General features: G+C 47.0%; 1 protein-coding gene, 6 long non-coding RNA genes and 1 other non-coding gene across 11 annotated transcripts; 4 read left to right on the top strand and 4 right to left on the bottom strand.

Moving 5' to 3' along the window:
* Positions 1-30,814: 30,814 nt before the first annotated feature.
* On the bottom strand, positions 30,815-42,902 carry LOC144577434 (uncharacterized). Its single transcript, XR_013521298.1, has 2 exons — positions 32,018-42,902; positions 30,815-31,428 (listed from the first exon to the last, which is right to left on the bottom strand). It is a non-coding gene; the product is annotated as an uncharacterized LOC144577434 (long non-coding RNA).
* A 2,847-nt stretch (positions 42,903-45,749) lies between these two features.
* On the bottom strand, positions 45,750-88,269 carry LOC118145160 (uncharacterized). 2 transcript variants are annotated; one of them, XR_013521297.1, is made up of 3 exons: positions 87,281-88,269; positions 54,545-78,788; positions 45,750-53,588 (listed from the first exon to the last, which is right to left on the bottom strand). It is a non-coding gene; the product is annotated as an uncharacterized LOC118145160 (long non-coding RNA). The 2 variants fall into 2 exon arrangements; XR_008474452.2 differs by lacking the exon at positions 87,281-88,269 and adding an exon at positions 84,750-84,799.
* ZFP36L1 (ZFP36 like 1 zinc finger CCCH-type) lies at positions 86,944-92,254 on the top strand. 2 transcript variants are annotated; one of them, XM_054240091.2, is made up of 2 exons: positions 86,944-87,123; positions 89,458-92,254. In XM_054240091.2, exons 1-2 carry the CDS (start codon positions 87,067-87,069, stop codon positions 90,415-90,417), a joined length of 1,017 nt encoding a protein of 338 aa, XP_054096066.1. In that variant the 5' UTR covers positions 86,944-87,066; the 3' UTR covers positions 90,418-92,254. The 2 variants fall into 2 exon arrangements, with proteins under 2 accessions (XP_054096066.1, XP_078191357.1); XM_078335231.1 differs by lacking the exon at positions 86,944-87,123 and adding an exon at positions 88,969-89,312.
* Positions 92,255-99,359: 7,105 nt separating this feature from the next.
* On the bottom strand, positions 99,360-111,280 carry LOC118144968 (uncharacterized). Of its 2 annotated transcripts, XR_013521296.1 has the most exons (4): positions 111,214-111,280; positions 109,098-109,385; positions 108,439-108,571; positions 99,360-106,597 (listed from the first exon to the last, which is right to left on the bottom strand). It is a non-coding gene; the product is annotated as an uncharacterized LOC118144968 (long non-coding RNA). The 2 variants fall into 2 exon arrangements; XR_004729971.3 differs by having other exon boundaries at positions 99,360-108,571.
* A 91-nt stretch (positions 111,281-111,371) lies between these two features.
* LOC118145123 (uncharacterized) lies at positions 111,372-122,683 on the top strand. The gene is made up of 3 exons (XR_004730292.3): positions 111,372-111,422; positions 111,893-111,962; positions 117,125-122,683. It is a non-coding gene; the product is annotated as an uncharacterized LOC118145123 (long non-coding RNA).
* A 16,526-nt stretch (positions 122,684-139,209) lies between these two features.
* On the top strand, positions 139,210-139,312 carry LOC118145256 (U6 spliceosomal RNA). Its single transcript, XR_004730384.1, has one exon. It is a non-coding gene; the product is annotated as a U6 spliceosomal RNA (small nuclear RNA).
* Positions 139,313-156,678: 17,366 nt separating this feature from the next.
* LOC144577433 (uncharacterized) lies at positions 156,679-171,868 on the bottom strand. The gene is made up of 2 exons (XR_013521295.1): positions 171,784-171,868; positions 156,679-158,910 (listed from the first exon to the last, which is right to left on the bottom strand). It is a non-coding gene; the product is annotated as an uncharacterized LOC144577433 (long non-coding RNA).
* A 16,716-nt stretch (positions 171,869-188,584) lies between these two features.
* On the top strand, positions 188,585-194,290 carry LOC103795814 (uncharacterized). The gene is made up of 2 exons (XR_001914016.4): positions 188,585-190,166; positions 193,397-194,290. It is a non-coding gene; the product is annotated as an uncharacterized LOC103795814 (long non-coding RNA).
* The last annotated feature ends 23,416 nt before the right edge of the window (positions 194,291-217,706 follow it).

The raw sequence follows: 217,706 nt of genomic DNA, 5'->3' as shown, positions 1-217,706 counted from the left end.
AATGAAGCCAAGCTTAGGGGGACAGAACATTGGTAACTGGGCAGTAGCTGTGCCTCAGCTTTACAGGACACTCAAACACTGCCTGATAGGATCCTCAGTTGAGCAGTAGCTCTAGAAGTTGCTTTGTGAGTTGTTTTGTGATTGTTGTGGCTTTCACAGCCCCAAGAAGGGTGGAGAAGCTGCTGTCTGAAGTGCAGGTGAGACCTGAGGAAGCACAGTGAAGGTGATGCAGTGGGGCCCTTTGGCAGCACCATGGGCCAACTAGCCAGCTTAAAGACACAGGGGAAATGATTGTAAGGCTTCCAGTTGCCTCAGATGCAGCAGCCAGAGAGCAGCCAGCTCCAGGTAGGCACCAGCCACAGAACTGGAAAGCCCTTGGGAGGCTGAAGTCCTGCCTTCTCTCCAGCTTCTCTTGGCCCCTGTCTGTGTGTCAGCCTCCCTCCTCTCCCTGAAGCCCATCTTTGGGTGCTAACCTCCCTGTGGTGGCAGAGGCTGATTCCACAGTGCCTAGTGTTGACATTTTCTTGACACAAGAGACTAGTCCCAATTCCAAATGTTCAGGATCCACTTGGCCCAGTCTGGCCTGGTCTGATACAGCAATGCCTGGTGGATGAGGTGGGGCCATTGCTCACAGGCTAGGTTGGGTATTACCTTCAGGATAACCCAAAAGGTAGCCTCGTAAGGACTGCCTTAATTCATCAATTTTCACATTTTAGCATCTCCGATATTGAGATAGAACATGAAATCAATCTCACTTTAGGATTAATGGTGTCTTAGAATTGCTGTTGGCCAGGTAGCAGTCATGACTTAGTGTCATTTCCTGCCTATTTGAGACAGGAGTGTGAGTCCTGTCTATTGCCTCAGAAACTTCCATTAACACGTGGTAAGATCAACTCCAGTTTCAAATCTTGGAGAATGGGTACCCAGAAAGAAAATTCTGATAATCATGGTATAGTAGTGGCTTAAGAAATGCTAGGCAGGGCGCAGTGGCCACACCTGTAATCCTAGCACTTTGGCAGGCTGAGCTGGTTGGATCGCTCAAGCCCAGAAGTTCAAGACCAGTCTGAGCAACATGGGGAAACTCTGTCTCTACTAAAAACACAAAAACTAGCCGGGTGTGGTGGCGCACGCCTATAATCCCAGCTACTTGGGTGGCTGAGGCAGGAGAATCACTTGAACCTGGGAGATGGAGGTTGCAGTGAGCTGAGATTGTGCAGAAGAAGGGAAGGGACGGAGGGAAAATGCTGCGTTTTCAGTTCTACTGATGGCACAGCAGAAAATGGTGTGTGAAAAACAGGCACTTAAAGACTCTGATGAGGGATTCAGAAGAGTTGGTGAAGTTTTAGCAAATTTGTTTTCCTCATATTTTACATGATACATGTCTAAAAAGTCTGAGCTCTTTCAATAAGTATAATAATGTACATATATGAGTACATAAAGCACATAATAAAATTATAAAGAAAGCATGTTATGGTTTGATTGGTTATACTTTTTCTTGATAGCTCATAAAATAATGGAGCATGTATAAATCTGATCCTATCTTAGACTGAGTGAAATAAGACCTATGGCCCTATTGCCTGTCAAATTCCCCAAATCTGGATTCTATTTTTGATGGAAGAGGAAAAGAAAGCTACATCCTAAACTTAATCCAAAGGCAATGTAAGGGATGTCTGGAGGGCCACAGTGGGTCAACTTAAGAATGGAAGAGTTCTGTGAGAAGTTAACCTGGTGATACTGATTCCAAGAGTCTGTCAAGTGAAGCCCCGTGAAATGGGGAGGATAGGAATCTTAGCAGTTGTTCAGTAGAAGTCTTGGAGTACATTTTCAGTGGTAAGTAAGGGAAAAAATGACCACTCTTAAAAGTTTAGAAACCAAAGTCACCCTTACTTCATCCTCAATCTGAGGAGCGGGAGATGGAATGGAAACTGGGGAGCCACCTAAATCTGTTGAAGTTCCCTCTAGGGTCCAATCCAGAAGGCATCATAGACTTCAGACTCCATGGAAGAAAGCAGTTTCACCACAGAGAGCCCAGGAGTTCACCCAGGGAAAATGCTCTGAAAAGCAGTGGAAGTTGAAGCTGTAAGAATATTAGGTCCTGCCCCCTCTCTTCCTTTCTCTGCCATTGTGGTGTGAGCTTTACTCCACTTTTTGCCATATCTTCTTACAAGACTTTCAGGATTAAGTGATTCCTGGCCAAGAAACAAAAGCAAAATCGTCCCATTCCCCAGTGGATTCGGATGAAAATTGGTAATAAAATCAAGTACAACTCCAGAAGGAGACATTGGAGAAGAACCAAGCTGGGTCTACAAGGAATTGCACATGAGATGGCACAGACCTGCTGTCTGAAGGTCACAATCATGTTACCGAATCAAGCTGGAAATGGCACCACTATCTGGAGAATTTTGAACAGTTTCCTGTCTGGGTCTGTTATGAATGCATTGGTTGGCTGGTTTCAGTAATAAATATGTGAGACTTTTCATTTCAAATAATCATCATCATCTTAGGTCCAAAAGCTGCTATAACTCATGGTAGCTCCAACAAAAATACAAAGGTTAAGTCTCTGGGACATCATAAAGGAGAATTCCTTGGTGTCAGAGAGAGTCGTAGAATCTCATAAGGAACTCTCAGAGGTAAAGAATATATTGGAGGCTGGGCACAGTGGTTCACGCCTGGAATCCCAGCACTTTGGGAGACTGAAGCAGGTGGACCACCTGAGGTCAGGAGTTCGAGACTAGTCTGGTCAATATGATGAAATTACGTCTCTACTAAAAACACAAAAATTAGCTGGGCACGGTGACTCACACCTATAATCCCAGCATGTTGGGAGGCCAAGGCAGGAGGCGTACAAGGTCACCTGGCTAACACAGTGAAACGCTGTCTCTACTAAAAATATAAAAAATTAGCCTGGCATGGTGGCACGCACCTGTAATAGCAACTACTCAGAAGTCTGAGGCAGGAGAATCACTTGAACCTGGGTGGTGGAGGTTGCAGTGGGCTGAGATCACGCCACTGCACTCCAGCCTGGGTGACAGAGCAAGATGCTATCTCCAAAAAACAACAACAACAACAAAAATGAGCTGCCCATGGTGGTGCCTGCCTGTAGTCCCAGCTACTCAGAGGCTGAGGCAGAAGAATCGCTTGAACCCGGGAGGCAGAGGTTGCAGTGAGCCAAGATTGTGCCACTGCACTCCAGCCTGAGTGACAGAGTGAGACTCCATCTCAAAAAAAAAAAAATGTTGGAAAGGCTCAAGCATTGTGAAAGAAGGTTATTAAAGGACAAAGAAGGTCTTTCAAACCAGCTCTGTGTACAGACAGAGGTAAATCGTGAGTTTAAAACGTTGCTTCTGTTGGAGATGATCTTCAGTATCACTCTGAATGTCTATGCCATGAGAAAAATCAGCCTCTTTTAGAAAATGAAGCCCTACCGAGGTTGAAACACAGCTCAGCTTTCCTAACAAAATAGAATGTATGTCAATACAGTGTGATGTATGGCCAAGTAAATTCCTTGCAAGTAGGGTAATGGCAGATGAGTTAACCAACTCAAAAGCATCAATAGCAGTTTAATTAGTTTGTTTTTTGAGGCAGAGTCTTGCTCTGTTACCCAGGCTAGAATGCTGTGGTACGATCTTGGCTCATTGCAACCTCTGCCTCCCAGGTTCAAGTGATTCTTGTGCCTCAGACTCCCAAGTAGCTGGGATTACAAGCACCCATCATCACACCTGGCTAATTTTTGTATTTTTAGTAGAGTCAGGGTTTTGCAATGTTGGCCAGGCTAGTCTTGAACTCCTGGCCTCAAGTGATCCTGCTTCAGCCTCCCAAAGTACGGGGATGACAGGTGTGAGCCACCGCACCCAGCATCAAAAACGTGAAGAATGCAGGGCCATACAAGATCGCCTAAGTAACAGGAACAGTTTCATCAGGAAAGGATAGCTACTCAAATTATTGGAGGAGCTCTTAGTCTTCTTGCAGTGGGGAAGAGGGCAACCTTACTCCCTAGTGGACAACCCCATGGCACAGGAGAGCTGGCATTAACGAATCACAAGTAAGCAAAAGCAGTAAATTCTCATCTTCTGTTTATGCTGGCATTAACAATTTAAAAAAGATTCCATCCACAGTTGAATTCTGCAGCACCACAGCTGAGAAAATGGCTGAAACGATTCTACGAATTTTAGATCCAATTACCTGTACAGTGAGCTCCCCTGATAATCCATGTTTTGAGTTTTTACCAACCACCTTACTTGCTACAAAGAAAACATTTGGATGATTTCATCCCTATGGTAGATATGAAAATGTAACTTTCCATTGCTGCAGTGGCTGCCAGGGAGACTCACGGCCCTTTAGCAGTCAGTGTATTGGAGGCATGCTACAGGTGCTACAGGTACCTGCTTATTGCCCAAGAGTCATTATGATCTGGGAGCCGGGGTTCTTACAATGCTAGAAGTAATATCACTTCCTACTTACATAATGTATATACCCAAAGATCTTTTATGTACTAGACTCCAGAATACCGCTTTTTTTTTTTTTTTTTTTTTTTTTTTTGTAATGAAGAGTCTTGCTCTGTCACCAGGCTGGAGTGCAGTGGCGTGATCTCAGCTCACTGCACCCACTGTGTCCTGGGTTCAAGCAATTCCCCTGCCTCAGCCTCCTGAGTAGCTGAGACTCTTAAGTGTGTGCTATCACACCCGGCTAATTTTTTGTATTGTAGAAGAGATGGGGTTTCACCATGGCCAGGATGATCTCGATCTCCTGACCTTGTGATCCACCCACACCTGTAGCATGCCTCCAATACACTGACTGCTAAAGGGCTGTGAGTTCTCCCTGGAAGCGACTGCAGCAATGGAAAGTTATATTTTCATATATACCATAGGGATGAAATCGTCCAAATGTTTTCTTTGTAGCAAGTAAAGTGGCGTGAGCCACCGTACCCAGCAATACCCTTCTTAATAAATATCTTAGGGTAAGAAAACAATGAAAGTGTATAGATATATTTAAAATAAAGAATACTTTCCAAGAAATACATGATGCTTTTCCTAAAGGACTCTGAAAGAAAAAAATTCTATAACTTTCTTTTAAGCACTAAAGCATTGTTTATCTTACTGGATATTTTATATGAACAGTGTTAATTTAGGTACACTAAAGCAAGGGTAGGCAAACTGCAACCATGAGTCAGATATGAGTCAAATGTGGTCAATATGGCCACACCCATTCGTTCACTATTGTCTAGGTTGTCTTGCACTATAGCTATAGAGCTGAGTAGATGCAGCAGGGCTTGTATGACTTGCAAAGCCTACAGTATTTACTGTTTGAGCCATTACAGAAAAAGTTTTCTGATCCCCACTCTAAGTAATCGTAGTAGAGGGCTGGAGGGCTATCTTTCCCTTTATGGTAATTTTTGAGCTACAAAAGAGCCTTGCAGAAATGGGTGAAGGGATTAATCTTTTTTAAATAAATGCTATATATTAGGAAAAGTAAATATTTTAGAGCCAAATTAACAAGTACTTCAGCAAAACATATTAGTTTTATGCAAGGGATTCTGTGTCCTGTATGGATACAATCCGTCTTGTATATAAAAGAAACAGATTCTTAACTGTTGATTCTTTTTAGCAAATGCAACACATAATATCCAACTCGATATTGATAAAAGGTAGACTGTTTCTAAAACATTGTATAAGCTCAAAGAAAAAAATGCAACCCATTAATATATGACATATAATATTGTATATTTATGATGAGCCATCATAAATGCCCATTCATTGGCCTTTAAGAATAATCACAAAATATTTCTATCAAATTATACAAATTTGTTGCAGAAGTGCCTATCAGGAGAGAAGTCTTCAAAAGACAAATTCAGTTAAATAATAATATATTTTAATGTCAACTTAAAAAAAAACAAAGGCAATGTAAAACCTCCCTCTTATCGCAGATTACCTTAACTTATACTTCCCAATTGCACTCTTTAGCATCCATTTCGAATCATGCTTTCCTGTCTAGAAATATCTTTGAGTCCTACTTTTCCAATCAACAATGCAAGGGAGATTTTTCAAACTCCAGTACCTTTGGAAGCTGGCTTCTGGCAACAAGCTATTTAAAAGATGGCTTGTGAACACTTGTAAAAGGATACAGGGGGGCCAGGCGCAGTGGCTCACACCTGTAATCCCAGTGCTTTGGGAGGCAGGTGTGTGCCTGATTGACAAAATCCAACAGCCCTTTATGCTAAAAACTCTCAATAAACTAGGTATTGACGGAATGTATCTCAAAATAATAAGAGCCACTTATGACAAACCCACAGCCAGTATCATACTGAATGAGCAAAAACTGGGCACATTCCCTTTGAAAACCAGCACAAGACAAGGATGCCCTCTCTCACCACTCCTATTTAACATAGTATGGGAAGTTCTGGCCAGGGCAATCAGGCAAGAAAAATAAATAAAGAGTATTCAATTAGGAAAAGAGGAAGTCAAATTGTCTCTATTTGCAGATGACATAATTATATATTTAGAAGACCCCATTGTCTCAGCCCAAAATTTCCTTAAGCTGATAAGCAACTTCAGCAAAGTCTCAGGATACAAAATCAATGTGCAAAAATCACAAGCATTCCTATGCACCAGTAACAGACAAACAGAGAGTCAAATCATGGTGAACTCTCATTCACAATTGCTGCAGAGGATAAAATACCTAGGAATACAACTAACAAGGGATTTGAAGGACCTCTTCAAGGAGAACTATAAACCACTGCTCAAGGAAATCAGAGAGGACACAAACAAATGGAAGAATGTTCCATCCTCATGGTTAGGAAGAATCAGTATCATGAAAATGGCCATACTGCCCAAATTAATTTATAGATTCAGTGCGATCCCCATCAAGTTAGCATTGACTTTCTTCACAGAATTGGAAAAAAAAAAAAACACCTTAAATTTCATATGGAACCAAAAAAGAGCCCACATAGCCAAGACAATCTTAAGGAAAAAAATAAATAAATAAGAAAAGCTAGAGGCATCATGCTACCTGACTTCAAACTATACTACAAGTCTACAGTAATCAAAACAGCATGGTACTGGCACCAAAACAGAGATATAGACCAATGGAACAGAACAGAGTCCTCAGAAATAACGCCATACATCTATAACTATCTGATATTTGACAAACCTGACAAAAGCAATGGGGAAAGGATTCCCTATTTAATAAATGGTGTTGGGAAAACTGGCTAGCCATATGCAGAAAGCTGAAACTGGACCCCTTCCTTACTTACACTTTATACAAAAATTAACCCAAGATGGGTTAAAGATTTAAATGTAAGATCTAAAACCATAAAAACCCTAGAAGAAAACCTAGGCAATACCATTCAGGACATAGGCATGGGCAAGAAATTCATGACTAAAACACCAAAAGCAATGGCAACAAAAGCCAAAATAGACAAATGGGATCTAATTAAACTAAAGAGCTTCTGCACAGCAAAAGAAACTATGCAAAAGAAACTCATTAGAGTGAACTGGCAACCTACAGAATGGGAGAAAATTCTTGCAATCTACCCATCTGACAAAGGGCTAATATCCAGAATCTACAAGGAACTTAAACAAATTTACAAGAAAAAAGCAACCCTATCAAAGAGTGGGTGAAGGATATGAACAAACACTTCTCAAAATAAGACATTTATGCAGCCAACAAACAAATGAAAAAAAGCTCACCATCACTGGTCATTAGAGAAATTACCATCAAAACCACATTGAGATACCATCTCACGTCAGGAGACAAAAGGTGCTGGAGAGGATATGGAGAAATTGGAATGCTTTTACACTGTTGCTGAGGGTGTAAACTAGTTTAATCATTGTAGAAGACAGTGTGGCGATTTCTCAAGGATCTAGAACTAGAAATACCACTTGACCCATTATCTGATTACTGGCTATATACCCAAAGGATTATAAATCATTCTGTTATAAAGACACATGTACACATATGTTTACTGTGGCACTGTTCACAATAGCAAAGACTTGGAACCAACCCAAATGCCCATCAATAATAGACTGGATAAAGAAAATGTGGCACATATACACCATAGAATACTATGCAGCCATAAAAAATGATGAGTTCATGTCTTTTGCAGGGACATGGATGAAGCTGGAAACCTTCATTCTCAGCAAACTGAGACACAAGAACAGAAAACCAAACACCGCATGTTCTCACTCATAAGTGGGAGTTGAACGATGAGAACACATGGACACAGAGAGAGGAACATCACACACTGGGGCCTATCAGGGGGTGGGAGGCTAGGGGAGGGACAGCATTAGGAGAAATACCTAATGTAGATAACGGGGTGATAGATGCAGCAAATCACCATGGCACGTGTATAACTGTAACAAACCTGCATGCTCTGCACATGTACCCCAGAACTTAAAGTATTGCAAAAAATAAAAGATATCTCTGTCCTTACTGAAATTCAGACAAGCAGCATCTCCTCTAATCTTGGGAATGATGGGGAAACGGGAGTGGATGGAGAGTCCCACTAGAGGACTAAGTGGCTGTGGAAAGGAACATGCGCAGAATGTGCTGGCTTCTGCATCTGACAACTTGCATTTCTGCATGCCGTAAGGACCAGTGGTTATTCCCAGGCAGTCATTTTCCCTAATGACTTGGACTCATCAAACCCATGGTCATGGTCATTATGAAGCCAATAAGGTAAATGGGAGATTTGGGGTTCAAAAAGACCTTAATAGGCAGTAATGATGGGAGCAATCTTGTAAGGCTACATTTCATAGTAATAAACATAAAACCCTGAAATTCAGTCTAGAAAAACAAAACCTATCTTCAAGGTGGGAAGATATGGCAGGATCACATGGAAAAGAGGCCGAGAAGACTCTAAATATGAGTCAGCAGTGTGGTTGAGCAGTTGAAAAGAGTTACTTCAATCTCGGGCAGGAGTGGTAACTTAGGAGCTCAGAAGCTGGTGGTGCCTATGTTTTCTCCCAATGTGGCTGTGAAGCCCAGAAAGCTGGTCCCTGATGAAAGAAGAATGAAGCAATGCCCACGGTGGAGAAGGCACCCTGCCACGTGTCAGCCTGAGCCTGTGGGTGAGTGACATGAATTGTATCCTGGTACCTCATGTCATATTTTCCTTTCATTTTTTTTTTTAAGCAAAACTTAATTTTTTTTGAAAGATAGGGTGTCTTTTAAAAGATAGATGGAGTGCCACTGCACTCCAGCCTGGGCAACAGAGCGAGACTCCATCTAAAAAAAAAGTGAGAAACCCATTCTTACTATATAGATAATGGAAGTGCGGAATGCAGAAGGAATGTGTTAAAGATCTCCAAGGGAATGTCTGTGGTCCTCAGTGACTGGCTAAATACGGTTGAAGAAGAATGTGCATAGAATGTTAGTGTTGGAAACACCTTTGAGGTCATGGAGTCCAACCTTCCCATTCATTGTAGTCCCCTACAATGAAAACCAAGGCCTGGGAGCATAGGTTGCCTTGCTGTAGGTCACAGGTGCTGAGGCAGAGCTAAGGTCTCTGTCTCCCGACTCGTAGCCCAGTGTTCTGTACAGGACAGCAAAGTTTGGGGCCGTGATGGGTGGGAGGAAAGAGAGAATGCAGGTGGGAATAATTTGGTTTCATGTACAGTCAGCATGAGATAATAAATGTAATAACTCATCAGTGTACCCAACCCATTGTCATTTGTGGGTGACAGTAACTATCAGATCGTGTAGTGGTTAGGACGCTTCTGGGTACAGGAAACACAAAATCCAATCTAAGCTGGTAAAGGCAGAAGGATAAGCCAGACTCTGTGGCTCACGTCTATAATCCCAGCACTTTGAGAGGCCAAGGTGGGCGGCTTGCCTGAGCTCAGGAGTTCGAGACCAGCCTGGGCAACCCCATCTCTACTAAAATACAAAAAATTAGCTGGGCGTGGTGGTGCATGTCTGTAGTCCCAGTTACCCAGGGAGGCTGAGGCATGAGAATTGCTGGAGCTGGGAGGTAGAGGTTGCAGTGAGCTGAAATCCCACCACTGCACTCCAGCCTGGGCAACAGAGTAAGACTATCTCAAAAAAAAAAAAAAAAAAAGAAAAAAGAAAAACAGGGTAAAGTACTGGCTCAAATAACTGAAGTTTCCAGGGGTAATGCCGGCTTTCCAGGTGGCTGAAGCAGAGGCTCAAATGCCGGCAGGCCCTGGCTTCTCTGTCTGGACCCCATTCTCAAAAGTGTCTCTCTCCGAGGTAGCAAAATGACTTTCAGTAGCTCCAGCTTCCCCACCTTGTGACTGTGAGTCTAGTAGAGAGACACTCTTGAAAAAAGAGTGGCCCCAGCTGGAGGTAGGCGACATGGTGGCCCCAGCCAGGACAGTGGGATTTGCTTATCGTTTGAGGCCTCGCTCGGGTTATTGCTCGCCCTAGGGTGGAGAGTGCAGCCCTACCCAGGCCACCTGGAATCAGAATGGGCATCAGGGCTCCTTATCACAGCAACAGAAACCCATTCTGCCTGCCCCCAAGACTCACATAGGGCGAGGGCTTCTCCAGAGGCGGGTGCCGGCCAACAGGCAGTTCCAACATCCGTGAACATGGGGAGGAATGGGCTCCCAGCCCGGATCTAGGAGAAGCGCTGTTGGGACACTGGGCAGCCAGCACCTGAGTCAGAGTGGAAGGCAGCCTCTCACAGCTGCTGTCACCACCCCACCAGTGCCTGTCTCACCTTTCAGTTTGCACCAGCAAACTTCCATCTGTTTGTGCCTGCAGCTGTGTGCCTGGGGCTTCCCCCGCCCAGAACTGTAGAAGGCCACTCAGCCTGGGGATGGAGTAGGCTACTAAGGAAACAGCCCCTAAGAGCAGCCCTCAGCCCTCAGCCCTCATGGTGGGTGTCTGCAGCTTCCTTGCAACTTGGATGGGATGATTCTGAGGCACGTGGTTTAGACTGTTTCTTGGCACCTCTTTCCCCCACAGGATTCAGTGCAGATGCCCACGCAGTTCTGAGCTCATAGCACAGCCTCACTGATGGCCTCCCTTCCCTGAGTCTCTTCCTCATTTCCATCCCCTGCACTTCCCACATCTAGTGAATGCTTTGGGGTGACCCAACTAGGACACAGCTACTCTCTGAAACCTGCTTGGGGACAGCAACTTCACCTGGAAGTCCCGCTCTAGGCCCTTGAGATGGGCTGGGAAGGAGCCCCACTCAGGTCCTCAAATAGCCGTGGAACACTTAGACAGGTGGAGAAACCATCCCTGCTGCTGTGGAAAAGGAGGGGCACCAAGGACTTGCAAAGGAGCCACCACCTTTCCTTCAGCTGCCACCATGTTCTTCATGGGCAGCACCCATGGACAGGGTAGGAGAATAGGAAGGTCCTGTGTGCCTGCAGGAGGAGTGGGGGTCCAGGCATGAAGGCATGTGGCACAGCAGGGGTTACCTGTGGAGGCCTGGATGCCTGTAGGAGACGTCAGGTTTAGAAACAAAATTCTCATTTTATGATTCAAGACAGTGAGAAAAGAGTAGTTTAAGGAGAACATCTCTATAGGTTATATTTCATAGTTTACGTTAATATTTTATAGAACTTAGGTCAGGCACATGGTGACTCACGCCTGTAATCCCAGCACTTTGGGAGGCTGAGGCGGGTGGATCACCTGAGGTCAGGAGTTTGAGACCAGCCTGATCAATACGGTGAAACCCTATCTCTACTGAAAATACAAAAATAAGCCGGGAGTGGTGGCAGGCACCTGAAGTCCCAGGTCCTCAGGAGGCTGAGACAGGATAACTGCTTGAACCCAGGAGGCAGAGGTTGCAGTGAGCTGAGATCGCACCACTGCACTCCAGCCTGGGTGACAGAGTGATGCTCCGTCTCAAAAATAAAAATAAAAATAAATTATAGAACCTACATTCTATGATAGGTTGTATTTGTTTACTAAGGGCTGCCTGGAATAGGATGCATAAAATGAACCTCTAGGATAAAGCAACTAACCCACTGTCCAGTAAGCCCCCCATGAAGGCTTCCTTCTCTCTTCTGCACCTCTACAGCTGGAAAATGCTTATTTAGAAGGACCTCCCTAAAAAAAAAGTGAGTGGATGCTGCCCTCCAGTGGCCAAGTGTGCCATTAAAGCATGTCAGAAGAAGACCAGGAAGCAAAGTCAAACCCTTCCCCCCACACACCCCCCATCCCCACCCCTCGCTTCCTCCCAGGGCTCCTGGGACTGCTCCTAGTGGGAATACAGCTGGGGTATTCCTGGGGGGGCTGAAGGGGCTTGGATCTGTGCCACAAAGGGACAGCTGAAGCAACCAGGTGCATTTAGCAGGAGAAAAACAGTAACTAACATTTACTGAGCACTTACTGTAGATTGGCCTAAATCTCAAGCAATTGACATCCCTTTAATCATCACACATACCATTATTATCCCAACTTGAAAAAACAAGGCCAGGCTATGTGGCTCATGCCTGTAATCCTAACACTTTGGGAGGCTGAGGTGGGCAGATTGCTTGAGTCTGGGAGTTCAAGACCAGCCTGGGCAACATAGTGAGACCCCTGTCTCTACAAAAAAAAATTAGCCAGGCATGGTGGCACATGTCTGTAGTCCCAGCTGCTACTTGGGAGGCTGAGAGGGGAGATCCCCTGAGCCCAGGAGGTTGAGGCTGCAGTGAGCTATGATCTGTATTCCTGCCTGGGTCACAGAGAGAGACCCTGTCTCAAAAAACAAAAACAGGAAGCCATGGCCTGAGATCACCAGTGAATGACAGAGCTAGGACTTGAAACTATTTCTCTCATCCCCAGAAGCAATGTTTTAACCACTTCACCAGTGGTTCTTAAACTTTACGATGCCCAAGAATTGTTTAGGGAGATTAGTAAAGAGGCAGCATGTAGGACTCTGTCCCCAGATATTCTGTTTTTTTTTTTTTTTTTTTAAAGATGGAGACTTGCTCTGTTGCCAAGCTGGAGTACAGTGGCTCAATCTTGGCTCACTGCAACCTCCACCTCCTGGGTTCAAGCGATTCTTCTGCCTCAGCCTCCTGAGCAGCTGGGATTACAGGCACACACCACCACACCCAGCAATTTTTATATTTTTAGTAGAGATGAAGTTTCACCATGTTGGACAGGATGGTCTTGATCTCCTGACCTCGTGATCTGCCCATCTTGGCCTCCCAAAGTGCTGGGATTACAAGTGTGAGCCACCACACCTGGCCCAATTCTGATTATTTCTAAGAAGAGCAAAGACAACTGGGAATTTGTCCATAGGACATTCTGAGTGGGGTCCAGTAATGGAAACGAGTTCATGAAGCACATTTGAGAAGTGCTAGATTAAAACCTCATCATTACCAAGAGGGAGATTTTGTATGCACAGAGAGAACTTTCTAATAGTCCTATCTGTATTCTGATCCAACGTATGCCGCATGCCAGCATTTGGATCAATGCTTTCATATACACAATCTCATCTCCTCTTGGTGGCTCTTTGAGTAGGTGCCTTCAGTTTGCAGATGAGGATACCAGGCTCTGATACCTTCAAGAGAGAACTAATCTCTCTCTGCTTTTTTCTAACTTACGGCCCTGCACCTGCTTCATTTGGCATTCCATTATGTGCTTACCATGGGTCTCCCCATGGAAATTGTGCACCTTGATGTCATTGAGGGCCTTTGAATGTCATCTGGTGAAGGTCACAGATCATATCTGTTGAGCTGAAATGCCCTATCTGCTGGGAACAGGCTTATGCGATGAGGAACCAGGGGACCTATGAAGCAGCTGCCCCAGCTGTCACTAAAGTGACATAAATCCTGGTGTCTGGAGCTGTTAATCCCTAGGGAAATTTCCTGTGAGGGAGAGAAAGTGCTCTAACTGGACATTTGGGAGCCAGGTCCTGGTCACCTTGGGGCTGCTTCTCAGGGGAACCTGCCAAATGCTATTAAATCAGAACATGTCCTCCACAGGCAAAAGATCCCATGAAGACAAGCCCAGGGCTGTAACAGGGTCTCAGGAACCAGGGCAGCATGAAAGCTCTGGGAAAGGTTGGGAGCAGGGTGAGGCCAGATATTTCACAGTTTGGGCCCTGTCGCTCCCAGTTCCTGCCCAGGATCAGTAGGGCAGCCTTCACTTCCACCCCTGAAGGTGTTCCTCTCCTCACGTTCTGCCCCTCACACTTTCCTCTTTATACCATGTTGTACTGGCTGATTTTTTTTGTATCAATCAAGTATCACTTTTATAATCATAAATAAAAAATTTAATTTGGAGAAAACTACAAATGGAATGATCTCTAGGTCAGCAGGCTGTAGGGGAGAAAAAGTAAGATCTTTCCTTCACCCATTGAGAGGTCCATGACAGACACCCCTATAACAAAAGACAGATCAACAAGAGGAAAGCTTAATAAATGTATTTAACCAGTTTTATGTCACATGGGAGCCTTTAGAAATAAAGACCCAGGGAAACGGCATTTTTGTACTTAGGTTTGATGAAGAATGGACGGTTGTGCAGAATTGTGGTTGGACAAAAAGCAGGTAAGACCTAACAGTAATAAACCGGGGAAAGCTTAGAGAGACCTTTTTCTTCAGACCCTCCTTGGCCTCCAGGTATGGGACAGGACACCTGTCACATAAGGGTCTTCAGAGGAAAAGGGAGGAGGTTAAAGAGTGACCTTCCTAAGTTTTATGGCTTGCTTTGCGGGGAGAGAAATTCTAGTTTCCATGACCTGCTTTGCAGGAAAAAACATCAGAGAGATCTTTGTTTCTGTGGCCCCCCCCCCAATACCCTACAGCTCAAAATCCTCAGCTGGTGGGAGTGGTGGCTCATGCCTGTAATCCCAGAAACTCAGGAGGCCAAGGTAGGAGGATCACTTGAGCCCAGGAGTTCGAGGCTGCTGTGAGCTAGGATTGCACCACTACACCCCAGCCTAAGCGACAGAGCGAGGCCCCATCTCAAAAAAAAAAAAAAAAATTCCCAGCATGCGAAGGCACCATGCTTTGGGGTATTGCAGGGGAAATAATAGCCCCCCTGGGTTTGTAGTAAGAAAAAGCCCCAGATTAACAAGAGAATAACAGAAGTTTGTTAAATGTATATTTTATGTACAGATGGGAAACACTCAGAGAATGAATAGTTCTTAAAGAGTGGGCTTTGAATTCTAGCTTATGTAGCGTCTTCAAGAAAGAACAGTCCATTTTTAGAGTGGTGACAAGACAAAGGAAAAGGGCTTTGAGTCTCTAGGAGCAGCAGCTTGTGGAGAAGGCAAAAAATGGCAGACAAAGGCTAGTCAGTAACGCTTGTTAATATAGATTCCTCTGGTACCATCTCCAGGCCGATAGGGTCTAAAGCTATCTTAAGTGGCTAACCTTGTTCTCCCTGTTGGAAAGAGGGTTGGGGCCGGGTGAGACGGCTCACGCCTGTAATCCCAGCACTTTGGGAGCCCAAAGCAGGCGGATCACCTGAGGTCGGGAGTTTGAGACCAGCGTGACCAACATGGTGAAACCCTGTCTGTACTAAAACACAAAAATAAGCTGGGCATGGTGGCAGGAGCCTATAATCTGAGCTACTTGCAACTCAGCTTGTTGAGAGTAGTAGATGCAGGGAGGGTGGCAGCTTCTATGTTAGGAGTGTGGGAGACAACAGCATAGCCAGCTTTTCCTGGAGAGGACTGGTTAGGTTTTGAAGAGCTGCCATCAATAAACCATGTGTGATCAGAGTCTGGAAGAAGGCAAAGAGAGGTGCGGAAAGGGGAGACGGCAGTGCGTGTTAGGGAGACACAGCTGTGCGGGGCGGGACTTGCATTTGTTTGGTATTAGGTGGGAGGCCAGATTAAAATAGGGGCTGTGTGCAATATCCACAGTGGGAGTTTCAACAAAGAGTGAATAGAGGTGGGTAAGACGTGGGGCAGATGACAGATGTGGAAGATGCGCAGAGGCTGGAGGCGAAGGAGAACCAGATCAAGAGGTGTCACTGGGAGCAAGATCAGATTGCACATATAAAGAACTGCCTTATGAGGCTTGGTCATGGAGTGCCAACCTGGCCCAGCAGGCCAGCTTCAAGTATACAAAAGGTGGGCCTTGCACCTACAGTAACCTAGAATTTGGAATTGCCCTTGACATACGAGTGGCTCTGGTAGGACCCAATGGAGCGGAGGATTCCACTATTCTGAAGCTGCTAACTGGAGAGCTGCTACCCACAGATGGCGTGATCCGAAAACACTCTCATGTCAAGACAGGCCGTTCCCATCAGCATTTCCAAGAGCAGCTGGACGTAGATCTCCTGCCTTTGGAGTACCTAATGAAGCACTACAGAGACCAAGGAGAAGGCATTCTTCTATTCTGCAAGACCGAGACAATTTTTGTCAACAAATGGGCAAATGGTCTGAGGTGTCACATGTCCAGGCCTTTTTTTAAATACTCCAATCCCTCCCTAATCTCTGCTTTTGATGCCACCCATCCCAAACTTTCCTTCTCTCCCTTCCATCCGCTCCTCCTACCTCTGCCAGTGATTCAGAATCCTCCTTGTCCATTGACCCTTCCAACCTTTCTTCTCCCCACCTGTCCAAACCAGACCCTAATCCAGGCCCTAACCTCCCTCCCAGAGCCTCCCTCCTCCTCTGCCCACATTCCACCTCCTTATGTGCCTCCCGTCACCTCCCCACCTCATACTCGGTCAGGCTTGCAGTGTAGTCCCACGGCTAACTCCACTGCCCCTGCCCAACAATTCCCCCTTCAAGAGGTGGCTGGAGCCAAAGGCACAGTTAGGACGCATGTTCCTTTCTCTTTATCCAGCCTTTCCCAAATTGGCCAGCGGTTAGGCTCCTTTTCATCAGATCCTCCAATACTTAACCCAGTCCTATAATCTCACCTGGAGTGACTTAAATGTCATCCTTACTTCTACACTCACCCCTGAAAAACGCTTACCACCCAATCATCCCCTAACACTAAAAAAGCTACAGAAATAAAAATCTGGCCCTCAAACCCCACCAACAGGAATTAATCAACGTCACCTTAAAGGTGTTCAATAATAGGGAAGAAGCTGCCTGGTAGCAGTGCATCTCAGAATTACAAATGCTTGCCTCTGCCATAAGCAAACCCCAGACACACTACCGGCTCACAAAGGCTTCAAAGTGCCCAGACTGCAGGGTCCAGCCTCCCCTCCCAGACCTTGCTTCAAGTGTGGGAAACCTGGCCACTGGGCCAAGGAATGCCCGCAGCCCAGGATTCCTCCTAAGCCCCGCCCCACCTGTGCGGGACCCCACTGGAAGTCAGGCTGTCCGACTCACATTGCTGACCCTCGATTTGGCGGCTAAAGACTGATGCTGCCCAAACATCTTGGAGGCCCCCAGACTATCGCAGATGCCAAGCTTCAGGTAACTCTTCCGGTGGAGCTAAGTCCATCCCCTTCTTAATCACTCCACACTAACTTGTCTCCTTGGCCTCCATAACTGTTGATGAAATTGATGGCAAGGCCTCCAGTCCTCTCAAATCTCCCCAAGTCTAGTGTCAATTAGGCCAGCATTCCTTTCCTAATCTTCCCCACTTGTCCAGTTCCCATTAGGCCAAGAAATCCTAACAAAATCATCTGCCTCCTTCGCTATTCCCAGGCTACAGCCATGTTTCAGTGCCGCCCTGCTCCCCAACCTCAATAGCTCCCCTTACCCTAGGGTAAGGAACTTACCTTAACCCTACCTTAACCCAAGGTTATGGAACACCACCTCCTCATCCATCCTGTAGTGCCAAACCCCTATACTCTCCCCAGTTTCTCTAAAGCTCACCCAGATTCCTAAGGAAACTTAAATGCCCTGCTCCTGTCCATCTTGCCGCTTCACCCTCTTCCTCTGTTCTGTGTGCCAAGAGAGTTGCTGGTTCCACCCTTAACTGTCTTCTAAAGTAAATAAATAACCTTCTTTTCCAAGGTACCCTGTGTAACTTCTCTGCCTATTCCTCCTGCTCCCTTGGCTGCCCCACATAATTGCACCTATTATTTCCAACTACCTGTACAAAACCCTTAACCCATTCTTTGCGATACCAGTTCAACCCAAGCCTTTTCCTTATGCACTGCTGAAATCCAGGTTGTGCAGCTGGAGTTCTCACATAAGATCCAGGTCCGCATCCTGTTGCCTTCCTCTCTAAACAACTTGACCTCACTGTCCTACGTTGGTCCTAATGCCTACATGTGGCAGCCACCGCTGCTCTACTCCTTCTCGAGGCTTTTGAAACCATAGGCTATGCCTCACTCACTCTACACAGCTCTCACAGTCTTCAGGCTTCAGTGTCATCTGCCCCATGTCTTACCCACCTCTATTCGCTCTTTGTTGAAACTCCCACTGTGGCCATTACAAATGGCCCCAATTTTAATCCGGCCTCCCACCTAATACCAAACAAGTGCAAGTCCCGCACCGCACGGCTGTGTCTCTCCTGTCCCCACCTCTCTTTGCCTTCTTCCAGACTCTGATCACACATGGTTTATTGATGGCAGCTCTTCAAAACCTAACCAGTCCTCTCCAGGAAAAGCTGGCTATGCTGTTGTCTCCCACACTCCTAACATAGAAGCTGCCACCCTCCCTGCATCTACTACTCTCAACAAGCTGAATTGATAGCACCACACATGCTCTCACCCTGGCAAAAGGGCTCAAAGTCAACATCTACGCCGATTCCAAATATGCTTTCCACATCCTCCATCACCATGCTGTTATCTGGAAAAAAGGGGCTTTCTCACTACACAAGGATCCTCCATTATCAATGCTTCTTCAATAAAAGATCTCCTTAAAGCTGCCCTTCTCCCAGCCATGGCTGGAGTGGTCCACTGCAAAGCACATCAGAAAACTTTAAATCCCATTGCCCAAGGAAACGCTTCTGCCAATGAGACGGCCAAGAAGGCAGCAAACGCACCAACACCCCCGCTAGCGGGCAGTATTTTTCTTTTCCCTTAGTCTGTTTACTGATTTCTCTGCTAGCATTACAGACATATATGATACCTTGTCTGTCCTTCAGGCTCAAATCCACTCTTGAGCTGCAGTTGTCCTTCAGAACCATCATGGCCTCGACTTACTAGCTGCAGAAAAGGGGGACTGTATATTTCTAAATGAGGAATGCTGCTTTTACTGAAATCAGGCCAGTCGTTTATGATAGTATCAGAAGCCTCGAAGACGGGCCCAGAAATCTGCTAACCAGGCAAATAACGACGCCGGATCCACCTGGCTGTTTTCCGGCTGGATGACATGGCTTTTTCCAATCCTTACTCCCCTAACACCCATCTCTTATGCAGACCTTGCATTTTCCAATTAGTCTCTCAATTCCTACAAAACCATATCCAGGCCATCACTAGCCACTCTATATGGCAAATGCTACTTTTAACAACCCCACAATATCACCCCTGTCCCAGGACCTCTCAGCAGCTTAAGGCGACACGCCTTGCCAACCCTCCCCGTTCATTTGTCTGTCTTATCCCCAGTCCTGTTTTGCAGACTTTTCTTGTAGGTGTCCGTGCAGCCCCATCACGCTTGAAGAGGCCTTGAGAAATATCACCTACTCCCTTCTTTAACTTTTTTCTTTATACATATATAAGAAGATGGGAACGTCAGGCCTCCAAGTCCAAGGCTGGCCTTTATGGCCTTGGTCACCTGCCCATACACCTCCTAATGATCTCCAGGAGCCAGAAAGTCTGAGGTAACTGGAAGGCCCCAAAGAGAAGTGAAACAGCTAGCTCCTGCCTCAACCACTTGCTCTCCCCCTGCAACATTCGACCGTTGCTCCTGCTCAGCCTTGCGAAGCTTCCCCTCTTGACGTTAGGTGTCTCAAGACCCCCCACCCCTGTAACTAAGTAATTTACTGCCTCCTCCCCTCTGCTTGCAACTGATAACCCCCACCCTTATGACCATGCCTTTGTAATAGATAACCCCTACCCTTGTGACCAGGCATCCCGTGATGCCCTTCACTCCCTAAAGTAAATTACCGCCTTTAACTGATAGTTGCCCCATCCTATATAACCAGTCCTCATTCCTATGCCCCTCACCTAACTCTTTTCCCCAACATGGCCCACTTGCACCCAAGCGTGAAGTAAAACGGCCTCATTGCCCACACAAAGCCTGCCTGGTGGTCCCTTCACTCGAGCGACGCCTCTAACAGGACAGTACCTGTCCATTTCTTGTCCTCCTTCCACTTATGTCTGTATCTGAGCTCCGCTGACCATTCCCTCCAGCCCTCGCTGGTTACCTTACTCTGAGTTTTCATGGAGTCAGGCCCCCCTGCCGGTTAGCCCGAGGGCCCAAGCCCTGGATTTGGCCCACGCCCTGGATTTGGCCCACAGAGGAGCTTAGGATCTTCGTTTTCTGGGTTTTGGTGATGTTAGAGGAATAACCCCCAGCCCACCACCCCCATTCCTTTTTGCTTCTGGTTTGGAGCTCTGGACCAGGACCTTCATCCTGGTCAGTTTTAAAATAATTATTTAGCAGTGTAACTTTTAGACCTGTGTGACTTCTACAAAGCACCCAATAAAGAAAGAGGAAGCCATGGTCCCTACCTTCCTTCCCGGTCTCTGGGGCCTTCTCCTCCCTGCAGTGCCAACATGCACTGCCCTCAGCAGGACCTGGATCCAGGCCATTGTATGGACGGGAACTGGAAACTAGTCTGTAGGAGCTGGAAGAACTTTTGCCCTTTACTGCCGATTTTAAACTGAACCTTCTCTCAGGCCAGTGATTCACAGACTTTAACATGAATCAGAATCACCTGGAGGGCTCATCAGATCAGATTGCCAGATCTCCCCTCAGGGGTTCTGTTTCTATAGGTCTTGGGGCAGACCAAGGACATTAACATTTCTAACAAGTTTCCAGGTCTAGGGGCTGTATTTTGAGAACCACTGTCCAGGAGCCAGGTTTTCTGACTGTGATCTGAGGTTCTGCCTCATCTGCACAGCAGCTGGGCTGCTTGTTTAAAATGCAGGCCAGGTGCAGTGGCTCACACCTGTAATCCCAGCGCTTTGGGAAGCAGAGGCAGGTGAATCACTTGAGCTCAGGAGTGCAAGATCAGCCTGAGAAACGGGAAAAGGAGAAATGAGGGTAGGAGAATGTCAGAGAGAGACTTCTGAGGCCTTCTGCTCTTGTTTAGTTCAAAGCACTCAGCCTGCCCAAGCTCCAGACTGCAGGGTATCGTTTTCTGAGCCCCGACACTGTCAGTGTTTACCGCGTTAGAAATGAAAATTAAGAAAAAGTGAAAGTAGTATTTATTAATTAAAAATAATGAATGTAAATATTGTTATATTTATAATAATTTTTTAAATTATATCTTCCAAAAACAAAAAATAAGTGAGAAAATCAGTATTATTTTTAAATTAATTTTTAATTTTTGTGGGTACTCAGTGGGTGTGTATATTTATGAGGAACAGGAGATGTTTTGGCGCAGGCATGCAATGCAGGAGAACCACACCAGGAGAATGGGGCGTCCAGCCCCTCAGGCATTTACCCTTTGTATTACAAAGAATCTAATTCTACTCTTATAATTATTTTAGAATGTACAATTAAATTACTGATGATGGTCACCTGTGGTGCTGTCCAGTATTACATCTTATCCATTATTTCTATTTACTTTTCGTACCCACTGGAGGCCCCCACCTCCTCCCACCCTCTTACTACCCTCGCCAGCCTCTGGGCACCATCCCCAATCCGTTGTTGTTTTTCTTTTTTTTGGTGCCACCACACCTGGCTAATTTTTGTATTTTCAGTAGACATGGAGTTTCACCATCTTGGCCAGGCTAGTCTCAAACTCCTGACCTCAGGTGATCCACCCACCTCCACCTCCCAAAGTGCTGGGATTACAGGCGTGAGCCACTGCTGCGCCTGGCCCCAAATCAATCTTTTTAATACATTTTTTTCAAAACTTTTTCATGTCTAGCTTAACAGAAACCAGCTGGACACTCATATTTGCTTCTGTATTCAATCTACTGCAATATCACATGTCATGCAGCCTCTGGAAAATTCTGTACCCTTACAAGAGAATGAGAGGGCAAAATACTAATGTCTTAGTATTGTTATCAAAATAGTTTTGATTCCGTGGGGAGAAAAGTAATATCTTTTCCTCACCCGGCGCAAGGTTCATGGCTGACACCCCTATAACAAAAGACAGATTAATAAGAGGAAAGCGTAACAAATGTATTCAATATCAGTTTTAGGTGACTCGGGAGCCTTTGGAAAATGAAGACTCACAGACCTCAGGTAACTTGTGTTTTTATGGACAGTCATGCAAGGTAGGATCGGAGCACGGGAAGAGAGGATCTAAAATTTAAAAACCGGGGAACTCAGCAAGGCCTGTTTGCTCAGATTGTTCCTGGCGTTCCCATGTGACATTTCTTTTCTCTGTGTATGGCGCAAGATGCTTCTCACATGAGGGTCTTCAGGGAGAAGGGAGGGAGAAGGTCAGAGAATGACCTTTCTAGGTTTTGCTGTTTTCTCAAATGCCCAAGTGCCATACTTTGGGGTAGCATTTCTTTTTCTTTCTTTCTTACTTTTTTTCAAGATGGGGTCTCGCTCTGTGGCCCAGGCTGGAGTGTGATGGCACAATCTCAGTTCACTGCAACCTCTGCCTCCCGGGTTCAAGCGATCCTCCTGCCTCAGCCTCCCAAGGAGCTTGGATTACAACGGCACACAACCACACCCAGCTAGTTTTTTTATTTTTGTATTTTTAGTAGAGATGGGGTTTTGCCACATTGGCCAGGCTGGTCTTGAACTCCTAACCTCAAGTGATCCACCTGCCTCAGCCTCCCAAAGTGCTGGGATTACAGGTGTGAGCCACCTTGCCTGGCTTGGGTAGCATTTCTAAGCCACAACAATCTTATGACTTTTGTGTCCCGTCTCAAGGAAACCCAAGGGCAGAACAGCAGAGTCTCCGCAGGCAGGAAATGTATAGTCTAGGGGTGCCGAGCCTCCAGTCTAAGTGGGCTCCCTTACCAGACATGGTAGTGCCCCACCCAGGTCACCTTTGTCTGAGGGCAGCTGCCTGCACTGAGCACCTCAGGTGCAGCGTTTTTCCTGGAAGCAGGAGCAAGCTGGGTCCAAGCACAGAGCCTGCTGAAAGCGCCAGGAAGTCAATGCAGGCCAAATGGTGACGGGGTTGGGGAGTAAACTTGCTCACGGCACTGTGTGGCTGCTGAGGTCTGCTCTACCATCTGCCATGCCTGGTAGGATGGAGTTCCGACTGGCCACACTGGCAAACGGCTTAATAATCCCTGTCTAAATAAGCCCCTTCCCTCCCCTGCCTCACTGTTGTTGCTCTCTGTGGTCACTGATGGGGCTCAGATATCCCCAGATAAGGCACCTTGGCATGGTATTTGAAGATGCAGGAAACTGAGAAAACCACAAAAGCAAGAGGGTCACTTTCTGACCTCATTCCCTTCTACCCCCAAGTAGGTCATCGTCATGAATGTCCTTATCTCTGAAGTACAGAGAGGCCAGGAAGAACCTGAACAAACAGGACTTTTGTTTGTTCGGTTTGTTGTTCTGTTTACTAAGTTCCCCCAGATTTTTACCATTAGATTATACACGCTTGGTCCAAGCATACTTTTTCATGACTGTCCTTAATAATGTACAAATTTCAGCCAGCCGAGGTGGCTCGCGCCTGTAATCCCAGCACTCAGAGAGGCCAACATGGGTGGATCATGAGGTCAGAAGTTCAAACAAGCCTGGCCAATATAGTGAAACCCCATCTCTACTAATAATACAAAAAATTAGCCGGGCGTGGCGGCGCATACCTGCAGTTCCAGCTACTCAGGAGGCTGAGGCAGGAGAATTGCTTAAACCAGGAAGGTGGAGGTTGCGGTGAGCAGAGATTGCACCATGGCACTCCAGCCCAGGCAACAGTGCTAGACTCTATCTCAAAAAAAAAAAAAGAATATATAAATTTCCTGTTTCTTTGAGTCTTCATTTTCTAAAGTCTCCTGTGTCATGTAAAACTTATATTAATTAAATGTGTATGTTTTTCTTTAGTAAATCTCTTTCATTGTGGGGTTCATGGCTGACCACCCATGAGCCTTGTGATGGGGGAGGGAAAGACATCGCTTTCTCTCCCCTGTCACCTTCCAAAAAAACTACTTTCTCTCAAGTCCTTGTCTCAGCGTCTGTGTTTAGGGAGAACCTAAATGAAGCCAGCAGCCTTCTCGGGGTTCACAGTCTCCGGTAATGCTGCTTCTGCAGTGGGGTGCTAGGAAATGTCGAACAACGTGCCAAATGAGGAAGAAGCTCCAGTTTGCAGTTTGCCAATTTCCGTGGTGTAAATGCTCCTCGCATGGCTGGTTTCTGTCTATGGAGTTAATGTCACTGACCACAGAGTTGAGGAGCCGTGCGTACTGTTGGTCTCACAGAGTGGTGTGGGCTGGCTCCGGCTCGGGGCACTACTATAACCCTTGCCACCCTTTGATGTAACTGTCTGTCTAGTACTCTTCTGTGTCCCCTCTATAAGGAGACTTTAGCACTGTCCCAGGGTCCACCTATCATGGGTACAAATACTCATGGAGCCAGGAGTAAGTAAAGCCACAGTGGTGGTTGGAAAGACCCTGTCGGAAGCATGTCCTGGGCTGGGGGAGAGGTGGGGAGGGCCTAGGGGCATGGAGGGCTGCACAGAGGCCACCTCCCAGCTGAGACTGGAAGCATCACCTTGGGGGTCCTCCAGCCCTGGCAGGGAGAAACTGAACATGCAGGAGTCTGCAAGGGCAAAGCCAGAGCCAGGGAGGGTGCACATGGAGATTATTGGGTCCTCAGGGTCGAGAGGGCTGCAGCATAGAGGAAGAGAAAGGTCTCTCTGCCTCTGTGGGGGAACAGTGACCCTGGTTTGGCCTGCTGTTCCCTGGTGCTCCTGAGACCAGAACCCAGGCAGGCCTTCCCAGCGGTCCCTTAGGTCAGTGCTGGCATGAAAGTGGGAGCCCTGGGCTGGCCATGGAGCCTGCCAGTTCCAGCCTGACTGGAGAGCTTGCAATTAGTGTCCTTCCCAAAGCTGCCACCTGGAGGAGAAACTTCAGCCTCTTTACCCAGGGCCGGGTGTGGATGGAGGAGCCGGTTTGGCCAGTAAGGAGCCCAGTGGACCTGGGAAGGCCACAGGAAACCCACAGCTAGAGCTGGGCATTGTGTGGGGTGGAGGCAGGCGCGGGAGGCCAGGTTTACAGAGCTGCCTGGACCCAGGTGAGATATGAGTAGAGAGCCAGGGCTCCCTGGAAGCCTCTGAGTGTGGAGCTGAACAGTAAGTGCCTTAGACTGTTCAGGCGACTGCAAGAGAACACTGTAGACCGTGTGGCTTAAACAACACACATTTATTTCTCCCAGTGCCAGAGCCTGGAAAGTTGAAAATCAGGGCACTGGCAGATGTGGTGTGATGAAGGCTCACTTCCTGGTCCATAGAGGGCTGCTTTCTCACTGTGCCCTCATAGGGTGGAAGAGATAAGGGAGTTCTCTAAGCTCTCTTTTAAAAGGACACTTGGATGGGGCGCAGTGGCTCATGCCTATAATTCCAGAATTTTGGGAGGCCAAGGCAGGTGGAAGATTGAGCCCAGGAGTTCGAGATCAACCCCATCTCTACAAAAAATACAAAAAGGAGCTAGATGTGGTGGCATGCACCTGTAGTCCCCAGCAACTCAGAAGGCTGAGATGGGAGGATCACTTGAGCCCAGGAGGCAGAGGCTGCAATGAGCCGAGATCAGGCCACTGCACTCCAGCCTGGGCGACAGAGTGAAATCCTATCTCAAAAATATATATATGTATCAATTAACAAGCAAATAAATAAAGGACACAAATCCCATCACCGAATCACCCCTAAAGGCTCCATCTCCAATACCATCACACTGGGGATTAGGTTTCGACATATGAGTTTTGCGGGGACACGAACATTTGGTCTATTGTAAGAAGGGCCCAAATAGAGGTGATAGAGGAGTGACCTACCCTGAAGAATTATCCAGGACCCACTGACCTGAGGACCAAAATGACAAATGACAAACTGACTTTGGCTTCATCCCCCCTCACTTCACCTAGAAGGAAAGGAGACTAGGACAATATAGTGAGAAGGACAGATGCACTGGGCCCCAGCACACTTGGGTTTGAAGGCTGCTTCTGCTGTTTACTAGCTGTGTGACTCTGGGAAGGTCTCTGAACCTCTGAGCTGCTTCCCTCTTGGAGGGGCGTGGTGGTGTGTGCTAACTGGCCAAAATGATGCCTGCAGCATAATTAGGACTCCATAAGTCATCCTGTATTTCATTGAATCTGACATGCCACTCAAGTGAAGAGGTACCTTTACTTTAGCTCCTCTAAGAAAGGAAAATGGCTGCCAAATAAACTGACCTGCCATTAGTTGTAAGATGCACCCAGATTTCAGAAATAACAAAATGTATTACCAAAAGAAGTACATCTTAGGATAGATGAAATGCAGTAATTCTCTTTTTTCTGATTCATGGTTTTTATGCTTCTGGGGCTCTGCCTCTGGAAGATAGCAGGGTACAATGACTGACTGAGGTAGCCCCACTCCAGAAGTCGGCTCTGCCCTGGCACTGCTGCTTCGTCCTTTGGCACATGCTGCTGCCCCTGGGTGGCTTGTGCTTGAGGGTCTCAGCTTTGCCTGTGGTTTCCAGCTTCTCTCAAGGTCTGTTTGAGTCCACAAGCCTTTCTGAGGCCCAGGAAGCCATTTTATTTCTTTCTTGTTTTTTTTTTTTTTTTTTTTTTGAGATGGAATCTTGCTCTGTTGCCCAGGCTGGAGTGTAGTGGTGTGATCTTGGCTCACTGGAACCTCCGCCTCCTGAGTTCAAGCAATTATCCTGCCTCAGCATCCCCAGTAGCTGGGACTATAGGCACACACCACCATACCTGGCTAATTTTTGTATTTTTAGTAGAGATGGGGTTTTGCCATGTTGCCCAGGCTGGTCTCAAACACCTGACCTCAAGTGATCTGCCTGCCTCAACCTCCCAAAGTGCTGGGATTATAGGCCTGAGCCACTGCACCCAGCCCAGGAAAGCATTTTCGATTTCTCTGCAGTTCCTGCAGGCAGAGCTGAGCAACAATAGATGTGCAGAGTCTGCCACTAGCCCTCTGCTCTTAGAAGGGAGGAAGTGAAAGTGAACAGGCCATGCATGAGGACAAATGTGCCCATTCCTTACCTTGCCATGAGGCCTGTTATATGCTGGCAGCTTTCCAGGTGAATTCTCTCCACCCCAGGACCTGGGAGGGAAGCAGGGCAACCCTTGGGCTCCCTCTGCTGCAGATGAGGAAACAGAGTTAGCAGAGGCTAGGTGATTTGAGAGCATCGCCTGCCTCGTAAGTGCCTGGTGAGATCCCAGGTATATCTTATGAGCTGCTTTTCCTGTAGTGAGCAGTTGATGGATGTAAGAAAGACATGGTGATGCTGTGCAGGTGAGGCAGGGACTGGAACACAGTGCTGGGCGTGTTCCAGGGATGCTTTGGTTGGGCCAAAGCCTAGACCTGCACTAGTGTGTTTATATATATAAATTTGTAAAATAAATTAAATCTTTGATATATTGTGTTGAATAACATATTTCAAACTTAATTTCACCTGGCTAGGTGTGGTAGCTCACGTCTGCAATCTCAGCACTTTGGGAAGCCAAGAAAGGTGGATCACTTGAGGTCAAGAGTTCGAGACCAGGCAAGCCAATACAGCAAAACCGCCATCTCTACTAAAAATACAAAAATTAGCCAGGCATGGTGGTGTGTGCCTGTAGTCCCAGCTACTAGGGAGGGAGGAGAATCACTTGAAACCAGGAGGCGGAGGTTGTAGTGAGCCAAAATGGCACCACTGCAGTTCAGCACTCTGTCTGAACTCCAGACAGAGTGAGACCCTGCCTCAAAAAAACCAAACAAACATTTTTTTCACTTGTTTTTTTCCTCATTTGATGTTACTAGAAAATTTCAAACTATATATGTATCTTGCAGCATATAAATTTCTGCCCCACAATGTCCCCCACCACCCCATCCCCTGCTTTTCTCCAGCCTCAGTCTTTCTGAGTCCACCCTGTCCCTAAACAGTGGAGTGACAGCCTGCTGGCTGCTTTCCACTGTACCTGTGGGGCCCTGGGAAAGTCTGGATCTGCAGTGGCTCAGGTGCCCGAGTGCTTCTGGGAGCTCTGGGCCACGGCTATTGGCCTCCCGAGTCTCCCAGCTCTCCAGAGGCCTGTGGGCCTATTTGACTTCCCCTGGCTACTACCTGTAGAGGTCAGGATAGAATGAAGCAGGCTCCCTCCACCGTGGTAGGGCCCCAGTCCTGACCATGTGTGCCCCAGGCACTAAAGCATGGCGGGAGCGGGGGGGTGTCTCTGAACTTTTTGTCCACCCAGCTATGGCCTGTGCTTGGGCTTTCCCATCAGTTTTGTCCTATCTAGCGTTTTCCTTTATTTTATTTTGTTTGTGTTTTGTTTTGAGACAGGGTCTCACTCTGTTGCCTAGGCTAGAATGCAGTGATGATCACAGCTCACTGCAGCCTTGACCTCTTGGGCTCAAAAGAGCATCTTGTCTCAGTAGCTGGGACTATAGATGCAAGCCACCACTACAAAAAAATGTCTGTAGAGATGGGGATCTTCGTATGTTTCCCAGGCTGGTCTCAAACTCCTGGCCTCAAGTGGCCCTCCTACCTCAGCTTCCCAAAGTGCTGGGATTATAGGCATGAGCCACCATGCCCGGCTCTATTTTCCTTTAATATACAACACATGAATGTACTTACTTTTTGCCACACTTTTAAAGTAAGGCTGATGGCTATGAATCAGAAATTTGTTTCCAAAAATTTGTTGTTGCTGTCGTTTTGAGATATCCTGGCTAAATGGTTGATAGTTGTGGGTTGCTTTTTTTTTTTTTTTCCTGTATGTAAGTTATATTTACATTTTAGATTGGGTGCAGTGGCTCATGCCTGCAATCTCAGCACTTTGGGAGGCTGAAGTAAGAGGACTGCTTGAAGCCAGGAGTTTGAGACTAGTCCGGCCAACGTAGTGAGACCTTACCTCTACCAAAAATAAAAATCAGCCTGGCGTGTGGCAGCACCTGCAGCCCCAGCTACTTGGGAGGCTGAGGTGAGAGGATCCCTGGAGCCCAGGAGGTCAAGACTACAGTGAGCCATAACTACACACTGCACTCCAGCCTGAGTTACAAAGTGAGACCCTGTCTCTAAAAAATAAAAAGTTTAAAGAGTTATATTTGCATTTCAAAACCTATTGATCCATTCAAGGACTCCCAGTTTATTCTGAAACCCTGACTGTGCCATCTGGACGACTAGAAAAGTGGTTTTCTTTGGCAAATGTACCATAGCCCTTCTTTTCTCCCTGCTAATGGAAGAGGATGGGTTTTGGAATCAGACCTGATTTTCAGCTCTGGCTTTGGCACTAACTCTCCGGGAGACAGTCGATAAGCAAGTGTCCTAGCCTCAGTTTTCTATAGGTAAAAGGGAGAAAGTACCTGTCTCATTGTGAGCATGAAGTGAAATAATATGTATAAAGTGCCTAGTAGCATGCTTTGAGCTTAGCAGGTATTGTATTTAATAAATGTGACACAGGCCAGGTGTGGTGGCTCTCACCTGTAATCCCAGCACTTTGGGATGCCGAGGCAGGTGGATCACCTGAGGTCAGGAGTTCGAGACCAGCCTGGCCAACATGACGAAACCCTGTCTCTACTAAAAATATAAAAATTAGCTGGTCGTGGTGGTGGGTGTCTGTAATCCCAGCTACTCGGGATGCCGAGGCAGGAGAGTTGCTTGAGCCCAAGAGAAGGAGGTTGTAGTGAGCTGAAATTGTGCCACTGCACTCCAGCCTGGGTGACAGAGTGAGAATCTGTCTCAAAAAATATAAGTAAATAAATATGACTACAGAGACTGCTGCTTCTATGACTCCAAGAATGTCGCCTCCATTGCATGAGTATTGGCTGTACCTCTTATACCTGAGGTACGGGAGTTTGAGACCAGCTTGGCCCACAATCCATCTAACTGGTAATGACCTTTATGGAGACGGCATTGGCAACCTGCTTCCGGAGCATTGAGATATGTCTGTCCTTTGGTATTAAAGATAGTCCAGCTCCAGAAGCAACTCCAGGAAAGCTGTTAGAGATGTGCACAAAGACATGTTTAGGGGTGTCTGTAGCACTATTTATAAAGTAAATCTCAGGAAGCAACTAACAAGAGAGATTGGTTAAATAAATTAGAAAATGACGATAGGATGTACTATCATGTTCTTGAATAATATTTTAAGGACATGGGAAAGTTTGCATGATATGGGAATTGATGGGAAAAAAGAGAATACACAATTATTTGTAGTGGGTTAATAACACTGTAAACCAGAAAACTTTGTACACATAGGAATTGGCTGAAAATACACCAACATGTTAGCAGTTGCTGTAACTGGGTGAGGTTACAGGGGATTGTTGTTTTCTTCTTTTTAATGTTTTTCTCTATTTTAAAACTTCCATAACAAACAGCTATTATTTTATCAGCAGTAAAAAAAAAAACACCACTGTGTGTGTGTTTATTCCAGGTCTTATCATCATGGAAGAAATGTTTTCTTTAAATTCTATTTATAAGGAGGTAAGTTCCTTGTGTATAAAGCCTATGCCTTTTGGTGAAGAAAAAAATTCCTCGTTTCCTCAAGTTGTTAAAATATTAAAGGCATTTTTTATTCTATTTAAATTCCTGGGTCAATTGCTGCTGTGGAAACTATTGTAATGGATAATCTATAAAAGGATAAATGCAACTATTAAAAATTACTGAATGTACATGCTATGGTAAAAAAATATATATTGTACAGTGTATGTAATAAACCTCTCCCCTCCCCAAGAAATAATCACTATTAAGTTTCTCACATATTCTTCCAGAAGGTTACCATGCACACACCAACCTATATGTGTATTTTTATTTAGTTTTATAGAAGAGAATAAGTTATATCTTTTATAGTCTTTAAAAAACATTTTATTAATGTATAATTCACATACGATACAATTCCCTCATTTAAAGAGTACAGTTCAGTGACTTTTGTTTTTCTCTTTATGTGTGTGTGAGATGGTCACAGAGGAGGTCTCACTCTGTTGCCCAGGCTCAAATGTAGTGGCATGACCTCAGCTCACTGCAGCCTCAACCTCCCAAGTTCAAGCAATCCTCTCACCTCAGCCTCCCTAGTAGCTGGGACTACAGCCATGCGCCACCATGCCTGGCCAATTTTTATATTTTTTGTAGAGATGAGTTTCACCATGTTTCCCAGGCTGGTCTCAAACTCTTGAGCTTAAGCAATATGCCTGCCTCGGCCTACCAAAGTGCTGGGATTACAGGCGTGAGCCACTGTGCCCAGTTTAGCTCAGTGATTTTTAAGGTAAATTTATAGAGTTGTACAACCATCACCACGGTCCAGACACTCACCATGGTGCTTTCTCACCATGTTGCTTCAACATTGCTTCTTGAAGATGGCTCTGCATAAGTGGGTATGGATCTCTCTCATTGTTTTCAGTGGTATGCCGGGTTTTCCATCACATGGATGGACCATCGTTTATATGGATATATCTATATCTATCCAAAAGAAAGGAAATCAGTAAATTGAAGAGATATTTGCACTCCTGTTTATTGCAGCACTATTCATGATGGCCAAGATATGGAATCAATGTAAGTGCCATCAATGGATGAATAAAGAAAGAAAATGTGACATATATACACAATGAAATATTATTCAGCTATAAAAAAATGATAAAAATCCTATCATTTGCAGCAACATGGATGGAATGGAGATCAACATATTACGTGAAATAAGCCAGGCACCGAAAGACAAATGCCACATAATTTCACTCATGTGGAAGCTAAAAACAAAAGTGGATCTCATGGAGCTAGAGTGGAGAATGACAGTTAACAGAAGCTGGGAAGGGGGGCTGGGGAAGATGAGAGAGGCTGGCTAATGGGTACAAACATACAGCTACACAGAGGGAATATCTAGTAGTTGATAATACTGCAGGTGAATTATAATTAATAATAGCATTGCATATTTCAAAATAGCTAGAAGGCTTATAATGTTCCCAACATTATAAGATAAATGGTTGGGGTGATGTGTATTCTAATGGTCCTGATTTTCTCTTTACATGTTGTATACATGCAATAAAAATATCACCTGAGGCTGGGCGTGGGGCTCATGCCTGTGATCCCAGCACTCTGGGAGGCGGAAGTGGAAGGAGTGCTTGAGGCTGGGAGTTTGAGACCAGCTTGGGCCACAGAGGGAGATCCTGTCCCAAAAGAAGAGAGGTCGGGGAGGGGCGGAGGGGAGGAGAAAGAGAATAAAAAACGAATTAAATTAAAAACAAACACATATACCCCCAATATATGTACAGCTATGATGTATCAATAAGAAAATACTCCAACAATGAGAAAAACCAAAGCGAAATGTAGGACGGTACACTTGAATAGTGACCAGGGACTGTGCGTCCTGAGCCCGTGGTGTTCAGGTCTCCTCCTCTCTTGGAATTCCGCAGTTGGCCAGCAGGTGGCGCTTGTGCTCCCCATGGCCGCGATCCGTGAAACTGGATTTAATATAGTAACCCGATGTTGTTCTGAACATATAATTTTCAAACCTTCCAGTCCACCACAAGGAAAACCTCCGAGGATTTTCTTCTGGGAAGAGCAATTAGCCTAACCTCTTAGGAGGAGAAATTGCATCTCTGAGCTTGTCTGGGAAAGTAACATACCCTCCCAAGAGCCGTCTTGGGGAGGGCAGAGAGAAACCGCGGAGCAGCCTGTGGGAAGAGGAAGGGGTGCTGAAGAAGGAAGGGCTGGGAACTGCAGCATAGGGTTTGGGGCTTGGGGTGGGAAATATCCTAGGTCTGAGAACAGCCTGAGCCTGTGGGCTTCCGGGCTTAGGCTGGAGGGTAACAGAGAGACCGAATGGGTGCAAGATTACTTAGGTGTGCTGAAGACGCTCCGCCCAGCCCAGGCCAGGCTGGGAGACCCCCTTCCTCGCCTACCTACTGTGGCTAAATGCCAGGCACTGGTGACACAGCCGTGACAAGACGGGCCTGGTCCCTGACCTACCGAGCCTGCAGCTCGAGGGGGGAATAGCAGCGACCGGGATCTAACGGGGTGGTTGAGGTGTGTTTGGGGTGGGAGTTGGGCAGCTTTCAGGGGTCTCCTCCAAGTCAAGGGGGACAGGCCACTGCCCAGACTCCAGACGCCCTGGGATGGGGAGACTAGACTGGAAGGAGCCATCGGAGTAGGGATAAGGTGAACCAGGGCAGGGGGAGAGAGCAGCTGCTGGGGGTCATGGGGCAAGAGCAGGGAGTTCCAAGATGGGGGATGCCCTTAGCCTGTGGGAGAGGAGAGTGGCACCCTGTGCTGTGGTCACAGATAAGGCTAGGAGGGGTGTGTCCTATTTTGAAGAAGAGGCCTTGCTTCGGCAAAGGCTATAATTGGGAAGAGAGAGAGAGAGAAAGAAGGGAGATAGAAAGGGAAGAGATAAAGAGAATTATTTGGTCGATACCCTCAGGAAGTGTCCTCAGTGGAAAGTGAAAACATGCCAGTGTACAAGTACACACACACACACACACACACACACACAGTTACCATAAGGATGTCAGCAACTAGAGCAAAAGGAAGCATCCAGCTGGCTAAGCCTATCTGACCTTGAGCAAATACTTAACCTCCCTAAGGTTTCTTCATCTGTAAACTGGGAGCAATACTAGTATTGGCCTCAGAGGGCTGTTAAGAAGATGAAGCACAGTAATGCTTGTGAAGCACGCAGTGTGGTCCCTGGCAGCAGTAAGGCCTCACGAATCATTGTTATTGTTGTTACTCATCATGATCATTAATATCAGTTGTGATCTACTGGAAAAGGAGGGATAAGAAAAGGTGGGATATGGATGGGCACAGCCAAGACCAGTGCACGGGATGGGGAAAGTAATCCAAGCTGGAGAAGAAATAACTTGTGGGAACAGAGGTGAAGAGGTAGAAGGGCGAGATTCTAAGTCCTTGCTACTCAAAGTGTGGGCTGAAGACTTACCAGCAGCAGCAGCACCTGGGCACTTGTTAGAAGTACAGCATCTCAGCCCCCGACCCAGGTCTATCCACTCAGAATCTGCATCTTTTCAAGCTGTTCAGGTGATTTGTTTGCATGGGGGAGTTTAAGAAGCACAGCTCGCAGCCATCTCAGCCATAACTCCTGGGAGTAAACCATGCTGGTGCCACAGATGGAGCAGCAGAGAGAAGGCTAGAGAGGGATGGGAACCAGTTGGTACATATCCCTGACATAGTTCCATATGCAAGTTACTGCCCAGGATTCAATATTTATCACCATTTTTTTCCCTTTGAGGTAAAATATATACGAAGAAATATGTATATGAACTGTACCTCTGAGTTTTAGCAAGTGCACATCTACCAATGTAAACTTGGACTACAGTCAAGATATAAAGCCTAATCAGCCACCCAGAAAGTTTCCTCATACCTCTTCCTAATCGATCCCTGCTCCGGTCCCTAGATGCAGCAGTTGTTTTGACTTATTTTCCGCAACATAAATTACTTTGCCAGTTTTAGAACTCCGTATCCATGGAATCATATGATAGGTACTCTTGCACAACCCTTCATTTATGCAGCAGAATGCTTTTAGACACAGCTGTGTCACTGTGTGTATCAGTCATCTGGCCCTTTGTATTGCTGTGTGGTATTCTGTTGTATAGGTGCATCACAGTTTGCTCATCCACTTCGCTGTTTCTGATTTTTGGTTATTGCAAATTAGGCTGCTAGGAAAATTCCTGTCTTTTTGTGAACACACATTTACATTTCTCTTGGATAAATACCTAGAAGTGGGATTGTTAGGTCACAGGGTAGGTTGTGTTTAGTTTTATAAGAAACCACCAGCCCTATTAGAGTGGCTGTGCTACTTCATGCTTTTTCCAACTGTATTAATGAGCTCAAGCTGCCATAACAAAATACCACAGGCAGGATGGCTCAAACAACAGACATCTACTTTCTCACAGTTCTGGAGGCAGGAAGCCCCAGGTCAGGGTACCAGGCTGAGGGCTTCTTCCAGCCAAGAAGGTCGCTGCCATCTTGCTGTGTGCTTACATGACCTTTTTTTAGTGTATGAGTGCGGGGAGAGAGACAGAGAGAGAGAGAGAGAGAGAGAGAGAGAGAGAGAGAGAGAGAGAGAGAGAGAGAGAGGAGGGAGAGGAGAGAGAGGGAGAGAGAGTGACAGAAAGAAAGAGCGTGCTCTTCAGTGCCTTTTCTTATAAGGACATTAATTCTGTTGAATCAAGGCCCCCAGCTTTTATGAATTTATTTAACCTTAATCTTAACCTTAATGGTCCTATCACCAAATACAGTCACACTGGAGGTTCCGACATCTGAGATCTGGAGGGACACAATCAGTCTGTAACACCGACAATGTGTGAAAGTTCCCGTTTTGTCAGGTATTTTAATTTTAGCCATTCCTGTGGGTGTACAGGATATTTCATTGTGGTTTTATTTTACAGTTCCCTGATGACTAATAATACTGATGATCTTATTTTTTCCATTTTAAAAATTGAGGCAATATACACATAACATAAAATTTACCAACTTAACCATTTTTTTTTTTTTAACAGGATCTCACTCTGTTGCCAAGGCTGGAGTGCAGTGGGACAATCCTGACTCACTGCAGCCTCGACCTCCAGGGCTCAAGCAATTCTCCTGCCCAGGCTCCCAAATAGCTGAGCGGCTGGGACACAGCTGCACACTACCACAATTTAATCTGGTAGACACAATTTATTGTGGCTAATTATTTTTATTTTTGTATATGCAGGGTCTCCCTGTGTTGCCCAGGCTGGTCTTGAACTCCCAGCTCAACTGATCCTCATGCCTCAGCCTCTCAAAGTGTTGGGATCATAGGTTAAGTTGAGGCCATCATGCCCAGCCTCATGTTAACCATTTTAAGTGTACAGTTAGTGGTATTAAGGGCGTTCATAATGTCAGGCGACGAATCACCGCCATCTGTCTCTATGACGCTTTTTATCTCATAAAACAAACGCTGTATTTCCTAAACAGCAATTCCCCATACCTCTCTGTCCTAGCCCTGGAAACCAACATTCTACTTTCTGTCTCCATGGTTTTGACTACTGTGGGTACTTCATGTAAGTGGACTCATACATCATTTGTCCTTCTGTGACTGGCCTATTTCACATAGCAAAATGTCCTCAAGGCTCATTCATGTTGTAGCATATGTCAGAGGGTTTTTTAAAGGCTAAATAATATTCGATTACATGTATCTACCACATTATGCTTCTCCATTCATTCATTGATGGACACTCAGGGAGCCTTCACATTTTAGCTATTGTGAATAATGATGCTATCAACATGGTGTACAAATATCTGAGACCTTCTTTCAATCCTTTTGGGTATATACCCAGAAATGAAGTTGCTGGATCATATACTAATTCTATTTTTAATTTTTTGAGAAACAGCAGATACATCATTTTGCATTCCCACCAACATTGCACAAAGGTTCCAATCTCTCCACATTTTCAGCAACACTTATTTTCTGTTTTTTTAATAGTGACCATCCTAATGTGTGTGAGTGGTATCTCATTATGGTTTTCATTTGCATGTCCCTAATTAGTGTGTTCATCTGTTCTTGCATTGCTATAAAGGAATCCCTGAGCCTGGGCAATATGTAAAGGAAAGCGGTTTAATTGGCTCACTGTTCTGCAGGCTCACTGTTGTTCAGGAAGCATGGCACTGGCATCTGCTCAGCTTCTAGTGAGGCCTCAGGAAGCTTTCAACCATGGTGGAAGGTAACGGGGCAGGAGGCATGTTACATGGTGAAAGTGGAGTGAGAGAGAGAGGGTGGAGGTGTCACACACTTTCAAACAACCAGCTATCTCATGAACTCAGAGCGAGAACTCACTTATCACCAAGGAGACGGCACTAAGCCACTTAGGCGGGATCTGCCCCCACCCAGTGGTGCGACCTCCCACCAGGCCCACCTCCAGCACTGGGGATTACATTTCCACATGTGATTTGGAGGAAACAGACATCCAAGCCATATTATTCCACCCCTGGCCCCCTAAATATCATGTCCTCTCACATTGCAAAATACAGTCATTCCCTGCCAGTAGTCTCCAAAAGTCTTAACTCATTCCAGCTTCAAGTCCAAAGTCCTTTCTCATCTGAGTCTCATCTCCTTCCATCTCTCTGCCCATACAATCAAATCAAGTTATTTACTCCCAAGATAAAATGGCAGTACAGGCATTGGGTAAACATTGTCATTCCAAAAGGGAGAAATTGGTCTAAAGACACTAAAGGCTCCATGCATGTCTGAAACTCAATAGGGCAGACATTAAACCTCAAAGCTCCCAAATAATCCTCAACTCCATGTCCTGTATCCAGAACACACTGGTGCAAGGGGTAGGCTCCCAAGGCCTCAAGCAGCCTTGCCTCTGTGGCTTCGCACGGTGCAGCCTCTGTATCTGCTCTCACAGATTGAGGTTGAGTCTGAATCTTTCCCAGACTCAGGATGCAAGCTGCCCATGGCTCTACCATCCTGGGGTCTGCAGGGCAGTAGACCCCTTCCCACAGCTCCACTAGCCAGTCCCTACCAGGGACTCTATGTGGGGCTCCAACCCTACCTTTCCCCTTGGTGTTGCCCTAGTAGAGGCTCTCCATAAGGGCTCTACCCCTGCAAGAGGCTTTTGCCTGGACACTCAGGCTTTCTGATACATCCTTTGAAATCAAGCAGGAAGCTGGCAGCTTCCTTTACTTTTGCACTTGAGCCTGCAGGCTTAACACCACATGGAAGCCACCAAGGCTTGCAGCTTGCACTCTCTGGAGTGGTAGCCCAAGCTGTACCTGGGCTCCTCTTAGTTGAGGCTGGAGCTGAAGTGGCTGGAATGTGGGGGGCAGCCTCCTGAGGCTGAGCAGGGCAGCTGCATTCTGGGCCTGGCCCCTAAAACCATTCTTCCCTTTGATGCCTCTGGGTCTATAATGGGAGGGGCTGTGTCCAAGATTTCTGAAATACCTTCAAGGCCTTTTCCCCAGTGTCTTCGATATTAGCACTTGGCTCCCTTTTAGTTGTGCCACTCTGTCTAGCAAGTGGTTGTTCTGCAGCCTGCTGGTATTTTTTCCCTGAAAATGATTTTTCTTTCTCTGCCACAGGGCCAGGTTGCAAATTTTCCAAACTCTATGCTCTTCTCCCCTTTTAAATATAAGTTCCAACTTTAAGTCATTTCTTTTTTCCTGCATCTGATTGTAGACTGTTAGAAGTGGCCACATCACTCCTATATTTATTTTTTCCTAAAAATAAATTTTTTTTGAGGCAGGGTCTTTCCTTCTCTGTCACCCAGTCTGGAGAGCAGTAGAATGATCAGGGCTCACTTCAGCCTTGACCTCCCAGGCTCAAGTGATTCTCCTGTCTCAGTCTCCTGAGTGGCTGGAACCACAGGAATGCACTGCCATGTCTGGCTAGTTTTTAAATCTTTTGTAGAGATGGGGTCTCACTATTTACCCAGGCTGAACTCCTGGGCTCAAGCAATCCTTCATCTTTGGCCTCCCAAAGTGCTGGGATTGCAGGTTTGAGCTGCCATGCCTGGCTACATGCCACTTCTTGAATGCTTTGCTGCTTAAAAATTTCTTCCATATGATACCCTAGGTCATCACTCTTATGTTCAAACTTCCACAGATCCTGAGGACATGAAAACAATGCAGCCAAGTTCTATGCTAGGGGATAACACAAGTGACTTTAATCCAGTTCTCAATAACTTACTCATTTCCATCTGAGACCTCATCAGCCTGGCCTTCACTGGATATATCTCTATCAGTATTTTGGACACAACCATTTAACCAGTATCTAAAAAGTTCCAATTTTCCCTCATCTTCCTATCTTCTTCTAAGCTCTCCAAACCCTTCCAACTTAGAAGAATAGAATAAATAACTGATCCTTCAATACAAAGACAAAGGAGACATCCACAAGAAACAACAGCAAACAGGGAACCATGACCTCCTGTGATGGATAAAGCAAGGAACCAGAGACTGACTCTAATGGGACAGTGATACATGAGCCCTTTGACCAATAGCTTAAAATAGCAGTTTTAAGAAAACTCATTGATCTCCAAGATAACATATAAAATCAGTTCAGAAATTTGTGATAATTTTTTTTTTTTTTGAGATGGAGTTTTGATCTTGTTGTCCAGGCTGGAGTGGAATGGTGCAATCTTGGCTCACTGCAAAATCCACCTCCCAGGTTCAAGCAATTCTTCTGCCTCAGCCTCCCAAGTAGCTAGGATGCACCTGCCACCATGCCCAACTAATTTTTGTATTTTTAGTACAGATGGGGTTTCACCATTTTGGTCAGGCTGGTCTTGAACTCCTGACCTCAGACAATCCACCCATCTTGGCCTCCCAAAGTGCCAAGATTACAGGCGTGAGCCACCATGCCCAGCTGAGAAAATTTAACAAAGAGATTGAAATGATTTTTAAAAAAATCAAACAAACAGAAATCTTGGAACTGAGAAATACATTGGCCAAATGGAAAAATGCATTAGAGGTGCTTAATAGGAGAATGGATTAAGTAGAGGAAATAACTAGTGAGCTTGAAGACAGGCTAATCGAAAATATAGCCATAAGAGAAAAAAGAAGAATGAAAAGGAATGAAGATTGTTTACAAGATATAGAAAATTACCTTTAAACACCAAATCTAAGAATTATTGGTATTCAAGAGGGATATATGCAAGAGCAAGGGGCAGAAACCCTATTCAAAGAAATAATAACAGAAAACTTTCCAAAATTTGAGAAAGATATAAATATCCAGTGCAGGAAGGTCGGAGAACACCATATAGATTCTATCTAAATAAGAGCACCCCAAGGCATATAATAATTTTCTCTCAAAAGTCTAAGATAAAGAAAGGATTCTAAAAGCAGCAAGATAAAAGCAAATAACATATAAAGGAGCACCAATTTGTCTGGCAATAGACTGTTCAATGAAAACCACACTGGCCAGGAGGGAGTAGGATGACATTTTCAAAATGCTGGAAAACAAAACAAAACAAAACAACTCTGCTATCCAAGAATACTGTATCAAGCAAAGTTGTCCTTCAAATATTAAGGAGAGATAGAATCCTTCTCAAACAAAAACTGAGAGAATTCACCACCACCAGACTCATCTTACAAGAAATGCTAAAGAGAGATCTTCAACCAGAAGGAAAGAAAAACCACCCCACTAACATGCAAAAATAAAACATCTGAAGATATAAAATCCACTGGTAAAATTAAATACATGGACAAACCCAGAATACTCTAACATTGTAAATGTGGTGTGCAATCCATGCATAACTCTAGTATGAAACCTAAAGAGCAAATCTATCAAAAACAATAATAGCTACAGCAGTCTTTTAAGAGATAGGCAGTATACATGTATGTAAATTAAGACAATAAAAAGACCAAATGTGGGAGGAGCATGGATTTCAAGTGTAGAGATTTTTTCAGTTTTTGTTTCTATTATTTTTTGTGATCTAGAACTGTGATAAGGTGCCACCTCTGTAAAAATGACTTGTTATATTTACAAGATGTTTTCTGTAAGCCTCATAGTAACCACAATGCAAAAACCTATAATAGATTTACTGAAAATGAAAAGCAATGAATTAAAACATACTACCAGAGAAAATCATTTAACCACAAAGGAAGACAGTAAGAAAGAGAGAAAGGAAAAGAAGAGTTACAAAACAACCAAAAAACAAGCAACAAAATGGCGTAGTAAGTTCTTACTTATCAAAATAACACTGAATATAAATGGATTATAGTCTCCAACTAAAAGGCATAGAATGGCTAAATGGATAAAGAAACAATACCCAACTATATGCTGCCTACAAAAAGAAACCCATTTCACCTATAAAGACACACATAGAGCCCAGGATATTGAGGCTGCTCTGAGCTATGATCATACCACCGCACTCCAGCTTAGAAGACAGAATGATATTTTTTTGTTTTTAAGATACACATAGACTGGAAGTGTGTTGAGTGAAAATAAGATATTCTCTGCAACTGGAAACAAAAAAAGAGAAGAAGTAGATATGCTTATATCAGATAAAATAGACTACAAGTCAAAGACTATAAAAAGAGACAAGGTCACCATATGATGATCAAGGGGTCAATTAAGCAAGATGATACAACAATTATAAATATCTATACAGTAACAACTAGAGCTGCCAAATATATAAATCAAACATAAATTGATCTAAAGGGAGAGATAGACTATGATATAACAAAAGTAGGAATGTCAACACTCCACTCTCAGTAATGCACAGAACATCCAGACAGAATATCAACAAAGAAACATTCAAGTTAAACTACACATTAGACAAAGTAGACCTAACTAATATTTATAGACTATTTCACCCAGCTGCTGTGGAATACACATTCTTTTCATCAGCATATGAAATATTCTCCAGAGTAGACCATGTCTTAGGCTGCAAAACAAGTCTCAACACATTCAGAAAAGAAGAGATAATATCGAGTATCTTTTCTGGCTACAGTGGAATAAAACTAGAAATCAATAACATGAAGAACCTCAAAAAACTACACAAATACATAGAAACTAAGCAACATGCTCCTGAATGATGAATGGGACAATGAATAAATTAAGAAAGAAATGTGAAAAGTCTCTCAAAACAAATGAAAAGGAAATACACCAGAATTTGTGGGAGGCAGCAAAGGCAATAGTAAGAAAGAAGCTTATAGCAATAAACAGCCATATCAAAACAGTAGAAAGAACTCAAATAAATAACCTAGTGATGTACCTCAAGAAACTAGAAAAGCAAGAACAAACCAAACCCTAAATTAGTAGAAGGAAATAAATAATAAAGATTAGAGCAGAGGTAAATGAAATTGAGATTTAAAATAATACAGAAGATCAATAAAACAAAAAGTTGGTTCTTTTGAAAAAAATAAAATCAACAAACATTTAACTAGACTAAGAAAAAAGAGAAAAAACCCAAATAAACAAGATCAGAAACTGAAAAGGAGACATAAGTGAGACTACAGAAGTTCAAAGAATCATTAGAGACCATTACAAACAACTATGTGCCAACAAATTAGAAAACCTAGAAGAAATGGATAAATTCTTGAACATATACACCTATCAAGGCTGAACCATGAAGAAAACAGAAAACCTGAACAAGCTGATAGTGACTAATGAAACTGAAGCTGTAACAAAGAGTCTCCCATCAAGAAAAGCCTAGGACATGATAGCTTCACTGCTGAATTCTACCAAACATTTAAAGAAGAACTAATACCAATTCCATGCAAACTCTTCAAAAAAACTGAAGAAGAGGGAATACTTCCAAACTTGTTCCATAAGCCTGTCATTACCCTGATACCAAAACTAGACAAGGATATGACAAGAAAAGAAACCACAGGCTACTATTACTGATAAAAGTAGATGCAAAACCCCTCAACAAAATACTAGCAAAACGAATTCAGTAACACATTAAAAAGACCATTTGCCATGACCAAGTGGGATTCAACCTAGAGATGTAAGGATGGTTCAACATTTGCAAATCAATAAATGTGATACATCACATTAATAGAACCATACGACCATTTGAATAGAAGCTGAAAAAGCATTCAATAAAATGCAACATCCCTTTATGATAAAAACTCAACAAATTGGGTCGAGAAGGAACATATCTCAAAATAATACAGGCCATATCTGACAAACTGTCAGCTAACATCATACCAAATAAGGAAAAATGAAAAGCCTTTCTCTAAGATGTGGAACATGATGAGAATGCCCACTCTCAGCCTTTTATTCAACATAATATTGGAAGTACTGGCCAGAGAAAGCAGTCAAGAGAAAGAAATAAAGAGCATCCAAACTGGAATGAAAGAAATCAAATCAGCTCTGTTCACAGATCACATAATTTTATACTTAGAAAAAGCTATAGATTCCACACACACACACAAAAAAACTATTAGAACTGATAAACAAATTCAGTAAAGTTGCAAAATCAACGTACAAAAATTAGTAGCATTTACATACATCAACAGCAAACTATCCGAGAAAGAAATCAAGAAAGCAATCCATTTATAATAGCTACAAATAATATAAAATACCTAGGAATCAATTTTTTTTTTGAGACAGAGTCTCACTCTGTTGCCCACGCTGGAGTGCAGTGGCGCAATCTTGACTCACTGCAACCTCTGCTTCCTGGGTTGGAGCAATTTCATTCTTTTTTAAATAGCTAAAGAGTATTACATTGTGTATGCATACCACATTTTCTTTATCCATTCATCTGTTGTTGAACATCTAGAATTGTATTCCTAATTTGTTGAGTGTTTTGATCATGAAATGGTATTGAAGTTTAGACAAATGCTTTGCTGCATCGATTGAGATTATCATTTTTCCTTTTTGTCTGTTAATGTGGTACATTATACTGATCATTTTTTGTATGTTGAATCATCCTTGTATTCCAGGAATAAATCTCACTTGGTCATGTGTGTAATCCTTTTAATATGCTGCTGAATTTGGTTTGCCAACATTTTGTTGAGGTTTTTGCATCAATGTTCTTAAGGGATATTGGTCTATTGTTTTCTTGGCATGTCTGTCAGGAATTGCCTTCAGGGTAATACTGGCCCGTAGAATGAATTAGGAAGTGTTTTCTCCTTTTTTTTTTTTCAGATAGGATCTTGCTCTGTTGCCCAGGCTGGAGTGCAGTAGCATGATCGTGACTAACTGCAGCCTCAACCTCCTGGGCTCAAGTGATTCTCTCACTTCAGCCTCCAGAGTAGCTGGGATCACAGGTGTGCACCATGATGCCCAACTAATTTTTGTATTTCTTGTAGAGACAAGGTCTCACTATGTTTCCCAGGCTGGTCTCAAACTCTCAAGCGATCTGCCTGTCTCAGCCTCCCAAAGTGCTGAGATTACAGGTATGAACCACTGTTCTCAACCCCTCCTTTTCAACTTTTAAAAACGTTTGAAAAGATGAGTGTTAGTTCTTTAGATATTTGATAGGTTTCACCAGTGAATCCAACAAGTCTAGAGTATTTTTTAGGTGGAATGTTTTTTATTACTGAGTCAATCCCCTTACTAGTTACAGGTTTATTCAGATTTTCAATTTCTTCTTCATTTAGTCGTGGTAGGTTTTATGAATATGTCTATTTCATCTAAGCTATCCAATTTGTTGGTGTACACTTGCCCACAGTACTCTCTTATAATCCTTTTTATTTCCATAGAATCATGCCACTGCACTGACTGAACATTCCAAATAAATGTTCCCACTTTCATTTCTGATTTCAGTAATTTAAGGCTTCTTTCTCTCTCTTTTATTAGTCCATCTAGCTAAAGGTTTTTCAATTTTGTTGATCATTTCAAAAAACCAACTTTTGGTTTTGCTGGTTTTTCTCTATTTTTCTTTTTCTTTCGTTTTGTTTGTTTGTTTGTTTTTGTTTTTGTTTTTTTTTAGACAAGCTCTCGCTCTGTCACCCAGGCTGGAGTGCAGTGGCATGATCTAGGCTCACTGCAACTTCTGCTTCCTAGGCTCAAGGGATCCTCCCATCTTAGTCTCTGAGTAGCTGGGACTACAGCTACACACACCATCCTGCCCAGAGAATTTTTTGTATTTTTGGTAGAGGTGGGTTTTGCCATGTTGCTCATGCTGGTCTTGGACTCCTGAGCTCAAGTGATCTGCCTGCCTTGGCCTCCCAGAGTGCTGGGATTATAGGCATGAACCACTGCGCCCAGCCTTTTCTATTGTTTTTCTATTCTCAGTTCCATTTATTGCTGCTCTAATAGTTATTTCCTTACTTCTTGCTAGCATTGGGTTGTTTGTTCTTCTCTTTATACTTCCTTAAGTTGTAAAGTTAGGTTGTTGATTTATTGATCTTTCTTGTTTTTTAATGTAAACACTTGTAGCTATAAATTTCAAACTTAGCACGGCTTTTATTGTATCTCGTAAGTTTTGCTATGTTATGATTTAATTTCCTTTTATTTCTAGGTATTTTCTAGTTTCCTTTGTGATTTCTTCTTTGAGCCATTGGTTAAGAGTGCATTGTTTAACTTTCACAAATTTGTGAGTTTTCCAGTTAAATTTCTTTCTTTTCTTTCTTTTTTTTTTTTGTGGACAGGGTCTCACTCTGTCACCCAGGCTGGAGTACAGTGATGTGATCACAGCTCACTGTAGCCCCGACCTTCCCAGGCTCAGATGATCCTCCCACTTCAGCCCCCAAGAGTAGCTGGGACTACAGGTGTGTGCCACTATGCCTGGCTTTTTTTTTTTTTTTGTGGAGACATGGTTTCAGCATGTTGCCCAGGCTGGTCTCAAACCCTGGGCTCAAGTGATCTGCCCAACTTAGCCTCCCAACTTGCTGGAATTACAGGTGTGAGCCACCATGAGTAGCCTCCAGTTATATTTCTGCTACTGATTTTTAACTTCATCCTGTTGTGATCCGAGGAGACATTTTATATGATAGTTATCTTTTTAAACTTACTGAGACTTCATCTGAGTTTGGCCCCATGGGGCTTATATAGATGCAGGGCTGGAAGTTGAGTGGACAGCTATCTTCGTAGTTACATGTGGGATGGGGTTAATACTTCCTCCGTCACAGGGCTGGTGTGACGTGCAAATGAGATAACACAGGTGAAAGTCCTTTGTAAAGTATAACAAAAGAAGGAAAAGTTTGTCATTGATCCTTTTTACCACAGAGAGGAGAAAGAGCCATTTCCCTGCTTTCTCCTCAACAGTGCAGTCTCTCTTGGGAGCAGGAGACAGGAGAGAAAAGGCTATACTTTTGGTTGGAAATAGCCTCTTGTTAAAATCTGAAGAGTTAAAGTGGAGTGCCTAAACACCAGCACAAGTTTGCCATCACAGCTGAGTTGAAACCCAAGTTCTGTATCTTTTTCATTTGTGTTTTTTGTTTTTATCGGAGACAGAGTTTTGCTCTGTTGCCCAGGCTAGAGTGCAGTGACATGATCTTGGCTCACTGCAACCTCTGGCTTATGGGTTCAAGTTATTTTCATGCCTCGGCCTCCCGAGTAGCTGGGATTACAGGTATCCGCCACCATGCCTAGTTAATTTTTGTATTTTTGGTAGAAATGGGGTTTCACCATTTTAACCAGGCTGGTCTCGAATTCCTGGCCTCGAGTGATGCTTCCGCCTCGGCCTCCCAAAATTCTGGGATTACCGGCATGAGCCACCATGCCTGGCAGCCCCTTTTTCATTTGTAAACTAGAAATAATAATGCCTACCTCATGGGTCATTGTGAGGATTAAGATAACTTGTACTCTTGTTGGTGTTGTCGTTATCACTAATACTTGCAGAAAGCCAGGCTAAAGGGCTAGATATGTTGCTCTACCATCTTGCAATGACCTTCTGATGTAGAGCTATCACTTTCTTTCTTTCTTTTGAAAAAATTGAGTGTTAGTTGCACAGCACATCCAGACCCTATAGGAGGCTGGGGTTGTCCCTGTGCTCCTAGGCAAGCTGTCTTTTGGGGCTCTATGCAACCTGTGTCAGGAGAGGCCACTAGAGGGCACTTGCCTGCTCCTCACAGCCTGTGCTGGACAGGAAGGTGTCCGTCCCTAAACACACCCCCTCGGACGGCCGCTGTGCCTGTGCCCAAAGTGACCTCCATGGCATTTTCCAGGATGGAGTATTGTCCCCAGGACCCCATGTGGAGATATGGGGCTAACAGGCCTACTCAGTTCATTCTCAAAACAGGGTGATGAAAGCATTTGCCCTGCTAAGGTTCCTGGAACCCTACCCAGAAACGTGAGGGAGCTGCAGTGCTGTCAGTCCTCTTCAAGGTTTCCTCCAGGACAGGCAGCTCATGCAAGGCCTGAGTGCACAGGGGAGGACACCAAGATGCTGAGCAGTTTTCTGTGCACCCCATCCACTCCAAGAGGCCCTCATACCCTCTGTCAGCTCATTGTAGGTCATGACATAAGTCCTGAAGTGAGCAGTGGGTAAAAACTCACAACTGGGGAGGGGTCGTGCCTGACCAGGCATGGCTCTGGGTCCCCTCTTGGATCCCTCTGACCCCAAGGTGAGCAGCATCTGAGACCTGTTCTTCAGAAGCATGTTGGCCAGCACCTGCCCCTGGCTTGCTCCAGTCTTCCTTGGAGAGCTGGCTGAGGGCTGGATGGGAGAGTTCCTCTGTGTGCCCTTTAACTCATGGAGTTGCCCTTGACTCGGTCCAGTTACCTTCCCCTTGAGCCTCATGGAAGGTGTTGGTGGGCTATAGACCCTAAGTTTCCCTGCCTCTAGCCCTAAGATCCACAGCCCCTTTATGTCATGTTATCCTGACTCCTGGGTCTAGTCCAGCCTGCCCTTACCCCATTGGCCTTCCCTGTCCATGGCAGTAACCCCTTGCTGAGGCACATCTGCACCACCTTGCATCCACCCCCTTAGGCAAACAGGGCCCGGGCACTGACCCCTAGGGCCCAACAGCCAGAGCAAAGGAGCTCTGTCCCAGTCAGGCCTACCTGCCCTCCCAGGACAGCAGTTGGGGCCTCTAGGCCAACCACCCCCACCTCCACCTTGGGCAGAACCAATGGATCTCTTTTTCCTCTTTTCCTCCCAGCAGGGGTGGGCGGATCGATACCTGGCCTAGGTTCCTCTTAAGCAATGGGGCTCCCAAAGCCCTAGAAATGATTGACCTGGCCAGCCCATTACCTGGTCATGGAATATGCGTGTGTCTGGCAGGCAGAAGCCCTGTGGCCTCCAGAGTCCCTTTGTGGGTGAGCTTCTTTCCAGGGAAGGAGACCACCTGGGGCCTATACTTCATGGTAAGCCAGATTCCAGTGGGCCACCCAATTTCTCAGAAGGCACATTTCCTCTTCACTCCCAGATGTCATCTGGCAGAGCAGCGATTGCTCCTCTCACTCCGCCCTTTAATCACTGCACCATTCATTTATTAGTCTGCTTGTCCAGTCACTTGTTCACTGCCCAACCACTCACTCGCCCGCTCACTTAGGCACTCACTTGCCCTCTCACTCATCCCCATATCCTCTCACATGTCCCCTTACCTGTCTACTCCCTCCTCAAACATCTTAGGTGCCAGCCTGGTGCAGGGCACAGCCAGCAGAAAAGCTCTAAGCAGTTGTCAAGAGCAAAGCCTTTGGAATCAGAATGATGTGAATCCTGACTACTGTTTCCTGGCCATCTGGCTATGGGCACATTTCTCCAATCTCTGAGCCTTAGTTTCTTCGTGTGTAAAACGGGGGCTTCATGCACCTTCCTTTCAGGGAGGTTGTAAAGATTGGCTTTAGGATTAATGCATGCAAAGTGCTTCAACCAGAGCCCAGAGAACACAGCTGTGGTCACTGGGCCTCTCAGTAGCCATGTCCGGGCCGTGGGGACTGTAGTTGGCCCCATCTGGCCCTGAGCTGCCCCTGGGACAGGCAGGGGCCCATTCCTGCCCCTCAGCTAGGCTATGCTCCCTGGACAGGTGGCCCCCATACCCATCACTGGAATGGAGGGCGACCATCACCAACTTTCCCGCAAATCCCTTCCCTGGCCTTCTTTCTTTCAGGGCACCCTGGGGTTTTCAGGTCAGCCGAGACACCTGGAGGAAGATCTAGCTTGCTCTCTCCGCTCTCTGCAAGGAAGTTCTTTGTGACAGCAGCAGTGAGTGGGAACTGGTTGAGAGCATCTGGCCCTTTGAGGGAGTGTTTTCCTTCCCATGTGAGGCCCTATGTGCCCAGGACCTAGTTAGCCCTGTCCTCTTCCCTTCCACCCACAGCCCCTTGCAGACTGTACCCTCCAGCTCCTCTGGGAGCTGCCTGGGACAGGAGGTGCACCCTGAATGCCAAAAGGTGGGCTTAGCTAGGGGGTCAGCTAGGGCAGGGGAAGAGAGAGGGACTGGAGCACGGCTGAGGCAGGGGCTCTGTGTGAAGGGATTTCCTTCTTTCCTCTAGACAGGCAGCTGTGGGAGGTGTACAGGGGAGCGTTGTGGTGGGCCCCTTGGCTTGGTTGGGTTAGAACTGTGGGTGTGGACTTTGGAGTGGCTCACACAAGAATGCAAATTTTCTACACACTGGCCCGGTGACCTTGGGTAAGTCATTGGTAAAACCTTAGTGGTTTAAGGAATGCATGTGACATACTCAGCATGCACTGGCACCCAGGAAGTGCTGTGTCATCAGGGGATGGCCATGGGGCCAGTGGCTTTGTACCAGCCTGGGTAAGTCCACAGCCATTCAACTCATCCCAGCAGGGAAAGGGCTGTAGGGAGCCCTTCCCCTCCCCTTGGCCAGTCCTCAGTGGCACTTTAGTGGCCATGTCCTTGCTGAATAATGCCTCCTTCATCCTGGATGAGGTGCAGGTGGGGGTGGCAGTTAAGGAGCCCCAGCCTCCCAGGCTCATGTTTTCAGCCTGACTTACTGAGTAGACCTGCCTTGGTGGGGATGAGGTTGGATGGGGTGAGTGGGTAGGGGTGCATAATTATCTGGAGGTGAGCTCGGCTGTGGACACATGAGCACACACACTCACACTCACACGCACACTCATGCACTACACCCTCTCACGCACACTCACACACTCATGCACTACACCCTCTCACACACACAAGCACACACACTCACACACTCTCTCTCACACACACACACACACACACTCCAGCTACAGCTGTCCATGGGCTAGGGCCCTGCCTCTGGTTCCTTTCCCCTAGCCAGGTGGTCATTATTAGTTTCCTTCTCAGTCTGCTGTATTTTAAGCTTCTAGAGGACAGCAACATGTTTGTTTTGTTTTTACAACTTTATATCCTCATTGCTCAGTAGAGTGGCCCCAAATGAATGAGTGAAATGAATGAATAACTGGACACTAGGCAATGTCAGAACAGGGTGCATGGACAGTGCACACTGAGTCTCAACTGGCCATCAAGTGGGCTGAGGTGGGCATCCCCAGGCAAGCATGCTAGGGTCCTGTGTACTGCCGCATCCATGCCTTCCACCTGAGGCTGCACGTTGGCAGGGCGCCTTGTGTCGTGGCCTTCTTGATGTGGCAGCCCCACTTTCCTGAGGCCAGGGATCCCTGGTGTGCTGTGCGCTGTGTCAGGTGCTGCTAGCGGGGAGCTCCCTGTGCTCAGTGCTGGTGCTCATTCTTGGGAGCACCCCTCTGTCCTGGTCCTGGCCCCAGCACCCAGTTTCTGTTCTGGGGTGGCTCATCCTCATCAGAAAGGGAGCTCCTTGGAGGCCTGCTGGTGCCTGGCTGGTATAGAGTGGGTGCTCAGTACATGCCTGCCACCTGAGTGGTCCCCTTGCCCGACGGGTCTGGCTGTCTTGCCTTGGGAAGCTGGCTGGGGACAGCGTTCCCATCCTGGCCTGCCCACCAGGCTGCGCCAGGGCTGAACACCTCCCAGCTGTCACAGCCCAGTTGTGAGAAAGAGCTGAACCCCTGGGAGAGCTACGGTCTGTAGTTGGTCAGGGGCTGGAATTCCCCCAAAGAGGGGCTCCTGTGGCCACGCTGTGGTCTTGCCTGGGGCAGGGTGACCGGGAGGCCAGAGCACCCATACCTGTGAACCTGCGCTGAGAAGTGAACCTCAGACGGGGTCAGGTCACCACTCTGGGACCAGCATCGCCCCCAGTGGCAGCCTCCTCCCAGATGGCAGTGCCAGGAGGGGGCCATCTGGGCAGCAGGCTTGCACAGACCACGTCTCTCCAGTGTGGACTCGGGCTGGGAATCTCAGCATCTCGGGCCTGTCTCCTCATCTGTCAGATGGGGGTGCTTACAGACAATGGAACATTATTTAGCCATAGACAGAGATGCAATACCAACACGTTACAATGTGGATAAACCTGGAAAACATGATGTTAAGTGACAGAGGTCAGACCCAAAGCTCTGGATAGGCGAAGTAATCAGAACAGGCAACCCCATAGCGACAGGAAGCAGAAGGTGGTTTCCAGGGGCTGGGGGAGGAGGGAAAGGAGAGCAACCACTGAGTGGATATGGGTTTCCTTTTGGGGTGATAAAAATGTTTTGGAACTAGACAGAGGTGGAGGTTCCACAAAACACTGCAAACACACTAAATTCCACTGAAGTGCTCACTTTACAATACTTCATTTTATGTTATGTGAACCTCACCTTGACAAAAAACAAACAAACCAGGGTTGGCCAGGCACAGTGGCACATGCCTGTGATCCCAGCACTTTGGGAGGCCAAGGCAGTGGATCATAAAGTCAGGAGATTGAGACCACCTTGGCTAACACAGTGAAACACCATCTCTACTAAAAATACAAAAAATTAGCCGGGCATGGTGGCAAGCGCCTGTAGTCCCAGCTACTCAGGAGGCTGAGGAAGGAGAATCAACTGAACCTGAGAGGCGGAGGTTGCAGTGAGCCAAGATTGCACCACTGTACTCCAGCCTGGGCGAGAAGAGTGAGACTCCGTCTCAAAAACAAAACAAAACAAAACAAAAAACAAAAACACAGGGTTGCTACGGACCTCACCAGTTGGTTGGGAAGATTCAGAGACAAGATGGCCATGTAGCCCGAGCTCAGCCAGTGACGCTGGTGAATGTCAAAGAATGGAAGCTGTCACGACGCGGAAGCTGTGTCAGTTACTTGCCTTGCTGGACTCCAGACTGCAGGAGTCAGATGCCAGAGCCAAGGGGGAGGTGAGGGCAGGTGGCCTCGTTGGGCACACCCCTTAGTGAGAGGCAGAGGGAGCTGCAGGGGCTGCTGTGGCAGCTGTGGGTGAAGAGTCCTGTGCTTCAGGCCCAGGCTCCTGCCTCTGGTTTGCTGTGCACTTTGGGCTGGCCCTTCAGCCCCACTGTTTCTGAATCTTCCCCTGTCTGCCTGGGTACCTGCTCTTCCGCCACTGTATCAGACACCTGACCCCATCCTAGCTCTTGGTTCTTGTGTCTGTGGTCTATTTTCCCTATAGAATCAAGGGGATACTGGATCTGTTTCATTCATGACTATATTTCTAACACCCAGTGCCTGGCACACAGCAGGTGCTCAATAAATATCTGTTGAATGAACAAATGCATGAATCCTCATTCTTTGCATAGTGGGTGCCAGGTCCTGTCTGTACGAAGTGCTGTCAGTAAATAGCTGTGAGGTCAATGTTATCATTATCCCCGTTTTAAAGATGAGGAAGCTGAGGCTCTGGGACATGGAATGGCCATAGCAAAATTGGGATTCTGACCTGGCAGCCCAGCAGCAGAGCCTCACATTGATCTACCCTAGCCTAGGCTGTCTCCTGACCTTGGAGCTCCCACTCTGGGAGACAGCTTGGGCCCTGAAGCATTACTCTGCCTCCTCTGCCACTGGGCCCCGCCCACTCCTAGGGAGGGGCTCCCTCTGCAGCCCTACACCCACCACCCAGAGCCCTTTCTCAGACTCACAGCCACCCCATCCGGCTCTCTTCCCTGGGAACCTCCTGGGAACCTCCGTCATAAACAAGGCGAGGCCCTGATCTGGCCTGTCTCTCTGCCCTGGGGCCTTCCTCACCCCAGGGAACCTTAGTTATAAATATGGGGGTTACGCCTTGAGCTTGTATTAAGCACCTTTCATCTGGGGAGCTCCTGGCTGCTGGGAGGCTAATTAGCTACTCTCTGGGAAGAGTGAGTAAGAGCTGCTGTCCTAATCCTAGCCAGGCAACTGCCTAGCTAGGCAGGGGGCTGACCCTCCTGGGAGAGGTGTGTGAGCCATCATCTTGGGTCAGCCACTCCTCCGTATTTCTCCTTCTATAGGACCTCCTCACAAGAGTCCCTTCTCTCTGGCTAGTAATAAAGCCCACTGTTTATTGCGTGCTTATTATGTGCCAAGGGCTTGCGAAGCCTTTGCCTGTTAAATATATTTGTGTAGAGCAGTAGGGCTGTCATAGAATAACAACCATGTGGAGCCCTACTTCTTGCTGGCACAGGGCCAGCACTTCTGCACATGCCCTCATGGAGTGGACGGGAAGCCCTCAGTGTGGTGCCTGGCACAGATCAAGCACTTGCTAAGTGGTAGCTGTTATCAGTAATCTTCAGAACAGCCCCATGAGGTAGGTATCATGGGATTCCCATTTCTCAGATGAGGAAACTGAGGCTCAGAAAGATTAAAAACCACTTGCCGGTGATCACAGAGTCAAGGGCAGAGTTGGGCTGATTTGATTCTAAAGTTGCACATTGTTTTTCAGCTGCTCCCCTCTCCCGTCCCCCAACCTGGAGTCTGTTAACACCAACGACCTTGCTTTGCATAACGCTAGGGTCATGGGGTCAGTGGGCAGGGCTGTTCTCTTCCATCTCTCCCACAGAGCACTGGTGGGCTAGACATGGACCAAAACCCTTGGAGATCATCTAACACAACTCATCTCTGCTTCTCACTTCTTAGATGTGAAAACTGGGGACAGGAGGGACTGAGCAGGGGGACAGGATTAATGGGATGATACCTCCTTGTTGGAGCATGAGGGATAAAGAGCAGTGGTTGGTGCTCATCCCACCCCCTGCCATCAAGCTGGTGTTGATACCAAGTAAGAAGCATTTGCACATTAGAGTTCCCGGCTGCCATTTGTTATCCTGGCCCACCTGCGAAGAGCAGCACCAGGGACATTTGGGCAGGGTAGGAGTGCACACAGCAGGCTGGAGCTGAGACTGGGGCCGGAAGGGTGGACTCCACTTACCTGCCCGCCAGGGTGCTTGGAGCCTCCGAGGGCCGGCTGGCCCCTTTGTGCCATGTCTCACACAGCACTGCAGTGATCCTGGTGCAGAGCACATAGTGGGTGCTTACAAATGCTCACTGGATCCTGGACCTGCAGGAGGGAGGAGATGGCACACCGAGGGCATTGATGGGTACATGGTAACATCATGTGCACTCATCATTATCAGCAGATCTGGTTCCATCAAATGGGACTGTCCTTCAGGCCTTACAGAAGGGACCTATGTAAATCTGTTCAGGCAAAGAGAAGTTTGTGGGCTGTGGGTACCTGGCTGGGGTTCCTGTGGGGTTCCTGAAGGTGGAGCACCCTTCTTGGTGCTGAGTGGGCAGCTACAGTCTGAGCAGCCAGGCCCTCTTCTCCCCTGGATGCTGCCCTTCTGTGGAGGCAGCTCTGTGGGGACCAGAGGCATGGACCTAAGAGGCTCTGACCCCCTGCCTGCCCCTGCCAGTCTCTGCTTCTACAGCCAGGGTCTGCACCTTACCTGCTGGGCCTGCCAGCTCCAGTCCCTCCCCATTCCCCTCAGGACCTCATCCCTCCTCCTCCTGGCCTGAGCTTGAGGGTTTCCTCAGAGAAGTCTTCCCTGAGAACTTTCCCACTCCAAATCGAAATTAGTGCCCATTTATATATGTTCTCTGAGCACCTTATCCTTTTCCTTCACAGGAATTTGAAAGCCTTTTCAAATGGAATCCTGTATTTCTTTACAGGTGATTTGTTGAAACAAGCTTAGTTAGACTAAGCTCCACCAGGGCGGGAAAGTTGTTCCACCCACTCATCCTCAGTGCCTTGCAGGTCATGTTCTGCATTGAATGAGGGGTGACAGAAACCCCAGGACAGAAAGAGTGAGCCGAGCCAGTGGTTCCCGAAATGTGGCTCCAGCGGGCCAGCAGCTCAGCATCACCTGAGGACTTGCTAGAAATGCAAGTTCTCTGACTTATTTGGGGAACCCAGCAATCCGGGTCTGAAAGAACTGTCAAGGGGAGGACAGGGGCGGGGTGGGGGAGGGGATTCCTGTGCACACTGAAGTTTGAGAACCACCGAAGGCGGCAAACCTGCTGTTGGGTCAGTGTGCACTGTGGCGGAGGGCAGCTTTGGCGGCCTGTAAGAGGAACAACGGATGAGCAAATCCCACCGTCAAATGTAGCAAAAGGCAGAGCGTGGACACGTCACCCCGACCCCCAAACGGGACCCAGGAGTGTTGTTCGGCGGGCTGGCCACTGGAGGGCAGTGTGGCCACGTCCATCGCGCCGCTTCCGAGGGCTTCCGGGAGAGAGCGGCTGCGGGACGCCAGGCCCTAAGCTGTAGCGAGGATCTCGCCCCCGCCGCAGCCTCCTGCAGCAGTCTTGGTTCTCGGGCCCCTCGCGTTTCGAGCCGCCGAGCAGCCCCGGCCCCTGTCTCTCCTCCCGGCTGCGTCGCGCCTTCCGCTCCCGGGTCGGGCCTGGTGCGCGCGTCTGGATGGCTTCGGGCCTGGAAGGTTCGCGAGGCCCCGGGAGCCGAAGGGGGCGCTGGGAAGGAGATCCCAGCAGACCGACCGGGGCAGAGCGCCAGGGAGGGCGGCGGAACCTTGGCTGCTTCCCGGAGCCCAAGGGCAGTCCTCCCGCGTGATCCGCGCGCTGCAGAGCGCGTCGGCCATCTTGGCGGCCTCGCCCCGGCCCGGTGCCCGGCCCGGCTAGGTGCTAGCTCGCGGCGGAGCGGACGCCGGGGGGGCGACCGGAGAGCTCGACCGCGAAGCTCGGCCGCGGGAGTGCGGGGGCGTCGCAGAAGCCCAGGAGCACCCTGGACTCTGGCAGCTAACCCCGGGTTTTGGGAATCGCCACTCCAGTAGCCGCTGCGAAGGCAGGCCTGAGCCTCTGAGCCTCAAATGTACTGAGTGGCCTCAGTCGCCCTCCTTTTTGCCCCATATTCGAAGAGCAGAAAGTCAGGGGCCGTTAAAGTAGGTCACAGCGGTCAGCAGGTTTTTGTGGGGCAGGCAAGTGACAGGGTCCAAGACCAGGCGTAGTATCTGCTTGCTCAAGAGGCACACCAGTCATCAAGCCAGAGGTCAGGGACTGGCACCACGGAGCTGGCTCCAGGCGGCCGAAGCATTCCCGTCCCTGTCCACCATGGGGACTTGAAATGCCATTCTCAGGAGCCCCAGGCCCCACTGTTGCCTCTGTCTAGCTCAGTTCATACATGGATGCTGTCTTTCTGGCCCTTGGTTATTTCTCGGGTTCCAGAACATCCGTTCATCGTGTCAGTCCTTAAAGGTTCAGCTTAAAGATCAGCTCCACCAGGAAGCTTTCCCGGATTTCTCCTTTTAGTTTCCAGCAAAATCCGCCTTCTCCCTTCTCTGCCCACCTTGAGTAGCAGTAGCTACTGCTATAAACTCTCCTGTTTTTTCCTTACAGTCTTTGTCACTGCATCCTCCCTCACTGAATTGTTGAATTGTGAGACCCCTTGAGGGTCAGGACCCTGTGATACTGGCCCTGGGGTCCCACGTGCAGGTCTTTCAGGAAAAGGTTGTTGCAAGGAGATCATGGGATTGAATGGGTTTTGATACAAATTTTATGTTGAAATCAAGTTCCCAAACGTTTTGAACCTTGGGCAAAAGGGACATGTAATGGTCTTTTCTTAAACCTGTAATGGAATCCTTTTGTGTGTTTAAGTGCTTTAAGTTAGTTTTAGTAGACATGTCAGGGTGCTGTAGGAACACAGCCATGGGTCTGCGCCTAAGCAAGACAACAACTGAGCCGGTGCTGGGTGCTTCCTCTGCGTGGCCTGGTGTCAGGGCATGTCAGATGGGATGGCAGGCTGTGGGTCCGGCCCCAGGGTCCAGCCAAGGAAGCTCCTGGGGCCTTGGCCTGGCTTGAGGCTGTGATTTCAGACTCCTCGCTGGTCTAAGTGGATATCTCAGAGGAGGCAAAAGAGAAAGTGCCTTGACAGCCTTCAAGAAGCCTGGAGCTAAAGGCGAGATCCTTGCTTTTTCCTTTTAAAATAATAAGCCAAACTTCTCCCATGAAGGACTCCAGAAAACCCCGTTCATGCTTCACCCACAGATGATTTGCTGAATGCTCATTAAGGGGAAAACAAAGAGGTGGTTTTGTTTATTTATTTAAAAGGAAAAATAAATGAGCTGTGACAAAACAATTTGAAACCAGGCCCCTCTGAGACCTGGGCTTTCACTTCCTTGATGGGAAGTAAAACAGAGAATCGAATCCCCCTCCAAATAAAAGTGAAGTTAATAATCAGACAGCTCGAGCCCTGGCCACATCCTGTGTCAGCCCCCTCCCTCCCTGGGCTTTCTGTTTATAGCTGTGAGTGCTTTCCCTCCTTCCCTCCAGAGACCGAGCCGGCTTAACCCTTTCCTCCCCATCCTGGGATGCCAAGTCCAGCTCTGAGATAGAGGTGGGCTCCTCACACCAACTGGTGCCGGCCTCACCTCAGCAGGCAGTGGCTCTCCCCAGGCCTGCCGGCGTGGGCCTGTGTCCCCCACAGGGCAGCCAGCTTGGATTTGAGCAATACTCCCTGCTTGTCCTGCACAAAGCCTGAAAGTATCACCCTTCCTCTCCACCCCTCCAGAGGAAGCCTAAGTAAACCCATTCCCATTCCAGACTCCATGGAGCTCTGTAGCCCGGTTGACTCCAGAAAGCTGCATTCTGACAGAGGCACAAATCTTTGGGTTCTGGTCTGTGCTGAGAGCAGCACTCTGTGCATGTCTCTGGGCTACTTTCTGTGAAAACTTTCCACTTCCTTCAAATGCCTTCCCACGTGGTAGTAGCATGTTGATTTTTTCCAGAACCCCATGGGGTCAGTAGTAGCACATCCCATTGGGCAGAGGAGGGCCCCTTGCTAAATTAATTGAGGGTTTTCTACTGATCTAAGCAACAACTCTGCCCCGTAGGGCCATAGTTATCCTCATTTTACAAAGGAGGAAACGGGTTAAGTACCTTGCCCAGTGTTACAGAGCTAATACATAGCAGAGCTGGGATTTGAACCCAGGCATTCTGGCTCTAGCGTGCCATTAGCCTCTGCACTCAACATTTAGTAGCCAGAGACTGCCCTCTTCTCTGGAGCCAGGGAGCTTTCAGAAGCTTAGGATAGTCTCACGAATGCATTTGAAGGTCCCAAAGCCCAAGGACCTTTTGAGAACATTTTCGAACTTTGTCTTGGGCTCTCTGGCCTCCTTTCATGTTTCCTCCTAGGCAAGAACAGGGAGCAGGTGGAGGTGCCACGCTCCATCCTTCCTCCTCCAGAATCAGCAGTGTCAAGACGTGGCTGGATGTGAATCCTCCATCCCTTCATCTGGCTGGCAAGACTTAGAGCAAGAACCCAAAGACTTGGTGTGGCCGCTCTGACAGTGGGCTGGATGACCACCTTGTCTCCTCCAGTCTTGTCACCCAAAGTCACAATCACTCTCTTCTGGCTGAAGTGTGTCTGCAGGAAGCCATCCACCCAGTAGTCTGGGGGCATGAACTGGCTGTGCAGGCCACTTGCCTCTCCTGGAAGTCCTTCTGCGTGCCATGGCTCCTTGATTTCTTCTTGGAACTGTATCTCTTGCCCAGCCACCTTTGCACAGCCATTTGGCAGGGCCTTCGCACTGATGAGGGGATGTTGTGTTGCCCCTGTTGTCTGGAGGCCTCCATAGGCCGCTCATCTGAGACTCAGCTAGCTCCTTTTTGGGAGATGTTGCCTGCTGTCTGTCTAAAGCACCCTGAACCCCATCTTTCGGAAGGATTGGTCTGCAGGTCTACTTTCTGGGGGTGCATTTTGACATTCAAAGCCATGGACAGGAGTGGGCAGTCCCCTATTCTTCATTTTCCAACTAATTCTTCAACTAGAGAGAGCTGTGGTGGCTCCATCCCAACTGCCCTGTTCTTCCCAGAGCCTGGGCAGCTCCTCTGGCTGGGGGCGCTGAGCACAGCCATGGCTTCTGTGACACCCGAAGGAGTTGACACCCAGCAGGGTACTTAGCCCAAAGGGGTTTCAGAGGATATGTGCCTCAATTTTTATTTCACTTAAATGTTTAAGAAAACCATTCAGATTCAAACAGGGTGCTCACAATGGGGTGGCTCTACTGTGGTCCTCTCGGAGGCTTAGCAGCCACAACAAACCACATATCAGACCTACCCTGTTACAGTTCTTACCATGTGAGGCACTCAACACACTGATCTCATTCACCCTCACACCCTGGGAATTGGGGTATGTCTAAGTGTCCCCATTTTCCCGTTGTGAAAAGTGAGGTTAGAAAGGTTGAGTAGCTTGCCCACCCTGCTATGATGGCTTTCTACTGAGGAAAAAAAAAAAAGTTAATTGTGCTTTAAAAATACATTGAAAGCAAATTTAAAGTAATTTTTACTGAACTTAAAAGCAGTATCAAAATGGACATCAGTCCCTCTGCCTGCACTCTTCCGGCCCAAGAAGCCCAGAGGAGCAGGACCCCACTCTTGGTCCCACAGAAGTGTGGGGAGGGTTGCCCTTGGGTGGGGGTGTCCATCTGCTCTCCAGCCCTCTCCTACTCCCAACAGGTTTTTCCATAGCTGCATTTCCTGTCCAAGGACACGTGTCTATAGGAAGTAAATATTGTATTGCAAAAGCTAGTAATACAAGAATCATTGAGTTAAAACTTTTTTAGTTTTTATGAACTTAAAACATTTTATTACGTAAAATTTATATGCAGAAGGAGACAGAGTAATTGATGGACCCCATGTGCCCACCCAGTCTCAACATCACCAACTCATGGCCAAACCTGCTCATTAGTGCCACCATCCACCTCCCTACTGCCTGTACAATTCTGAAGTCGATTCTATATATCACATCATATTATTTCATCTGTCAGTAGTTCATTCTGGGCCAGGTGTGGTGGCTCATGCCTGTAATCCCAGCACTTTGGGAGGCTGAGGTGGGTGGATCACTTGAGGTCAGGAGTTTGAGACCAGCCTGGCCAATATGGTGAAACCTTGTCTCTACTAAAAATATGAAAATTAGCCGTGGTGGAGTGCGCCTGTAGTCCCAGCTACCAGGAGACAGGTGAATTGTTTTAGGACAGAGGTTGCAGTGAGCCAAGATCACACCACTGAACCCCAGCCTGGGGGACAGAGCAAGACTCTCTGTCTCAAAAAAAAAAAAAAAAAAAGTTCATTCAGTATCTCCAAAGAATAGACTCTTGTTAAACTTAGCTACATTATCATTATTCCACCTAAAAATTAATAATACTCCCTAAACATTACCAAGATTCAGTTGGTGTTCAGATGTCTCAAAACACTTTTAAACTCTTTGATTTTCCACTTACTGAAAGAAAAAAAAAATCAGCCCCCAAATAAGAATTTCTCAGCGTTTGGTCATCTCCTTTCAATCCAGCTCATAAAAGGCCAGATTTCTGAATCTGGGCAGAAACACCCGGTTATTAAGTCTCTGAGACAATGATCATGCTAAAATCTCCCACTTGCAACTCACTGTTCAGCCAGCATCTTGCTGGCTGAACATCCTGGGTGCTAGGTCAATGTGGGCTCCGTTTCACAGAAGGATAAACACATGCAAGGGTGGGGATGCAGCCAGCTTGAGCTAATTCAGGGAGACTGGAGTGCAGCCCCCTGCGTCCTCCCACCCACACAGCCGCCCTGGCTGCAAGTGCTGTCCTTGGTTTTTCCCGCCAGCGCTCCACCCGCCAGCTGCTTGGGCCTCCTCTGGGATGCTCTCCTCGCTCTTGCTTGGGATACTTGACTATGGTCCAGTGGCTCTATGGAATCCCACTTTGTGGGGCCTCCGGGGCTCTTCTTGGTCTTGCCAATTGCTGCTTAATATACAACAAAAGTTGACTGGGTTCCTTTATTTTGGAAGGGGAGCTCATACACATCAAGAGTGTGCCAAGTGCTTTGCTTATCAACCCCAGGAGATGGGGGTTGTTGTCATGGCTGTTTCACAAAGGAGGAGACCGAGGGAGACGAGTGAGTTCTCCACTTGCCTAGGTGGAGGCAGTGCCAGACTTTGAACATGGTCAGCCTGAACATCGAGTGGGTGTGCTTCACGCCAACATATTGGTTCCCAGCTCTTAAGACTCCTTTAACAAACTGCTGGGCAGCTCGGCCCAAGACCAGGCCCTTATCCTTTTGAGGACCAATCTCGATAAGTTGGGATCTGCTGTCACCTTGCACTTTTCCTGAAATTTCCACATCTTTCAAACCAGATAGAGCATGACTTCTCGATATACACACACTTATTAGGAGATTAGTTCAGCTGAATGGACTACGTTTTACGTATTTCAGCTCATAATTTCCTGGTTTGTCTTTTTTCATGGTTAAAGAATAGTGTGAGTCATAGATTATATGACTGTGACATGTTGACGGTTAGAGGGATGGCGAGAAGCTGAGTGTGTAAGGCCACAACGTAGGCATTCGTCCTGCACTTTTTGTCACCTCTCAGTTTTTGATAGAAAAGAAATGTTACTTTTGGGATGTACAGAAGTATCAGGGTCAAGTAGGTAAGAATTTTTGAAGGGAGATGGGCTGGTGTGAGTACCATTTTCCTTGTCCCAGCTGATCAGAGCTCAGACCATGGCTGAACTTTGGAGGTGCAGTAGAACATGCTTGGTGAGCTGCTTGTCTACGGGGAGCCTGCCTCACCCGCTGAGGACAGCCTGGGCACTGCATAGCTGGGCACTGAACCCAACACCCACATTGCTACTTTCTTTGCTTCTCAATTTTGCCTGGGTTTGCTTCAGCTTTCTCCCTACTCCTGCTCCCTTAGGGAAATGAAGAGTGTAGAGGTTTAAGTAAGCAAACTGGAAAACCCAAAGCAGTCACAGAGAAGGGAGGCACTGACAGAATCGCAGAAGACAGAGAACAATTAGAAGGCTGAAAGAAGCCAAGTTGACAAGGGACCAGCACCTTCCACAAGTTTTCATGGGGTTTATGGACACAAGGCATTGAGGTACTGAACTTCAAGAAGCTGTTTGCCAACCAGAACAATGGTTGTGGCTATCTTTAGGCTCCCTTGAGAAGACATGGAAATTAATTTAAATCATCTAAGCTGTTAACAAAAGTTGCATTTGCTGGGATTTCTGTGGCTTTGCATAGAGGTGGGTATGCCAATCTGCCGTGAACCTCTGTTTTTCCAGGAATGATGTGTCTGTGGGTTAGATGAGCCCTTATCCACAGAGAGGTGGCTGGGCCAGAGCTCTCTCCAGAAGATGAAAAGCTGATCACACAGCTCTACTCATACCTAATATTCTTCTCCTGGCACAGGGCTCCTGCTCACATTCTCCAGTGAGCCAGCCATAGGACACCATGATGTTAGCCACCCTACTCTGGGGTGAGTTGGACTGGTTTTTGGCCTTGTCCCAGGAAGACTAGCCTTTTCTCTGCAAAAGACTAACGGTGGGAGTGAGGTGGGAACATTGTAGGAAACACAAAGGCAAGAAGGGAAGCTTGCTTTTCTAGGACTGTCCTTGTTCAATGTTAGGAAAAGTCTGAAACCCACACAAAAGCCCTAAGACTCAGTTGTTGCCACCCAGAACATTACCGAGTGGATCTGAATGGGGATCAGGGCAGTTGTTTTCAATTCACTGCTGCCTCCTTTTCTCTCCTGGGTCTTTTGAAAAATTTTTTTTCGGGTGTTGTTTGCTTCATATTCTTCTCTCTTTTCAGAATATTTATAACTGGCCCCCTATTCTTTATCATTCTCAGCTTCCTTCCCCACCTCACTCTGCCTTCTTAGCATAATTTTTCTTTTCTTTTGGTCTGCCTTGTTTTATATCTGGATTCCTGGATGATTTATTTTGTCTGTTTCTTGAATTCTCATCCTCTCCCATTTCTTAGAGTTTTTTGGGTTTTTTCCCCCTTTCAGCTTTAGTTCTTTTCCCTAAAGCTTTCCTTGGGCCACAGAGCTTTTATTCTTGTTCATCAGTTTAAGCAGAGCTGGCAAGGAAGAGGCCACAGCCGGCAGGCAGAGCCACAGAGGCAGAAGAGGTCTTGGGTGCCTGAAGATTCTCCTCCCAGCCCTGGTGTCCTTCTGGGGAGGGGGGTGGGGACAGTGCTGCTCTCCCTATTAGGGCTGATGTTGTCTGCCAGGCCTGGGCTGAGGGTTGGGGCAGATGGTGTCTCCTCCACAGTGTGTGGGCTTGGACTCCATGGCTCGGGGAGGCAATGGAATCCATCCTTCGGGCTGTGGATTGGAGAATTAACTACTTTAGACCAGGAGAGGCTGGAGCTCCACGGAGTTGTACCCACTGGGAATGTATTCCTTGCAAAATTCAGTGCTGTGTTTGAAGAATTTGCAGCATAGGGTCTGCCTCTTGGGAGAGTCTGGGTTTCCTTCGATTCTCACTCAGTGGCTGAAGTTGACTTGGGCATCCAGAGATGTCTACTGGGGAGACAGAGGCAGTTTTCCAGTGGAAGGTCCTTTCTTCCCACTGTCCCTGCCCTTAGCGAGTGGGCATTTTGAGGGTACAGGGGGAATGCTAGAAGAGGCCGATAATTGTGGGGTATATTAAAGACTCTTGGCCACTGGGCAGCAACACAAACCCACCTGTGGGAGGCTCTCAGGTCAGCCCTGGTACTGATGAAGCAGGTGGCACTTCTTGATGGGTGTGGTAGCAGAAAAATCCTAGAAGTTGCAACCATGCCCCTCCCTGTCTGAAGTGGTGGGGTGGGTGGGAGCATTCTGGGCCCTGCTCCCCATCTGTCAGAAGCAAATTGACTGGAGTCCATCTGGCTGTCCCCACTGGTCCAGGCACGCTTCCCATCCTAGGGCCTCAGTCCTCAGTGGGTATGGCTGAGGGCAGCTGCATCAATGCTCTGCTTGGGCACACCCGGAGGTGGGTGGCAGCCTGGGGTGAGGAGGCTCAAGAGCTCCAGGTAGATACCCATCGGACTGCCTTATCTTTTCTAGGCCCTGTGGTAGCCACCTCCTTCTCTGGCGAGTGCAGTTGAGGACCGTTTCCATAGGCACACCTTGCTCTCTTTCTGGGTCCCATCTGTTCTTCATCATCATCTTCACCAATGCACAGTGTTCCCTGTCACTTGAGGGAAGTGCTATTGGTTATATAAAAGCTTGAGAGAAATCTTTGCTTACATTTTATATTTTATTTATATTTTCTAAGCCTTCTACTCTGGAGTCCAACTCTCAGGGTCCAGCATCCTTTAAGGTCTGAAAAGCATAAACTTCAGGAGGCCAAAGGCCCTTACTCCTAGGCCCTGTGGACTTGGTTTACCTCTGATTCCAGGCAGTACCTCCTGCTCTATATAGAGGGCTGTAATCAACAGAAGGAATGACTAGGGGATGGGTGATGAATGTTCTTCCAAGTTGCTCCTCTTGACTCTGGCAGGAGAGCTGGGGGCAAAGACCCAGCCCCTTTGACATAGGAATTCAGGTGGGGATTAGGATCCCAGCGACCTCCTGCTCCTTGCCTCTCGGGCCGCCTCACTCCTAGCTGGGCCCCAAATGCAGCCCTCTTAAATCTGTCCATGTCAGTGCCTCCTCATTCCTGCCACCTCCCTCTGCGTTCTCTTCCCACGCACCAGCACCACGTTGTATAAATATTTACACCCCCGGGCTGGCAGGAATCTTTCTCCAGCTGCTTCTCTGGTCTCTGGGAGAGCTTGTTTCCTCACCCAGCAGCTGCAGCAGATCTGGTTGCCTTTGGTCAGACAAGAGCAGGCCCTGGTTTGGGGGGCCCACAGTACCCCAGGGTGGAGGGTGCAGTTGGCAGGAGACACTTAGCACTAAAGAAGTCAGAGGGCTGTGGCAAAGGTCCGTCCTCTCTCTCTCCCCTGCCGGCTGTCCACATGGCGACCCTCCAAGAGCTGCCTGATCCGTGCTCTGGCTGGGGAGGTTTCTGTTTCTCAAAAGAACAGCTCCCCAGGGTGGAGACGGCCATCCTGGGGTCTTGCTAGGGAGTAGTGGAGGATAATACCAAAGCAAACTCGCTGATGCTAGGACAAAATACCACCTTGGTTTACCTGTGAACACTTTACAGCTTACTAGTAAGTGTGAGTCCCTTGATCTGCCCTGAAGATGACCCCACAGTTTAGACCAAGACCCCCTTGGAGAATCTGCATATTGGGCCTCTCCCTAGCATCTGCCCCAGTTCACCCTCCCTCCCACCGGTCTCTGCCCATCTTTCCACCCCAGGGGTAGAGAGAGGAGAGGACAGACGCTCCTTCTCCCACCTTCCTTGGTGACCCAGGCAAGGAAGCAAACTGGCACTTGGGTTCCCATGGGCTGGGCACCATGCACAGTACTTCCCCATGTTCTCATGTAGTTACTCAAGTCACAGCAGATTTCTTAGTTTCCTCATGCTTGTCTCCTCTTTCTGCCAGCAAACAGCAGCAGCCATGTGGCAGCAACCCCCCAGATACTGAGCCCAGGCTTTCTCTAGTCCTGAGTTCAGCAGGGAACCTCTGAGAGCCAGTCAAGGACTGGACATCAATCTCAGTCACTCACAGCAGGTGCAGGTCACCTGCTGCCACCTCTTGCTCCTGTGCCTCAGTTTCCCTTCAGCCTGTGGGAGATCATTAACCTGTGCTTTGTAAAGCATTTCAAATTTAGCAAAAAACAAGTTTGAAAAAGCAACATCATTTCAAATCCTTTTTCTAGTTATGGGGGTTGGCATGGCAGAAGAGATTGTTTGGGTATCAGAGACTAAGGAGAATGTGTGTTCAGTGCTTTGGGGAAGCTGGGGAGGAGGTAAACAGGGTTTAAAGGGCCTGGATTTTATATCCAACAACCCCTAACATTCAAGTAATAGAGCCATTGGAGGTATGTGTGGGATTGTGTAGGGGTTCTGATGGGGGCCAGGGACAAAGACCCCAGTTTCCCTGCACGCACACTGCTGGAAAGTAAACAAACAGATCCCATCTCTCTCTCTCTCTCTCTCTCTCTCTCTCTCTCTCTCTCAGTGGGTGATGTAGTGCTGAGGTGGGGGGATTGCTTGAGCTCAGGAGTTTGAGGCTTCAGTGAACTATGATTGTGCCACTGCACTCCAGCCTGGGCAACAAAGTGAGACTCTATCTCAACAAAGTGGGCTCTCAGTGGGTGATGTGGATGGAGAAGGGCAGGAAAGTGCAATGCAAAAGCCATGCATTTGTGAGATATTCTTGCTGTCTGCCTGTCTCTCCAGCCCTCCAAAATAAAATAAAAGCCTGACCTGGCAGATATTAATACTACAGAGTCAGGGCTGGTGTACAGCCATCCCCTTCTTCCCCCTTCTGTTTCTATAAGCGGCTGAAATAAATTTAGCGAAACAACCCCACCCGTCTGAGGGCCTAAGATTTCAGAGCAGTGGGATTCTCTACCCTGAAAACCCCTGTTTTTCATATCTGAGAGCTTTTTGTTTAAATTCCTTTTGGGAATGGAATGCTGTCAATCTAAAATAACTATTATACTGCAGTCACCTATTCCTCATAGATAAATGCTTTGACACAGTATGCCTTGCCGAAAAGCTGATCTACAAATGCTCTGCAGCTTAAGATTGCCAGTTCTATGGGGCATATGCCTAGTCGGATCTGTTGGGGTGTTTAATGTAAGATTACTCTTCTAACGTCTGTGCATATTCAGCCAAGTCCCCCTGTTGTCTGTCATACAGGACAGTGATTGTGGCTGGCTAAGTTAGCAAAGTAGGGAAGCACTAAATCGTCATTCCCCCCCCCCCGCCCACGAATACTTACTGAGAACCTACTGTCTGCTAGCCACTAAGCACTAGAGGTTGAGTTGAGAGCAGAGAGCCTGCTTTGATAGAGCATACATACTAGTGGGAAGGGAATGTTAAAAAGTTAAATGGCTACCAAAAACTGGTAACTAATGTTGTACGTTAAAATGAAAAACTGAATGCTTTCCCCCTAAAATCAGGAACTAGGTCAGGGCATCTACTCTTACCATACCTAGTCAACATCATATTGCAAATCCTGGATAGGGAAATCAGGCAAGAAAATGAAATATAATGCATACGTTAGAAAGAAATTAAGTTATTCCTATTTATAGACAACATGTTTAAAAACAAAAACAGGCCTGGTACAGGGTCTCATGTCTGTAATCTCATCACTTTGGGATGCTCAGGCAGGAGGATTGCTTGAGGACAGAAGTTGGAGACCAGCCTGAAAAACATAGTGAGATCCTATCTCTACAAAAAATTTTAAAAACTAGCTGGGATGGTGGCATGTACTTATAATTCCAGCTACTTGGGAGGCTGAGGTGGGGGGATTGCTTGAGCTCAGGAGTTTGAGGCTTCAGTGAACTACGATTGTGCCACTGCACTCCAGCCTGGGCAACAAAGTGAGACTCTATCTCAAAATAAAAATAAAATGAAAATAAGTAAACAAAAACACCCCAAGTAATCTATCAAAAAAAAATCCTCTTGGCCGGGTGCGGTGGCTCACGCCTATAATCCCAGCACTTTGGGAGGCCGAAGTGGGTGGATCACGAGGTCAAGAGATTGAGACCATCCTGGTCAACAAGGTGAAACCCCTCTCTACTAAAAATACAAAAAGCTGGGCATGGTGGTGCGCGCCTATAGTCCCAGCTACTCGGGAGGCTGAGGCGGGAGAATTGCTTAAACCCAGGAGGTGGAGGTTGCGGTGAGCCGAGATCGCGCCATCGCACTCCAGTCTGGGTAACAACAGTGAAACTCTGTCTCCAAAAAAAAAAAAAAACCCTCTTACAACTAAAGTGATTTTGTGAGATCACAGGAGACAAGGTCAAACACAAAAATCAACTAAATTTCTATAAACTAATGAACAAGTGGAAACCAAGATTTTAAAAAATTACAATAGTTCAAAAATTAGGAAATATTAGGTATAAATCTAATGAAACATATATAGAATCAGTGTGCTAAAAAAACTATAAAACAGCTGGGCATGGTGGCATATGTCTGAGGTCCCAGCCACTTGGGAGGCTGAGGCTGAAGCATCATTTGAGCCCAGGAGTTTGAGGCTAGCCTGAACAATATAGCAAAACCCCATTTCAAAAAAAGATTAAAACTATAAAACACAGATTAAAGAAATCAAAAAAGTCCTAAATAGACATACTGTGTGCATGAATTAGAAGACTCAACATAGTAATTCTCCCTGTAGTGATCTATATATCTAATGCATTTACAGTAAAAATCTCAGTAGGGCTTTTTTTCCCCCATATATAAACAAGCTGATTCTGAAGTTTATATGCAAAGGCAAAGGAACTAGAATAGCTAAAACAATTTCAAAAAATTGAAAATTTGGAGGAATTATGCCATCTTAAGACTTAGTATAAAGCTCTAATAATTGATGGTGTAGTATTGGTGAAGAGATGGACACAAATCAGTGAAAGAAAGAGGCCTTACAAATATGGCCATTAAATTTTTGGAAAGGTGTAAAGGCAATTCAATGGTAAATGATAATTTTTTTCAACAAATAGTATTGGGAGTGAAAATCTACAGCAAACAAAACAAAACAAAACAAAAAAAACCTCACCCTAAATTTTACATCATATATAAAAACTAACTCTAAATGGATTATAGAGCTGAAGTAACTACTTTTAGGGGAGGATTCTAGGAAAATGGCAGAGTAGGAAGCACCAGGAGTGTTTCCCCTCTTAGAAGATTCTGCACTGGCACAATCTGATTTAACTATTTTGGAACTCTGGAATCTTTTGAAGGCTTGCAAATTCCAGGGAAAGGCTTGAATGGTAATTTGTGTTTAATTTTGGTTAATATCAGCTCTTAGAACAGTAGCATCTATCTATCCCCTACCTCCCACCCTGTGGTTGACAGGTGTGCATGTGTTCCTGGAGTAGCTTATACATAGCTTACAGGAGCCAGGGTGGGCCAAAAGGATCCTGTCCTCCAAATATCAGGGATTTCTGCTCTGATTACTGCTTCTGACAACAGAGGAGTAGACAATGATGCAGGTGGCCATTGCTGTTGAACCTTCTCCCATTGTTGCATGTGCCTCCCCATCTGCTGAACTAACTTGTAGGGAATTTAAAGGGATGAAGGTCCCCTTTAAAAAAAAATCAACTCTTCATTTCTCTCTTTTTCCCCTTTTCATAACCAGACATTAAAGATTAGGACATCCAAAAACAAGTGCATACACAGGGAAAACTTGAAATGCATGCTTAGTCAAAGGCATAGGTGCAGAATATACCTCAGAAGACCTTGCATTTTATACCTCAGGCTGATTGTTCGCACAGAGACAGCCTACAGCAATAATTTTTTAAAAATTACCAAACCTAGCAAACCCTGGTGAAGGGGGAGAATCTGATTTCCATAATTACCACATCATTAGACTGAAATATCCAGTTTTCAACAACAACAAAAAATCACAAAGCATACAAAGAAACAGGAAAGCATGACCCATCCAAAAAATAAATCAACAGAAACTGTTCCTGAAAAAGAACTGATGGCAGATCTGCTAGACAAAGTCTTTAACACAACTGTCTTGGAGATGATCCAAGATGGCTGAATAGGAACAGCTCTGGAGTGCAGTTCCCAGTGAGAACATAGAGGGTGGGTGATCACCACATTTCCAAAAGAGTTTTTGCTGCCCACAGACCCGGAGATTCCTGGGCAGAAAAGTGTGACGAGTCTCCAGCATGGCTGCTGCAGCTGGCACAGCAGGTCTGCACACAAAAACTCACACAAATATGGGTAGCCATTTAACCTGGTGCCTGGAATGCCTGGGAGACAGAGTCACCCATTCAACTGAAAAAAGGGGCTGAAACAGGGAGCTAGGTGATCTGGCCTGGCAGGTCCCACCCCCACAAAGACCAGCAATCTGAAACGCTCTGGATTGAGAGTTTCACAGCAAGCACAGCTGGACCTGGGATCGTCCAGCTCTGTGGGGGGAAGGGCATCTGCCATTACTGCAGCAGTCCACCACTACCGAGGCAGTCCGCCATTATTGAGGCAGTCCGCCATTACAGAGACAGTCCACCATTACTGAGGCAGACCGTCATTACTGAGGCAGTTCTAACTACACCTCTATAAACAAAACTGCAAGGAAGTTCAAACAGCAGCAGAGCAGAGCCCACAGCAGCTTAGCAATGCCTCTGCTGTCAGACTGTGGCTAGGCTACCTCCTTGCTGGGCAGGGTATCTCTGAAAAAAGGCAGTAGCATATCAGGAACTTATAAATAAAGCCCCACCTTCCCAGGACAGAGCACCTGGGAAAAAAAGGTGGTTATGAGTTCCATTGCAGCAGACTTTACATAACTGCCCAGCAGCTCTGAACGAAACAATGGAGCTCACAGCTCAACACTTGAGCTCTTATAAGGGACAGACTGTCTCCTCAAGTAGCTCCCTGACCTCCATATATCCAAAGAGACACCTCATAAAGGAGAGCTCAGGCTGACATCTGGTGGGTACACTTCTGGGACAAAGATAACAGAAGAAGAAAGTGGCAGCAACCCTTACTGTTCTGCAGCTGCCACAGGTGATCCCCAGGCAAGTAAGGTCTGGAGTAGACCTCCAGCAGTCCTATAGCAGAGGGGCCTGACTGTTAGAAGGAAAACTAAAAAACAGAAAGAAATAACTTCATTATCAACAAAAAGGACATCCACTCAGAGACCCCATCCAAAAGTCACCAACTATAAAGACCACAGGTAGATAAATCCATAAAGATGGGAAGAAACCAGCACAAAAAGGATGAAAACACCCAAAACCAGAACACTTCTTCTCCAAGGGATTACAACTCCTCACCAGCAAGGGAACAAGGCTGGATGGAGAAGAGTCTGATAAATTGACAGAAATAGGCTTCAGAAGGTGGGTAATAACAAACTTTTCTGAGCCAAAAGACCATGTTCTAATCCAATGCAAAGAAACTAAGAACCTTGAAAAAGGTTTGATGAAATGCTAACGAGAATAAACAGCTTAGAGAAGAATGTAAATGAATTGATGGAGCTGAAAAACACAACACGAGAACTTCACAAAGCATACACAAGTTTCAATAGCCGAACTGACCAAGTGGAAGAAAGGATATCAGAAATTGAAGATCAACTCAATGAAATAAAACAAGAAGGCAAGATTAGAGAAAAAAAGAGTAAAAAAAAAAAAAAAATGAACAAAGCCTCCAAAAAATATGGGATTATGTGAAAAGACCTAATCTGCATTTGATAGGTGTACCTGAATGTGACAGAGAGAATGAATCCAAGCTGGAAAACACTCTTCAGGATATTATCCAGGAGAACTTCCTCAACCTAGCAAGGCAGGCTGATATTCAAGTCCAGGAAATACAGAAAACACCACAAAGATACTCCTCAAGAAGAGTAACCCCAAGGCAAATAATGGTCAGATTCACCAGGGTTGAAATGTAGGAAAAAATGCTAAGGGCAGCCAGAGAGAAAGGTCGGGTTACCCACAAAGGGAAGCCCATCAGACTCACAGTGGAACTCTCGACAAAAACCCTACAAGCCAGAAGAGAGTGGGGGCCAATATTCAACATCCTTAAAGAAAAGAACTTTTTTTGGGGGGGAGGAAGGCAGGAAGGGAGGGAAGGAGGAAGGGAGGGAGGAAGGAAGGGATGAAGGAAGGAAGGGAGGAAGGAGGGAAGGGAGAGAGGGAGGGAGGGAGGGAAGGGAAGGAAGGAATTCAAGCAATGAGAGAGACATTGCCGACCTGGATCTAGAGGTTTACAAGTTGATTTCTTTTTTTTGAGAGAAGGAAAGAAAAAAAAAATGAGTAAAGGAGAGAAAGAAAGAGGAAGAGAGAGAGGGAGGGTGAACGGAAATATTGCTTTATTTTGAAAAAAAAAAATGGGTATTAATAATGGCCAATCAATGTTTCATTTAAACGTATGACTAGGTGTGATGTGGTATTGACAAGAATGTATATTTTATGTATTTGAAGTGGAGAGCTCCATAAATATTATTTATTAAGTTTACTTGTTCTGGATCTGAGTTCGAGTCCTTGATATCCTTATTAATTTTCTGTCTTGTTGAATCTAAGTCTCTATGTATCTGGGTGTTAGGATCGTTAGCTCTTGTTGCATTGATCCTTTTACCACTATATATTTGTTGCTTTAAAATCTATTTTATCTGCTATGAGAATTGCAACTCCTGCTTTTTATTTATTTATTTATTTATTTATTTATTTTTGCTCTCCATTTGGTTGGTAAATCTTTCTCCATTCCTTTGTTTTGAGTCTTTGTGTATCCTTGCATGTGAAACAGGTCTGGATGTAACATGCCGTTGGGTTTTGGCTATGTCTTTTGATTGGGGGATTTAGTCGATTTAAATTTAGAGTTACTGTCATTTGATGTTAACTGGCTGTTTGATCCATTCGTTGATGAAAATTCTTCTTTATGTTGGTGCTCTTTACTTTTTGGTATATTTTTAGTAAGGCTAATACTGGTTGTTTCTTTCTGTGTGTAATGCCTCCTTCAGAAGCTCTTGTAAAGCAGGCCTGGTGGTAATAAAAATCTCTGAGTACTTGCTTGTTCATAAAAGATTTTATTTTTCCTTCAGTTGTGAAGCTTAGTTTGGCTGGATATGAAATTCTGGGCTGAAGGTTCTGTTCTTTGAGGATGTTGAATATTGGCCCCCACTCTCTTCTGGCTTGTAGGGTTTCTGCTGAGAGATCTGCTGTAAATCTGATAGGCTTGCCTTTGTGGGTAACCTGACCTTTCTCTCTGGCTGCCCTTAGTATTTTCTCCTTCGTTTCAACCCTGGTGAATCTAACGATTATGTGCCTTGGGGTTGCTCTTCTTGAGGAATATCTTTGTGGTGTTCTCTGTATTACCTGGGGTTGAATATTGACCTGCTTTGCTAGTTTAGGAAAATTTTCCTGAATAATATCCTGAAGGGTATTTTCCAGCTTGGATTCATTCTCTCCGTCGCATTCAGGTACACCTATCAAACGTAAATTTGGTCTTTTCACATAGTCCCACATTTCTTGGAGACTTTGCTCATTCTTTTTATCCTTTTATCTCTAATCTTGTCTTTCTGTTTTCTTTCATTAAGTTGGACTTTGACCTCTGTTTTCCTTTCTTCTGCTTGAACAATTTGAGTGTTTAAACCTGTGCATACTTCTTGGAGTTCCTGTATTGTATTCTTCAGTTCCATTAATTCACTTATATTCCTCTCTAAGTTGTCTATTCTCAATAGGATTTCATCAAACCTTTTTTCAAAGTTCCTAGTTTCTTTACGTTGGTCTACAACATGTTCTTTTAACTCACAGAAGTTTCTTATTATCCATTCCTTGAAGAGTGATTCTGTCATTGGGATGCGCTCATTCTCTGTCAAGCCTTGTTCCATTGTTGATGTGGAACTGTGATCATCTTTAGAGGGAGAGGCCTTCTGATTTTGAGTATTCTCAGCCTTTTTACGCTGGTTTCTTCCCGTCATTGTAAATTTATCCTCTTGTCGTCTTTTAAATTACCAACTTTCAGATTAGGTCTCTTGATTGGACGTCCAGGTTGTTAGTTCCCAGGGCCAGAACAGCGGCGTTAAAACTGATGGTGCTTTTCTGCCCAGGATTCTCCTGTCTGGCTTCCTTCTTGTGTCCGTAATGGGCGACTCTGTCTTCCCCGGGCTCCAAACCTCGGTCAGAAGGGGAACCAGTCTCGTTTACTCTGCGCTGAGAGCTGCTGCGCTGAGGTGCCATCACAGCTGCTGCGCCAGTCTCAGGAGTCATGCTGGGGACCCGTGTGGGTCCACCAAACCTCGGTCAGAAGGGGAGCCGGCCCTATTTACTCTGCTCTGAGAGCTGCCGCACTGAGGTGCTGGCGAAGCTGCTGCGCCAGACACAAGAGTCGCGCTGGTGGCCCGTGTGGGTCCTCCAAGCCTCGATCAGAAGGGGAGCCAACCCTGTTTACTCTGCTCCGAGAGCTGCCGTGCCAAGGTGCCAGCAAAACCACTGCACCGGCCACAAGAGTTGTGCTGGTGACCCGTGTGGTTCCTCCACTGGGGATCTTCTGCTCCGTGAGTGACCAGAATTTGTCTGAAAGTGTGGTGTCCTCTAGTTCTCTGCGCTTTGACTGAGAGCTGCCATCCCGAGCTGTTATTGATTGGCCATCTTGGATCAGAAAAGAACTTTCAATCTAGAATTTCATATCCAGGCAAACTAAGTTTCATAAGTGAAGGAGAAATAAAATCCTTTACATACAAGCAATTGCTCAGAGATTTCGTCACCACCAGGCCTACTTTACAAGAGCTCCTGAAAGAAGAACTAAACATAGAAAGGAACAACCAGTACCAGCCACTTGAAAAATGTACCAAATGGTAAAGAACATCAATACAATGAGGAAACTGCATCAACTAATCAGCAAAACAGTCAGCTAGCATCAAAATGGCAGGATCAAATTCACACATAATAATATTAACCGTAAATGTAAATGGGCTAAATGCTGCAACCAAAAGACACAGACTGGCAAACTGGATAAAAAGTCAAAACCATCAGATGGGGATCCAGGAAACCCATCTCACGTGCAAGGATACACATAGGTTCAAAATAAAGGGATGGAGGAAGATTTACCAAGCAAATGGACAGCAAAAAAAAGCAGGAGTTGCAATCCTAATCTCTGATAAACTAGACTTTAAACGAACAAAGATCAAAAGAGACAAAGAAGGGCATTATATAATGGTAAAAGGATCAATGCAACAAGAAGAACTAATGATCCTAAATAGACACGCACCCAATACAGGAGCACCCAGATACATAAAGCAAGTTTTTCATAACCTACAAAGAGACTTAGACTCCCACACAATAATAGTGGGAGACTTTAACACTCCACTGTCAATATTAAACAGATCAACAAGACAGAAAATTAACAAGGATATCCAGGACTTGAACTCAAATCTGGACCAAGCAAACCTAATAGACCTTTACAGAACTCTCCACCCCAAATCCACAGAATATAAATTCTTCTCAGCACCACATCACACGTAGCCTAAAATTGACCACATAACTGGAAGTAAATCACTCCTCAGCAAATGCAAAAGAACGGAAATCATATCAAACAGTCTCTCAGACCATAGTGCAATCAAATTAGAATTCAGGATTAAAAAACTAACTCAGAACCATACAACTTCATGGAAACTGAACAACTGGCTCTTAAGTGTTGACTGGATAATCAATGAAATGAAGGCAGAAATAAAGATATTCTTTGAAACCAATGAGAACAAAGATACAATGTACCAGAATCTCTGGGACACATTTAAAGCAGTGTCTAGAGGAAAACTTGAAGCAATAAATGCTCACATGAGAAGCAAGGAAAGATCTAAGATTGACACCCTATCATCAAAATTAAAAGAGCTAGTGGAGCAAAAAAACTCAAAAGTTAGCAGAAGACAAGAAATAACTAAGATCAGAGCAGAACTAAAGGAGATAGAGACATAAAAAACCTTTCAAAAAATTAATAAATCCAGGAGCTAGTGTTTTGAGAAGATCAATGAAATAGACCACTAGCCAGATTAATAAAAAAGAAAAGATAAAAGAATCAAATAGATGTGATAAAAAATGATAAAAGGGCTATCACCACAGATTCCACAGAAATACAAACTACCAGGCCAGGCATGGTGGCTCAAGCCTGTAATCCCAGCACTTTGGGAGGCCGAGGCAGGTGGATCACAAGGTCAAGAGATCGAGACCATCCTGGTCAACATGGTGAAACACCGTCTCTGCTAAAAATACAAAAAATTAGCTGGGCATGGTGGCACGTGCCTGTAATCCCAGCTACTCGGGAGGCTGAGGCGGGAGAATTGCTTGAACCCAGGAGGCAGAGGTTGCGGTGAGCCGAGATCATGCCATTGCACTCCAGCCTGGGTAACAAGAGCAAAAACACTGTATCAGAAAAAAAAAAAAAAGAAATACAAACTACCATCAGAGATTACCAAACAACTCTATGCACATAAACCAATAAAACCTGGAAGAAATGGATATATTCCTGGATACTCGCACCCTCCCAAGCCTAAACCAGGAAGAAGTCGAAACCCTAAATACACCAATAACAAGGGCTGAAGTTGAGGCAGCAATTAATAGCCTACCAACCAAAAAAAAAAAGCCCAGGTCCAGATGGGTTCACAGCAGAATTCTACCAGACATACAAGGAGAGCTGGTACCACTCCTTCTGAAACTATTTCAACAATCCAAAAAGAAGAAATCCTTCCCGAATCATTTTATGAGACCAACATCATCCTGATACCAAAACCCAGCAGAGACTCAACAAGAAAAGAAAACTTCAGGCCAATATCCATGATGAACATAGATGCAAAAATCTTCAATAAAATACTGGCAAACCGATTCCAACAGCATACGAAAAAGCTTATCCATCACGATCAAGTAGGCTTCATCCCAGGGATGGAAAGCTCATTCTACAAATGTAAGTCACCACATAAACAGAACCAAAGACAAAAACCACATGATTATCCCAATAGAAGCAGAGAAGGCCTTCAACAAAATTCAACAGCACTTTATGCTGAAAACTCTCAATAAACTAGGTATCGACAGAATGTATCTCAAAATAATAAAAGCTGTTTATGACAAACCCACAGCCAGTATCATACTGAATGGACAAAAACTGGAAGCACTCCCTTTGAAATCTGGCACTAGAAAGGATGCCCTCTCTCACCACTCCTATTTAATATAGTATTGGAAGTTTTAGGCACAGCAATCAGACAAGAAAAAGAAATAAAGGGTATTCAGTTAGGAAAGGAGGAAGTCAAACTGTCTCTATTTGCAGATGGCATGATTGTATATTTAGAAGATCCCATCATCTCAGCCCAAAATCTCCTTAAACTGATAAGCAACTTCAGCAAAGTCTCAGGATAAAAAAATCAATGTGCAGAAATCACAGGCATTCCTATACACCAATAACAGACTTAGAGCCAAATCAAGAACGAACTGCCATTCACAATTGCTACAAAGAGAATAAAATACCTAGGAATACAACTAACAAAGGATGTAAAGGACCTCTTCAAGGAGAACTACAAACCACTGCTCAAGGAAATAACAGAGAACACAAACAGATGGAAAAACATTCCATGCTCATGGTTAGGAAGAATCAGTATCGCAAAAATGGCCATACTGCCCAAAGTAATTTATAGATTAAACACTATCCCCATCAAGCTACCTATGACCCTCTTCACAGAACTGGAAAAAACCACCTTAAACCTCACATGGAACCAAAAGAGAGCCCACATAGTGAAGTCAATTCTAAGCAAAAAGAACAAAGCTGGAGGCAACACACTACTTGACTTGAAACTATACAGCAAGGCTACAGTAATCAAAACAGCATAGTACTGGTACCAAAACAGACATACAGACCAATGGAAGAGAACAGAGGCCTCGGAGGCAACGCCACACATCTACAACCATCTGATTTTTGATGAACCTGACAAAAACAAGCAATGGGGAAAGGATTCCCTGTTAAATAAATGGTATTGGGAAAACTGGCTAGCCATGTGCAGAAAGCAGAAACTGGACCCCTTTCTGACACCTTACACTAAAATTAACTCCAGATGGATTAAAGACTTAAACATAAGACCTAACACCATAAAAACCCTAGAAGAAAACCTAGACAAAACCATTCAGGACATAGGCACAGGCAAGGACTTCATGACTAAAACACCAAAAGCACTGGCAACAAAAGCCAAAATAGACAAATGGGATCTAATTAAACTCCAGAGCTTCTGCACAGCAAAAGAAACAATCATTAGAGTGAACTGGCAACTGACAGAATGGGAAAAAATTTTTGCAATCTACCCATCTGACAAAGGGTTAATATCCAGAATCTACAAAGAGCTAAAACAGATTTACAAGAAAAAAACAAACAAACCCATTTGAAAGTGAGTGAAGGACATGAACAGACACTTTTCAAAAGCAGACATATATGAGGCCAACAAACATATGAAAAAATGCTCATCATCACTGGTCACTAGAGAAATGCAAATCAAAAGCACATTGAGATACCATCTCACGCCAGTTAGAATGGCGATCATTAAAAAATCTGGAGACAACAGATGCTGGAGAGGATGTGGAGAAATAGGAACACTTTTACACTGTTGGTGGGAGTGTAAATTAGTTCAACCATTGTGGAAGACAGTGTGGCAATTCCTCGAGGACCTAGAAATAGAAATTCCATTTGACCCAGCAATCCCATTACTAGGTATGTATCCAAAGGATTATAAATCATTCTATTATAAAGACACGTGCACACAAATGTGTACTGTGGCACTGTTTACAATAGCAAAGACCTGGAACCAACCCAAATGCCCATCAATGATAGACTAGATAAGGAAAATGTGGTACATACACACCATGGAATACTATGCAGCCATAAAAAAACGATGAGTTTGTGTCCTTTGTAGGAACATGGATGAATCTGGAAACCATCATTCTCAGCAAACTGACACAAGAACAGAAAATCAAACATCGCATGTTCTCACACACAGGTGGGTATTGAACAATGAGAACATATGGACACAGGGAGGGGAGCATCACACACTGGGGACTGTTGGGGGGGACTGGCGGAGGGACAGTGGGGGACTAGGGAGTTAGAGAGGGTTAACATGGGGAGAAATGCCTGATATAGGTGATGGGGATGGAGGTAGCAAATCACATTGCCATGTATATACCTATGCAACAATCCTGCATGTTCTGCACATGTACCCCACAACCTAAAGTGCAATAAAATGTAAAAAATAAAACAACTGTCTTAAAGATGCTGAAAGAACTAAATAAAGATATAGAGATAGTCAAGAAAAAGATGTATGAACAAAATGGGAATAACAATAAAGAGATAGTAAGCCTAAAGTGAAAGTAAAAAGAAATTCTAGAGCTGAAAAGTACAGTAACTAAAATGAAAAATTCACTTTAGGATTCAAAGATAGTTTTGAGCAGGCAAGAAAAAGAATCAGCAAATTTGAAGATAGGACAATGGAAATAGTCAAGTCTGAAGAACAGAAAGGAAAAAAATAGAGGAAAGTGAACAGAGCCTAAAGGACCTGTGGACCACCATTATATGCATATTGGGAGTCCCAGAAGAAGAGAGAGAAAGGGATAATGAGAATATCTGAAACTATGGCTAAAAACTTCCCAAATTTGATGAAAGACATGAATATGAACATCCAAGAAGTTCAATGAACTCCAAGTAAAATAAATCAAAGACGCCCACACCAGGATATGTTATAATCAAACTCTCAAAAGTCAAAGACAAAAAGAGAACCTTGAAGTAGCAAAAGAGAAGTGACTCACATACAATAGATTTTTTTTAAATTAAAGACATAGGGTCTTCCTTTGTTGTCCAGGCTGATCTTCAACTCCAGGTGTCAAGCAATCCTCCTGCCTTGGCCTCCCAAAGGCACTGTTGGTGGGAGTGTTCAACCATTGTGGAAGACAGTGTGGCAATTCCTCAAGGACCTAGAAACAGAAATTCAATTTGACCCAGCAATCCCATTACTGGGTATATATCCAAAGGATTATAAATCTTTCTATTATAAAGACACATGTACACGTATGTTCATTGTGGCACTGTTTACAGCAGCAAAGACCTGGGGAACCAACCCAAATGCCCATCAATGGTAAATTTCAGGTGTGAGCCACTGCATCCAGCTAGAGGAATCCTTAATGAGATTATCAGCAGATTTCTCATCAAAAATTTTAAAGACCAGAGGCAGTGGGCCAATATATTCAAAATGTTAAAAGGAAAAAAAAATCAAACAAGAATTCTATATCTGGAAAAACCGTCCTTCAAAAGTGATGGAGAAAGGAAGACATTGCCAAATAAACAAAAACTGAGGGAATTCACAACCACTAGACTGTAAGAAATGCTCTAGGGGATCCTGCAAAGTAAAATAAAGAACACTAGACAGTGACTTGAAACCATATGAAGAAATGAAGATCTCAATAAAGGCAATTATAAGAGTTAGTATTATTGAAACAATGGTTTGTAACTCCACTTTGTGATATAACTTAAGGGACTCCTTTAAAAAACAATTATTAGTCAAAAAGCTAAAATTAATATAACTTTGGATTGTAACTCCACATTTGTTTTCTACATAATTTAAAAGACTAACACATTTAAAATAATTATTAGTTTATATTTTTGGGCACACAATGTATAAAGATGTAATTATGTGACACTGATAAAAAGGGATGCAGATGCAGCTGTAAAGGAGCAAAATTTTTGTATGTTGTTGAAGTTAAGCTGCTATAAATTAGAGTGTTTTAACTTTAGGATGTTAAATGTAATTCCCATGGTAACCACAAAGAAAATACAGTAGTCCCCCCTTATCTGTGGTTTCACTTTCGGTAGTTTCAGTTACCCACAGCCGACCACAGTCTGAAAAGATTAAATGGAAAATTCCAGAAATAAACAATTCATAAGTTTTAAATTGCATGCCATTCTGAGTAATATGATGAAATCTCATGCTGTCCTGCCCTATCATGCCTGGGACATGAATCATCTCTTCGTCCAGGTATCCACACCGTATCCACCACCTGCCCGTCAGTCACTTGGTAGCCATCTCAGTTATCTAACTGACTATTGTGTTATCACAGTGCCTGTGTTCAAGTAGTCTTTATTTTACTTAATATGGCCCCAAAATGTAAGAGTAGTGATGCTGGCAATTTGGAGAGGCTGAAGAAAGGCAGTAAAGTGTTTCCTTTAAGTGAAAAGGTGAAGATTCTCAACAAGGAAGAAGAATCATATGCTTATATTGCTAAGATCTATAGTAAGAATGAATCTTCTATCCATGAAATTCTGAAGGAAAAAAAATTATCATAGTATATGTAGTGTTCAGTACTATCCCTGGTTTCTAGCATCTACTGGGGGTCTTGGAACATATCCTGTGTGGATAAAGGAAGGACTACTATAGTTGTAGTATATACACCAAACAAAATAAGAAAGGAATTTAACTGTTTCACTATGGAAAATCAACTAATGCAAAAGAAAATAATAATGCAAAAAAATGATGAACAATATAACTCTAAGGCATCTAGAAAACAAATAAAATCACAAAATTAAGTCCCTTCTCATCAGTAATTACTTTAAATGTTAATTAAGTGCTTCATTCAAAAGATAGAGATTGGCAGAATGGATAAACAGAAAACCTGGCCGGGCTCCGTGGCTCAAGCCTGTAATCCTAGCACTTTGGGAGACCAAGGTGGGTGGATCACCTGAGGTCAGGAGTTCAAGACCAGCCTGGCCATCATGCTGAAACTCCATCTTAAAAAAAAAACAAAAAACAGAAAACTGAAAACCTGATCCAACTAAATGCTGTCTACAAAAGACTCACTTTAGATCTAAAGATACAAATAGATTGAAAGTAAAAGGACAGAAAAAGATATTTCAAGCAAACAGTAACCAAGAGAGCAGGAATGGCTATACTAATATCAGACAAAATAGACTTTAAGTCAAAGAAGGTTGCAAGAGACAAGGACATTATATATTAATAAAATGTTTAATATAGCAAGAAGATAGAACAATTACATACAGTTAGGCACCTAACAGACCATCAAAATACATAACTTATTGTTTTACTTTCATAAGAAAACAAAAAATCTTAATGACCTGGGGTTAAGGTAAAGATTTCTTAGCTCTGACATCAAAAGCATGAGCCACAAAAGGTAAAACTGATAAATTAAGACTTCATTAAAATGAAGAACTTTTGTTCTGTGAAAGAGCCTTTGTTTGGAGAATGAAAAGATAAGGTAAAGACATGAGAAGATATTTGCACATCATATAAGCAACAAAGGAACTTTATTTATCTAGAATATATAAAGAACTCTCAAAACTCAACAGTAAGAAAACGACCAACTGGCTGGGTGCGGTGCCTCACGCCTGCAATCCCAGCACTTTGGGAGGCTGAGGCTGGTGGATCATGAAGTCAGGAGCTGGAGACCATCCTGGCCACTATGGTAAAACCCTGTCTCTTAAAAAAAAAAAGAGAGAGAGAGAGAGAGAGAAAAGAAAACAACCAACTAAATGACCCAACTAAAAAATAGGCAAAAAGTTTGAACAGATGCTGCACCAAAAAGTATATGCAGATGGCAAATAAGCATACATAAAGATGTTCAATATCATTAGAAGAATGCAAACTAAAACCTACAATGAGATATCACCACATACCTATTAGAATGACTAAAACAAAAAATAGTAATACTGTTAAGTGCTGGTGAGGATTTGGAGCAACTGGAAACTCTCACACATTGTTGTTGGAAATGCAAAACAGTATAGCCACTCTGGAAAATGATTTGGCAGTTATGTATAAATTTTAGCATACAGTTACCATATGACCCAGCAATCTCACTCCTATTTACCCTAGAGAAATAAGAACTTGTGTTCATACAAAAACCTGTACGTGAGTGTTTATTGAAACTCTATTCATAATGGCCCAAAACTGGAAATAATCCAATGTCCTGCAACAGGAAAATGGATAAACTATTGTAATAAACACACAGGAGAATGGATAAACAATTGTATAAGCACACAGTGAAATACTATTTATCAATAAAAAGGAATAAACTATTGATACATGCAACAACACAGTATATGCTGTGTGAAATCAAACAAACAATATGATTCCATTTACATGGCATTCTGGGAAAGACAAAAGTACAATGACAGAAAACAGATCAGTGGTTGCCAGGGATTAGAGATGGAGGAAAGTCTGAATTAGCAAAATCCCTTTGGAGGGAGTTTTTGAGGGGTGATGGAACTGTTCTGTTTCCTGATTGTGGTGGTTACATGAATCAATTCATAAGTTAAAATTCATAGAACTGTACACCAAATAAAGATCAATTTTACTGTATGTTAAATTGAAAAGTAAAAAAAAGAAAAAGTTACAGGAATGAATGTATACTGACAAAAGGAAATAACTACTTTGAAGGAAATGAACATTCCATGAGAGCCTAAGGGAGAGGAGGGACGCTGTTTTGTGAGGAAGGAAAGCATCGAGAACATTTTCCCAGAGGAAGTGAGGCTTGAGCTGTGTCCTAAAGAACGATTTAGAATTTACTTGGGCTAAAGGAAGGTTGATTCAGACAGAGGGATTTGCATGTGCAAAGGCCCTGGAGCAGGAGTAAGATGGCTCATTTTCATCTAAAAGGGACTAGTGCACGGGGAGTACCCTGGAGGGTGGGAGAAGTGGTGATGGGGAGTGAAAAAAATCTAAGCTGGAGTAAGAGAGTCCGATTCTGCCAGACTGTTCTAGGTGGGGCCCAGGTTAAGGCCTGTGGAGAGGTGTAGCAGTGGGCTAGCCTGATAACTGACAGTTGGAACATCTTGCAGAGACCTAGGCAATTAGACTCCCCAGGGCAATGCTAGTCCTGGGGCTGAATTCTCAGTAGTCCTAGCAGGAGGCAGCCTTCTCCCAAACCCAAAAATTCCAGATGCCCTGCAGTGCCGCTAAAGTGCCCTCTCCTGAGACCTCTGCCTGCTCAGGAGAATACTGACAGCGCAGTAATATCCACTAAGCTCTTCCAGGGGCTTGAGGACCTTGAGAGATAGGGCAGTGTGGCTTTTCCGGACTATCCACAGGGCTCCAGTGATGTAGCTGTTGTCAGAAATACTTGTGTCAATAATCAGGTATTTTTCAGATAGGCAACAGATCTCTATCACCCTACCCTGACCCACCTTATTCTCTCCAGGCTCCAAGCCTAGGCCCCTCTCCCCATTTCCAGGCATCAGAGCCTGCCTTGTCCAGGGCTGGGGGTGGAGGCTAGAGAGTGACACAGATCAAACTTAAAAGTTGTCAGTTGACCATTTAATATCATGTAAGTCTTCACTGAATAATGAATAGCCCCAGAATTTGTTGTGTTGTGTAATAACGGTTGCCAAATGGCTTAGTTTACATACAACAACATAGTATACAGAGGGTTTCAGTGAGGCAATGACTCTAGGCACTTTATGAGCCAAATTTAGGCAGTTATCATAATTCCTATTTCAGAGATGACGAAACTGAGGCCTTCATCAGTGACTCGAAAAGTCACATAACTAGAAAATGGCCAAGATTTGGATCCAGGACTGTTTAACTTCAAAGTCCTGGCTCACTGATTTTCAAACGTTAGTGTATGGGGTCGTGAGATGGAAATTTACCAAAAATGCCGTTTCCCGGCCCCATCTGGGCTGAAGAATCGGCATTCCAAACTTTAAACCAGGGGACTCCAGGGGTGAGACCTGAAGCCTGAGAGGAAGTGCAACACTGCAGGGCTCTCAGGAGGGGGGTCCCCTGCTGACGCCTGTGACTAGGCCTAACTATGGGGGGTTCCGCGGCCCGGTGCTCCACCCTCTCACCTGCCTGGAGGTGCGCTCGAGGTCCAGATAGGCCGATGAATAAGTACATCTGCAGCGCCTCCTCTACTCCGAGGACTTTCACTTTCCCCCTGGCACAAAACCGAACATCCCACCCCACCCCCAAGCTAAAATACCTGGGCCGCCCCTCCCCGGGAAGGGACGCGCTCCGGGCGAACGGGAGGGCCCGGAAGTCGGGCCCAGGACTGAGGAGCCGGCCCACCGCCTCCTGGTCGGAGGCCGCAGTGCAGGTGAGGCGGCGGCCACCCTGGGCACGGCGGGGTAAGGAGCCGAGGGCGGACTGCACCGGGAAGTTGGTGGGGGTCCGCCGCGCCGCCTCGCCTCGGCCTTCCTGCCCCGTCGGGGCTTGCCGCCCGGGACACCAGCGGAGCACGTCTGGGCGGGGGCGGGCCGGCTCACGCCCTCGGACCCTCACCCCATCCCGGCCAGCCGCAGCGGCGACACCGGGTCAGCGAAGGGTTAAGGAACTCGCTCCCTCCCCTCGGTTCCCTCACCCTTGGAAAGTCCCCGAAATGACGTTTCAACCCGACAATTAAAAAAAGAGTTTAATTATAGAGACAGGCTCTGGGAGCTGGAACAAACCCTCGGCCGGCGCGGCCGGTAAACAACTCGGGAGCGAGCGGTCCAGGCCAGCCGCAGCCTTGAGGACCCCGTGTCCCCGGGGAGAGGGGGAGGGGAGGGCGGCCGGGAGTTGGAAAAGCCTAAGAAATTCGAGGAATCAGCTTTCTTTGGAAAAACCCACTTTGTGGCCATTCTGGGACGCCTGAGGGTGCTCCTGTCCGGTCCCGCAGCCTTGTAGGGAAAGCGGCGCTGCCTGGAGCAGGGGGACAGCCGCTGCCCCGCGGGGACCGGCCCTGGGCCGGGAAGGGGGCCCCTTCCGCTCCCACTCCCCTTCCCCTTTGCGTCTTTCCAGCCCCTCCTCTGGTCCTCTCAGCCGAGCTTCGCCAACCCTCGGCAGTTAAAGACCAGCTGGCCCCCTTTTTTGGGGGGGTTTGGGGGAGAGGGAATGGGTGGAGGCCGGGGGAATAAAAAAACCGAAATAGTTTCACATCAGAACTCAGACTAACCTTGTGGTTTCAGCGTGCACCCTGCTCTGTCCCAAAATCTGGAACTCATTACCTCATCACCAAGAAACTGCACGAAATCGTCCCCCCCCCGCCCCCCGCCCCAACACCCACTTGGGGCTGGGAAAGGAACGAGCAAACATCCCTCTAAGGAAGAAACCTACACTTGAATGATTGAAATTAAGGTGGATAGAAGTTATTTCCCTTTCTGGCGCTTGCCTGAAAAGAAAAGCTGAAAAATGGGAGCAGGGGAAGAGAAGCAACAGGCGGCTGGAGAGCAGCAGTAGAACAGGCGAGGGGCAGCAGCCGGGTTAAAGTGGGGGCCATCAATTTCAGGCAGAGGAGACAAATGAAAGCCGATCCCGCTGGGATCACGTAGGTTCCGGCTGCAGCAAAAGTTGTGTTTCGCAAAGTTGAAAACAACCGGTTTCTCAAACAGTTGTGATTTGGAAGGTTTCGCTGGGTTTGCCCAGAGGTTGACGAATAAATAAAAAATGCAGTTAAAAAAAAAATATATGTGTGTGTGTGTTGGGGGTGGTGAGAGTGTGACTCGAGCGCTCTCTTCGGCCCGCCCCGTCCTTTCCAAAGAAACGTGTTCATAATGGGGTGACCTAATTACATCGCAATGGAACTCAATCTTAGCCACTCGGCAGCACCGGATTTCATAACAGACTCGGCGGCCTAGAGTGCTGCGAAGAAACGTGCGAGGGCCGAGGGGGCGGCGAGGCCCGCGTGGAAATCGGAAAGAAGTGCGGCCCTGCGACTTCCGCCTGGGTCATCACGCCAGCACCCGGGCAAAGGCGCAAGGGGCGGGTAGGGGACACGTTAACTTTATATTTGGGTGGGTGGCATCCAAACATAACAGTAAATATATATTTTATCATTTTCAAGGGAGTCATGCTCCATTGCGGGCCCTTAGCTTTCCTGGCTCCCATGTCCGCCTCCCCACCTCCCGCCAAAACGGCACAGCGTGACAAGCCATATGTTCCACTTTCCCGTGGGGGCGAGAGAAGCAACAATAAAAGTGCCGCCTCCGTCCACCTTTTTACCTTCCTTCTTATCAAAGTAAACTTTTTTCATTGTTCTAGAGTCTGGAGGTGTGTGTGGGGAGGATGGAGGAGGAGGGAGTGTTGTGGCGCCGCCCAGACTTCAGGGCGCGCGTGGAAAGTAGTGAGTTGCTTGGTGGGCTTTTTCTGGGAGGAAAGGGCATTCAGGAAGGATTAGGGTTTTCTTTACCAAAAGTTTAAAGATTGGATGCGTGAAAAGAAACGCCACGCCTAGGCCTGGTAAAACAAACAATCGGCCCGGGCTGTAATCTTTTTTTGCGACGCCCCCCACCCGCCCACACCCGGAGAGCGCCGGCTGCAAAGCGAGCGCGAGTGTGGACGCGTGCGGCGCGCTAAACTGCCGCGCTCGCGCCCGCCAGGCCGTGTCCTCCTGGGGAAAAAGTTTCCCTAGTCCCCCCCCCGCCCCCGGCACCGCGCCCCACCCTACGCCCCGCTGGAAAAAAAAACATAAAACCCTAGACTTGAACGTTCTGTGCGTCCCAAATTTCTACTGTACTCGGCCTGCGGGGTTTGCGGAGGGAAGCCGAGTGCGTAAGAGAAGTCGGGAAAAGGTAAGTTGTGCAGACACTTGGGGAAGTTTCAAGGGGACCACCGGCTCAACATGTAAACCGCGGCCCGGGCGCTAAGGACGGGCTTCAGCTCCTGCTGGCAAAAAGAGAAAGTCGAGCCCGCCTTCCTGCCCAACAAAAAACAACAACACCACAACAAGAACCCCGGAGGGAGTGGAATGAGTGACGTCAGAGCCGCGCTCGGAGGCTGACAAAGGAGGGGGCGCGCCCCTCCCGCTTTGCGCCCGCGCGGTCCCGGAGAGGGGCGCTTGAAGCGCTGGGTAGCCAAGTCAGCCGACTCGAAACTTCTTCTTTAAGAAAAAAAAAAGGTTGTGAGCGGCTCGGAGTGGGGTTTTTTTTTTCCGCCTTCTTTTCTTGTCTCCCCTCCCCCTTCTTCCTTTTGAAAGTTTCTTCTCCTCCCCTCCCCCGCCCCGCCTGACCGCATGGCTGATTCAACTCCAGTGTCAATCAACTTCTTTTTCCTCCTCTTCCTCATTTAAATAAGTTTAAAGCTCCTCCTTTCCCGGCCCACCAAATCTGAAACTTTATAAATCGGGCTTTGCGCGCCGCAGCTCCGGAGTCAGAAAGGCGAGGGGCGCTGGGAACTGGCGTGTGGGACTCCAGACCCGAAAGGCTGCGCCTTCCCCTCACCGGGACCTTCGAGACACACCAGATCCTCGCCGCTGGCCCGCGCGAGCGCACAGGATGACCACCACCCTAGTGTCTGCCACCATCTTCGACTTGAGCGAAGTTTTATGCAAGGTAAAGTGGGGCGGAGCATTTGCTTTTCAAAAACTTTTTCTTTTGCTTCAAAAAAGAACCCCCAAAAGTTTGGGTCTCGGAAGGCAGTGGGGAAGGTGGTGCAGCGAGATGATTTTTTTCTCCCAAGTTTGAAGGAATTTGGCCCCGTCCTTCTCACCTTTTGAGTTTCAACCGTTTCTGGCGGGGTCTACGGGCGAATCCGGAGGCTAGAGTTTTGAGGGGCGACGTTTGCTTGGCGAGGCAGCCCGGGGGCCTTGGGAGGAGGGCTGGGATTGGGGCAAGTTTGGGGCGATTCTTTTTTACGTAACGTGCTGTTGGTCTGATGGGTTCCCAGTGTGCGCCCTAGATCTGTCCAGCAGCATTGCTGACCCTTGGGATTGGGAGTGGGAGATCCCTCGGGGAAGTGAGTCTCTGGACGACGTTTTCCTCCCCTTTTGGGGGAGCTGGGGATATGCGAGGAAGAAGGAGGCCAAGTTGTGATTCAAAAAGATGTTGCAGAACAAGTTTGCAGTGGTGCTGGAGTCCGCCCTAGCTCCGTTGGGCTTCTTCCTGCGATAGCCGATCGTGCAGCAAACTTTGGGGTGAAAGAGGCATTGGAGTTGACCTGCTTACCTGTGTTGCCGAGTCGTTGCGGCTGGTCAATTTTTGGTGGCGGGTGGCAGAGGGGAGGGCGGCAAAATGCTGGCTTGAACTCTAGAGTCCCGGGAGTAAGGATTTAATGGGGGCCTCCTTAAAACATGTTGCTTGCCAGCCAGTGTTGAAAAAGCAAGTTCTAAAGTCGGAGTGTTCCAGGACTGCGGTTTAAACGTACATAGCAGAAGCCAATGGATGTTGTTAAATTTCTTTCCAACCTCCTCCTCCCAATTTAAAAGGGCGAAGCTGCTGGGCTGCTTTTAATTGCTGAAGTGTTTTTACCTTCTCTTAACACGTCGGGTCATGTTGCTCTGTTTTCCCAGCTTGCTGCTCCTGTTGGTGCAGTTGCCAAGGCCCCAGGGCTGCAGGGTTGGGGTGCAGGGACGCCGAGGAGCTGAAGAGTAACATTTTTAAAGTTTGAATTTTTCAGCTTCCTTTCCTCCCTGCATATTCCCAAACTCCACTTGCCGGCCTGGCTGCCAGAGCTACCCAACACTTCTTCCTTCTTTTCCCGACTCTCCCGCTCTTTGATCTATTTTTTTCTTTGGCCCCCTCCCCCCTCAGGGGAGGTTTTTAAATGAATGAGGGTTTTAAATGAACCTCATTGTTGGGAACCAGCTCTCGACTGGGTTCCTGTAATCCTCTCGGTGGGGTGGTTGCAGTTACAGATTCGCGATCCCCACCCCCCCCCCCACTGAGCCTAAAGGACCAACATTAGAATTTGCAAAATGACACCCACATGGGCTGGGAACTAACTCCTAGGTACCCGACCTGCACCCTTTCCAAATCTTGGGTACAATTTGGGCAGGTGATCAGGATCCCATTGGACCAGAAACCTGCCGTTGGTGGCTCTGCCCCCATCCCCACCACCCCCAATCTGCTATTGACTGGGAGATGGGTAGGGGGGTTGGTGCTTTCCTTTTCTTTCCATCTGCAGCTTTGCTTAAAGATTAAACACTGGCGCTCTTATCCAAGCCTGCTCCTGCAGCCAGAAGACTAATTGCAAAGGCATCTTCACAGTGAAGGGGGACGGGATGGGCTGGGCATGAGTGGGAATTGTGAGAGAGATCATTGTGGAAAATACCTCTTCCGGGAACTTAGGGCAATGAGTTTTATTTTCAGGAATCACTTCCCTGTCTCCCCCAACCTCAGACCAGGCTCCCAAGCTCCTCCCCACAAGAAAAAGCAAAGGCAGTCTGAAAACCTGTTGCCAAAGGAAGGAGGAAGTTGAGTCCTCTTAGGCTGGGTTTTGAGGGAGGGGGTATCAATTAAGCAGGGACTGATTAGAAGGGGACCTAACCTAGCCTATAACAGTCTCCTCTCAGATTTACCTGTTTTGTTAGGGGAGGGTAATCTGGAGAGGTCTGGGTTGTTTGAGATATTTTGAGTTGGAGAAACTATTTGGGCAGTAAGGAAGTTGAACTTTACAGATTAAAGTGGTAGCTTTGGGGACAGAGGATATGGGGGTTGCACTGCAGGAGTCGGCATGGAGCAGGGTGCTTGTCACACAGTCTGGATTTTGTGGTTTCTTATGCATGGGGCCAAAATAAACCCAGGTGAATGGTCTATAGGAGGGAGAGAGGGAAGGGGGCTTGCTAGAGCAAAGGTGGAGATGGGTTATTTGAGACAGGCGGCGTTTGTGATTGTGGAGAGGGCTGTAGATGTCTTCCATCCTTACCATCCTTTCTCTTCTCTCTCCAGGGTAACAAGATGCTCAACTACAGTGCACCCAGTGCAGGGGGCTGCCTGCTGGACAGAAAGGCAGTGGGCACCCCTGCTGGTGGGGGCTTCCCTCGGAGGCACTCCGTCACCCTGCCCAGCTCCAAGTTCCACCAGAACCAGCTCCTCAGCAGCCTCAAGAGTGAGCCAGCCCCCGCTCTGAGCTCTCGGGACAGCCGCTTCCGAGACCGCTCCTTCTCGGAAGGGGGCGAGCGGCTGCTCCCTACCCAGAAGCAGCCCGGGAGCGGCCAGGTCAACTCCAGCCGCTACAAGACGGAGCTGTGCCGCCCCTTCGAGGAAAACGGTGCCTGTAAGTACGGGGACAAGTGTCAGTTCGCACACGGCATCCACGAGCTCCGCAGCCTGACCCGCCACCCCAAGTACAAGACGGAGCTGTGCCGCACCTTCCACACCATCGGCTTTTGCCCCTATGGGCCCCGCTGCCACTTCATCCACAACGCAGAAGAGCGCCGTGCCCTGGCCGGGGCCCGGGACCTCTCCGCTGACCGTCCCCGCCTCCAGCATAGCTTTAGCTTTGCTGGGTTTCCCAGTGCCGCTGCCACCGCCGCTGCCACCGGGCTGCTGGACAGCCCCACGTCCATCACCCCACCCCCCATCCTGAGCGCCGATGACCTCCTGGGCTCACCTACCCTGCCCGATGGCACCAATAACCCTTTTGCCTTCTCCAGCCAGGAGCTGGCAAGCCTCTTTGCCCCTAGCATGGGGCTCCCCGGGGGTGGCTCCCCGACCACCTTCCTCTTCCGGCCCATGTCCGAGTCCCCTCACATGTTTGACTCTCCCCCCAGCCCTCAGGATTCTCTCTCGGACCAGGAGGGCTACCTGAGCAGCTCCAGCAGCAGCCACAGTGGCTCAGACTCCCCGACCTTGGACAACTCAAGACGCCTGCCCATCTTCAGCAGACTTTCCATCTCAGATGACTAAGCCAGGGTAGGGAGGGACCTCCTGCCTACTCCAACCCCTACCCTGCACCCACACCCCATACCCTCTTCTCCCTACCCATCTGATTCCCCACAAGTCCTACATTAACAAAGTTAAGCTCAACCCCTTTCCCCCAGCACCTCAGAATGTCCCCTCCCTCTCCCCATCATTACCCCACCTAACATAAGGACAAGTCAATTTGTCAGTAGCTTCTTCTGGCTTGAAACCCCCTCCCTGGATTTTATAGCCCACTTATCACGCATAACAGACAAGTCCCATATTTTGTCAGTAGATGCCTCTTTTTTTTTTTTTCTGGCTTAAGCCTTAAGTGCCAAATCACAAAAGAAAAAGCAGTAACAGTTTACAGAAGCAACTTAGTGCCTTGTAATCTAACTTTGTCACTGTGACTACATTACCTCTTCAGCGCCAGAGGGCACCCGTGGGCCTCCCGGAGCCTCTGCCCATGGGGGAGGTGGAGACCCGGAACCAGCAGCCCCCTCCACTGGCGACACAACTGCACCTTCCCTGATTTCACTTACTCTTCCCCTCTTCCCGGTGTCACCTCTCCACCTGACCCCCCCAGCCCCTTGGGAGAGTTGTTGCCAGACTAGGGTTTTTGGGGAAACCTATCTTGACATTCAAAACCTTTTTCTTCCCGATCTGAACCCCTGTTGACTAATCTTGCCTGGGTTTGTGTAGGTCTGCAGGAAGAAAGGCTGAAAAAGCGGATGAAGATTTTGACTTAAGTGGGACTTTGTGATTAATTTTTTTCTTTTTTTAAGTGGGGAGGAAGGGGAAGCTAGATGGACTATGAGAGACTTGATTTTGGTGCTAAAGTTCCCCAGTTCATATGTGACATCTTTTAAAAAAGTAACAACAAAAAAATGAGAGAAAAGCTAAAAAAAAAAAAATGTAAGGGGTGAGCAGTTAATGGTATTCATTCCACATACAGTATCTGTGTAAAACGATTTCCTGTAGAAGTAGCTTTAATGGTTTTGCTCTAGAATACCGTAGGTCTATCCTTAGAGCACTCACGCCATGCTTTCTTCCCTGGGTTTTAAACTTCATATAACTTTCAGAAATTGGAGAGCAAAAATTTTGCTTGTCACTGCACATCAATATAAAAAAGCTTATTTAACTTATCAAAACGTATTTATTGCCAAACTATGCTTTTTTTTGTTAATTTTGTTCATATTTATCGGGATGACAAATCCATAGAATATATTCTTTTATGTTAAATTATGATCTTCATATTAATCTTAAAATTTTGTGACGTGTCTTTTTCCTTTTTTTCCACAGTTTTAATATATTATTCTTCAACGACATTTTTTTGTAACTTTACACTTTTTTGGTTATTTTATTTTAAAAAAATGAAAAATTAATTTAAAAAAATGCAAAAAACTGTTGGATTATTTATTTTAGAAATTCCCCCCTTTGTGTTGGACTGCAAATTGAGTTTCTTTCTCTTTAGGCCTTTCATGACTAGGACTGAGAATGTATGTAAAAGTTCTGTGACAGTACAGAAGGAAAACAACTTTTTATGTATAGCTTCTAAAAGGGAAAAAAAAAAAAGAGAAACCCTTTGACTTCCACGTGCCCATCTCAAGACATTCCACTCACAGATTTGAGGTTCTGGATTCCAGGTCTGGAGTTTTCCAATGTTAATGTAAACAGAACTGGCACACACACATTAAGATGAATGTAATTATTATTCCTCTTGCTGGTCACTACCGTTGCTTTCTATTTCTCTTTCTTTGTGTGAATTTATTTAAAAGAAAAAAAAACTTTTTGTAACGACTATTTGCAGTTTAAAAATCAATAAACCCCGTTTTTCAAGAAACATTGATGGTGGAGCTGGTTTTACTTGGTTTTGGTTTGACTTTGCCAGTAGGGTTCTCCCCTTGCAGGTCCTGGGGAGGGGTGGGGGAGGGGGAGAGAAGGCTGTGTTGCATCTTATCCCTACAGCTAAGTCTTAGCTCCCTTCCTTGATGCTGGCAGTTTACTGAGCTGGGGTTGGGGGTCGGGTGGGAGGGATGGGGGGGTTGTGTGTGTGGAGGTTTTCTGCAAAGGAGCCTGTACTTCCTGCTGTATTACTTCGGAAAAGACTGCCCAGTGTTGTTGGCTGAATAACAACAGGCCCAGCCCAGTCCTGCCAACACCTGTGTGGCCTCAGCGGTTCTGGGGAGCCAAGGCTCAGGGTTTTTGGGGAAACCTGCCTTGACATTCAAAACCTTTTGAATGTCTGCCCCACCCAGCCTGTACTCTTCATTCTTTTGGCTGGTGTTTCGGTTGCCCAAATGATTAAGGAGGACCTAGCACCACATGGCACACACGCAAGCTTGGATTTGAGTGAGTTCTTTTTTGGGGTGCCTTGGGCTCATTTTTCTACAGGAAATTTACCTCAGTCCTAGCCTCTCAGCACCTACCACCTGTGGTGGGTGTAAGGAAGCACTGCCTGCTTGGAGAGAACAGCCAGCGGGGTGAGGGCCTCAGTCACAAGAACTGAGGACGGACTGGATTTGCCATGCTTCTGTGTTTGGAGGGCGGGTAAGGGGAAGTGAGTGTTAATGCCGGCCAACAAACACAGCAAGTCCCCAAGGGTTCCCACCACCTGAATTACAGTCTCAGATGCTGTGCAAAGTCTCAGATGCTGTGTTGTGGTCTTGGGAAGGGTGGGGTCTCCTTGGCTAGAAGCACCCCCACCAAGGCCAGATAACCACTTAGAGGTAGCATTTCACCTGCCAGAGAAGTTGGAACTTTCTAAAAATCTTGAGTCTGAGCCTAGGGAGGACCTCTTTGGGGAGAGGCAGAGATTGCCATTTGAGGCTCACGCCTTTGGTTCCTTACACCCAGTAAGTTTTGGGGTTTCAGCTGAATTCCCACTGTGATTCCACCAGGCTTCTTCTGAAGGTCTGCAGCAGAACACTGGGCAGGTCAGGGATGTCCCTGAGACTCGAAGACCTACCTCTACTCACAACTCATTTCCTGGTTCAGCAGATAGCTACTGGGGGTCAGTGGGGTGAAGTAGAAAGTAGAGACAATTACCTGTTCCAGGGCAGGAGTTGGTGGTATAGGGAGGAGAAAAGCAGCTCTTCTTGGGACTGGAGTAAACCAAGACCTCTTGTCCCTTAAGGAGGAAATGACTTTGTGTGTGGGTGGAGGTGGTGGTGGTGGTTGGTGGTGGTGGCACGTGATCTTCCTCTTGGAGTAAAAGCAAAAAATCATTTGCCTTGAGCTCATTCCCTGCAGGCATACCTGAGCATGTGGCAGACACCCGTCTAACTTCCCCTCTCACAGTGATCCTGGTTAGGTTCCTAGAGGCCCGGGCATACCTCCTGTCCACCCCTCAATTTCCTCTATGGGAATCAGTCCTTTGACTTAGATAACCAAGATAGAGACATTGACTACTGGAGGCCTTGGAGGGTGGGGGTTGACTGTGAAGCTCAGGGGAAACTCCTTATCTTGTGGGGAAGCTCCATGTCCTGGGCCTTAACCCTTTACCCCACCTAAGTGTCTCCCTGGGGAACTCACTCAGGCTGGAATTTAGGTCACCCAGGCCCATGTGTGGTAGCCACAAGAGTCTGATTGTGTACCATCGAGTCCTTAGAGGAGATGGCCCTTGGGAAAGGAAACAGCAGACTCTTTCAGGTCCATTATTTCTCCAGGATGTTAGAAGAAGGGGTCTCAGCAGCAGCCCTGTAGTCTAGTCTGGCAAGGAGGCCAAGGAGGTGTGAACCCAGAGCTGGCAAGAAACCCCCATCTCTGAGCTCCTCTGCATCTGGGAAGGATAGAAACCATGCCGAGGGAGCTGAAGGGAGGGTCTTCACGAGGGAAGCGGGTCAGTCAGGAAAGGCCAGGCCAATCCTGAGCACAAGGCCTTCTTCTCCACCCCTTACTCTGGAGGATAGGGCATCTTGAAGGCTGGGTTTAGGGGCCTGCACCAGGTCTGCCATGGATGGGCAGGGTCTCTGTGGCTGCTGGTCCTGCAACACTCTCTGGCTGTTGGATGAAGGTCTTCCCTTGGAGCAGCTCAAAGAAATGAGCTATGGTGGCCACTGAGCAATGCCTTTCCTGGCCTGGAGGCCTCATTGTCAGGAGGAAGGCTAGAGGCCTGCTATAGTACAGTGACACTCATGAAAGGAGGGCACTGAGGGCCAGCTGAGATTGTGGGTCAGTTCAAAGATGGGTTTTACAGTCAAATGGATCACAAAACTCTGGTTACTGAAGAGGCTGAGTGGGTCATGGCAGGGGAAGGATCCAGGGCATGAAGGAAGAAGTGTTGAATGGAGCCTTTGGGCCAGGGTTCAAATCCCAGCTCCCCATCTCTAGCTTGTGCTTTGGGTAAATGACTCAACCTTGGATTTTTCACCTGTATCTCAAGGGGTTACTGTGAGATCAAGTGAGCCATTAGTCATGACAGCTTTTCGTAAGTGCCAGGTAGTGCTCGAAGAACTTCCTGTGTATTAACTCATTGAATGAACATAATGACCCCATGGAGGAAGCTCTATACTATTCCCTTTATACAGATGGAGAAATTGGGGTGCAGAGAAGTTTGCTAATTTGTCACACAGGGAGACAATGTCAGGATCTGAACTCAGGCAGGCGAGCTCCATCACCCTCCATCACTGCGTTTCACCACCATGCTAGAGAGTTGTAGGCTGGGACGCTGGCACAGCTCCTGGCACACAGTAACTACAAATCGATCAGTGTTAGTTGCCCTCTCCCTTGGCCTTTTGTGGAGATTCTGCATGAACACAGGAGCAACCAGTTGGATTAGATGCCTCTACACACACCCCCTATGTTGAGTGCCATGACCTCACCTCTCATGAGGCCCTGCATTGGCACATTTGGAGATGGAGTCTGGGAGGAGGAGGTAGGCCATCCCCTTGGACTTTCCCCTTCTCTGCCTGCCATGAGGTGGCTTCTGTTAATGATCAACAGACCAAAGGATGCCCTGGGGCTGCCTCGGGGAGTTGGCCCCATGCCCTTCTTCCCCCGGGGTCTTCTATCCCTGTGTGTAGCCAACCATTAAATCATGTCTGGCTGGACTGACTGGAGGCTACCTGAGTTCAGAGGGGGAGGAGGTGGGGAGGTTAGCCAGGCCCCTGGTCACCCCCTTGCTTCCTTGCAGGTGGCCTTTCTAAGGCCTGCCGCTGGCCTGCTGGGCCGCAGGCAGATATACTGAAGGTTGGAAAGCAAGGCAAAACCTGAGCCTTTTCTTGAGGTTAGGTCAGCACTGAGGGTCTCACCTCATGATAGGTAAGGCTGGTGTTGAGAAACGTGGCCTACAGTGCTTTCTGTGGGAGTCACAGATGGGACTCCCACACAGCTGAGTTACTGTCAGAGGAAACTAGACTCTGAGGAGCCTGGGCAGGGCTGCCCATGAGGGCCAGCTGCTGGTCAGTGGACAAGGATGCCTCCTCCACATTGAGGCTATTTGCAGTTGTTTTGAAACGCTGGCAAAGCCCTGGTGTCAAAGTACAGGGCTGTGAGCGATGACTTCACCTGAGCTATCAGCTTGGGTTGCAATGAAAATAAATATGGGCAGTGGCCAAAACTAAGGCAATTTTCTCAGCACCTTGAGCCAGACAGGTAGCTGCCCCCAACTCCAAATGTACCTCAGGGAGAAGGAGCTCATCATCACACAGGTCAGCTTTCCTTTCTGCCAATTCCAGTATTCCAGGGCTGTGCGAGGCTCTATTGTCCAGGTTAAGGAGCTGGTTTTGGAGTTACAGGGACCTGGGTTCAAGTCCCTGTTTGGCTTCAAGGTCACTCTGTGACTTTAAGCTAAACACTTAGTAAGAAGTTCAGATCCCGATTTCATCATTTGCAAAATAGGATGTGGTGATGATGAAGATGATGGCAACCAGCTCAATGGGTAAACAAACTGTGGCGTCGTCACACCGTGGAATACTATGCAGCTACATAAAAGGACAAATAACTGATACACAACAATGTGGATGATTGCAAAAAGAAAGTTGAGCGAAAGAAACCAGCCACCAAAGAGCACATATCGTATAAGCCCATGTGTATGAAGTTCATAAACAGGCAGAACTGATCTATGATGATTGAGATTTGATTAGAAGATAGAGTATACACATGAAGGTTCACTGAGCTGTGCACTGAAGATGTGAGCACTTCACTGTAAGTTATACTTCAAACACACGAACCTATGCAGTTGTCATGAGTGTTAAATAATACATGTAAGGAGAAGAAAAACTCAGTACCTGGCCCATTATAGGCACTTAATACATTGTGGCTGGTTTTTGTAATAACAGCTACTGGAGAATGCAGGTACTATTCTAGTCCCCTTTTATAGAAGGAGGAAATGGTCTCAGAGCAGGTGAGTCACTTGCCCAGGGGACGTGGGATTTGAATCCCACCCTAATGGCTCTCAAGTGTGCACTGCTCCCTACTACCTTGTACTGATCCTCAGTGAACAGGTGCTGTTTCTGCAGGAAAGCTAAATTCACAGTAATCCAGGCACAAGCAAGTTGACTAATTAGTAAATGTAATCATCTACATTAGAGAAGTTTTTCTTTTGGCCGGGCTTGGTGGTCCCAGTACTTTGGGAGGCCGAGGCAGGCAGATCACCTGAGGTCAGGAGTTTGAGGCCAGCATGACCAACATGGAGAAACCCCATCTCTACTAAAAATACAACATTAGCTGGGTGTGGTGGCGTGTGCCTGTGGTCCCAGCTATTCGGGAGGCTGAAGCAGGAGAATCACTTGCATCTGGGAGGCGGAGGTTGCAGTGAGCCGAGACTGGGCCATTGCACTCCAGCCTGGGCAACTAGAGTGAAACTCTCTCAAAAAAAAAAAAAGAAAGAAAAAGAAAGAAAAGAAGGTTTTCTTTTTGCAAATTTAAAATAAGCTTCTTTTCTAGTTGGTACCTCCCACACTCTATGGGAGGTAAAGGGAGGCCGAGCTGGGGGCTCACTGGGCTCTGAGCAGCTGGAGAGAGGAAAGACTTGACTGTCTGGTGGGCCAGCATCCAAAGGCCACTGTCCTGGCAGTCACCCCTGTGGGCTGCTTGCCTGCCTCTCCTGGCCCATCCCTCCCCTGGGTTGATGAGGGCTGTGAGGCCTCTGACGGGCCTGACTGGCTTAGAGGAGCCTTGGGGAAGGACTGCCTGGCCCAGCCCCTCTTCCCTGGCCTTGAAGCTCAGGGTGCATGAAAGGCTTATATGGCTGTCACAGTACCACTTCCACCCTCTGTTCCATTTCACATTTTTGGGAAGTGGTTCTTCTTGGCGCTCCACAGGGAGATGCTCAGCTCAGACAGTAGTTCCAGCCACCCCAAGGAGCTGGGAGTGAGTTCTTGCTGGGCTGACCTCCTTAGTGCCGCATCTGCACAGTTGGCTTGGCCTCAGTGCTCTGGGCAGGGCCCAAGGCCCAAGGTCAGACAGCAGGGCAGAATTTGAGAAGGTAGTCACTCAAATTCTCCGGGTCTTACAAGTGAGTGTCTCCTGAAGTTTCGCACACTAGGCATCTGACTTGCTTTACCTTCATTCCAGCCCTGTCAGGCAGCCCCGGATTTGTGATCCTGCTCAGCCACTTTCAAGCTGTTTGACTTTGGGCAAGTTGCTTAACCTCTCTGAGACTTGTTTTTCTCCTCTACGTGTGGGGTACAGGAAGCACACTCACCCTGCCCACATTATAGGGCTGTGGCGAGGATCAGATGAGATGGAGAGGAAGGAGCTCTGGAAATGATAAGACCTAGACAAAGGTTATATTGAGAGTGTGGGAGCCGCTTGCTATCCTCAGAATGACAGAGCCCTTCTCTGGAGATGTTTGAGTATCAAAATGTGGTGCTTTGCCACCTTGGCTAACGCTCTCAATTTTCTGCCTCAAACTCACATGTGGTATGAGTGTTATAGGTGGTTGTCTCAAATTTCCATAGTAAAAATAACAATATGAACCAGCATTTGTTAAGACTTATCATGTACACTGGGCACTGGGCCTCTGTCACATGGTTATATTTGATGGTAACTGCGAGTCAGTGCCATCATTAGCCCCATTTTACAGACGGGAAAAGGTGGGCTCAGGGACAAGTCACTATTCCCAATGACACAGCTGTATACCACTGAGCCAGGACCCAGGTCTGTTGGACTGCAACACCCACGCTGTCAGCCTCCACTTGCAAAGGAGGCAGATGTCAAATGGCATGGATCGTTTAACAGGTCCAGTTTCTGAAATTCACCTTCCCCTGGGGACTGATAGTCATGGAGGAGAATTTCTCCTCTTAGTCCTGAGACGTCTCCATCCCATCTGGTCACCCTCTCTGCAGCCCAGGGGCCTGGGGTAGTGAGTAGAGGTTGGGCTCATTTTCTGCCTCCTTTACAAATGGAAGAGCTCAGGTGCAACATGGGGTTGGAAACTGTGTTGGGCTCACCTTTGAGTGCAGCAGCGGTTTTGAAACCACCCCTGGTCTCAACGGTGCTGCTGCATGGTTAGGGTTGGAGGAAACCATATTTTATCACTCTGAGGGGTGTGATGTGTGATCAAGAGGGAGCCTTCTAAGGGCTAAGCTGATTACTTTCTAATCAGTTCCCAGCTTTATAGTCCACTTGAAACTTGTGACCTTGGGGCCGGCTATAGAAGGCACCAGGATGGCAGCTGGCGTTAGTGTTCCCTCTTTTGGTGCCTTGTTTTCTGGGAGATACTGTCCATTATGATTCAACTGCGTTCTAGCAGTTCCTCTCCATTCAAGGAAGTATTAGGGGTCAGAGAGGGGAAATGGTGGATTCTCAGAGCTCCAGCCAGCAGCAGAAGCCAGCAAGGGAGGAGAAAGGAGGCATGGCCAGATCAGCACAGCCAGTGCTCAGATCCTTCCCTGCTCCGCCCCCCCACCCCCACCCCCCCCACCCCCGGCAAGGAGGCAGGGCTCTGAGGCTTCCTTCATTGGCTCAGGAAGGCCTGTCTCCTAAGGAGTGTTTCTTCCTTTGTTACTAACCATTTTACTGAGGCAGCCTAGAGGGCTCTGAGGCATTAGGGGCAGCCAGGCAGTTGGTTCAGTCAGACCATTAGACTTGGGTAAAAGCTACAATAGTGTCAGCTTTGGTGTTGTCCCTGACCCCTGCTTCTCTCTGTGCATCCTTAGCTTTTGGGTTGGTTTAGAGCAGGAGCTGCATCTTCCCACACGATGGATGACACCTGCAACCCAATGCGCCCACACTCGAAGGGAAACCCCTTTGGCTGCGTGTGGTTGGACATTCTGGGAAGATTTCTGGAGTGCAGGGTCACGTGAAAGGGGGTTAGGGAGCTGAGCTTTCTCTTCCTAAGTATGCACTAAATATCCCTAGAGGCTTGGAAGTTCATCCCCACATACAAGCAAACCTGGGGGTTACACAATGCTGCAGCTACCTCCAGTTTGGAGACTGAAGGGAGCAAGTTCCACCCTGGCCATCGCTTGCTGATGAACCTTCAGGCTTCCATTTGCTTCTCTATGGAATAGAGGGTGGGGCCAAAGAGTAGTTTATTCCATGATTCCATGAATATCTTAGAAAGCAAAATGCACAGAGCCAAATTTCCTTTGCCATGCCGAATGACAGAGCAACGGAACTGGTAGTGTTGATGCCATAAAACCCCAACTGGAGTTATAGACGGAAGGGGAGTTGGTGTGTCCTGCCACTGATGTCAGGTAACTCACAAAGACGGGTTTAGGACTCTAGAAGCTGGCTGTCTGAACATCTTTGAAGTGGTGGTGTTAAACACTTTTATGAACTGTAGGCTAGATGAGAACATGTAAGTCATTCTCTTGGTATGTTGTATTTTCCCAAACACGTTATTTCAAACTGAAACATTGCAACAACTGTCTTCATTTAGGATGCGCTTTGCATTTGCTGCTTAATGTCTATTAGCTGACTGGTTTCTGTGACGCTCGAGAATGACTTACGGAAGTTTGAGGTCACAGGAGGCAGAGTTTGGCTCATTCCCGGGAAGACGTTTTTAAGAAACTGAGCTCGCTGTTGGAGGTGGTGGACTTCCTGTTGTTAGTAATGTTCAAACAAAAGCTAGGTGTCCCCCCACCCGACTCTCCCTCTCCTGGGTCGGGGACATTGCAGAGTGATTCTCTGACATCCTGTCCAAAGCAGCCACCTCCTCCTCACTCTCTATCTACCATTCTAGTTTCATATTTCAATATTTATTACTCTCAGAAAGTGCCAAATTCATTTAATTCTTGACTCGTCTGTCATTATCATACCCAGCGTGAAGGTAAATCTGGTGTGGCAGGTGCCTGGGCTCTTGTTAATTCTTTTTCTTCTTTTTTTTTTTTCTGAAGCAGAGTCTCACTCTATGTTGGCCAGGCTGGTCTTGAACTCCTGACCTCAAGTGATCTGCCTGTCTTGACCTCCCCAAGTGCTGGGATTACAGGTGTGAGCCACTTCGCCTGGCCTCCTGTTCATGGTTCTATTTCTTGTCAACACTGATGGCTGGCGCTCAGCAGGCACTTACCTATTGAATGGATGATTTTGCTCTTGGTGCCGGCATCATAGCTTCTAAGAGCCCACCATTGTGAGGGATCAGCCCTTCGAAAGCTGACTGTGGGTGCTGGAGGGAGCTGTGGTGTCCTGAGATTAATGAGTAGTGGAGTGAGTATTAGGAATTGGACATGTGGCCCTCGCTGGCTGTTTGTCCTGGGGTGAGTCACCTGACCTTTTTGGGTCTCAGTTGCTTAGTTGCTTCATTTGTAAAAGGAGAGAGTTGGATTAAGTTATCTTCAAGGCTCCTTCCAGCTGGACTATCTTGTGATTCAAGTACTCTGTGTTTGTACTCACTCCTTTGTTCTCAAACTGTTTGTTCAACTCTCTTTTATTAGGGGTTCTAGGCCTGTTGAAACTTAAAAAAAAAGAATAGCCCTGGGAAGCAAAGAGTAAATATTATGCAAGCGCAAATGAATTACTATTGTATTCTGTATAACAAATTATAAGGAGTACAGAGAGACTCCAAGGGAACTATTTAATTAAATAATCATCAGGTTAAATATAGATGATTCAACCCCGGCACAAATTAGCAATTGAGGATTTCTTTCCTGATAGGTTTAGCCACCTAATAGTGAACTCAGCCACAACATACCTACTTTTCTCTGATTTTAAATATACTTTATAAATGGGATCAATTAATACTTTCTTTCTTCTCTCTTACTAGGAGACAGCTAGTAAGCCTGGATGATTCCACTTTACTGGTGAGAAAATGCAAAATAAGCTATTCTTTCCATTTTTTTTTTTTTAATGGAGACGGGGTTTCGTCATGTGGGTCAGGCTGGTCTTGAACTCCTGACCTCATGATCCACCTGCCTCAGCCTCCCAAAGTGCTGGATTACAGGCATGAGCCACCGTGCCCGGCCATAAGCTATTCTTAATAACAGCGTTAAAACAACCCTTTCAAAGATGGCACTGAATGGTAGATGTGTTGAAGCGGAAGGCACAGAGATGGCTAATTTTTTTGTTTTGAAGTAAATTTTGTTTTGAAATGTTATTTTCCTCTTTCTGCATGCTCCTGGAAGAGCCCGTCTCTTCTGAGTCCTGAAGCATTACCCAAATGCCACACACAATAGCAACCAACTCAGAATGACCTCTGTGATGAGTCGGTCAATATGTAGATGGGTATTGGGTACTAACACAATGAAGATGGTGTATCAGATTTTGTCCTGTGGATACAATACGATGCAATCCATACAAATTTGTACAATCCGTACAAATAGGGATACAATAAAAGACTGAGTTGAGAGCAAATAGAGGATAGTACAACTTGCCATATCCTGCTAATTGGGGGACACGCTGAATGCTAGGGAGCAAGAGGAGACCCAGGGCAGCGTCTGGTCTGGAGAGACGTTCTCTTACAGCTTCACATTGGCCTGACTCTGGGAGTATCAGAGGAACCCTGCTTACTTTCCTGAGTCACAAAGACTCAAATAATTAAATGTAAATGTCACTCCCTGGAGCTGTGTATCTTGGTGTTCCTGCATCAGAAGAACTCAGACTGCTCCTAGCAGACAGGACAAAGGAGAACATCTCAAAGTCACTGCCCAGGGGTGGAGCCAGCCTACAGACCCATTAAAATGTACTGTGCTCTACACAATACTTGTAAATACTTTGAGCCAACATTTAAAAATCAAAAGATTTAAAAATAATAATGATTCGGATTTCTGGTGTCTCTAGGAAAACCGGGGTATTTGGCCATAGAGGGCTCATATTCCCATTTGGCATCAGCCACGTGGATGTAAATAGTATCTGTTTTTTTTTTTTTTTTAATAAAATGGGCTTCTGCTCTCTAGTTTGCCCCAGTCCCTGCTACTCCATATGTGTCCCCAGGACTTCCCCTCCTCCAATGTTAGAGATATTTTTCTCTATACTCATATCTCTGTCAAAAATATGAAAAAATGAAAGCTCAAGAGGGCTGTGTGGGTTTTTTTTTAAAAAAAAACAGACAATAGGAAAGCCTATTTTTTCATGGATTGCAAGCAAAGGGTGGCCATGTTGAAGGAATGGAGCCCACCAGCCTCACGCCTGTCCGTCCCCGCTGGGATCCTGTGCCAGCTGAGTCTGAGGGAAACATGGCAGGTTACATAACAGAGGCACTACCTCAAGAATTGCCCTAATAGTTGAGATGCAGTAAGGGTTGATATGTGCCATGTGTTACCTCATTAATCTTTCCAACATCGCTGTGAGGTAGGTAGTTATTATTCCCGGCCTCACAGAGGAGGAAACAGGTGCAGAGAGGTTGACCAACATGCCCAAGGTCACACAGCTACTTGAGGACAGAGACAGGTTTTGAATGCAGGCCTGCCTGACCTAAGAATTCATGCTCACTTTTGTTCCCTCTGTGTAAGACAAATGCCCCTGGCCTGCGCTGATACATACATGTACTGTGTGTGTGTGTGTGTGTGTGTGTGTGTGTGTGTGTGTCTCTCTGCAGCAGAATATAAGCTACATGAGAACAATGGCTTTGGTCTGTTTCATTCCTTGCTGTCCCCTAGCACCCAGAGCAGTGCTTGGCAGGTAACAGGCACTCAGTAAGTACCTTTGAATATATGTGCTGGGCAGACAACCCCTGATCCCTGGGAGGCTGGGGCTGTATTTGCTGAACTCTCTCCTCTGAGTACCACATCATGATGGGAGCTTAGGTTGGGCCTTTTGCCAGATCTGGGTAGGCTGAAAGGGACAGGTGGTGATAGCCCAGATTGCTCCACACCTTTTCATTCCAAGTCTGGCTCTTCCTCTTTTCTAAGATTTTCCTTCTCCATCCTCCAGAGCATGAAATGAGACAGCTGGGGGTTGGAAAGTGAAGGACAAAGCATTAACTGTTTACAAAGACAGATGGTGGAGGAAGTAGTCCTGCAGACCTCGTGCTGGGCTGTCCCAGGGTGCTTGTGCCCAGGGGCAGTGGGAATGGGTTAGTGGGCAGCTGCTTCCTGACTGAGGTGGAAGAAGTAGCAAAACCCAGTGGTAATGGGCTTGATGACAGCAATGGCTTGGAGTGGTGGCCCCATCTCTGATGCCCATCTGTTGTAGTTGCTGAGAAGCAAACCCCAAATAAGGATTTGAGTGGAAGTAGTTTGAGAGGTGATTTCAAGAAGCACCAGTAGGTGACAGGGAAAGTGAGTCAGAAAGAGAAGGCAGCTAGTAAAGGGTTTGTATCTAGTTGGTTATCACTCTGGGTGTCTGGCCTTGATGCTGCTGGGAAGATCGGGGAGCCAGTGAAGGACACATGCTTCAGAAACAGCACATCCAAGGGGTGAGGGAGCTGGGGTATTTATACACTAACTGTCTCAGTCCTGGGTTGAGGGCTACTTGACACTTCTGACCTTCTGTGAGGGTGGCTAGAGAGAGCCCGCAGGCATAGGTACAGGGACTGGCAATTGGAATTGGACAGACATGTGCTGAAATGCTGAGGGTGAAGGGAAGTGGTGGGCCACCAACAGCATCTGCTCTTCATATGGGCTGAGCATCACACCTGGAGGCCAAGACGCTTGACAGAGGTGCTGCATCTGCCCTGTGTCCATTAGCTTTTGCAACATAATAGACCACCCCCAAAAATTAATGCTTAAAGTGACAACCACTTATTTAGCTCACACTTTGGTGGGTGGGAAATTTGATCTGGGCTAACGTAGCTGGTTCTTCTGGCCTCATCTGGGCTTTCTTGTATATCTGCAGTCAGCTGGCAGGTGGGTTTGGGGCTGGTGGTCTAAGATGGCCTCGGCTGGGACAGCTTATCGGTGCTCCACATGGTCTCTCATCCCCCAGCCCTAGGTGGGGCTTGTTCTCACGGTAGCAGCAGCACTCCAAGAGAATGAATGTGGGCAGGCAAGGCTTCAGAGAGCTAGACTTGGAACTGGCACATTACTTCCATTACATTCCATTGGCCAAAGCAAATCACAAGGCCAGTTCAGATTCAAGAATAGACTCCACCTCTCAGTGGGAGAAACTACAAAGTCATATTTAGGAGGATAGATACAGGAAGAGGAACACTTGTAGTCATTTTTGCAAACAGTCTACCACATGCGCATGCCCTTAGGCATCTTGTGATCTGGTGGACAATCAAAACCAGTGTTTATTCTACTATTTTAGGCACAGGAGGAGTCAGAAGCTGTTGGCTGGAGTGTGGGAAACTCTGTCCTACAGCACCTTCTCCACTGACGCTTTCTGTTAAACGTTGTCCTTCGCTTTGGTCTTTTTTTTTTTTTTTTTTTTGGAGATGGAATCTTGCTCTGTTGCCCAAGCTGGAGTACAGTGGTGCCATCTTGGCTCACTGCAACCTCCGCCTCCCAGGTTCAAGTGATTCTCCTGCCTCAGCCTCCTGAGTAGCTGGAATTACACGCATCTGCCACCATGCCTGGCTAATTTTTGTATTTTTAGTAGCATCAGGGTTTCTCCATGTTGGCCAGGGTTGTCTTGAACTTCTGACCTCAAGTGATCCACCCACCTTGGCCTCTCAAAGTGTTGGGATTACAGCATGCCTTGGTCATCTTTAAGAAAGCAGTGACCTCTGGGTGTGGGTGGGAGAGCTGAAAAGAGCCAATCTGAGAGTTAGATTGAGTCAAAGACATGTTATTGGAATTCAGCAGTTTATTCTTTTCCAAAAGATTTGTACTTGCTTATCTAATAAGAATTTTTTTCCTTAAAAAAAGATATTTTTGTGGAAAGAACCAGGTGCGTATAACATAGGATATTACTACTTTCCTTCGTTTATCAATCCTTAAAGGAAGTTTACTTTCGAGCATAAGAAAATGACAGCTATTTCAAATGCAGGTGGCATCACCAGGAGGTATTAATTTCCCTCCCCACATAAAACATGGAAGAAATACACTTATAAAAAGCCAAGTAAAACAGCTTTGAAACAGTGAACAATATGGCTCTGCTGTTTACCTTGGGTGGAGTGATAGCTCCGGTAGAGACATGGGGAGGGAGAGAGATGTCCAGCCATGGTCTGTCCCTTGGGCTGCCTGAGGGAGACTTCCACCTTTGGGTCACTCACCTCCCCACTGCCCCACAGCTCATGTTTGGTTGAATCTGCCAGCCTTCCAAAGGTCTCTGGTCTTTTCTCCTTCACTTCACTTCTCTTTCTTAGTTAACCTGCTGCTGTGTAAAACCCCATTGTGTTCCTGAGGCACCATCAGGCTTGGAAGAGAACAAGTCCAAGGGTTCTCCCAAGGCCGGATCTAAAAACCCAGATAGGGTAGGGAGGAATGAGATCCAAGGCCAGCTCCCCTTCAGAGGGAGGAGATCCTCCCGGACTTGGGAGCTAGACTTCTAGGTGAAGAAAGGCTTCAAGCCTCCGGCCTCTACCCTTGCTCCGTGGTGGTGTGGACTTGCTAAAGGGCTTGGATCATCGTTGACAGTCAGACCTCAAGTCTGCAGTGATTGTAATGGAAGCCCCTCCTTCCAGTCCAGGAAGCAGAAATGTTCTTGCAGTAGCAGTACATGGGAAGCTGAATGTGAACTAAGCGTGCTGAGTTGAAATATTCCTGGGCAAGGTTGATCTGCATGAATGACCCTCACCTGGGTGCTCCTGATGCATCTTGGAGGCCAGTGGAATTTTCTTCCTGGCTCTTGGCACCATTGACTGGGGATTTTCAAATGGTCAACCAGTTCATGGCCATTGGGAACATTCACATGAAAACCCTTCATTTCTTCTGTTCCTCACAATGGTCCCGGCTTTACAAATGGAGAAGTGAAGCTTCTGAAGGTCAGATGATTTGCCCAAGGTTATGGAAGTAGTAAGGGGTAGAAACCAAGCCTTTTAATTCCAAATCCAAAGCTCTTATCACAATACCTCACTATTAATCCTGAATCTGCCCAAATATCGCATTAAAAGCAGGTGATTTAGGGAAGAGATTTGAGAGTTGACTCCTTTGAACTGTATACTTTCAGAATTTTCCAGCCATCCTTTTCGAGGCATCAACCCCAATTCCCCTTCTGTACATCCTCAATGAGTGAAATCTCACCTCCTCCAGCCCATACGGCCCTCCCCTGCCCCCATAGGGCCAGCATCTTAGCATCTTCCTCTCCCTCAACCACCGACTCCGGGTGGTAGGTGCCCAGTGTTGTGTCAGGAAACTAGGGAAGCCACAGAGTCAACAGGCCCAGCTTTCCCCGTTGTCAATTTCACTAGAAGCGTTGTTAGGGGAGAACAATCTCACAGTGGATATCTACCTACTATGCAGCAGAAAGTACATTTTGAAGATTAGTATTTTTTATCTTTCAAAATAATGCAAAGAAATGATTGCTTGCCACTGGTGTTTCCAGAGACAGCCCTAAATCTTCTAGTTATGTCTCCTTGGCAGGCTGTGGGGGTTATTGCTGAAATACAACCCTCATTACCTGAAAGGCTCACTGGGTATCTACCATATGCCCCAGGATAATGTACTGCACTGGTGTTTTTCTCATGTGTTCATAGATAACTTTCCTCATCTTGATGTCACTGTTAGGTTACACCCACCTTGAAGCTCTTGTAGTAAATAATAGCACACACCTACTATGTGCCAAGAGTGGAGCTCAGACAAGTGTCAGGCAAGTGAGGGGCCTACTGTATACAATTTAAGGAGGCATTCAGCTGCTTACCCTGAGACCGAGTGCCTGGTCCGTTGTGAGTGCTGTTGTCACCCTTGTCCCACCCTAGCTAGGTTCTTTTTCATTTTACTTTATTATATTTTTTAGAGACAGGGTCTCCCTATGTTGCCAGGGCTGGTCTCAAACTCCTGGGCCCAGGTGATCCTGGGCCCAAGTGATCCACCCACCTTGTTCTCAAAGTGCTGGGATTACAGGCATGAGCCACCCCACCCAGCCTACCCCCGCTGGGTTCTTTACCTATATACATCCTATTATCTTCATTTTACAGATGTGCAAGACCGTTTATACTGGTTAAGAAGCTTGTCCAAGGTCACACAGCTGCTTCCATCAACCTGCTGGTGAACACTGACATTATCGTATTTGGATTTACAACAGCGCTGAGAAGTAATTGGTCCTACATAATATTGGTTCATGAGTGCTGAGTGCTCAATTTTCAGGCATTTTGGAAACAGCTGTTAAACACAGCCATTGTTAAATACAAAATTATATCAACTTAATCAATTGTATTAAAAACAAATGTAATAACTACTCCAAACTCATCATTTCCTAATTCTCCTGTGTTCCCTGTCCAAGGGCAAGGCAGAGTGGCTGCTACTTTGGAGCAAAAAGAAAAAAAATTAAAATCCCTTCTCTGTAGGGCAGGCAGAGGCAGGCTCCTCCCTGTGCCAGCCGGAAGCGCCTTCTTCCTGTCATTCTCCAGTGCGGATATACTGTAGGAAACTGCCACCAAGGCTGCAAGGAAGAAAAACACCCGCTTCCCATGCTCCCAACATGGGCGATAGAAAGCTCCAGGCTGGATCACCCTGAGACCTCTCCCTGGCTTCCAGGAGAAACGGACTTTCCCCTGAGGTGACACACACTGTAGCCCAAGGCTGAATGTCTGGATGAGAGTAGCTTTTACCCTGAGGCAGGAGAAGCAGCCCGTCTCTAAGAGAGAGCTTGGCTTGGTACCTGAGAGTCCTGGGTTTGAATCTTGCCTCTGCCTCTTACACACTGGATGGCCTCTGTCAAGGCATTTAACTTCTCCTTGCCTCAGTTTTCCAGCTGTAACTTCTCCTTGCCTCAGTTTTCCAGGTCTATTCAGCTGTAAAACAGGAGAATACTCACTTTATGGGCTCTTACAGAGTTGTGGTTGAAAAATCAAAGACATTGTGTAGAAAGCATTCTAAGACATACATGATGGAAGGCGTGGAATACACATTAAATGAATGAATACCAATAGCAGTTATGTGCCAGCCATAGTACTAGGCAAGGAGGATTCCAACGTGGGTGGACAGGGGTCCTGTTTCCAGGACTCTCAGTGCAGATGGTGGAAGGATCTGGTGCTTTGGTAATAGCTTTTGGAAAGAGCCGGGAGCACAGGGGTTTGTTCGAACTTGCCCAGCCCAGGCACTCTTGGAACAAGCATTTCCTGAGACTTACTCTGTGTCTGTGGATATTACCAGGGGTGCAGCTATGACTACACCCAGTCCCTTTTCTCTCAGAAACAGCACTAACAGGCATGAAAGGTGAAATTATTACACAGGCAAGAAAATGCTTAAAAATCGAGGTAGAAGAAATTACGGAGTGAGGAGAGCGGTAGGTAGACAGGGAGGGGCCTGCGTTCAGACCTGCTAGGGAGGCCGGCAGGTGATGGTCCTCTGGGAAGGCCTGCAGTTCTTCTCTGGCTTGTTTTAGCAAAGTGGAGGTGGCGGGCAGGGCTGGAGTTTGCCTTCTGCTGTGGTGATGACGCTCTGGGTGTCCAGCAGCTCTTCCCGTTCCTGCCCCTGGACCGCGTCTCTCCCTTCCATGGCTTGAGCCCAGGGCTGAAGCACGGCTGGACCTGTCTCCATGGGACCCTGAAGCCAAGCCGGAGCCCTGACTTGCCACAGCATCCCTAGTCACATTGATGAGGTGTGCTGTGGACATGCAGAGAGAGGGAGCATAGATGCTTAGTGAGATCCTTTTTGGGAGAGAGGACAGGGTGGGAGAGGAACTGGCCTTGGACATGCTCCCTGGCGCTGGGATTGTGAGGCCACCTCCTCTCACAACCTGGGCCATCCCTACTACACAGAAAGTTGGGATTTTCTTGTCTCTCTCAGAGCCCCAGACAGCTCCCGTCTGTTCCCTTGTTGTATTGGTAGCTAACTATGTGTCTGGAAGTCAGAGAGACCAGTGGCTGGTAGTGGGTGCCTCGTGCCTGTAGCCTGCTCAGCCCTTTCTCAAAAGGCCCCTCTTGGCTGGTTTTCTTGTCTCTCAGCAGCGGCAGTTCTTTCTGGTCTACTCAGGGTGGTTGCAGTGAGGCTGGTGACCAGCTATTCTCCATCTTCCGGGGACAAGCAGGTGCTTAGGCCACAGTGCACGCACTGTGTCTGACAGAGGCCAAAGGGGAAAGCCACCTGCCTGGATTGTTCTGGCTGCAGCAAAGCCGCCAGCCCTGGAGGTCTTCTCCAAACAGGATAGAGCTTTATCTCTCTGGAATGTCTCAGGGCAGCAAGATCTAGCCTGTCCTCTCTGCACAGACAAAGCTCGTCTTCCATGAAGCACTGGGTCCCACTTCTGGACTCCATAGAACTCCAGACTCCTTGAACTCCACTGAATATAGAGCACTGCTCAGGACCTTGGCTCCTTGAATGTGTTTCTTCTTCCAGGTACTCATTTTATTTCTCTAACTCCCCTGAAGGTGAGAAGCCTGTCCAAACTGATATCCCCCTATCACTTACCACAGTGCCAGGTGCTTCCTAAGCATCTGCTGAGGCCTTGCAGTAACCGGGTGATAACTTCTAAGGGGAAAGCAGAGCTTGGGAGGATGGGTCACCGGACTGGGAGGTGCTGAAGAAGCCATGAAAGGCCTGGAATTTGGGGTGCTGCCTAAGGCAGGCTCCACAGTAGGGACAGGGCAGTGGGACTCCATGCTGGGGTAGCCAGGGGACTGTAGTAGCCTGGGGAGAAAGGGCTGGGGCATGAAGGTATTGGGCAAGGGAGACCATTGGCTTCCTCCAGAGCTGAGAGCCAGCCCTAGAGCCCTCCAGATGCCCTGGCCTTTCTATCAGTGAGGGGTTCAGACCAGGCAGGCCCCTGCTAACTCCAGCTGATTGGGAGAGGGTTCAGGGAAAGTGCGAATGGGATGTGGCTTTGGGAGAGATGGGGGCTTGGGTGGGTGGAACCAGAGGATGAGTCCCTGGCCAGGAGGGCAGGGGGAGACATGGCACCCAAAATGCTACAGAACACAGAGCTCCCTGCAAGCTGGGACATGTGACCAGGCCCTGTACCCTTAAGAGAAATCGAGCTCCAGGGTTGACTCATGCTAGGTGCCAGGGTCACTCTGAGACTCTCACGGAATTACATCAGGTGAGAACCTGGGCAGAATCCTGGGGCAAAAGGGAGAGTAAATAATCATCATCATCATCATCATCACAACAACCACAGCACTACTTCACATTTCAGTGATGTTTCACAGTTTACAAAGGCTTTCACATTTGTCAGCTGTGAAAAGGGAGAGGGCTGAGGAATTTCAGTTGCCTCCACCCACATACACTCCCAAGGTCTTAACCTTGACCCTTTGTCTCTCTCCTTCCCCTTTCCAGGACTGAGAACTTGTACCGGGATCTGCTGCTGTGTGCAGCCTTGGAGCAGGGTGAGAAGAGAGGCTAAGACTCTGGAAGGGCACTCCTCCCTGCAGCCCCCTTCCTCTCCTTGGTCCTGTGCTCCCTCCTTCTCAGACACATGTACCCATATCTGGCTTACCTGGGTTTCCGAGAAAGCAAGGAAACTAGAACTTCCCTTCCTGTGTCTCCTGGAAGGGAGGAGCTCTGGGCTAGGAGGGGGATGGACCAGAGCTCCTGGCACTTTGTTGGCATCACAATAAGCTGTTTCTTTCCTCCTGTGTCCTACCTGCTGCCTCCACCCTGGCTTTCTGTCTTGCTTTGCGGGTCCATCTGCCATGTGAGGCAAAGGTCAGTAAACGTCTCCGACATTGACTCAGGTCTCAGCCTCCTTCCCGCCAAATGGCACAGATGGCAGTCTCAATCACTGCCTGGATAAACACGCTTTCTTTTTTCTTTTTTTTTTGAGATGGAGTCTCGCTTTGTTGCCCAGGCTACGTGCAGTGGCACAATCTTGGCTCACTGTAACCTCTGTCCCCAGGGTTCTAGCAATTCTCCTACCTCAGCCTCCTGAGTAGCTGGGATTACAGGCATGCGCCACCATGCCCAGCTAATTTTTTTTTTTTTTTTTTTGTATTTTTAGTAGAGACGGGGTTTCACCATGTTGACCAGGATGGTCTCGACATTTTGACCTCGTGATCCACCCGCCTCAGCCTCCCAAAGTGCTGGGATTACCGGCTTGAGCCACCGCGCCCGGCCTTAATTATGTATTTTTAATAGAGACAGGGTTTCACAGGCTGGTCTCGAACTCCTGATTTCAGGTGATCCGCCTGCCTCAGCCTCCCAAGGTGCTGGGATTACAGGCGTGAGCCATCGCGTCCAGCAAGAAAGGTTAGTTTTCATTTCTAATACATGTCCACTGCGAGTTGGCCATGGACTGCTCTGCCGATTTTACTCCTGGGCTGATGGAGTGACACTGGGACTCCTGGATCTGGGATACTCAAGGTTTCACAGCAGAGGGAAAAAAGATTGGCATACGGAATTACTCACTAATTCTTAAAACTTCTGTCTAGAAGTGACACCTGTCATCACTGCTCACATTTCATTGGCTAAAGCAAGACATATGGCCGAACCTAAACTCTCCTGGGGCAGGAAAGTATAATGTTCACCTTCACCCAGTAGTAAGGTACACCATACAAAGGCTCCCTAAGTCAGCCCTGCTTTAGGCTGGGGGGGTCCTAAATTCCTGGGAGATACAGGGACCTCGAAATTCAGTTGGTGAACAGTTGTCTTGAGGTGGAGTTATAAACAAATATAAGAAAAAAATATAATGGCTGGGCATGGTGGCTCGTGCCTGTGAACCTTACACTTGGGGAAGCTGAGCTGGGAAGATTGCTTGAGCCAGGAATTAGAGACTAGACTGGAAAACATAATGAGACCCTGTCTCTACAGAACATTTTTTTAAAAATTAGCTAGGCATGACTATAGTCTCAGCTGCTCAGGAGGCTGAGGTGGGAGGATCACTTGAGCCCAGTAGGTGGAGGCTACAGTGAACTACGATCTGATCAATGCACTGTGCTCCAACCTGGGCGACAGAGCAAGACCCTGTCTCTCAAAAACAAACAACAAACAAACAAAGAAACCCAAAATACAATATAAGCTTCACAGGGGAAAAGTCTTAAAAAGAATAGCTGGCATTACAGGCGCCCACCAGCACGCCTGGCTAATTTTTGTATTTTTAGTAGAGACGGGGTTTCACCATGTTGGCCAGGCTGGTCTTGAATTCCTGACTTCACACAAAGTGCTGGGATTATGGACATGATTATGGCCAGGCCCGGGCCAGGTTTTGAATCTTGCTGTATTGTTGTAAATCCCAGGTACTCCACCCCCTCGGTTCCCTCATTTTTGTTGCTTTGGGACAGTGACAGTGGAGTCCACTCTGCCCGTTTGACCTTCTCCAAGGACCTCCTAGAATATGGTGGGAGAAGAGAAGCACATGTGGCTGGGTAAGGAGGAACACTTGCCTCTCCCTGACATCTTCACAGTTCAGTTGATCTGAGAAGCACCAAAATCTACTCTCTTAGGCATGTGGCTCAAATATTTTCATTTTTTAAAAACTGATGTCTCTGACTCACAGGTCTCCTTCAGGCTGGAATGCCTCTAGTGCAATGTGACATACTGGGGAGCAGTAGGTGGCTGCCCCGTCTTTCTGGGTCGTACCAGGCGTATGTAATCAGAAGTCCTAAGTGGAGAGGCGTTAGACAGTCAGACTCACCCAGCCAGTAACTTTCCCCCTTAGCCTTCTATCTGGTCATCACAGAATTTTTGAGCAGGAAGAGACCTTGCACCTAATGAATTCTCACACATCTTGTTCCAACTAAAGAGCTGAACATCGAGGACCAAAATGCAGCCCTCCTGTCCTAGATGTCCAAGCTAAAGCATAGGACCCCAGTGGGCACTATGCACCCTTCAACTGACTTACCGACTGCAGCTCACCATCCCTCCCCACCTCCTCCAACAAGATAAACGCATCTGTGACCCCATCCCAGGGGAGCCAGGGAGGGAGGGAGGGAAGGATGGAGGAGGGAGCCTCCCCAGTACAGACAATCAGAGACTCGGCCTTGACTTGGGTTGTTAAGAGAGCTGCTGCCTCCCTTCTCCAGCTGGCGGGAAGCAGTGACCCAGGGAGCCCGAGCCACCTCCCGGGGAGGAGAAGCTGGCTACGGAGGAAAGATAAAGGAGAAAGGGGAGGAGTCTGGCCAGCTCCCACCTCCCGGCTGCTGTTCCAGCCAAGGGGCTGAGCTGGAGAAAGAACTGATAACAGATAAGGGGCTTGCTTTCCTGTGGCCTTGTTTATACAAGCTTAGGTTCTTGCCAGCTGGTCCCTGGGGGTGGGGGTGGGGGTGGAGGAGCTATGTGGGTGGAGGGTAGTGTGGGTTTCTGGACCAAAACTTGCTTTCAGCTGGCCAAGGCCAAGGCTTAGAGATCTTTCCCCTACCTCCCACCCCATCCCCACCCCCAGATTTCCTGCAAGAAGTTGGCTGAGTGGAGGCTTGAGCTGAAATGCAAGGCTTTCCAGACTTGGAGTGGGGGGGGGGGGGCGCTTGAAAAGCAGTGGATGTGGCAACGCTGTCTCTCACTTAGCCTCTGGGGCTCTGGGCATCTGACAAAGGGAGCATACACTCTGGAAATGTGTTAAGGGATTCAATCTCTCAGGTGGTTGGAAAGACTTTTTGGAGGGATGACATCTAAATAGAGGATTGGGCCAGCTGCAGTGGCTCATGCCTGTCATCCCAGGACTTTGGAATCCTGAGGCAGGTGGATCACTTGAGGTCAGGAGTTCGAGACCAACCTGGCTAACATGGGGAAACCTTACAGAGGTTTCACCTCTACTAATAATACAAATATTAGCCAGGCTTGGTGGTGGGTGCCTGTAATCCCAGCTACCTGGGAGGCTGAAGCAGAAGAATTATGCCTGAACCCGGGAGGCAGAGGCTGCAGTGAGCTGGGATCACACCACTGCACTCCAGCCTGGGCAACAAGAGTGAAACGATCTCCCCCTGCAAAAAAAACCCCAGAGGACTGACAGACAAGCAGGATTGAGTAGAGTCACAAGAGACACATAGAGAAAGAGCATCCCATGCAGAGATGGAGAAAGCATCCCATGCAGAGAAAACACTGCAGGTGAAAGCAAAGCATTTTGGAAGCAAAAGAGATGGGGTGTTTGGGGGAAAAAGAAAGTGGCAGTGTTTAGTGGGACCCTGAGGAGGAAGGGAGCAGATGTGGGCAGAGGCTAGGTCATGGTTGGGGGTCGGGGTGGAAGGCAGAAAGGGGACTTGGAGGGAGGAGAAGAACGGGCAGACAGGTGGAGATGGGAGGTGGGAGGACTCCAGGAGACTTTCCTCTGCAGGAAAGTGGGAGCCACAGTCCTTCCTGAGGTATTTTTAGATGGTAACTCCTGGAGCAGAAGCTTGTCAGCCTCACCTGGCTGCCTTCTGTGTTGAAACTCACATGGGTGTCCTCTTGGTCCCAGCCTTACCTGTGGCAGGCACATCTGGTTTCCCAGCCCCCGTTGGTTGGTTGGAGATGACACCAGCCCAGAGCTGTTGTCCTGGGAGGCCAGCATCTCCGAGGCCGGATGGGTGGGATGAGGGTTGAGGCTGTGCTAGAGCTTGTCCAGGGAGGGCCTGACTCCCTTGAAGCTGTCTGCATCTGCCCCTGTCCCCATCGTGCCCTCATAGGTGGCAGTGAGAAGGATTCAGAGCTCCTTGCTTAAGGCCAACCCCCTCTCCTGGCCCCACTTCCAAGTGCATGAGTCACTTCCAAGACCCCCAGCAAGTCATCCGTTTCCCCCTACTCATTCCTTCCTTCAGTCTGTTCCACTCAATAGTTACTGAGGCGTATGGAGTCTCTGGCACTAGCACACAGTAGGTACCTTCATTGGGTTCGGCTCTGTACCTTGGTCCAGGAAATCCCAGAGCTGGGAATATGAAGTTTAATGGGTCAGGGCACAGGCTCTAACAGCAGACTGCTGGGGCTGAAAGTCTCTAACTCGGAGAGCTGGGGCAAATCTCTCCACATCTTCACACCTCCCTTTCCTCATCTGTAAAACAGATAACAGTAGTACCTATAGGTTGCTGGAGATTAAATGAGAGCATTCCCATAGAAAGCTTTGTGTATCGTGAGTGGTCAGTTAATATTAGTGGCTACTGTTTATATACATCAGCTGTTCACTTTGAAAAAAGGAAATGGTTCGGAATCTTTTTTGAGAAAGTAACGCGATAATATTAAAGATATCTACCTTAACAGCAACTATTCTTAATATTCACTTCCGGTACTTATTTTGAGATCATAATAAAAAATCCTGAAGTCTAAGGAATTGTATGCTTTCTTTTCTTTTGATCTACTCCAGTAAAGCTGCCATGTATATAGACTCAGGAAATGACTGTGGGTGTGGGATCCACGCCCATGCCCATGCCTGGAGGTGAGAACCCTGGATTGTATTCCTGTTCCATCCTTAAGTCTTGTGTGACTGTGGGTACATTTCTCAGCATCTTGGAACCTGTTTCTCCTCACCTGTTAAGGATACTAGCCCTCTCCATGGGCTATGAAAAGTAGTTCTAATATGGGCAAAGTGCCCAACATAGAATAGAGGATTCATAACTGCCAGCTCGCAGCCTCTCCCTCTGATTCAGTGTGGGGTTCAGAGGATGGTTGTTACCACCAGACCGGCCCCAGCCCCCCTCCCGCCTTCCCATGGCAAGCCCTGGAATTCACCTGAGACCACTGGGGCTCTGGCCTACTTTAAAGACTGGGGGTCAACCAGCTTCCAGTTTACTTTGCTGACACCACTATGGGAACGGAAGGGCCCCAGGTGTGAACTTCCCCAGGGTCGGAGGGGATCTGGGAGTGGGAGAAGGCAAGGATGAAGCCATTTCCTGGGAGCCCTTGTAGGTGCTACCTCTTTATGGCCAGGGTGGGCTGGTAACTGTTGGGGAGAAGGACCACGGGGCGTGTGGGTGGGGTGAGCCGGGGATTGCAAAGTTCAGAAAGCTGAGAAAGAGCCAGGCACAAGGAGAGAGAAGCTGTGGTGATTAAGAGAGGAGTTCATTAAATCAGGCTGGTGGGAGCAACCTGGCTGAGTTAACTAAGCCCTGCTACCTCCAGCCAACAAAAGCCCTTTCTCAAATAGAGAAAGGAGAATATTGTATTCATAACAAGTCATCACTTATGTCTTCAGAACACTTTCAAATCAGAGCATTCTTTTACATACCTTTTCTAATTTCAACCTCACCAAGAGGCAGAGAAAGGGAGGTAATATTCCTATTTGACAAATGAGAAAACGCAGGTTCAAAGGGACTAAGAAACGTGACCACAGGCATACAGCTACTGAGCTGGAACACAAACCTGGCTGTCTAGTACCAAGGCATCTGCAACTGAAGGATCAGTAGGCATTTTCCAGGCAACTAGTGATTTGGGTACTAGAATAATTTAGAATCTCCTGCATTTAAAAAAATGTTAAAATAGACTACCTGGCCCTCTTTCTTTTTCAGATGCATCAGCTTCTTTTCTGACTTGGGCACTGAGTCTCCATGCAGAGAAGCTCTCCTGCGGGCAGTGCCCCTCCAAGGAGTAACAGCATCCTGCAGATGGGGGGGGGGACTTAAGGCAGTCCCTGCGGAAGGATTTTCAGAGCTGCTTGTTAATAGGCGATTAAGTGAGGTTGCTAAATCACGATGGCGGTGCATCAGCTGTCACCAATAGGATTAGGGTCCTCTTCATTTATTCGGTATCTAAGAGATCACACTAACAAACAGTGTGATCATGGGGCCTTGGGAAGGCCCTCTTACCTCTCTGGGCATTCGTTTGCTCGTCTGAAAGTGGATAGAACTTGTTTTCCACCCACCCCCATCTGCCATTGCAATTACCTTGATTTGTTTTCAGTGTGCAGGCTGGTGGAGCAAACATTTCAGGAATACCTACAAACCAGTCTGTCTCTGCCATTACCAAATGGTAGCCCCGGATCTGTCAGTTGGTCTTGCTGGGTCATGGTTTCTTCATCTGTGAAATGCAGAGGGGTGGCTCTTTAGGGTCCTTTCAGCTCTAACATTCTTTGCGGAAGCCAGTCACCAGGCCTGGGCTGGGAGAGACTGTCGGGAGTGAGGCCTACGGGCCTTCCTGCATGGGTCTGAATGAGCGGACCCTGTGGGTAAGCTGGGGGTGATAGAAGCCAGGGGAGGGCCTGGAATTGAGGAGCTGGGGCTAGGGAAGAGAGAATCAAGATGCCTGGCTAACCTGTCAGGACCTTGCCCATCTATCTGGATGGTCCCCAAAGAGGTTCCTAGGGCCTACCTGGGGAAAGGTCCTACCTGGGAGACCCTCAGAGGAGGCTGGGGTCAGTTATACCCCTGCTCAGGGAGATGAGCCTTCTCACTTGGCAGGCTCACCTGGCAAGCTCTCTGCTCTGTGGAGCTTCCCTGCCTCAGGTGGGGAAATCCCCCAACGGGGCCTTGCCATAGCTAGCATTGGGTTAACACTAGGCTCTCTGGGCAAACAGTGTCTTTGCTATCTCATGTTTGGAACTCAGCATGGGGGAAAGGTGGAGTTCACAGGCCACCAGTTGCATCCAGTCCAGTGCAGTGCAGCCTGCTGTGTTACCTCAGTGCAGGGCAGTCACAGGAAGGAGATGCAGCCGGGCCTGCAGATAACGCCCAAACTGTGCTCACTCTGGCCATCAGGCTCCTTCCCATGAGGGCCACTGCTTTTTCTTCAAACAATTGCTGTGGAGCCAGCTCCACTCCAGCTGCTTTGGGAGACCTAGAAATGTATTCTTTCTTTCATGGAGGAATGAGGAGTGGAGAGGTCTTGCGGGATCCTGGCAGATAATGTAGCCAGTTTCAGTCCTTGCTACTCACTTCTGGCAAGCCCTGTCTCCCCTGTGATTCAGTTTCTCCACCTTTAAAATAAGGAAGAGAGTCCTTTTGACCACCGTCTCCCCCTGGCGCATGAGGACTTACAGGGATGTGTGAGGTCTTGTCTATCACAGAGCTGTGGGTCTTTAGGAAGGCCCTCAGAAAACACCAGCTGCTCTTGTTGGTTATGGGGGTCTAAGGTTCAAGAACAGCCCCGTGGTGTTATTTATTACTCATGAAGTCCTGGCCACCATGCTGATCCCAGGCGGGACGCGGTTAGCCAGGCCCAGACTGAGCAGGAAGCCAAGTGAACTTCCTTTTCTTCTTCTTTTTTAGTACAATCTCAGAAACCTGGTGCTCTCAGCCCTCAGAGTCAGCTGATGCCCCTTGCCCAGGAGCCAGGGTAGAGGTGGGGGTGTCAGTTTCTGCATGTGGGCCCCTGAGTATTCTCAGGAAATGATGCATGCTGTCACCAGCTGTACAGGCCATTACTCGTTGAAAAAAATGTGACTGTGGGGCCATTAGCCCCGAGAGTTCAGCACCCTCTGCAGTGGGCAGGTAAGAGCTAGTGTCTCCTATCAGCTGGAGACGAGAGCCTTAAACTCAGAGTCTGAAGGCAGGTTGCGTTTCTGCTGCGCACCAGCCACATAATGCTCAGGAGGAATGAAAGCTCTCTGTGCCTTTGTTTCCCCGTCTGTAAAACCAGCACTAAAAGAACAGTCCATGCTTTGTAGGGTTGTTGCATGAGCAAAACATAATCTACAATGTTAATGGATGGTCCTAATAGAACATTTGGTGCGTAGAAATGCTCAATAAGTGAAATAGAAGGGAGGGAAGCAAGGATGCGAGTTTAAGATATGTGAACAGAGAACATCCCAATGAGCTGTCCTAATCTTGGAATATGTGAACTGAAAATAGTGTGGGATGCAGGTCCCCCAAGCACAGACTCAGTGGCATGGCTGATGACATCATTCCAGAGCTGTCCAGCCTAGGCAACAGCATTCTTTGGATGAACTTATTTGGATTAAGGGAATAGAAGTTGCAGAGAAGAAGCAGGTTCCCAGAAGGATCCACCCTTCTTCCACTGAAGCCCACAAATAGGTCAGCTCCTTAACGCCCACAGCTCAAAGGCCTTGCCAGATAGGTGTGAGGAGAGAGCGGGTTCTGTGGTCAGAGCCCAAGGCTGGGCATGGAGACTTCTATTTTCCTGAAGCTGGCTATTACGTCACCTGGAACAAATTTCCTAACCACTCATCCCCAGGTAAAGAAGGGGAAGGCCGCAGACAATGGGCTTGTGGCCTTCTGCTTCTGAGCCCTCTGATCTTCATGTGCCATTTGACCTCTCAGCTGTAGTTACTACCCCTCTGGGAGATGGGGGTTAAACTCTCCCGGAGGAGCGGAGGAGCGTTGTGAGAATGGAATGATTCCAAGGCTGAGGTCCCCACCTGTATCCGCAAGGCCAGGTGAATAAAGGGGGTGCTGTGAGGAGCGGCCTACACCTCTGTCAGGGGCAGGGACTGGTCACCACCTGGAGTGGGCAGGAGGAGATTCTAGGATCTTCTCTAGCCCAGACACTGCCCTGGGGAGCTTAGGTAAAGTGAACCACCCTAGGGGTAGGGGAATGGAGAAGGCTCACTAGGCTCCAGGTTAAACTTTTTGGTGCCACCTTAAGAGAAATCTGTTTAGAGCCTTAGCCTGTCAGTAAATCAGGCAAATCCTAACCCCCTTCCTAACAGAAGGAACAAATGAGAATTAATTAGTAAACATGGCTGTCAAACTTGGTCGGTGTTATTATTAACTTAATGTGTTTGTTTAAAAGGGGGAGCCTGGCTTGCTCCAGTCTACGGGCGGGCATGTGAGCTGCCAGCCTGCCGGCCAGGTCTGATGGGAAATCCTGTAGATTGTTTCCACATGGCAGTTTACAACACAAATCATTAGTTACAGTGGTGGAAGGCCTTGGAGGCGAGGGATGATGGATTCTGATGATGGATTTTGCAGTCTTCACATAAAATGCGGAGGGGTTCTCTAAGGGAGGAGTTTTTGTACTAGGGAGAAGGCACCCCAGGGCCTTAGGCACTGCAGTCTGAATGAAGCCAGCAGGCAGGGTGACCAAGGGGGTCTCCCCTGTTGTCCCAGATGGTTGGGGAGACGTGGGGAGTGTGGTACATAGGCCACGCATGTATACATGTATTCCTGGAGCCCGGGGCTTTCTCACAGGCAGATCTACCATGCTGCTGCAGAAGATACCAGATGCTCAGCCGACCCACTGCATGTGCCAGTTACACTAGTGTAGTGCCCACTCAGCTGGGGTGGGGGGTGGGTGGAGACTGGTGTTGAGAGAATGGCTTGGAATGAACAACTTCATTTTTTAGATATGTGCTGGTGTGTGAGGGTCAGCAGGTAGAGTCTCTGCTCTAAATGACACTTTAATTGACTCTGTGGCTTCAGCTTTACCCACTTTGGTTTCATCAACTGTCCTAATCTTGGGATGCATGACCTGAAAATAGCATGAGGTGAAGGTCCCCCAAGGAAAGACTCAATGACATGGCTGATGACGTCCATCCAGGGGTCACCCACTGACCTTTCTTGCTATGTATATATTGGTTTCTCATGCTTCTCAGTCCTTCCCTCCAAGGCTAAGTCATGGACTCTGGAGCCAGGCGACTTGGATTTGAATATTGGCTCCACCTCTTATTAGCTGTGCAGCTTTGGTTGTTTTTGTTTTGTTTTGAGACACTCTCACTCTGTCAGCCAGGCTGGAGTGCAGTGGTGGATCTCAACTCACTGCAACCCTCCTGGGTTCAGGCAATTCTTGTGCCTCAGCCTCTAGAGTAGCTGGGATTACAGGCATGTGCTGCCACACCCAGCTAATTTTTGCATTTTTTGTGGAGACGGGTTTTTTTTTTTTCATGTTGTCCAAGCTGGTCTGGAACTCCTGACCTCAAGTGATCAACTTGCCTTGGCCTTACAAGGTGCTGAAACTACAGGCATGAGCCATAGTGCCCGGCCTGGCTGTGCAACTTTGGGCAAGTTACTTAACCTCTCTGTCTCAGTTTCCTTGTCTGTAGAATGGGAGTAATGATACTTTATAGGTTAGTTGTGGGGATTAAATAAGTTAACATTTATAAAGCTTTTAGACCACTGCCTAGTGCATAGTACATTCTGTAGAAATGCTGGTTGAACGGATGAGCTCTGGTTGCCCATGTCTCTATATCATTTTCTCCCCCCAAGCCATTTCAACACACAGTAGGAACAGTGTGCTTGCGATGCACTTCGCATTCCATTTTGTAGCTCTCCCCACAGCTAGAAGCTGCCCTCCCCGAGCACATTAGGGTTCTGTGAGCCCATTTTCCTCACTGGGGCCCTCAAATTCTGTCTGCTGCTGTGATCTTTGCTATTTGAGGCCAACATGGTAAAACCCACATCTACTAAGAATACAAAAATTAGCCGGGCGTGGTGGTGGGCACCTGTAATCCTAGCTACTTGGGAGGCTGAAACAGGAGAATTGCTTGAACCCAGGAGGCAGAGGTTGCAGTGAGTAGAGATCACACCACTGTACTCCAACCAGAGCGACAGAGTGAGACTCCATTTCAAAAAAAAAAAAAAGATTCCTTTACGTTGGGCAGGGTGAGCCCAGCCCCTACCTACACATGAATCCTTGCTGTGCAGCTAGATCCAAATATTGGTCATGACCTTGAACTGAGGAGAGGACTGTCCTGGTGGCACACAGTGTGATGGGGTGCCACTGTGTCGCTGGAGTTCTGTTAGATGTCTGGCGTCCTTGGAGTCCCTGGGGCTATCTACTGCTCTGGTTTTGCATGGGTTAGGCCAGAGTCTTCTTGCATCAATAAAGGACATTTTATTGACTGTCTGCTCATTCCTTACCTACTTTATTATGACCGGACTCATTATTTGCAGCAATAAAGATAGCACACTGTTGAAGAGAGCTGGAAAATAAGAGCTATACAGATAAGTAATTGGCAACACACTTCTCCCTGGAACCTGAGCAGACCCTATGTTTAAATGTGTGTGCAGCTGTGTTGTGTGTTTATCAAGCATCTTTAACAGGTTCACACCTTTGACATCATAACATCACTTCAGAGGCCAGGCGCAGTGGCTCACGCCTGTAATCCCAGCACTTTGGGAGGCCAAGGCAGGTGGAGGTCAGGAGTTCAAGACCAGCCTGGCCAAGATGGTAAAACCCTGTCTCTACTAAAAATACAAAAAGAATAGCCAGGTGTAGAGGCAGGCGCTGGTAATCCCAGCTACTCAAAAGACTGAGGCAGAGAATTGTCTGAACCCAGGAGGCAGAGGTTGCAGTGAGCCGAAATCGCTTTGTCCACCCTGGGTGACAAAGCGAGACTCCATCTCAACAAAAAAAAAGTAACTTCTGGGAAACCATCCTAAAGGAATGCTATAAAATTTGCAAGATGCTTTATGCACAGAGATGTTCTACACACAATTATTTACAAAAGAAAACACTGGAAACAACTGAAATGTCCAGCATTTCACATAAGGTTGTGTACAACCACGGTGGACACTAATTTTAGTGGTTTTCAACCTTTTGTAAGTTTATGAGTTGCTCGAGAAACTTAGTAAGATAAAGATTCCCAGCCCCCAGCCCTAGAGATTTTGATTTAATGGATCTGGGGTGAGATCCAGAAATCTGCATTTTTAACATACCACATATAATTCTGATGCAGATGTTCTGCAGTTCATATTTGAGAAAACTGATCAACTTGATGGGATATTTTGCAGTCATTTAAAATGATGTTTGCAGAGGGATTATAATAACACGGAGGAATTTTTTTATAACTAAGAAAGTATGAACATTGTGTATATAACTGCATCCAATTATGAAATACAACTATATAGAGCAAAGCAAAAATATACAAAAATATAAACACAGGTGGTCTCAGCATTTTCTTCAGCATTTTTCAGGACAATTTTCTTCTTTTTTTCTGATGTTCTGTATACTCTAAAATTTCTAAAAGCAAGCATTATTTTTATCATAAAAACTCATATGCCTGTAATCCTAACACTTTGGGAGGCTGAGGTGGGTGGATCACTTGATCCCAGGAGTTAGAGATCAGCCTGGGCAACATGGTGAAACCTCATCTCTACAAAAAATGCAAAAATTAGCTGGGCATGGTGGCTCATGCCTGTAGTCCCAGCTACCAGGGAGGCTGAGGTGGAAGGACTGCTTGAGCCCAGAAAGCAGAGGCTGCAGTGAGGCGAGATTGTGCCACTGTACTCCAGCCTGGGTGACAGAGTGAGACTGTGTCTCAAAAACAGAAACAAACAAAGTACACATAGACTCATAATTTTGAAATAGACAGTAACCTCTTTGGAACAAATGAAAGGGCTTTCTCTTGTTCACCCTCTTTCCTGGGATTTCTGTGCTGAAAGATTACATTTTCTCTCTGAAGAGACTAAAGGACCCTGAAGCAGAGTGATGCTGGTCTCTTCACCTTCAGATGGGACAAACCCCTTTTGGAAATGCTTTCACACTCGGCTTTACCTGCAGACCTTTGATAAGCTTCTGGAGTTACTGAAGGCATATTCAGTCCTGGTCGTGATCGCTCAGATAAAAAGAATACTTAGCCTGGAAAAGCACTCTATTTTGTAGAACTGAACTATCTTAATGCCATTCTCTTGAAGATTTTTTTTCTTAGATACTACAGTTTGTACAGGAGAGTGAGGCCTTGTGTCAAGAAGTTGGAGAGAAGGAAAACAAAGTTGTCTGCTGAAAGCTGCATGTATTAGTTTGCTAGGTCCATCAAAACAAAGTTCTGAACCTGGGTGGCTTAAAAACCAGAAATTCATCGTCTTGCAGTTCTGGAGGGTAGAAGCCCGAGATGACGGTGTGGGCAGGGTGGTTGCTTCTGAGGGCTGTGAGGTAGGATCTGCTCCTCCTTAGCCCCCTCCTTAGCTTGTAGAGGTCTGTCTTCTCCCTGTGTCTTCACTTGGGCTTCCTTCTGTATCTGTTTGTGTCCAAATTTCCTCTTCTTATAAAGACACCAGTCACACTGCCCTAGTTACTCCAGTGATTTCATTTCAACTTAATTACCTCTTTAAAGACCCTATCTTCAAATAAGGTCATATTCTGAGATACTAGGGCTTAGGACTTCAACATATGACTTCTTTGGGTGATGCCAGTTACCCCGTAATGACGCAATGCTAAGAGACCAACAGTAGGACACAGCTGTGCAGACGCTGGGAGAGCTGGAATGGGTCCCTGACACGTCTCACTTGGCCATCAGATAGCTTGCAAAGTAAAGGTGAGAGGCGATGTGGGCTGTTTCCATTGGGATCTGATCAAGGAGGGAGAGCTTGGGCTGAGAACTGCCACCTGGCTGGTCCTGGGGAAAGGCAGGTGCCCCTGTGGTAGAGAAAAACTCATCAGCTTAACTTGTTTCTAACTCCATCCACCTGTGGCTCTCTGACTTTCCAGCCATGACTGGGGCCAAGGTCAGTAATCTGTGCAAGCCTTCCCTGGAGAAATGGGAGTAAGAATTTCCTGCAAGACTGTTCTGCCAGTCCTGAAGGCAGGTCTGGCAAGATTGTGAAGATGCTTGGTAAACTGCCAAGCTTTTTCTGTTCCAGCAAGCCGAGAGAGCTCTGAACATCCTCACTCACCTATGGCAGGCAATCATGATGGTGTCTCTGAAGGCTGCAGGTTCAGTTATACTTGGAGGAGTCTGGAACTTGAAACAGTATTCAGGGAGGAGTGGTGGTAGTGACTATTAGGTTGGTGCAAAGGTAATTGCAGTTTTGACATTGATGGTAAAAACCGCAATTATTTTTGCACTCTCCTAATAGTTGTGGCATACGTGGTGTTTATAGAAGACCTTCAGAAGGTTCATCACCAAGGGCCTCCATACATTCTTTAAAAAATAAAACAGCTGGGCACAATGGCTCATGCCCATAATCCCAGCACTTTGGGAGGCTGAGGTGGGCGGATCACCTGAGATCAGGAGTTCAAGACCAGCCTGGGCAACATGGTGAAACTCCATTTCCATTAAAAATACAAAAATTAGGCAGGCATGGTCATGCACGCCTGTGGTCCCAGCTACTCCAGCCTGGGTGACAGAGCAAGACTCTGACTCAAATTAACAAACAAACAAAAAACACCTCTATTTTGGAATTGACATATGCTTCATACATGAAAATTTATAAATTTGATATAGAAGAATAAAAAGTAAAAGTTCCCATTCTCCAACCCTCTCCCTCTTTTCCATCACCAAAAGCCCCTGCCCCAGTGAATGATCTCTTCCGGATGACCCCTATTCTTAGACAAACTTATATGTAAATACTTAAAAAACCAGCACACTCACGATTTAGTTCATACTGTTTGGAAACTTGTGTTTCTAACTTAACGAATGACTGTGGGCTTCTTTTCTCATCAGTTCATGTGCACGGGTTTTCATGTTCCTTTTTTAAACTGTTGAACAGCATACCACAGAATAGATAAACCATATACTATTTAATTAATTAGTGGACATTTTGGTTATTTCCAGTTTTAAAAAATGTGATAAACATGATTACAAATGAATATCGTTGCTTATGTATCTTTGAGCCCTTGTGTGAATGGATCTCTGTAGGATACATTTCTAGGCATGCAATAACCTAAGGTGATATTTATATATTTTTTAAAAAATTTGTTTTTGAGATGGAGTCTCACTCTGTTGCCCAGGCTGGAGTGCAATGGCGTGATCTTGGCTCAATGCAACTTCAGCCTTCCGGGTTTAAGCAATTGCCCTCCCTCAGCCTCCTGAGTAGCTGAGATTATAGGCGTGTGCCACCACGCTGGCTAATTTTTTGTAATTTTAGTAGAGATGGGGCTTCACCAAATTGGCCAGGCTGGTCTTGAACTCCTGACCTCAGATGATCCACCCGCCTTGGCCTCCCGAAGTGCTGGGATTATAGAGGTGAGCCACCGCGCCTGGTCCTCCTTCATTCTTTTTAATGGTCCTGTGGGAATTCACAGTATGGCTGTATCATAGTTTTTTTCACCAGTGTCCTAGTGGCTTATATTTAAAATTTTAATAGATTTTATAAGTTGCTCTAAAAAAGAAGGCTATCAATCTATACTCCCTCCAACAGTTTATGAGAATTCCTATTTCCTAACATCCTTGCCAAGAATGAGCACTGTGCCATTGTGCCCTGAATTTGTTAAGATATCGAGGCCGAATATTATTCTGAGAGTGTGTTCTTTCGATATCTTTCCAGAGATGCTTTAAATCATGATCACAAGACCTTTTGGAAAATAGCAGTTGGGTCCAAGATCACAGGAAATTGTCAACAGATTTTCCAAGGAACTCACTGAGCTCTGGGAGCGTATTCAAGGGGGCCTAGGATTTTCTACATGAACCCAGACGTTGCACCAACTCAGAGAGAAGCTACACATCTGTCTTTCTTTTCATGCGAGAGGGGGAAAAAATAAACAAAGACAGGTTTGAACATGTAATCATACCCGGTATCCTTGAAACAGTTCTCTAGTTATCTATCTATCTAGTTATTTCCTGGGCCTCATCAGTTTTTCTGATTCTTTGAATGTCCTGTAAATAGTGCTTATATGGGGTGCCCGTATGAAATGCTTAAAAATAAACAACTTATCTGGTGGCAGGGAGCGGAGAGACTGTGGAAGTAACTGGCCTTGCCTAAGCTCACTTACCCCGAAGTCTCATGAACACAGCAGACGCTGGCTGCTGCCTAGTCCAGTGGGAAGACCAAGGGCCTCATTAGGGAGCAGCAAAGCAGAGGTTCCAGAGCCATGAGAAAATGAACCTTTGATAAAATTATTCCGAATTTTGTGTTCAGAAATATCCAGAAGCAGCCATTTTAATTTTGGCCTACGTGTAAGTTTTGCATTTGATGAGTCTGTTTTGTTTTTCTCTTGAATCACATTGCAGGTAGTGCCGTATCTTTAGAGCTGAGAACTTCTACAGGTCTGCCAGTATCCCCTCCCACCCCTCCACCTGCAATCATGACAGGTTAAGAGTTCTCGGAGGCCCTGGAATTTTCCAGTCCTTCATGGAGGCCCTGTCTGCTGGGATTCCAGAGATGGGGCTTCGTTTCCATGGTCAGAAGACCTGGATTACAGGGTGGTGGTGGAGATTTCATCAGAAAGCACGTGAAGGCACCAGCAGTGTTGGTGCTCAAGCAAGATTAATTTCCTCCCCACTACAAGCTGGTTCCATCTGAGTCAGGATTAGCAGAGAAGGACTCTAAAGACTTCAAGAAGTGCTTTGTTGCTTTATATACAAAGTTCTAGAGAAATAAGAAGAGAGAGGTATGAAATTGGAATTTCACTATCTTCTTGCATTGTAGCACATATCTGTGCCTGCAGTAAATGTAAATATGTATAACTCTATATACATATATGTAACTATTGTTTTCCCTTGAGTTGAGTTGAAGTGAATTGAATCATGCTTGTATTCACCCTATCCAAGGTCAAACATGTAATTCACAATACAAAAGGTAAAAGCTTTACTCCTTCCTTGAGCTTCTTAATTTCTGCCATTTTCAGTACCTATGGAAAAATTCCCGTCCATGTTAGAGATAGGGAAGTAAAAACTTGCATTTCTACTATGTACTAAGCACACTGCCTCATTTTACCTTCCCAACAGCGCTAGGAATGTTATTATTTTACAGCTGAAGAATCAGAGTTATAATCATGTCTTCCTGAGGTCACAGGTGACAAGGGGTGGGGTCAGGCTGGCCTGATGATGCTCCTTGCTCTGGTCCCACTCCCTGCCTCCATGGCATAAGCTTCCTGGAGTTGGTCATTTCAGAAAGGAACACCAGCTCATTATTGAGTTCCAGATCTGAGTATAAACAGTAATCCCCAGTCCTGTCCCTTGCAGTCTAGCTTGGGGCTCTGTTCAGCCACCAAGTGTCAGGTGTCAGGCACGCCAGGCATTCCTGTGGGATAAAGTCACATCATCCAGGGCACAGGAGCCAGCATGGAGGGACAGAGGGACAAAGTGGCCTCTGCTGTGGTCATGAGTGACACGTTTCTCAGCGTCCTCCATGGCCCAGGCTCTGCTGCCTGTCCTTACCAAGACCCTTCTTCGGCTTCTTCCTTGGGAGAGGCCCATGCCCTTCATGAAGTCCCCAGCATGCAGCAGTCACTGCAGAGCCTGTTCACTCAGGTATTTGGTTGTTCATTCATCCAGCGAATACTCATGGAGGTGCTACCCTACCCCCAACACGCTGGGTGCGGGGACAGAGCAGGAATGAAGGGAGACCTCATCCTTGCTCTCCAGGAGTGTATGCATGGTGGAGAGGGAAATTCAGCAGCCACAGCAGTAATAACACATTGACCACAGTCTTCTCAGTGTAACTGAAGAGAAGGTGCTGCAGACGTCTAGAAGAAACAGGCACACCAAGGTCTACAGGGGAGCTGAAGTTGGCTAGGGGAAATGTGGGAAAGAGCATTTATATAATAAATCCAGCAGCCACTGTTTTAATGCTTTACAAATACAAATGCATTTAATCCTCCTAACAACTCTATGACAAGGTACTATTAGAAACCTCATTTTACATTGGAGGGGTGAAATGACCCATCCAAAATCACCATGCTAGGCACAGTCTTAGCCATGATCCAAACACATCAGCCTACGGACAGTATATAAAGCAGGGAGGGGAAAGGATCACCTCTGTGTGAGTGCAGGCAGGGAAAAGAAGAGACCCTAGGTGCAGCCTTGGTGAGCTCCTGTGCTAAGGGGACCGAGTCCAGTAGATTGAAAACAGGAATTAGAGAGGTAGAGAATCAACAGAAGATACTGTTTCTAGGAGGGAGCAAGCAGCTGGCCAAAGGCAGCAGACGGGTGCAGGAGGATGAGGACCGACTGAGGACTGACTGCTGGTATCACTGTGACGCTTGACAAGAGCCATTTTAGTGGGGATCATGGGGTGCAAAGCCCAGTTATCAATGGTTCTGAGATAGGACGAGAGGAGGTAGTGACTGTGATAATACTTTTTTTTGAGGAATTTAACTCTAAAAGAAAGATACTAAATAGGGTGATAGCCAAAGGGTGATCTAGTTCAAGGGATTTCTCTTTTAAGATGGAGGTAGTAAAGCATGTTTGTGCACTGGGAGGAATGCCTTAGCAGAGGAGAGGCTAATCAGGCAGAGAGAGCACCCAGCACAGAGTGAGGGCCTTGGGCTATACCAGGTGCTGGATCCAAGGTTGAGAGAAAGCGGCCTTAGACAGGTGCACAACTGCAGGGGCATGGCAGGTGGGCTGACGGCAGATGGGCCTGGTTGTACAGAGCCGCCTGGGCACGGGCCCGGTTGTACGCAGCCGCCTGGGCACGGGCCCGGTTGTACAGAGCCGCCTGGGCACGGGCCCGGTTGTATAGAGCCGCCTGGGCACGGGCCCGGTTGTACGCAGCCGCCTGGGCACGGGCCCGGTTGTACGCAGCCGCCTGGGCACGGGCCCGGTTGTACGGAGCCGCCTGGGCACGGGCCCGGTTGTACGGAGCCGCCTGGGCACGGGCCCGGTTGTACGGAGCCGCCTGGGCATGGGCCCGGTTGTACGGAGTCGCCTGGGCACGGGCCTGCTTGTATGCAGCCGCCTGGGATGGGCCTGGTTGTACGCAGCTGCCTGGGCAGGCTTTCAGTGGCAGGTCCCTGAACAGCATCTCCTCCAGAGCCTGCTGGTTTGATTTTCCCCTCGTTCTCTCTGAGATCTTAGCAAAGCCACAAAAAGAGGGAGGCAACCTTCTTCTCTGAATGCTGCAAGGGCTGGAGGGCATCCCTAGGCATTCTGTTCCCCAGGTGTCACCCGCCTTTGCCGATGGTGCCGGCTAGAGGAGGGGCGCTGGTGGTGGGGTTGAGCCTCGGCTGCGTTCCTGGCGAACCTGTGAGCTGAGTGTGAGGAAGAGTTAGCTATATCCACTGACAGTCGTTTTCTCAAAGGCTTGCCTGGAACTTGTTCTTCAGGAGCCCTGGGGATTTGAGGACATGGGCCAAGGGATCCTGCTGTCATGTGACAGACATAGTATCCACCCACTCGATACACAAAATGCCTATGAACCCAATTCTAGCAAGTTTATGCAAACTTACCTCACAGAATTTCTTTTTCTTTTTTAGAGACAGGTTCTTGTCCTGTGGCCCAGGCTGGAGTGCAGTGGCATGATCATATCTCACTGCAGCCTTGAACTACTGGCTCAAGCAAACCTCTTGCCTCAGCCTCCTGCATAGGGGACCATCACTACACCCATCTAATTTTAATATTTTTTTTGTAGAGATGGGGTCTTGCAGTGTTGCCCAGACTCCTCAGAATTTCTGATGCACAAAATTGGCCAATTAGGGCCTTGGGGGTGATTTACACTTTTTCAAGGTTTGAACCTAAGAAATACACAGCCCAAAGTAGGCATCGGTTCCACCCTGGCTCTCCCAAATGCACCTTTTCAGCCTGGCTGTCTCTGAGAGATAAACTCAGAAACAAAAAGAGGGGAGGAACAAAACTGGGAGAGCTCTGAATGCAAAATCAGGGGATTTCCCATTGGGGAAAAATTCCTCTGGTTGAAAAAAAGGATTTGGTTAAATGAGGCAGACGCACCAGAGGTATAAGACAGCTAGCATCCCACAGGCCTGGTTTACTTCATCAGCCACTTTCTCATGAAAAGAAAGTGTAAAAAATAGTACGTCGGTATGCATCTGCTACTCATCCCACCAAAGAGAACTTCTGTCTGTCAATTTCTCTTTTCCCCCAATGTATTGTAGGCTGTATTGTAAATTGTTTTCCTACAAAGTAATAAAATGTAAATGCAGGTTTTAGGTATGCTAATGTTTCCGGTTGGCCAAGCCTGAATTCCCAACCAGTTATGGGTTGAGGGGCTTTGAGAAAGCTGTGAGAACTGGAGGGGGGCGGTGAGGAGAAGGGAAGACAAAAGATCCCCATTGTTGTGGTTGGGGAAGACTAGGATTTAGGAGACCATGGGGTCTGACTGTGAGCCGGAGGCCTTCAGGGGACACCAGAGGCAGGTAGGCTTAACAAGGGCTGAAAGCAGCGAGCATCAGGAACGTTTCTCCACCATAGAGTAGAAGACAGGAAAGGGCTTTGCTGGCAGGGGCTTGGCTCCTCACCTCTGGGAGGCTGAGCAGACCCCTACTGCAGACCCCTGCAGAAAGAGGGCTGCACAGAGCCAGGGCAAAAGGCCACGGTGCTTCATGGAACACTGTGGAGCAGCTACCCCAACAGAATGCTGGGAGGCCTTCCAGGAGCTCATTTTCTTCCAAACCGTTCTTCCAATTTATCAGAGGTAGGATTCACATCAGGTGGGGATTCACAAACAGAAATCTGTTAAAACCAAATTGATTTTGTGAAACAGGGAGTACCTGAAGCTCCAGGGGATTCGTCTCGAAAGGCTTCACAAAACAAAGTGATTTGGGGTTTCATATGTATGGATAAAAAAATCCAGCTTTTGTTGCACTTAGAAGGAAGGCTGGGTCTGGCAGGGAATCCGGGCAGCAAACTCTCTCTGATTGCATCACATTGGCTCCAGGGCTGTAAGATCCAAAGGGAGAGAGTTTGGGTTGAACAGAGCCTGGATGACTTCTGGAGTCAGGGCTTCCTAGGAAGGAGTCATTGAGTCCATTCTATGTTCTAGGTGACAGAAAAATCTAGTCGGGTAAATAGGGATAATACTAACACAAACTCACAGTCCCCTATCTGCAAGCCTGAAACCCGCAGATCTCAGGAACGAAAAGAGTTTTTTGCTGTTGTTGTTTGTTTCTTATTTTTGTCAATTTGGTGCCAAATCTCATTTGGCAGTGCAATATGACCTGAACTGGAGAGGCTATCTGCCGTCTGAAATCCCTCCAAGTAAAAGTGGACATGGTCACTGCTCTGTCATGAATGTGTCTGTGAGGCCCTGCCTTGGCACCCACTGGGGGACATATACTAAAGATGGCTGATGCACCATATTACCTCCTAAAATTAGAAAAATATATATGCTGGCTTCTGGCCCCAGGGATTTTAGATGAAGGATTGTTAACTTATATTCATCACATCATAGACTATGTGAAGCAGGCTTTTGCCAAGCTCTTTACTGTCATTACCTCATTTAGTCCTTAAACTAACCCACGAGGCAGATCCTATTATTATCATTCTCATTCCTCTCTCGTGAGGAAACCGAGACCCAAGAAGGAAAATAACTTGTCGAAGGCTACAAACTTATAAGTGATGGATACTTAAGGTCTGTTTGGGCAATAGCATCTCAGTGACATCCTTGGTTGGAATAGTTTTAGAATAAAGGTAAAGATCGAAGTCAGACCATGGAGGCCCAAGGAGGAAGGAGCCAGACAGGGAATGGAACCTGAGGGACAGGTTCCCCATCTGAGTGTTGACAGGGAGGGGAGGGCAGGTGAGGGTCAGAGGTGGTATCCCAGATCAGGTGGGCCTGGCTGGGCAGCTAGGGTTGGGGCTACAGAGGGGTTGGGCTTCTTAGGGGAGCTGGGGCTCCCTGTGGTAGAGGCTGCAATTTGTACATCACAGAGCCCCAGAGAGCCTGAGTCCCCAGTGCTGGCCTTTAACTTGTCACCTTCTCCCGGACATAAATGGCCACCCTCAAGCCTTCAGCCATTCCCCTTTTTGTTGAAAGGGGAAGCAGTCCCAGAAGGCCCCCTTCACCCACTCTCTGTGGTCTAAAGAAGAGGAACCTGGATCTGATTTGGATTTTTTGAAGAAATCTTGCTTTGATGTGGTCTAATCCAACTTCTTCATTTGCTGGCCTGAGTGGGACTTCGGGTGCTGTGCCTCTGTGGGGACCGACCAAGGGGATTCTCTCAGCCAGAGATCCCCCCAGGGGCGGAGTTTCCCAGCCAGTTTCTTTACTCCTCAGGTACCTCCAATGATCTAGAGCCTACTGGAACCTTCTCAAGACAAAATTTAAATATTTAAATAAATAGTCTACGAAAATAAATCTGTGGGAAAAAAATAAGCCTATGCCAATCAGTTGTTTTTTGTTTTGTTTTGTTTGGGAGAGGGGAGGATAAAAGAGATTTATAACCTTTTAAAAAGATATCAGTACGCCAGGCACGGTGGCTCAAGCCTGTAATCCCAGCACTTTGGGAGGCCGAGGCGGGTGGATCACGAGGTCAAGAGATCGAGACCATCCTGGTCAACATGGTGAAACCCCGTCTCTACTAAAAACACAAAAAATTAGCTGTGCATGGTGGCGCGTGCCTGTAATCCCAGCTACTCAGGAGGCTGAGGCAGGAGAATTGCCTGAACCCAGGAGGCGGAGGTTACGGTGAGCCGAGATCGCGCCATTGCACTCCAGCCTGGGTAACAAGAGCGAAACTCCGTCTCAATAAACAAACAAACAAACAAAAAGATATCGGTATTCTAAAAGCATAGACAATCAGGCAGTGTGTGGGAAAAGCCCTGGATTTTAGTTTTGACTCCCTTATCCCCTCACTGGGTGACTTTGGGCATGAGTAGATTTTGTAAATTATTAAGTATGACAGCAAGACGGTCAATGCTGCATGATCATCACCCTACAGCAGAAAATCCTACCGTGTTGCTTGCTTTGTTCTGCCTTCCTGATAGAGCAGGGATTTGATGCACATCATCAGGGCTGCTCATATCCATACCTCCCCTCTCTAGGCCTCAATTTCCACAGTAGTCAGGCTAAGCCAGGCCATGCTGCAGTGACAAGCCCCCAGTTTTCAGTGGCTTCACACAATGAAGCTTTGGGTTTCCTGCTCTGATGAGGATGGGCAGATCCTCTTCCATCTTGTAGCTATGCTGTCTGGGGTACATGGACAGTCTGGTCACAGTGGCAAGGGATGAGAGGGATGGAGGAGGCATACCCTGTCTTCACTGTTTTGGGCCTGGAAGTGATATGTGTCATTGGCTAGAATTAATTACCTAATTAATTAGGAAGGCTGGGAAATTCAGGGAAGCAGATGGACGTTCAGTGGGCACAAATGGACTCTGCAACGATTTCCACGTCTCTCAAATGTGATTGGGCTCAAATGCGGCTGGACTAGATGACCTTGGAACAGGCATCCCCCAGCTCTGGCCTTCTAGGATTGTCTGAGCCAGAGACCCAGAAGTTGATGACTCACGGCAGTGATAGTGCCCTGGGTTACTGCACAGCACTTCCACAGGAAAAGCTGCACTCCTCACCCAAATATCAATTTTACCTTTTTCACTCTTTCCCAGACCATCTCTGAGCCTTTTGCCCTGTACTGCCCCTATATCAACTCCCAAATCCTGGATATTTCCAAGGGAAAATGGCCTCCAGAGACCCTAGATCAGTGTAAGTCTTTGCCTTCTGAAAGAGGTGGGGCTTGCCTTGAAGGGGACACTAATGAAGAGCTGAAAGCTGGTAGGGTGGGACCACCTGGAACCACTTGGCCCTGGAATCCCACCTCCCTTCTAGCAGCAGCTCTAGGGGAACTCAGGAATAATTCTAATGACTGCCTCCATTTGCTTTCTTCTGTTTCCCTCTTGATTTGTGTATTTCCTACCCCTTTCCCAGTTTGGTGAGATCCACGTTAATCACCGGAAACATTTCTGCTGAGATGATTAGAGATGCACACTTGAGGCCAGGCGAAGTGGTTCATGCCTGTAATCCCAGCACTTTGGGAGGATCTGCCCAAGGAGGGTGGATCACCTGAGGTCTGGAGTTTGAGACCAGCCTGACCAACATGGAGAAACCCCGTCTCTACAAAAATATAAAATTAGCCAGGCATGGTGGTGCATGTCTGTAATCCCAGCTACTCAGGAGGCTGAGAAGGATCGAAAGAACCGGGGAGGCAGAGGTTGTGGTGAGCCAAGATTGCCTGATTGTACTGATTGCAGTACAGCCTGGGCAACAAGAGCAAAACTCCATCTCAAAAAAAAAAGGCATTTGTAAGGCAATGTCTAAGTTGTGGGATCAGGAATATGCATCAGTGTGGGCATTTGGCAAGCTCTCCTGTGATCTCAGGAGGAGGGACTGAAGGTGCTCAGCCAACCTGTGTGATGGCATCTTGTCACACACTGCTGGTCTGACATCCTGCATGCTCCAGTTGTGATAATAGGGCTTCTGCCTTTTTCAGGAGACCTAGTATCCACTTTGAGCATTCATTCTGTTAGACAGTCCTTATGGTAGCCTGGCCTACACCTCAGCCTCTCTGCAGGAATGTCAGAGGCCGCTCACCACTGCTTATTCTCGATTACTTATCACCATTGAGTAGCCTGCCAGGTGGGGCCCATGCCCTGACTCAAGGGGACTCCTAAGTGGTTCTGTCTCTGTGTGTAGGTGTCCAGTGCTGCTGTGGCTGTTGTAGAATTGTCAGACATTCCTTCCATCCAGAGGTGGGGACTATGCTCCTCCTCTTGAATCAGGACAGTCCCGTGACTGCTTTGATCAATAGAGTATGGAGAAAGTAATGTTTTGTGACTTCTGAGGCTTGGCCATAAAAGACCCCACAGCTTCTATCTGGTTCTTCTGGAATTCTCACTCTTGGGACCCAGCTGCCCTGCTATGAGAAACCCAAGCCTTATGGAGAGGCCACATGTCATTCTGCACGTTGACAGTTCCCATACAGCTCAGTCTTTGAGTCCTTCGTAGGATCAGATATGGAATGAAGAAGCCTCTAGATAATTCCAGTCCCTAACTCTTCAGTTCCTTCTCCCATCCCTGTTGTCTACTTTTCCCAGCAGAAGCTCTAAACATGGACTAGAGAAGAGCCATTTCAGCTGTGCTCTGTCCAGAATCCAGACTCAGGAATCCGTGAGCAGAAGAAAATGGTTGGCACTTTTCATCACCATGTTGGAAGTAATTTGTTCCATAGTAATCAATAACTAGAAAACCACCTAATCCTTCTGCCATTAGCATTGGGTAGATCAATGTCAGCCTCTAGGAGAGAAGTCTTTAGTAGTGGGCTGCAGGCTCATTCCTATCCAACCTCTTTAACAACAATTTACAGGGAGCAAGAACCGCACCAAGAAAGACAACAGGATTATTGGGAAAAAGTGTGGGCATCATAAATTGAGATAAATAGGCAGGACACTAGGGGATGGAGAGGAATCCTGAAAGAGCTCAACCAATTCAGAGGAACCTAATCCTTGCACTTAGCTTTTGAAATTCACATGGAAAAGTGCTACGTGAAGTAGGGGTTAGCTGGGGGAAGGAAGGGGTTGACCCTTAGGCAAGAGGGCACATGTGGGTGAGATGGAGCTTGGAGGCGCTGAAGGTAGGGCACAGAGGGAGAAGCAGGGTAACTCCAGATGGGCTGGTCAGTGGACAGGATCCTATCAAGCAGGGTCTCAAGGGCCAGGCTAGGGAAGCTGGTAAAAGGTGCTGGGACCCTGAGTCAATTTACCCTGCATCCTAGCCCTCCAGAGCGCAGGAGCTGAATGGATCTGGCTGTTTAGCACCTTGCTTGACGAATTCTTTTGAAAGATCCTGAAATGAGACAGAACTAATTTAGGCCAAGACAGCTTTGAAACATGAAAATCAGGGACACCAGGACCAGAGTGGTGGAGTTTCCTGAAAATTCATTCTGTTTGGCTTCCACTGGGGCCTCCCCAACCATACAGTCCACTGACAATGCCAGGCATGCAGCATGCCAGGTGAGCCCACAAAAAGGCCTTGCACTGGGGGTCCTCCTGCTTCCTTATGAACAGTGGCCCTGGCAGTGCTCCTGGCTGATATTGTCGTGGGTGTGCATAACCAGATGTTCCAGCAAAGGCTGAGGTGGGAAGATCCCAGATGGATGTGAATTCCTGGGGCTACCATGTCTGAGCCTGTTGGGATATGAGCACTGTGGATGCCTCTTTTTATGCAGGGTCTGGCCTGGGGTGCAGGGTCTGTGAAGCAAGAGGACCCTACCAGCACCTGGCCTCTGGGTGGCTGAGTGGGAGGAGGGGCACCCTGGGTGCTGGAAGTGCCTGGTGCAGGCCCCCCACCTGGCCTTCTCACTCCCTCTCAGAGTTTGTCAGGAAGTAGCATCATAGTAGACTCAATCCTTCTTTGGGCCTCAATCCCAGGGCTGTAGAAATCGCTAGAAATTGGGTGGGTAAGCAGGCAGTGGCTTATAGGGAAAGAGAGGCCCCTTGCAGCTGCCCCCTGTGTTTGTGGGGCTGTGTCCTGTCTCTGTCCCTAATAGGTTGTATGATCTGCATACACGCCTTCACTCTTGGAGTCTCAGTTTCCTTGTCTACAGAATGAGAATAGTACCTATTTCAAGAGATGACTGTGGGGACTGGGTGGTGATTCTATGAAAAGGGTGTCTGGCACAAGTGGACAGGCGGTTGCTGAGTGGCCACAGTCGTCTCTGTTCTACCTGTCCTGTGGAGTCCAGCACCTGGCATTCATGACACGCAGACGCCCTCCCCTCTGTGAGGGGTGCTGTGCACAGAGCCTTAAAGAGCCTCCCAGGGTGGCAGTCACAGGTGAGGGAGGGCATCAGGCACCGGTAGACCTGGAAGGCCCAGCCTCTGTGTGGTCATCTCCCTCCTCAACTTCCGGAGACAGAAAAGGTCCTCCTGCTCTTTGCTTGGTGTCTCCCCGATCACCTTCCCTTCCTAATGCTGGAAAAACAAACCCACAAGCACAGGTGGCAGCTGCAGAGGGACCTGCTTAGCTAGCCCATCGTGAGCTGTTTCTTCAGCCCTGGATGGAGGCCTGGAGGGGAATCGAGTCTGTCCACGGGGTTGCTTCCTGACCCTAAACCCACATTCACAATCAGCACACAGGCTGCCTTTCAAAAGATGATTTGCAGGGGGGTCACAGAACAGCAGGTGGAGACCCCTGGGAAGAGGAAGCAGCTGGGGTGAGGTCCAGAGGAGTATGGGTCAGGGAATAACCTCAGAGGAGAATGAGCTACGGAGCAGTGGCCTGGAAGAGGCACCCCGTACCCCTCACTTCCCTACTCCCCAACTCTGGTTCTGCCGGCTCTCAGGGCTCACCCTGCTGAGCACATCCTTGCCACTTGCCTTCCAGGCTAGTCAGGACTGGAGGAGGGCAGGAACCCTGAGGCACTCAGTCCTGCGAGGTTGGGGCTTGGGGCATGGGAGGGGACAGAGCCAGGCTGTGACAGAGGATGGAGGGCTTGAGTGACTGAGGGAGCAGGTGAGGTGGGTCAGCCCTAAGGATTGTCCCCCTGAGGAGAGGGGTTCTGAGCAGCAGCCTCTCTGTCTAGGGCCCAGTAGTGAGGGAGCTTGGATTCCGGCAGCCAAGGGCTTGGGCTCGGGCTCGTCTGGCTTGGTTGCTGATTCCCAGGGTCTCTCTGGGAATGAAGGAATGTCTCTTGCTCTGGAACACCAAGGCCTGTCAATTTTCTCTCTCAGCAGCATTTACTTCTCTGTAAAACAGACTGTTGTAAGTTCCTCGGGAAGCTTGTTGGATTCAGTGCCTGAGTTCAAAATCTCCTGGGGTGGACAGAAGGGAAGGGTTTGGTAGAAGAATTAGTTGTAGAGATGGATGAGAGAGCAAAGTGGAAGCTGGCTGGGAAGAGTCTGGCTGGTATACCAGTCGGGAACATTAACACCTCAGGGTTCTCTGTCTCTCTCTCTCTGTCTCTGTGTGTGTGTGTGTGTCTGTTTGGGGTGGGAGAGATCTCTAGCTCTTAGGGTCATTGCCTGTCATGGCCTAACCCTATTCCCCACTCTATTTCTGCTAACACAATTACCGTTTCCTTTTTATGATTTTTTTTTTTAAACTTTAGCCCAATTCCAGGCCTCCTTGCTTAAAACAAAACAAAACACGGCTTGCTTTGGCAGCACAGATACTAAAATTGGAACAATACTGAGAAGATTAGCATGGCCCCTGAGCAAGGGTGACATGAAAATTTGTGAAGGATTCCATATTTTTAAAATACAAAAAGTAATAAAACGAAGGTTTCAAAACTTAGCATTTCTGTGGCATCTTCCCTGAATCAATGTAAACAGTCACGGTGATGGGTGCTGTCTGATGGCGAAGCTCTCCTGGATGTGGTGACTGCTCTGCAGGTGTCTCCGGGACATCTTTTTCTTTTTCTTTTTTTTTTTTTAGATGGCAGAGGCACCCCTGCACCACTCTGTTGCCCAGGCTGGAGTGCAGTGGCATGATCTCAGCTCACTGCAACCTCTGCCTCCTGGGTTCAAGTGATTCTCCTCCCTCAGCCTCCAGAGTAGCTGGGACTACAGGAGCATGCCACAATGCCCAGCAAATTTTTGTATTTTTAGTAGAGACAGGATTTCACCTTGTTGGCCAGGCTGGTCTCGAACTCCTGATTTCAAGTGTTCTGCCTGCCTTGGCCTCCCAAAGTGTTGGGATTACAGGCATGAGCCACCATGCCTGGCCATCTCTGGGACATCCTTGAGCATCCCACATCTATCTGCTGCTGTTTGGGCCTGTCATTCTGTGCTCAGTAGATGTGGCAATGTGTCATCCAATAATTGATCCTTACCAGCTTATTGGTTTTTTTCTGAGATGGAGTTTTGCTACATCATCCAGGCTGGAGTGAAGTGGTATGATCACAGCCCCTAGCAGCCTCAACCTCCCACACTCAAGGGATCCTCCTGTCTTAGTCACCCGAGTAGCTGGGACTACAAGCACATACCACCACATCTGGGGACAAAAAAAAACATTTTTGTAGATGTAGGGTCTTGCTATGCTGCCCAGGCCAGCCTTGAACTACTGGGCTCAAGCAGTTCTCTTGTCTCAGGCTCCCAAGGTGTTGGGATTATAGGCATGAGCCACTGAGCCCGGCCCCTTACCAACTTTAAGTTCTTCAGTTACCTCTTGGTCTTTTCCTCTGCAGGCCAAATAATCTTAATTCCCAGAATTAACTTTTTAACCCAATCATCACGACTTTTGAAATCGCTGCACCCCTCAACCCTAATTTGTTAGCCTCCATTTTATAACAAGCGGCTAAGCCCTGAGTACACAGAGACTGAGGAAAAGCTTGCAGCATGGTCTATCTCTGCCTCTCTGCTTAGATTCCTTTGAATAATCATTAAATCTCTCACGTGTCACTTCTATTTGCAGTTTACGGAGCACCACCATGTCCCTTATCTCAGGCCATCAGCCCTTCTCAGTGATGTTATTATTTCCACTGATTCAGGTTAAGCTTGGCCTACTGCGGGCTTTACTAGATCATCTTTATTACACCTGTGGGTAGATTTTGTAAGCAGGCCCTAGCACGGGTTCACTTGTGGGTTTCCTTTTTAAAAGGTCAGTGTGAAACCGGAAATGTGACTAAGAAAATCTTCTTCCTCCATGAAGCCTCACTTCATTAACTGGAAGAAAAGCTCCCATCCCCTCACCCGTGAGACTTACTCATGGTCCAAACCGGCACATTTCAAAAGAGCACGTATTTCCCAAAACACTGGCACGTGTGTTCTAAGGCTCATGTGTACGGTGAGTAGTTCTTTGTCAGGTTTGCTCTGTCAAGGGGCCCTGTTGTCATAGCGATCACTGTTCTTCAGAGGAAGTGCAGGGGGCCTGAGAGACCTGGAAACCTGGAGGCTGAACAATGAAGAGCGTGGAACCCATGGTTGGAACAGCTGGCCATGCTCATGTGCATAGGGGCAGAGCCAGAACGGGAATGAAGGTCTCCTGAGTCCCCCGCCACATTAACCCAAGTAAACTCCATGTCTTCCTCCTCAGCTTCCGGAGGCCCCTGCATCTTTCTCCTTCTGGGACACAAGCCAGGTTCAGTTGTAGGATGGACATGTGGTTTCCAAGACAGGATGCCGGGCAAATTAATCTGGGATCCTGATTGGGGTTCTTTAGAAGGCAGTAGTGGCTTACCCTTTAGATCATCTGGTTTGCGACCTTGTCTCAGTTTTCTCATCTGTAACATAGAAAACTAATAGTACTTATCATGAGGTAAAAATAAATGAATACACATCAAACACTTGGAGCAGTCTTCATGTGTGATCACTCCATAAGCATCAGTGATTATTATTCTGGTGGGTTGGTTAGCTTTCCTCCATTCTATTCAGTTCAATGAGAGGTTGGCATCAACCACGGGCTTTGCCGGGGCTGTGAAAATGGCCACATTGAGCCTCCACCTTAACCCTGGCCAGTCTCCCAACAGCCAGTCATTTGTCTTAAGAGGCGCTGAAAGAAATAATCGAAAGGTGCGATGCAAAGTCAGCACTGATGGGGCTGTGGGGCGTCTTTTCATACAGGACGTGCAGTGGGGAGCCCACCTCTGAGTTGGCCTGTTTCCGGGTTGCATGGGGTGTCCACTGGTCATAGACTCTGAGTGAGTGGCGTGGTGGGCCCAGGGTCAGTTTTGGCTTGGCAACGGATTCTGTCACTGAGGGCATGGGTTGAGGCGCAGGAGCCTGGGGCTCCAGCTGCTTGGAGTAAATGCGGAGCGGGAGTGTGGGGTGATGTGAGTGGGAGCTGTGGCTGGGTTCAAGGGTGCTGAGTCCTGGCCTGACTCAAACTTCTGCTCTCAGTGCCTTTGTCTACATGCTGGGAAATCCCTGGGTGCCGGGTTAAACCCCAACCCGAAAAGGCACGTAGACACTTCTCCTGAGCTTTGAGTTGCTTCATTCTGCCCAGCAGCTTCCTGAAAATGTAGTCTTGCCACACCAGAGAAAGGATAGACCCATAGCTGTGGGGGACCCTGTGTCAGCAGGATTTACTATGGCGCGAGCTGGGGCTGCAGCAGCACACATGTGAGCAACACATGCGAGCAACTTTGCGGGGCTGATGGTTTTCAAAAAATTTTTAAAAATTAAAAAACATTTAAAATGTTTGTGGGTACATATAGGCATGTATATTTATGGGGCACAGGAGATATTTTGATACATGCATACAATGTGTAGTAATTGTATAAGGGGTATCCATCAATTTAAGCTTTTTTCCTTTGTGTTACAAACAATCCAATTATACTCTCTTAGTAATTTTTAAATGTACAATTTAATTATTACTGACTATAGTCACCTTGTTGTGCTATCAAATACCAGATCTTATTCATTCTTTTGTTTTTGAGACGGAGTTTTGCTCTTGCCGCCCAGGCTGGAGTGCAGTGGCCTGATCTTGGCTCACTGCAACCTCTGCCTCCCAGGTTCAAGCAATTCTCCTGTCTCAGCCTCCCGAATAGCTGAGATTACATTACAGGTGCATGCCATCACCCCTGGCTAATTTTTTAATATTTTTAGTAGAGACGGGGTTTCACCATGTTGGCCAGGCTGGTCTCAAATTCCTGACCAGGTCATCTGCCTGCCTCGACCTCCCAAAGTGCTGGGATTACAGCCATGAGCTACCACACCCAGCCAAGATCTTATTCATTCTTTCTAACTCTTTTTTTTTTTGTAGTCATTAACAAGGTTGAAGTTTTAATAAAGCTTATTTTTATTGCACATGCCATGCATTATGCACCAATCTGTGTTCTTCCAAGGCTACAAGGAACCTTTTGCCTTTGTATCAGTTCGTAGTTGTCCTCTTCTCCAGCTGCCTCTGCACCTGGGTTGGGTCCTCTTTTATCGAGTGAAGCAGATGTGCCCAGGTACAGAGAAATACTGTGCTATTGTCCGCCAGGCAGGAACATTTTCTTTTCTCAATGATTCTTGGTAAATAGACGAGCAGTCCTTACTTGAACGCACTGGCTGTCACATGCCACAGCCCTAACTTGAATGTACCGGCTTGCTGCAAGCGGATGCTTTCCTAGAAATTTGCTCTGTTCCTAGACGGGATTAAAATAATCTTTAGATTCTTAATGGGTCCCTACCTGGAATCCATTTGATCTTAAAATAAAAAAGCAGCATAACATATTTTTCATTGATTTCTAGCTGATTTGCAATGAAATGAAATGTTTGAGTATAAAGAACATGTTTCAGGGAGTGAACGTAGAGGTGGGGTTGCCAGGTGTTTCCCGTTGATTAGCCTAGTGTTCAAAAGCATACTTACTTGATTTTCTGGTTTCTTACTTTTTTTTGAGTTCCCTCACTTTTCTTCCAGAGTTCATTATGCAGATCTGAAGAACAACAAAACAGCAGGAGAAAAGCAGGGGTTTGGGGGTTTGAAATGGGAAAAAATAGACATGTCCAGCTCCCAACATTTTATTTCCTGAATATCTTCCCAGCCCGAGAAAATGGCTCTGAGCTGCCTTTGCAGTCTTGAAGCAGCACTTGCATTCCCACCAGCCCCCTGGGCCTCTGGTTTGCAGCCTGGGGAGTGTCTCTGCACTCCCAGCCTCCTGGGCATGGGTTGGGGTAAAGATGTTGTGCAGTGAGGGGTGGGAGCCTCACACCCTAATAGAGCCAAACCGGCCACACTGCCTGTCTTTCCCAATTAGTTCCCCAAAGGGAACAAAGCCTTATTTCTTCCCTCCCTTAGTTCCCAGGCACTGGCTGGGGAAAAACAATCCTTGGCAGCTCAGGGGTTAAAAATAAAACACAGCGAGGGGGAAAACAAGACAGGCAGCTGCAGCGGCTCCTCAGAGCCCACTCCAGGCTCAACAGAGGCCCCAGCAACTCCTTGGAGACTTGAACCCTGGGCGATGGAATTTTCCCTTGCATGAAGGCTATTGTCCTCTGGAAAGGGCCAGGGCCAGAGGAGGGCCTGGGGAGCACTGATCTCCCGAGCCCACAGCCAGGGAGCTCCTGAGAGCCCAAGGGCTCAGTCCCACCCAGCTGGGTTTGGGTGAAAAGGCAACAGGGGTGCAGCCCACCCTTCCCCCTTTGGGAAAAAGGGAGGGCTTGGGCTTCCAAAGGCCTGGGTACCAGTTGTTGCCCCACTCCTCAGCCCAGCCAGCCAGTCACTGGGATGGAATAAAAGGCTTGGTTCCCTTGGCAACTGAGGGATCTACAGTTTTTCACAGAGTACAAGATGGGCTTGGGGAGGAAGGGAGGTGAAAGTGAGGGATGGGGGTGGTTTGGGGGAGGAGGGAAGGAGCGGGGAGGAGGGAAGGAGCGGGGAGGGGCAGCCTGTTTACCAGTGCTGTTTGAGTTTGAGTCTCAAGGGAAGCTTTTTGTAGGTTTTGGCCTGGGAAATGCAGGATACCCTGAGTGTGGGCGATGCTCTTAACTGCTTCTCAGTTTTGAGTCACCATTGGAGGCCTCTAGTCCATGGTGGAAATGTGTTTGTTGTAGGCCTCATGCTAACCTCACGGACAGCTCAGGAGCATTAAGCAGAGCCTACCTTTATAGGTGACTAGGCCTGGCCCTGTTGTATAACTGGAGACCCCTGGAAGTGTTGATAGATGCTTGAGCCCATAGAGAGCTATTTGTGAAGTAGAGATTAGAATAGCAGGCGCCTGTCTCCTGGGTCTGATCTCGATGGACTAGATAAGGCTATTTTTAATATAAAGTGGGAAGAGTTGCTGAAATACAGACAAAGTGCAGAACCTGGGGTGATTTTGTCTCAAGCACAACAAGACTTTGTGAGAGGAGCTTAAAAATCTATCCACGTGCTGAACAGTTACATTTAGCTTCAGTGAAAACGAGTGATAAGGGACTGGAGACTTTGTCCCAAAACTTTGGTATGAGAGGGCCCCACATGTCCTCACTAGCACGGAGGTGTATGGGAGACTTGCTATAACCCTTTCTGAGGCTTTAGATGGTCAGGGCTGCCCGCCTGGCATTGATAGAAGCACCTTTTATGCTGCCATGAAAAGTGTGGCATGCACCAAATGAAAAGAAAGGAAGCAGAGTGAATATATTGATACGGTGGCTTAAGAAGAGAGAATAGTGTAATCTGACACATTGTTCAAGAGTCTTTTTTTTTTTGAGACAAGAGTTTTGCTCTTGTTACCCAGGCTGGAGTGCAATGGCACAATCTCGGCTCAGTGCAACCACCTCCTGGATTCAGGCAATTCTCCTGCCTCAGCCTCCCGAGCAGCTGGGATTACAGGCACGTGCCACCATGCCCAGCTAATTTTTCGTATTTTTAGTAGAGACGGGGTTTCACCATGTTGACCAGGATGGTCTTGATCTTTTGACCTCGTGATCCACCCGCCTCGGCCTCCCAAAGTGCTGGGATTACAGGCTTGAGCCACCGCACCTGGCCCTCAAGAGTCTTAAAATGATTAAAAAAAAAAAAAAATGAAAAACAGAACCCCAAATCCCTATCTGGTATAGCAGGAAGTTCTTGGAGATGGTGAAAATGGGGTTCATGGCTACTTTGGTGGAAGGGCTTGCTTGGTTCTTCTGCTTTTGCCGGAGGACCTGGGAGTGGGAAGGGGATGTTGGGGGAGAGGCCAGTGTTTTCCTGAGCGGGTGGCGAGGGCCATCACCGCGAAGTACTTCCTCATGCACACTGGGGTCAGTTCCTTCAAAGCCTGGCTCCGATGGGTGAGTCTCATCTGAAAGACACAATTTGAGGAAACCTAGAGGGCGGCTCCTAAAATGAGGAAACACCTGGATGGCTGGTCTCTGATAAAGAAACAATCCTGAGATATCACTGCAGCTGCTTTGCATGCATGACCTATGGCCAATCAAACGACCATCTGCTTTAATCATCATAACCAAATAGTAATAATAAAAAGATCAAGGAATCACTTATCACCTGATTAATTTACTTACTGACTGGTGGGTTGGCAGAGAAACAAGTCTGGGCAATGCAGAATAAGAAGCCATTTAGAAAATACACAGAGAATGGCAACCCAGGGAAGAGAAACTATGTGCGCTCACCTCTGCACTCTCAAGTGCATATCATTTCATGTAAGTTTCAAGACAATTCAGTGAGGCTGGTGTGCTTATTATTCTCATTCTGTAGATGAAAAAACTGAGATTTGGGTAGGTTAACTAACTTGAGTAAGAACACAGGGTTGGAGGTGGTGATCACTGGGTTTTGAATGCTATCAGACTATCCTCTATCTATACAGCAGCCTAGAGTGAGAAAAGCATTTTTGGTTCTAAAATCTTGCTTGATTCTCAAAACCACTTATGGCAGGAGGTTATTCCCATTTAGAGCCATAGAAGCTGAAGTTCATGGAGTTTAAGTGACATGTTCCAATCACAAGACTCTATGGGCAAAGCCATGACTGCTATGGGACTTTCCCCACAATGGCCTGTTTCTTCATCTCAGATTCCATTCTCAGATGTTTGGGAACATTTTTCTGGTTGGTTGGTTTGTTTGTTGAGATAGGGTCTTACTCTGTTGCCCAGGCTGGAGCCCACTGTTGCAATCGCAGCTCACTGCAGCTTCTCAACCTCCCAGGCTTCAGCAATCTCCAGCCTCAGCCTCCACAGGCTAGCTAGGACCACAGGTATGCCTTTTAAGATTTTTCATAGAGACAGGGTCTTGCTACATTACCCAGGCTGGTCTTAATCTCACCTAGGAAGATTTTTATTTATTTGTTTGTTTTTTGAGTCGGAGTCTCACTCTATCACTCAGGCTGGAGTGTAGTGATATGATCTAGGCTCACTGCAACCTCCACCTCCCAGGTTCAAGCACTTCTGCCTCAGTCTCCCGAGTAGCTGGGATTATAGGTACCCGCCACCTCCCCCAGGTAATTTTTGTAGTTTTTAGTAGAGACGGGGTTTCACCATGTTGGCCAGGCTAGTCTTGAACTCTTGACCTTGTGATCTGCCCGCCTCAGCCTTCCAAAGTGCTGGGATTACAGACATGAGCCACCGCACCTGGCTCTAGGAAGATTTTGATGTCTGCCATTCGCTCATGCATATATTTATTTGGCCATTCAACTACTATTTGCCAAGAACCTGTCATGAGCAAGGCATCAAGTGGAATAGAAAACACGCTAGCTTTTTAAGAAATCCCTATGAATAAAGGGAGTCTTATAATCTCACTGTTTTGTGTCTGCCTTCACAGCTATCAGTGGAAAATTTCCAAAATCAGTGTGCTAATCGATGTGTTTTATTTCATAAGCTGATACACTTACAACTGAGGAATTAAAATGTTAAGAACTATTGAATCACAAACATTCTCTAAACACCTTAAACCTTAAAATGGAGGTAGTAATTCAGGAAGGTTTGGATGGACTCACGGTGACACTTCCAATTCCTGGAGACAGAGGAAAAACAGTTTTGGTCAAGGCTCCTCTTCAGCTGTCCACATTTGCTCAGCCGCTCAGCCTATCTAGCATTCCTGTCTTTCCCCCACCATCTCTGCAGACTCTGTTGTGAAGGGGCCCCTCCCATGGTCAAGCTTCCTCCCCATATCTGATTTCATGGCCCAGCTACTTCCTGGACAGAGCCAAACACTTATCAGATGCCTAGACTTGTATGGGTCAACGTCAGTGCGTACGCTGGTCATATTTCCTACACAACCAACTGTACAGGATCACACATGAACGATTTCTCGCACAGAACTTCCGTGGGGAAAACCTCACCCCCAAAGAGACAGAAGTTGCCAGAATATGTACAAGGAGGCAAAAAGCACTTAAAAACAAGGGAGCAAGGTAATTTGCCCTGGAAGAGCATGCAGTGTTGGGAAAGCTCATGAACAAAATTTCCATCCCTCTCCATTAATTCATCAGTAAGTCATGCAGGTCAAGGTGTTGGGGAAGGGGAAGAGGGTGGAGAGAGGAGAAAAGGGAAGCTAAGAAGTTTTGTTTTGTTTTTGAGATGGGGCCTCACTATATTGCTCGGGCTGGCCTCAAACTCCTGAGCTCAAGTGATTCTCTCACTTCAGCCACCCAAATAGCTGAGACTACAAGTGTGAGCTACCACATCCAGATAGCTATGGAGTTTTCATTATAAGGAAAATGAAGATGACAAAGGAATGCTGCAGACTGACTTTTGAAGGGAATAGATCAACTCAGGCTGAAGCGCAGTGGCACAACCACACTTTAAATGAGTATGTTTTTAAATTTGTGAATTATAACTCAATAAAGATATTTTTAAAAATAGATACCCCAAACCTCACAGATTAAAAAAATACAGGATATGGTACACAAAGAATAGATGGGACACACTTAAACTAAAAAGAAATTACTTATTATTTATCTAAAATTAAAATTTAACTGGATCTCCTATATTTTATCTGGTACTCCTACCTCCCCAGCCCTCCACACCAAAAGCTCTTTGGATTTGTTTTTATTTTCTGTCCATATGAAATTCCTCTTGGGGAAAACAGCTTCAAGGTTTATTATCCTCTTCGTGAAGCAGTGTCATGCTTTGTCCTCACTTCTCCTAAGTGTCCCCTTCCCATGTATTTCAGAAACTGGTGCATTTCTGCTGGGCTTGTTTTCTCCTTAATTCTAGGAGGTCCATGCTCAGCGTTGGGCTTCCCAAACGGAAATACGCTGGACACATGTGGGAAGTAGCAAAGTTCCTTTTTAAATTTTCCTTTCTTGTTAAATCATAATTGTGCCAATAACTCTTTGTTAAGCCCTATCCTATGTAGCTGTTAAACATGCCATGCTTACAGGCACATAGTACATTCTTTGTCCTTGTACTTTAACCAAGATATCTGTGCTGGATGTGCTCACAGGCATGTCCCAGCTCTCCATTGCTTTTACCTGTTTAGAAAAGTTTTAAGTTGTTAGCCAATCGTGTTTTAGTTTAGATTGTGAGGTCTGGCTCCAGCCAACGGAGATCAGACACAGCAGTAAAGACGACCCCAAATGCGTAAGGGATAAATTTGTGTGTTTTCCTTTGTTCATTGTACTCTTGTGTTACAGTGTCTAGTGAGGGTACCCTTCCTGCAGTCTATGAAGTCAAAATTTCGTTGCTGAAAGACCCTTTGTCTCAATGCTAATTTTTCTTTGCAGCACTGAGCATCTATTCCCAACAACACATCAGACAATTTTTCCTTGGCTAACACATCCCTCCCTCCCTTCTTTATGGTTGCCTTTTTTCAGGTCTCTTGTTAGGAACTCCTGAGTGAGTAACATCCAGCAGACCACCAATCCAGATGTGACAGCCCAAGGGGATTCAGTACCGGCTCGGGAAAACTCACTGAGGGTTTTCTAGGTCCTGTCCTGATAACGCTCACATTAGTCAAGAACCAAGTGTTTAGTAAGCACATTCATAATGGATAAAAGCCACACTGTAGCATAAATCCATTTGCTATATAGAGTCTAAATTTTGCCTTTTTCTGTTTCATGTGATGTGATGTATGTACGTGTGTGTGTGTGTGTGCGTGTGTGTTGTATTTTTTGTCTGTTTGCTTTTGTTAGCCTGGTAACAATCCAGTAAAACAACTGAGAGGATGGTGGAGGGAAGGCAGGTGGTACGATTTGGTTCTGTGTCCCCACCCATATCTCATCTTGAATTGTACTCCAGTAATTCCCATATGTTGTGGGAGGGACCCAGTGGGAGATAATTTGAATCATGGGGGTGGTTTCCTCCATACTGTTCTCACGGTACTGAATAAGTCTCATGAGATCTGTGTGTTATGTTTTTTGGTTTTATCAGGGATTTCTGCTTTTGCATCTTCCTCATTTTTCTCCTGCCACTGCCATGTAAGAACTGTCTTTCACCTCCTGCCATGAATTATGAGGCCTCCCCAGCCATGTGGAACTATAAATCCAATTAAACCTCTTTTTCTTCCCAATTTCAGGTGTATCTTTATCAGGTGCTTGAAAACCGACTAATACAGCAGGTGAGAAGGATCAAAGTGTGGTCTTGGAGAATTGCTTGAACCCAGAAGGTAGACGTTGTGGTGAGCCGAGATCATGCCATTGCACTCCAGTCTGGGTAACAACAGCGAAACTCTGTCTCAAAAAAAAAAAAAAAAAAAAAGTGTGGTCTTCCAGATGCTTTCAGCACACGAGAATACACAAGGAAGATGGTGGGTGCATTGGTTGTGTTAGGAGGGCGGAATTATGACTTTTATTCTCTCTTTTCTGTTTTCCAAGCTTTGTATAATATAGTTCTCTAACTTAAAGAATTTGAGAGAGTGCTTAAATTTTCATTTAAAAAAATACAAGACCTCACAATTAAAACTGACTATAAAAATAAAATATTGCACTGTAAAATAATCAAAGCATGTAGATGCATGATAAATTTTATATGCTGTTTTCTGAGTAACTTTCCCATGGTTCCATGGTTTCATGCTGCATGGTAGCATTGCTGGAGCAGAAGTCAGGTATGCCAGGCTTAAAACCCAGGCCCTTCTCATTATATCACAGCAGATACGTACCAGCTGGAGCTCGTGAAAGCGTTATCTGTTCAACAGAGTCACATGGATTTCAGCGCTTTATTACTAAATTGTGCTTGGTTGTCTAGCATTGCCTATCTACACAATAATTATTTTCATAATATTGATTCTTATGTGCAAAATCCCTGCAGTCTGTGAATGAATCAGCAATGAACAGTCAATTACATATTAATAGCTACTGTTTCCTGGATGCCATGGGCCAGGTACCATAATTACCTAAGTTAATCCTTGCAACAACTCTGAGGAAGAGTTCAGCCCTATTTTATAGATGAGGAAATAGAGATTCAGAGATATTAAGATCACCTAGTTAGTAAGTTTACAGGCTGAGATTCAGAAAATCCTAATTAGGTACAACTTGTTTTATCATATGCTAATCTTTGAAAAATTCAACCATCCCGTTGAGAGTAGTAACCGTCCTTCTCTAAGCAGGGGGTAAACAGTTCTCACCTTTTTGTGTGTGTTTGTTTTGAGACAGGGTCATGGTCTGTACCCAGGCTGGAGTGCAGTGGCGCCCTCATGGCCCACTGCAATCTCCACCTCCTGGGTTCAAGTGTTCCTCTCACCTCAGCCTCCTGAGTAGCTGGGACCATAGGTACACACCACCTGTGTCTGGCTATTATTATTTTATTTATTTATTTTTTTAGAGACAGGGTTTCACCATGTTGTCCAGCTTGGTCTTGAACTCCTGGCCTCAAGCGATCCACCCGCATTGACCTCCCAAAGTGCTGTGATTGCAGGTGTGAGCCACCGTGCCTGGCCTCTCACTTTCTTTCTAAGAACCTTAAAAGAAGAAAATGAGGCCAGACATGATGGCTCATGCCTGTAATCACAGCACTTTGAGAGGCTGAGGCAGGCAGATCACCTGTGAGACCAGCCTGACCAACATGAAGAAACCCTGTCTCTACTAAAAATACAACATTAGCTGGGCATGGTGGTGTGTGCCTGTAATCCCAGCTACTTGGGAGGCTGAGACAGGAGAATGCTTGAACCCAGAAGGCAGAGAGTGCGGTGAGCCATGATTGCGCCATTGCATTCCAGCCTGGGCCACAAGAGTGAAATTCTGTCTCAAAAAAAAAAAAAAAGTGAAGGAAATGAGAGGGAATAGGTAAACTGAATCATCCTTAGAGTTGACCTAACCCTTTAGATGCCTGCAATTAAACTGGGAAGCAACTTTCTGAAAGAGTCACAACTTCCAAATCTTCCTCATGTACTCGTGAAACCACCCATCTCTCAGTGTCCCTGAGGGTTTGTATTGTGAAGGCTACAGAGGAAATCTGCTTCTCCATTTCTTCCCCTTGGAAGGATCATTTTCCATATTAAACAGAGCATTATACATTCCTTAGAATGCCGCTCCCACAGACCTGTTTTGACAACCAGGAGGGAGGATGGGAGGAGGCTTGTAGAATGGGCTGCACAGTAACCCAAGAAGATCAAGGAAAGCCCTTTCCAAAGCAAAGATTGATCATTTCTAGTTCCCTCTCAATCTGGGTTTCTCAGAGAGAGCGTTAATCAAAGGGGAAGCACCTGGGTCTCTAATGCCCTTCTTGCTTGTCAGAGGTGTGTTCCCAGGCTTTCATCATGCTGATTGTTACTTCTAAGTTTGTGCTTCTGGTCAAAGGTTTGTGTATGTGTTTCATTGAATAGATTGAGCATTTATCAACCATTATTGGTATTTCATAACTATTCCCCTGGGTGTTGTAATTCGAACTCTTTTGCATTCTCAAGTATTGATATGTGATTTTTTTTTTTTTTTTGAGACAGTCTTGCTCGGTTGCCCAGGCTGGAGTTCAGTGGCATGATCTCAGCTCACTGCAACCTCCACCTCCCAGGTTCAAGCAATTCTCCTGCCTCAGCCTCCCAAGCAGCTGGGATTACAGGTGCGTGCTACCATGCCCAGCTAATTTTTTGTATTTTTTAGTAGAGACAGGGTTTCACCATATTGGTCAGGCTGGTCTCGAACTCCTGACCTCATGATCCACCCACCTCGGCCTCCCAAGGTGCTGGGATTATAGGCGTGAGCCACTGCGCCCGGGTGATACATGATTTTTAAAAACAGGAGACTTTGGTCTTAAAATCATGCAATTCCCTCCTTCGTGGGTTTGCATAGGAATGTATGAAGAAATTGGAGAGAAGCGTTTCTTCTGGGACTTTTACTCACAATGCCTTCTTTCCAGAAAGCCCCATTTAGCATTATTTTAGCAATTGGTTTTAGCGTAAGTTACAGATTCCCCTTCAAAGAATGAAAAACTGTTTATATCTCTGGGGTAGGCATCACTCCCTGTTTTGTAAGCAAGGAAAGATTATTGCCTAAAATCTTAGTGATTTTGCCTCCCTACCAGAGGTAGTGCTTTCATTATTGTGTAGCAAGAATATTTATACAGAACTATTTGGCAAAGATTTTATTCAAAGGTCTGGGTACTGATTAACGCTGCCTGGCCTAATGAACAATGGGTGTAACCAGGGCTTGATAAACCAAATAAGACCTTTGTCTTGTTTTGCTGGCAGCTCAGAAGCACCTCTACCATAAAATCATTGCGCCTTCAGGGAGAGACCAGGATTCTTGTAGTGAAGACCTGATTTATTTCTTTTCGTCTCTGATGGATAGCTGAATACAAGAGGGGCATTGATAGAAAAGGCCTCAAGGATGTGCGTGTGCTTGGGAGGGTTGTATGTGTGTCTGTACACACGTGTGCACCTACTCACAAGTTGACTACTTCCCACTGGGTCTGGGCTGAGGAGGGTGGGATGGTGAAGCAGCTAGTTCACCAGCCTAGCAGGTAAGGCTTGAACATGAATTGTACAGGAATGAGTGTCCATGCACTCATCCTCACCGCCCTGGTTGGACCACTTTGCCCAGGTGGATTAGACCAGGACTAAGGAAGCTCTAGCAGTTTTCTGAACATAATACTGTACTATACTTATGGGTGCCTAGAAAATACTTAGAGTATGCAACTAGATTAGCAAGAACCCACCTCTCTCCTGGGAAAACTGCTTGGGCTCATTCCAAACAGGTGTCAACAGTGTCACTTTTATTTCCTAAAAATACCCACTCTTGTTAAAAACTTTTTACAAATCCTCTTATCTGCTAGTGTACGGCTTGCATCCCTCATGCACTGAACTTGCAAAGGTGTCACGGAAGCATCATCTGTGCCTTTGGGAAATCCCTGAGAGGGGTATGCTGCCCCAGGTTCTGATGTAGAAAAAGAAGCATTAGGAAGACCACACACCAGGGACTTGAACCTGTCCATGGCCAAGTTTTAGAATGAATTATTATATATTTGGAGGAACAGGGATGCTTAGTCTCGGGACAAAAGACTCAGAGGGGATCAGGCCTACAAAGTCTTAAAATACTAAAAGGGCTCTCTCACAGAGGAGGGGAAATAGACTTGTTCAAACTGTGCCTGAAGGGTGAAGTTTCCAGGACTATTTTGGTTCAACATAAGAGCAACTGTCTAACAACCACCCAATAATGGGTGGAAAACTTCCTTAGAGGTGCTGAGAAAGGGCCTGGCCTTAGGACCGTTCAAGCAGAGGACAGCAGGGATGTTGTAATAAGAATTCCAGCAGTGGGCTCGAGGTTCAACTGATGACCTCCAAGGTTCCTTCCAGCTCTAAGATTGGATGATTCTATATCTGTAATTTTCCATTTCCCTATTAAGAAGAAATTTTCCACATTGAAAATTGTTTTAGCATTTGATGAAAGCTGTGGGATGATATTTGCTTTGCTGACTTTAACAGGGGGCTTACTCCTTTGCCCCAATAGGTTAACAAGACATAAACACATCAGTGATATTTATTGGGCAGGGGAGAGAGGAGTTTATTGTTGGGTGGGAAAGTCCCGCTTACACGGAGACTGTCATGGAGGGGTTGGAAACTCCAAATCTTGCCTCACACTGTCTCCGAAATTCCTCTACCCAGAGAACCTGGGCATGTTACCCCATTACTGCCTAGTGGGTGCAGCAGAGGTGTCTGGAGCCTGGCTGACCTTTCATCAATCGCTTGGTAGTTCTCATGGCATCCTCCCAGTCCCCTACTGTTCCATGGCCACTGCACAGAGCCCTGCGTAATGTGATTACTCTAAGGAACCTTCTGAAACTCCTACCTCTCACGTCATCTCTCCCAACTTGAGGACAGGGTATACTTTCTTTGAAAATAACTGACCCTCTGGCCGGGCGCGGTGGCTCACGCCTGTAATCCCAGAACTTTGTGAGGCCAAGGCAGGTGGATCACGAGGTCAAGAGATGGAGACCATCCTGGTCAACATGGTGAAACCCTGTCTCTACTAAAAATACAAAAAAAATTAGCTGGCCATGGTGGCGTGCGCCTGTAGTCCCAGCTACTCAGGAGGCTGAGGCAGGAGAATTGCCTGAACCAGGAGGCGGAGCTTTCGGTGAGCCGAGATCGCGGCATTGCACTCCAGCCTGGGTAACAAGAGGGAAACACTGTCTCAAAAAAAAAAAAAAAAAAAAAAAGAACTGACCCTCTTTCAAATGCTCCTTCCATTAAGCTATCATAAAGAATATACACTTTCTATTAAAAAAGCAAAGAGAAAGGTCAGGGGTGGTGGCTCACATCTGTAATCCCAGCACTTTGGGAGGTTACAGCAGGCAGATCACTTGAGGCCAGAAGTTTGAGACCAGCCTGGCCAACATGGTGAAACCTTGTCTCTACAAAAAATACAAAAATTAGCCAGTTTTAGTGGCATGCACCTGTAGTACCAGCTACTTGGGAGGCTAGTACAGGAGAATCTCTTGAACCTGGGAGGTGGAGGTTGCAGTGAGCAGAGATCGCGCCAATGCACTCCAGCCTGGGCGACAGAGAGAGACTCTGTCTCAAAAAACAAAAAGAGAAATGTGAAATTAAACATCCCTTAAATACTAGAATATAATTTCACCTGACTTTAACTTTTAAATGAAAATTCTTGTGTTTAATATAGTCAATTCTTGGCCTTGAAGATTGACTGGTTAATTTTTTTTTTTTTACACTTACTTTACTAATACTCCATGTCTTTCTTCATTGGGTTAAGAATATGTTGCAAGAAGAATTCTAGGAGTTGAAAGTAAAATACTGTTAATTCAAAAATGAATAAATATGCTCATAGCAATGGATTTCTTATTAGTGTTCGATGAGTAGAGTGTGATCAAGGAGCTTGGATAGACGACCTCACCCTTGATGCGGCCTCCTGGAGCACCCCAATCCTTAGCTCTTCCCGTAACCACCAAGGAGAGTTGACTATTATTTGTCGGCTAAGTTTCAGACTGAAGGCAATGAACAAAGGTGCTCAACATGATTCGTTGCCAGAGAAACACAAATTAAAACCACCGTGAGATACTACTATACACCAAAACTAAAACTTACCTTAAAAACTTTGAAAACTTAGGCTGAGCATGTTAACTCATACCTGTAATCCCAGCACTTTGGGAGGCCAAGGTGGGAGGATCATTTGAGGATAGGAGTTCAAGACTAGCCTGAGCAAGATAGTGAGACCCCATTTCTAAAAAATTTTAAAAATTACCTGTAATCCCAGCACTTTGGGAGGCTGAGGCGGGTGGATCACGAGGTCAAGAGATCGAGACCATCCTGGTCAACATGGTGAAACCCCGTCTCTACTAAAAATACAAAAAATTAGCTGGGCATGGTGGCACGTGCCTGTAATCCCAGCCACTCAGGAGGCTGAGGCAGGAGAATTGCCTGAACCCAGGAGGCGGAGGTTGCTATGAGCTGAGATAGCGCCATTGCACTCCAGCCTGGGTAACAAGAGTGAAACTCCATCTCAAAAAAAAAAAAAAATTAGCCAGGCATGGTGGTGCATGCCTATAATCCCAGCTACTCAGGAGGCTGAGATGGTAGGATCACTTGAGCCCAGAAGGTTGAGGCTGTAGCATGCCATGTTTGTGCCACTGCACTCCAGTCTGGGTAAAAGTGAGATCATGTCTCAATTAAAAAACAAAAACAGAAAGACTGACTTATTCAAGTGCTGAAGAAGATACAGAGCAACTTGGAATGCTCATACACTACTGATGGGCACACAAATTGGTACAACCACTTTGGGAAACTACTTGGCAGCCTCTACTAAAGTCAAAGCAACTCCATGATACAGCAATGCCATTCCTAGGTACAGACCTAAGAGAATGAGTCCATATTTCTTCCAGAAGAAAGGTACAAGAGTGGTTTTGCAGTTTTATTCATAATAACCCCAAGCTGGAACCAACACAAATGTCCACTCATAAAAGAATGAATAAACAGATTGCAGTATACTCATACAATGAAATACTACATAGGAGTAAAAAGAACAGGCACCTGAAACCACTGATACCACAACATTTTTTTGAGTGAAAAAAGCCAAACATAAGAGTATATATACTATGATTTCATTTACGTAAGTTAAAAAACAGGAAAACTAGTCAATGTTGCCACAGAACGGTAGTTACCTTGGATGGAGGATAGTGACCTGGAGGCAAGAGAAGGGCAATGTTCTGTATTTAAATCCGTGTATGTGTATCTTAGGTGTACACATTTGCAAAAACCAAACTGCTAATGTAAGATTAGTGCACTTCAAAACCACAAAGTGATACCATCTCACACCCACTAGCGTGGTTAAAACAAAAGAGACAAGACAATAATAAGAGCTGATGAGGATGTAGAGAAATTGGAGCCCTCATATATGGCTGTGGGACTGAAAAGTGGTTTTTCAGAAAACATTTGGTACTTCCTTAAAAGTTAAGCATAAAGATGCCATATGGCCAGGAATTCCATTCCGAGGTATATACCCTAGATAACTGAAAACACGACCACACAAAAATCTGTACATGAATATTCATGGAAGCTTTATTCATAATAGCCAAAAAGTGGCAACAATCCAAGTGTTCACCAACTGATGAATGGATACACAAAATGTGCTGTCTTTATAGTGGCATATTATTTGACAATAAAAATGAAGTATTGACACATGATGCAATACGGATGAACCTTGAACGTGTTATGTAAGTGAAAGAAGCCAGTCACAAAAGGCCAGAGTGAACGATTCCATTTGTACAAGATGTTCAGAATAGTGACATAAAGTAGATTAATGGTTGCCAGGGGCTTGAGGGGATGAAATGGAGAGTGAGGGTTTTTTTTTGTGTGGGGTGGGGGGTGATGAAAATGTTCTTAAATTAAGTAGTGATGAGATTTCTCTGTGGATATAGCATTATAAAAACCACTGAATTGTATTGTATACTTTTATTTATTTATTTAGAGTTTCGATGTGGAATCTCACTCTGTTGTCCAGGCTGGAGTGCAGTGGCACGATCTTGGCTCACTGAAACCTCTGCCTCCCAGGTTCAAGCAATTCTTCTGCTTCAGCCTCCCAAGTAGCTGGGACTACAGGTTCACACCACCACACCTGGCTAATTTTTGCATTTCTAGCAGAGACAGGGTTGCATCATATTGGCCAGACTGGTCTTGAACTCCTAACCTTGTGATCTGCCCACCTTGGCCTCCCAAGCTGGGATTACAGGCCTGAGCCACCATGCCTGGCAGTATTGTATACTTTTAAAGGGTGAATTTTATGGTATGTCAATACTTCAATAAAGCTGTTATTAAAAGAAGATTGTTGGGCCTTGCTGTATGTATTTACACCTCATTAAGAAAAGAGAGAATGAAGAGTAAAGTGTCAGAATTTAGAATTCCAAAAAATTTCAGAATTCTTTAATGGCAAATGACAAAACAGGGAAAGGACGTGGGTTGGGAATAGAGAACGGGTATCTGTTGAATAGCTTCTCCAAGTGCCAGATGCTTCATGTCCATTACTTCATTTCAGTGTCAAAGGACTCCTATAACATGTATATTCCCAATGGGCTGCTTCCGCAATTCACTAAGGTGGCCAAAGCCAGGACTTGGGGTCCAAAGCTCTCTCTGCTCCATTATCTTGCTCTGCCTCTCAGATGCACTCCCAGTTGGGTTAGGATTGGCTTTGAGTTGACTTTGTCTGGCATACGCATTTGGTGGAAGAGGATCCTGAGACCCAGACACATGATGTAACTTACATAACATCCCACAGCCACCCTGTGGCAGAGCTGGATTAAACTCTGATGCCCCAGTGTAGGATTCTCTGGTTAATAGCTGATGAGGTAATAGCACCATACCAAGCACCGTATCACATAGATCTGCTTGGTCAGAGAGGAGTCTGTAAGGGTTCAGTGCAGTGCGGATGTGTCCACCTGGGGCACAGAAACCCTTTTGGGATTCTCGGAGCAGTTTTTGTGCCAGCCACCAGGGCGCTTTCACTGCCTTGTTTGTGGCAACTGAGTTGTTCATCACCATGTGTGTGGATAGGTTAACTGGTCGGCACACTGTGGAATCCGCATGGCTCTTAGACGCAGGGAATGACACACACACTGTCACATGGTGATACTTTAGAACTGGAAAATAAAGCAGGAAACCAAAGGCTATTTACGGCATACCATTTATGAATTAAAAATACAATCCCCCTACAAAATAATACCATGTGTTTCACAAGGATATATCCTTATCAAAGGATCCCTTGAAACACATGAGTATAGCAACTACTGGAGTGAGGGGAATGCAGTGAGTGTGATGATGCCATAATTCAAATAGGACGATTAACTCACTTCTTAGCCCTGAGGCCCACAAAAAAAAAATGAATAAAAAAAGAGCAGCATCAGATATTTTATGGAGACAGAATCTGTTTTCTTTCTTTTCTTCTTTTCTTTTTGTGATGGAGTCTCGCTCTGTCGCCCAGGCTGGAGTGCAGTGATGCAATCTCGGCTTACTGCAACCTCTGCCTCCTAGGTTCAAGTAATTCTCTTGTCCCAGCCTCCCAAGTAGCTGGGACTACAGGTGCACTCCACCATGCCCGGCTAATTTTTGTATTTTCAGTAGAGATAGGGTCTCATTATATTGGTCAGCCTGGTCTCGAACTCCTGGCCTCATATGATTCACTCACCTTGGCCTCCCAAAGCGCTGGGATTACAGGTGTGAGTCACCGCACCTGGCCCTGTTTTCTTTATCTAACTGACAGAGGCCTGAGTGCAACTGAAAGTGTCTAAATCAAAACCTAGATACAACTTTTTTGGAAGTAAGCAGAGAGAACTGCAAAGAGAGGAAGGTCTCTAGCTGTGCACTGTCCAAGTATGTGCTGTCAGTGCAGCCAGCTGTCCAAGGATGGCCTGTGATGCCTCTTTACTAGTTGCTACTCTATCCTTGACGTTCATTATACATGGGTCTTGGACCTCTGGCCTCCAGAACTGTGAGAAAATATATTTGTGGTAGATAATATGTTTCTGAAAAAGACATATTGTTTAAGCCACCGATGTGTGGGATTTTGTTATGGTAGCCCTAGTACACAAATACACAGGTATTGGCAGAGCTGGGATTTAGGCTCACAGGTGCAACAACCAGTCTTTAGTCCTGGGTTCCCTGTTTAGTGACGTTATCTTCCAGTGAGTGAAGCTGTGGTCACTTTCCTGTTAGACACTCTCACCTTTCGGGGGTTGAAAAAGCGGAGTAAGGGCTGGGCACGGTGGGTCACACCTGTAATTCCAGCACTTTGGGAGGCCAAGGCAGGAGGATCCCTTGAGGCCAGGAGTTCAAGAACAGCCTGGGGAACATAGCAAGATCCCTGTCTCTATTTTATTAAAAAATAAAAATAAAAAAGAGCTGAGCAAGGCGGATCTCTGGAAAGAATAAGAGGGATTCCACGAGCTCACTCAATCCCATGGCTTTACCTAAGCAGCAGTTGGGGAAGCCATGCGTTGTCAGCCAGTTGACAGGGCACCCAGCAGTTATCAGGCCCCAGGTGAGGGAAGCCACCACGCCTTGGGATATATTCAGCTGGAAGTGTCTCTCAACTGTCAATAATTCTTTTGCAAGTGCCATAGGCCTAAGTAAATATGTACTTCTCCCTGTGGGCTCTCCTAGCAACTGCTTCTTAAACAAGGCCCATTGTGGTGTTTGAAAGCACAGTTCCTTCTGATATTAGGCCAGAGATGATTGTTCCCATATCAAAGAATTAATGACGGTCAACAAAGCTCAGGAATGGAGGGTTGAGCCTGGGTTCTTCTGTGGTGCTGGGGGAGCCATGCCCACACTGTTCATGCTGGGCAAATGCCCCAGGCAGGGACTGGAGGACAAAGGCTACTTCCTCTACTCTTGAATTTTAGCAGTGTTGAGGCAAAGAAATCCTCTTGTTCTTTGCTTTTTGTTTGTTTTGGGATGGAGTCTCACTCTGTTGCCCAGGCTGGAGTACAGTGGTGTGATATCAGCTCACTTCAACCTCTGCCTCCCAGGTTCAAGGGATACTCCTGCCTCAGCCTCCTGAGTAGCTGGGATTGCAGGCATGCGCCACCATGCCTGGCTAATTTTGCATGTTTAGTAGAGACGTGGTTTCACCATGTTGGCCAGGCTGTTCTCGAACTCTTGACCTCAAGTGATTCACCCACCATGACCTCCCAAAGTGCTGGGATTCAGGTGTGAGTCACTGTGCCCGGTGCTTTCTTGTTCTTTCTGTAATTCATGCTGTCCACATTCCTGCTTGTCAGCTCTCACCAGTCTTCTAGGAACTCAGGGGTTTTGGAGGGAAAGGGGAATAGACACTGTGTGTTTCTGTGTTTATATTTGTTGGAAGACCTTGTAGCAGGGATTGTGTGTGCATGAGTGTGATGAGGGTGAGGTAGTGGAGGCAAAAACAGGCAGAAAGGAAGGGAGAAGGGATGGCCCAGATTCCCTCCGCTCTCCTGAAAGGTTTGAGAACCTATTGAAACTTGGGCTTTTTCTCAGCCAGCACTTGCTATTTAAAGGCCTGGTTTAAGGGGGCATTTCTTTAGCTCGCAGGCCGTGCCCTTCTGGCACTATTACCTGGTTGGTCCAGCCAGAACCTGTGTTGAAGACAGCGTCTCAGCTTATCTTGGTTTAAGGTATTTGGCTCCTTCCCCTACCTGCATTCATGGCACTGTGGCTGGAATCCAGTCAAACAGGCATGGGTTCAAATTCTATGTCTACTGCTTACATCATGTGAGACCTTGGTGATTACTTAATTCTTGAGTCTCAGTTTACCCAACCATAAAACAGGAGAATAATTTTTATTCCATAAGACTGCTAAGAGGAATAAATAAAATATAAACTGTTATTGGCATTGCTGGGCCTTCGAAAATATTAGTTTTCTTCCTTCCACCCAAATATTAGCTGGTCAGTTTGTGTCCTTCGTTCAACAAATACTTATTGGGTGTCAACTAAATGCTGGCAGATGGTGCCCCCTGCAGTTGTGCAACATGGCTGCCCAGATGTCCCCTCCCTTATGAAACGTACAGTCTAGTGGGTAAAAAGCAAAGTGGACTCAGGTGTTAGGGAAGTGGTGGCATCACATTTTCTTAGCCTTGTTCTCTGATGTCTCCTCATTTGGCTGTGAGGCTAGATAGGAACATGGTGCTTGAGGGGAATTCTCTGACCTGAACTTTGAGAACAAGACAATAGTGACTCACAACAGGTTAGTTTCCAACAGCAGCAAAAGAAGGGCTGGGGAAGAGCTCAGGGAATCAAGCAGCTGTCGCAACAATCCTCACCATCCTCTATTTAGGTGGGATTCTTCCCTCTTTGCAAGTGCTAAGTGGACATTACTCAGCGAATTCTCTCAGCCTCCTCATGGGGCAAGGAGGAGATGAAGACTCTTAGAGATGAGGAAACAGGCAAGGTGAAAAGAAAACGGCCTTGCCTGAAGTCACATGGCCAGCACAAGCACTGGACCCAGAACTGGGTTGCCCAGCTTGGAGCCCGTTGGCTCATACTCTGACCATGGGGCAAGGAGGTCAGGATGCTGTGTGTGACTGTGGGAAGCGGGGTTAGGAAAGCTTTACAGCTTGTTCTGATGCTTCCCAGATACAAGTTCTTTTATTTTAAAATTATTATTATTTTTAAAATATATTTTTGAGGTGCGGTCTTGCTCTGTTGCCCAGTTAGAAATGCAGTGAGGAAATCATAGCTTACTGCAGCCTCAAACTCCTGGGCTCAAGTGATCCTCCCTCTTTGGCTCCCTGAGTAGCTAGGATTACAGGTGTGTACCACCAAACCTAGATAATTTAGAAAAATTTTTGTAGAGATAGGGTCTCACTATGTTGCCCAGGCTGGTCTTGAACTCCTGACCCCAAGTGATCCCCCTGCCTTGACCTCCCAAAGGACAAGGATTACAGGCGTGAGCCACTGCGCCCAGCTCCAAATATGAGTTTTAACTCTACACTCCATTCTGCTCTGGTGGCCCAATGCATTACATTTAGGGACATTCCAGTATTGGTCCCTTCCCTGTTCTTTGATGCCATCCATAGGATGTTAAGTGATAGAACCTTAGACATAATCCAACCCAACTCTCTCATGTTATAAATGAGGAAACTGAGGCCCAGAGAGATGAAATGACTCACTCAAGGTCACACAGATCTAGGTCTAGAACTGAATTCTCTCAGCCACTAGCCCAAGATTCTTTCTCTTCTACTGGAAAGTTCCCAGTAATGGCCCTGCTTTCCAGCCCTGACTCTCTTAGTTCCTCTCTATGCCATCCTAGGTCAGAGATCCAAGCCTCCATACTCCCGTCAGCTCCCCTTGTTGGTGGCCAGCTTTCTGGACCACCTTTTCGGGATTTTTCTTGGAGCACCATCTTCCTCGAGGGCTGTCCTGAAGTGTAGACACAGCACGGGTGCCTGGAATTGGCCGAATTCTTGAGACTGAAGGACAAGCGCCGCGACTCTTTACATCCTTACACTTATCTGCAATATCAGCGTTCTGAATCGCCTCTCAGGCGGGAGTGCCGAAAGCACTTAGCAAATGGGGGAATATTTTCTAATGACAGTGACTTCTCCACTGTGGATAACATCTGTGTCAGCAAACTCTTTTACCTACCAAGCTTGCCACTTTCTTTGACCCCCCGCCGTTGTACTGCTTCAGAAGTCTCTATGGTTGAGTCAAGTGATGGTGTCTTGGATGACCCTTAGCTGCTAAGACACCTCAGATGACCCTTGGATAGTCCATTGACTATGCTACCTCCGTCATTCCTCCTCTTGAGGCTGGGGGAGCAGCTAGCCAGCTCTTGCTCTGCTCCTCACGACACGGTTCCCACACTTGAAGCCCTCTGGTGTGACTATGGGGGAGATGGCCTTAGGTGTGAATTATCTAGTTTTTATGGTTTTAGAAAATGTTGAGTTTGTGCTTTTCAACTTTGTTTGTCTCTTTGGGTCCTGGGAGCAGGAAGTCTTAAATTTCATAGACCTTGCTGCCTATTTATGCAGTGCATTCACACCAGCCCCACACAGGGCTGCTGAGCTGGGTGGTGCTGCTGAGGACTTCAGCACACAGATTTCTTCCCCATTTCTTTGGGAGTATGGATAGCCTGATCACCACCATTGCTTAGGCGCTTAGCACAACTTCGGCACACAGAAAGGCTAGAAAGGAGAGAGGAGGGACCCTGCTACGGTACAGCGAGGGGCTGCCCAGTCTGTGGCTGAAATGGGTCCTTTGTGGTCAGAGAGGGCTGCTGGCTGTCTCAGCTCCAGGATCTCACAAGCACAGAAGGAGGGCTACCCATAGAGAGGAGGCGGAGCTGCCTAGCTTGTGTGAATGAGCTGGCTTCAGGGGTCAGGGCGCAGGAAGGTGACCAGCTCAGCACACCTGCTGGCGCTTCCTGCACTATCTACCTGCTTGGGGTTATCTAGAGCCTCTCTCTTGATGCTCCAAGCACTTTACATTTATCTCACTCATCTGCACACTCAGAGAAGTGGGGAAGAGACGGGTATTATTATCACCACTTTACAGATAGAGAAACTGGGGCACAGAGCAGGCGTGGTGTGCAGGCGGGGCCAGCGAGAACACAGTCTGACCTCAGCCTGCAGGACACACGGATGGGAAACCTCATACCTATCACATGAAAAAATTAACTGTAAAAACTTCAGATGGCCATCACATTTGGGATGTAAGTTCCTCTGAAGGAGAGGAAGGGGGATAGGTGCCTGGCATCAGAATTGCCTGGGGGCTTCCATTGTAGTGATCATGCTTTGGGTGTTTTCAAGTTAAGTGGTGACTACACGCTGTGATACTTTTCTTACTTCTTTTCTGTCTGTCTTAAATGTTGCACAGTAAATTAAAGTCATTCACATAATACAAAAAACATAAGGTTATTATTCAAAATGAAAGCATTTCAACTTTTATTCCTGAGACCCTGGCTGTCAAGGATAGAAAGAACTGCTTAAGATAACCAAAGGGGTGGGGTGTTTCCAGGGAGAATGGGAGGGGAACCATCTGGCCAAAAAACAATCATGGAATTCCTTATCATGAAGTCAAAAATTAAATTGGGCGTCTTGCAAATATTTACTGAACATCTACTACGTGCCAAACACTGGCTTAGGCCCGGAAAAACATAATATGGTTCATGTGCTCAGGGCCTTCCATTCTAGAGAGAAACAAAGGTACAACTATGTCCATAGTCAGCAAATATCATGGTAGAAGCTGGGCTGAAGGCAAGAGGAGGAGGTTTAAGTAGAGATAATAGTTGAGGTGAGAAGGCCTGTGGGAGGAGGGGCTCCCCCAGTGAACCCATATGAATTCCAAAGGACTCCTTCTCTGTCATCTCCAACCACACGGATTTGAGGAGCAGCACAGCTCACTTAAGAGAAATGGGGTGAGGGTGGGGACAGAGCTAGTGACATGGGCCTATCACCCAGGCCAGTCTGGGTGCTGGTTCCACCCTGGGTGTGCCCAGGGCCTGTGCGTTACACTTTAATGAGGGGTTGGGCCAATGGTGATGTGTTTCTTCTTTTTTTAATGAGGTGCTGTTTTGCATAGATAAATACTATGATTGTGATGTGGGAACCAAATGGCAGATCATTTTGCAAAAAGCACTGGGCATAGGTGAGATTATGAAACCAGTCCTGCTTCAGGCCTGCTGCCTGAGCGTGGGAACCAGGAGGTGTCTGAGTGTAGGCCTCAGTCTGGGCTGACTGGATCGAGGCCGCTCTCTCTAGATCATCTCTCAGCAGCTGGGCTGGGACAGGAAGATGCCTCTCCACTTTTTACCTGCGATTCAGTATCCCAGGCAGGGCAAGTGGAAGGGGGAAGGCAGGTGGCTTCCCACCTGCTTAGCATCTGAGGTTGATGGGACCATAGCTCTTCACCTATATTGAACTGATTTCTTATTGCTGGAGAATAAGAGATGAAGATTTAGGTGCTGTAGGAGGTGGGTCTTGGACAATCCCATCTGAGGCTCAAAGAGGTTTTATGCATGTTGGGAAGCAGGAAACAAGGAAAGAGAAAACATCCTTGGTTCTGGTTTTACAACGGGCTTCCTAGCTGGAGTAGCTGGATCTCAGAAGAGGAGGTGGAGGTCTTGCACAGCCAGGAGGGGGAACTCAAGCAGGTTGGAATGAGATGGAGAAGACAGCTGAGGAAGAAGAACCAGGGCTCAGATTTCCAGACAGAGGATGTTCCTGTAATGCCCCACTCAAGTGGGACTTTGCAACTGCTGGAATGGCCATCCAGCAAATAAACAAATAAACATACCGCACATTGTTTGTGCTTTAATGTACCCACATGCCTGCCTTTTGTCAGATTCAGAAAAACCAGAGCCAGAAGCTAAGTAAAGCCAAGATCAGCACTGCCCAGGATGGAGACACAGGTGCCTTCATCCCAGCTGGTGGCTGCAGTGAAGGCAGTAGTGAGAGTGCCCCCTACAGAGTCCATCAGGGAGAGGCAGCCTGGGGTATCTGCATGAGCCTAGGCAAAGGTCATCCATTCATTCACTCCCTGGACAACCATTTGTGGAGCACCTACTGGGGTGTCAATAAGACAAAGATCCCATCTTCGAGGAAGCGAGATCAGAATAACTTCCTCACATTATGCACCTGGAGAGCAACCAGTTTTCTTCCTCCTGGTTTTCCATGGCTCGTCAGCCCACTGTCACAACTTCAGCCCTAGGTAGGCAGTGAGAATTGGCTAGTGGTCTTCCTCACATCCAGACCTCTGCTTCCCTCTTCTACTGGTGGAGCAGCTGGGGAAGGGCAAGATGGGAATTGGGGGAGTTGGTTCTACTCTTCCCAAGGTCTTGGGACTCAATGGGACGCCTCTGGATGGTGCCCAGACGTGTTGGGTGGTGTGGCAAGGAGTGTTAATGATTTAATGATGCAATTCAATTATGCCAGGGTGTTAATGAGCTAAGCGCAGTATCTTTATTATGCACCAAATACTGAAAGGCATTATACCTACAGTGTCTCAGGCCTTCCAGACATGCTGCATTATGATAATCATTCTATAAGAAGCTCATAACCCCTGCTTGTCTAACTTCTTCAATGACCTGACCTTAAATTGATCTGTAGACCCTTATCCTAGAGCTTCAAGAAAGTGGCTTAATCGGGGATTACAATATTCATGTTTCATGTCATCCCAGGAATGGTCTTTGCTCCTTATTCTACTGTGTTCTCACTGTAGGGAACCACTGTAGATTCCTACCACACCACTAATGCCACTTCTGGAAATGAATTCTATGAAAAGTATTCAACAGAAGCAAAAAAAAGACATGTTTGAAGATGTTCACGGTGCTTACAAATTTGAAATGATACAGCACATAGAAGATACAAAATATTAGAGGAGTGATTAAACAAGTTAGTGTGGTATATTATATAACCATTAGAAATGATCATGAGAGTGCCTTTGCCACATAGTGGAAGGTATTTCTTACATCATAGTAAACAGAAAAGGTAGAATATAAATCAGTGTGTACCTTTGGCAATCAGTTGGCATGCATATTGAAGGCTGTTTGCAGAAAAGGTAATTATGTTAGAATAATGGGATATAGGTGCCAGACAAGGTGGCTCACACCTATAATCCAGCACATTGGGAAGCCAAGGCAAGAGGATCGCTTGAGGCCCAAAGCTAGAGACCAGCCTGGGCCATATAGCAAGAAGATCTGTCTCTACAAAAAGTAGGTGGGATTGGTGGTGCATGCATGCAGTCCTAGCTACTCAGGAGGCTGAGGCGGGAGGATTGCTTGAGCCCAGGAGTTTGAGGCTGCAGTGAGGTATGATTGTGCTACTGCACTCCAGCCTGGATGGTGGAGAGAGGTCCTGTCTCAAACCAAAGAAAAGAATGGTGGGATGGAGGTAATTTTATTATCTTACAACATTAGTGTTAAAGCTGGATGTAATTTTCAAGCACACTAGGAGAAGGGAAAAAAATCCTGCCTTAGAATATTATAGTAACATCTCATGATTATTATATCGATGAATATATATGAATATTATAGTAACATCTCATTTTCCTCATTGCACTCAACTTGTTCTCCAAGTGAGGTGTGGGATCCGCAGGTGTCTGAGTGACCTTGGAATTCTACTCAATACACTGATTCCTGGGCTTCGCCCCACCTAGAACAATAATCCTTTGGGGCACCATCCAAGAATCAGCAGTTGAGCCAAGCTTTTCAGTAATTCTAACACATGTTCATGTTTGAGAACCACTGTTCTAGAAGTTCTCAGAATCAAATTGCAAACAGATGACAACAAGAGGCAGAAATTGATTTTCTCTCATGAGAAGCAGCCAATTCTCTGCAAATCAACTTACTTGGGAGTCATTTCACCAGTTCTTTGAATTTGCCAATATGCCAAAATCTTGTTTTGAAACAATGATTTTCTGAAACACATTCAATGACTATGTTACCCATGGACATCTGATTGTGTTCTGCCTGAATGTGTCAGTAACTAGGCATTAGGAATATAGTCTTATTTGAGTCACTATATTCTTCATGATATATTTCTTATACATATATTAATAAGAAAAAGAAAATATTTTAATGAAATGACACATTAAAAATATTTTCAAAAGAACATATGTCCACATCCAATTGGGTCTGAAACTTGCCACCCATTTTATCCAGGAGAGTAGCTCTTACCAGTCTTTCAAAGATGTGAGCTTGAAAAGGGAGGGCAATGATTTGTAGTTTAATTGGAGAAGTAGGGACAAACCACATTTTTAGAGGAAGTCCCTGTATGTCTTGCTTTGCCTCACCTAGAGGTGGGAGTTCCCCACGAAGAATCTTTACTGGGGAACCCTCCTCTGTGACTCTGCCATAACTGTGTTGCTTATGGAGATTCACACATGACCACTACTTTGGTGAGCAGTTAGCAAAAGAGACTCCAAAAAGAGATTGTGCCCACACCAGCAGCCACTGACTGTCTTAGGCAATTACTGCCAATGTCAGGTACCATTTATTGAGTGCTTTCCATGTAAGAGTCAGTGTATTCTTCAATTTCCTTGTACTATCTCATTTAATTAACACAGCAATCTGTCAGGTAGGTCCTGCTATGATTGCCAGTTTATAGATGGGAAAATTGAGACCTAGAGATGTAAATTTCTTGCTTGAGGACTCAGGATCCCATGCGGTTGACTTGGGATTTGAAACCAAGCATCCTGGCCCTAGAGCTCCTTCCTCCTTTAGTTCACAAGAAACATTCGAAGTTCTGTTGCCTGAAACCCATCTGCTGCTAGTGTGGTCTCGAGGATGAATGTTTAAGGAGAACATGAAGTACTACAGGAAGAGCTATTCTCCTAGATGGCCTGTTAGGAGTTTGTTGCAGATGACTCAACTGGACCAAAGGGATTTAAGTGGGCTCTGGACCTTGGACCAAGAGCAGATGAAAGCCAAAAATTCTCTGCTGAATTAGAAAAAATAATCAATCAACGATACAGGTCCTGAGAACTCCTCTGAGTGTCGGACCCTGAGGGAGATGGAAAGCTTCATGCTTATGCTTTCTTTGTAAGGTTGCCAGAAAATATATAGGATCCCCAGTTAAATTCCAGTTTCAGATAAACAATTCTTAATATAAATAGGTTCCAAATATTACATGGCCTAGACTAACACCAATTTTTGTTGTTATCTATTTAAAATTCAAGTTTAACTGGATTTCTATTTGCAACCCAATTTCTTTTGGAAGACAGCTTATAACCCAGGCAGCGTGTTCATAAGGGCAGAGTAAGAAGTAAGATAATGAGGCTTTCGAGAAGGAGAAGCTCTGGATTTGAATCCAAGGAAGTAACACGATCTCCTGAGTAACAGACTCTGGAAGGGGCCTTGTGATAGGAAGGCCTCCTGTCAGGGCTGCTTCCTAAGGATGGTGGGAAGGATCTGGAAGGTTAGAGAGGGTGGAAGGCTCAAGGCACATGTGAGACCAGCAAGCAGACAATGAAATATCTTGAGGAGACTTCATGCTGGAGAGGACCAGAGGGGGAAGATAAGTCTGGGGAGAGTCTTGAATGTTCTGCTAGGGAATCTGGACAATGTCCTTTGGACAAGGATGAGGGGCTAATTTTGGCAGGATTTTAGGAAGGTGAATCTGGCACGTAAGACTGACAGGAAGAGTGCATGAGTGAGTAGGTGTGGGGAGCTGAGGGTGAGGTGGTGTGGGGCAGTGGCAGTGGGAGAGGAAGGTGACCAAGAGAACATTCTAAAAAGGCATGGTCTCATCTTGTGAGAGGACAGGTGGCCTACAGTGCCTGTCTCCTCTCAAGTGGGAGACCTGTGCCCTGCTGGCCTAGAGGAGGAGCAGGCAACCTTGGGTATAGAATCTCAGAGGGAAGACTCTCACGTGAGGAGCTCCCTGGGAAGTCTGGGCCACAGGGAGGCAGAAAGTGAGTGCCACATCTTATTCAATTCCACTCCCTCCCTGAACACACACACACACACACACACACACACACACACTCACCACTCTGTGCTTATTAGGTTTATGTAGATTTCCATAAAAAGTGACCTCCCGTTTTAACTTCAGATAGTATTTATGAAGGACACAATCTTAGCCTTAGATTCTGTTGTTTACTTCCCTTGGAGCCAGTCTTTTGAAGCTTTCATTCTACTGCCAAAGCTGTTGCCAGCTTAGTGAGTAACCCTTCTTCCCTGGGTCCTTTCACAGCTGGGACAACTCCTATTTCTGGTCAAACATTTTGAGATCCTCTAAAGAAAAGCTCTTGGGCAACACAGGCAATTACTGCTATGTGGCCAGCTCATCCCTCACCAGTGCCCTGGCCCTGGCATCGAGCCAATCCTGAAAAGCCTGCTCAGCTGTTACAGGTTTTCCCATCAGAGCCACCTGGGCAAGAAAGGAGCAGCCCAGACAGGTTGGAAATGGAAACAGTCCCAGCCCTTTCCTGGGACTGGGTGGGATGGGACAGACCCACAGGGGCAGGGCAGGGGGCGGAGCCTCCTCCAGCCAGGGCTGGCCCTGGGTACTCTGGCTTGATCTGATCTTCTCCCTGCCCTAAGGTAATTGAGGGCTGGGCTTACAGCCATGTGGCTTTCCAGGGTGACCCAGAGGAAATGTGTGGGCCCAGTGGGCAGTGCATTGTGAGAAGGGAAGACATTAACCCCCAGCAGGGTGATGGGTACTCAGTGCCAGCAGTCACACCCTATTTCAAACACAATGACTTCGGGCCTCTTGACTACAGGTCTTGGGCCAGGTGACTGCTACCAAGTGTCACTGTGCAGACAGGTGAGTTTCAGTGTCTTCTCTGAGAAATTGACCAAGGCCAAGGCATACTCGGACTGAGGTCTCCTGCAGGAACTATGGCTAGCTAGCTCACACCAGCACATGCTGACCTTGCATCAAGGTGACCTGAACTTCACTGATGAGGAGAACTGGGAGGGCAGACATTGCATGAACTGGCCGTTTGTTCTCACACTCCCTGCCAGCCGCTTTCCCATGGAAAACAGACCCACTTCACCCTTACTCCCCACCACGCAAGGGCTGAACCAGGGTTCCTGAAGCAGCCACACAGACCTGCTGGCCTTTCCTTGTTTGGGGGGCACCTTTTGCCTGTACGGGGACTGTGAGTCCCCTTTCCCAGGAATGCCCTTCCTCCACCTGCCTCTCTGTCTGATGAACTCCTGTCATCTGACAAAACTGGCTCCAAAGCCTCCTTCCCCTGTGAAGCTTGCCAGTTTCCTCCTTCGATGCGTTCTTCTCAGGGCTCTCTTCCGTTTCTTTGCTGGAGAGAGAGCACTTACGTAACCCACTGCACTGAGAGCGTCATGCCCCGAGGCCCCAGCCCCACATGAGGCTCTGAACTCAGTCCCTGCCACCTTCCTGATCCAGCCTGGGCCTCCTGAATGCCTGCAGCTGAGCCTGGGCTTGGACTTTTCAGGATTGCTGGGAGGCAGCACCACGTCGCTAGGGCTCTGAGCTCCTTTTCAGCTCCAGGTGCACCCCCCCCAGGTCGGGACCCACACACCACCACCTGTGGTCTTGTCCCAGACTTACTCCGCCTTTCCTGGCTCCTCTCTGAGGCACTGATGCCTCCTTCACCCGCCGGACTCCTCCACCGACCGCTGCTTGGCTCAGCACTGGCCTGGCTTGCAGAGCCAGCCTCTCAGTTCTGATCGCCAGCAATTGAGCCAGGCCACTTCCCAAGATGCAGAGGGCTGGTTAGCACTGCCTCCTCCAATGTGTTGGGGGAAACATCTCAGCCAGGCCTGGGGCTGGGGTGAGGTGGGGAGAAGGCCCAGGAGTGGTGGGGGATGAAGGTGGGGGGACCAGGGACCAGCCTGCTGTCCACGGCAGTGGTTCTTAATGATGGGGGTGTAGGGTGAGACATTTGGCAAGGTCCAGAGACATCTCTGGTTGTCACAACTGGCAGGGGAAGGAGTCTCCAGGTATCTAGAGGCTGAGGATGCTGCTTGCCAGCCTACAATGGCCAGACAGCCCCTCAACAAAAAATACCTGATCCAAAGTGTCAGCAGTGCTGAGGCAGAGGAACCCTGCTTCAGTGAGAAGAGGTGGGGCAGGCCAGGATGGGGCCTTCTGTTTGAGAGGTGGGCTCAAATGGGCGTTTCTGGTTTGAGTGGATGGCTATCCCCAGGGCACCTCTGCAGCCTCTCTGCTCCTTCTAGGCTCCTCCATGGAGCCACAGATCCCCAGACTGTCCTGGGTGTCACTGCTCACAGAAGAGCCTAGAGTGAAAAGTAATGCAGGGCTCCCGTGTCTGCCTGAACTGTGTGGGTGTGGGTTGGAGTGACGGGGAGAGGAGCTTCAGGCAGGTAAACACGGGGCAGGGGCCTCTGGGAGATGAGGACGTGGCCTGATTCTTGTGAAGGGTGACTAATACTCACTACCATGAGTCAGCCGAGGCCGGGAAACATCCTCATCCTCTTCCCGGGACAATGACCCAACCCTGGGGAAAGCGTCATCAGTGTTCCCTATCCCTGAAATGGGTTCAGCTGCCTGAAAGGAAGCTCCCTGAGGTTCTTGCAAAACGCTGTCTACCCTATTCTCCTAGCCCTGCAAGGAGCTCCCCAGCCTGGCAGTGGCCTGAACCCCCATTGCCCTCCTTAGCTCTGCCAGGCTAGAAGAAGACGGGCCCAAGGAAACAGGAAATGGGGACCAATGGGGCAAGGAGGAGTGAGTTTCTCCGGTGCCAGGGCTGTGAGTCAGGCCTACCTCCAGGGGCCCTGGGCTATGAGGGGCTGCAGGAGGTGGGTGGGCAAACCAATAACCAGAGGTGGTTTTCCTCTCTCTGGTTCTTTGTTCCCTAGAGAGCCCTTTGTTCGCATTGACTTGGACTCCCAGGAATGTGCTGGCCCACCCTGGGTAGAGCACCTGGCTGGGCTTGTGGCTTCCATCTCAGAAGGAAGGCTGGATGCACTGGGGTCCCTTCTTGGCTCTCCCATTGCTCTGTTCAGCAGCAGGTACCCCTTAAGGGAGGTGACATTATCCTCTTAGGAGACAGGAGGAGTCTGAAGTTCAGGTAAGTTAAATAACTCACAATGAAGGGGAGCTGGGGCTTGAACCCCGGTCTCTGCCTCCATGCCCCTCCCCTGGCCTTCCTTATGCACTTCAGTGGCTCTCACTTGCAGATAGTTCTCTTTGTTTGAAGGGCTCTCCTCTGCTCCAGAAAAAACCTGTGATGCTCTTGGTCCTCTCTTCAGTCCCTTCTCATGGGGACCTAAGCTTAACAGCAAGCAGAACTGTTTCCCAGGGCTGGGAGGACACCCAGCTCCCTGGCAAGTGTGCTTCTTCCCTGCAGAGGAGATCATCTAGTTGCTTGAAGTGTTACTGATACATCACTATCCAAGGACCCTGGGGCATCAAAGTATGAACTCCCAACCCAGGCTGACTCAGGCAGGGATTCCCAAAGTACTGGGCACCTGCGTGGTACCCACAGAGACTGAGGCTGGGATAGCCTGTTCCGGTGCTGGCTGTCACTTGCTCACTAGCATGTGGCTCCTAGAAGCGGCAGCACTACAGTGGGGGCTAGGGCCTCAGTGGCTGCATCTAGCTGCTCAGGTGGCCTTGACCCCTGCCTGAGTGTGTGTGGGGTGACAATGTGGGGAAGAAGCTGTGTTCACACATTTTCTTGACAGCAGCAAACATCACAAGGGATTTCGATCCTTAAATTATGGTACAACCCAAGTTTATTGGGTCTTTATTCCCTTCATTTATAGTAAGTTTATGTTTAAGCACATGTATTTATTTACACATATATTGACTCATTTAATCCCGACCACACCCCAAAGAAGAGGTTCTTTGTTGGTGCCTGTCTTATAGATGCAAAACTGAGGCTCAGAGAGGGTAAATAAGTTGCCCTAGTAGTAGTGGGTTCTGGCGCTCTGAACTCAAGCCTGGGCGGCTGGTTCCCAGGTCTACTCTCTGGTCACTGCACTATATTGCCTGGGTAAGAAACACTTTTGGGAAGGTCTAAGGGTTCCCCTCAATGTCCTTCATGAGGCCTCTATTCTTTAGAGACTTGAAGAATGATCCAAGCTAACAAGGGGTGGCGTGGGGCCAAAGACAGGGCCTTCCAGGCAAAGGTAACAGTGTAGGCAAAGGCTTAAAGGCCTGACGGTGTTAGGCAAAAGCAGAGGACTATCAGCACATCAGTATTCCTAGGGGCAGGTGTGACAGAAGATGAGCTGGCGAGGTTTGCCTCATAAGGGCCTGCAAGGCCATGCTAGGGCCCTGGGCTTTGTCCAGCCTCTGCCTCCTGGCCAAAAGACCAAAGAAAGTTTCGACATATGCATTCTGTGGGGATACAGTCAGAGAATAGCAGACAGTCTCTCTAAAAAGTACGGCTAGAGCATGTAGACATCTATGCAAAAAAAGAAAAGAAAAAACAGAGAGAGGAGAGAGGAAAAAAGAAAGAATGTTGACCTATAACTCAAAAGGATCATAGACCTAAATGTAAAATGTTACAATGTAAAATACAGAAACATAAGTGAAAGTATAAAATAAAAAGGGTAAAAGCATAAAAGAAGAAAATAGGAGAAAATCTTTTTGATTTGGGTTAGGCAAAGATTTCTTGGATAAGACATTAAAAACACAATCCAGAAAAGAAAAATTTATAAATTAGATTTCATCAAAATTAAAACCTTCTGTTTTTAGAAAGGCACTGATAGCAAAATAAGAAGGCAAATCTTCTATGCAGGCTCGGAGAAATATTGCAAAATCTGCATCTGACGGAGGACTTGAATCTAGAATATGTTGAATATTCTCAAAACTCAAGAAGAAAACAATCCAGTTTTTAAAAATGTTCAAAATATTTGAACATACACTTCATCAGAAAAGAAATATGAATAGCAAATACACAAATGAAAGGTGTTTAACATAACTAATCACTAAATTTAAATCATAATGAGAAACCACTGTTATTATTTTGGAATGGCTAAAATAAAAAAAAAAACACTCAAAAACCTGACAATATTAAGTACTGGGGCCGGGGATGTGGAGCAGCTGGAACTCAGACAATGCTGGTGAGAATGCAAAAAAGCCACGTTGGAAAGCAATCTGGCAGTCTGATACAAAGTTAAGCATATACTTATTATATAGGTCAGCAATATCACTTGTAGATATCTACCTGGAGAAATAAAAATGTCCACACAAAAACCTGTACACAAATATTTATAGTGGCTTTATTCATGATGGCTCAGAACTGGGAACAACTCAAATGTCCTTCAATTACTGAATGAATAAACAGTTACACATCTATCTATTGTAACACTATTTATCAATGAAAATGAACATTTTTTTTTTTTTGAGGTAGAGTCTCATTCTGTTCCCCAGGCTGGAGGGCAGTGGTACTATTTCGGCTCACTACAATCTCCACCTCCCTGGTTCAAGCAATTCCCCTGCCTCAGCCTCCCGACTAGCTTGAATTACAGGCGCATGCCACCATCTCTGGCTAATTTTTTTTGTATTTTTAGTAGAGTTTCACCATGTTGGCCAGACTGGTCTCGAACTCCCGACCTCAGGCAATCGGCCCACCGCAGCCTCCCAAAGTGTGGGGATTGCAGGCATGAGCTACTGCACCTAGCCAAAAATGAGCTTATTTTTTCTCCAGCTTTTAAGTTCGGGAGTACATGTGCAGGATGTGCAGGTTTGTTGCATAGGTAAACGTGTGCCGTGATGGTGGCTGCACAGATTATCCTGTCACCTAGATATTAAGCCCAGCATCTATTAGCTATTCTTACTGATGTTCTCCCTCCCCCAACTCCACCTCTGATGCCATTGTGTGTTGTTCCTCTCAATGTGTCCGTGTGTTCTCATTGTTAGCTCTCACTTATAAGTGAGAACATGTGGTGTTAGGATTTCTGTTCCTGCACTAGTTTGCTGAGGATAGTAGCTTCTAACTTCATCCATGTCCCTGCAGAGGATATTATCTCATTCCTTTTTATGGCTGCATAGTATTCCATGGTGTGTATGTACTACATTTTCTTTATCCAATCTATCACCGATGGGCATTTAGGTTAATTCCATGTCTTTGCTATTGTGAATAGTGCTGCAATGAACATATGCATGCATGTGTCTTTACCATAGAATAATTTATATTCTTTCTGGTGTATACCCAGTGATGGGATTGCTGGGTCAAATGGTATTTCTGCCTCTAGGTCTTTGAGGAATTGCCACACTGTCTTTCACAATGGTTGAAGGAATTTACACTCCCACCAACAGCGTAAAAGAGTTCTTTTTCCTCCACAACCTTGTCAGAAGCTATTGTTTTTGACTTTTTAATCACTGTTCTGATGGGCATGAGATGATATCTCATTGTGGTTTTTATTTGCATTTCTCTAAAGATCAGTGATGTTGAGCTTTTTTCATATGCTTGTTGGCTGCAAGTACGTCTTCTTTTGAGAAGTGTCTGTTCATGTTCTTTGCCCACTGTTTAACGGGGCTGATAAAAACAAACTTCTAATACATCTAGCATGGCCAAATCTCAAGTGCCTTTGGCCAAATGAAAGAAGGCAGATTCCATGCTATGCATCTTATGATTCCACTTATATGGCCTCTTGGAAAAGGCAAAACTAAAGGGAAGTTTCCTGGTGAGCGAGAGGGGCAGAAGGGCCCGAGTAGGCATCAGGGCTGCAAGCTTCCACGGTCTTGCCATGCCAATGAGGAGGTTGGAGGACTGGCTGGAGCAGCTGCTGGGAGCCTACGGCTAATTATTGTGCTTTTTTTCTATGCCATTTTCTTCAAATTTTCCATGTACCTTCCCACCGTTGGACTTTTGAACATGCCACTCCCTCCCTCTGGGGCTCCTCCCCTTCTGAAGTTCTGCTGGACTACCACTCACGGTGCCTGACCGTGCCTGTTTGCTGAGGATGCCAGAATCAGTAAGACAAAGGTTCTCATGTGAAAGAAGACTCAGGCCTAGGGAGAATGGTGGTGAGAGTGGCACTAACTATAATAGTAACAGCGGCAACAACACTGCCAGGGCCATTGAGGGAGCACACACGAGGCGCCAGGCATTTACGTGCACTACGACATTCAAAACTCACAACAGTCCTCCAGATGGACAGTGTTATGATTCCCATTTTATCAAAGAGGAACCAGGCTGAGAGAGGGTAAGTCACTTGCTGAGCTGGTACATGGCAGGGCTGGAACTTGAGTCCAAGCCTCTGGGACTCGAGTCATGTGTTTGGCTGCAGCATTTTCCCACTACACCCAGAAAAGTCCCCCTCTGTGCCCCATAGGAAGGAAAGTCACATCCAACTTCAACTTGGCAGGTCCTCAGTTGGATCATTTAGAAGGAATGAAAAGCAAGAAAAACACTGGCTATTGCATAGGATGCAGGCTATGGCCAGAGGGGCCAGCCAAGACTGTGGGCAAAGGAGGGCTGGGCAGAGGTGCTGCACATACGTGGCCACCCGGCTCTGACTCTTCCTCTAGGACTCTTTCCACTCATTGTACTCATAGGGGACATTTTTCCAAGGTGTGAAATCCAGAACAGACTGTTCAGGGTGACCAGAGGTTTGTGGGAAGATGCCTCCGGGCACAAGCCTTCCTGACTCAGCGCTCTTCCACTCCAGTTTTTGGACAGAGGAAAGGCATGTGCTTGATGTTGAGCCACAGAAGGCCAATAAGTCATCCTCAGGCTCCCAGAGTCTGGCGGGGCTCTCTTGTCTAGTAAGCCGAAGACAATACTTCATGAATAATGTGGGTGTGATGTTGGGTAACAGAGATGGTTGATGGGCTGGCCTGGGGGGCTGACTCATTCCTGAAGGCCTTGAATCAGACCAATGTTATTTCCTTTGGTTGTCAGTGGACTGAACCCAGATTGCTCTGAACACCTGCCCCTGTGGCTGAATCAGCGTGGGCTCTGGCCGGTGGAGGACCGAGACTTTACTGCGGGGCCCAAACCCAGTTGGAGAAACACTATCGAGGAGATTCTATCATGGGACTAGAGGCTGGTGGACAATGCGGGAAGAGGAACACCTGGTCCAAGTGAGGAGCGTGGGTTCTTAGTCCACAGAAAAGAAGGGGGATAAGCTTTGGTGGGTGCCAAAGAAGCTCAGAGGGAAGATACAAAATAGGACCCCTGAGCAAGGTTAGATTTCTGTTTTCGCTCCCTCTCCTAGTGCTCCTCTCATAAGCTGGGTGGAGGAGAAGCTGGAAAATGAGTCCCTAGATGAGGCAGGCCTTGGGCAGGCCAGTGCCTAGCGCCTGCACCGCAACCTTAAACGTGACCAGGAGCAAGATCTGACCAGGCGGAGCTCCCACCCTTAGCTGGTGAACTCAGCGCCTCCTGTGTGGGGTGGTCAGGGCTGCCCAGCTATGGGCTTAATAGACATCCACAAAAATGCAGACCCAGCTCCCACGGAAGCTCCTTGAAGGCAGGGTGGAGTCTTCTCTCCCTGCTTCCTGCTGCACATCCTGAGCTTTGGGTGTTCAAAAGAGGGTGTGGAGAAAGATGCTGTGAGGATGACCAGGACGGAAGACTCCAGGGAAGACAAGTAGGGGACCAAGACCTAGGAGGAGCCCTTCACAATCCGCAGGTCCAAGTGGGAGATGCTCGGCCCCAAGCCGTCAGCACTCTTGTTATTGTTAGGGGTAACCCTGGCTCTAAGCCAAACCACAGGATGGAACAATTATCCAGATTATCCAAATTGTATGAAAACACCACACAAAGATTGACCCTCCTTGAGACATCTAAAGTTATTACTCAAATTTTAGCTGTTCCCAGACAGCTTCTGGGAACACATCTATTGCACGGAGTCAACTGTATTGAGTGAAGTGTGTGGATGGCACATTATTGAACTCCTCGGTCTGAAGGAGCATCCTAAACATGAAGATTCGGGGGCCACTGGCTCCCTGCCCTGCTCTTTGTTTTGTCCTCCCTTTCCTTCTGTGGCTTTCCTTTTGTCCCATGCCCAGGACAATCTGCTCTGCAGACAGCCAGGAAGAAATGGGCGTCCTGCTACAGATGGTTTGCCAAGGCTCTAGCAGGGAAGTTCACTGCGTTGCAGCAGCCTAAAAGTGCAATGGGATGGACATCTCTGCTTTGGGGCATCAGCACTGACATCACAAAATGTGGGCACTGAAAGAGACTCTGAAACTCTAATCCAACTCTCCCATGGGAGCTCCTTCTCCAAAATTCCAAAGGCTGCATTGTGGCTGGTGTGGAGCCTGGGGAGCATCGCTGTCACTCTTGCCACCTCTGCTTCCTCCCATTCCCTTGTCTGCAAACATCGCCAGGCCCTGTGTAGTTGTCCCACAGTTCCCCTGTGTCCATTGCCTCCCTCCAGGGAGAGAGAAGCTTCTAATTGCAGGTTCTACTGACCCTCCCAGCTAATCAAAGAGGATAGATGGAATGACAGATGATTTCTTCAGCAAGGGTTCCTGCAGAAGAGTCCGTTTGCTCCATGCTTCTCCAGGTGGAAAGGGAAAACAGAGGCAGAATCTGAACACATGCAGCAAAGAAGCTCGTGGTGAAGGTCCGCAGGGGGACCTATGCTAGAATACAACCTTGGACTTGCTCTTGTTCCCCGCCCCTGTCTGGCTCCTCTGTCATTCCCTGCCTTCTTCAGTTCAGTTTGCTCTTTAAGTTTTTCTTGGTTGTCAAATGATCCTCTATTGAAATATTTCCATATGTAGCCCTTAACTAGCTGTCACTCCACCGCACCACTGTCAAAGCCATCTATGATGTCGTGAGGGTGGTGCCATCAACACTATAGCCCGTGAGGCTGAGCAGTCCTCACCATCTCTGTCATGGTTCCAGAGAGTTCTCCGGCTAAGGATCAGTGCTGCATGTATTTGGTAGTGTTGATGATCTCACCACAAATGATATTTCCACTGTGCTTTTCTGCTTGTTTCTGTCTCTTGGTGGTTTCTAGAGGGCTTTGACGATCACCAGAGGCAGAAGATGCCACTTGAATCTGGCCTGTATGTTCTGCACTGTCAGTTTCACTGGGATCCTCTGGATCCACTGGGATGCCCTGGCAGTCGATTGTCTTGGTGATGTCCTCATTGGCCTTTTTTGGAGACAGACCCAGGGGGCTAATCTTGGGAGCCAGAGCAGATGTAGTCCTGACTTCCCCACTCATGCACCTCAGGTATACAACTTTGATCTCGTTGGGGTTGAACTTGGGTAGCATGGCAGAGGCAGTGGGTTTCTTGACATGCCATTCACAACCTCATTCATAGGCCCTTCCAGGCTCATCTCCTAGCACCTCCCTCCACGTTCCCATGTGCTAGACATCTGATCTGCCTATCATCACCACCTATGATGGGTTTGGGTGCCTGTGGACCAGCTGCTCCCTCTGCCTGGAATATGTTTGTCTCTGCTTAACTCCTGCCCATCTTTTCAAGCTGAAATCAAATCCTCCTGTATGGAGTATTTCCCAGACCCCATGGAGAGGTTTAGGCAAAGAACATGCACATTGTCGGCCACTTTATGGGAAAGAGGGTTTATCTCATTGCACTGTAATCAACAGTGGCCTTACTCTCTAATGTCCCTGACATGAGATTGGCACTCAATACATTGTCCTATGAGTGAATGAATGAATGAGCTGCTGGTAGGGTGAGAAAAGGAAACAGATGTGTCCATTAAAGGAAAACTTGCCTTGGGATGGGTGCCTCTCAAGACCTCATTCAGGATGCCCTCTCCAGAAGTTGGCTTTGGGGTGCTGCTTCTCCCACTTTTGCCTCTTGGTGCTAAGAGGTTCCTTGATGACACTATGCCATCTGCCTGGCCTCTTCCAAGGATTGCCTCATTGGCTGCTGGCCCTGAGGCCAGTTCAAGGTGGGATGTGTACACGTGGTTGGGGCTTAATGCCTAAGAAAGCCTGGGAATCAATCAGATCTGCGCTAAGTCAGAGGAAGGACCTCAAGCCCTGCCGTGGGACTGGAGTCTGCTTGCAGGCAGCTAGATAGAAAAGCTTCCAGGGCCCAGGGTTCCTGTGTTCTTTGTGGGGCTATGAGGAGGTCCTTGAGGAAGGGGCAATAATAATTTATTTGGCTGAGGTTGGATGAGAGGGGGCCTGGAGATGGTGGCAGGGGTCTGGGAGACAGTAAGTGAATATGTATGTGCATGTTTTGTGGGGAGGGAATGTGGGAAGGAAGGGTGTGGATAAGGCCTGACTGTGAGGGCAGGAAAGAGCTGGGGAGTGAGGGTGAGGTCCAGCTCTGCAGCCCCTGAATAGTAAGTGCCTGCAAAGGCTTTGCAGGCAGAATGGAAGAAAAGGCAGAACCGGAGGCCCAGGCCCAGGCTGTATTGGAGGGGCAGAGTCCCTGGGGCAGGGAGCACCCTTAGCTTAGAAGTGCTAATGCAGGCTCAGGTTAGGGCCTCCACAAGAGGCCCAGGAAGCAGAAACAGACCTGAGGATTCGGCCCGTGCCAGGCACAGAGACCAGGAGGAGCAGCGTGGGAACTTCTTGGCCATAGTTCCATGCATTTCTCCTTCCTTACCACCGCCCTCACTCTTGGGGGTTTGGACCCAGGCTGCTGAGGAGTGCTGGCAGCCTGTTTCCCACCTACCCACCAACAGTTTATACACTAATAGCCCACAGCACCCCAGGAGGGGGTGAATGGGGATCCATTTGTTTTTCCAGAGTTTGACCTCTGGGTAAAACTCTTTCCCCAAAATGTGCCGGTTTAAGTGAAAGTGATAAATCAGCCCCTTTGAAATGCAGAAGCAGCTTGGGGAAGCCCTCTTTGATATTCAGCTTGGAACGGGGCACTTAAAACCTGGGTTAATTCTCCGGCTTTATTGGAGGCAGAAAAAGAGAAGAGGAGGAAACCCAGGGCTGGTCATTAAGTCTGGGGGACTTGAAAAGCCTGGGGCAGGGGCCGGGCCGCAGCAAAGGGATCACGAAGGCAAAGCGGCCCTGGGAAAAGCATCCCAGCCGGCCCGATGAACTCTAATCCTGGTTCCCACCCAGACAGATGAGACGCTGAAGGTGGTGGAGAGGAGGGGGCGGGCAGGACTGGAGAGAGGCTCCGGAGGATGGGGAGGCGGTTGCTATGGAAACGGGGAGGGCACTGGGAAGGAGAAAGCCAAGGGCTAACTTGGCAATTTCCTGAAAGGAGCTGAGAATTCAAGAGAGTGTGTGTCCCATTCACTGGGCGGCTTGTGCTTTCAGAGGTCTGGGGGCTGTGGCCCCTCCACAGGAGCCAGCGCTCTACAGTGTGCCTGTTACATCCAGAGCCTGGCCTGGGCCCTTCATTAGAAACATCTGCTCCTCATAGCTTCCATATAACAGAGTGGAGGGAGGAATAAGGCCTTGAGGGCACCTTTCAGAGAGTGGGGGCCACTGAGGATGCAAGGTTTTCTCCCCCGTTCCACTCCCAGAAGGGAGGAAGAACTGAGTGTGGGGACACGGAGACTCCAAGGCTGCTTTGTGCTGGTAAGGGGACCCTGCACCCTGGATTTTCCAGGGTGGTTCCCACTGTTACTCCCACGAGTGACAAGTCCCAGTCTTGGGGTTGTCAGACAGGGTGTTCCAATTCAGGGTCTGAGACAAGCAGCCACATTAACTACTCTCCAGGGAGATTCCTCAGTTCTAGAATGTGGGTCCCGCACTGAGGGCCAGTCCTGCTTCCTGACACAGCTGCTGCCAGCCAGCCTGTGGGCTGTGGGCAGGGATGAGGGGATGAGTCAGGGCGGGGGGACGGTGGGGCTGCTGCCTGTCCACCCCTGCTCTGTCTGTTTTTTTTTTAAGGAGGTTGAGGAGGCAGGTAGGGGGTAGAGTATGGGAGTTGAGAAAGTAAAAACTTGATCCTCTAGAGCTTGGTCCTCCTATTTCAGACAGGCTGGAGGACAGAGCTCTTGCCAGCCCCTGCTCTTGTCTGACCAGGGAGTGCCAAATTCTGGGGAACATATTTCCTATGCTGTTGGGTGGCCTTTGCTGGCCTGGGTTCTGGCTCGGTGGTTTTAGACACCAGGATCAGCTTGGTAGCCAGTGACAGGGGCCCTTCCTGAGCCTGCCAGCACCTCTTCCCAACCCTCCCCCTGGAATCAGAAACCCATGTCCCTCTGGAGGAGCTTCACCTCCACTTGTGACTCCCACTCAGACCCCAACCTGCCTGGGGCCGAGCAGGGCCTCAAAGATCCCCCCTAGTCTCCTGAAACCTTTCCTGTGTCAGGACAACTCACCTACAATTGCACTCCTCAGTAGGTCTCGGGCAAGGAGGCAAAAACTAAATAAGTCACAGAAATCACTTAATTTTAGGATCCTTTAGCTTGGGCTAATGGAGGGCAACCCTCTAGAAGGTGGGAACAGTCACTTCCCACCTCCCTGGGGGATGTGGGGAGGGGAGGACAGAGGACCCCATTTCCAACTACAAGGGAGGTGGGCTTGAGAAAGGAGGGTGGGAGTCAGGCTCACAAGCCACCTGCTTGAAAGCAGAGCCACGGGGCATTAAGAAAAGGGGGCTGGCCAAGGGGAGATACCATCATCTCCCCCAAGGCCCCAGAGAGAAGGAAGTGATGGTGGAAAGGAGGAGTTGCAGGGCATGGGGTCCAGAGAGAGGAAGACAGGAGAGAAAAGATGGAGGGTGACAAGTAGGGAGGGAAGGGAATCTCAGAACCAATTCCTGGTCAAAGTGAGTGAAGGCCAAACTTAGGTTGTCTGAGGTGTTGGCTGGGAAAAGATCTGTGGTGGTGGTGGTGGGGTGTGTGTGTGTGAACATGCATGCACAGGAGCCTGTGTCCATACACATGCGTGCGTGCACGCGCGCGCGCACAAACACACACACACACACACATCCCCAGGGGGAAGTACAGGGTAGGCCTGTGCCAGAAACTGCTGCATTCTTCTTAACCGTAAAGCCAAGGCTCTCTGTAAAATGCTTTCTCATTATTTGCAGGCACATTTTCCTCGACCACACTCGGCTCTTGTTTCTAAGTGCTTGCTGCAGTCAAGGCTCTTTTTCCCTCCTCCCTCAAGCGGCTATACATACACAAAACACCTGCATTTTATTAATGCTGCCTGGAGCTGGGGCTGGATGGAGCCCCCCCTGCTCTCACCACACCCCCTCCTCCTCAGCCATGCTCAGTGAAGCAAAGCGCAGGGGTTAACCCTGTGTAGCTGGGTTTTTGTCCCAGAGATGTGGTCCCCACGAGGGGTACAGAGAAGTGCAAAAGAGGTACAGGGGTCCTGTCCCCAGGACGACTGGCCAGGCATTGTGGGATCCCCCAACCCCGGCACCACACATGCCTGGCCCCAAGCTTTTGGCCTAATTCTTGTTTGGCCCTGAAGTTTTTCTGTTGAGGAGATGAGGATACCATTCTGTCTTGAAAGGAATCCTTGCAAAGCTCTAAGAGAAACTCCTAAAGGATGGCCCTTTAAACAGCTCCTCCATCTTTCTGCCTTTAGGAGCCATTGGGACTAAACAATTCCAGAAAAATAGCTGCTTTTCTTTAAGAAATATTTTAAATTTTAAAAAGCACAAAGAATATAAAAGTGTCCTGTAATCTCATCACCCCCAGCTTTGTTCACTTTGTTTTGAAATGCAATACATACACATTAGAAAGCATAACATGGACATTGGATTTCTCTTCCCTCAATTTACAGTTGCTCCTCTCAAAGGTAATGACTACTAAGAGTTTCTTGTGTGTCCTTCCAGGAAAAGAACTTGGGCATATAGTGACATCTGCTTTTCTTAATTAAAAACAAGTCTGGAATTTTTGTCCTATCAGTACTTGGAGATCTCCTTCATTCTTTTCTTTTTGAGATGGAGTCTCACTCTTGTCGCCCAGGCTGGGGCACAATGGCACGATCTCGGCTCACTGCAACCTCCATTTCCTGGGTTCAAGCAATTCTCCTGCCTCAGCCTCCCCAGTAGCTGGGATTATAGGCACATACCACCACACCCTGCTAATTTTTTGTATTTTCAGTAGAGACAGGGTTTCACCATGTTGGCCATGCTGGTCTCAAACTCCTGACTTCAGGTGATTCACCCGACTTGGCCTTCCAAAGTGCTGGGATTATAGGCATGAGCCACTGCGCCTGGCCCTCCTTCATTCTTTTTAATGGTTGTGTGGGAATTCACAGTGTGACTGTACCATGGTGTATTTCACCAGTGTCCTAGTGAGGGGTCACAGGCTGCTCCCAGTGTCTAAGTCTTGCAGATATTGCTGCTATGACGATCCTCAGACATATGCCTTGAGCATAAGTGTGTGAGGATAACAGCAGAATTCCTGCCAGTGCAATTGCCGAGTCAAAGGACATGCACATGTAATGTTTTGTCTCCTCTTTTTTGGAAAGGGTTGTTTCTTTTCCTGCCCTTCTCTATTTTTTTTCTACCAAGCAAACTCCTACTTACCCATCAGAATCCAGCTCCAGTTTCATCTCTGTGAAGGCTTCTCTGGTTGCTCCAGGAACCAATCAGCTCCTTCTTCCATGCTTCCTTAGTTCCTCTTACCTTGTCTTACTGTGGCCCAATGTTTTTAGGTGTTTCCTCTCCATATGGGATCATGATGTGAGGACATTGACATGTTTTCTTCCGGGGCACAACACTTTTGTCTTTAAATTTTTCTTTGTGCAATTCCGCTTCTGGGTATAGAACTGAAAGGAGAAACAGACATTTTTACTCCCAAGTACATGGCAGCATTATTCACAATAGCCAAAAGGTGAAAACAACTCAACTGTCCATCACAGATGAATGAACAAAATGTGCTACATGCACATGCACACACAGGCACAGTCATACACACACAGGCACATGAGTGCACACACAGGCACATGTACACGCACACAGGCACAGTCACACACACACAGGCACATGTACACGCACACAGGCACACGCACACACACACAGGCACATGAGTGCACACACACAGGCACATGTACACGCACACAGGCACACGCACACACACAGACACATGCACACGCACACACAGGCACATGCGTGCACACACACAGGCACACACACACAGGCACACGCATACACACACAGGCACGCACACACACAGGTAAACGCACACAGGCACATGCACACACAGGCACACGCACACACAGGTAAACGCACACAGGCACATGCACACACACAGGCACATGCACACGCACATACAGGCACATGCGCACGCACACACAGGCACATGTGCGCACACACATAGGCACATGCACATACACACAGAGGCACACGCACTCACACACAGGCACATGCACACACACACAGAGGCACATGCACACACACACATGATAGAATAATATTCAGCCTTCAAGAGGAATGAAATTTTGACACATGCTACAATATGGACGAAACCTGGGGACATTATACTAAGTGAAATAAGCCAGTCACATGAGAATACTGCATGACTCCACTTCCGTGAGGTACCTAGAGTAGTCAAAATCATAAAGATGAAAAGTACAGTGGTAAGTGCCAGGGGCTGGGAGGAGGGGAAAGAGAAGTTAGTGTTTCATGGGCACAGAGTTTCAGTTTGGGCAGATGAAAAGGTTCTGTAGAGACATGATGGCGAAGGTTCTACAATGTGAATGTACTTAACGCCATTGAAATGTACACTTAAACATGGTTAAAATGGTATCTTCTACGTTATGTATATTTTTACCATAAGAAAAAGTTTTCTTTGTATGAAAATATACCCTCTTATAGACTCAAAGTTGCTGATGAGCCCTCTACATGGGTTGATGTAACCATCTCTTTACCTCAAGACGAGGTTGATCCATCCAAGATTGAAGGGAATTTACCCTATTTTCAGATATTTCCAGGGAAGGGAGCCCATGACATTATTAGATAATCTTTTCCAATGTCTCAAAACCCCAGACATTCTTGGTACCAGACCTTTCCTGCTGCACCTGCAGTTGACTTTCCTTGGTCAGTAAGTGCTTTGTCAGGCCACAAACTCTTCATGCACTGAAAGGCTCTAGTTACACCATCCCCAGTGTAGATCTGATGGTGCCAAGTAACAGGCCAGAGAGTGGACTTTGGAGGCCCAGTGAGGCTCCCTGTCTCACAGGCTTCTCATCAGCATCACAGATGAACAACACTAGGCTTGGATTTCTAAACAGCCTGGGACACAGGCCCCAAGGCCCTGGCAGGTGAAGTGTCTACCATTTCTCACTTCATTCAGAATGTAGAATAGTTTGTTGGATGCTAGAACTTTACCCTTTCAGGTTGATGTCTTTACTCTTCAGCTGGAGGCTTCTTGCTGAGAGGGAAGCATTTCCCAAAGACACGGGAGCTGAGCTGGTGAGTCATTTCAGCAGCCCTTACACTCTCCTCTGACCAGAGACCACATATTAATCAGCTGCTTAAAAGGTGTACCTGGCAGGCATGTTTCCCACAGCCCGGAAGATGCTGACCTCATCGGTTCTGAAACATCAAAAGGCTAAACGAGAACAACAGGCTGCGAAAGACCTCATCACGTGGGTACCTGTTGACCGCAGCCTTGTAAGGCCCAACACAGCTGAGATGTGCTGTCTGGAGCTCAGAGGAAGTGGAGCTTTTTCTGCTGTGAGGACCCGCCTTCAGCCCCCTTCTGGGGTACAGGAAGGGGAGGGGGTGAGCCTAAATTGTGGCGCCATGCTCAGATGTCACTGCTATCACAAAGGAAAATTCATGTGGGGGTGGGCACCTCCAGAGACCTCACTCACCTGTGATTCGAGGGATAATAGCATCACTCGTGTGTTCATGTGCTAGGCCTGTCACCCTGGAACATTACTGTGTTGACAGTGATTTCAACTCTTGGATTATATGAAGGACCTGGCTGCCAGAAGGTGTTGAGCCCTCAGGAGGACAACAGGCCTCAGGTACTTGATGCGATTAACGCTGAGACAAGGGGGGTCCCCACGGGTCAGTCCTGTAACTGGGGTCTGATATACGCTAGTGATAGGCATTAGCATAGTTTGTGCATTATACGGTGGTCTTGGTCCTTTTCATTTCCTGATAAGCTAGAATGTCTGACAGAGTAAATTCCAGAAGCCCTTGTGGAATTCTCATTACAATCATGTAGCTAAGGAACTGTCTTCTACCTGTAAGCAATTTGGAAATACTATTAATAGTATTAACATAGGGTTTTTGCACTGTGTGGGTTTATTTTTTATTGTATTTATAAACACCCCCACCACTACCTTCCCACCCCTGGCCCACCATCCAAGGGGCTTGCATCAGGAAAGGAAGGAAGGAAGGAAGGAAGGAAGAAAGGAAGGGAGGGAGGGAGGGAGGGAGGGAGGGAGGGAGGAAAGGAGAAAGGTTGTCCAGGCTTCACGTGAAGAAGAACTGTATCTGTATTATTCCCTATTTAATTCTCAGGACCTCCATATTGCAGGCATATAGAAGCTCCAATTAATATTTGATAAATCTTGAAGGAAGGAAAAGATAGTCACAGAAAGTTCACTTGAGTGGCCTGAAATTCCACAGCAATTTAGCCTGGAGGCTGGAAGGAGAATCTGCCCTTCCAACTTGCAGGCCAGCTCTGCAGGAAGCCAGTCAGCTCTCCCAGGGGAAGCAGTGGCAAGACAAGCACGGGCCTCGAAGCTCAGGACTGCCTTTCGACTGTGACTCAGACAACATGGGTGGCTTAAAGTTATTGAAGGACTGGGTAGGCCCCTGAAAATTGGGCCTTTCTGCAGCAATCATCAGGGAGACGCATGGTCCTGGGCTAGGGAAGGAGTCTTCTTGGCCCAGAATGGCCAAGCAGCCAAATGTTAGAGTCCAGGTCCCTGGAGGTGTCCCTGGAAAGGGTCTTCCCCAGCCTGCTCCTGCAGAGTGGAGGCAGGTTTGGGGTGTTTCCTCTAGGAGAGATTCAGGGAGCTTGGGAGCAAAAGTGACAGTGTGCCCACCTTCTCTCCTCTGTAGGGCTCTGTTCTCTTTCTTCTTTTTTGAGACAGGATCTTCTGCTCTATTGCCTAGGCCGCAGTGCAGTGGCGTGATCACGGTTCACTGCAGCCTCAACCTCCTGGGCTCAAGCAATCCTTCCACCTCAGCTTCCTGAGTAACTGAGAGCATGCCTAGCTAATTTTTAAATTTTTTGTAGAGACGAGGTCTCATTGTGTTGCCCAGGCTGGTCTTGAATTCCTGTGCTTAAGCAATCCTCTCGCCTCAGCCTCCCAAAGTGCTGGGGTTATAGGCATCAGCCACTGTGTCTGGCCTACTCTCTTTCTTAAGTAGAAGGTTTCTGCTATTTTTGGTCAACTGGGTACAGAAAGCCTGTTCCCCATGGACAACTCTTGAGTGGCTCAGAATGTCAGCAGGAGGGAAACGATGGCTTTCCAAGAGTATTCTGTGCTGAAATGTACCTTCTTTGTGTCCTGGTCCTGAGAGCCATGAGACTGAGAGCATGGGACAGAGGCATGAATGAACTGGGCTTGAGAACACCTTTGTTTGGTAGGTCTCAGTTTTCCCCCCAGAAGCCTGTCCACCTGGGTTTTAGAAAGCCAATCCGGGAGAACACAGGAGGTTGGAGGCAGCTCTGACCAGCGGTCTCTCCCCACCCCTTGTTTCAGACCTCTCCGGAGTCCAGTGTCCTTCCGCACAAGTCCTTATTGTCCAGTCTGTGGCCCAAGCACCCACAGGGTATGGTGGAGGCCCGAGACAGCGCAGGTTTCGCTGAGGCCATCAAAAAAGCTTATGGAGCTGGCTTGGCCATTGGCTGGAAATCATTGGCCCCTGCTGGGCTCATGCAATATTCATGGAACCGGTGTGCACTCCTGCAAGTTCCTATGAGCAATGGCCTCACCCATTTGAAGCTCATCAAAGGACTGGTTCAATATCCTGGGCCACTTTCTGTTCATTTTTCCTCTCTCCCAGTGCCATCCTCCTTCCACCCTCCCCGACCACCCCTCCTCTTTCTAAGCTCTTGGAACCAAGTAGCTATGAAGACTCTGAGACCTGGACCATCCCAAGGCTGTAGCTTTCTTCAATGCTGCTGGGCTCTGCTACGGTGAAAAGTCTGAAGGCGTTTTCTTTTCCAGGTAAGTTGGGGAGAGGGCTCCATCATGCCTGTTTCTTCTTTATTTTCCTTTCCCTCTCTGGGCCTGAGAGACCAGATTTTTTTTTTTTTTTCTTTTTTACAGTACATTTTGGCAGGCCCCATTTTTTTTTTTTCTGACAGAAAAAAAATAACAGGCATATTTTGGGCGATTACTCAACTGGGGTCCTTTGTGACAGGATATGCTGCTGCGTGACTAATGGAGCTGGCTTTCTCCTGGCTTCCTTCCCCTTTCAGAGCTCTTGTTTACTGCCCTATACAAAAAAAAAAAAAAAAAAAAAATGCCATAAGCTACGGATTTTTATTAAAAAAAAAAAAAAAAGCCTTGTGAGATACTCAAAGGCAATAAATCCTTCAGAGATTCCATTTCCAGGGCTGCAAACTCCCCGCCCTCTCCCCACTTTTTCTTTTCAGTGCTCAAGATTCACGACATGTGAATCTTCCACCCCCATGTCCCTGCTTTCTTCTGAACATGTGTCCAGCAGATCGTGGGGGGGCGGGGAGGGCGGGGGAAGGGGAGCAGGATGGGAACCATATTTATGGTGCTTAACTCAGCAATTGCTAAAGGAAGAAATAACGACTTCCAGGGGGCTCTGGACCTTTTTTCCAAGGCCTTTGTGTTTTCATAATCTATGACAATTTTGTGGTGTAAGCAAAAGTTATTACAAAACATGGAACTAGCCTAATGAGGAAGGTTATGTTCTAAACCAGGAGGGACTATCTCTTTATAGAGGAAATTCAAATTTGGCTGGCTTTGGAATTTGGAATCCCTGGGCTTTCCAGAGAACGTTTGGGAAAGACTCTCTGGAGCTTGGCGTGTCTGACAACTGGAACTGGCCTTTCAGTTTTTCTAGAGATCAGATGGTTTGTTATTTCAAAAGGTACCTGGCTATGGATGGGAAAAGCTGACTAACTAGTGAGGTTTACCAGAGACAGACTGGTGTAGACAGGGCACAAAATTTGTGGCCAGGCGATAGGTTTGAGTCTCAGTTGTAATCTGGAGCAAGTCATTTAATCTCTGTAGGTCTCAGTTGCTCTGATGCTAAAATTGGGGTTCTGTCCCCTTCCCTCTAGGCTGCTAACAAAAAAAAGTAAGATGACATACATTTAAGGCATGGTGGGAATTTTTTAAAATGTCAATAGTGTTTGGAGAACACGTGGTTTTCAGTTACATGGATAAGTTCTTCAGTGGTGATTTCTGAGACTTCGGTACTCCCGTCACCTGAGTAGTGTACACGGTGCCCAATGTATAGTCTTTTATCCCTCATCCCCTCCCAACCTTCCCCTCCCCCCAGTCCCCAAAGTCCACTGTATTATTCGTATCCATGACACATGTGTATTCTTGACAACTGAGGAAGTATGCAGTGATCCCTTCTAAGGCTCATGCTTTCAAGAGAGGAGAGAGGCTTGTGACCCTGAGAACTACAAAGACTACTGATGAACAGAAGGGAGATTATTGATACGGTGGCTCAGGACATGATATTACACAGGTGTTTGGGAGGCTGGTTTTGCTTCCAAGTTTGCTTACTCCCTGGTCATCTTCCAGGCAGGCCTCAGAATCATAACTTTGATCACATTCCTTCCCTACCCAGGAAACTCTCTTGTCAAACCCAGACAAAAGGAACCTGCCCACTCCATCTTGCCTGCCTTTTCCTCTGTATCTAAGTCATCTTATGCCCACATTCGCCGTGTTGGCAAAGTGAACATTGGACGCAGTTTACTCTAGCCACTTGCCTGACATTTTCACAGGTGGTTGTTTGGAGGCCCTCACCCCGCCTTCACCTTCCCATACCTCTTCCCCTTCCTCTCTGCTACATCTTGCTCATTTGTAGGATCCTACTTATAGGATCCTACTTCAGCTTCGCCCCTCCCTGACTCTCCACTGATTAGAACACCTCAAGTGGACGCTTCAAACCCTCTGATAAACCCTACTAACTATCTTCTTTCAGTCTCCACAATTCAAAAATCTAATAATGCCCTAGGTAAAGGCAATTGACTTGACTTCTCCAGAAGATAAACTGAGGCCCACCCAGGGAACTAACTGGACAGACATTACACAGTAGATCCATGACAGACAGAAATAAAAACCCCGCATCCTGATTCCAGTTTGCCTGGAGTTTAAAAAGAGGTTCTTTAGCTTGAATATCCCAGAATAGCCTCTCCCGGGCTAACCAGCTGTGAAGTGATGTATTACAAAGGTTATTATTTTTTTTTTTTTGGCCTTGGCTTAACTCTTAAAAAAATACCCCAAACTCCCAAAATCGGGCTAAGAAAATCCATTTCTCACAATGTCATCCACTTGCCAAGTTTAAACTTAGTATATTACATTATGAACGCCTCCAGGCCTCACTCTCGGCTTACTGCGATGCTCAGGTATCTGAATTGAGTTCAGAAATCACAGTTTATTGAAGGAAACAGATCATTAAGTCACTCCACTGGACTGAAGCTGTTGACGTTGTTTATTTGGAGAAGCTGAGCATTGACTCATGTTCTCTCGATTTGCGTGGATCAGGACTAACTGGAGCTATTTAACAAAAGGTGTGGCCATCAGATGGCACAGGGCCCATCAGGGCTAACGGGAAGAGGAATGGGGACAGTGGTATGCTGAAGCTTGCACTGGCTTGTGAAAGCTGACTGGTAAATTTTCAGGAATTTTGCAAGCTGGTTGTTGAACAGAGCCACTGTTAAAAATTAAATGATATAAACATATAATTAATTAATTATATTTTTAAAAGATAATACAACAGGTCAGATCAGATCCTAATTTTTTTAAACTACAGTTTACTGTCATCTATATGCTTGGGTTATGCCTATTATACATATGGTGGGAATACTATAGAGTGGTATACTACTGTGACTCTATTCCCAATTCCACAGTCAGTAACATCACATTGGTAGCTTGAAATTGGCTGTTGTGAGAATATTTACACCACAGAAATTGGCACACTCTACACTCAGGCCTTGATTTATTGGTTTGCTGATTATCTAGAGTGAAGGCAGTGATAGAGAAAATGTTAATATGGTAGGATTAGATGTAAAAGTTCACTCTGTCTGTAGCAGTGACATTGTGAATAACAGAAAATATTGAGGTAATATTTTTCTAGTTTTTGAAAACTATTACCTGATTCAGCAAAAAAGTGGCTCATATGGAAAAAAAACAATGAAGTTCTGAAATGCGTCTTTGTTTCACTTTTATCTTACTTATTGTTGTAGACGTAATTATTAACCAACCTTCACATCAGATTCACAATCGGAAAGCCAGCTATTAAACATTTACCAGCACACTACTGGAGAGGAGTGTATATGGACTGCTCCCTTGGGATTCCAGAAGAAAGAACGCTGTAGAACATCTATACAACTTGGCAATCAGGGGCCTGAGGTACAGCTGAAGTACAGCTGTGGAAGAGGAGATGCTAAATTGCTGGGAAGAGAGCAACACAGATTATACAGTCAGCAGCCAGAGACTACTCTCAGAACAGGAATGTGAAAAAATCAATCAGATATTCTGAACTGAAATCTACCACTGGATACCAACAAGGTTAAATGGTAGAAAAGCCATAATCATTTCTAAATTCAAGGGTAGGATTAATGCTGTATTTTTGCAGTATCTGAAAGTTCTGTGGCCTTTCTTATATGCCAGTTTATGTGATCACCAGAACAGAACTGAGGTTCAGGGGAAAGTCAGCTATCAGCATTGGCCCCATTTTACAGATGGAAAACTGAGGCAGTGGAAGGTAAAATAGTTTGCCCACGGTTACTCTTTTTGCATAAATGGCTACCCTGGGACTAGAGGCGGGGCAGAACTTTCACAGACCTTTGGGGTCAGACATACCTTGGTTAAAAACTCAACCCTGACATTTATGTAACTTTGGTAATGTTTCTTTACATTTTTAAGTCTTGGGGTTTCTGTTTTTTCATTTGTTTGTTTTTTAACTTACAAAATGGGGATGATAAAGCCTAGATCACAAGTTTGCAGTGAGGGTTAGTTTAAGGAGATGATAGGTGCGAAGGGCATGGTGCTTGGAAAGCCTTTGCACCTCTCACCATGGTGTGATAAATTATTTACATTTGATTTTAAAATACAGTATAAGGCTCTTTTGGCTCACATATTTACTTTTCTAATTATATTTGTTGGGTTTAGATAAATCACTCTGCATGGCCTTAGGCCAGACCAATTTGAGGGAGTGGGGGCAGGGGCAGGGAGGAGGGAGAAGGGAAGAGGTGGGTCAGGGAGGAAATCTGGTCATGATTCCTGTGAAGGTGGAGATGGAGGTGGAGCATTTGGGCAGGGGAAGAATTGAAATTTTGTAAAGGGATCCTTCACTCACTGATAATGGGAGAGAATCTGTATATACAAGGCCATTCCATGCAACAGAAGCTGGAGTTCCAGATGGACTGCCTCTGCCTACACCTAGGCCTCCACATCACCACCAGCACAAACAAGAAGGCTCAGAGACCTCCGGGCCCCCGAAACCCTCACAGCCTCTCCAGCACTCTCGGCCTTGGAACATGACCCATCCCCATGAAAAGCTGAGGCCTCAAGCCATCCCTCAATAGCCCCCTGCTTCCCAGGGTTCTCACTACTCCTTCTGGATGGGTCTTTCTTCTTGGAGCTTGGCAGTATGTGGCATGCTATTAATTCACTAGACGGTAAGCTCTGTGAGGGCAGGGGTTTTTGTTTATTTCATGTGGGATCTAGAACAGTGCTAGAGACACAGAAGGCTCTCAATACATAGTGGCTCAAAGAAGAGAGTAAAATGAATCATCCTCATCTTTTGTTTTCTCTTTCAAATCCAGTCTTTGATCAAGCTCAACAGGTTCAGATTTGGCTCAGGGCCCACGGATGTAAACTAAGGAGGTGAGGGTGTTGTCAAAGGCTTGAGGGGGGTGCTCACTGCAGAAACAGGCATCTCTGAGGATGGGCCATCAACCAGCCAACATGGACTGAACAAGGCAAGGCAGTGGAGCTCAGTGGTTAAGAACGTGGTGGTTCAAATCCAGGCCCTGCCATTTATTAGGTATGTAACCTTGGGCAAGTTATTTTATCTGAGCCTCATTTTTCTTATCGGTTAAATGTGGATAAAAATATCCACCTCTTAAAGTTGTAGTGTGGGTTAACGAGATAAAGCATGGCGAGTGCTTAGCACAGAGCCTGGCACGGGAAAGGGAGCCAGTATTCATGGCCCTGTGGAGGTGGAGGTGGAGGTGGAGCATTTGGGAGGGGGAAGAACACAGCTGGAAGAGCTGGGAAAGGGCCGACCTGCAAAAGACCTCTGTGTACCCAGATGGCATCTTATCAGCCTGCAATGGGGCCCTGCAAAGAGGCCTGCAGCAGGAACACCTACCCAAGGGGACCTGGCTGTGTCGTGGGGACTGACACGGTCGCAGCCCTAGCTAGATCCAGAAAGCCACTGGAATAATGCCAATGCCTTACTGTATGGATGGTGTCTTCCTTTGGGCAAAATAACCACAAACATGCCTCAACACATAAGACAGTATATACTGGGGAGGACACCCACGCTGAAGCCATGCCCAAGAATAAACGACACAAGGACTTACAAGATACCCTGAGTTGAGAACTACAGGGTCTAGAACCAAGGAGGAGCAAAAGGGCAAATGGGTGAGGTGGTGTAATTTTCCTTCCAGGAAGATAGCTGTGGTTTCATTACAGGAGATGGGCTTTCAGGGGGCATCGAAAGGAGAGGGGGGTTGGAGGAAAAGAGACACTACACACTGGGAGGCACATGTATGAAAATGTTATGTGTGATGTGAAGAGCCGGGGCAGGAGCAGCAGTGCAATTTCAGGGTGCACAGGGATTCTCTCCTGCCTCCAGGCAGGGCTCAAATGCATCCATCACTGGGCAGATGAATAGTCTGATCTGGATACCAAGGGGCTCCTCTGAACTTGTTCCAGGGTGAGCTTAATTGAGTCTAAATGACTCAAGTCCCCATTATGCTTGATATTTTAAATGGCACCGGTACTCAAAACAGCATGGTGTATTGGAAGATAGACCTGGAACAGGGGCCAGTAGACTTGATTTGAGGTTCTGGAAATCATTTTCCAGGTTTAATTTTGAGGCTCAGTTTCCTCATCTGTGACAGGGAGTAGCATCGTCCCCTCACAGGCCCCTGGTAATAAACCTCTGGGGCCTTTGGCTGTGGGAGCTCCAAGATTTGTGCTTCCAAGGACCACTCGCTTCAGCAGGACCCCCCCCACCTCCCCGGCCTAGTGCGGCCCTGCAAGAAGAGCACAGCTTCTCTGGTTAATCCGGACCTCACCCTGGCCCTGCCTGCGTGTGGAAACACAGTCCCTGGATGCTGGGTGGGGGCATCTGTCATTCAGTCTGTGCAGCTCAGGCGCTAAGCGCATAAATGGACGCCTGCAAAACACACTGGGCTCTTTGCTTGAAAGCCACCAGAGCGAGACAAAGGATGACTTCCCTGGCTGGATTCCTCAGCAGGGGGCCCGCCACGCCTGCCTCCTCCAGAAGTGCCTGTGCAGGTGTAGACATGTACACCTTCCTGAACGCTAGCTCTGCCCCACCTAGTGTGCGATGCAGATGCAAATTCCACTCTCTTGCAGCTACCTCTTGCAACTGCAGGCAAGTCACGTAGCCCTAGTTCCCCGGCTTCAGTTTCCAGAGCTACAAAGCAGGAGCCATAGGCATTCTAAACTCCCTGCCTTCTAGCAAATCTCCCAAAAGTTATTATGGATTGTTTTCGATTCTGTGGGACCGCTATGGGTCAGCTTGCATTCCCAAACCAAATGCATCCACTTGCCTTGGTTTAGCTCATTTGATGTCCCCTAACTGTGGCTAATTATGAGGGTCCAAAGCCAGCCTGCTGTGGTGGGGTTTTAGCTTCCATGTACTAGCTGAGTGACTCAGGACAAGTCATTTAACCTCTCTGTGCCTAGGTTTCCTCATCTCTAAAGTGGGATCTAGATGCACTTGCCCCATAGGCTGTAACATATGCAGTATGAACTCATGCATTTGAGTTAATTACATGAGTGAGCAAAAGTGTATGAGCTCATACTATACACGTAAAATGCTTAAACCAGTGCCTGGCATATAGTAAGAATCATTACAAGTGAAATAACAGTAACAGTGATAGTAGGTATTATTATTCATTTTCTACCCCAATGATCATTCCTGTTCCACTTTTCTGACTTTCTCACCATAGCCTTAAGGCCTGGCTCTATCTGGCATAGGTTGGCTATTACCATGAGCACTCCAAGACTCACAGAAGCAGGGGATGGAAGAGAAGTAGGTGGAGATGGAGGATTGAGAAGAGGATGTGCTGGGGCTGGAGGAGCAGGGAGAAGATAATTTCATCAGAAATAGGATGAGAGAACAATGGCTGGGCTAACCCTCTCAAAGCTCTGAAGGCCCAAGGCAGTGGCACAGTGTCTGTGCTGGGGTCCCCCAGTATGTACCTTAATCTGACATGTATAATGTGTGTACCACAATAGAATAGAATGAATTAAACTTGAAAGAGAGCTTATTCCTCAAGCTGGGTGGGAACTCCATTGAATGGAATTGAACAGCATTAGAAAGTGGGTGTATTATTTCTTCTCCTTTGAGAAGACTTAGAATGGAAGGTTGAGAAAAACTGTGGCTTCTTCAACCCCAAGCCTTTTCTTAGCACTTTGCGTTACTGTGCTGGGGCCATAAAGGAATCAGGCATATACTAGATGCCTAAGCAAGTTGTGAGACTAGGAGGGCCGTCTCATGCCCATTTGCCTAGACTCTGAATCCCTCCTGCATTCCTAACCCAACCCACGGCACCACGCTGGATCTGTGCCTGCTAAGTTCAAGACTTGGACACTCCTCAAACTACGTCTCAGAAAAGCAGGGCCCTAACCCAGATTGTTTTAGATCCCCCCCCCCCGCAGCTCCCTCTGTTTTTTACTGACCCTCTAGTCCCTGAGATATTATCCCAAGGAAGGGAGGCAGGCAAGCCTTGCTTGTGTAACTGCTACTTTGTCCCCTCTCTCCTCTGCTTCTCCTCCTGGCCCAGCAGAGCTGTCCACTTTCCCTTCCTATCTGAGGGGAAATTTTCTTAGGCTATCGACTGTCTTTTCTGAACTATGCTTATGGTAAAGTGGCATTATCAGACCATCTGACTTGGCACTTTAAAGAAAGATTTTTAAATTTAGAAATCTTTCCACAAAGCCTCTAGCAACTCAAGAGAGTCAGCATGGAACCCCAAGGCTGAGCAGTGGCCCATCGTTCAGGTGGTGTCCCCTTCCACAGTGAGAAGTGGGTCTGTGGCTGGGAAGCCACAAGGGAAAGAGGAAAGAGTGGTTTAAGATGCTCATTGGTGATACCCCTAGCCTACTTGTGGAACATATACTCCATTACACATATACTCCTGTGTAATGGGACTTATCATTTTATACTTATTGAAATAAGTGCATATTGAAATAAGTGAGGGGGGCATACAGCAAATGAAAGTACTCTTTTCCAAACGATGAGACTATACATGATTTTCATCTTCTTTTGTTCATACACATTTTCTAACTTTCTACAACTAATATATTACCTTAGGATAAAAAATATATACAATTAATATCATATTTTATGTGAGATTTTAATTAAAATATACAAATATATATTCATTAAGCATATCTAAAAAGACCTCTATATACTTCCTTATTTATATATTATATAGTACATAATGTAACCTCTAATATGTATGATACATTAGAATACGAGTGACTATTCATAGAAAATTTCTGGAAGGAACATGACAAAATATCAGGTTTTCTAGTTGTGTTTCTCTGTATTTTTTGGTTTTGCATTGAGCATTTATTTTAGTAATTAGGAGGAAAAACGTGTATATGTATGTATACATGTAACTGTGTGCATATGTGTGTACATGTATGTGTACATGTATGTGTGTGTGCGTGCACATTATGTGTATATGTGTGCATAGTATGGGTGCATTCATGTATGTGTGTATATGTGTGTACAGTGTGTATAGGTGTGTGCATATATATGTATGCATGTGTACAGATGTATATGTACGCATGTGTACAGCATGTGTGCATATGCATGTGCATGTATAGATGTGTGTGTACAGTGTGTATATATGTGCATACCGTATGTGTATGGGTGTGCATGTATACAAGTGTGCATAAAGTATGTGTATGTATGTGTATGCATATATATGTGTATATTGTGCATGCATATGTGTGCACAGTGTATATGTGTGCATATATACACATGTATGCACACAGAATGTGTATGTGCATACATGTACATATGTATACAGTATGTGTGTACACACGGGTGCAGTATGTGTACATGTATGAACAGTGTGTATATGTGTGTGCATGTATGCATATGTGTGCATACAGTATGTATGTGTGTGCATGCATACACGTTTGCATATATTGTGTATGCATGCATGCATACATGTGTGTATGTGTGCACACATATGTATGTGCATACATGTATGTTTTATGTGTGTTTCACTATGCTTCCTTCGGTGAAAACAAAAACTTCCAAGTTATTTTCAGATCATTATTCTTGTTTGTTTTCCTGGTACAGATTAGCTATCTGCTTTTCTCAGCATGAAAACGAGTACAACTTTTTTCCTGTGTTGATAGCTTCGAAATGTTGGAATTGGGCCTAAAGTGACTACACGATTTAGTGCATGTTTCAGTTTCACCAGGTCTTCTGTGCATGAAACCAGCCAGCATGGTTGAGTGAACTGTGAACATCTAGAGTTGTTTACAAACAGCAAAAACCCCACCAGGTAGATAATGTTCTGGGCTTAATTTCCATGCATGAGGTGCTGTGTTCTGTGGTTGCTGCCTGACTTCAGGGGATGTATGGGCCACTAATTGGAAGCACATTCACAGTGCAAAGCAAGAGAGAGGTAATGCCCGCCTAAGGGGCACTGTGAAGCTGCATCCTGGATGTCCAGGCCCTGGGGGAGATGAGCATGATGATCTCATGGTTATTTTCCATCTCATGATCAATGGGATTTCCCTGATGCTTGTGTAGCTGTTTGCAATTTGTTCTTTGGCTAGTACTTTCTAGATTGCTTTGAAGGAAAACACTGATTTCCCCATTTTATTCAGGGCTATATAAATAGCAAAGTTTTAGGTTCCCACCCTTTATTTATAGATTTGCCTCAGGAATTATTACCCAATATAAAAATGGACCTAAGAAAAAGAAAGTTCTTAAATAGGTGGACCTAGACTCTCCAGAACTTCTGGGCTGAGATGGGTTCATCTATAAATGAGGCCTCACTCTTCCAACCCCCAGCCCCTTTGCCCTTGGAGTTCTCTGATGGTAGAAAGGCCCTTGTCTCTGCCTAAAATTTTGAAATTCTCTGATGGAAGTTTTGATGTAATGGCAAATGTCATCTTGAGGCCTCAGAGTGTTTTCCACTTATTCATTACAAATCACCCTTCCACGAAGCAGTGCTTAAATCCTTCCCTAGCACTAGTAAGGATTGAGAAACAATAGAGGTTTCATGCTTTTGTCCAAATTGCATGGAAAGTTCCAGGGGTTACAGGAGGGAAGGATGGGGAGGAGAACAAAAACAGAACGTCTGGGTCTCAGGATATGCAGCTTAAAATATTAGCCTCTGGGACTCACAGCTTCAAACATGTCACTGGGTCCATAAATACCATTCTCATCACCTGGAGTTGTAAAGTGAACATTGTTTGGCTTCTCTGGGTTTGCATTTATGGTCTTGTTTGCCTGCTGGACACTGTCCACCCAACGCCACCTTCCATGGGCCTCTGTGGGATTCTAGGACTATCAGGGGACTGTCTGGAAAGGAAAACCCATTATACCACTGCCCCCAAGAAGGGACCACCCGGAACCACTCTCACAGTTTTTGCGGATCGTTTCTACAGGTCTTCCTGGTTATGCATCTTTTTGGTCACTTACATTTTTTTTTTAAATAACCAATCAAAGCCATCAGTATTTCCTAAGGCCCTACAGTGTTCAGAGCACTGTGGAGGCATCCTTGGGACATATAAAGAATTCTGGGACAAGGCTGGGGGAAATACAGATTCATTAAAGCCAACACATCTGAAATAGAACATATAAGGTGGTTTTCAATAATTAAACTGTGTAGGGTAGGCAAAAAGTGCAGTGAGCACAAAAGTAGAGAAAAGTCAACTTCAAGCTCTCCAGAGGTTTTTCGGGGTTGGGGCATTGGGGGAGAGAACAGAGTTGAAGCTGGACCACTCAGAAGATGGGCACAATCTAGACAGATATTTTGAGCGAAGGAAATGGAATGAGCAAGGACAAAGAGCAGGGATGGAGGAGGATATGGGGTGGGTTTGTAGGTCTGGCCAAGGTGAATTCACATGGGGGAGGGCATTGTTGAGCAAATTGGAGAGGTGGTAGGATAGGGTTACATTATGGAGGGCTTTGAAAGCTGCTTTTTCACTGTAAGTTCCTGTGCAATATTTTCCAAATAAAGACATGTTGCCAGCAATGGCTTCTCCAAAAATCTGACACTTGCCTTGGACTTCTTCCTCCTGTCTCCTTCCTCAACTGGCCCACCTAGCATAAGTCTCAAAGCACACGGACCAACTCAGGATGGATGGTTTGCCCATTTATCATGGGTGCCCTTTGGAGAGTCCAAACTGGCTTTCCCTTGGCAGGGAGTTTCATTTTGCCATCAGAACTAAACTGGGAAGAGATTAGATCAAGCGTTTGGGCTGTGTCTCCCCAGGCTACCATCTTGGGAGGGCCAGCAGCAGGCGCCAGGAGCTGGCTGGCATCAGGGTGCAATCTGGTAGCCACAGAAGAGACCCTTATCCTAGGAGGATCGTGAGCCCACAAACAGCTGCTTGGCTTGGCTCACCTTGGCTAGTAGCATTTCCAGCAGAGATGAGCAGAAAATGGATGGGTGGTTGAGAGCTGGCAGTGATAAGAAAGAAAGGGTCTTTGGTACTGAAATGAGATATCTGTGTCTCTGTCTTCAAATGGACAAGTTCTGGCCTTCAACCAAGTTGCTGGAAGACAAGTTTTTCCATTGTTGCCTGAAGCGCTCCAATGGAAGACGAGGGTGCATGGACCCACCAGGGCTGCTCTCCATGAGAGGAGGACTAAAAGTAGCAAGTGGCCAGGAGGGCAAGGGTGGACTCTGTAATGAGACAGAAGATGTAAGGAGTCAGGATGTGAGAGGAAAAAGCCATTGCTGGGCATGGCTGGGGCCTGGGAGCTCCCAGGGATGGGAACTATGGCAGCAGTTCTGGGCTCTTTCCACATCTGTCATCCTGGCCTAGTGCCCTCTCCTTGGATTCATGAGACCAAGAAGCAAATGTAAGGGAGGAAGGGCTTTTCAGCAGAGATGCCCACAAAGAAAGACTTAGTACCGCCTGCTGAGCTGCAGTGGGGGGCACTTGCCACTCTTCCCTGCCTCCTAACCATGACTTTCTCACTCAGAAACTGTCCATCTGTCCACTGTTCTGCCAAGCCCTGGAGACCCATGCTGATTTCCTTTGGAAGAGCCCCAACTCCCAGGGCGCCCTCAGCAACAGCAGAGCCTATGGACAGTTCCAATCTCAAACTTCCCATCACAAGGAAGGGTCGGCCTGGTCTGTGGAAGTTATGATAACATTGCTGTTTATGAGCAAGAGACCTCCATAAAGTCATCGGGACAGTTCTCTCGACAGCGTATCTAATCTTCTCTGGCTGCCATTCTGGGCACTTGGCTCCTGATCTATTTTGGTCTCTGTCTTCTTTGACTCATTCTGGGACTTCCGTGCCATAAATCTGAGCCTCCACCCCCAACCCCCCGCCTCCCGCCGCCCCACCACCACCACCACCACCACCAGGGCCTGGTCCCACCAGCAGGCGGACAATTCAGAATTAGCTGCAGTCATGGTTGTCCAAACTGACAGGCAGGGAAACTGAGGCACAGCAGGTAGCAGGGCCTTGTCTCATCTCCCACAGTGACCCGGCAGCACGGCTGCCAGCAAGGCCCAGGGTTCTGGCTGGGACTTCAGCTCTAGAGTTGTTACAGAAGGCCAGGGGCCATGTGAAATGTTACAAAGCTCTTACTGGGCCCCACTTGGCTACAAATCCCAGGGCTCTGCTACAAATGGGATTGTGGTGGGAATGCAATGGGGGTGGGGAGTGTGTGTGTGTGTGTGTGTATAAGTGGCAGGTTTGATAGTATGTTTGAAAGCCTTCCATGCCAGGAATTTGACAAGCACAGAATAGAGAAAGACTAGAAAACCAAAAATAATGTGGGCGAGAGAACAAAGAGTCTTCCCAAAGCCATGTTTCAAACTGTGGGCAAATGTCTTCCTGTTTCTCATCCAAAAGTCCCTGCCTCTAGGCCCAAGGGGCTGGCTGGGCCGGTTTGGCCAGTCTAAGGCCATCCCGCAGCCTCAGGCCTCTCTAGATGTGGCCTACGTGCTCTGGAGAGGGACACGGGGGAGGCAGGGAGGCAGTTAAGGTTTTAGACACTTTCTAGGTGCCTCAGGGGACCTACATATTTCCTATGTAAAGTTCAGTCTGTTTGCAATTAGACTTCTCTCCTTTGCTTATTTCCGGAGAGATTATAAATAGTGAAATCAGCTTAATTTGGCTCTCTCTGAGATCAACAGGCCACTGTTTCCAACAGTCTGAAAATACCAAGTAGTCCCACCCACATTCATGGGTTATGCCACGTGGCAGGCCTGGTAGGCTCTCTGTGATGAAGGAACTTTAAGTTGCATGCGTATTTGACAGATGACTTTCTGAACTCTAGCAAAGATATCTTCTTTTCAGCTTCAACTAAAATAGAAGGGATCCAGCTCTGTTTAGGTCTTGAAATTCTCTTTCTTTACTTAAAAAGCTCAAAGCCGTAAATGGTCTTTCAGGAAAACCTATCTTGATTCAATTACTTTACCAGTTTTAGCCTTTTCTTGGGGATTTGGGCACAGAGAAGACCCCGAGTCACCTCAGACATGCAGATGCTGCTCCTGACCTGTCACCCTCAGCACAGCAGGTGTCTAAGGTCATTTCTCCAGAGGTTGGGAGAGATGTCACTGATCAGTGTGCCCGAGGGTGCAGAGAAACAGCCCCCCATCTGTGAGATGACTCGGGGGACAGAAGGGAGCTGTAGATCATTATCCCTTTAGACTCTGCCTTAGTCAGAATGGGAATGGCTACCATGTAGTGACAAGTAGATCCCCACGTCTCAGTGGTTATGCCGCCTGAAATGGGACTTCAGGATTGCTGTCATCAGGGAAGCCAGAGCTGGAGGGCTGCTGTGATGCTTTTAAGGGCCAACCTTGATATGACTCTGTCCATATCCCTTTGGCCAGTATCTAGTCATATGGCCTCCACCTAACTGCAGAGGAGGCCGGGAAGTGGAGTGGAACATGTGGTTTTTGATGAGCAGGTATCATCAGGCTTGGACCTGGAGTCATCAGCCATAGGCCCTGAAGCCTAAAGAAGGTGTTCAGACAAAACTCTCATGAGGCTGTGGACAAAGTGGTGCTGAGGACTGACAGGACTGGCTTATTTGACAACCCACCATTTCCTCCTGGCACAGATGCCCATAGGAATATGGCTGCTTTGAGGAAGTATCCTGGAGGGTTACCCCAGGCTTGATGTCAAGATGGAGCCTTTAGCAGGTAACTAGGGAGAATAAAAATGAGCACCTGGGTTATTAATGGAAGCAGATCTGTCCCAGACCCTCAGCAGGCAGGGATGAGGCCCTTTCATGGACAGCACAGGGACTGGCAGTCACTTGTTCCCCAGCAGACCCAGGCCAGGGAAATGCATCTTTACATCTGCCCCAGATGAGAATCTCCCACAGGCCTCACAATGGGGAAATGCTTTCTCCTGCTGGAGTTACCTTATTGAAGGCTCCTCTGCCTTCGGTTAGGGCTATGGATACATCCTTAGCTTTTGGGGGTCCATGGGGCAGGGTGTAAGTGCTTTTCTGGGATGGTAGCTGGGAGGAGAATTCTGCAAACAGTGAAAAGTAAACCAAAGGAGATATAATAAAGAGCTGATTTACATATGTTAACCTCAACAGAAATAGTAAAGCATTCTGTCCAGACTGGATTGAGCAATCAACATGAATTTTCTTCCATCTGGGAACTAACAGCTTTGTCAAGTGTTCATTATTTGCAGTGTCTACTTTTGTATTGGTGTGGGAACTTAAAGCTGAACCCTCACTAACAGATGGAGGAGCACAGGGGAATGCTGGCTCAAACTGGGTGCAATGGTTAAATTTTATGTCAACTTGGCTAGCCTATGGTGCCCAGCTATTTGGCCAAATACTAGTCTAGATGTTTCTGTGAAGGTATTTTTTTAGATATGATTTACAATAAAGTCAACATTTACAATCGTAAGTAAAGCAGAGTAACTGCCAAAAAAGGTGTGGACTTCATTTATCAGTTGAAGGCCTTAAGAGCAAAGGCTGAGGTTTCCTGAAGAAGAAGGAATTCTGCCTGAGTTTCCAGCCTTTGGACTCAAGGCTGAAGCATCGACTCTTACTTGCTTGCCAGTCTACCTGATGTCCTGCAGAATTTGAGATTTGCCACCTCTCTCCACTCCTGTCACATTTGTCAATTCCCTTAAATCCATCTGTCTCTCTCTCATCTATAGCTACATCTCTCTAGATACATCTACATTAGTCAGAATGGGAAAGGTTATGCTGCTGTGACAAATAAATCCCTACATCTAGGCACCATAGCCTAGCCAAGTTGACATAAAATTTAACCATTGCACCCAGTTTAAGCCAGCATTCCCCTGTGCTCCTCCATCTATTAGTGAGGGTGAAATATGTGACTTCAAGACTGCTGTCATCAGGGAGGACAGAGCTGGATGGTTGCTGAGTTCCTTCAAAAGGCCAACCCTGAAAAAGGCAGATATCACTTCTGTCCACATCCACCTATGTATATCCATATCTAATCTATCTGTCTCTATATAGAGAGATCCTATTGGTTCTGTTTCTCTGGGGAACCTTGATAATACACTGCGGGAAAAGCAGATTAAATTACAGAAAGTAATTCCATGATGAGTAGATATTTTTATTAGTTCATAGGAAAAGGGGGTAAATAATAAGGAAATAGAAATTGTGGTGGTATAAATAAGGGAGTTTCACTATAGCAGTGATACTTATTATTATGTTAAGTATACAAAGTGGGGTGTAACGAAAACTAAACTCAATAGAAATGGTCTGGCTGTTTAGTAATTTCATTTCCAAAAAGATGATGTTTGCTTGTGGAACTTCCTGTCTGGGGTTCCCCCTCTTCCTGAGGACCTCCTGGTACTGCTCTCCTCACATTTAAGTGTGTGATGCGCATCTGGCGGTGCCCCTGAGCAATAGATTGTGTTTGCCCAGTACAGATCTATTGCTGGCCCCGTCTCCTTTCTCTTAGTTCTATTTACACTTATGCATGTATTTTTAAACAACAGCTGTAAACTAGGGCTCTTTGGTTGCTAGGGATAAAAAGTCTGTCTCAAATTGTTTTAGCAAAGGGTAAATCCAATGGCCCATGCAACAGAAAGATCCAGAATTAGGGCCAGTATCAGACATATGGATTCAGGGCTAGAATAATGTGTCATCAGGACTTGGTTACTCTTCATCTCTCAACTTTGCTATGCTGGCTTCAGAGTCAGGTTTCATGTGACAGAAAAATGACAATAATTCCAGGCTCTATACCTCTCAGATTTCAGGTTCAAGGGGAAAGAGTGATCCCCTTCCCAGAAGTCCTAGGGAAGGCCTCAAGGTATCTCATTGGCTCTGAATGATCAGATATTCATTCCTAAACCAATCACTATGCCCACGAGAATGTAATGCTCTGATTGGCTTAGGCCTGGGTCCTATGCTTCACCTTGAGTTGGGGGTAAAGTTAGCTGCCCTGAAATCTCATGGACTGAGAAGAACAGGGCATGGTGCATGATTCCCAAGAAGAAACAGGGACGTGGGTACCAGAAGAGAGTGGATGAATGCTGATTTGTTAAAATGACAAGAAAGCTTAGGCCGGGCACAGTGGCTCATGCCTGTAATCCCAGCACTTTGGGAGGCCGAGGCGGGTGGATCACGAGGTCAAGAGATCGAGACCATCCTGGTCAACGTGGTGAAACCCCATCTCTACTAAAAATATAAAAAATTAGCTGGGTATGGTGGCGCGTGCCTGTAATCCCAGCTCCTCAGGAGGCTGAGGCAGGAGAATTGCCTGAACCCAGGAGGAGGAAGTTGCGGAGAGCCAAGATCGCGCCATTGCACTCCAGCCTGGGTAACAAGAGCAAAACTCCGTCTCAAAAAAAAAAGAAAAGAAAAGGAAAGAAAAGAAAGCTTAAACATTCATAATCTGTTCATCTCTTGGGGCAGCACCAATGTGAAGTTGGCTCATCCTTCTTTTGGCTGCCCCAAGATCCCTTTCCATATGTGTTTTGTATAATCGCCACTGCCAGGGCCATACAGTCCTGTTAGTAAAGCGTTCTTCCCTTGAGTTCCTCTCCCGACAACCGCTCTAATCCCAGTGTCTTCCCTCCAGAGGCTTATTATAGACACAGTTTAGGATGGGTTGGGGGAAGTATATTTCTGACAAAGCGATGTTTCCACTTCACACATATGACTAATAGGGAACTTGGCCAGGAATAACTCTTTATACAGTTTTGGAAACCCTGGCCTAGACCATAAATTATGGATTAAAGCTCGATCCCTGTCTTTTAACTAAAAACTCAATATACTGCCTGAAGGACAGAGCAACAGAGGAGCCTGACATCAAATACCCAACAGTGTCATCCCATTGGGATAGCCTCCAGGCCTGTGAGGAGGTCACCTTCCCATGGCATTGCTCTCCAGGACCAGGCAGAAAGCCTGAGCTTGATCCCTCACTCCATTCCCCTTACTACCTTGCCAAGAAAAGCCTTAAAAGTCTTGGAAACATCTCTGGTTTTCTAACTCAAGAGATTCCAGCAACAGAGGTCAAAGAGTCACATGGGAGTATGTGGAAGGGCAGATATATCTGGGCAGGAAGATAGATGCTTATCCTTGGTGCATCATGTGAGTAGGGGAAGAAAGGGGCTGAAAGGACAGAAGGAGCATGGCAGGGCTTAGGGCTCTCAGGAGAGAGAAATAGGAGTGAGGGACATTGGCAGAAGAGGCTGAGAAGAGGAGTTTGTCTCACTGGTTGAGAATCCAGGGTATTTTTGTCATGCATTTCCATTAGAAGTCACATCCAGAAAACCACCAAGCTTCTGACCCAGGAGGGAGAGGATAAGAGGGCACAAGATGGCCCAGAGGATGAGTTGACACATTGATTGTTCAGTGGTAAAGGCTCAGGAGTAAGGATCAGGGTTGGAGCAGTAAATAAGCACATACGAACCCAATGTGAGCAAATGCGAGCCTGACAGAACAGGTGGGAGATTCACTGGCAGCAGACAGATACCCCGGGGTGATGAAGAAGGAAGCTATGCTCTCTTTTCCGACAGGGAGGGCTATATTCCTCCATCTCAGCAGAACATCCAACTTTGACATGGCCCAGATCTTTGGGGAACCTTGTTTTACCCTGTATCAGCTAAAAAAAAGTCGGTTGAAATGTGACTGACCAGAGAACCTTTAACTTCTTTCAGATTTAGCTTTCGGACAAAGTTAAGAAACTCTTCTGAGCCTTATTTTGGTATGAGCGTCATTGTGGGTGGGGGCGGATGGGGTAGGGAAAAGCTCTGTAAGGGCAGGCTAAAAGGTGCCACATTTTCTTAGTTTAAGTAAGTAGGCATCGTCCTTGGTGGTTGGGGGACTTAAAGATTATTTAGAAGAGAGATAGGGGAAAGGTGTCAGGAAGAATGTAACTACAGCCTCCTAGAGTATTCTTGGCTAAAAAATTATCTTGAGGCTGGGCGCGGTGGCTCACGCCTGTAATCCCAGCAGTTTGGGAGGCCGAGGCGTGTGGATCACGAGGTCAAGAGATCAAGACCATCCTGGTCAACATGGTGAAACCCCATGTCTACTAAAAAAACAAAACAAAACAAAAAAAAAATTTAGCTGGGCATGGTGGTGCATGCCTGTAATCCCAGCTCCTCAGGAGGCTGAGGCAGGAGAATTGCCTGAACCCAGGAGGTGGAGGTTGCGGTGAGCCGAGATCGCGCCATTGCACTCCAGCCTGGGTAACAAGAGCGAAACTCCATCTCAAAAAAAAAAAAATTATCTTGAAATTAAGTAATAGAATTGACTGCCTCTCTAGCTAATAAAATAACAGCGACAACAATGCTTATTTTTTCTTACTCCTGTAGGGTGTGGGCAGATTACCTGAGGTCCAAATTCCCTGGAGGCCATAAATACGAAAACCTTGAAGCTTATTGCTAGTATACACTAAGCCTCAGCCTCCTGAGGAGCTGGGATTACAGGCACGCACCACCATGCCCAGCTAATTTTTTTTTTTTTTTTTTTTTTGTATTTTTAGTAGAGACGGGGTTTCACCATGTTGACCAGGATGGTCTTGATCTCTTGACCTCATGATCCACCCGCCTTGGCCTCCCAAAGTGCTGGGATTACAGGCATGAGCCAAAGTGCCCAGCTTCAAGATAATTTTTAGCCAAGAATACTCTAGGAGTCTGTAGTTACATTCTTCCTGACACCTTTCCCCTATCTCTCTTCTAGCTTTTGGTGTCTAGCACCAAAGCAGTACCCTCAATGGTTAGAGTCTGTCTTCATGAAGATCTAGAATAACATGTTTATCAAGTGCTTATAAACGCACCTGATGCTAAATTTAATGTTTCAGAAATATACTCTCATCAAATCCTGACAATGAATTTGTGAGAAGGGATCACTGCTTCCATTTTACAGAAGAGAAAGCAGAAGCTCAGAGAAGTTCAATAACCATAGCTGAAAAGCAGTGAAAATCGAATTCAGTCCCGATCAGTTAGACCACAAATTGTGTGCCTTTAACTCTTATGCTGTTCTCACCAACACCTATACTCCCTCCCACATCTAGCACTGTTAGGCCTAAAGTCTTAAGGCAATGACTCAGATTATGAGTGTATCAGTCAGCGTTCTGGTAGGAGAGAGATGGCACACTCAAATGGGGTAAGTGAGGAGAATTTAGAAATGCAACTACTTGTAAGTTATGCGTAAGGCTAAAGGAAGCTAACAAGGCAAAGTGAAGCCCTCCAGGGTTTGCAGGGGTGGGGAGCCTGAAGGGTAAAGGGAAAGAGGTGTAAGAGAAAGTATCTGGAGATCTGGAGAGAGCCACCCATCAGGGGCTATGACCTTAGACAGAGGGGCAGTGGAGAGACACAGCCAAGCAAGCGCCCATTATAGTAGAGCCAGGAGGATAAATAAATATCCTGACCTTGTCCCACCCTCCTATCTCTCTCTCTCTGTTTTTTGTTTGTTTTTGTTTTTGAGACGAAGTCTCACTCTGTTGCCCAGGCTGGAGCACAGTGGCTCGATCTCAACTCACTGCAACCTCCACCCCACTGGGTTCAAGTGATTCTCCTGCCTCACCCTCCTGAGTAGCTGGGATTACAAGTGCACACCACCATGCCTGGCTAGTTTTTTGTATCTTTAGTAGAGACAGGGTTTCATCATGTTGGCCAGGCTGGTCTCAAACTCCTGACCGCAGATGATCCACCCACCTCAGCCTCCCAAAGTGCTGGGATTACAGGCATGAGCCACTGTGCCCGGCCCCACCCTCCTATCTTTTGCCGGTGCCTCCCACTGGCAGAACCCAACTGAATCAGCCAGAGGGCAAGGGTGCCCAGCAATGTGGTCCACAAGGTCAGCTTCCTGGGGCACAGAGCAGCAGGGAAGAGGATGCAGTGTCTGTAGAGGGGCAAATTAAGATGCCCAGCATAATGAGTTAACACGTCCAGCTGTCTGAAGGTTTCTGCTTTGGACTCAGGGTTAATTTCTTTCATCTACAAGGAAAGGGATGGCTTATGAAGGCTTAGGGAAGAAAGTGATGATCATTAGGAATCAGCATGGATTCACCAACAAAAAGATGACCTACTCATGGCACCTTTTCGCGAGGAGGAGATGGGATTCCTAACTTGGTAGCTCATGGCATGTGGTAGGCAGCAGAGCACACATGTCTTGGCTCTCTTGAGAATAAGGAGGCTGGAGACTATCACTGGGACAGCTGAGGGGTTGTGCTGAGTGACCGGCCCTAAAGCTGCAGACAAACAGGGATGTCAGCCTGAACAGGAGGTACCATCCATGTCCCAGAATCTCCCATGGCCCTTCCATTTCAACAACTCTATCAGAGACTAGGAAGAACTCTCAGAGGCAGCTCACACCTTGGATAACAGAATTAGAATCTCCTAAGATCCCAACAGTTTGGATTCATGGTGGATGAATGTAACAAGATGATCTATAATACCATTAATATATATCTGGAAGCTTGGGGCTAAACAAATGGATTTTTATACATGCCCAGGATGAGGCAGGTATGAAAGACTCAGGGGTGTGTGTTGACAGTAAAGTTGATGTGAGTCAACCTGAACAATTACCAAGAAAATTGGTATCATCTTAGGTGACATTAACTGAACAAGACTGTTGAGGATGAGGGAGGTATTTCTCCTGCTGGCCTCTTTACTGTTCTGTCTCACCTGGAATGCCACTGCACTGCTTTTAAAGAAAAAGCCAAATGAAACAGATTGCATTTGCGACAGCCATGGGGATGGGGGAGGGGGCCTGAGAGTGTGTCACAAGAGAATGTGTGAAGGAAAAGCAGAAGAGATAAATAAGAGAGCCGGCAAATAAAAGAGAGGTCCTCAAGGGTCTGGAAGGTGGTCATGTTGAAGAGCCTTGTTGGTGGAGGACAGAAAGAGAATGCAAAGACCACTGGGTGATGGCTAACAGGGCCAGCCTGGAGCTCAGGCTGCTGGCAGTCACAGTGGCGCGTGAGGTGGTGACTTGGCTTCCCCTAGAGATGTTCGCACCCAGGGCTGTTGGAGAAGAGACCTCCACCTGGCATGAAAAGGAGGGCTGTTGTCTCAAAGGATGTCTGTTGAATTCAAATGCCTGGGCACATGAGTATGTTCACATGCCACATCCCCAGCATGATCACACTTCCTCAGGTGTGGTGACCCATGATGGAGCGCACCCACAAATATTTTCAAACTTTGGAGCATCTGCTATTCTCCTTTAAGTGACATTTGGGAATCTATGGAGACGCAGATTTCCCCAGCATCGCAGAAGGAGCAGGAGCTTTGGGGTATAACAGATCTGGGTTTGAATTTCCCCTTGGCCATTTCTGGCTGTAAGATCTCAGACAAGTCACATTCAGCATCATCAGCTCCTGGTGCAGACCCCTGGCAGGCACCAGGGATTGTCGAGAATAAAGCAACAGACACGGTTCCTGCCCTCAGGGGGCTTACTGTCTCGTGTTCTGTAAAGCAGAAATAATTCCACTGTCCTACAGTGTGTTTGAGGAATATGTGGTCATCCCAGAGGTGGCTCCCTTTCCATTCTCTTTCTTGCAAGGAGCTCGAAGCTATAGCCATTCACAGGAAACCAGGGACACTCAGAAACCCTAAGGGGCCTTTGTATGAAATCTGTACCCCTCTTTCCTTTCAAAAGGTTGCTGAACATCAGGCCTGCCCCTCGCTGCTTCCTGAACGGCTTCCTCTGTGGCTGCAACTCTGCTCAGCCACCCATTCACTGACTTTCCCCTGGAGACGCTGTACACAATTTGGTGAAATGTTGACGGCAGATGTGCGATGGCCACTCTTTCTTAGCAAGCAGGACTCCCTCATTTCTGTGCTCCTGGGTCTGGATGCTGTAGTGTTCTCAATGTCTCGGCAGGGTGAGAAGTCATCCAGTTTCAGAGTGCACTGATCAGCCAGAAACAAGTGGCTCTTCCTACCCATCTTTCAAGGTTAGCCCAAATACCACCTACTCTGGGAGCACTGCCTAGGTTTTCTCCTTCCCCTAAACATTCTGTGCCACAAAACCAAGGACTGTCAAAGATTGGTCTCATTTCCTGTGTGTTCCCATTTTACAGAACGGGAGACAGATCAGAACAGTAGCTCTCTGAGGGCAGGAGCAGTGTCTGCTGCCATGTGCTCTGGAACCCTGTGCCTGCCCAGGCAGTGCACCAGGAGCTGATTCTGTCTCCCAGCTACAGTGTAAATCCTCAAGGGTGAGACCAAGTCCTCTGAATCCATCCGAATGTTTAGCTCCATTTTGGGGAGATGGCAGATGTCCAGTAAAAGCTTGCTATTGGATTCTTTTCCAAGCTTTTCACAAATCCCTTTTTAAAGTCAAGAGCAGGAAGAGTAAGCATTTATTCATTCAACCAGCATATTTTGCAAAAATTTCAAATCCATGATTCACAAACTAAAAGCTACTCAGCAGCACGTCTCACGTGGCCAGCCCAGTATTTTTCTGTTGTTTTTAATTAGTGCAAATATTTTTAAAAACAGGATACTTTATACGGAACTCTGGATTTCTAGGCTGTCTCAAATACCCAGCCAAAACTGGGTGGTGCTGCCCCCTTTAGACAGGCCGGTCTTCTTCAAGTCTGGGCAGTGCTCACTCAGCTTCGCTCGGCAGGTTAGTGCCAGCCCCCATCAGCATTTGAGTTCGTAATCCACGGCTTATTTGTTTAAAAACTACTAACATCAAAAGGAATCTCACAAAATGGTGAGCTCAGAGACACCTGATTTCTTGGGTTTATTTCTTGACCCACTGTAGGATATGCTCCTCCACTCCCCTCCAGCCCAAGATTCTTTCTCCCCTCCCCCCACCCACCCTGGGGGCAACCAAATCCTAATGCCCATTGCAGGCGTCTGCATCTCCTGTCAGTCCTGCTGACAGCTCCATTGGCAGCAGGCTGAGCATCCTTGCCTCAGAACTTTCAGGGAGTGCTAAGGCGGGCAGGTGTGTTCCCTGGCGGGGCATGGCTCCAGGTTGGGCCCAGAGGGCCCCAGCAGCTGCTGTCCATGTGTCACTTCCCAGGCAGAGGGAGGGCATCTGGAGAGACCACCCACTCAAGGGCTGGGCTGCCTCTCCAGAAAGACACCCCGGCTGCCATCTCCTTTCAAAGACACCCTGGGAAGCGACCCTCGGCTTGCCTTGGTGCAGTGTCCTAGGTTGCCCAGGCTCTCAGAGCAGGCGGGACCCTCCTGAGGTGCTGCTTCCTGCCCTCTGCAGGCGCAGATTTCAAAGCTGTCAATTCACTCCTTTCCCTCCTGCCCGCCTCCCGCCCTCTTCTTCTCCCCAACATTCTTTGCTTCTTGTTTATATTGCAGAAAACATCTGCGAGAGTAAATGACTGAGATGAAAGATCTTGGCAAAGGGCTATTTTTCTTTGCTTGGCTTAAAGGGGGACAGATGAAGACTTTAGCCTCATCCTCGCCTTCTCCAGCGTGACTCCCTCCCCCAGCTTCCAGAGAGGAGAGAAATGGGATCTGAATGAAGACAGACCAGAAGATGGCCCAGCCAGCCCCAAGGCATCAAGTCCCCAGGCAGGGGAGATTGTTTTTCCAGTGGAATGGGCTGGCCTGGAGGAAAAGGCTCACTGGGTGGAGAGGAGGGAGCACAGATCACATGCTTCTGCAGGGCTTTCCCCCAGCGCTACCCACTCTCTGCCCTCCCTCCAGGGCACATGGCCACCCCCGCCAGCAGCAGACCTTTGTCCTGGGCTTGGTGGCATGTTACAGAGGAGACACCACCCCACCAGCCTTTCCTCCCTCCTGCCCCTCTCTCCTGAGTGGTTGCGCTGCACAGGGAGTGACATCCTGGGCTGCACAGCCTCTCTCTAACTCCAGGGAGCTGTGTGGCTTTAGACAAGTTAATCACGTCTCTGGTCATCAGTTTCTCCCTCTGTAAAATGGGGATAAAGATACCTGCTTCACAGAGTTGCAGTGAGGATGAAATGATTTAACAACGTGTGCTCCCCACAAAACCAGGCACTTAATAAATGGTGATGATAATGGTGATGGTGACGAGGAGGAGGATGAAGATGATGATGATCCGGTGGGGTGTGGGGTGGGAGGCAGGGAGAACCCTAGCAGAGTCTCTCTCTAGGTGACTGACCCTCCATCTTTCCCTCTGTGGATGAAATGGAGTTCATTCCCTCCTCTTCATTGTAGAGGGATTGTGAAGTAGGACTGAGTGATTACACTTGGTGCAGATGAGATGAAGGGGTGATGTGGACATCAAGCTTCACTATCCTCGGCATTGTGAGGGCCGTTTTCTTCTGCAACTCTTGGCTGCCCTGGCACTTGCCAGCTCTCCTGCCTGGCCATTGTCACCAGGAGGCAGGGGCCAGTGTCCCTCATCTAGATGAGCCCCTGGCACCATGCACCATGAGGATAGGTCTGTTAGTGCTGGCCAAGGCTGACTGTCCTGGGCCCCAGATTCTCAGTCCAGGCAGCCTGTACTGACATGGCACTAGTGGCACCAAGGTTTCCATGGTGGCTGGCTCAGAGGCTCCCACAGAGCCAGGCTAGGGATGTGGCTATCCTCAGAGAGCAGCTGGGGAGCTCTTCCCACCCCGTCTCACCTGCCAGCCCAGCCCAGAGCCTCCCTTTTTCATGGTCCCTGGTGCTCCTGTTAGAGTCATGCAGTGGCCATGCGCTTCTTGGCAAGGGCAGGGCCAGATCTTAGAAAGACCTCAGTGCCCAGACCAAGGCAAGGCAGCTGTCACTTAGGAAAATAATGAGCAGATTCTTACCAGGCGGGACAGGTAAGTTCTGATTTGGGTGTAGGAGGAAGAAAGTCAGCTCATGGGCAGCAGCTTAGGAGGAAAATAGCTGGTAGCTGAGCTCCAGGGCAGGAGACATCCTCTTAGCCCATCGTTGTCCAGCCTGGGTCCACCCGCTCACTAAATGAATCCAGGGATGTCTGTTTATGAAGCATGAAGCTGGTGAGCTCCGAGCAGAAGAGCCACAACCTGCCCCAGTTCCGCACTTCTGGACCTGCTCTGTGAAATCCTCCACACGCTAAGGAGAAACAACCTTTTCCTGCCTGCAGGCTTCCTTCAGGACACACATAGGAAGAAAAAGCCTGGATCAATCTCCTCCCAGACACAGATGCCTGAAGCACCCAGACTGATCTCTGCAGGGACGGAGGCAGCGGTCCTAATAGATGAACTATTGACTCCTATGAGCTGGACCCTGGGGCTTGGCCCAGGCTCACTTAGTGTACTATTCAACTCTACATTTAATGATGGGGAGGCTGGTGCAGTGGCTCACACCTATAATCCCGGCACTTTGGGAAGCCAAGGCAGGAGGATTGCTTGAAGCCAGGAGGTTGAGACCAATCTTGGGCAATATAGTGAAATCTTGTCTCTACAAAAAAAAAAAAAAAATTAATGATGGGGAAACTGAGTCCCAAGAAGTCAAGCAGCATGCCCCAGCCATGCAGCGCTAAGTTTTGGCTGCAGCATCAGGATTTGAACCTGGATCTGCGTGGCTATCCTATTGGACAGTGCAGCTCCAGAACATTCCATCTTTGTAGAAAGTTCTAGCAGGTAGCACTGTGACTAGGTTGTCCTGAGGTTCTTTCCTATTTTAACTAGGCTGTTTAGACCCTTTTATTCAGCTATAAACTCATCTAGTCTCTGACATACACCCTGTCCCCTCCCCCTGTCTATCCTCAAAGACAGGGTGGTAGTTCTTGACCCTGCATAGTGAATAGGAGCAGAGGGGACAAGTGACCCATGGGGGCTGGGAGTCAGGAGCTCAACCCAGTCCTCCCTGCCATGCTGCACTTTCCTTGCTGTGTCTGTGCAGAATCGGAGCTTGGCATGTCCCCTCAGGGGAGGGGGGCCTTGGGGCCTAACTCAGTCACCCGCCCAGGCAGGCCCAAAGGTCACATTGCCAGCTTGAGGTCGCCTTTTCAATCACCTGACCCTCTAAATTGGACCCGGAGAGCAAGCTCTGGGCCAGAGCGCAGGAGAAAGGGGCTCTGTGTCGGAGTCCCAGAGCTGCTCTGCACCCTGAACAGACAGAGGCCAGCTCTGTGCAGCATTGCCCAGTGAGGCCGGGAGGGCAGCAAGCTCTGGCAGCACACAGCAGCCTCCCTGTTCCGATACCAGCTTCTGGATGATGGGCCTTGACCCTCAGTTACCCCACTGAGAAAGGGGGAGAAGACTTTGAGAGCTGGACAGAGGTTCTATACTTTAGGGTTCCATGCACGAATCTTACTTGAGTTTCTCAGCTGTCCTGGGAGGTGGGTGGGGTACCTGTAGTCATGTCTGTGGGTGCGCTCAGATGACCAGGCTCAAAGTGAACCCTGCCCCAAATGGCCCAGCTAGACGGTGGCAGAGGAGGAGGCTGCCTGCTGCTGGGGCCAGGCTTCTCAGTCACCGACAATGCTCAGATCTGGTTTTGCCCGGCCTGAGCCCCTTGCACATGGTGCTGTCAATGCCTGCCATTCCTGTGGGTTTTCCAGTTCCTGGAGGACAGGGACTGTGTTCTGTTCCTTGCTAAAAGCCAGCACCTGGACCATGCCTGGCTCTTAGAAGACCTTCAGCAGACATCAGATGGATGGATGAATAGCCGTGGTTGAAAGTGGGCAGAATGCTTGGGACAGCAGTGTGATCTGGCTTCTGTCTGCTGTGAGGCAGTTACCTGTCTCA

Source organism: Callithrix jacchus, chromosome 8 (genome assembly GCF_049354715.1).
Source record: "Callithrix jacchus isolate 240 chromosome 8, calJac240_pri, whole genome shotgun sequence".
Taxonomy (NCBI): Eukaryota; Metazoa; Chordata; class Mammalia; order Primates; family Cebidae; genus Callithrix; species Callithrix jacchus.
Note: the sequence above shows the minus strand (reverse complement) of the source record. Positions and strands in the feature narration are given on the sequence as shown.

Bases quoted from the DNA above. Each gene is read 5' to 3' on its own strand.
- ZFP36L1 (XM_054240091.2), top strand. From the start codon at position 87,067: ATGACCACCACCCTAGTGTCTGCCACCATCTTCGACTTGAGCGAAGTT. The intron at 87,124-89,457 runs GTAAAGTGGGGC...TTCTCTCTCCAG, and splicing joins TGAGCGAAGTTTTATGCAAG to GGTAACAAGATGCTCAACTA.